Source organism: Amphiura filiformis, chromosome 19 (genome assembly GCF_039555335.1).
Source record: "Amphiura filiformis chromosome 19, Afil_fr2py, whole genome shotgun sequence".
In the NCBI taxonomy this organism is placed as follows: domain Eukaryota; kingdom Metazoa; phylum Echinodermata; class Ophiuroidea; order Amphilepidida; family Amphiuridae; genus Amphiura; species Amphiura filiformis.
Window position 1 is genome coordinate 15776754 of NC_092646.1, and position 238124 is coordinate 16014877.

The 238124-nt window shown below is 36.8% G+C and overlaps 5 protein-coding genes across 6 annotated transcripts; 2 read left to right on the plus strand and 3 right to left on the minus strand.

The window, feature by feature from the left end:
• Nucleotides 1-1649: 1649 nt before the first annotated feature.
• Nucleotides 1650-27878, minus strand: LOC140140976 (uncharacterized). The gene is made up of 2 exons (XM_072162747.1): nt 27789-27878; nt 1650-5743 (listed from the first exon to the last, which is right to left on the minus strand). The coding sequence occupies exon 2, from the start codon at nt 5556-5558 to the stop codon at nt 3261-3263; it is 2298 nt and encodes a 765-aa protein (XP_072018848.1). The 5' UTR covers nt 5559-5743; nt 27789-27878; the 3' UTR covers nt 1650-3260.
• An 11-nt stretch (nt 27879-27889) lies between these two features.
• Nucleotides 27890-35341, plus strand: LOC140140977 (mitochondrial import inner membrane translocase subunit Tim13-like). The gene is made up of 3 exons (XM_072162748.1): nt 27890-28098; nt 33721-33789; nt 34524-35341. The coding sequence occupies exons 1-3, from the start codon at nt 27976-27978 to the stop codon at nt 34617-34619; spliced, it is 288 nt and encodes a 95-aa protein (XP_072018849.1). The 5' UTR covers nt 27890-27975; the 3' UTR covers nt 34620-35341.
• Nucleotides 35342-42585: 7244 nt separating this feature from the next.
• LOC140140979 (dynein axonemal heavy chain 5-like) lies at nt 42586-184334 on the minus strand. The gene is given in 79 exon segments (XM_072162752.1): nt 42586-44790; nt 44792-45051; nt 50002-50128; nt 51615-51743; nt 52335-52547; nt 53336-53467; nt 54312-54448; nt 54797-54947; nt 55896-56090; nt 57353-57657; nt 58197-58332; nt 58857-59164; nt 60179-60369; nt 61004-61118; nt 61814-62057; nt 62733-62915; nt 63969-64319; nt 65683-65812; nt 66782-67047; nt 69295-69462; nt 70486-70776; nt 71518-71723; nt 73360-73516; nt 74808-74996; nt 76098-76262; nt 76785-76938; nt 77694-77848; nt 79138-79286; nt 86539-86632; nt 87215-87355; nt 88563-88715; nt 89580-89822; nt 90395-90517; nt 119150-119268; nt 119829-120084; nt 120610-120774; nt 121502-121858; nt 123548-123735; nt 125374-125485; nt 125981-126088; nt 127021-127155; nt 128008-128202; nt 128643-128830; nt 129423-129601; nt 133542-133714; nt 134320-134466; nt 134946-135164; nt 137067-137195; nt 137380-137646; nt 139091-139244; nt 140557-140756; nt 141299-141539; nt 142470-142769; nt 143436-143554; nt 144581-144985; nt 145669-145749; nt 146501-146701; nt 149446-149463; nt 151042-151304; nt 151563-151777; nt 152906-153113; nt 153836-153987; nt 154800-155029; nt 156024-156089; nt 156969-157232; nt 157638-157733; nt 158526-158727; nt 159546-159665; nt 160547-160728; nt 161786-161884; nt 162982-163241; nt 163770-163950; nt 164801-165048; nt 165493-165592; nt 166639-166701; nt 167789-167821; nt 168831-168926; nt 182151-182254; nt 184078-184334. Coding segments are annotated over 79 exon segments (13944 nt in total). The 5' UTR covers nt 184199-184334; the 3' UTR covers nt 42586-44766.
• Nucleotides 94585-118436, plus strand: LOC140140978 (receptor-type tyrosine-protein phosphatase F-like). Of its 2 annotated transcripts, none has more exons than XM_072162751.1 (7): nt 94585-94813; nt 97666-97998; nt 99089-99406; nt 102305-102619; nt 116239-116526; nt 117237-117474; nt 118220-118436. In XM_072162751.1, the coding sequence occupies exons 1-5, from the start codon at nt 94732-94734 to the stop codon at nt 116304-116306; spliced, it is 1116 nt and encodes a 371-aa protein (XP_072018852.1). In that variant the 5' UTR covers nt 94585-94731; the 3' UTR covers nt 116307-116526; nt 117237-117474; nt 118220-118436. The 2 variants fall into 2 exon arrangements, with proteins under 2 accessions (XP_072018852.1, XP_072018851.1); XM_072162750.1 differs by lacking the exons at nt 116239-116526; nt 117237-117474; nt 118220-118436 and adding exons at nt 103404-103687; nt 104190-104421; nt 105915-106254 and having other exon boundaries at nt 94594-94813.
• Nucleotides 184335-203342: 19008 nt separating the features above from the next.
• On the minus strand, nt 203343-236646 carry LOC140140980 (uncharacterized). The gene is made up of 8 exons (XM_072162753.1): nt 236602-236646; nt 223967-224525; nt 219950-220129; nt 217760-218045; nt 215382-215435; nt 210591-210644; nt 209798-209863; nt 203343-208743 (listed from the first exon to the last, which is right to left on the minus strand). The coding sequence occupies exons 2-8, from the start codon at nt 224483-224485 to the stop codon at nt 205745-205747; spliced, it is 4158 nt and encodes a 1385-aa protein (XP_072018854.1). The 5' UTR covers nt 224486-224525; nt 236602-236646; the 3' UTR covers nt 203343-205744.
• Nucleotides 236647-238124: the final 1478 nt, after the last annotated feature.

Here is a 238124-nt window from a genome sequence, read left to right on the forward strand (position 1 = left end):
TAAGGGCTGGGGTATGAAACGTTTGGACAGTATTTATTTTGGGACATTAGAGCACATCAGACATATCGAATTGCATTCTGAATCTGAAGCATGTCTTTCTGATATCAAATAATTTTCATTTTTTAAAATCACAATATAATACAAATTTTATGACAAATTATAAAATTTGATATTTTTCAAATTTTTGATATATAACAGTCCTCGGTAAATTATATAAATCTAATGATATATTCTTAAAGTGTATGTAGCAGGGAGGAAAAAGCGACGGTCAATTGAAAATTTTGACCTTTCATATTGAAGATATGGATTTTTTTCCCAAAAGACCTAATTTTTTTGGTGTGTTTGGGAAAAAAATCGATATCTTCAAGACGAAAGGTCAATTTTTCAATTGATCGTCGGCTTTCATTCCACCTACATACACTTTAAGTATAAATCATCAGATTTATAAAGTTTACTTCAAGTAATAAAAAAAAAAAAAAATATCAATTTTTAATGATTTACCATAAAATGTGTATTAAATTGCGAATTTCAACAAATCAAAATTATTTGATATCAGAATGACATTCTTCGTATTCAGAATGCAATTTGATATGTCTGATGTGCTCTAATGTCCCAAAATAAATACTGTCCAAACGTTCATACCCCAGCCCTTAACAGGATCTGCAAAAATATAGAATATTAAGGTATGTAAATACTAAAAAGTTCCTTCTCCATAGTTCTACATCTCATAGTCAGGGGCGGATCCAAGAATTTTCAATAGAGGGGGCGCCGAGCCACCGCCGCTGCCGTGGCGGCTCGTCGCCCATACAAAGTAAGGCACCGCTCTGCAAATGATACACAAAGTCAGGCGCGGCTCGAAAAATTAGAGGGGGCATGCCCCCCTCTAAATCCGCCCCTGATAGTTACACCAGGTCTAAAGTTAGACCCGGTCAAACTGGTTTTGTGCATACGGACCATAAAGTCACAACACTCAAAAAGTAACACAGCCGTTATAAATACGCCTATAGCTTCAAAACTATTAATCGTATTCACAATATTTTAACATACCGGTACATGTAGAAAGAAAGATGGTTGAAATGCACATTTTGATGCCCTTTATAACAATACAGCAGTGTTTGAAAACAAAAAGTTGCAGTTTACATGCTGAATTCAAATTTACAAATAGCTGCAACTTTTAAATTTGGGTATTTTTCTTTAAAAACATTTTTGTTTTGTTATTTAAAATATGTGACACGATCTGGGTGGGGGCCAAAGGAGGCATTTATGAAAATTGAGTCACTATAATTATTACATTATACAATAGGCTATCATTTACTGAAAACACCCAAAGGCCTAGCATACTTGGTTCTAAAATTATGAAGTGTTTTGATGTCTATTTTCTATTTATTGTTTTTTTACTCCATATTTTTACCTTTATCTCATTTTCAAATTTGCTGCCTTTGGTCCCCATGGACCAGATCGTGTTACATATTGGACAAATTGAGTATCAAAATGCATGAAGGTAAGGCCAAAAAAAAAAGGTTTGTCTCAAAGCTCACGAGAAATTTAAAAACAAATGCAAAATGCGATTTTTTTTTTATTCCCGACTTTTTTTTTTGGTATTTTGAGAAAAAAGTCTGATTTTCGCAGATTTTTTCTGGAAAAAAATAAAAAAAAATTTCCGCATTTGTTTTTTGTCAAATTGTGGGATTTTACAAACGCGCGCGCAAGCTTTGAGACGAACCTTTTTTTTTTGCCTAACCATTATTCTTTCTAGATGTCAAAATATTAAAAAAACAATTATTAGTTCTGAAGGCACATAACCGCTGTGTTACTTTTTGTGAAGATTTTATATGAAGATTTACACACAGTCACACACTAGTCGTATTTTCATGATTCTTATACGGTACTACAGCATTAATGGTCAGTTCTTAATTAGGACAATATTATTAGAAAACACCACCTACATTATTTCACCACAGCAAAAATATCCTCTACACCATTTTTTTAATAACATTTTGCTTCCTTATAGAAGCAAGTTTATAGCCAAAAAGTACCCTTTTATTTACAAATAGTTAGAAAACCTGTCCCAAAACGTGTCGACCGAAGTCCAAAAAAAGTACAATTATCTTGAAAATCACTGTTGTTTGATCCATTTTGATACTTAAAGCCATAATGTGTGATTTGCTTCACAGCGACGCCCTCAATTTTACTCGGATTTCTACTTTTTGCAATATTAAAGCCTGAAGTGCTTAAAAATTAATAACAGTAAAGTTTAACTTTTTTTATTAAAACCGGGTCGACACGGTTTTATTCAGAGTTCAACGATCGAATGCTTGCTAACATGTACCGTGGATGTCACCTTGTATGTACATTAGAGCGTGATGCTCCGTGCAGTTACATGTAATGCGATCGGCGAGCGTATTACACATAGTAGGCGTTGGAATGAAATCGCGGTTTTGTTTGGCTCGAAATTAAAAGGGGGTAATGTGATCAGTGAAACAAACATTTAAATAAGAATCTATTCTTTATGCAAATCACACATTTTATTGCTTTAAGGGAGTACTACACCCCTGCCCAATTTTGTGCCTATTTTTGCATTTTTCTCAAAAGTTATAGAGCATTGATGACAAGTAAGATATGTATATTATAGGGGCAAGGACTACAACTACTGCACTTGAAATTTTATTTCAGCACAGACAACAGTTGTGGAGTTACAGTCAAAAATGAGGAAAACCAGTATTTGATCAGTAAATCAATAACTACTTGCCTTGAGTTCCTGAATTTTCAGTGCAGTAATTGTAGTCCTTGCCCCAATAATATACATATCTTACTTGTCACCAATGCGCTATAATTTATGAGAAAAATGCAAAAATAGGCACTAACTTGGCCAGGGGTGTAGTACCCTTAATCAATCAACAAGCAAGTTTGTATGGCACCAACATTTGTGAAAACAAGAGAATTAGAGCTGTGCTTTCCATTGATTAGCATATTAAAACTACTCACTATTCCAGAAAAATACAGAAGTAATTTTTTTGAATAAAAAAAATATTATCCTGTTTTGCCAAATGACCAAAATGATGCCCCTGCAAGAATTCTTTTGTCTGTGCCCCCTTAAGACGATACGTAAAATGATATCCCTGGTCCTACCAAACAGGTTTTTACAAATTATACATGTGACCAAATCTGATGCATTCTTTATCGTACATAATCTCCAAATTTGACATCTGGCAGCAGATACATTGTAGGGCCTTCCTGCCTTAAACCCCCAATTTGTACCTTTAGCCCGATTTTGTACCTTTCTGTTTACTGTGTGTCTTCCTGTGTGCCGTCATATTACTCCGTGCTGCAAACGCTCGTTCACAAATATCACACTTGTATGGTTTCTCTCCTGTATGTGTTCTGACATGAATTCCCAGTATAGATCTGTTTCCAAACCATTTCCCACAGTAATCGCATTCATGTGGCTTATGTCCTGAATGCCTTGCCTCGTGTTTTCGTAACAAGTTTTGGTAGGCAAATGCTTTGGAACAGAACTTACACTTGAGGTTTTTGTCATTGTGTACTTGGTAATGCACCGTAAGACTGGATTTGAGGCCAAATCTCTTTGCACAAAACTCACACTTGTAGGGAAGCTCGGTACTATGCAAAGCCTTCATATGATCACTCAAAGTAGCTTTAGTTTTCAGAACCTTCTCACACATTGTGCATTGGTACATGTAGGTTTCTTTGTTCTCCACATGTTGTGCCTTTCTGTGCATATTCAGATTCCTAATGTCCTGAAACAGTTTGGGACAAAATTCACAAAGGTACTCTTTCTTTTCTGTGTGTAATTTTATATGTTGTTTCAGATATACAGATTTCTTAAAATGTTTCTGGCAGTATCTGCACTGGTATGGTCTGTCTTTATTCTGGTCCAAGTTATGAGCCTGTCCAATATGTTCTTTCATCTCACTTTCCGATGTAAACTCTTCAAGACAGTACTCACACTGCGGTCGATACTGGTACTGATTGTCTCTAGCATGTTTCTTCCAGTGGCGTTTAAGAGTTTTGGTGCAGGTTAAGCGTTTGGGACAAAGTCCGCATTCAAGATTTTTTTCTTGCTTGTGCAATGTCATAAAGTGGCTGCGCATTTCCGAGTCACATGAGAACGATTTATCACAGCGTTGACAATATAACGGCACCTTTTCTGTCAGATGCATCTTTTTTATGTGCAGCTTAAGATAATCTATTCGATACTCTTTTTGGCAGTACTCACACTTGCTGAGCCTATGGGAAGCCGCACGGGTCACACTACTTTTCTTCTTTTTAGCATGAGTTAGCTTATGTGAAACAAAGTCATCAAATGTAGCAAATTGCATACGACAAGTTTGGCACTGGAGAACAGTATTATCGGGCAAATTATTGCAGGTTCCTTCGTGTGATGGAAATGAAGACTCTTTGGTGCTGGTTTCCATGTGTATTTTAATGTGAGGTAAAAGATCACCAAGTTTGGGGAATGACACAGAGCAATACATGCATGGATATGAGGATTCTTTGGTAATATGGGTTTGAATGTGTGCTGAAAGATCTTCTTGGTTGGGAAATTGCACTGAGCAATACATACATGAAACTGGTGTTCCTACAGTATCATTGGGTACCATGTGTGTTTTAATGTGTGCTGAAAGACCATCTTGGTTGGCAAATTGCATTGAACAATGCATGCAAGATAATGAGGACTCTTCACCAGTATGAGTTCCCTCGAGTGTTCTGACATCATCTTGTTGAGTAAATATCACTGGACTGACCCCATCAGCCAATCCTGCTTGAGCATATAAGTGAGCACTACAAGTGGTTAGAAAACGATTCTGATATTTTTTCATCTGTTTTCTAGCATGAGTCCCAATGTGACTTTTAAGATCCCTTTTGTCCGAAAACCATTTTTGACAATGCTGACATTGATAAGGTTTCTCTTTATTGTGTACTTTTCTTATGTGCGTTGACAATTCACTCGAATCAACAAATCGTCTCTCACACAAACCACATGAGTGGGGTTTCTCTTTGGTATGGATCCTACGGACGTGATTTGTGAGCGTGCTACGATTGGGAAACCTTTTCTCACAATACTCACAACTGTGAGGTCTTTCTTTGTTGTGTTGCCATCGGATATGTCGTAATACATGACATCTTTGCACGAAGCGCTTCGGGCAGTGCTCACACGGATATGGTCTTGTGTTAGCATGAACCTTAACATGAATATTACGGTCTTTTGCAGTGGTAAACCGTGCCTGACAATGTTTGCATTGATACGGTTTGTCAAATGGTTCATGTAATCTCCGGATATGCCTTTTAAGAATATCATTTCTTGCAAGAAATCGATCACAGTATTTGCATGTAAATGGTTTGTGAACTAATTTAATGTGTTCGTTCATATCACCAAGTTTTGTAAAGTATGCATGACAGTATTTGCATTTGTGGTTGTACTTTTTCCTCACAACTTTCACAGCATACTTTTTCTTATGTCTTCTGACATGTCGTCGTAATCTATCGATAGAGTCTGCGTAGTAACCACAAGTGATGCAAAGAAAGGGTTTTAGCATGATTTCTCAATTCAATGTCTGCCTGGTCTTACCACACAATGCCCTCAAGCTTTTAACTTGATTTTGAACATCACACACATGCTCGTATTCTGTTACCAATGCATTTGTCTATCATGTCCTTCAAAGGATCCAAAGTCTGCAGGTATGACATCAAAATCCCTGGGAGAGCTGCTCAAGTTGATAATCTAAAACAAAAATGTTTAAAAAATAAGTCATGTGGTATGGTGTGGCATACATTTTGTAGCCATGATATTTCCAGATGGACTGGGGGGGGCGTAAGGTGACAAGGTTTTTTAACACAAAATTGGTCAAAGGCATGCATGCAGGTTCTCACAGGGGGATCAATGGGACAGGAGTAACAGGACACTAAGAGCCATTTTTTCTGTGAAAAATCTGTAAAAACAGATTTTTCTCACTGTTTTATCAATCGATCACAGATTTTTGTCTCCTAGTGAGATATGGGATGTTCATTGCCATCTCTTGGCTAAATCACTATATTGGCTTACATGTAGAAAGATTTCAACATGGGAGGGGGGCTGAAATGTTTGGTGGACCACCCGAGGGGGGGTCCCCTCTGAGAAAATTTTGCAACATTTAGGTCACAAACACCTATTTTCCTTCTATTTTATTACAATTTTTAAACTTCACCTACGATTATTGGGGGGCTGAAAGGTATTCCAGCCCCCACACCAAAATTATTGAGGGGCCTGAACCCCCAAGCCCCCTGGTTCCTAAGCTTATGCTCTATACAATAACAAGGTATGTTAGATGTAGATACACATGTTTACTAGATGTAACATACACCATTGTAATTTTGAATTAGATTGTTTATGTAAGAGGGTGCATTCACTGCAGAGGGAATGCATCCTCCCAGTAGCACTGCTGATAGTTCCACTTCTTGTAATGAATAATATTGCATTGCATAGGCAGATGAATAATCTAACAAAGGCAAACAGGTTGTGGGTTGTTACATAAAAGAATTTCTTACCACCAAATTGACCCCTGACTGCAAATGTGACAAAATTTGACAAATGGGGATGAAAATTTGGCGTTGCCCCCCCCTCCCCACAATATGGGACAAAAGTTTGCTTTGCCCCTCCACAGTAAAATGACATGATTTCAGGATCAGATGCCCAGTTTTTATATGTTTCTAGCATTCATGGCTTTCTTGATGCTTGATGTCTTCACTCCTAGAAAGTTTCCCACTTGTCCAAGGAGGCGGACTCATACTATACCCAGTGTGGGCAAGTCATACGTCAGTTATGAGTCTCTGTTCTGTGGGGTATTGGCGGGGGTATTGGACTTTGGTATAGAGTAACACATGTCTCTATGAAAGGTCAGAAGTTATAGGGATTGTTTTGTCAGACATTTTGAAGCATGGTGTAGCTTACAAACAGGACATATAATTCCAGGATATTGACTACAAATTTGGACCAATAAATTTCCAGAGACATAATACAACCATGCAAGGAAGCTTACTTCAAAGGGTGTCAGGACGTTTCGCCCCACACCAGTACATACCACTACCAGTTCGCCCCAATACACGCATACATACCACTACCACTTCGCCCCAATACACGTACATACCGCGACCAGTTCGCCCCAATACACGTACATACTAACCAGTTCGCCTAATTGACTCACTGTGTAAACTGTAAAGTGCCGTGAATGCAGTGCATGCGGTCATATGGCCAATCAATACAACTTCCAATTGTTTGCATTTATATTCATGTATTTATGGAATAATCAATACGACCTATTCATATACCGGGAAATTATAATTAATCCGTTATTATAGTAAAAATTATAGTATTATTATTATTTTCTTCTTATGATAACAATAAAAAATAACTATCATTATTATTAATAGTACTATAAGTATATATTAATCATATCTTAATTATTATTATATTATTGAATCACTTTACATTGTGTTGTTTAATTTGTTTATTTACTGTATAGGCCTATATCTTTAAGCTTTGTAAACAAATTTGACGGTGTTCTATGAATTTTATGCCATTAAAATGTATTTATGTATTTTATGAATTTGTCATGTTTTTACAATCCATTGTTCGTAACTAATACAATTTGTATTTTCGGTAGACAGTATGCAGTGCTGTTTTTAAATAAATGTTGAGTATTTGTAACAATTTGGCTGGTGCTATATATAAACGTGTAATGCTATGAATTTGTTTAGAAACCCATGTGATTCAGCCCCGAGATTCAGTTGAGCTGACTATGTTTATGTTATGAAAACATTTTATTTTTGATCATGTACTTTTCCATCCATATGGGGTTTTTTTACTTACCTATTTTATCGAGTATGTTTTTACGACCCCAAGAAATTATTACGGGCCGTGTTTTGAAATTGTGACGTAGGCCTATATCGGGAGGCACGCGAAGAAGAAAAAGTTGGGATTTTGTAGGCCTATTAATACGATTTCGGTCAAATTTTAATTTGGTTATCCTTTGGCAAAATACCGGGCAAAATATTATTAGTAACGCTCCTTTACCCACATCCAAAGACCCGTCCTTCTTTTTTTCACGCAAAAGGCAAATATTTGCTCCCAAGACAATTTTGTGGGAAAAGTCCTATATGTTCAGATCTGCAGGCAGCCAAAAGATTTTTGGTGTCTTGCAGTGCATGCAGCATGCGTTTGAACGTACATACATTATTATATCATCATGCATGGTACTGTATACTTTTAATGTAGGAGTGTGATTTTTGACGCCCTAGGCCTATAAACGTTTAACAATAACACCCTCCACACCCCGCCCGCCCACACGCACCCCACATACTGAAGCTCACCTTCATTCAGCAGTATAAACACACATACTAGAAGAATTGAGCGGAAATGGAAAATGACACTTTTGCACATGAATCTGAATTTGAGTTTTCTTTCTCCAATAATTGAAATGGAAAATCTTTCCCAAATAATTTTGTTTCTTTGCTTGGTTAGTTATTCTTTATACAACCACACCCGTATACCCCCCACACACACACACACACACCCCACCACCACCTCCACCCCACACACACACACACCTCGGCACAACACACATCGTCATGATCGGTCACCCATATACTCAAACTTGAAATTTGGCGCAGAAATGGAAAATCACTTTGACACTATGCATATATAAATGTTATTGAAATCTAAAACCAAAGAAAACAACAAGATATTTATTTTAATTTAAGGAAAAAGCTGAACTTCTGGTATGGAAGAATGGAGTTTCCAACATTAGGCCTACTCATGATAATGGTGTCTTCCATGCATGCAGCATGTATTATATACATTATCTTCATGCATGGTAATGTATCCGGTAATGTATACTTTTCATGCAAGAATGGGATTTCTGACGTTGTAGGCATACTAAACCTTTTAAAACAACTATTTTTACACCCTCCACCCCAAGTTACACAACGCACACCTTCATGAACAGTATTGAACAGAATAAAAGAATTGAGCGAATTGGAAAATGTTACTTTTATGCGCGCATAAATCCAATTTGTGTTTTCTTTCCGCTATAATTCGAAATGGAAAATATTTCCCATTTAATTATTTTACAACATAATATAGGCTAAAGCCACGATTTTTCCGTGTTACGAAATTAAAATTAAGTGTTACAAATTGGAAGATTTCCGTGATTTTCCGTTTTCCAATCATTATGAAGCACTGAAAATTGAAAACAAACATGTTTTATAAGTGTATTTTGTATTACCCTTTACTGTAGTAGGCCTAGAATTAATGCTAAAATGGGTTGTTTAATGGTTGATTACTGCCAAATAATCACGTTTCTTTGTTTTATTTTGCAAATCAACACAACAGTTAGACAGTTTACACAGTTTTTTACTATTTTGTGGCATTTTCAAATTTCCGTGGGCAAACCCCGAATTCCGTGATTTTTTCCGTTTTTCCGTATCACGGAGAAATCGTGGCTTTAATATAGGCCTAATACAATATTTCACACGAGAGATATTCAATTTATTTATTCTCGACTGAGAACAAACTTTTTCTTCTTCAATTTTGTTTTTACTTTAAAAATGTTTAAAAAAAGAGCGATAGCCTATTTAATGTTTAAAAATGTCAAAGCTTACATTGAACTCGGCCAAATTCATTATGTTTTTACGATATTGGAGCTACCATGGGTAAAAAATCCAATTAATGGAACAATTTTGTGTAACGTGTTTATTGATAGGGGCTTTGATTTGATATAATTTGAAACGTTATTTTCCCTGTTCACGCGCACGTGTAAGTATAGGTCTTCCCTATATCAAACACCCAGATTTGTCTACAGTAGAATTCATCTCGACCTTTGCAGGACTTAAACCCCATTGAAAGCTATTAAACCAAGATAACACTCATTGAAACAGCTCAACTGATTAAATCGGATCTTCTCTGGTTGTGCACAAGTGTCTGTTTTACATGTGCGACATCGCAATAAAGCTGGTATTATAGCTTCAGTTGGGTAACCGATTATAAAGGAAACGGAAGGAAACAATGGTATGTGGAGCTTTGTTCACGAAATGAGACAATGCCTGCCTTTTGTTAACCAGCATTCTTGAAAATGAGCAACATAATGATTGTTGACTTAACACGGTTTGGAAATAATTTCTTCATATTTTTGGTGTTATCTGTCGCTTACATATCCTTCCTAAAACACAAAAGTGCGACTATTTCCAAACACCTAAATTAGCTAAAAATTTAGGACATGTTACAAAACTATATTTTCTAGAATTTCATAGAATAATTTAAATGTAGCTTGTACCGCTTTTTTGTGGCATCCTTCAGAACTGAGCGGTCCGTTACCAATATAGCTCAATATTTTCGGTCAAATCTCCATTCAATTAACACGGGGAGTTGGCTAGCTATGAGCTAGCTATGCCTTGCCCTCACTCATATTTTACGAAAGTGCGACTATTTCTGAACATCTAACCTAGCTGTAATTTTAGGTCATGTTAGAGAAATATATTTGCTAGAAGTTTGGAGAATAGTTAAAATATTGGCTGGTTATTTTTCACACAGTGATGTTAACTAGTCAAGTGCCCATTCTTCCAACATACATACATCATTTGTAGAGGTCACGCGTCAATGGTGAGAGCACTGTGTATTGTGTATAGGAAAACGGACAGTAACTGCAGTATGAAAGTGTCAGGAAAGAGTATCATGGAGAGTCTTTGTGACCCTTTATAATCCTCATGATCGGAAAAAGTAACAATCAGGGTCAGGATTTCTCCTTTTTGGTGTCCAAATAACTAATAGCATTAGCTTAGCGTTACTTATAATTTTTTTTTTTAAAGTTATTTCATCATGCCGATAGATTATGCTACTGTGCAGCAGTGCGCTGCAATGCGCCGGTGCTCCTTTGTTAAAAGGGAAATACCTGATTGGACACAGTCAAAGAGCTTTTAAAATCCATTGATAATGACTATTATCAGTAACAACCGGAGGGGACCTTAAATCAAATTTAAATAATCAAATTTAAATACCGTAATAAGTAATGTGCACACCCGTCTCCAAATCTAGGTATATCAAACACCCAGATTTGGAAGTTAGGCCTATACTGAAGTGGTCCTTTGTTACCAAAAAATAAATAGATGTTTGAATTGGTGCCTTCGTTGCATATTTTAGTATGAATTCAATAAAATAAATACCGTAGTCACTCTCATATTTTAGTATGAATTCAATACAATAAGTAACCACTTTCGATGAACAATTATTACGGGTATACTCGACTGACAAATTACATTATTTGATTAACAGTTTGAGCAAGTTTGAATGGGATGAAACTGAGTTTGTCTTACTTTCAGAAAATTAATCTAGAAAATTAGATTAGAGGAATCAATTATTTGCGGTCATGGATATTTCGGGGACAAAATTGTGATATACAGTGAAATAAGTATTAAAATATTGGTATAGCGAGAGCAATAAATATTTTATGTAAAGCATCCAATTTTATCATTATTATGTTTTGGATCCAATATTTTCACACATCAAGCACCCAGATTTGGAAGTTATACGAAGTGGTCCTTTGGAGTAAATGTATTTTTATCATTGACATTGTAGTTATAGTTGTAATCACATTTTTATAATCATTTATAATTGTAGTTGGATTATAGTTGCATTTATAGTTGTAGTTAGAATTGTAGCTGGATTGAGAGTTATAATTAGAGAGTTATAGTTGAGTCTAGAGTTATAGTTGAGTTTATAGTTACTTTATAGTAGTTGTAGGTTTAGAGTTAGGGTTGAATATTTCACTTATGCTACATAAGATCACAGAAGTAAGAAATCTTTCATGATGATCAGGTATTAAACCTGAATTCAAAACCTAGGCCTATAGATTCAAATCTTCTTAGACTATACTCCAACATCAGATACTCTTTTTTCTGGAAGACCTGGGTAAATTACTTGAGGGCACAACAAAGGGAATTAGTTTTATGGCCATATTAAATGTTTTCACTGTGGGAGACTATTAGCATGATTAGTAGTTAGAAAACAGACCCTGGAAATAAATTCCAGGATCTGTGATGTGACTTGGTATAGATCTGATCACCTACCATGCCTATACTGTAAAAATAGTCATGATAGTGGGGTGGGTGTAACCACAGATATTGGTGGTGTAACAATGCGGTACTTAAAAACAATAATTGTGCCATTTAGTACCATTTAGCATAACATAATTAGTGCAAATTGCACTCTATTAGTTTAATTAGTGTTCAGTGGTGTAGTTCAGGGGTTAACCCAGGGGCCAATGATACATGTACATAATGGTGCCCATTTTTTTTTGCATCAGCCCCCCCCTTACAAGTGTTTGTGAACGGTCCATAAATAGTTTTACTGAGCATAGCAAGCATGACATTTTGCACACATTTCTGTACTGCCCTCTTTAAAGTGCCAAATCCCTACAGCTCATGATTAGGGGTATATGAGGGCTGATGGAGCCACCTTCAAAAGACAGGGTATAAACTCTTCTACAGGAGTGTGAGAATTAAGAAGGGGCCAAGAGGTGAAAAATTTCCAAATTTTCCTGCTGTCCCTCTACTAAAATATTGTTGATATTCACTGAGAATACTTTTGGTCAATTTTGTCCCAGTATTTTGAGCCGAGGCAATATCGACCAGCCCCCCGGGGGGGGGGCATCAAAAAATTTTGGTGGGTATGCTCCCCCGAAATTTTTAGGCGGTGGGTCTTTGGGAGCTGACTTCAGAACGATAAAAGGGGTCTTTTGGAGCTGCGTAACAAGTAAAACAGGGACCTTTGGAGCTGCGAACAGTCCAAATCAAGGGTCTACCTTGGCTTTCTGGTTGAAAATCGCCTGAAAAAAACCTTTCAGAGCTGAAATGATCAAAATCAAGGGTCTTTCGGAGTTCTATTTTGGTCAAAAATTCTATTTTGGACCAGCCTCTCCCACTCCCCATTACTGCTGATGCTGGTATGCCTCTGTTCTTCTGGGTCTTTGAATTGATGAAGGATCATGCTATAAAAATGAATTAAGTCATGAAGTGACATGAGCTTGGCCATGATTTGACCATCCAGAGGCTTTAATTTCCTGCTTAACCATCAACACATTGACCCCTCACTGTGTGTCTCAACTCCAAGCATGAAGAACTCCCAGGACCCCAGTTTAGTATCTTTGTTTACCTTGACAAAAGGCATTATGGGAAGGCATTCCAGTACAGAGTACGGAATGCATTTATGGAAGGCATTTGACTACCGGTATAGCATAGTATCAACAATGCATTATGGGAAGCTATGGCATAATTTCATCAATCCTTTGTATGGGAATATATAGGTACAGGTGATGCATTCTGGGAAGAATACATAGTGTACATGTAGGCCTATTTATTTGACAATAACATGGTTTAAAAAATGCATTATGGGCAAGAGTTCCAACAATGCATTATGGGAAAGCATTCTAATACAATCTACAGCAATGCATTTATTGGGAAGACATTCCGCTACAGAGTATGAGTATAGCATATAGTTTCAACAATGCATTTTGGGAAACTATATCATAGTTTCAACGATGCATTATGGGAAAGCATTCCAGTACAGGTTACGGAATGCAATATGGAAGGCATTTGACTACAGGTATAGCATAGTATCAACAATGCATTATGGGAAGCTATGGCATAATTTCATGGGAATGAAATAATTTCATAATTTTATGGGAAGCTATGGCATTATGGGAAGCTATGGCATTTGACTACAGGTATAGCATAGTATCAACAATGCATTATGGGAAGCTATGGCATAATTTCATCAATATTTTGTATGGGAACATAAGGTACAGCTGATGCATTCTGGGAAGAATACATAGTGTACATGTATTTAACATGACAATAACATGGTTTTAAAAATGCATTATGGGCAAGAGTTCCAACAATGCATTATGGGCAAGAGTTCCAACAATGCATTATGGGAAAGCATTCCAATACAATCTACAGCAATGCATTATGGGAAGACATTCCGCTGCAGAGTATAGGTATAGCATATAGTTTCAACAATGCATTATGGGAAGCTATGGCATAATTTTAACAATGGTACAGAGAATGTCTTTAGTTATCTAGCCAACTATAAACACAACTATAATTCCAACTACAACTATAAACTCACCTATAATTCCAACTACAACTATAAACTCAACTATAATTACAACTACAACTATAAACTCAACTATAATTCCAACTACAACTATAAACTCAACTATAATTCCAACTATAACTACAACTATAACTACAACTATAAACTACAACTACAACTATAAACTATAAAATGTTAACACTCGGTCCTTTGTTACCAAAAATAAATAGATGTTTGAATTGGTGCCTTCGTTGCATATTTTAGTATGAATTCAATAAAATAAATACCGTAATCACTCGATGAACAATTAAGACAGGTATACTCGACTGACAAATTACATTGATTTTAATTTTAAGCAAGTTTGAATGGGGTGAAACTGAGTTCGTCTTACTTTCAGAAAATCTAGAAAATTAAATTAGAGGAATTAATTATTTGCGGTTATGGGTATTTCGGGGGTAAAATTGTGATATAAAATTGGATCGATTGAGCCCATTGGTCGAGCATGGTACCAAGATTTTCAAATTTTATGTATTCGCCACTCTGCCGTATTCATAACGATATAATCTTGATATTCGGGAATAATTATGCCAGCTTATGTATTAGCGTATGATATAAATCAATAAATATAGGCCGACATTTGTATTAACATCATCGCCTTAAAATTGTTGGCATATTGAGAGGATTAGGACACATCGTACAATGTAAGATGTGCCGTGGTGTTTAAATCAATCATAATTAGTCCGTGATTGACAGGCAAGTTGCAGAAATTAAGAACACAATGAATCATGATAACTGTCAATTACAATGTACAATATATCTGAAACATTATAAAATTATAATTATATAATTAAAATAATAGCATTTCAATTAAAGATATATATCTAATAAGTTATTGTAGAGAGTTGTAACGCATATCAAGCTATATGAGGATGAATATATAATTATCTGAGACTAATATTTAAAATTGTTATATCTTTGATTATTTTAGAACATCACAGTTTAGAATGACCAGAAAACTTTCCTGACAGTTGTTACTATAATAATATTTGGCAAAGAATAACCAAATTAAAATTTGACAGAAATCAGATTAATACTGGACTTTAACTAGTTTTGCAAACAAATTATTGCATTTTTCTTCTTCGCTGCACTACCTCCGGTCTTAATCAAATTGAGAGCATACTAGGCCTACTTGTCAAGCAATCGATCGTACATCAGTGTGTAAGGCACACGGCCAGGGACTTGTCAAGCAAGGTACGCCGGTCGGTGTGTTCTGGCACTTTTGCGTGCTTTGGTCATGGTATCATTGATTGAACCAGGATTGAACACATATCACACCCGGCGTTTTCGCGGAAGTGGCAGCAAATATCCGCCGCTTACACGCGGTGCAAAAAGCGGGCAAAAGTCAGTGCACAGCACGGAACCCACAAAACATCTCAAGCTGCTGCTGCCGCTTTGTTTTGCTAGTTGTGCACAAAATTGCCAAATATATTTTTTCCAGTCCTTTTAATAGTTTCATTATGTCAAAGAAGATCTTCTCTGATTTAATATGTTTATAGGACTGCAAGTTTTGAAAGTTTTGAACATCAAACTTATTTTAACTGAGTCTGAGTCGGTAAAATAAAAATACACAAAACTCGCAAGAGTAAGAGTTTTTTGTTGTTTTTATTTTCTTTTATATAATGTTTTGTTTTGCCATATATTATATAAATTATTACATAGCTATACTGGCGATTTATAAGTAATTTACATCATGTTTAACACTACTAGTACTATGCACGCCACGGCAACGTTATACACGGTGAGTCAATTGGGGCGAACTGGTCGTGGTATGTACGTGTATTGGGGCGAACTGGTCGTGGTATGTAATGTGTATTGGGTGAACTTTTTTGGGGCGAATAGGTTTCGGGGTGAGACGTCTCCTTCAAAGGTGTTTAGGGCAACAGTGACATGGTAAGTGAAATAGTCAGGGAAGAATACCTTGGTGTACATTTGAAATGTAATTTCTGGTCTTTGTACATGGACTTCATGTCTCCCTATTCAGCAGCAGCAGCAACAGTGCTCTCCTGTGCTCTCTCAAATAATCGCAACTTTTAGCAGTTTCCAGACTGATTTTGTATATAAATTTTATATCAGTGTGTAGCTTGTGACACCAGGATACTTCTTGTGATATTTATTTCATCTAACTGTTCCTGATTTTGATGTATTTTGCATGAATTTGATATATTTTTGTATCATTGTGGACACTTAATTTGCTATATATTGGACCTTTGTATTGATTGTGTTATTGATCTTCAACTTCCTGTACATTCATAATGGCTGTGAGTTTCCTGTTGAACTCTCTCCACCAAACTTTCAATGGCTTCTCTAATGCCTCTATTTATGAGAATGCCTTATGGACAATTATGCCTAAGCAGAAATCTACAACAGTGGCTATCAACCCTGATATATATGATTCACTTATGGACTAACTTTCTACATTATATGGACCACCTGACAACCGAGGAACCAAAGGAAATATCTTCAGATGCTACATCAATGATCAAACTGTAACAATTACTTGCTATGACAGTACGCGCAATATTTCTGTACAAGGACATCTACATGAACATTGGATAGACACTGTGCTAACAAAAATCAAGATCAAACATGAAACTCTCAACAACTCAATGGACAGTTCGAGCATACATCGATTTGTGTACAGCCATTAGCATCAACACCCCAGACTGGCAGTACTTCATTACCATGCTTTGATTTGAATGCTTCAACAAGTATGATTTCTGATATTGACAATGTATTTGTTAAAGATGTTGGAGTACAGACAGCAGATCGCCCTGTTTTTGTGAATGTTGGAACCCAAACCCATCCTACAGCGCCAAAGCCAGCACCAAGACTTTCTTTGTCACAAACTGTGAAACCATCGCCCATCCCTGCCCCAAGGACATTTCCGTGTGTTAAACCAAAACCCATCCCTGCACCTAGGACACTTGTGCATGTACCTGTAGCTACTATCCCCACAAGCAACCGATTTGATACTCTGGAAGTTGAGGATTGTGTTCCTCTGCCTATCCCTACCATTGTCACTACAAGGAAGTCGAATTCGCCTAGGAAACATATCAAGAAATCGCGGACACTTATTAATTGTACAACTGACAGCATACCATCTAATGTAGAACCTACTGCAGCTAAGGCACCATCACCTAGACAGTCTAAGAGAAAGATTCTGATTATTGGAGACTCGATTCCAAAGCACCTTGTGGGCAATGCACGAGAATGACTTCACGTTGTATTATTAGGAACCGATGCATCCCTGGAAGCAAACTAGGACTATGGAATAAACTTGCCCCTGCTATTATTGAAGAAGAGAACCCAGACTTTATTATTATTCATTGTGCAACAAACGACCTGTCCAGATGTTATGTGAATGAGTGCCTTTCTATGTATGATACCCTTTTGTCAACTATTTTGCATTCAGACCTACTATTCGTGCATTGCTATCTCTTCATTGACTATCCAAAGGAACAAACGACAATGTGCGTGGATAAAGGAATTTAACGCGAGACTTTATGACATGTGTTATACCAAGAACTTGAATTTCATAGACAATAGGAATATCACTTTGGATCATCATATTGCAAAGTCTGACGGATTACATTTATCACGATTAGGAACACAACTTCTTCAAGAGAACTATTTGTCTTGTCTCAGTAGTGTATTTCACCAGGATTTTTGTGTTGTAACATCTCATTGGAGGAGCAGGTAAAGGAAAGAACTAATAAAGAAACTGTGAGTGATAAAAGTAAAAAAAGAACTGTAACTTTAAAAACTGTAGAGAATGCCAAAATTTGTAAGAAAACTGAAAATGATTTTTGTGGTGAGTGTGTAAGAAAAATCTTACAAAATGATCTTTATGTAACTTGTAATAATTGTACACTTGATTTTCACTTTAGATGTGTTGATGACAATGATGTTAAGCAAAATAATTATTGGTATTGTAAGAATTGTTTTCACAAACTTGCTAATGATGAACTTCCTCTTAATGAGGGTTTTATTGATTTAAAGTGTAAGATTAGGAAGGGTCTTAAAATAGCTCATTTAAATATCCAGGGTTTAATCCACAAAGTTGATGAGGTTAACTTCCTTTTGAATGACAATGCTATTGATGTGTTATGTATTAATGAGACTTGGTTAGATAAGGATGTTGATGACTCAGAAGTAGAAATAGATGGTTACAATACTTATAGACTTGATAGACAAAATGGTAAAATACGGTGTGGAGTTTTATGTTATATTAAAAACAGTATTTTGTCAAAACAAAATGAGGATTTATATGATAATGATATTGAAGGTATTTTTATTGAACTTAATTTAACCAATACAAAGCCTATTTTAGTTGGCAGTATTTATCGCCCACCAGACTGTACTGTTGATTTTCTTGATAATCTTGATGATATATTTAAGAAATGTAACGATTTATATGATGATGTATATATTTTAGGAGACTTTAATTTAGATCAGGTTAAAATTGGTAATTTAAGAAAAGTGACAAGGTTGGCAAACAATTCTAATATGAAACAAATTATAACAGATTATACAAGAATAACCAAACTAGTAAAACAAAAATTGACTTAATATTTGTATCAAAACCAGAACTTGTTATCTCATCTGGTGTTCATAGTTTAGGTCTTAGTGATCATTCATTAATATATGCTGTAAGAAAATGTAATAAGTTGAAACTTCCACCAAAAATTGTAAGATCCAGGTGTTTCAAAAACTTCAATGAAGTAGATTATATTGATACAATCAAAAATATTGATTGGGGTAGAATATGTAATATAAATGATGTCAATGAAGCACTTAATGAATGGCAGTCTTCATTCAATGCTGCCTGTGACAAGCATGCACCATTTAAGGAAAAGAAAGTTAAAGGTTGTTTACCTGAATGGGTGAACAGTGAATTTTTGAGACTAAGTAAAGATAGGGACTACTATTTTTCAAAAGCACATAAGACAAATAATGCTGAAGATTGGAGTAAAGCAAAGTCTCTTAGAAATAAAGTAAACAATATGAAATATTCACTGAAAAAGAGTTATTGTAACGAGGCTATAAATAACAACATAAATAATAGTAAAAATCTTTGGAAAGCAATTAAGAAAATTATACCAAACAAAACATCAAGTATACCTACAGCAGTTGTTAAAAAGAATGGTAATTACTCAGGTAATAAAAAGGATATGGCAAATGAGTTCAATGAGTTTTTCACTTCTATAGGTAATGAACTTGGGAGCAAATTTAATAATAACAATGATAATTATGTATGCACTTGTAATACTGTATGTTCTCATCAAAATGATAGTGTAAACAAATTTAGTTTTAGAGCAATATCTAATGAATTTGTTCTTAAACAAATAAGTAAAATGCAAAATTGCAAATCATCAGGATTAGATCCATTCAATGTAAGGTTATTAAAGTTGGCTGCGCCTTTCATCTCAAAATGCCTTGTTCATATTTGCAACCTGTCTTTGAATGGGTCTACTTTTCCTGATGCATGGAAGAAGGCTAAAGTAACTCCAATATTTAAATCGGGTGATAAAACTAATGTTAGTAACTATAGACCTATCTCTGTATTACCACTTGTATCAAAGATCATTGAAAGAGCTGTTCATGATCAATTATATGAATATATGAGTAATGTAGGACTATTATCAAATGCTCAATCAGGATTTCGTCCAAATCATTCCACAACAACAACCCTTCTAGATGTTCAAGATTACATTTTAAAGAATATGGATACAGGTTATGCTACAGGCGTTTTATTTATAGACTTAAAGAAAGCATTTGATACTGTAAATCATGATATTCTGATTAGGAAACTTAAACAATATGGGGTTTGTGGGGATGAATTATTATGGTTTAAATCATACTTAAACAACAGAGAACAAACTGTTAATGTTAACTCAACTTTTTCTGACTTTAGGCCAATTGATATTGGTATTCCTCAGGGCTCAATTTTAGGTCCTTTACTGTTTATAATTTTGTTAACTGTTTACCTAATGCTGTGTCTGAATGTAAAACTGTAATGTATGCAGATGATACCTCTTTAATGTGTAAAGCTAAAAATGAATCTGATCTTAAAATTCAAATGGAGTCATGTCTAAGTAGGGTAGCTGAATGGTTCAAAGTAAACAAACTCACTTTAAATGTTGAAAAGACTAAGTTTATGATCTTTGGTACAAACAAAATGCTTGAAAAGTTCAACAATGTACATTTAATATATAACAACAATGATATTGAAAGAGTAGATGAGTTTAAATATCTAGGTGTGAAATTTGATAGCAAGCTGTCTTGGTCAGCTCATGTCGATAATGTTAGTAAAACTATTTCCAAAAGAACTGGCATAATAAAACGTATAAAATATTTCCTTCCATACAAAACCACTGTAATGTTATCCAATGCTCTTGTTATTCCCCACTTTGATTATGGAAGCATGGTCTGGTCAAATTTTAGTGTAGAGTACCATAATAGGCTTCAGGTACTTCATAATAATCTAGCTAGAATAATTCTCTCAGCAGATATAAGGACACCAACTAATGATTTAATGAATACATTGCAGTGGGTTTAACTTGATCAAAGATGGCATAATACTCTATTAATGACTGTTTTCAAATGTTTAAAGAATGAACATCCATCGTACTTATCTTCTCAATTTGATTTTGTTCATGATAACCATAATCATATAACTAGAAATCATACTTCTAATACATTGATTGTACCAAAATTTAAATCAAATTCAGGTCAACGTATTTTCATGTCAGGGCAGCCTATGCATGGAATTCTTTGCCACCGACAGTAAGAGCTCAGATGCAAAATATGACTTTAGGCCAATTTCAATCAAAAATTAAAGAAATTTAGGCCTGTCTTTTTCTATATTTTATTCATTTACTTGCTTGATTTTGTATATAAATATAATTATTGTATTTCTGTATTTTGAATCATGGTATTTATAATTATCTTGTAGTTGATGGTACCATTATACTTATTTGTAATATATTGTAAATACGTTGTAAATACTGTATGATACTTTGTAAATATTGTGTATCGTAATATATTTTGTTGCTATATAACATGTATCAATGAGGGCCTGCTTGAAAAGCAGTGCTTGTCACTGAAGCAGTATAACCCTCAATAAAGAAAGAATAAATAATAATAATAATAATTCCACACACATAGACTCATACTACCCTGAGGAAATTGTTAGTCCACCCCAAGGACAAAAGCGACCCTCTTTGTACGACCGACAAAGTAGCAAAAAGTAAAGGTATCTTTACTAGACAAACCAGGAAACAATCTCAAAGCGAACAATCCAAATCAGCAATCGCACCACGCAGTTCAGCATAATCATGTGATCAACTGGGCGGCGCCAAAATCCTCGACAAAGAATGTGATTCGGGGGCACGCCGCATCCAAGAATCCATGTGGATAAGAAAGAGAGCTCCAAACACCATGAACAGAGATGAGGGGGCCCATTTTCTCAGTCACGTACATACAATCCACTTCTGGGCGCTAGTGCGCCCTCTGTTGGTGACCAATCAACCAGAAGGAAGGATCAAGTACCATCACTCCGATGATGGCCTTCACCACGATGGCGAAACTGTCAGGTCAGTAAAATTAATTGGTTTTGACAAGAAGAGCATTCTGTTAATCGAGGTACTTATGGTTAGACGTTCTTTCTATATCTTGTTGCGCAACATTGTAATTGAAAAGGCTGGGTTTGGTCTTATGAGTTATGGTGAGAAGTTGGCATTTGGAGGCGTTGAAGCTCATCTGCCAGGTATCTGCCCATTTGAACACTGTATTGAGATCTTGTTGTAATATCATGATCAGCATCTCCTTTAATTTCTCTATACAAAACGCTGTCATCAGCGTGAAGAAGGAACTAGGGCCATATGGTGAGGGAGGAACTACGGCCATGATGTTTCGGGCTAATCATAAATTATCAGGGTTCGGTTTTTGCCGGCAAGGGTGGCAAAAACTGGCAAAAACCTGTTTTTACCAGTTTTTGCCTGGCTTAAACCGGCAAAACTGGCAAAAACTCACTTATAGTCACTCAAATATTAAAAAGTAACACAGAAAGCTCATAAACAGTAACACACAACTTTTAATGAACTAATTTTGTGTCTCATCAAATCCTTAAAATGAAAAAGTTTTGAATTTGATATACGGTATGCCACATTTCGGTTAAATGCACTTGGGCAATGAAAACGCATGTCTTTCATTTTACTTAATGTTACTTATCTGGCCTTGATACACTCAGGAAATTATTTTTGTAACTTAATTTGTTTTGAGATGAAAAAATTGAACTACAAATCACTTTTTTTTAGTTTTTGCCGGCAAAAACTGTTTTTGCCAAGCGGTTAAAACCGCGGTTAAAACCACGTTTTTTTCCACCTGCGGCAAAAACCTGCGAACCCTGTAAATTATGAATGATCATGATGATCAGTCTACAAGTTATTTTCGACTGCATACCAAGATGTTAACTGGCTTGGCATGGGCAGGGGTCCTAGAGCCCCAGTACCATACTATTATGCTGACTTTCGTATTCGGCGAGGAGGACGATTTCGACCTCCTGGTTTGTTTACAAACACTGAAACAGAGAGGTAGACAAATGACCGTTCCGCTCAGCCCTCGAATTAACCCACGGCACCGACGGCATATTGCCGTGGGTGCCCACCCCCATTGCCGCAATGCCCTCAAAATATGTCCTTTACCGACGGCAGTCACTTGCCGTGCCCCTAAATGAAGTTGCCGTGGGTGCCCTAGCCGGCCTAAGCCTTGCCCCTTCATTATAAAATAATTAACAAGTACTGGTTAAAACCCCGAAAAATTGGGGAAAATTAAATCGAAAATCTTGAACACGATCGCTATTTTGAGCATGATCCTAACCCAGCTATCAATCATAGTTTGTTCTCAATTAATATTCATTACCTCTACGTAAGCTTGCATATTCAGCCAATCACATCGGCTTTTATACATTATTATTTATAATCTGGTTGCTAGAAATCTGACTTCATTTGCCCGATTGGTCAGAGAAATACCTTCAACGCATTATCGACCAATCAGAAACGCTGTTAGTAACTATTAAAGCTTCCTCGTGTTGTGAACAAAATCCGAGCGCTGGGCAAATCAATATTGATCTCTCGATTAGCAAACATTGACTTCCCATTGCAAACCGATGGCGATACCCTTCCGGTATCGTCTTATCTTGTTATGTGAGCCCATCTCTAGATATGTTTTGCACGAAATAGTATTTATCCCGGTGTATTTGATCAATATTATTACCAAAGTTACAGCTGTTTCAAGTCAGTTTTGCAGCTCAGAACTATAGGGATCGCAAAATTTAATTAAGTGAATTAAACTGTTGATTTTTGATTGCTTTGTATTATTTAAGCAGGTTTTTGAGCAAGCAGGTTAGTTTTAGTGTAAAGTTGAGAGTCGAATTTTACTTTGGTGTCGAATTCAGCTGACAGCAATGCATCTATTCGCTTTTGAAAAATTGCCTTGGTGCCCCTCTCAAATTTTCAACAGTTGCCTTGATGCCCTTTTGAAATATTACAAATTGCCGTGCTGCCTTGCCTTTTCAGTGAAAATCCAAGGCAATTATCAACTTGTCCTACAAAAGTTGCCGTGCCCCTTCAGATCCTTAATTCAAGGCTGGTTCCGCTTGTCCAAACACTCAAGTATCAGAAGGATGGTCCACAATAGCGTGATTCACGTAACATGAATAGGGATTAAAAAGCTGTCACGTAGAACCATGTGCTTCTATTGTCCAATTTGCCATCAAGATTTCATATGGAAACAGTTCAGACCCAGAACAGGATCATGTCAGAAATTAATATTTTGTTCTGGGTCTGATTATTCGGACTACTACATGTAGAGTCCCAGACATAGACTTTAAGCATCATATTTCGAGGTGCGGAAAGACACCAAATTGGTGTCGTATGACCTTTGACATATTCTTTTTGTGGCGAGTGACATGGTCTTTCAATTCACGCCGAGTGTCCTTGACAGACTTGATTATGCTTCAGTGGTCATGAAAGAATTCAAAAGATAACCTCTGCCCCAATAATCCCAAGGTATTGTCTGAAACTGCACCTCGGACGATGTATGGTAGAACTGAGTCCTCAAATGATAGTCATGTAACGACCAAAAGATAAATTACTGACTATCATTGAGGACTGAGTTCCGCAGTCTAGTAGAGCCCTAGACACAGACTTTAAGGTACATATTTCGAGGTGCATAACAAACACCAAATTGGTGTCAAACACCAAATTGGTGTCGATGACCTGACATGCATGCATTCTTTTGTCGAGAGTTCAAATGGTCTTTCAATTTGTGCCGAGTGTCCTTGGCAGACTTGACTATGCTTCAGTGGTCATGAAAGGATTCAATAGATAACCTCTGCCCCACTAATCCCCAGCTATTGTCTGAAATTGCACCTCGGAAGATATATTATAACAACTCAGTCCCTCAAATGATAGTCATATATAAACGACCAAAATAAAAGATAAATGACTGACTATCATTGAGGACTGAGTTCCGCAGTCTAGTAGAGCCCCTGGGAGTTGAATGAAGATTCTATTTTTAAAATAGAATATACAACTCCTTGGACCCAAGGCCAAGCCACTTTGTCTGCAGTGTTGACAGTGCCTCATTTCAAATATATAGTTTTAGTTTTGGTTTTGGTTTTGGTCACGTGGTTTCCTATTGTCCTGCCTAACCACTTGAATCACAAGATATCGAACTCATTGTTTCTACCTTTTGTTTAAAACTAAACATTTGTGGCAGGTAGTTTCGGTTTTGGTTTCAGTTTCTTATAAGTGGTGTGACAAATAAAATTACAGGATTTTCGAGTTACGTGATCTAAGTATACAAAAGATAAATTTCGCAGTGCAATATTAACGAGCAGAGAAGTCGAACAAAGCAGTCTACATTTGAAAGCATTGATTTAGTTTGAAAGCATTGACAAGAGACTACGAAATCAGCCTAAGCTGATTTCACTGTGAAAATATATAGACCATCGAAATATTTGCATTCGACATTACAAAAGGGCAACTATTGTAATTGTATAGGTGCTATAAACAAAATCGATTCATGTCCTTAATCCCATGTACCAGAATCGATGGAAGGCCATTATATGACCTCTAATAACCTAATAACCTAATGACTTTTACTGAAGCAATTTTTACTGCAAAAAGTAGAAGATAGAGGGGAGAAGAGATGTGTGATGTGTGTGTGTGTGTGTGTGGGGGGGGGGGGTGGAGGGCAAGGGGGATATGGGCCGGGAGAGAGAGAAACATATGAGAGAGAGCATTGGAAGTGAAAGAGAAGGGGGGAGGAGAGCTCGAGATGAAGATATCGAATGTAGGGGAGGAGGAGGGGGAAAGGGGTAATTTAGGGAAGATGTGGTTATATAGGGAGGGGAGCCCCCTCTAAAGAGGTATGGGTTGTGCTTCCCGGGATAATAAACTAATTCATAATCAAATCATCTCCATGCATCGTTTATGTTTCATACAAACAAACAAATCCCCCACCCCACCCCATCCTTCAATATACGCGCATGTATATGATTTCTAGGCCTACATGTAGAACTCGTGAGTGTAATATGCCACCTACCGTCGACAGAGAGCATCAACTGTCGTCCATGGGATAGATTTCGATATCAATCATGATAATAATTATGTTAGCACAATAGGTCTTGAAAGAGCTTTCAAGTATCATTGCGGATCCTCTAACCAGAATTTTCCGTAAATCTCTCAGCGAGGGTAGAGTGCCATCTGACTGGAAACATGCGAACGTGTCGCCTATTTTCAAAAAGGGTCAGAAGTATGATCCAGCTAACTATCGCCCAATTAGTTTAACTTGCATTGCCTCCAAAGTAATGGAACATGTGATTTGTAGTAACCTGATGAACCATGCGAGTCGTAACAACATCTTTTACGCACTGCAACACGGTTTTAGGGACCGCAGGTCATGTGAGACTCAGCTTTTGGAATTCGTCCACGATATAGTTACCAACATGCATGAAGGTAATCAATCGGACGTCTGTGTACTAGATTTCGCAAAAGCCTTCGACAGAGTTGGTCACCGCCGCCTTGTGGAGAAGCTTAAATGGTATGGCGTTGATGGTTGTGTCAACAGTTGGATTGCCAGCTTTCTCAGAGATCGTACACAATCAGTCGTGGTCGAAGGTGTATCATCTAGCAGAGTGCCTGTTATCTCCGGAGTCCCCAGGGTCGGTCTTGGGACCGTGTCTGTTTTTATACTACATCAATGACATTGCGGAGCAGCTAACATCAACAACTCGCCTCTTAAGCTGACGACACAATGATTTATATGGCTGTCAAAAGTGACAAGGATGCCCAACTTCTGCAGGCAGATCTTGACAAGTTAACGGTTTGGGAAGACAAGTGGAAAATGCAGTTCCATCCAGACAAGTGTCAAGTTATCACCATCTCGCGTAAAGAAGAATCTTATTATGAACAACTTCACCATGCATGGTCATCAATTAGAACATGTCAACTACATCAAATACCTCGGTCTTACTGTATCTCATGATCTCCGCTGGGATAAGCATGTTGATCGTGTGGTGGCTAAGGCAAATAACACCCTGAACTTCCTTCGTCGCAATCTGAATGTCAACAACCCCAAAGTCAAAGCCCAAGCCTTCAAGTCGCTAGTCCGTCCTCTGCTAGAGTATAGTTGCTCTGTCTGGGACCTCATACTGATCATCTCACCAAAAACTTGAGATGGTCCAGCGACGTGCAGCAAGATTTACATTAAACAAATATCGTCGCACCGACAGCGTAACTGCAATGCTCAAAACTCTATCATGGCCTACTCTGGCAGAAAGAAGACGGAATGCAAGACTCTCAATGTTCTACAAAATTCATCACGACCATGTTGCTGTTGATCCCAGTCAGTTTGTCACATTCAAAAACCTCACCACACCAACGCGCTCTGAAAACACACTCGCTTACCACGTACCACACGCCCGTATTGATTATCACCGAACCAGCTTCTTTCCTCGCACTATCCGGGAGTGGAATCTTCTACCAGAAACAGTCATCAAAGCACCTTCACCAGCAGCATTTAAAGAAGCCCTAAACAAGTTAGACTAGTTAGCCCGCCGCACACACTCAGTGTCTGAGCCTTCATCAATGAAGTTGACACTATTTCGGAAGAAGAAGAAGGGGTAGGCTATTGTATACTTCTGGTTATATACCCTATACTGTGTCCTCCCAGCATACATGTAATAGTGTTATGATTACAGACCAGATCAGCTCTACTTTTTAATCCCTTGATTTTTGGTTTCTGAACAAAAGAGAAACCAAAACTATATATTTGAAATGAGGGAGTGGCATGATTAGAGGATCTCCAAATTATCATAACAATACACGACCTTGAGGGAACTGCACAGTGCAGAGAAGATGGTCATCAACAAACTCAAATAAAGTCAAAAAAGAAAAGAAAGCTTAAAATTAAAATGTAACAACCATGCATTGACACTACATTAGATCAATCTCATATTAACACATTTACACCTGGACACGAACGTCGTACATATTAAAATCAATCGTAAGATTCTTACCTTGAACAAACAAAGTTGAGATAAATTCAATTTAAAACTCGAAAGTAAAATTAAATTCGCAACCTCTCCTTTGGTCGGTATTGCCAGCCTGTCGCCTATTGATTAGGTGCAATGAGCCCTGATTACGTTATTCGCCGGTATTCACGTGTGCTGTAAGCTTACAACATCACAAAATTAAACCAGCAAAATGGCTGATTTCGGCTTACCACCCGCAGGAGCAGGAGGCCAGATGAGTAGTGCACAAAGAGGAGAACTTATGACTCAAGTAAAAACACAAATCGCATTAGTAAATGCTCAGGAATTATTACAGGTGCGTATGACTTGTATGTTTAATGTAAATGTGTAGTGTAGTGGCCTCAGGTTGTCGAATTCAGCTACCACACACACAAGTTGGTATTATTAAAGTTAATTTTTTATTACTTCTGTGGTCCGGGTACGCGCCGGTGAATTGCAATCGCGTAGAAGAGACAAGGTCGCATACTACGCGCCGCGCCGACGACCAATGGCAATGGGTCAACCGGCTTGTTGTCAAGTGCGCCGTTGATCAGCCAATCAGTGTGATTGTTTATTTCTTCTGTGTGTACACTCGTCTACGCTTGGCGCACAGCTCGGACCATGGAAGTAATAAAGAATTAACTTTATAAAGTACTTCCTTGAATCCTGCTCTGTCTAACCAGTGTTAGACCAAGTAAAATAATTAACATGTATATCGTCCGAACTTTCTCAAAATATGGTGAGGAAGCCCTTATATAGGTATGTGAGAATTCTTTACCTGAGCATGCGCAATATTCAGCCTCTCTCAGCATAGGGAAATCGCGCACCCGGCGCCATTTTGGAAATTCATTACCGGTAGTAAATTTTACGGCGATGTTTGTGAAAATATTTTTTGGAGGAATTAGATCGAGTTATAAACAGTTCCAAAGCTTACAAGGTCAAGTCAAAAGGTTACACTTGATCATAACCCGGAAGAGGTCAGATGATTCGCACGTGGTCGCGGCAAATTTTGGCGACTTTCTAGTGGGTTTGAAAGTGACGATTTCGATCTAATTTTTTTTCGAAATTACTCTCCAAATACCTAAATAACGGAATTGAGCGGTAAGTTAAATGGAGCACGCGGTGAATAAAGGTATTTTTTGTACATAAAATGTTTGGTTTGATGAGATTTGATGGATGCCTTGCGCAAAAAGTGAGTGAACTGGGGACTTTGTGTAGTACGAATACGGCGACTGTTGCCAGTGAGTGAACATGTTTAACCCGGCATGGTTTATGTATACATACTAATTGAATGGGCTCATGCTGTGAATGCTGGGATAGATTCTCATTCTGTGCCGACTATGAGTCGGGGGAAGAAGCAAATTTGGACCTTTCCTATTCCTATCCCATCATGCATAGCGCTAGCAGATTTTTGCTATGATAGATGCTGAATGACTGAGGTGGGCACATCGGGTATGATGGCCGGGGGACACAGGCCGTTTTTTGGCCATTTTCCTATTTGATTTTCTAAATGTTCGAATTGATTGGGGGGGGGGGAACGTAATCCTATGAAGCTACGTCATGGGGGGGGGGTTAACTTGAGCAGGAGTGACCCCATTCTGATGATCAAGTGAACTGGCCCTCGAGTTTCCGCAATGATCTTCGGAATAGGGAGCATGCGCCAGCCAGTGCTCCAAAGGGTGCCTGCTCAAAGACAAAACTTAAGCTGGGGGCTGGGGGGTTCATACTTGAGCAGGAGTGACCCCATTCTGATGATCAAGTGAACTGGCCCTCGAGTTTCCCCAATGATCTTCGGAATAGGGAGCATGCGCCAGCCAGTGCTCCAAAGGGTGCCTGCTCAAAGACAAAACTTAAGCTGGGGGAAGGGGGCGGGGGTTTATACTTGAGCAGGAGTGACCCCATTCTGATGATCAAGTGAACTGGCCCTCGAGTTTCCGCAATGGTCTTCAAAAACACTTTCCTGGGGGAGGCGGGGGGTGAATGCATCAGCTAGTGCTTATAATAATTAAAAATTTTGAAGGGTGCCCCCTCAAACAAATTACCCCCCCTTGTATCAGTGAAAAGGTGTACTCGGGTGGGTAGTATCAAAACTGTGAGTTTTTCAATGACAAAACAAAATAAGACACTTGAACACAAATTTCATCTTTTTGAATAAGTTTTTCTTTATTTTTGCATCATGTTGGCCCTCACTGTGGTTTCCCAGGGACTGCCTTTTGAGGAGAGCGAGAGCAATCGCTCTCTACTGCTCTTTAATTTAATGCTCTCCTGCAAATTCCAAAAGACTGTCCCTGGTTTCCATCCTCTGTCAAAGCTGGAATCTGCATCAGAAAACACAAATAAAACAAAATGTTACTCATACATGTTCATTTGTATATTAGGGGGATATCATTTTCTGCGGAAGGGAGCTCCCAAATTTACAAAAAGTCAGTAAAATAAAATTGCGACCCCCCCTATTTCGGCAACAAAATTTTATGACCCCCTCCCCCACCACCCACTGATACACCTTATGTACCCCCTGAAGAGGCTAAAATTGTATTCAGTCTTTTTGAATAAGATAAACACACTATCTGTGGTCATCTTGAGACCCTACATTTTGGTCATCAAAAATTGTATGACCCCCCTATTTTTCTTTCCAAAAAAAAGGACCCCATGTATATTTGGGACCCCCCCCCCTTCTAAAGAAAATGATACAGGCCCTTATGTTCACATCAATACAAATTCAATCAATCTAGGATTACATAACCAGTTCAGTACCGGTAAATGGCAAGTGCTTGTTTCTTAAAATTGTGTACTCACAATGCACAGTATAGGCCTATAAAGCATTTTAATATGTGCATGCACAAAAAGTTTGTACGGGAAATTGGCTGAAAAATTGAGACATTCAAATTAGCATATCTCCGCAACCACATGTCGTATGACATTCATTTATGCCTCATCAGTTTTCTTTCATTTAGCTCTTTAATATGAGATTACTTTGATGAGAATCAAAAAAAGTTCAATTTTTTTTGTATTATACCTACCTTATATTTGTCATGTTTGTGTTACAAATTGATGATTCAATTTTAAAATTGTAAAATTGTGCACAATTTGCAAAGGTAAGCATGATCACAAAATTTTCAAGTAGGATATTTCACATGGAAATTATTTTGTTTTAAAAAGTGATCATTTAACTTAAAAAAAGAGGGGTCAACCATGTCTATAGGTCAAAAATCAGCAAAGTTCTTGGCAAATGTCTGTTTTTAAAATTCTGCATTTTTCTGCGGCCATCATTGTTGACATTGACTTACTGTACAAAAAAGCAAGTTAATGCATCATGTTTCTAGTTTGCCCATGGGGATTACATCTAGTTAAACCATTTACTGTGGTCGCAACTTTTTGAGTTGAACGTCACCCTCTATAAAAAGCAATGTGTACATACCTAGCAAAGGCTTTCCAACTAGTCCTACATGTAGAACTCTGGCCATAGTATAAACCACTTTTACTTCTACTAGGGCCAGAAGCACTTTCATTTAAAACTTGTCAATCGTTGGTCATTTCTAAAGACGCATTTACTCAATCATTTTTGTAGAAAACGGAATTGCACGCATGACCAGTACAAATCGCCATCGTATTTGCATGCTGAGCATGCGCACGATTCGCTGTTTTTTAAAAGCTACATTGGACTGACAGTCTGACACCATTCAGTCGGTCAACGTTCAGTAACAAGCATTACACACATAACTTACGCAGTTGTAAGCGACAAAGATTCAGTCGAGCATGAGTAACCCTAGCCCAAGCCTGTGAGGTACTCACACCTCTGTCACTACATACGATTTCCACTGAATTCTCCGCACACAGGTCTGAGGTATCTGGTCGCATGTCATGAATTGGTCATCTTTTGTGTCAAACATAATGTAAAATGAGAAAAATATCACCAATTTTGATTCCATTCAACACAACTTTTAAGGGTACTACACCCTCAATAAATTTAATGACTATTTTTGCATTTTTCTCAAAAACTAATAACACCCTGGTAACAAAAGTTATGTATATTATAGGGGCAAGGAATCCAATTACTACAATGGAATTTCAGTGACCCAAGACAAGCGGTTCGATACGTGTGATAGAAAATGAGGTACCGCTAGGATGTGCCTCATTTCCTATCATATTTACTGAACTGCTTGTCTTGGTTCACTGAAATTTCAGTGTAGTAATTGGATTCCTTGCCCCAATAATATACATAACTTTTGTTACCAGTGTGTTATTAATTTTTGAGAAAAATGCAAAAATAGTCACAAATTTACCACAGGGGTGTAGTACCCCCTTAATGAATACATTTTAGACCATTATAAGTATATATTTCTGGAAAGCTTATACATGTATTACAAGGATGCCAAATCAACAAAGTATAACATCATAATACAGGGTGGGTAAGAAATACACAGGGTGGTACATCAACAAAATTAGCATCTTTTTTGTCATGGTAAACCCCATATTTTCCTTTTCTGAAAGCTATGTAGCTCAAAATAAATATGGATTTAGAAAGACATTACATGGGTCCTTCAAACAAATCAGGAAGAATGAGTTTGGTATCCCTTGCGTTAAACATACAGTGTGGTCAAAAATTGTAAAATAATTTTACAATTTTTTATGACATTATCAATCAAAATTTTTATCCTCCATGTCTGGCACTAAAACTAATAGTTGAATTCCTCATCAAATTTCCTTAAAGAAATGTGAACTTTCAAATAAGCAGGGTGACTCAGGCAAGAAATAGGCCATTTAGAAATGTTGGAGCATTATGTGCACACTTGTAACATATAGGGAAAAGTGTCTTATTTAGCATTTAATTAGGCAATTAATTAGTAACACTTTGTATTACAGTTCATATACTATTAGGTAGATCTACAATCCAGGATGATATATGTGCAATTTGAGGCCCATGCTAGTTGTACTTTTTAAGATACAGAGGTTTGAAGTTTGCCATATTTTCACAATTTTGTGTACAATCCTATGGGGCTCACCCGCCTGCTCACCTGCTCGCTCCTCCATTGACACATATTGAAGTATAACTCTCAAAATAGTTGTCCAATTGACTTGGGGGCTTTGTATTTGACAAAGAACATGTAATTATCTACAAAATGACACCAAACTTTCTACAATAGGTATTATACTTTTAGAATAAACCAAACTTGAAGTGTGAAGAAAGCATTTTCATGTTACGGCTCCTCCATTTTTGGGTGACCAATTTGTGACATACGACCATCTACCTTATAGTTGCGTATCCAGGGTACACACACAAAAACACTTTTTCACATTTAAAATACTGTACCACTTAATACGTTTCTCATGTGAAGATTCAATTATTTTTGTATCAAACTTGTGGCAAAGCTGCACTATGGGAACTTTCATGTGGTGTTCAAAGTCACACACTGTGGGCAAAGGTCATTTGAGGTCAACTTGTAAAATAGGCTGCACAGTGTACATGATTATTTATGCATGATGATCACCACTGCCAACTCTATTTTTGTTGTTGGCTAATAGAATCTCAATCTTGGGCCAAAAAAAAATGTTGTGTTGCCCTCAGCAACCGACCCTAAATCCTGAAAAATCAGGATTGACGATTTTTACAGATATGTTCAAAAAATCAATGTTATTCGCTTAAAATCAATATTTTATTTAAAGACTGGTCTTAAATAAGTTAAATTGATTATCTAAAAAGTACCCAGTACTCAAAATTGACAAATGTCCCTAATGGAAGAAGCATTATGTAATATTTGTGGGGATTTATAAAAACTGAAGGTTTGAAAAAAATAATAAAAAAAGATAATCGACTGACTGACCCAACTTTTCCATTTTCCCCACTTGAGGGCAACACAACAATATATTTTTTTTGCCTCTTATGTGTAATGCAGGGAAATGATGATCAATTTTGTTTTGTTTGTTTGTATTTGTACAGAAAATGACCGATAAATGTTTCAAGAAATGTGTGTATAAGCCAGGGTCAGCACTGGATAATTCTGAGCAGGTAAGTCAACCAGGAATGTAATGGGGGCCCATAGTAATGACTAACTCCTACATTCCCCAATTAATGCTTAAGAAAGAAATTTCGTTTCACAGTGCGAGAATTCTTGCAGAATAAATTTGATTCTTGCAAATCATCTACAAATGTTTGCAAGAATCAATTTTGATTCATGCATTACGAGAATTGCCGAAATTCTGACCGGGGGTAGGGGATAGGAGAAGGAATCAAAATTAAAGATATGCTAAATCTTTGGATGCTCTTTCGTTTCACAGAACTTTGCAGAATAAATTTGCAGAAATCATTTGATTCGTGTAAATCAACTTCTGTGTGAAATACAAACATTTGCGAGAATCAACTTTGATTCGTGCAAATCTGTTTACGAGAATCCCTGTGAGAATCGATTCTCAGATTCTTGCCGAAATTCTGACCCGGGCCTGTGGGGGAGGACCTGAAAAGAAAAAGAAAAATTAAAGATATGCTAAATCTTTGGATGCTCTTTCATTTCACAGTGCGAGAATCAACTTCTGTGTGAACTACAAACGTTTGCGAGAATCAACTTTGATTCATGCAAATCTGTTTACGAGAATCCTTGTGAGAATCGATTCTCATATTCTCGCCATGATGGATGTAGATAGCAACTGTAATAACCCATTTTAATTTCTCTCAACTGGAATATTGATAATATAAAATCTTGGTGTTTAATATCTGATAATATTGTTCTATAATTTTCTTGACAGAAATGTATAGCCCTATGCATGGATAGGTATATGGATTCCTGGAACACGGTGTCAAGGTCATATCAACAGCGACTACAAAGAGAACACCATAGGTAAAGAAGGACTAATGAACACTAGACTCACAGCAGGGACTTGACACTAGATAGATTCCAATATTATCACGTTTGACTCATGATATCAACAGTTTCATCAATGCAGATTTGAATGTATACCAATTATCCACCTGTTGTGACTTTTACCCAGCCCACAATGCACTATGGTTTGACCCTGGGCTATATGTGTGTAAGGAGTAACATTTAGAGTTTAGCAGTGAGAAGTTCCATTGCATGATGGGATTGCTGCAAATCATCGTCAGCTGAAAGTATGAAGTAACTTTGGTGAACGCTGCTATGATGGTCGTGTACAGATGTGTATCCACAATTCATTATTGTGGTCTCTTCAATACAGAAGAAAGGAACTGATTATCATGGATTTAAAAACTATTTCTTACTCAGCAATTACAGCACCAGATTATTTTCGGAGGGAATGGGGGGGGGGACTTAATTTCAGGGGATGCAAAATGTTGCAATCATAGCTAAAATAGTGACATTTTATGCAATTTATTTTTGACTGGGACAATTGGGTGACAGTGGCGTGGCATCATAGGGGTATGGGAGGGGGTTTGCCCCCCCCATCGATTGCAAAATTTAGAAAATCCCATAGGAATATTGCCAAAAAATGGCTTGTGGCCCTCCAATCAGACCTGGTGCCCCCCCAATCATGGTCGGTGCCCCTGCAATGTGATGACCCATGCTCGGGAGGCGAGTTAAGCGCAACGGTAATTCCTCGCTTTGCACCACTGAGGTCCCGGTTGAAGCCCGGTGCGCCCAAGGACTCATGTGCACTTGGTTTATCCCGATTCCATGCTCGCTCTCGCAGGTTTTCTCCGGGATCGCCAGTTTCCTCCTGTATCGCAAAAATCGGTGATTAGTTGTTTGGTTATCAAAAACTTCCTTCACCCAATGGAATTTGGGGAGCTGCACAGATAATTGGTGGATGTTACAATCTAAATGCGGATAGGTGTGCGCCGTTCTGCAGCAACCTAGCTGATGCGATCTGATTGTGATGATTCACCATTGCAGCGAAATTACAGCGCTTTGAGTCCTCTAAGATCTGGAGAAAGGCGCTTTATAAATCCAAAATTTATTATTATTTATTTTATGCCACTGCTGGGCGATTCCCCCATGCTCCTTCCCTGGCCCCATGTCCAAATTACAATTGTAGTTGATGTCAAGTTGAATGTGTGTATTCATTTGCAGTGACTTTAATTAAATTTGATACCAATTATTTAACCGTTATATTATGATCTGCTCGTAATAGGCGAGAATTATTCTTTTTTTGTTAATGTGCGATTCTATAAAGTCCAAACTTATGCCTGTGTAAATTAGAAAGACGTAAGGTCTGTGGCACTGTGCTGTGGTCAGTCATGTAAAGTGCAGTTCATGCAGGTGCTGCACCCAGCTGTGTGTACATGTATGCCATATCATCAATCCACAATGTTATGTCACATGTGTCCCACCTATTGCGAGCTAATCATGGTAAACATCCCACAAAAAGTAATTGCCCCCCTTTTTTATGAGACAAAAACTCAAAAATCTATCATCTTATGCATTAAATTTTAAAACTAAAATAGCAAAAAGAAAGCTATTTTAGTGGGAGGGGGACTCGAACCCATGCATGTCGAGCAAGCTCTAAGTCCAAGGCCGTAACCACTAAGCCACTGTATCCTTAGTTGCAAATTTGGTACCTCATTTGTCTGTATAGTTCAAAATTTGTAGTCATCATGAGTTTTGATGACTCATTGAATGAAAAAAGATGCAGAATCAAAAGTTACACTAAAAATCTACTCAAGTCAGCGTACCTTTACATTCCCCACATGGCTGGTCACGGATGACCTGCAGTGAAAACTTTAGAATCTGCATTATTTTTTTCATTCAAAGAGTCACCATGGCAACACATTTTGGTCTATTAAGACAATAGAGTCATCAAAATTTGCAGAACAAAATTGCGTTTCCTTTTGCTATTTGATGCACATTGATTTTGAGTTAACCTCATAATGAAATTTACTATCAATGTGATGTGCTTATATTTCATACACTCTTAGATAGCGAGAACCAATCAAAGCAAGCCTTAGAAAAATCCAAACCATGCATTGATTGTGTCTAATTGCACACCGCGTACTACACGCAGTGCTTTCGTGCGCGTTCACGTCTCGTAGGCTTGATTCATTTTTTGGGCGGGTTGATGCATTTATATTTGGTTGCACTGTACAGAAATGAGTGCTTGGCCTTGTGTGGGTGGGTATGGAGTCCAAAGTTCACAGGACCAATAGCGGGACAAATTACCTTCAGGCATCCTGTGAATCTCAAGATTGTACCTCCCTAGGTACCAAATTTATAAATGAATGTTGTTGTATTGTAATTTTAAAAGCAAATAATTATCTGAATGACTAGTTATAGGATGCATCAAGCCGAGATTACGATTCAAAATACACAGGGCTAACAGCGCTTTGGCCCCAAATAGCCCTTAAATATTAATGGCAAAAAGCAGAGCTGCCAACCCTTCTTGATCCTGCAGAAGACTTCCTCATTTGCTGACAATCTTCTGTCTTCTGCAAAACATATTAAATCTTCTGCATTTGCAGCCATCTGACTAAATCTTCTGCATTTACAGCCATCTGGCTAAAAAATCAAAACAAAATTAATTATACGCCCACTATCCTGTCCTTTTTGCAAAAAAAGGTTGAGTATAGCCTTGGAAAGGCATTTTTAAAGGTCTCAAAAAGCTAGCATTCAGGAGCTTTTGGGGGCGCTGATCCCACGCAAGGGCTGCTGCCCTTGGCGTGAGAGCGCCACATCCTTAGCTTTTTTACACTTTGCAGAAATCTTCTGCATTGCATATTCCAATGTTGGCAGCTCTGCAAAAAGCAATGGCTTACTTCTCATGGAATCTGTTTAAAATTATGTTCATCAAAAATGTACTTTTTGACTCTTGGTTGATGAGCAGTATGGAAATATTGTGCACTATAGTGGAAATTCCATTTGAATGAACTCAGTCTGAGTTCTGCCTGACATAGTGTGGCGATATTTTTGCATACACTACGCGATGTACGCCAGTGTGTGTGACTGTGCGTGAGTAACGCTTCCACGTGAGTAACACGGAAGTGAATCCAATCACGCCATCGCACTTGTGATTGGTTAGTATTGTATCCAAGTTCATGTGTTTGTGTTGTAGTTGGAAATACGCGATATACGATTGCGGTTGGTTCGAGTACAGCTGTTGAAAGCTGTGTTCATTTAAATGAAATTCATACAAAAAGTGTCATAATATGAGGTAGGTCAAGTATATGCATACAATTCCAAACCTAAATTAGAGAAATTCAAGACTATAGCAAAAATTTCATTTGAATGAACACAATTGCCAACAGCAGTACGTGATCCGACCGCGACCATATTTCAAAATACAACCCGAACGCACGACCTTGAATACATATTGAAAATATTAACTGATCACAAGTGAGGCATTGGATTCACTTTTGCATTACACACGATTAAGGGATTATAAAACTTTAAATATCCCTGTCAATAGATAGATGGATACTGAATTTTGATGGCTCTTTATTCAGGAATGGTGAAAAATATGCTCAGGGTACATTTTCAGAGCAATGCTTGTAAGTTAAATGTGTTTTAAGGCTGGGATATTCGAGCGGGCTCTTGGGTACCCGTCCGTCCGTCCTCAACCCGGGTTGGAATTTCTGGAGCGGGTTGCCCAAAGATCATTACAGTATTTAATATATTTACAAGATTTGCGATAGTCACAAATCCAAGTACAGGAGGCCAGAGTTCAATGTCAAATAAAGTTGTTCTTTAACTTGTGTACATTCAATATTTTGCAGGTATTTATTTTCAATAAATATCATTGCTACACACACATCCATTAAAAAAATTAAGTGTAAATTATGCACTCCACTTTAACTTGATCCCTGGTGATACTTGTAGTACCCCGGGTACCTGCCTGTAAATTACACAAGGTACCCTGGAACAAAATTACATGAAAATCCCAGCCTTGATGTTTTTGGAGAGCCTTTTTAAAGTCCATGTTAACATATGCTACTGCCTTGTCAATGTGAAGTGCTCCCCCCTCCCATGTGGACTTACACAACTACAAAACTTGAGGAGAGATTCAGCGTAGTTGCCTATCTTTTTTTAGGGTAAAAAATACCTACAAATTGTGACTTCATATTTCGCCATTTTTGTAAAACAAAATAGAATAGTAATAAATGTATAAAACATCCATGAATATATTTGAGATTTGTGATTTTCTTTTTCAGACACATTTCACCAAACACAGCCACGTACATCTACGTTTCAATAATAAGTATGTTTTATTGTGTAAGTGTAGTGCTAATGTAAAGCCAAGAATTTTCCGCGTTGCGGAAATTCTGCGAAAATCGCGGAATTCGGAGGTAAAGCGGAAAACGCATTTCTGAGAAAAAAAAATTAAAAAATAAGCAAAAATTACATAGAAAAAGAAAAAATACAATTGAAAAGAAATAAATAAAATACTAAATGAAATGGGTCTTCAAAATTCATCAAAATGAAGTAAAATCCGTCATAGATTTACCGTACAACGCCATTTAAAGACCCAACCCGCAATTTAAAGGTGATTATTTTATTATGTCAGAAATGTGCTAAAATTACAAAGCGGAGAAAAGTGGAATTTAGCATTTGTAAAGCAGAAAATTCTTGGCTTTATGCTAATGGTCCAGCACATATTATTTTACACAAGGTACCCTGAACATTTCATAGTGCTATCATGTTTTTTTAAAGGCAGAATAAGGGGAGACGCATTCTTCTACGCCTGAATTTGGGATTTTTTTAGTGGCTTCATCGTTGGACAAGTTTAGAACTGTCAAGTGTAGCTCTGTCTTCCTCAGGACAAAGTATGAGACATGTAGGCTGCCTCTTGCTTACTGTTGGCCCTGAAACAGGGGTGTGAAATTTCAGCTTTTAAGTTGATTTCAGCTTTTTTTATTGCTAACATTTACGCGTTTTCTTTATTTTCAGCCCATATTTGACGTTTTTACCCTGCTTTTACGCTGTTTTTCAGCTTTTTTTAGTAAATCTCAGCTTTTTTGGTCTGAGGCCTCTCACACCCCTGCTGAAAAGAGCCGCTCACTGAAGACTGCTCCTTGTCAACAGCAAAAAATACATAAAGTGATGGCTCTGAAAAGAGCTGTTCACTGAATATTGCCCTGTGTCAGCAGAGAACAAGCAGACCTCACCTATATGCTAATGTATAAAGGTTTGGTGGCTCTGAAAAGAGCCGTTCACCGAAGACTGCCCCTTGTCAACAGAGAACAAGCAGACCTTGCCTATCTGCTAACGCAATTGCAGAGAGTTTGCAAAACGTTGCCCCGTACCACTTTGTGTGATTATTTATAGGCTGCCCCTTGCCTATGAGGTCATTGATCATACAAACTGACATCAGATGATCATTTGATGAGTGGATGCACAATGAGTTTATATCACTTCATTGCCGACGTGGTAGAGATTGGCAGGGTTGTGATTGGTTGTTTGGAACGGGGTTTGGAAATAGAGAACGCCACACATGGCCAATGTCTTTGCCTTCATCATTTCTATTGTAGAAGTTTCATTGACTCTAATTATCATTAAGTATTTCTTATCTTGCATTTCCAATTGTATAACTTTTTGTGAATTGAGATGAAAACAAATAAAACTTGAACTATTGAACTCTCATTGCTTCATCCTCAAGTGGGAAACTTGTGCTAGTTTGGTGGTTTCATCCCACATAGGTTCATGGCCCTCTGTGCAAGCAGGTTCTTCCAATGCTGAGCCCTCTTTCTTTTGTTTTGTAGCTTGTCGGTGTTCAGATATTCTGACCTTAAATGGTTGCTTGGTCTGGCTTGTGTATTGATAACCACAACTGCAAGGTATAGAGTACCCACATGGTGCACGATCCTTGGGCAGAGGATCTTTCGGGTGGCGTAGGATGGCTTTGGCTGACCTAGAGTAGCATGTTGTGGCCCTTGCACGGTTTAATTGTGTCAAATTTCAAAAGTTGGTCAATTTTGGTTTAAAACCACACCAAAGTATTCATCTCATCCAAAGGATTAAAAAAGTATAGTTTGACCTACCTGCAACGTACCATTTTCATTTTCAAGTTATGAGCAAAAAGGTCAAAGCTCACATTTTAGGGCCGTGATGTTTGGTAATGATACATTTAAGGCGATGCAAATTATTCCTTTTCCGACTTCAAGACCAGTTTCTTTAAAATCAGAGCACTTTTTAAGTTGTTGACCCATGTAGGCCCTAAATTTAATCCTTATGAGATGAACACTTTAAAGTCATGTTTTTTATACTGGGCACCTAAAAAGGGTGGCTCTGTTGCATTCTTACTCATCAAGACGTGTTAACATGCATGTAGCTTGTTTATTTGATATTTATTATGAGCTTGTTTAGTACTATTTTTTCCCTTAGACATTGGTCTTTCAATTTCTGAAACAAAAATTAATGATTTTCATTTGTACTAATTTTTGTAACTCGGTAAGTCTAATTAGTCAGGGGTGGCTCATGTGGTGGAGGATCATGTGGTGGAGGATCACAATGCTGTACAATGGTGATCCTCCGCCACATGATCTTCAATAAACATTATTGATGGATTTCTACTTGTTTCTGTACTTAATCTCAGGCAAGTGATATCATGTTTAGCATTCATTGCCTCAGTATTTGTTAATTAGACAATTAAAAATTACTAATTACTTGTTGCTACATTAATAAAGTTCGTTGACCTCTATGTATTTCATAGGGATTTAATGTAGGCAACATTCAAAAGGATGCTACAGACAAACGAAACATGATAAAAGGCTCAAATTTCTTAAGCAGACCTTGGTTGTGATCCTCTTTACTTCAGTAAACTAACAACTAGTAAAACATAGAAAGTTTGCGACAAATCTGAAAGAGCGCCCTCATGCTCAATGTTGATCCAAAAAGGCAATTTTTACGAAAACGCTTTGTTTGTCGAATTCTCTTTTAACTTTCAAAACTGGATTGTTGAGCTTATTGTACATCTAGTTACATGCCTCAATCATGAAAATTTGCATCTCCAGTGCCAGATAAGGGGTGTTTTTAAGAAATTTATATAAATATTGACAGATTTTTGACCACCCTGTATCTGCATAATTGAAGTACTTGACCGCTAAAAGTTCCATATGGCTAGGTGGGCAATTAAGTTAACTATATTAAATATGTGTCAAAACTTTACATTATCAATGTATGCGTCGAGGGTGACACCCCTAACTGAATTAATATTTTCATTCTTATTTTGCTTGTTACACCCTGTATATTATATGGGTCACCCTGTATAATTACTCCCATTGTATGGTTTCTGAATTCATCTGAGTATATGCTCTCAGAATATATACTTTTATTGGGTTCTAAGGTAAACTTTTGAAGTTATAGTACCAAACCTGTAAAAGCATGTGATTTGTTTGAAAAATACACATGCAACGTAACTGGTGCCCAACATAAAAAACATGACCTTAACCAAAATTGGCCAACTTTGAAATTTGACTTGTGTTAACCATATCCAAAATCCACCCAAAAATACCAAGGGCACCACTTGTAAAATATTTTCTTCAAGGAAAACCTCAATACCAAGATTGTACCTGAATGTTTTGATAAATTACGGTACCAAGTGTATATAGGCTTACTACTGATGATTATAGCCTCGACATGGCAAGTCAGTGGCGTAGCGCGAGTTATCCTAATGGGGACACCGGGCCTGATATTCCTATTGCATTTTCTAAATTTTCAAATTGATTGAAAAAGGCACTACATCACTGTCGTGAGTCTTGATCAAATGTTAGAGTGTCACTTCAAGTTTTGAACATGCTGCCAATGACCATTTTTGAAAGAGTTTAGGGCCCATGTTAGGGGTTAGAGTCATGCAGACATACATAATCTAACACAGACACTTGACAAAAGTCACAAAACCAATGAAATCTTGTTCAAAAGGAATATTATTTATTCCATACTTTATTTATCATCAGCATTTACACCGTAAAACTTCACATCAATACTATATAACCAGATGGCTTTACAGAATGCAATACAATTTATAGCAACTTCAAATTACTATGTTTGAAAACTTCATATACGAGGGGGTATCAAAAAGTTTTAGAAATCGCCCAGAAGTGAAAGAGCTATATCAATGAAATTTTGTCAGTGCAATCACTGGTCCTTATGCACACTATGGTGCAAAAATGGTCTCATAAGTATGTTTACTTTTTTTACAGGCGACGCTAGATGCTAATAACCTGCTGCCCCAGTTACTGCGCATAAACTGCAAGATTGAGAAAATTGAGGCAAGCAGCGTTATTAAGATCCTGCATTTGAAGGGTTGCAGTGCCTAGAAAATCGATGATGAAATGAAAGTTATCTTCGGTGGTGATTGTGATATTGTCACTGTTGCTTTTTGGAAAATGAATTTTTACTTCATCACAGATTTTTTGGGCACTGTAACCCTTAAAATGGAACTTAATCATGCTACATGCCTCAATTTTCTCCATTTTGCTGGTTATGCGGTTACATAGGCAGGTACTGACATCTAGCGCCTGTAAAAAGTAAACATTCTTATGAGACCATTTTTGCATCATAGTGTACATAAGGACCAGTGATTGCACTGACAAAATTTCATTGATATAGCTCTTTCACTTCTGGGCAATTTCTAAAACTTTTTGATACCCCCTCGTACAGTCCATCCTCCCGTATCTGGACTTCTTATATGGATATCTCTGTTATCCATATTTGTGATCTTCATAGGAAAGCATGTTTTTAAAGCTTTGGCAACTTAATGTCATGTTCTTTAGCATTTAGAAGGACTCAAATACTATATTTTAGTGTTCTTGCACCAGCTTGAGACATCTTTGGTTGCCTTAAATTGAGCACTCAATGCAGAATTACTCATATTTCGCTTATCCGGATTTTTCATTTGTCCGGCCATTACATAGTAATATCATGGCCCGATAACAGAGATCAGACTGTAATGGGGTTTACAGCTAGAGATTCAAATTTATATAAAATTGTATTCCATTACAACATGCATTATTGAATTCTATAAAGCCATAAAATTTTTAATATATTATTATTAGATATTATACTTTTAAATATAAAATATAGCTGTCAAAGTCTTTGGACGGAAATGTATAGAAACTATTTGTTTGGACGGATATACTAACATGTATAATTTCCGCAAAAAAATCTGTACTCGAAAAAAAACCCCATGTGATTTCTGGATTTTTTTGGTCTATCGGTAAAGGGCAAACAAACTTTTTGGGGGCCCAATAATTTGAAAATATATTAAACTTTCAATGGCATAGTCTGTAGCTTTCAGTTACAGAAATTGATATTTTTAGATATTTACATAATAAGGCAATTTTATAGCAAGGCAGGACGGAATTTCAAGTATACTTGCATAACTTCAAAATAAAATAACACATTTCACACAAAAATAACCATTTTTTTTGTTATAGATAGATTTCAAGGTCAATATACAACACTAGCATAATTCTGTTCAAAGATGTCAAAAAACTTGTGAAAATTTGTACAAAACTGGGAAAATATACAACTGTTAAAGAATAAAAGTGATTATATTTCTTTTCAATAATTTTGATGTCCATCAGAGATCAGAGATATGGTGTTTTCTGTGATTTTTTGGATAAATTTCACTCTCTTTATTGCAATTCAAAAAAATGAATAGTAAAAGCCTATTTTTAGAGAAGCGTGGCTCCATGAAAACAAATTAATAAGGATTTAATTTCAAACAAATTATTACTAATGTTCCAATTCTGAAATACCCAACTCTTTTATGAAGCAAAGAAAATAATTGTGTTGCCCTCAAATTTCATTTTCAAAGTGAGTTGGTTTGTTGGCACTCTTTTTTTCATCCAATTATTTGCCTCTTTTCACCTAAAAACATCCAAAACGCTCAATTTGAGTGCTATTTTCAACTTTTTATTTTTCACAACCACTTAATTTGAAAAACAATTTGGATGCTTTTTCACCTTGAAAATGTGTTTGATGAACATGTGGTCAATCATGTAAGGTAACACACCATTTTCCCTTTTTGGCTTCGTAACACCCCTGTAGATATACTTTATAATAACTAAAAAAGCGCCCCCTATCTACTTGGTGTCGCACAGAAGCGCCCACACCCCTCAGGGTCCAGTGGTCAGGATGCTGAACAGTCTTCAAAAACAGTGGGAAGATGTATGTGAGATCCGTTAACAAGTGCTTCTTGTATACTGGACATTCAGTACAGACGTGGTCTTTACCACCTATGGTGTTGACGGCATAAACGTGGCAGACCGGGAGAGGGGTGAAAAGCACTTTGGGTTGGGGTTCGATGAGCTTACAGTTACGACGATCCCAGCCAGCACCGTCCAAGAACAGACCATGAACGTACACACCTGAGGAATCAAGGGAAAATAATATAGAGTTAAAATGACAATCCCAGGTCTTCAAAAAGCTGAATTTATACTCGTTGCTTTTGCAAGTTGATGAAGAAATCTCAACTTTCCAGCGATATCGCTTGACATGTGACACTGACGTGAATGCATCAACCAATTATTTCCAACCAATGATCTATTATTTTGCTAATTAATTTCTCTTTCTCGATTATTAACTTTCGGTGATGAATTAATTCAAAGCAATAATTATTGGTAGCAATGGATGTTCTAAAAATTCACTTTCAAAAAGCGGTGCATTGCAATTACTCGGCGATCGAGTATAAATTCAGCTTAATCTAACAAGACATGAAGCCATGTGGATACAAAATGTTTTGTACATTCTGCTACACCACCATCTGTTTAAGTGGAATATTTTCTAAGCACCATGCGGCCTGTACACAAAGCTGAAAGATGAAGGTCAGCCAAATCCAATGATATTTGGTATGTAGTCTAGCTAGGTCAGATGGTTCACAACTATGATAGTAAAAAAATCAGGTGACCCCCTGGGGAAATTCCATGACCCCCTAAAATTGGCCCTCTTTTGACCTGCCTCAGAATTGATACAGCTTAAAATGAACAACATTTGACATCATGAAAATGTCCTTTGAAATAACCTGGGTCTGACAGAAAGTTGAACATATTGGAATTGAACTATGCTTTATAAGATGACCTATTCAGAAAAATGTATTTCTTTTGATATAATTACGTAATATCATCGTGGAATTTGGGCAAAAACAGGATTTTTCATAATTTTGAAAGTAGCGAAAAAAGAGCATTTTCAAATCACATTTTCTGCTATATTCAGGCTAACATTGGATCAAACCTTTTGGATAATATAACCAACATGTTGTACTTCTGAAATATGTTTAAATTAGTGTGGGACTTTTTTCCTATACTGCAGGGGAGTTTGTTGATTTTGGCGGATTTTCCGTTTTTGCTTCTTTTTTTTAAGACTCAATTAACGCTTTCCAATGTATAAACATACTAATTATTTTACATTCACAATACGGCTTCAATTCTCAACCAAGGTTAATATTGATTTAAGTTTGATAACTATTTTCATGTGGATTTTGCTCTTTTATTATAGTGGAATTTGTTAATTTTCATGGAATTTGCATATGAATCTCCCTGCTAACTAATGATATGAAACTCGGGTTTCCTAGATTGATATGATATTTATTTTGATTGCTGATTTTAGAAATATGTTTCTAATAACACAATGTGTTTTTTTTAATGGAATTTGTGTTTTCCAAGGAATTTGTGTCTTTAAACATATTTTCGAAAGTGGAATTTGCAACCAACATTACACTGTTTAGGTAATAAATCATATTTAAAATAAAATTGACTAATATTTAGTTAACTGTTAGATCAGGCAAAAAACAACAACACATTTATAACAAAACAAAACAAACACCACGCCATACTTCATATAATATCTACTACCAATGCAATGGAATTTTCATTTCTTTTTTCAAAGGCTTAATTTGATAATATGAGTTATCTATCAAATAACATGTACAGGTACTTCAAGCATTGTCTAAAATTGATGTGAATATGTACATGTAATGATGTAAGTTTACAATATCTCATTGAGCGTGAGACTCACGCATTCAGGGACTTTATCAGGTGTCAGATCTATTGCCATTTGGTCTAATACCATTTGGTCTAATACCCATTTTATCTACAGACTTGACATTTAGTATGGAATATTTTCTCATAAAATTCGAGGACTGGGCTGGAATTTCGGACTTTATGCAAAATTGTTCTGTTATTATCAAAATCAAATGTATAGGGGTTTGAGGTGATATTTCCTAAACTTCGTCAGCAATTGGCATTTATCACATTTGAAAAACACTTGCAATGTACACATTTTTGAACATGGGAGGAGATTAAAATATGGCTCTTAAAAGGGGTACGTACTCAGAAAGTTTAAATGACCCCGGGGTCAAATGTTATAAACTTATGGTACAAAAACAACTGCGCCGGATTTCTGGTTGTCCAATGAACTCACGCTGCTTCTTTGTGTACAGTAAGATTGTAAGGGCCATTCAAACTTTCTGAGTGCGCACACTTTTAAGAGCCATATTTTTAAAGCTCCTCCCACTTTCAAAACTGGTCAATTACAAGTGCATTTCAGTTCTGATGAACACTTATTGGTATTAAGGTTCACCTTAAACCTCAATAAATTTGATAACAACAGAATGATGTTGCTCAAATTCAGAAATTTTACCCCCACAAAAATCCAATTCAGTCTCCTTAAAACCACAATTTTAGGATAATTCACTACATTATGAGCGTCATAATGTAAACTAATGGAATTTGGAAAGCACATTTTCTGTCAAAAAATTATGTTACACCACCTCCCGACACACCCCGATTAATATTTAGCCCGTGCGGTTTATGCAGACCCCTTCCAGACCAGTCTTGGAATTTTGCAAAAAAATATTCCATACTAAATATCAAGTCTGTATAATACAAAAGGTCTAGTACCAGAAAGGCTATAAATTATAATTACCACGTCTAATACTCATATAGTCTAATGTCCATTTAGTATAATATTGTTTGGTCCATTAATCAGTATGCCTACTGACCATATAGACTAATAACCATTTGGTCTAATATTTTGGCCCCCACATATATGTGGGACTTATGTTATCATCCAAATGGTTGACTGGTTGTTTGTTTTCTGTTTCTTTGTTTGGCTGTCCGGGCGGAAGCAAATTCATTAATCCACTGTGCAGCTTAAACGTAATAACCTATCAACTTCAAACTTTGTTTGGTGATTGGTCATGGTAGCTTGATGTGCTGTATAGTTTTCTGTCATGTTATTGGCATATTAATGAGCTTATTTGCATATTTTGCCTACATATTGCAGCTACATTTTCATTAATTCACTCTGCAGCTTAAACGCAATAACCGATCAACTTAAAACTTGATTTGGTGATCGGATATGGTGGCCTGGTGTGCTGTATAGTTTGTGTCATGTTATTTGTATATCAATGAATATTGATGAGCTGATTTGCATATTTTGCTTACATTTTCATCAATCCACTCTACAGCTTATAAACGCAACAACCGATCATCTTCTAACTTGGTCTTGTGATACATGTAGTATATGGTGGCCTGATGTGCTGGATAGTTTTGTGTCATGTTATTTGCATATATTTTATTGATATTAATGAGCTTATTAACATATTGCATATTATTTGTTGTTTCCACAACTTTGGGTGGGGGCCACCTTAATTATAAATTCTAGTATTATTAACAATCTGGCCTAATTACCTTTGATTTAATAACCGTTTGGTCTATTAACCGTATGGTCTAATAACCAGTTATAATCTAATACTATGTCATGTATTTGCCAATTCATCAAAAAAAATCATCTACAACTGGTTACGGGCTGTAAATATATGTAAATGAGACGGGCACGTGTATAAACATACTACATTCATCAAATATAGTGTACCCAAAAAATTAAGAAGAAGACATATATGCGGCCTGCATGTATTGAAAGTGACATTTTGCCGGGCTATTTGTTTTTCTTCTCCGGTCTTTACAAGGTATATAAATAATATAACCGGTATAGGCTCATCATGCATCACCGGGGGTGCCACAGGTATGGGACATGGGCCAGTATGAGTTATCTGTCACTCCAAACTTTAAAACGAAATAGGTTTCTATGGGGTTGACGCATAATTTTCATGTCAAAAAGGGGAGGGGCCATGAGGTCTGTAAAGGGTGGCCCGAAAAATGTTCGCGATTTGCATCAGCCCCCCCACAAGTGTTTGTGAACGGTCCCTAGACTATTGGGTTTTGGTCTAAATGGTAAATAGGACCAAATGGTTATTGTACCAAATGGTAATGGGACCAAGTGGATGTAGCTGTAAAATCTAACAAATTCTCACGCATCATCAAATTTAATTTAGGGATTCATTCATGAAAACCACGCTTATACCAGAACATTTTGTGATACTATACTATTTCTCCATCATATACCATTATTTCTCCAACTGAAATCCCTACGCAGATCAGCCGGTCCTAAACGCTGGGCCATATCGCCGTTGTTTAGTAGAACTCAGTTGTTATTAATAATCTACATACTGATGTTATATAATATTTTCTTTCTGATTAATACAAATTGTACATAGTATTAGAAAATATTAATATGCTCATTTTGATTTTGTTTACGAACTAATGCAAAATGCAATATTTTAAAGACCCCTCATAACAAATTGGAAAAAGATCCCACAATAGAAAAAGCATTTTCCTATAGTCAAAGGATGGGAAATGTTTATCTAAAAAGGTCATATCAAACTCAGCCTGAATAAAGGCAATAATTAAGTTAGAAATTAGGTAAAATTTGAATTTTTTCTCATTTTCGACATTTTGAAAATATGGCTATATTGAGTTTATGAAAAATCCACCTTAATGAAATTGCTGGCTTCTGCAAATTTGTGAAGAGATTCACCAATATATGTATTTTCAATGCCAATTTGTTTGGGACCTGTTGAATTATGGAGTTTCTTACAATATTTCCTTGAAATGCGATGAAAAACTGCTTTTTAAAACATATTTTAGGTGATTTTGGAGCGATTTTTAGGGGGTGGTCATATTTTTTAACGGGGGGCTCCAGAGAATTTTTTAGTGTCGTGATTGAAAAGTGTTATCAAAACCTATCAATGTCCCAAAATATTATTGATGGCGGCCAACCTTCATCTTTCACGTCTGCAGGAAATTAGAAAATATGCCACTTAAACACCTGAAAGCCATAATGTATGATCTTTTAAAATGAGTTTGGTCAATTTTTTTTCAATTATTAAGGGAATATTCTAAAAAAATTAATCGTTTTTGGGAATCTAATGACTACAAAACACCTGACAATAAGCATGACCGGCAAGTTAGAATTCTTACCTTCTGGTGGTGCCGTTTGGATGTCTTCCTTCAAGAATTTGGTCATATCATTATGTAATACAACACTGTCCAAAGCCCATCCTTTGTGTGCACGGGTGATCTCCTGTCTCATGGCTGTCAAGAAGCCCTGCAAAAGATAACAATGGTAAGGTACACCTTGTAAGGTAGTGAAAACAACATAATTTTTAAATAAGCGAAAGCGTAAAAAAAATGTAAAAAAGATAGTAATAGCTTAAGGCCAAAAAAAAAAAAAAAAAGGTTTGTCTCAAAAACATTTGCCAAAAAAGCTAAGTGCTATGCTTTTTTTTTTTTTTTTTTTTTTGGTTTAGAAGCTATGCTAATGCGTTTTTTGTTTGGTTTTTTGGGTTTTTAGCCTGAGACAAATGAAAATCACAAGACAGGTATTGGAAAACTACAAGTGGTCTTACAATGAAAGAGAAGCAACAAATTTACAATGTTAATATTCTGTAACTGTATTTTATTTGCCTTCCTAGAGCTGATCACTATTAAAAATCAGTGCAAAATACAAAGTTACGATACAAATGTTGGTATGAGCGAGATTTGATGTTTCCATAGAGGTGAATATTTAGAGGGCTGAGTGAGCTTCAGAGTAACCGAATCGGCGCACCGATGCAGTGCCCAATTCCTCAGCACAGTCCCCCCTGTTTTAACTATACGAATACGAACAATCATGTTGAAATAAACGGTAAAAAATTCGTTAAAAAACAGCTACAAAAAATACAAAAATTTATGAAAACAACATGGCTTCACTCGATCGCAGAGTTCTCCGTAGGCTAAGTCCTTTTATATTGCATCCACTTTGCTTCGTCGGCTTTACGCTCCGTGCCGTTGCAAGGATGGCGTGAAACTAGCGAGACTGAGGCTACGGTGTGGGTTACGGGCTATCTGCAACACTAATGGCATACGCGCTGCCTGACATTTTCGATGGTTTTCTGACATTGAGGAATTCATTTTTACTACGTTGGTCGAACTATCGGGAACCGGAAAAATCGGGGAAAAAAAAAAAAAACCTTTTAAAAGGGCGGTCAGCGCGTGACAAACGCAGCTGTATCGCTTTCACATACTTATCTTGCCGGGTTCGTGAGACAAACCTTTTTTTTTTTTTTTTGGCCTAAAAGTGAAGGAAAATTCAATAATATTTGATTTGACTTGAATGAAAAATTGGCATGACAGAAGAAAATGGCAGTGTTGAACCAACGAATTCCCCATTGCAGAGTGGTCAATGGTTTAAATGTGAAGTGCGAGTGTGTGTCCTTGTTTGCTAGACATGCAATGCGGGCATTTGCAGACCTCCTAGAACCGAGGACAGTCCCCCATTGCAGAGTGTTCCACAGTTTAATTGTGAAGTGCGAGTGTGTTCTTGTTTGCTAGACATGCAATGCGGGCATTTGCAGACCTCCTTGAACCAAGGATGCCCCCCATTGCAGAGTGGTCCATGGTTTAAATGTGAAGTGTGAGTGTGTGTCCTTGCATGTTGGCAAGGACACACACTCGCTCGCCACTTCACATGTAAACCGTGGAACACTCTACAATGGGGACCATCCTCTGTTGCTGGCAAACACCTGCTACCAATTCTCTCTTAATAGACTCACCTGTGGGTTAAAGAAGCCAGTCATCCAGAATACATTAGGTCTGCCTTCAAAACACCAAGCATGGAACTGTGTGTTTCTCTCTATCAGCTCTACAAACCAGAAACCAAGAGTGGTAGACTCCCAGGATATCTGAAAGGAAAACATAATTAACATACATTATGAATCAAAACAGAAAGCACTACTTATAGTTATACATCAAGCAGTTGTTTGGTTAATTTACAGACAAGTATTTGTAGCTTGTACATGCATTGTGCTAATGACATTTGGGTCTTGTTAATCTTTCTCCTTAAATTAACTTTTGAACTTAGTTTGAAATTGAAATCTAATTTGCTGGTAAGATAAATTTGTGACTGGGTTCAGTATCAGACTTGTATTTATTATGTACTCCATGACATTCTTTGGTCCAGCTTTGGCTTTGCTGGTATGAATCTTTGTGCATGAGAATATTCCATAAAATACCTCTGCTTCCCCAAATATCTAGTAGTCCCATTATTTTTTTTGCCTCTCAAAACAAGGGAGTGTCCCCCTCAGCCAGGTGAATTTTGAATAAATAAATATTGTTTCATAACATATAATATACATTCAGAATTATTTGTCAATCACATTGTAATTGTGTGTAAAAAACTAATCGCACATCAAAAATCAGGATATCTTGCCCCCCAGCTTAGCCAACCCTCTGGTTATGACCCTGTCCCACCATATTCCCCAATCCCTCCATACCTTTCTCCATGCACTAGGCACCCTGGCATCATAGATATTATCCAATGCATCTCTTAGATTCTCACTCATAATGATGGTACCATCAATGGCAAGCTTCAGATCCTGTAATGTAGTTCTCACGCTAGCGATCACACGCTGCATGCGATCTATCTCCTGACGCAGGAAGATGTTCAATGGCTGCAATGCTCCCATCTTCTGAAGTCGAGCTTTCACCTAAGGTAATGGGAAAGATAGTGGGATTGTTGGTTTGTTTTGTGAAGAATAATACCAAACACAAAAGCCTGGCAGATTGATTTACAATGAATTACACTGGGTTTCAGAGAAGAACGGCAGTCCCTTGCTCAGACTGATGCGAGCGCACTGTTAATGAGCGACATACGCAGAGCTTTGTGTGTCCTTCAATGGTGCCGATCTGTGCCAACCAACGTTTGACGCATAATCGGCCGATCAGAATATTGGTCTGTTGCTATGATTGTCAGATGATTGATTCAGCCAATCAGAACCCCACTTCTGTGTTTACGCTCTACATGCTCTCAAAATGTAAAGTGCCGCTCTTCTTTGGCAGAAACTGTAGTATTGCAACTTTAAGCTAGCTAGGCCAAATAAAAAAAAGAGGTCTCAGGAGATCGGGCACGTAGCTTTTTAAATGTGCATTTTTAATATTTTCCATGTTTTAAGAAATTGGTTGTATATTCAGAAAAATATGTCTGAGAAAATAGTGGGCCAAAATACAATTACACAAAATTAAGGGGGGGGGGGGGTGGTAACACATACTGCATATCTTTTACTAAAAAGTGTAAAATCTTTTTATTTATTTGATCTACGATAAGAAATACCATCTTAATCCTCAGGCTGACTCAAATACTAAACTCAATAATAACCCCATAACTATGAAGGGTGAACAACCTGAAATTGGAATAATCATGCACTAGGATACAATTATCCAGGAAAAATAAGCTCCTCCTTATAAACTAATTGAGATATCCACTGTGTATGCGTACCTCAAATGGGATATAATCCCCTGGTAATTTATCCAACATTTCATCTGCTTGTTTATAGACCACAGCTTCACGTGTCTCGCCACCGCCTCCACCACTGTCTTTAGGTTGGATGTTGAGAACAGTGTTTAAGACCTGCAACAAAGACAACTCATTTGTATTGATTCATTTCAAATTTACAGCTTATGCACATGGTTGACCAACTATCAATGTTAATGGTAAGGGATCCATGTATTAACAACCAGGATGGGACAGCTAGGGTTAACGGCCCACTCTTTTTAACGTTAATTTAAGCCGTTGGACTCGTGTACAGAGAGCCATACCTGTACATATATGTAGTACAGGTATTGCTCAATGCACTAAGACTGACAGCTTAACCCTGGGGCTTAACATCCCCTGCAAAGGACAAGTAGTCAAGTATTCTCGTGATTCGTTTACCCAATTCAGAATACAATTGGACATTTTTTTTCCAAGCCAATGACCCAGCAAATCACTACTGGGAACTCATGAACCACAGATAGTTGAGCTACTGCATCAGGTTTTCCCCTAAATTCAGACAATTCCCTTCTGGTATTGCTTCAAAAACAATCTGCATTCATATCTTTAGTAGTTGAAAAGACACTTGCTTAAGGGATTGGATAGCAACATCTGCACAGTATTTTTGTGGGACATGAGAGCACACCAAATTGCAATCTGAATATGAGGAATGTCCTTCTGATATAAAATACGTTTTTAGAAATTTGCAATATATAAATACAAATTTTATGGCAAATTATCAAAATTGATAATTTTGACATATAACCGTCCTCAAAGACCAGGAAGTTATTTGAAAACACTCCCGGTATATAAACAAGTAGTGTTTAAGTATAATTTTGAATTATTCTCATTTTATCACTAATACGTATGAATCTGCACATTTTCTATATTCTGTTTTGGGGTGGGTTTTTTTGCCTCATCATTAGTCTCTATCACAACCTACCTCAGTAGCCATATTAGTCTGGTATGTGATGTCAGCATTAGGATGCAGACCAAAGGCTTCAGGAGAGTCTACTAATGGGAGATTTTCTATGGCATTACGATACTCATCTACTGTACGACACTTGGGAATGGTATAACCTGAAAAGAAATCAAGAAATAATTATACAACATGCATTGAATCATCAATTCAGGTATCACCATGGATGTATTTTCTTTCCCCTTCATTCTATTCCCCAAAATTCTGGGGGATTTTAAACAAGAATGGGCCACACAGATTTTCAAATTATTGCAACCCATCAGTATACCAAATTTTCACAAAAGCACCCAATTGGGTGCATTAGTCTTCACTGAATATCCACCCATCGAAAATACCAAAATCGCTGAAATGGTACCCCAAAACCATGGTATATCCCGGTAAACCTTTAACCAGGGAGAACTCCTTCCAGGCTAAATTCACACTAACCAAAGTCCCTATCTACATCTTACCTGTGTAAAATTTGAATTTGTCACTGAACATATCCTCCGAGAACCAGACTCTTGTGTATGTATTTAGCAAGCGTTTATCAAAGTCATCTGTGACACGACCACCATATTGCACCTCGCCTAACATGTAACGCACTGTCCACCAAGAAACACCCTGCAATCACAAACATAGAAATAGAGATTAGTTAAAGATAGTAATTCTACATATTGTACTGCAACATTTCATATTTTCATCCTAACCAAGAAAGAGTGTTGGGCTATTCCAGTTGAAATCCATACACCCCTATGGAAGACATGACCTTAATCCAGGAGTTTTGAAAATGACAGGCGTGCAACAAATGGCACTTCTGGAAATGTTAAGGTGGGCTGTCAGGCATGCTATTACATTGCACTCGGTAAGAAGTTTAGGAGCTCTCCTGGATTACACAAACAAGTGTGATCAGGCATCTAATAGGTGGTAATGTAATCAGTTGCCTCATGAAGTCTGCTGGTTCTACAGACCTCCCAAATGATTTGGTTTGCTAACTCAACCCCCCAAGAAAATTTCAACCATGTTTTTTCAGGCACAGTAAAAACACAACATTTCACCTTTATTTTGAGATAAAATAGTGTAAAATTGACAATTGGCCTGGTAAACATCAAATTCCACCTTTATTTTGAGCTAAACTAGTGTAAAATTGGAAATCGGACCAAAATGATGGCCACAGACAACTGACTCTGATAAATAATAATGTCGGTGATTTAATGTGCGCTACACATAAGTACCAGCACATTTCAACAATTATTCTGCTGCCATTAGGATATATCAGAATCATTTCCTCTTCCACAAGTCTGCAACTGATGCGCAGGTACTCTCAGCTGACATAGATTGTGATTACCCCCAGCAGCTTCCCATTTTACACCTGGGTGGAGTAAAGCAATTGGGAATTAAGCCGTCTTGCCCAAGGACACAACACACTGGCCGCGGTGGGGTGCGAACCCACAACCTTTTGATTATTAAGTGATACACCACTGAACATATAAAATACTTTGGCCCCCACAAGCATTTTTACAAAGACCACACTGGCTTTGAAACATAAACATTTAACCCAATCTGTCTCACCTTCTTGGGGTCCAAATCATCCAGATGATTGTTAACAAACTGCACGCAAGATGTGAAATCTGCCTGGTTGAATTCATAGGGGATATTCCATCCCAGAGGACCAAATTTACGTCTCTCCTGTACCGTGGTATGAAGGAAGGCTACTGCATACAGGATAGGCTTCCATTGAGGCATGCTGGAGATCTCAAGTTGCTCCTGAAAAATAATGACACATTGTAAGTGACAGGGATGAAACATTAACTGATATTTATTTATTTGTTTATTTATTTATTTATTTCAACTTTCTTTATACAGGGTAGCCCCTTCAGTGTAAAAGCACTGCTATTCTTGGAGGCCCTGTGACATACATGTACAGGTATAATTCACTTAAATACAATTATCACACAAATATTACAAGAAAAATATGCAATACCGGTACCATATTATAAAGAAATTACAAGAATCATGAAAAATATGAAAATCAATGAACAGTGTGGATTGTGAGAGCTCTTGATTTAAATTCACTTAGGCTCAAGGAAATATAATTAGTGCGAGTGTCAACATCAACAGAATATTATAATGTAGGGATGGCCAAGTGGCCTTGGCCAAATGGCCAAGGGAAGGCCAAGTTCATTATAATTGCAGCAAACCTTTGACGGGCACGTACTACCATGATATTGCAAGGTCGGATATAAAAATGTGTACGGAGCAAAGTTCATTCATAAATTTCGACTCAGCAACAGCAGATCACCTCAGCAGCCAAAAAGAGACAAGTGCATTTCAACGCAGTAAATATGCGATGTACACTTGAAATATGCTCTCGTCAAAGGCTTACTGCAAATACTGTAAGTGCCCAGAACTTTTTATTTTTACACCTTCATGCTGCTCAACAAAGTTCAACAAAATAACTGATATTATAATGTAGGGACGGACAGGTTCATCAAGTGCCAATGACAACTTTACATCTTGATACTGCTTTTGGCTGAATAGCATGATTAGTCACTTATGACCATATAATACTAGCCCTCATAGCGTGCGATTAAAAAACTGCTTGTGATCCAACGCTGGTAGCAATTGCACAATCACTATACCAGGCAATTGTTTTTCTGATAAGTAGCAAAATCTATGTCACCCCCACTCCCCCCGAAAAAATTGCTTAGTATGATACGGGCATCAGTGTCCCCAGAGATTGATGTGGGAATATGGAATCCTCACATGCTACTTCACACACCTAACCCACCCCACTCATCATACCTGTGTTACACCAGCATATGTTCTCTTCAGTCCAGCTTTAATCACACAACCACCTCACACACCCACCCACTCATCATACCCGTGTTCCACCAGCATACGTTCTCTTCAGACCAGCTTTGATCACACACCCCACCCACTCATCATACCTGTGTTACACCAGCATATGTTCTCTTGATCACAGCTTGGTCACACACCCACCCCACACACCCACCCACTCATCATACCTGTGTTACACCAGCATACGTTCTCTTCAGACCAGCTTTGATCCCTTGTGGGGGTTCATTCGTGAATTTGATAGATGTCTGTAGTAGATTAATAGGGAACTTTGGATGGACTTCTGTGGTTATCCAGACGCGGAAAGAATCATGTGGGTTCTCTGCTGTGGTAACAGTCTCCAGCAGTTCATCCAAGAAATCTAGACCAAGATGGCAGTTCTGCAGCAAGACCCAGCCGCCTTCAGCCATAGAGTTACTCAGTAGTTTCCTTGCATGTACCTCCTGTCCCTGTCCCATACTGATTGCACGGCATTCTGAAAACACATAAAGACACAAGTTTTACATGCTGCTCACAGCTAAAAGTGTTCATTGCTCTGTGGGATAGCCAAAGGCTTCAACATAAAATGTCCCAAGTTTTGAGATATTTTAAGAAAATAATAAAGAGCTATATCAAGAACTACTGAACTAATGCTAGGCTTGTTTGTACTTATTGTAATGCACTTTTTATGCTGCCTTTGAATTTGTAAAACAAAAAAATTGAAACTTGTCGTCTGTAATCGACACCCATGTGGAGAGGATTTTTGAAAAGTGTGGGGGATACAGATTTATTTGAAAGTGGAATTTGGTGTGCTTGTAATACACGTTGCTCTTGCACAATGGAGGGGGAGTTTACCTGAAGGGGATGTGCCCCTCTGAGAAGTAAACTAATAAAGCCCCAATTAAAGCCATTTGATGCATATTTATACACTACTATTATTGGTTTTTGTAGAGCAAACCTCATGTGACATAATCCACTTGCATGATGGAAGGGATGTCTGACACATTTTCAAATTAGATCTTACATACTACTTACCTACTCCACTCTTCTTAGCAAGACCTTCAATAGATGAGGTTGGATCTGATCCCATTGATAGGAAACAAATTAATGGTGTATAGGTATTACTCTCTTCCCACATTGATTCCATGTTTAGAATCACTCCTTCAGCAAACTGAAAAGAAAACAGCCAAATTATGCATTACAATTTAGTAATTCGATCTTCTTCTAGTATGATTCCAAATCATTATAAAGATTTCAAAACAATAAAGAGCATCACCAGTTCTAAATTGTTTAGACAACAAAATATGACATAATCTGATGGCAAATTGTGAAATCAAGTTGCAGCCCAAAACCTTTGGCACACGTAGTTGTGACTTTAAAAGCATTCCCTCATTAATCCTTTTTCCATATCCCATTCTTTACAAGGGGTGTATGGATTTTAACAGGAATAGCACAATATAAATTGAGATGTAGCCAAGTTTGGTGTGGTGAACATGGATTTGCACAACATGCAGAAAAAAGAACATCCCTACTACTGAGGACAGATGTGAGGATGATCTTGGAAAATCTAAAATTGGCAAAAATAATACAAAACTGAGAATAAATAAAATTGCACAAAATTTGGTCAACAAAAAACACCTAAACTTGGGGGGTTTAAACCTGAAAATTCCAATTATCTGGGATATTGCCACTTACTCTGACCCCAATAGCTTCAGCGATATACTTCCTGGCTTGCGGTATGGTACGATCTGGACACCACGAACGTAGCAAGAGCAGTTTACGGAAGACGTCCAGCGATGTGGAATAACCATCCGGTATGATGGCTTCCTCGGGCGCGTCCTCATCAAACCAATTCTTCCACATTTTGTCGTTGCGGGTTACCTGTGTGGTCAGTTGGCTGAATTGCGGGAGTGCGCTGAGCTGGACTAAGTTAAGCCAGGTCATATCGAGCATCCATTTTTTGGGTTTAGGTTCTACGGCATTGAGATCTAAAGCAGCGCCACCTGTGTGCATAATACATAGTACATTATGTGAATTCAAATCAACACTCATCTTAATTGTTGTACATATTTCATTATACAGGGAAACCTCCCCTTCAATGGGCTATTCCAGGTGAAATTTGCTATACCCATGTAGTCTTCCACAGAGGGAATATTTTTTTCAAATGCAATTGGCTAGGGTTAATCTTTTGAAACCCATACTACCCCTGTATTATTAGTTATTAGGTGAAACAGAGGTATGGTATGGGGAAATTATTGTGTGCAAAGTGTCATACTGGGTGAAGCCGAAGACTTAACCCAGTATGACAGTGAGCGCACAATAATTTCTCATACCATACGCTGAACCTAATAACGAATTTACCATACCACTGAATCATTCTAAATATTGGAATAATAAAGTTTTTATACATTCTAATTGTTGCAAAAAAGGCAAAACATCATAGAAATTGGATGAATGTTTCGCATCTTATGTATTGTGCGCATTAAACGCGCCTGGTATATGCGAATCACCTCTATATGTGTATCTCACCATATATGTGTATCATGCGCATGAAATATGTTCTCATTGACTCATAAGTATGCACTAACTGACTAGATACAAAAACATATCTGGTTATCTGTGTTCTTTGAGGTTCTATGATAAATGGCTATACCTATATCTTCCACAATGAGAATGAAAGATGGGAATTGTTATTTGTCATAGATGATAGGCATGTCCAATAATTTATTGCAGTGTGCGCCGGCAACCACTACTCAAAATATTGAAAATATCTATCATCTATGACACGATAGAGGATATTCTCCAATTGGGCAATTCCATTTGAAATCCATACACCCCTATGGAAGAAATGTTCTTAATCTCTCACACAGGGAGTGTGAATTTCAAATGGAGTCACCCATTCAGGTAAACCCATTTGAAATTCCTGTGTGGCACATTAAGTTCATGTCTTCCACAGGGTACATATGGGTTACAACTAGAATAGCCCATTGTTTGGCATTTTTACCCTTATAGCTTACCCTTGATGAATGTCTGGAATTCATTATGCTTAATCCTGCCACCTTGCATATCAATCTTGAGAGCCAGTAGTAAGGTGTACAGGAATTTATGGTCTTCATACAGACCACGTGCTGTGTATTTGAACACCTCGTATGTCATGAACTCAATGATGTTGTTGATACGTTTACTTGTGATAGGGCTCTTCTGGGATCTAAAATGGAAATATTAAATAATTAAAAAATAGTTTTAGGTTGTCTTACTTCCTCCTTTTGTTCTTCTCTTTCTGACCAACTTATTGACCAACATACTGACTCACTGACTGGCATACTGATTCATTCAGTCACTGACTGCTGACTGATTCACTGACTGACTAACTGACTGACTAATTCATTCAGTCACTGACTGACTGACTAGCTGACTGACTTGACTTACTCACTCACCACTACAAATGGGGCCATACAACTGACAATCGGGGACACAAACCAACACACAACACAGTTTGTCTTTTACTGACAAAATGGCAGACTTTTGAGATGTGTTTCGGAAAACCGGGGTCATCAATACTGCCCACATGGCTTACCATGGTGTCCTCAGTTGGAATAATTGACGTTTTCAGATAGGGGCTATGCAAGCATAAGAAGCTCTAACTGGATAGAAGCTCAAAAGCAGGGATATCCCACTTGTTCTGATGTCCCCTTTTTGGTTCCCAATTGCCGGCCATTACTACACTCACTTACTCACTAGCATCAATTATCATTCAATCATCAACCTCTTTGGTTTCCTCCAATTCAAAATATTTTCCCGCTATAATATAATATTCACATATCATAGAACTGTAATATTACCTTGCCATAGAAATATCAAATATTCCCAGGAACTGTTTGAGTGCCGTCTGATACATCACATTCACCATACTCATCTCTACAATCAAGAAATACAGGGTACTGCCTCTAGTAGCAACTGAAATGAAAAAACACACCATCACATCTCATAAATATTCATGAACTAATCGCGTATATTCATTGGTCAATTCCTATAGTGCTATTTCCCTAGAGAAATAGCTTGAGACTATTACCCTACAGCCTCATCCCCAGAGTCATAGTGAGGTGTAATAAAACTAATACTACATTGGTTTATATTGGAGAAATTGGACACACTATTTCCCCTCAGTACTGGTTATGGTGCCCTAATTACCATCTATCCAGGTAGTATTTGTATAATATAATGTATAGCATATTTCAGGGTTTACACTGGATTGTGTTATTGCATTTTGGGTGCTTTTATGATGCTTTGTTTTTGAAAAGGTGTTCGCATTCGCATCCGAGTAGCTGCACAAATGAGCCAGCACTAAAGGTCTGTTCATGCGGAGACATGCCGAGGCTTTCGTCCAGCAGTGGACCGACAATGGCTGATGATGATGATGATGATACAATGCCTACAGAATACTGCATTGCGGTATCGCAATAAAGTTAAATACATTTTAACTTGGAAATGCGACGAGATACGGCAAAAAGTAATCGAAATATCGGCAACGCACCGTAATTGCAGCGTAGTATGAACGGACCTTAATACTGGCCTAATTTCACCAGGTTTGCAGCACTCAACAAGTTTTGGTTTTGAATTTCATACTGATTGACAATACAACAACAACTCACCTGGACGGAACTCTTCTCTAGCTGTGTTAATACGTTGCTCCGTCTCTGCAGCAATAACAAGTTTCTCGCTAACCTCTTCCGCAGTCACCTTGGTGACTTTGAGTACTTCAATAAGACTCTCATCCTCAACAAGGGATCCCTCTGTACTGGTGAGTCTGTACAGAAGGTTATCCTCCAACTCCTGCATCTTACGTTTGTTGGCGGTGACTTCTTCCATCAGTTTGGTACGCTCGGATTCGAGTTCCTGTTAAGATGGAAATTGCATATTGAATCAATTTCATGTTGTAGATTATGCACTTGTTAACTTGTCACTACATGAAGGCATTAGAGATTCAACCATGTTACACTGTGTAACATGATTGAATCCCTTTCAACAACAGCTAATTCACATGAGGAATGTCAGTTAGTCATTGCTACTCAACATTAGAAGAAGATCAACCAGGTTAAGTTGTATCTGTTGATGTCAGCAATAAAACTACAGAATAAAACAGCAATGTTTAACTGCTTCTTTCAAAATACTGAACTCAACATGTAAGCGTTCAAACAAGTTCCAAGCATGACAAACTGTTTTACGCTCACGTGCAACTCTTCCGTTAACTTGTGTTTGTGTATACGCTACTGTGAAAGTATGGATTTGTCACAGTCTAACAGCGGTTGGCTCCTGTACAAAGGTATAGGAAGAGTTGTTGAATTGATGATGAACATCTTAGTATTCCTTGGAATACTTGACACGTTTGTAGATCCGCGATAAACACACACACATATACCATGGTCCATAACTTTGCATACCTGTGTCACTTGCACTGCGTACACACTTAGTATGGACGCAACAGGTGCGTCTGAGCTTGACCACAAATTACCTAATTTACCTATAGCTATTGCATAATGACATTTTATAGCAAGTTCAAATTCCCCTTACCTCCTTCTCTGTTAGAATGACCAAACCCAGCAGCTGATCTTCTAAACCCTTCATGGTCACAGTGAAATCAATGATGGATGTCCTGGCGCTGACTTCTGGGGTGTATGCTGGATTGGCTAGTTTAGTGGTGATGTACAGTCTGAAGGGGCCCATCACATCGCATTCTTTGTCCCCTACTTTGACCTATAGTATAACAGTTTTTAACAAAAGTTATTAAATCATATATTGGAAATTCATAAGCATACATCAAGACCTGGAAAAAAGTGCATTCTTTTCTTAAAGAATTTTTTTGTGATTCTAGCATCCTCTTTTTATGGTATGTTTGAATAGATATCAAGGATAAAGGTTTATTCCCCAAATTTCAGTTGATTCTGATATTGCGTTTCTGAGTTATGCATGATTATGTATATTACATAACTCCACAGGCCACTGTATTGTAATTTTGTTTTAACAGAACATAAATGAAGTTGAACATGCAAGAATTTTTTTTCACAAAAAATATTATGCAACCGGAGGCTTCTGATGGTATAAAATCTCAACTTTTTTTGAGAAAAGTGAGGGACGAGGCTATGGATCACCCTTTCAAAGTTAAATTGAAATCAAATATAATACCCTCAATGTAATCAAGAGTCTGCCATGACCTAAATATTTTTTCTTTGCAAATATGGGGATGAATAACTTGATTTGCGCTGAGTTTATTTTATTTCATTCTCATTTAAAATTTCAACGTTTCAATGCACTGGCATTGTCCTCCCAAGGTGCCCATGTGATTATAAATCTTTGTGACACCTCACATCGCTCATTCATAAATCTTTGTGAAACAGGTCTCCAGGTAGAGCTTGAAGTTCTCCGTTTTACAGAAAACAGAGAAATTTCACGAAATTTCAAGTAGAAAACAGAAAATAGAATGTTGCAACAACATGCAAAATTTAAGCTTATTTGGGTCTAATTTCCAATGTACATTCAACAGAATGCACAAACCGATTAAATCTTTCACTGAAATTTATTTTAAATTGATCATTACTTGCCTTAAGGGTCATATACTTGCATTTTCATGACTTTTTTTCGGCTATAAATCGCCAAGAAACATATTTTTTAATAGGAAAAAGTGGATTTCCCTAGAGTGGGTAAATTGTTATGGTTATTTTTAGAAAACGGAAAACAACACAGAATTTAACATTTACAAAACAAAGGAATTCGGACTCTATAATCTCCAGGTGTCATATTTTTCCTCACCTTCAATGTACTTCCAGATTTTATGAAATTCTTCTCCAAGACATTATCTAATGCTGGATCCAATTCCTCTCCAACATCCTCTATCAACAGAGGGCGTCCTAGCGACAGCGAATCCTCCAGATGTGTCCTGAAGTACTTATGGTTGAGGGCAGTAACCTGTAACTCATTGGCTTTTTCTTTCTCCTTTATCCACGCTTTACCTTGACCCTGGGGGTCAATGAGAAGCGGGAATCGGGTTGCCTTGGTTACGATTATGCCATTTTGGACGGAGAGCTCGTCGTTTGGTAGGCCTTGTAGATTCCATTCGCCAATGGTTGCTGGGTCTGTTAGCATACTTGTGACGTTAATATCCTGTGGAGAAGAAAGATTTGAGCATATTGGTTCCATTAGGACAAAAACAAATAGTAAAGTCTCTGAAACATTTGGCAAAAAAGCTATGTAGAAAATAAGTCTTATGCAAAATGCAGGATTTCTTTTTGAATTGTGCTTTTTATCCCACTTTTCTTATTCTTTTTGCCACAAACAATCTTTGACTAACAAACTAACATGCTTTTTCTGTAGGTGAACACAAGAAAACCCAGGATGCAGGGTTGGGTGTGTGTGTGTGGGGTGTGCGTGAGGAGAGAGGGGTGGATGATGGGGTTAATGCATGACCTTCACTGGTTGCCAGTAAGAGATCGAATCAAATTCAAACTCTGTCTGTACATCTTCAAATGTTTGCATGAATCTGCTCCTTCATACCTCACAGAATTACTCTCATACGCGCTCATCTGGACCCGTCACAAGATCCTCTATGGATACCAGTCTTCTGAACACTCACATCGGTAAAAATCGCAGTGGTGACATGTCTTTTCGTTCTGCTGGTCCAGCTGCTGTGGAACTGCCTCCCAGCGCAACATCAGGGAGGCAACCTCAGTGGCAACATTTAAAAAATCTCTTAAGGCTCATTATTATCCTTTTAACTCTTTGCTTTTGTTCATTCTCTTGTTTTTGCAGTGTATCACTTAGCGCTTTGATCTTTTTGTAATAGCGCTTTATAAGCTCTAATATGTATGTATGTATGTGTGTGCCTGCTTTCATCATCAATCGTACTTTAGGTACACCTTTTATGAGCTTAAATTGATAACACTGACACCGTGGATGTCCACAGTTACAAGACTTATTCCCGAGGGTGCTACACAGTTTACCAGAGTTAGAGCTAGCCCAAGTTGAGTGCCCGCTAAGTTTACTATCCAATTAGAGTGCTGGCTCGGGGCACAATCTTTTTAGCGTACATGAGTGATCAGGGAATAGGCTAAGGGATACATACTTATAAACCTATTCTGAAGTGCTAGGATTATTCACAGCTAATTTGAAGAAAAAAAATGTGGAAAAAAATTACAAAAAAATGAAAGTTAGTTATCCTTGGAAAACAAATGCATCTATAATATGTGATAGGTGAAGAGGTAAACATTAGTTAATGGTTTGCATATTAAGGATAGCAAACAGTAATTTCCGTAATTTTTTTCAAATCAATTATCCTAGCACTTCACAATAGGTTCAGTGATTCTCCAGAGTCACTGAAAATTAAAAATTAAAAAAAAACTAGAATATAGGTCCCATGGGTCTAATCTCAGGTCCTGAGCGTGGCAATTAATTGGTAGATTTAAGCACTGTTTCAATAGTGAAATATCTTGATTTTCATTTTCGTAACTAACATTCACACCATACTTACATCACTGAATGGGATCTTGTTGATTGTCATTTCTCTCTTCCAATTCTTCATCATCAAATTCCTAAATTCTTGATTGAATGGACCAGAATACGACAAGAAACCAGTGGCAAGAAGCACATCTCCTACAAGCCTACAGACAAACCGAAAGTAAGCCAATACGCATGAATAATTAGGCAAAATTGGGGGAAAAGTTTTACGACGCAAAGTGCACAGCAGCTGACGGTACTATCCCATCATGCATTGCAGTGGATCTGCTTCCTCTATTATCTATAGCAAATATATATATACATTTTTCTGTTACCAGAACTTACATATTTGACTTTCTGATGAATCTCATCAACAATGCATTTTACTTATTTCTATATAAACAACAAGATACATTCTTGATTTTCCCCTGATTGTGATCTTTTATTTATTAAAAAACAAGTTGACAACATGGTTCATTATCAAAATTAATTTGACTATTTTTCCCTTCAATCAAACCAATCGGGTCTCCTCGATTACACTGTCAAAAACTATTGTGTCAAAGGCTAACTGCACCACCAAACAATCAACAATTATACAAAGGCCGATTTGATCACAATATATCATGACTATTGCATAAAATGTGTAAATAATTCATCTTTAATTTATTTCCATTTTCCCGATATGTTTCACATTTGTCAACCTTCAGTAACACATTTATGCTTGTTCCAAAAATGTACTACAAGTTTTAGTGTTCTGGTTCAGCAAATTGCTGAATGGACCTTTAATTGGACTCTTATGCTGGTTTCATACATTACTGCCTCTTGCCCCTTTGACAACAATTTTGCTTCACTGCACAGTCACACCAGAAACGCTAGCGGCAATCTGATATATCGATCACTCCACCGCTTTGCCCAATGCGGCAGCATCGCTAGGAGTTGAATTCAAGTCAACTCGGGAGCTGTGCTGCTCCGACATATGAGAACAGGAAACAATTTTTGGCAGTGCTGAGTGGCAACAGTGGCTTTCATAGTCATGCCGCTGCCACTCAGCGGTGTGCTGCTTCGCTTGCAGGAAAGTACAAGCAGCATGATGAAGCGTCAGGCTGCTCAACCAACATTATCTCTGCTCTTACCTGTTAATCTGACTCTCAAATCTCTTACTAGCCTCAGTCCATCTGATCTTCTCACCTCCCAGACCTTCAATAAGTGCTGTAGCATTTCCCATCTTACGTCTGCAGCTCTCCGCATCATCCAACAGAGCTTGTTTCTCACTCATTGCAGCATCAAATTTAGCCTGTACCGCGTCCAGCTCTCGTTGTTTCTCGTCCAGTTGACCCTGGGCTTCTTGTAATGAGGCCATGGCTTTACCTAGACGAGCTTCTTGTACGACCAAATTAGCCTGAAGGAAAAAAAGGAAAATTATTAATTTAATAAATGGGGTTTCCTTGCTCTTGGATCAAGGGTTGATGGATTTAGTAAACAAAGACGGAATATAGGCGTGCAATTGCATTTTCCTAAAAAAAACCATGAAAATACATGTGAAATTGGGCAAAAAGTACCAAAAACAGGCTGAAATTAAATAAAGTTGCGGAAATTTTGACTAGAAAAAACACTGAATTCGGTTTTAAAACTGAATATTCTCATGCCTGATAATAATGATCACATTAAATCTCACAAAAGGGCTATTCCAGTTGCAATCCATACACCCTCTATGGAAGACATTATCTTAATCTTTCACATAAGGAGTGTAGATTTCAAATGGAGTAACCCATTCAGGCAACTCCATTTGAAATTCACACTCCCTGTGTGGAAGATTAAGGACATGTCTTCCAGGTGTATGGATTGAATAGCACAATCTTTTATTTATGGCTTTTGCCCAATATTTTCTAAGCAAAGGCTACATGAAAACATTGATAAAAATGAAACTTCTAAGGGGACAACCCAAAAGTTCGATGAAGCCCTATAAACGAAAGTCCTTTCGTTAGAAGGCTAACCCCCTCCCCTCTAACGTAAGTGTCAAATATCAAAAATTCCAGCCTGTATTCATTGGGCACAGGGGCGTCGCTATGGTCGATGGGGTTGTTGAGGGGTGCGACAATGCTAGGATATTCATCATGTTTAAGAAACAATAATTCTATTTTATTTTGAAATATTTTTCTTCATAAAAAATTAGAACTTGCTGGGTTTTCAAATCAAAAAGAATCAAAGTGCGGTACAGCTGCTTTAAGAAATGAACTTACAAGTTGCAGGTTGCGAGTACTGCACTATATTTATTTTAAATCATTTTGAAGCAACCACTGTAAAATACTTCAGAATATACTAAAATTTTACAAATATATATGTGACACGATCTGGTCCATGGGGGCCAAAGGAGGCATTTTTGAAAATTGAGTTATTGTAATTATTACATTACACATACAATAGGCTATCATTTTCTGAAAACACCAAAGGTCTAGCATACTTGGTTCTAAAGTTATTAAGTTTTTTGATGCCTATTTTCTTAAGTATTTCATTGTTTTTTTACTCCATATTTTTACCTTTATCTCAGTTTCAAATTTGCCGCCTTTGGCCCCCATGGACCAGATCGTGTCACATATTAAATCCTATAAAAAGATCAACTTTGACCGATGTTTTAACTACTTCTTTACAAACGTAATCGGACTTTTTGACCCCCCCTCCCTCCCAAACGAAAGGACTTTCGTTTATAGGGCTTCATCGAACTTTTGAGTTGTTCCCTAATTCATGTACTACTATGGCAATTAAAGGAGTATTTCGTGATCCTAGCATCCTCTTTTTATGACATTTTCCAGTACATATCCACGAAAAAAGCATATTCCCAAAATTTCAGTTGATTCCGATTTTGCGTTTGCGAGTTATGCATGATTGTGTGTATTACACTGCTCCATAGACAATACGTTGTAATTTCGTTCTGGTGCACCAGAACGAAATTCAAATTCAGCGATATCTTTGCTAAGCGAATTAATCTGCAAGAAATATTTTGTACATAAACATTATGTAGCCAGAGTATTCAAGCGATATAAAAATCTCAACTTTTTTTGAGAAAAGTGGGGGGATGAGGCTGTGGATCACGAAATGCCCCTTTAAGCACCCACAACAATATGCAATATAATGATCATTTAATAAGACACTAATTACCACTGTCATTTAAAAGAAAAATATCTTAATTTACAAGAACTCATTTGTGATCAAGGACTAGAAATGCCGTCAATCACAGCATCGCAAATTCAAGGCTGATAGAATTACCCATCTTTGTGAAAGTCAGTTTATAGTCTTTTGAGACATCTTAATTCATGCTATAAACATGTAATTTCAATATGTATCTACCTTCAAAGGCAACACTTCCTTGTTGATACCAAAGAAGGTTGCCATGGCAATAGTCCAAGAGCACAGACCAGCAACATCACCACCAATGATCATTTAATAAGACATTAATTACCACTGTCATTTAAAAGAAAAATATCTTAATTTACAAGAACTCATTTGTGATCAAGGACTAGAAATGCCGTCAATCACAGCATCGCAAATTCAAGGCTGATAGAATTACCCATCTTTGTGAAAGTCGGTTTATACTCTTTTGAGACATCTTAATTCATGCTATAAACATGTAATTTCAATATGTATCTACCTTCAAAGGCAGCACTTCCTTGTTGATACCAAAGAAGGTTGCCATGGCAATAGTCCAAGAGCACAGACCAGCAACATCACCACAAGACCTCTGGGCTGATTCCAGGTTGTAGTCCTCCATGGACAGAAATGGTTGCAGCAGCTCCACAGTCTCTTCATTAATTGTATCCTGAAAAAGAAAAATTAATTTAAAAAACTTACTTTTACCAATACCTGTATGCAAATAAGCAACATCTTACTAAGTTTTCGTCAGAATATAGACATCCTTTACATTCGATTTCTATTTGCAGTTTTAAAAGTTGGGGGTTTGATTATATTATTATTATCTTTAATATGACGCCTTACTTGATGAGATTGGAGCCTTAAATGGGTTGATAGCGTCCAAAATAGGCTTAGAGGTCAAAACGGCAACCATTTTGATTGCCATCTTGGATTTCTAGCACTAAGTTGCCATATTGGAATGGCAATCATATCAATTCATGACCCCAGGTATACACCTTTTGAAAAACAACAAGATTTTGCCAACCTGACTGGTAGTGATGTCCCAGGGACTATATCACATGTTTCCTACTTTGCATGGTGGAACATCACACAAACATTTTTATTTTAAGTTAACTCAGCAGTTTGGATATTATAATTGAAGACCGAATTAAATAGACTAGTTTGCGTCTGACGTCAGAGCAAAGGCACGACGTGATTGGTTGCTGACCTGCGCAGTACAGCATTTTCGGTCTGGGTGACAGGACATGATACGCAAACTAGTCTTTTTAATTTGGTCATCAATTATAGAAGTATTGAAGTGGCTTATAGAACAGTACATGCCATTGGCCTAAGAAAATAGAGCCTTTCTTTTGACACCAAAATCTCAATTTGGACGGATTGAACCTACGCTATTTTTATACCAGGCAAAATTGGGGAGTACACAGTTGTAACTGAATCATGTAATCAATCAAACTTTCACTCACATAGATACTCTTAATCCAACCCTGCATTGGGCCATTCCAGATTAAATCCATACAACCCCTATAGAAGACATGACCTTAATCTCCCACACAGGGGTGTAGATTTCAAATGGAGTCACCCATTCAGGTAATCCAATTTGAAATTCACACATGCTGTGTGGAAGATTAAGGTAATGTCTGCCATAAGGGGGTGTGGTTTTCAACTGAATAGCCCATTGGAGGCCACTTACCTTAGGGAATGTTAGAAGGCCCTGCAAGAAGTTGCTACCTCCCATCAGTTTCAGTGCCTCACTCCATGATGGCTTGGGACATGGCTTCTCTGCATCTAACTGAACATTTTCCACCCTACGCTGGAAGAGTAGGCACACACAGTCCATGATACGCATGATGAGATGCGGTGGTTTGGCAAGCTTACGCACAGTGGAAATGTGAGCTGGTTTGATGGTGTTGAGGGCGGCTTCTGCTGCTGCCAAAGCTGGTTTGGCAGCCGTTAGTTTGGTCTCGGCCGCACCTTTGTCCACCTGGTAACAAATAAAAACAGAATGGAATTTCAAGTATTGGGCTGTTCCGTTTAAAATCCATACTGCCTCCTGTGTTTGTTCCATTTGATATTCATACACCTCCATGTGGAAGATATTTCCAAAAGCTTCCACAAGGATAGTGTGGATTTTAAATGGAATAGCCGATTTTTTGATAGTGCTTGTTTCTGATCGTCAAGTTAGTAGTGACATCAGTGCCTTTTTTCAGTTGTTCTGCAAGCGTGTTAACAAACTGCCCTTGTAGGCATGCATGTATGCTCTGCACGATTAAAGATGTGATTTGATACTGTGCCCAGTGAGATACACATCTACGTCACTACCAAACTTTAGTCAAATAATAATAATAATAATATAACAATACAATACACAATTAAGTCTCAAAGCGCTACATAAAAAACACTGTATAAAAATAGCAGAACAACAAGTTTAAAAAGTTACCATGATTATAGGCATGATATAGAATGAAATTTAACAACTTATTTTAAACATTAAACAAGTTTTCACAGAACATTTGAATTAATCAACAGTCTTAGAGGTTTTAATACTTTGAGAAAGAATATTCCAGAGTTCATCTGCAGCAGAATAAATGCATACCGACCATAAGATTGCCTCCATAGTTACTCTGTTACTTCTCATATTTACTGTCACTGTCATATACATTGCCTAACAGTTCTAGATTGTAATGTTTACATCTATTTGCTGTAGTCAGCTCAATTCACTCACATTAATGTCATCTACAATAGCCTGCGCTTTATCCTTGACCTTCTGTACTTGTGCCTTGACCTTCTCTGCAGCCTGGGCACTGACTGTGACTTCAGCTAACACGACATCAGCCTTCTTGGAGGCTACGGCTAATTCCTTCTCTTTGACCACCAGCTCCTTGCTCAATTCATTCACCGACACTGTGGCTTCCACCAGCTTGGCAAGACCTGCAAATGGATATTGATATGACAAATAACAGATGGTTATATGTGACATGGTATATCAAAAAGAGACATTTTTGGGCAGGTATATCAATTTTGAGGTTTTTACATATCTTAAATATAGGAGATATTTTACTCCACAACACAGTTTTCTCCAATGAAATCGGACATTCCATAGTGGAGATATTGAGTTCGTAAGTTAAGAATTCAGCTAAGAAAATTAAGATATCAGCCTTTTAAAATATATTGACAATTGACATCCTGATTAACATCTTGAAAAAATATCTGAAAAAATACAAGATGCCAGTTATATTCCAGTCTGAAACTATCATCAGATAATATTTTAAACATTAATAACATCACAAATTTGCAACAAACCCAAATTGTGAAAAAATCATCCCCCGGCAGATTTTTTTGCTATTTCTCCATTCACGATCCTGCCCAAAAGTGTCTGCTTTCGGTATACCACATCACATATTTTCAAAGCATAGGACAAATCTTATCAGCTGCTTTGTTACAACAGCCAGGATTCACTATGCTTATTTTCGTAACAACTAGGGTTTACTATAATTATAACTAGGGTTTACCTGTTTGCATTCTAGTAGCAAGTAAACCAATCACCGTCAACTACAGACTATTCGAAAAAAGTCCCAGCATCACACGTTAATGAGGGCAGATCATTCTATGAAGTGCGACAGACGAAACTGCTATGCACATACCTCATATTTTAAGACATGCAATGCTAGCGTGATTGTAAAGACATTCACCACCGAACAACTGGCCCTCGTGACTATAATTTGCAAGAAGTTGCAGCATACAAAGCATGGGGACTTTGGTTGTTTGGGAATAGTCTGTAGTAGTCTGTGAAACCAATATGCTCATGATTTTCTTTATAACCAGGATTTATTATACCTTAACTATGGTTTACTAAATGTTATTTTATCATAACTAGGGTTTACCTGTTTGTGTTTGCATTCTAGTAGTAAGTAAACCAATATCGTTGGTCGCAACACATAGTGGTGTACGTGAAGGACAAAATAAGTTTCCAAGCAAAACGTTTTTGAAGGATATGCTACTAGTAATGGAGTCTATACGCAGGCATGAGACTGCACTTTCCTAAAAAAAACTGAAAAAACTGAAAATGCGCGTGAAATTGGGCAAAAAGTACCAAAAACAGGCTGAAATTAAATAAAGTTGCGGAAATTTTGACTAAAAAAAAAAACTGAATTCAGTTTTTAAACTGAAAATTCTCATGCCTGTATACGCCTCCACTGTTATCTCTCAGTGGCCCCATTCCATTTGAAATTGAAGTTTAAGGTTCAAACTATTAAACTGTATCTTTGATAGTTAACAAGAATAACTATTATAAGATATAGCTAGCTCTAATACCTTTACGCCACTATGTGCAACGGAAAATTTGGAAAATCACTCTACACCACTATGTGTTGCGACCGACGATATTCTTATTTTTGCAACAACTTTAATAAATGTTGTTTTATCATAACTAGGATTTACCTGTTTGCATTCTAGTAACAAGTAAACCAATATCCATATTTTTGCAACAACTAGGGTGTACTATAATTATAACTAGGGTTTACTATAAATATAACTAGGGTTTACTATTATTGTAACTAGGGTTTACCTGTTTGCATTCTGTTAGCAAGTAAACCAATATCCTCATGTTTTTCTTTATAGATAGATTTGTATCCATCTAAGAAAGAGAGATATGATTTTGGAGTCACATGAGTCTGACGACGGAATCGTTGGAAGTAATCCACGCAAGTCTCTGCAACCATGTCCTGCGAACAGAAATGAATGAATGTATTATAATTAAGTAAATACTGGTTTTTTTTGTTTGTTTTTTTAATTTTGACCAACTTCACCAAAAATATTTTAAATTTGGATCGGGCTTTTTTATGATTTTTTTGAAAATTTGGCATTTTTTGACCATTTTTGGTGCAAATTTGGTCCAAAAAATGGGTCCTAGATATTTTCATCTAGTTTTTAAAAATTAATAAATAAAAAAAAATTGGCCCAAGAATTTTTTGTTACGATGAACGAAAATTTTTGGACCAAAAAATGTTTTTTTGGATTTTCTCCACAAATTAGCAATTTGACCCAAATTTGACCTCACAGATGAATTAATAAATCAAAAGTCTGCACCCTTCTAAATATGTATACTTTTACATACTTTAGACCAGTAATTTAGCAGTTATGAGGCCCAAAAGTTTCCATAATTCCAAGGTTAAGACCACCCTTAAAGGTTGGTGGTTCAATTGTAGCACATGTTTTCCACATCACTGATCACCCAAACATTCTTATTCTAAGTTTAGAGTAAAATCCAGCAATTTGGATTCTAGAAGCAATGATGTGTATTGCAGAGGCCCCTAGAACAGTACATAACTTCAGGGGCTGGTAACCAATTACCAACCTCATACTCTCTGAACAAAACATATTCCAGGCCTAAATTTTCACTTGGGTTAAGAAAAAAAAATGATCTTCCACCTGATACCAAAATTTGCATTATGATGGGGGTAAAGTGGGGGCAAGAATGTCAATTAGGTCATGCACCTTTAAACAATATCAAATAATTTGATTGATAATTAGGTTTTACAAATTGTCAAAAATAGTTTACTTTCCCTTAGATCATGTTATTTTGCCATTTAGCTATTTCAATTGAAATTCATACACTGGGACCCCTATAGAAGTCATGACCCTAATCTTTCACAAAAGGAGTGTAAATTTCAAATGGGGTTACCCGAATGGGTGACTCCATTTGAAATCTTCACTCTCTGTGTAGAAGATTAAAGTCATGCTGTCCATAGGGGGTGTATGGATTTTAACTGGAATAGCCCATTTCTGTGCAAGCTTTGAAAGGAAATTTACAAGGTGCACAAAATAGGACTATGTAAAATCTCACGACAATCTAAAACTGGGTTCAATTCCCAGGCGGTTCGATTCCCAGAAGGGATCACTTTTTCTACTTGTCTCTTTAAAATTTGTGACAGCGAAACTGGTGAAAAGTTATTTTCCAAATCTAAAACTATTTTTAATTAAAAATTGAAATGTTTAAGTCAGTCTTTTCCTCACCTGGAACGATCCCATGGTGTTGACGACACTCTGCTTGACAGTGTCTGTACAAACGATGGGAAACGCTGACAGGAAATGATTAGCTACAGCAACCAATGCATCCTTAGGCCATCGGCTGAACCAATCCATAGTACAACCTGAGAACAGGCCAGGGAACTTGAGTGATCTGGTACGGAATTTCTCACCAACCTGTTCAGAGAAAGGAAATATAATAAGAAATGATTAGCCACGCATGTATACACCAACCTTGTGTAACCACCTGTAAAGAAGGATAACATACATTTGAGGTAATATTAGTGTAAATTTTGACTGATTCACACAAGTAAGTTGAAATAACACTCACATAAAATTTTCGTGGCTCATCCGGTACTTGACGTTTTTCCGCGAATCGGATCATGTGACCTGGTCACTAGACCAGATAATCTTCTTGTAGGCAGGGGAGAGGGGATGCCGACCTAAGTCTTTGTTGAGGTCCGGATTGGCGGCTGCGATATAAATGGCTTCCTTCACTCCCCTCTGATAGACATTTGAGGTGTTTTTGTCTCACCATCCAAGTGTGGACTCACGCTATATCAAGTCTGGGATATTGGGGTGTGCTCTCGGGTACCCACTAATCCCTACGGTACCCAGGGATAAATTTCTGGTGCGGGTTACCCTAAGTCCTAATTTAATATATTTACAAGTCTTACCCTGGCCTACTTTTCTAGTTTGTGTTGAAAAGTTCAATGACATCAATGCGTTGATAAACTTGGATTATAAAATCCAATTACAAGAGGCTTGAGTTCAATTTCCGAGACATCTAAACCATAAATTTAAAGATCAAACCATGTCTAACAAATATGCTGTTTACATGAAAAATATTCATTTTATATTTTCACTAAATTTCATTGCACTCACACACTATCTGTTAATTTTGTGGTGACCATTTATCGAATTTTTCAAGTGCAAATTTCGCACTCCACTTTGAGTTGATCCCTGGTGATACTGGTACTCAGCATAATGTACTACAAAGTTAGAAAATTAAAATTTACCATCATGGACCATGTCCCTATTGGGCTGGTTACATTCAAATTTAGTTTATTTTCAGACTATGCAATATGGGTAAATACTGAAAATAGCTCAAAATGTCCTATACCCCCTCTATAGCCCCATTTTGATTCTTAAAAAGCATTTAATCTAACAGTAAATATCGTCGTTTGCAGGTATATTCTTGGTTTCATATTTTCACATATTTGTACAAAAGCACACCCCAAAACAATGTAGCAAACATGTCATTCATGACTAACTTACAGGTGAAAAGCAGAGAACCACATGCAGGTTGCTAAGTACTCTTGATAAGAAGTACTCATACAGATTTTCATTGGTTGGTGGTCGTCGTGGAAACTCCTTCTTCATGACAGATACCAATTCCCCTGTGATCTCATCAATCTCATCACGGGCAAACAGATTGGAAACCTACATGGAAAAATATTGGGAAATAAACAATAAAATTACAAATATGATCTTTGTACATGCAGGATTACTCAAAATGGGAAATTTTAGACATTGTTTTGTATTGTATCTGTAGATGATAAGTACATAAAAGAAAAGAAAATGATGCAAGAAATCCAACTAGCACAGCAGATTTCTGGTAAAATGAGCAGTTTTTGAGAAAAGCACCAAAATTGATTTTCCATATGTCAATTCTTTTACTTACCCTAAATATACAAATGACAAAAATTGTATATTTGTGTTCTAAAGACCCAAAACTAAAACCAATTTTAGCAAATTTTTGAATTTTATACCTTAAAATATCAAAATTTTGGTTAAAATTGATAAAGTCACAATTTTGATCCTTTTTGACTAATATTTTTGAAAGTACTGGTGCAGCCTGTCCCTGTCTGATTGGTCTAGCTTTTGTCAGGCATCTCTTTGACTTCATCAAGACTCCCCTCATCAAAAAAAAAAATTAGCATTTCTCAATTTGATGCCACATACCTCTCCAGATGCCAAGACGTTATTCATGTATTCCAAGAAGCCTTCATCTTTGATCTCATTATCGGTAAAGACAAATGTGATGCCTTGGCCTTGTTGTCCCGCTGTTCTATACAGATACTTGAGGTCCTCCATCAAGTTGCTTGTATTGTATGACCTATACATAAGACAGAAAATGTAGAGTTTAGATAATAACTTAGGTAAACGGAGTGCTCACAGTTAAGCCTAAAAAGAAGTTTGTATTGCCCTTAAAGTCTGGGTCAGTTGGTTGTTTACTTATTTTTTTCTTTTTTAAAAAATATTTTGCCACATACAATATTAAAAAAGTAAGTTCCCCACAAAATATTCATAAGGTTTGTGAGGCTCATCTTCTGATTATAGCAGAGTTGTGCAGGTAAAACATTTTGCAAATTTTATACAAAATATATGAAAATTCAAATATGAAAACAAAAAAAAACACCGAAACATTCCCGATTTTTTAAAAAGATTTTTGGGTCAGTCGGAAGAGGGATTACAAACTTTTTATGGGCTTTACTAGGGATATTATTTGTCTGGCTACCACATGAAACTGCAATGGTACAGAAATGTGGCATCTTGTTTCATAAAAATTAACCACTTTCAAAATTAAACAGGACACATTAAGTCATCTTAACCTCTGAATAGAGATGTCATTTTCCATAGACGGAATCTGTTATCCTAGATTCTTAGTCAGCGAGTGTGGTTTGCATGTAAGCGCTAAATTTCATTGACAGTGGAAGAGTCGTTATGGAATACACAAGATGAGTTACACATATATAGCATGTTGTAGGCATATAATGTAATCAGGAATAACTGGTGCTATTTGCCAAGGCTTCCCAAATCTGCACCACCCTGACACTAGATTTCTGGAACATTTTCATCTCTGGTACCTACCTTGAGAGTGTAATCTGGAATATTTTGTAGCCAGCAATAAATGATGCTAGTCTGGTCAAGCTCTGTTTACCAGAACCTCCTACACCTACTAGCAGAGCGTTACCACGAGGAGTACGGATGATGCGGGATATCTTCACCAAATGAACCATGGCATCCTGAAGATGAAATCACACAATGTGGTACTTTCTGTTAATATGCTGTTGCTTTGTTTCAAATTTTTGATAGTTATCTATCTAGTGCATAACATGCATGCATGCCTTTGTATAATTTCACCCGACTGTCCGTCTGCAAAGTTTATGGCCATCTTGTGCGTGTTCATGGTGCTTGGGGTACACCAAGATCATTATGATATTGACTTTTGGCTTTGACTCAAGAAGTTAATTGGCCTATTATTTTTGAAAACTATGGAAGATATTACCTTATCTCCCACACAGGGGTGTAGATTTCATATGGAATCATCCATTAGGAATGAAATTCACACTCCTGTGTGGGATATTAAGTCATGTCTTCCATAGAGGTGTATGGATTTCACTGGAATAGCCAATTGCTGTTATTTAGTTTTTTTGTTTCCCTTCAAAAATACAGTGAAACTAAGCCCCAAAATGTCTTGCCAAATGTAATGTTATGCATTCTTTTCAGGCACCCTATTATTTTGAGTTAAGTCTTGAAAGTAGTGAAACTTCATATCTCTGACTGTTTTCTACATACTGCAGCTGTTCCTTAACCTCTTATTTTGATGAATGACAGAGAATCATGATTAGGCTATGGTCAGTTAATATATTTAAAAAAAACACATCAAAACATATGATGGTAAGTTGATTTATAAGCTTTCTCAGGCTCATTTAAAATATATAGGGCCTATATACAGTAAGCAAAAGAATTAAGGTAGCAGTTGTGTTCACCCCTGTATATTCTAAATAAAGACAAATGTGTCAAAATTAAAACAAGCAGCCGATGCCTGTACTTTTTTAGCTCTGATTTAAGACCTTATTTGTTGAAATTGGTTGAGATCGAATTAAAGAAACGGTAGTCCAAAACCTGATGAAGATACGAAATAAAAAGTTGCACTTTTGTGTTCTAATCAATGAAAGCACGATGCTAGTTTTTCGTGCTAATCATGATATGAAAGCACAGTGCTAGTTATCTTGCTCGCGTACGAATGAGGTCTTAAATTCGAGCTGAAAGATGCAGCTATTGGCTGTTGATTCCAATTATGACATGTTTGCCTTTGTTTAGGATATACAGGGGGTGAACGCAACTGGTACCTTAATTTTTTGGCTTACTGTATATTAAAGTTGTGCGTTATTAGTTACAACAAGGGCAACACATTTTGCAAATATATGAAAATTCGAATATGAACAAAACCCCAAAAAAATATGACCCTATTTTTTTAAATTTTGGGCCGTTCGAAAAGGGTAGTACAAATAATTTTTCAGGCCTTTACCTTAAAGAAGACAAGATCCATGCTGGCACCTCGTATGGTTTCATTGTACAAAGCTACATAACCCTTGAGTCTGTCTGACAGTTGATCATAGCTTTCAATTGGTTCATACACCTTAGGTGCATCAAGGTCAGCATCATCTGGTTCATCACCTACAAATGAAAAGTGCATAATTTTAAATGTGTTATTATATGTTCCACATTTGTTTAGAGTAACTGTACCGCCAAACTTTTTGCACAGGTATTATCATCAATTGGTGTGCTAACAGACTCCACATTGAGACCAAGCCCCTGGAAGACCATTGGAGAATGGAGCATCATTGCAAATGAGAACGTTTTCATGAGTGATGTTGTATTGTATACTTCTTTACATAAAAATGCATAATTCATACTCTTTATTCAACTTTAATTTTTTTTTAATGTCAAGACATATCTAGGCATTAAACAGCTGTTACCATTATGATAAAGCTGACGAGTTGGCGCTTAGATAGCTGTTAACCTTTGAAGCTGGTCCGTTTCACAATTCCTGGAATGTGACACGAATGTGCATTTTATGTGTGGGTTGTAGATGGAATGAAGGACCATTCATGACAAACAAGGTTAAATCTTGTAATTAGAACTGCAAGGTCATGAGATCTAACAGAGCGGCGAAGTCAAGGGTCAGTCTGGAGCTGGTCAGGATGTAGTTGGCATAATAGCTCTGGGGCATTTCCGTAGAACATTCGATGGACCATAGTAGTATATACCTTTTAAATAGATTCAGGTCCTCTTATTGGTAAAAAATAGAGCCATACATGTACAATGCAAAATAGTATTGATATTGTTACAATCTATCAGTTCAGCTGGCAAACACTAGGGTCCGTATGCACAAAATGAGATAGACCAGGTCTAACTTTAGACAGTGTCTAACAATGGAGGTTAGACTTAGGGAGGGATCCCTTTGATCTTTTCTTTTCCTCCTTTTACTCCAAGCAAAGCCCAAAAATTACACTGCAGCCATATAATATTAAGCTGCATTTATTTGCACTAACATGATATACACTATTATAGAATTAGGCATGTAACTACCAAAAAGGTCCTTCTCCGTAGAACTAATCTATAGTTAGACCAGGTCCAAAGTTAGACCTGGTCTAACTTGCTTTGTGCATACAGACCGATGGAACTAATGCACAAATTAACATGTCATATAACTGGGTTTTTTTACTATCCCATATCTTACCATAAATATATCACCCATATTGATGGCAAAGTCAAGATAAAAATGGATTTTAGTATACACTTTAATACATGCATGATATGCTATCAAGCTAAACATGTCATTTGTCTCAATTTTTATTTTTGTTTAATATTCAACAGGACATTTAACAAGCTCCAATATGCTAAAATCCCCATCAGAGTTAGAGTTGAAATATCAGTTTCAGAAATATGAATATATCTCTGTTGAGACATTAATGAAAAGTCACTTTTTTTGACTGTGTATCAAACTTGATTTTAGCCCAAAGAGATTAAACTGAAAGAATCCAGACTTTGAGTGGCAGGTATAGTGTGTAAAGCTATGGTAAATCCACCATATTGTTTTGGTTTGTCATGCATGGAGACAAAAATAGTGTACATATAGACCACTTGACATCATTGTTTATCAACAAAGGCGAGGGACTGGTCTATCGATATGCTTGAACGAACCTTTCTTTTACTATATGAAATGTGGTGGGCAATTTAAAATGCAACGTGCCCTGAGCAAACTACGATGCGTACGCACAGTGCAGAGCAGAGAACAATGGAAATTACCATAACTCGTGTGCATACTGCTGGGCAATGACGTCACATGTCAAGTGGTCTATAGCTTGAGGTTTTCATTCACATGTAGCACTTAGCGCAAACTATCAGCACAATGCATGGCACACTAACGCAAACAAGCACACATCCAAAATCAAAGTTTGTAGATGCATGGTGAAATAATCCAAGGTATCCTATTTTGCCCTCCATAAATGACACACTAACATATGCTGGAGTTGGTACTCTTTTAGTCTAATCTCTTTGTTTTAACCAGAAATGACTCATATGTGATGTGATCAAGTAAAATCAGTCGGAACTTGGAAATATCAAATTTTCAGTTTCTTATAGGATAGTAAAAAGCATTTACAAACCTGCATTTTGCAGAAAACCCCATTGAAACTGAACAACCAGTTCTAAAGATATGGGCAATTAAAGAGTTTCCAAAACAAGAGAAAAAGGAAAAGGAAAGGCTATATCTCAAAATCAATATTTCCGAGTTCCGAATGATTTTGCTTGATCGCATCACATATGTCATTTGAATAACACTCAACATGATATTGTATAACTGCACATCATGCTTTATGAGGCAAATATCACTTTTAGGAAGTCAAAATACATTGCAGATCCAGATCCAGGGAAGGCCTAGCTGCATACCTGTCAACTAATGACCCAGGGGAGAGGATGGAAGGCTTATATAATTTATAGATAGATAGATGTGTGAAAAATGGATAGAATGGGCTATGAAGTAGGTGTAGAAGTATATTTATGGGTATTCATTACCCATAATGGTAATACTAAACAATTGTACAAAATAATGCACTACAGGTAAATTAAGTATTTCTTGGCCAAACTGGAACATGTGTGTTGATTCCATGTAGCGTACTAAGCGTGTACTCAATGTAAGGCGTGTGTATGCTTTCTTCTGTACCGCGCTTTGTGCGTGTGTGTTTATCGCGGAGCCACTAGCATTCATTTTCATAGTGTTCGATCTTGGCCAAGAATTACTTGTAGTACTGAGATATTGATACATCTACACTCGGTTTCAGAGAAGAATGGCAGTCCCTTGCTCAGATTGACGCAAGCGCCCTGTTAATGAGCGACATATGCTGTGATACGCGGAGCTTTGCTTGCGCCGACCAACGTTTTGACATGTAGTTGGCCAATCCAGATTACAGCGTCTGTTGTTATGATTGCCAGACAATTGAATTGGCCAATCTGAACCCCACTTCCGTGTTTACGCTGTGCACGCTCTCAAAATGTAAAAAAGTGCCGTTCTTCTTTGGCAAAAACTGTTACGCACTCCTCTGAGGAGCTCCTGTATTATGTGCATCAATATCAGTACATACCGGTGCATTATTTTGTAAATTTCACTCCAACAAGTCATACGCATTTATTGACCTATAAATAGTGCATAATAAGGTCCCATTATTATATGATTGGTGATGTGCTCACCTGACATTTCATTGATAACATACAGAGGGTAATGATAATAACTAGGGCTCTTATTTTATGTTGTATGATAACAGTATGATAACATTATTAACAAAAAAGAAATTGCATGTGCAATTATTCTGTTACACAGATGTTGGCACAACAAATTAAGAATTTGTTCAGTATGGAATTGACAAAATAGTATTTACTTTTTAAAATGCATTTTTGACTTCCCACTTATCTACTATAAATTAATAATATCAGCTTATGCCAGTCTATAAACAAAAGCATGTACTTTTAACATGTACTTGGCAAAGGTACATTGTTGCACTCTACAATTTTCCTTGTCTAACTAAATATAATTATATAATAATGCATATAAATATCACTCCAACATTCAAAATGGCTTAGCTTGGTTTAGAAATTGATCTCAACACCAATGGGATATTCGTAATTAGGCAACAAAAAAAAGAGCCCTGACCAAGATTTTGGAATGGGGGAATTTTTTAGCTATATGAAATTAAAAACAGATGTTTTTTTGCCGAAAGGGATTGATTTTGACTGAACTGTTTTGTAAAAAATCTTTCAGATATTTTTCAGAGTTTATTAAGCTTTCAGTGATTTTTTAGGGTCATTTAACCTCTTCCAGAAAAAATATCTCACCCACCAGGGTTTCTTTCTTCTTCTTTGTTGTCATATATCACTTTATATCAAGGCCTAGCCCATAAATACCAAACCATGATTGTAAATTCTTAGCCAGTGGCTGTGATTTAGCTTGTAAATGCTGAATTTCACTTGTTTCTGCATGCCGTCTATCACACGGTAGACAGCAGCAACCGCGTCATCATGGAAAACGCTTATCAAAGCACTTGCAGAGACTGCAGTACGCGCAATTAAAAGTGCAATAAAAAAATTCACACATACACCGCAGCCTCCTTTAATCAAAATGAAATGTATTTTTCAGCGACAATCTTTCTTTTTGCCTTAGTTTGGGACTTTAAACAGAGAGGATCAAAAACTTTGGTTTGGTATGATTATGGGCAGTCCTTCTCAAAAACAATCTAATTAGCATATCTACACTACATATATACAGATTAAGACTTCTCTGATACAGTCATTTGTTTAATATAAATCAAAGTACTTCTACAAGCATTTATTTAGAAACAATAGTACTTTGTATCACCTTGTGTTTGGTTGTGATGTTAGACACACATGCTGGTCGCATCAAACTGTGCATGTTTATCGAATCCCACAAGCGTATATACACACCCTGTGTGGTTTGTCAGCACACTTGTGCATAAAAGTGCTGTTGTCACTACCAAACTCGAAGACAAATAAAGTACAGTCAGAAACTTCTTACCTATCTAGTTGGGTTTTTTGTTTGTTTACAGACATGTCTGTAAGAATTTATCACAGGGGCGATATGCTGAGAAATGTCAAAATTTGATGGGTTGCAAAAGCCTACAGTTTTTATGAATGAGAGGGTTCAAATGATAACTAGAATACCTAGTGGTTTAGTCAGGACCTTTTCAGAAGGGGGAAAGGCAATTTGCAATGCTGGGGGAGGCAATTTGTAATGGGGAGAGGGGCAAAACTGGAAAATTTAAAAAGAGTAGGAAGGCCAGCATCCCATAGGGGGCAAGTAGAGGGGAAGCATAATTTCTCATGGGGAAACTGCCCCCTGGTTAGCCCATCTTTATGATGATACCCAAAGGGGAGTGCAAGATTTTTTAGCATAATTTGAAGATGGAATGTGTTATCTGGAGTAGTTTGAGAAGTGCTCCATCCAGTTTGGGATTACTGTGTCGCCAATTGAAATCTACTACAGCGATGTCCTAAATTCACTCAATATATATCACCCTTGTGATAATCTTAGCTGTCTCTCATACATATCTTTATTTATAAAAAACAGGTAAGAAGTTTCTTACTAGAAGCAACTTTATAGTGTGTCTCATCTCAAATTGAGAGTAATGACATGTTGGATTTTGCAGTGGCAGATTCGACTCAGTGTGTTTATGTGGTTGTGTAGCCAGCGTAAGGACAAATCGTCATTCTATGCATGTGTATATACCCCGCAGGATTAGGTTAGCATGTGTGATTCAAAGCTGCCATTGTCAAAACATGATGTTACTCTCAACTTGAGCTGAGACAGACTTGTATTGTATAATCTTGTTAAACTGGCTTCAGTGCTTGCTGTTGGCCTCCTTCATATGGACATAGTTTCAAAGATACCATTTGATGATGAGACCAGTCTTTGGTGGTGGTCTTTATAGTGTGTTGCCAGACCCAAAAGGCTCCACACTTTACATAGAGTCGCTTACCACAATGGCCCAAATTATTTCATAAACCATTCCAGGGTGTAATTGTTGTGGTGACAGCACTATCTTTAGTAGAATATTTCATATAAGCTAAGCAGCTATAACAGCCAAATATACAAGATTACACAATTATAATAATTATAAATATGATGGTATATCTTAAATATTATTTATATAGAAATGAAATAACTTACAAATACTGTACAAGTGGTAATTTTCATGTACAGTTATTTTCGCGATTACAGTGTGAGACACATTTTCGCGAATGTTATTTTTGCGATTGCCCAGTCCTGGAATACATTATTGCATATATTCGCGAGGTGTTATTTTCGCGGTTGAAGCTCCAATCACGAAATTTGCGAAGATATAACCCTCGCAAAAATTACCACTTATACAGTAGATACATTGGGCTATTCCAGTTGAAATCCATACACCTCTTATGGAAGACATTACCTTAATCTCCCAAACAGGGGGTGTAGATTTCAAATGGAGTCACCCATTCAGGTAACCCCATTTGAAATTCACACCATCTGTGTGGGTCATGTCTTCCATATGAGGCGTGTGGATTTCAACTGGAACAGCCATTGAGTATAAGAAACTTACGCTGTTTGGCCATATCTTCCACTACCATAAAAATGTTATGACAGTTAGTATTTTGTTTGATACAATCAACACTTTTATAAAATGAAAGCCTTAAAATCCATAATTTTGATTTTACAACTACAATATTAGAAAAAATTGTTTGAACACTTTAAAGGCCTTATTGGAAATGGTCCCCCTTCTACCCTAGTACAATGTTGGCATACCCAATATGCTCATCTTCACCATATCTTCTCCCAACATTGATTGTGGGGAAAGGGGAGGGGATATGCTTAAAAGATGAACATTGAGAGAACTCTATTATAATTATTAGTTTCCAGTGACTCATATAGCGTGCACACTATACTAAAATGAACATGGGAATTACAGTGGGTGTCCGAACACATTTTTTCCGGGATTGTAGTCTATAAGCTATACATTTGATTAACTTACACTTTTTTATTACCAGGCTACGTTCTTTGTTGTATGACCTAAAGTTTTCTGTTTCAAATGTGCCTATTTTATATTCTATCAAATTTACTTATTTCAATTAATTACAGTCATTTTCAACTTTGAATTTCAATTGTAAAATAATATACTAATTTAGTGCCACCTTGGGCTATATTGAAAACTGTTGAAAATTACTTGAGCAATCCTCAACAATGATATACATTGTATCTACGCTTCTTCAGTTCGTTTTTGCTTCTCATCAAAAGCATTATTTTCTCCAAATCCAATTATTGGACTATACCAGTCAAAATCCATACCCCCACCCCCCCAAGTCATTGCCTTAATCTCCCACAAACGGGGTGTAGATTTCAAAATGGAATCACCAATTCAGGTAACCCCATTTGAAATTCCCTCCCCTGTGTAGGAGATTAAGGTCATATCTTCCATACAGTGTGTATGGATTTCAACTGGAATAGTCCCTTTCCCGAGGTAATATTAGAACAAACTGTTCCATATCCTTCACCATTTGCAAAGCGTGTACGTCCATCCATTTTGTACGCATGCAAAAAGACTACAAATTGTCACTGCATTTCCTTTAGAAAGCTTGCAAAATGTAAAGGAATGGAATGGGCTATTTCCGTTGAAGTCCATATACCCCCCTATGGAATACATGATCTTAAACTCCCACAAAGAGGGTGTAGATTTCAAATGGAGTCACCAATTCAGGTACCCCATTTGAAATTCACACTCCCTGTGTTGAAGATTAAGATCATATCATCCATAGATGGTGTATGGATTTCAACATAAATAGCCCAATAGAATAGAAATTATTTGCACCACCCAAACCTTACCTGTAACCTCGGGAGCCTCTCTTAGGAAGTCCACAAAGTAGGGTTCTTTGGGCATCTCCTCTGCAAACTCAGAACCTAACTCCTCTTCTACGGTCTGTAAGGATAGAAACGTTATGGGAAATTGAAATAATTTGAGCAAGAAAAAAACAGTGCCATGGCAAAAGTCAGGGCGTCGCTAGACCAATCAGATTGAGGGGTGCACAGCATATTTTGCAGACGGAAATATTTTTGCCCAATAAAATTGTGAATTGCAGATCCAATTTTTTTTTTTAGCCAGGGCGCTCTCAAAAATCTAAAAAAAAGGGTGGGGATCAAACTACATTTACATTAACAAATTAACAATATTGTATACCAAAAACTGCCCAAGGTGATAACAACCAGCACATTTAATTTTTATATGACTCTTGTATTTTGCCAACAATCCTATGCTTTTCCAGACAACAAAATTTTCCGACAAAATTAAAATGGGGGGGGGGGTGTCTCCCATACCCCCTCTAGTGGCGGCACTGACAAAAGTTGAAATTAACAGGTTAGACAGCTCGTCTAACAGTATTCACGAAACGGGCCAAAATAGCATGCAACATCATTGCCTGAAATTGCTTTTCTTTGAAGAAATTCAAACTGTTTGCACTTTCATTTTAATAATTTTGTTTTCCATTAGAAAGAGCCTGCTTACCTTCTTGCTTATGTTATCAAACCAATCTCCGTCTTCATGGTTGGTGAATCTATCGGCAATGACTCGAGTCACTTCATGCTTCCACAAGCCTAGCAGTGTGGTGGTATTATTGATTACTTCTGATATGGTGTTCAACATACCCTGATAAAAAAAAAAAAAAAAAATGTTCACATTCACATTTATTCTGTTGTCATTAGAATATGTCAGCTGCCATACAATGCCCAAGGCATGCTCATACTTTTGAGGGGCGCTCAATGGACAACATTCATAACAGCTCCCCATTTCACCCCTGGGTAGAGAGAGGCAAGTTAGGTAAAGCGCCTTGCCAAAGAGCACAACACGATGGCACCGCCGGGGCTTGAACTCGCAATCAACCGATTACAAGACAGAGTCTGTACCGCTGCGCCACCGTGCCCCTAAAGTAAAACAAAATACATTCAAGAACTAAACGCACAGGTGAGAAACAAGTGCCCGGTACCCAAGCATTTTCCAGCAGTTCCGAGTACGACCCCATTATATACAAGACCAGAAACGGTTAAAATAATACCGTACACGATCATGAGGCAACATTTATTTAAAAAGATACCACATGTGAAATCTATCAGGAAGTGTTGCATGAGTACAATGTGAGTCCATAAACATTTGCAAGAATACCCTTATGAAGACCAAGAATAAAATTTCTTTTTATATTTCCCCTAATTTCGTTTCACTTTTGAGAAAAATACCTAATGGCAATTGTAGAAATTACAAGACCTCTGAAGACTTCTTTACCATGATTAAATATATTCAATCTTGATCTAGGGATTCTATCATCAGGATTGTATACCCATATACATGCCATATCACTGAAAGTTGAAGTGTAGGAAACCTCATTAACCTTGGTTTAAAATTTTAAACTTGGATAAGAGACTATTTCTCCAGGGTTAAATACACACTAACCCACCAGATCCTGCTAAGATCTCTCAAATTAAACTTGTTAACCTTGGTTTAAAATTTTGAACTTGGATAAGAGACTATTTCTCCAAGGTTAAATTACACACTAACCTGCCAGATCCTGCTAAGATCTCTCAAATTAACCTTGTTAAATTTGGTTTAAAATTTTAAACTTGGATAAGAGACTATTTCTGCAGGGTTAGATACACACTAACCTGCCTGATTCTGCTAAGATCACTCAAATTAACCTTGGTTTAAAATTTTAAACTTGGATTATGGATTATTTCTCCAGGGTTACATACACACTAACCTGCCAGATCCTGCTAAGATCTCTCAAATTAACCTTGTTAACCTTGGTTTAAAATTTTAAACTTGGATAAGAGACTATTTCTCCAAGGTTAAATTACACACTAACCTGCCAGATTCTGCTAAGATCTCTCAAATTGAAGATGTAATGGAATTTAGCTGGTGTCGGCAACATCTTAATCTTGGTTCTCTGCCAGAGTTTCCTGGTACATGATACCAGTTTAGGGATCATCTCTCTCACATCTTCTGGGAAACCACGCTCCTGTTATCACAAATAAGTTAACAAATAAGTGGGTAATGTTATCAAAGGACCCTGGTCTCTGCCAGAGTTTCCTGGTACATGATACCAGCTTTTTAAGGTCATGTCTTCCAAAGGGGGTGTATGGTTTTCAACAGAATATCCAATTCAATGACTGTCACTTAATTCTGACATTGGAAGGTATACAAGGTATGGAACTTCCAAATGCAGATATTATTTATATATATTAGCAAAGAGCAACAAATAAAACAATGCTAAATTCATCTATTTTACATGTTTTGAATGAAGCTTTATAAGGCCTAAAAAATGTTTCATTGACATAACACAGCCGATCCTAATTTTTGTTTGTTTTTCTTTTGCAAATAAATAAATAAATAAATAAATAAATACAAAAATAAATACAAAATTGAATTTAAAAAAAAAACAGAAGAAAAAAAGTTCCAAGGCTTTTATCAAATAAATAAATAAATAAATAAATAAATAAATAAATAAATAAATTTAAAAAATTGAATTAAAAAAAACAGAAGAAAAAAGTTCCAAGGCTTTTATCAAATAAAAAAAAAAAAAAATAAATAAATAAATAAATAAATAAATTTAAAAAAATTGAATTAAAAAAAAACAGAAGAAAAAAAGTTCCAAGGCTTTTATCAAATGTAATTTAGCTTTAAAAGTAAAAAAAAAAAAAAAAATCCTGACCTACCTACCCTAATTTTTTTTTAATGTTACTAATCAAACAATTTTTTATGTAGCAAACATGTGCAATACCATTTGAACTTAAGAGTGTGCTTCCTATTTGCAGTTGTCAATTTGCCCCCACCCCTACTTGAGAATAATGGCCTATGGTGTGAAGTTAAAAGTTGCTATTACCTCACAGAAATGTCCACAAGCAACGGTGATGAAGATCTTGTCCATGGAGTTATTGGACGGCAGGGTGCAGTTGAAGATGTTGAACTGCCTCTTGAGACGTTGAGGGATGTCATTTCTACCTCCGCCAGGCTGGATCATAGCTCCCATGTACTGGATGTCAACAATGTTGGTGAAGTCACCTGGTTTCTCCAGATTGTAGAAACCTTTGTTCTCCATCGCTTGACGGACGATCTCATTGGTGATCTGGAAATATTAATGGTGCATATCATATAGATGTTAACATGAAACATTTTTAAAAGTCCCCTTAAAAATATGCCTACATACTTAAAATTTGGGTTTGTAACTCATTGCAACATGCTGTGGTCAAAACAATGCCTCTAAAATAGCACATCATGAAACATATGTATCAGGATCCTTCATAGTTCATTCGAGTGTAAAAGGTTCTTTTTTTTCAGATCAAATCTGATATTCAAATATTTAAATTCCTGTCAGGAATCTTTTCACTCTGGTCTGGTGTTTCTAGATGTTTTTAGAACTGACAACACTCTTGTCTGGTTGTTTGATATACCATGAACGAGGGTGCTTAAAAAAACTTGAAATATTTCAAGAGTGAGTATCACTTTATTTAATTTGAAAGAGGCCCTTTTACACTTGAAAGGATAACACATGTCAGTGACTGCATGACAATATTTGACAACAAATTAACTCAGGCAAAAGATTTCTGGCAATTTAGACAAAACAAGGCCATCTTATTATAACTCATTGCCCATATGAGTAACTACTGCCCCTGACTATCAGTGACAGATAAAACTTACCTGGTCACCCCATTCATTGATAATAGGCATGTTGATGTCATCAACAAACACAGTCATCTTCCTACCAGCCGGCGGTCCATAGGTGGTACCTACTCGTTTGTCTACATAACTCTCGATGGTGCTCTGAAAGAAATAAACCAAACACAGAATATTAACTTAAAGCAATATCGTAACTTTTGCTCTCAATATTTTACAAAATTATGAATTTTAAATGATTGTTATATACTTCAATAAACTTAACTATAACATACCTTGCAAAACTCTGAGATTTTAAAATCATACAATCGTACCATTAGTGAAAACTAACATTGTGTGGATAAGAAATATGCATCTATTTCTCATAGAAAAGTTACACGATTGGTGTCACAAAGGGGCTACCTTTGTAAAAAGTAAAAGTAAAAAAAAAAAATCATTCATTCATTTAACTACTTTGCTCCTTATAAAATGCATGGCAAGATATGGAAACCTTCCATGGTAATGCAACCTCAACTTTTTTTGGCAGCAATAAGCCCACCCTGAGACTTAAGGTGGCTGTATCGGCTACGGTGTCATGCTCAGAACTCCTTGAAAATGATATAGGATGTGTGTATTGATGAGAAAACCTTACTTGCCAAGTTTTAATTTTTTTTTTTTTTTTTTTTTTTTTTTTTTTTCCAACAAAGCGTTTTTGAGTTACGCAATTTTTGTCATCTCAAAATCCCATTGAATTACTACAGGAAGGGCTTTTGGCACTTTGCCAATTTCTCAAAATAGCAACATTTTTGAAAACAAAGATTTTATTAAAACTGATTTTTCCCTCCTTTATAGCAGCTGTATATAAAAGTTCTAAGTTTCATTTTGCTGCCAATATATCACAGAATAATACAAACCAAGTTTATTTTCTAACTTAGTGTTACTTAAGTATATATTTAACAGGAATGTTGGTACTTTTTTATGATTTTTTGATATTTTCTAGAAACACTAAATTACCTAAATTCTAGGATTTTTTTAGCCAACAGGGAAGGGTGCTATGGTTACCAAACTTTCAGGGATGGTAAATAAGATTAATATCTAAATTCTCTCGTCAGTTTTTTCCAATTAAGTGTTTCTAATTTTAAGCTACAGTGTTTCTAACATTCCCTAAAATTAAAAATGGAAAAAAAATATCATTTTTTCAAAAAGTAAACACTTTATCCAAAAAAACTGACGAGAGAATTTAGATATTAAGCTTATTTACCATCCCTGAAAGTTTGGTAACTATAGCTCCTTCCTAAGTGGGCAAAAAAAAATCAAAAACTGTCAAAATTAAGGGAATTTTCAAAAAATAAAGAAAAACATAAGAATTGTTACAATTCTTATAAGACTCTTAAAATAGGTGGGGAAAATACTTTTCTTTGTTATGTTAAAGATTTAAAAGAATAGACCTGATTGATCAGACACAGGAGCTATTTTTCTACAAGGGTGTTGTATCCGAGGCAGCTACCTTAACTACGCACAGGAAGTCAAACTACACATAATCCTCAGTATCCAACCACACAAGTATCAAACATGTAACCATCAACACATAAAATCCATACTTTAGACCATTTTACATACATGTATGCAATTATGTAAATCTAAAAAATAAGTGTCACCTACAATGTAATATGATTTAGTTAAGCTCCATGGGCAGTTAATGGGATAAATATGGGTGTTTCCATAACCTGACCACCTTTTCTGACTACCTTTTCTGACTACCTTTTCTGACCAGCTTTTACAGTGAGCCCTGTGATATTTGATTCTTACACTATAGACCACAATGGCCTTATCCCAATGCCATAGTCCAATAACATTAACTAAACAATCATAGTGCAAAATTTGACCTCAAGTTGCAGAGCATGAGGTTTTTGTACCCCAATTTTCAAAGGTCATTCAATGAATAACAAATGTATTGGAGTTAAAGAACTGTGCACTAACAGATGATAAATGTTTTGGATCCTAGTTTTTTACACCATAATCATAGACAGTCATGCTGGGTGATAATTAGCAAGCTTTTCTCTGGGACTTGTTAATAGATAAACAACATTTTTAAGGGTACATGGTTGTTATTTCTTTCTCACTTTAGATTATTTATTTGTACCTTTTGCTTGTCGAGTATCCTTTGATTTTGTTTTGTTTAATACAGTTTTGTTTGTATATTTAATGTCTTGGATGCACCATCGGATCGAAAGTGCCACTGATGTAAAAGCAATTTCCAAATAAAAACTTGAAACTTAAAAACTACAACACTTTCATGGAAAATGAAATTATTTAAAACAAATAAAATAAAATTTTGCACACACATCCAATTTTCCTGACTTCATTCGAACGAGTGCTCCCTAGTGTTACCCTCAGCACTTCCTCACCCTTTTCAGACTTTGTCTGTCTGATGGACAATTAATGGTATACGATGTATTGTTGGTCGAAGCAGCAGAAAACAAAGTAGTTCACAGCACCTTGCAAATGGTAGTGAGCTTTAGCAAAAATTGCATTGCTCAATAAGCCCAATCGGCATTGGAAGTTTGCAATGCATTGTGGGACACATTTTGCAGTTTTCGGACACTTTGTCCTTTGACCTATCGGGAAAATTCAGAAAAATTGGGGTTTTGAGCGCATAAAATATAATTTAAAACGTGTTACTAGAATAAAAACAAACCCAAAAATTTGATTATTGTATAAATTAATTATTTTATTATTTATAATGATAACATTATTACAATAATAAATTAATGATTACAGCAATTTTCCAGATATGTCAGAGGTCAAAGTGTCCCAAAAAACCTGAAAGTTATGGCGATTGGGCTTATTCATAGCGAGCGCGTAGAATAATTCAAATATCACAGATATACTTTTGTAGGTCCTGTGGTTCCTGAGTTATGTTGTAGAGAGGGCTGAAACAACAACACTTTTGTAAAACGTACATAACTCATAAACAATAAATTAAGCAAGTTTTCCAAAGTATATGATTTGTATAATGAACTTCTGCAAAACACCAAAGTGTTATTTTTCAATAATATATTGATTCAGATAAATGAAAATCTGCTTCGACCAACAATACCTCCTTTACCCTTAAACCCATATTCACATTCATGCTGCACCCTTAATATATCATTATCAGGGCATGTTTGACCATAGGCCTGAATGTGACCTTGTGAAGTGGTAATTGTGTTTACTCTATTGATTATTGACCCAGCACCTGAAATGATAACTGTCTCCTCTCTAAACTTAGAAGATAACTGCCCTGTGAAAAACCATGGAAGTATGGAAAAACAAAACAAATTGCGCTTGATGATTTCAATTTTATGTCACTTAACATCCAGAATGGTACAACATTATTGTGCAAAGTGTAAAGATAATAACAATGAAGCAAACATCAAAATAATGTCAAATAAGATTGTCAAAAAGATGGTCAGAAAAGGTGGTCAGAAAAGGTGGTCAGAAAAGGTGGTCAGGTTATGGAAATTCCCGATAAATATGGTGCTCCTTGAACGGTTAATGGAACAAATATGGTAACTTATTTTTAGATACTGCTTTCCCATTACTTCATTAGGGTCTAATCAACTGTAACATTCAGCATTGTTGTGGAGACAATAATATTGATAAGTTTTGACACATTCAATTTTGCAACTCCACTGAGCAACTATAGGTTTAAGAGGAAATAAAAAGACAAAATCATGAACAGAAAAGTCAAAAACAGATCAATTTTGCAACTCCACTGAGCATCTATGTTAAAGGTTAGCATTAAAAGGAAATAAAATGACAAAATTATGAAAACTATGTACATGTTGTGTAATTAATGTCCTATTTTACATAGACACAAGAATATACACTGAACTAACAGGTATTTCAATGTCCTTGTAATATTTTCAATAACAACGGCTTGTCTTCCAAGTCTTCCATTTAAAACCCACACTACCTCTGTGGAAGATTTTGAAAATATCTTCCACAGAGGGAGCATGCATTTCAAATGGAATTAACACATTAACAGTTCCATTTGAAACTCTCTCCCTCAGTGGAATATTCAGGTTGAATCTTTCTCAGAGGGTGTACAAAATTCAAATGGAGCTGCCTAATGTGCTCATTCCATTTGAAATTCATACTCCCCCTGTGGCAGACATTTCTAAAATCTTCCACAGGGGTAGTGTGGATTTTAAATGGAAGTGCCAAATGTTTTGACAGGTTCAATTTTGCAACCTCATTGGGCAATTAAGTTTAAGGTTAGATAAGAGGAACTAAAATGACAAAATTATGAATAGTATGTGATGTCATATGAGCAGACATAAGAATATACGCTTGAATCCGAGAGTAATGTAAATTTCCTTGTTAAATGTTCAACAACGATGGCTTCATTTAGTTGTATTCCAAGTTTATTTCTTCAAATTCTCCTGGTTCTGGGTATAGCTATCATTCTCAAGACACAAGGTAAGTTACTTGTTGTTGATACTTAACAAGAAAAAATGGGCTGCGATTGTTTTAATTCTTTTCAACGGTTTCTTGAGCTACATCATACTGTGATGTTCAATATTTTTGGAAGATATTAATTGAAATGGGCTCTTCCATTTAAAACCCACACTACCCCTGTGGAAGATTTTGGAAATATCTTCCACAGAGGGAGCATGAATTTCAAATGGAATTAACACATTAACAGTTCCATTTGAAACTCTCTCTCCCTCAGTGGAATATTCAGGTTGAATCTTTCTCAGAGGGTGTATGAAATTCAAATGGAGCTGCCTAATGAGCTCATTCCATTTGAAAGTCATACTCCTCCTGTAGCACACATTTCCAAAATCTTCCACATGGGTAGTGTGAATTTTAAATGGAAGAGCCCAAATGGTTTGGCAGGTTCAATTTTGCAACTTCATTGGGCAACCAGGTTTAAGGTTGGTCTTAATCCTGGAATTATGGAAATGTTTGGGCTTCATAAGATAACTGCTAAATTGTTGGTCTAATATAAAAGTATACATATTTAGAATGGCAAAGACTTGATAAATTCATCTGTGAGGTCAAATTTGGACCAAAATGCTCATTTTGGTCCAAAATCTCCCCACAGGCCCACTTCTTTTTGTTCAACATAACAAAAAAATGATTGGGCCAAATTTTATTTCTTTTATAATTTTTAAAATGTTGACCAATTTCACCAAAAATATTTGAAATTTGGGTGAAAATTAGGCCTTTTTATGATTTTTTTTTGGAAATTGAGCATTTTTATCTAGTTTTTAAAAATCAAAAAGACAAAAATTTTGACCCAATAATTTTTTGTTACGTTGAACGAAAAAGAAGTGAACCCAAATTTGGCCTCACAGATGATATTTGATATTAATATTCAGCAAGAAAACATGTTTAAGTTGGTATCATTTTCATTTGAACCAAATAAAAAAACACAAGTGTACAATATAATAGGAGCAGCCTCAACTAGAAACGTCAAGCGGTTTTCGACGCAAGGCGTCGAATGGGATGCCTCCACCATGGGGCGATTTAAATGTGTACAAATCCATTTTTAGTAATTTTACCTCAGATGACCCTTGGGTGACCCTGGATGACTCCAAAATGACATGCCAAAAATTTGGCCCTGAATGTTGACTGTACCCACCAAGTTTCATGCCCATACGACCAATTTTATTAATTTGACCTTAGATGACCCCGAAATGACCATCCAAAAATTTGGCTCTAAATGTTGACAGTAGCTACCAAGTTTCATGCCCATATGACAATTTTTAGTAATTTGAACTCAGATGACCCCTGGGTGACCTTGGATGACCCTGAAATGCCCTTCCAAAAATTTGGCTCCAAATGTTGACTGTACCCATCAAGTTTCATGCCCATACGATCAATTTTATTCATTTGACCGTAGATGACCCCTGGGTGACCTCAGATGACCCCGAAATGACCTTCCAAAAATTTGGCTCTAAATGTTGACTGTACCTACCAAGTTTCATGCCCATACGACCAATTTTATCAATTTGACCTGAGATGACCCCTGGGTGACCCCGAAATGACCTTCCAAAAATCTGGCTCTAAATGTTGACTGTATCTACCAAGTTTCATGCCCATACGACAGTTTTTAGTAATTTGACCTCAAATGACCTTTGACCTCAGTATATGACCTTGAAACTCACCCCAAAAAAAGTATCCAGAGTTTTTGACCATGACCCACCTATCCTGAAAATCTGAAGTCAATCCGCCCATCCATGCCCGAGATACAGCATCCGGACGGACGGAAGCACGGAAGCTCGGAAACTCGGAAGCGTGGACATTGCAAAAACAGTATGCCTCGCGGTGGAGGCATAAAAATATATGCAAATTAGCTTATTCTAATTAATATGCAGATAACTTTTAACTTGTTAACTGTTTAGCTCATTCTAACTAATATGCAGATATACAAATGTAGTCTAGTCACCAGGTGGCTTTGTCATGCACCTGAATGATTTATTTTTCTATCCTATTTCTTTGTAATCCTGAAAGTCCCTAGTAGACAAATGTTGTTGTTCCTAAAACAAAATAATGTCCCATGGGTGGGGGAAAGGTCATTGAACTTTACATGGGGTCAAATTTCAAACTTCATCAAATTGTGTCAAAAACATTACTAATGTATTCCTCTCACAAGGATTCAGAAAATGTATATTTTTACCTATCTAGCATGTACCGTTCTTGAGTTATTACCAAAAAGGTCAAAGGTCAACCGTTGACCTCTAAAGGGTCAAAATTTTAAACCAATGTATGTAATTTACATCTTTAGCCTTGCTTTCAGTTTTCCACTTCGCTAACTCCGGTCTAATTGGAGTTAGCAGAGCCAAATACCGCCAACAGCAACAAAGTGGTCAAAAAAGGTGTATAGGCTGAAACATGCTTTAATCAAAAGAAAGCATGGAAATGTGAACAACACAGACGAGAGAGAAACAGACCGCGTGCAATCAGTCAAAGTCTCAGCATTACCCAATAATGAGGGCTGATTGTTCCATGAAATGCGACAGGCAAGACTGCTACGCAATTACAGCATATTTTCACGGTCTACCGTGTAATCGCGAAAGCACGTAAACAACGCTCGCGAAGGCACACAGCGCGGGCGTGGTTGTAAGACACGGCAGGATGGAACAATCGGGCCCGGCCCTCATGAATATGCAAGAAATCACATAATACAATACACAGGGACTTTGACTGGTTGTACGCGGTCTGTATCTCTCTCGTCTGTGGTGAACAATGTAAAAACCTGAACATTCTTATGCATGTTAATATTATCATTGTTATTGCTGTTATATTGCTATTACCATTTACAGCCCAATGTGTAATACAAACTTTAGAAGCGACACCAGTTCCATCTTTACCATCCACACAAGTAAATGTCTCTTGGACATGCGCCACAAATAACAGTAGGTTCGCCATAAACTATCAACTGACCAATGGAGACCAATGTGGTACACAAGGATCTAAGACAACGGCACCAGGGTATTTCTATAATGATAGGGAAACATACATTGGACCTGGATTATACAGCTATTGGACACTCCTGCGTTTAAACCCTTACTCCACCTACACTGTGTTTGCTTGGTCACGAGATGGAGAAGGCCACATTATAGAACGAAGCACATCTGTCACAACTGCCGAAGCAGGTCAGTGCTGTTCTCTATATGTGACATGATCAAGGGGAATGAGTCACATGTCGACCCTGGTCGAAAATGAGTTTGCATATGTTCTAAAGAGGACATTCAGAGCTTTCAGGAACTGAAAACCCCATGTTGATACGACCTTTCGCTGCGAAGTTGCATCAATTTATCAATTGCTGAAAACAATATAAAACAAAAGAATTTTAACACTTTCTTTGCCAATATCTCAAATCGATATTAGCGACATCCGACCAGGGGTGTTGCTAGACCAATATGATTCGGGGGGTGTAGAACATGTTTTGCTGACGAAAATCAATTTTGCCTCCCCTCCCTCAACAGCCCGAAAAGGTTGACCCAATTTTTTTTTTGGTCGTTTGAAAAAGTGAAGAGCAAAAAAAATTGTGCCCTAAAATCCCTAAAACGTTGGAGCCAAAAAAAATTTTCGACGATTTTTTTACTCATGAGTAACTACTATCACATTAACAATAGCTATATTAAGTATGTAACAACAGCACAATTTTGTAACACATTAATATTTTAGATGACTCTTGCAATTTGCCGACAATCACACATAGCTTTGACTACATTTGCTGACAATCACATGGTTTTGCCGACAACAGTCAATTTTTGCCAACAAAATTGTGTATTGGGGGGTGTCACACCCCCATACCCCCTCTAGCGACAGCCCTGCATCCAACTTATTTCCCTTCATCATGTCACATATTGTGATATTATGGCAGACATTTGGAAACAATTATTGTATTTTTTGGATAAAGCAGATAAACAATGAGTGAAATAAACATCAAAGCACCTTCTCAACAGGGTTAAAAATGCCTTTTTTGATTAGGAGGAATATTTTGTAAAGTAGCTATAAAAACAGCTCTCATTTGTACCTGTTGCAATAAATATTTTTCACTCATCCATTTTGTAAAAATTAGCAGTGAATCACCATTAGCGTCCATGTATTTTGAACCCTGCTTCTCTGTGTATTTTCGTAAGTTCTTTCTTGATTGGTTTCTCAATTCTAATATTGTATTAATTGGTTAAAGTGGTGTCATTTCTGCACCATGCAACTCCTTTCCTTCATTATTTGCAGCACCAAGTGGAAGACCAGTTATTGAGTATTATAATGCATCTAAGACACAAGCAGATTTTTTATGGGATGAGATACAATGCGGTGGCAGAAATGGTGAAATCACAGGTTATGAGCACTGGCTGATTGACACAACTACTGGAAGAACCATCAGTGAAGCAGTGGTCACAACGATGATGTTTACAGATAACATTGGGATTACAAGATCAGGTTTACGTATTACTGGTCTGAGATGTGCAACCCAATATACTATTCATAGTGCAGGGAAGAATGCTGAAGGGAGAGGACCATCTGCATCATTGGATTTTCAAACACAATCTAGTAAGGCAATATACAAAACCAAATTTGGTCAATTCACAAGACGTTGCGCTTCCAGCGGTCAATGGATAGAGGTCACAATATGCAGTGCATCATGGGAAAAAGTCGACCAAAGCCTGCTCAATACAAATGCAACACAGGAATATTGTGCGCGTCATTGTGTGTTTCAATGTCAATATAATGATGTTACAAGGCGCAATAAATCAGCCATTTACAATTATAGTAGATCCCAGGGGTTCAAATTCGCAATCAATTGCGGGAACCAGTTTAGGTTCTCGCAAATGGCTTTTGCGAGAACCTTTGGTTCTCATCAGAACCAGGCTTTCGATTCCCGCAAAATATTGAGAAAAAAAAAACCCTGTAAAATCATAATACCCTATAAATAGGTGGGAATTTGTATGCAACTTACTATAACATTATTAATAACAAAACCAAGTTGATTATCTTTTTTTGTTGTTAAAAGCAGTTGTTTCAACTTTGAATCCTGAAAGTAATTTTAGTTTACCGAACGTAAAATACTGACTACACTGTACACGCCACGGCAAGCTCAGCAACTTTCTTTAAGCTTATTAAACTTCGACTATCGCTGTGACTTACCTATCATGCATTAATGAGACCTCAACATAACATTCATGTATTAAATATAGTGCAGTTTAAAAGGTTTTACACCAGTATGAGTTCTATTTTTGGAGAATTTGAGGCCATGGATGACCCAATCTCCTACTGCTAGCTACGCGATGAAGAGATGTCAAAACATGAAAATATACCATATACCGCAATACCCCTAATTTCACTTGATTTATTCATACCTAAATTTATTACAAATTTCCTTAAATGTTCGCTGAATATTGCTTAAAATAGCTTTTGTATGTACTGTTATATGATTCGCAATTTTAAACCATATCTTTTCAAATGAAATGCAAATTAAATTAAATTAAATTTATTACACATACTATTTTGTACATCGGGTAAAGGGTGAGCATCGCAGTGTAATAAAATGACGACGCGTCATTTGACGATTAATTATTCATGTTACGATTAATTATTCATGTGTACCAGACACTTTCGTAAGAAAGAGATGCCGTGATTGGTGGAAATAGGCAAGGTGAAAGTGATACAAATCAATGAAGGAGACTTTCATTACTAGCGAGGTCACGGCTATTATTATGGGGTGATCGTTAAACACTAAAATTACATGGGCCAGGAATTTCATGCTCACTGTGCTTTCTGTTCGTGATCGTACAATAAATTGACAGCTAAAATGATGAAATCTTTGCCTTTTCCCCAAACATTTCAGAATATATATTTTTTATGCACTAATGATGTTATTAAGGTGAGCACATGCGTGTAATAATTATATAATAAGCTTTAAATTGACGATGTCATTTAACGATTAATTATTCATGTCATGATTAATTATTCATATGACCCGACTCTTTGGTAAGAAAGAGTTGCCGTGATTGGTGGAAATACGTGAGATGAAGACCAATGACATAGACGCTTTTATTACTAGCGAGGTCATATCTATTATTATGGGATGGTGGGTTGTAAACACAGGCCAGGGCGAAACTTTCACGCTCTGTACGTGATCGTACAATATAAAAGTAATCGACAGCTAAAATGATGAAAACTTTGCCTTTTTTCCCCAACATTTCAGAATTATATTCATGGATTAATGAGATTATTAAATCACATTTCCGTTTCAGTAAAAAAAGGTGAAAATAACACAAAATGTGATCTTAGACTTCCAAGCTTGTGCGCGAACCAATTTTGGTTCGCCCAGTTGCAACCCGGCGAGAACCTTCACGCGAACCGGTTCGCGGGTTCGCGTCGGATTTGAAACCCTGGATCCATTTTCTCTATTGATTACACGGAATCCTTCATGGCAAATGTTAATTTTCAAAATTTATTATCACACTCGCTTGAAAATCAAATGGTGGCCAGAACGGCGATGTCGACACTGGAGGTCAAAATTGGACAGCCAAGAGCAACCGCGGTGGCGCATCGTATTGTGAATTGCGAGAATTCAAATGTTCAAATTAAAGGACTATTAAAGAAAATGTCTGAATATAATTAGCAACATCTGTATAGATTAAACTATAACGAACTAATGATGAGTAATTTTTTGATGACAGAGACAACATGTAGATACCCTCCATAAAACATTACAACAGATTGCTATACAATCATACATGTTTGTACAGCCGTCTGTATATAGTTGCACAAACTCCAAATAATGTTTCTGGAGGATCATCTCTTCCATAAAAAACATATAATATGCTCACATGTATATGTAATTCTACGGTAAAATGATAATATATGGTGCCAAGTAAATTACGTTTTCCAACCCAATACCCCAGCATGTCACCACCACCAGGAATGGAACCCAGGACCTGAAGATCCAGAGGCCCTAAACACTGTACCACACTCTCCCCTAGACACAAATATTTTATATCATTAGTTTGTGATACATGCAAATCATGCATACACTCTTTATGCCTTATAAGCAGAATTTTTCTTACAAAACATTATATACCCATAGCTTAACTAGAACTTTTGGTCATCAGGTGTTATGATTTCTGTTATTAGCAAAACTGCTTATTCAATATACACTGCATCTCACAACACTGTATATGACCATGGAAGTCAAGTTGTACTTCCATGTTGACAAACCTCAATGAAAAAGTTTTCTGTGCATTTAAGTAATCTAATGCTACCATCAGTGAAACCAAAAGATTATAACCTGTTTCTAGCAATATGGATTAATTCTCTGCAGAAATCATGCAGGCTTCACACAAAAATACTAGCGATGGTATCAGACTATCAGTGACCATGTTTATCAACTTTTGGTCATGGACATTAAATTCCATTTATTTTTTCAATTTTGTTTGAATTTTCCAGTTGCACCTAGCAGTGTTCAAAATGTGCAGGCTGAAATTTCTACTACTGGTGACAAAATGACTGTAACTTGGATGGAACCGGCCGCAGGATGTACTGTTGCAGACACATATGAGAAGACATACAAGGTGACATATGAAGGCAACACAAAGCATCAAGATGGTTGTCAACATTTCCTCACAACACATGCTAATGAAATAGATAGCATCAGCAGCCTGTCATATGAGTTCTCTGTGAGACCATACTATTCTTACAAGATAACAGTGAAACATACAGGTGGTCCACTTGCAGAAATAACGCAGGATTCACCAGAATTAGGTAATGCAAAGATATGCCAAAGAGACAAGAATCAAGACTTCCCTGACGGGAGTGCTGGATAAGTACCTGAAATTTTCCAGAAAAAGTAATGTTACTATTGTGGGGACATCCATGTTGTTTTAATTAACGAATTTGTCACAAACATCTATAATAAGCCGCTGAACTGTGTTCTTAGTTGCTAATCAAATTGTGTAGATTCATGAATAAGAATAGATAGATCTATGTCCATATAATAAGTGACACAATCTGGTCCATGGAGGCAAAAGGTGGCAAATTTGAAATTAACATAAAGGCAACAATATGGAGTAAAAAACAATAAAATTCACATCACAAAACTTCATAACTTTAGAACCAAGTATACTAGACCTGTGGTGTTTTCAGTAAATCATTGCCTAATGTTTGTATAAGGTACTAATTATAGAGGGTATTCAATACTACGTCACTCATGACAGAGTCATCCTCATTTAAATAAAATTCTGTCCTCCGTAAGGTGACACAGGGCAATTCCCATGGTAATGCAATAAAACAGGAGATATGTATGAATGGTTGTGGAATCGATCTAGAGACCTGTCCCTCTGTCATCTTAAGCTATCTTAGAACTGTCCTCCAACATGGCTGCCATTTCAATTGTTATACCGTTCTGGTTGGTTTATTGCATACACTCTATAGTAACTCAATTTTCAAAAATGCCTCCTTTGGCCTCCATGGACCAAATCGTGTCACATAAAAGCTGAACTATACATTAATAAATAATGACATCTGTGTCATCACTCCTCTGTTTCAGAACCAAGTTTACCACCTCTTAATATCAGAATAACTGGTAGCACAGATACAACACGCACCATTACATGGGATGAGATTCCTTGTTCTGACAGGAATGGAGACATTGATGGATATATGGGTATAGACTACTCTTTGGTATCAACATCATTGCTGAGGAATATGTGGCTTCAAGATCAGCTAAAATTAACTTATGTGGATTGGTACCGGGTGCCTACACTTTTGCTGTTGCAGGCATATCCGGCCGTGGTATAGGTGCCTTTGGAAATATCCCCGTAGAAATACCAAGTAAGTGAAAGGGGTTATCATGAGTATGTGAAAGGGCATGTCGAGGTTGGGCAGCACATAGGTACCCTGCACACCCAAACAAGTAAGAGGTAATCAGCCTCATCTCAATCAAATAACTAATCTCAGATTGACAAAAAATACTATAGCACATATGTATAAGTTTTGTGGGCTCTTTAGCATTTGCAAGATAGAGGTAAAATCACAGGGAGGACCAGAGTGGAGGCAACAGTCCTCTCAAATACATTTTCATACTGTGATGGACAGGATACACATCCTGTCTTAATATCACAAAACACCACATCCTGGGTAACTCCACTATGGGTTGTTACAAGTTGTGTTGTCAAGTCTGTTACGGTGAAAAATAAAGGAAAAGATCATCATTTGTCCATCAGGAATAACAATATATTGTCAAGGCAGATGTTATGCAAATATTGAATGTTGAATGGTGATGGCATAAGTACAGAAAGTCAAGAAATTCATGTGTATATTTCTTACTTCACAGATGTCCTTGCTGCAAACTCTACCACTCAAACAAGCCCTGATTGTTCAGAAATTTCCCCAGAAGAAGATTCTGTTGAACTGACCACTGTTTCTGTCAGACAGACCACAGATTCTCTGGGACAGGGTACTGGATCTCTTGGACAGAGTATAGGTATCCCTATGATTGCTGTAGTTGTGGGCCTTGCCGTGTTGCTCTTAGTATCCATCATTGCCAATGTCATGGTCATTTTCAGGTATGTCATACATGCATATGCTACAGGGGAAATTTCTTTGGTCAGCCCCGGGGGTGGGGGCACTCCCACTTTGGAGGTGACATGTATGTAGCAGGGACAGACTTAGGTTTCAGTTTTCTACTGGCCCTCCAGCCCAGTGAACTGGCAAATCTAGTGGCCCTGCAATATATTTACTGGCCCAGCTTTTCCAATTATGTTCTTCTGCACACAAAAAAACACATTTTTTCATGTTTTGGGGAAACAAATCTATATCAATTTTTCACTATTTGTCATAAAATGTGTATTATATCGCGAATATAAAAAAAATGTCAAATTATTCAGAAGGCCGGCCATATTCCTCATTTTCAAAATGCAATTCGATGTGCTCTCAGGTCCCACAAAAATATGTGGAAACATCGCTATCTGAGCCCTTAAAGTCAAGCAAACTTAACGTTTTAATTTGTTTTGTACTGAATGTACTCAATGTAGTCACTAACACAAGTTCAGTCAGTAGTCCTGCCTTTTTAACTTCACAAAGTTCAAATATGCGGTAGGCCTATTTACGGTATCGCTATAATCATCAGATAGAGCACGAAAGAGCTTGAAAGTCATACATAGGCCTACTATCGCCATAAAAAGCGGCCGTATATTTCCAACTTGCTAGCAATGCAAGAATAAGAACATAAATAGACGAAAAATCATTAAATAACGAAATAAATTACAGGTGACAGACAGAGCAGAAACTGTGTAATATGTCCATCACTGATTATATCTTGTCTTATATGTGGCAAGCTCAAAAAATCTAGTGGCCCACCGGGCCAGGTGTTCTTGGAAATTTACTGGCCCGACGCAAAATCCACTGGCGCAGGGCCACTGCTTAAATCTGTCCCTGGTATGTAGGGCTGTTAAGACCCCCCTTTTTAGCGTCGCTGTCACCCAAAGACCACATATTTGTTTACGAACACATGCTCTGTCACCCAAAAACCCCTTATTTTTTCATTTGATCTGTCATCCAAAGACCCTTATTTTTCAATTTGAGCAGCAAATTTCATTTATCACCATTTTTGTTACATATTTTGAAAAAACAGAAAAAATTTGAAGCCATTGAAACTAGAAATTCAATGTTCAAAGTTTCTGTGGCGCTGTTTCGGGCTCTCACACAAAGGTTCCATATATAAAAAAGGTCATGTTCTCACCCAATGACCCCGTATTTTGTACATTTTGCTCTCACTGAATGCCAAAAATCATGCTCTTACCCAATGACCCCATATTTTTTACATTTTGCTCTCACCGAATGCCCCTTACTGTGCCAGGCCTACACCTATATTCATTTCATATTGAGTGCGCCCCCCCCCCCTCCGGCGGTCCAGCAGATATTTTTTTGAATTGGGGATCTCTTACACCATAGGCAAAGACCTTAACCAGTGCGCTATGCTAATAGGGTAATTGTGTGCATGTAAATTGTGTAGAAAAAGTTAGTGCTCTCATAATATCACTGTTCTATTCTGTTTTAGGCTGAGGAAATCAACTGGTAATTCTGACCATGAGAGAGGAGTTCATCAGAATGGTGTAGGAAGAGACATGACATCCAGCAATGCTGCCTATCAACCTGATGGTACAGATCATGGATATGAAACATCTATCAACCAGTATCACCAGTGAGAGACCATCCTCAGAGGGATGACTACTTACTTAGTCCATGAAAACAAATGATCCTGGCAGATGTTATGAAAGAAATCCCCAACACCAATCAATTTGGAAAAGACCTTAAGGGCTGGGGTATGAACGTTTGGACAGTATTTATTTTGGGACATTAGAGCACATCAGACATATCGAATTGCATTCTGAATATGAAGAATGTCATTCTGATATCAAATAATTTTGATTTTTGAAATTGTAATTTAATACACATTTTATGGCAAATCATTAAAATTGATATTTTTGATATTTAACAGTACTCGAAGTAAACTTTATAAATCTGATGATTTATACATAAAGTGTATGTAGGTGGGATGAGAAAGCCGACGATCAATTTAAAATTTTGACCTTTTCAGTATTGAAGATATGGATTTTTTTCCCAAAACACCAAAAAAAAATTAGGTCTTTTTGGGAAAAAAATCCATATCTTCAATATGAAAGGTCAAAATTTTCAATTGACCGTCGGCTTTTCCTCCCTGCTACATGCACTTTAAGAATATATCATTAGATTTATATAATTTACTTCGAGGACTGTTATATATCAAAATTTGAAAAATATCAAATTTTTATAATTTGTCATAAAATTTGTATTATATTGTGATTTAAAAAAATGAAAATTATTTGATATCAGAAAGACATGCTTCAGATTCAGAATGCAATTCGATAGGTCTGAGGTGCTCTCATGTCCCACAAAAAATACTGTCGAAACGCAATAATAAACGCCATTTTGGATCCCTTAAAATCATTAAAAAAAAGCTATCAAAACTGCAATGTTCAGCCTCAGATAATCACAACATTACAACATTAAATGTGTAAAAATAGGCACACAAATGTATCTGGTTGTACTAGAAATAGTGTGAATTTAGATTACATTATTTGACCTAATTTGTGCCCCTCCCATAATAAGTACCCAGGCTACAGAATGTTTTCAGGTGAACTGTCTAAACAGTACATATAAGGCCAAACAAAAAAAAGGTTTGTCTCAAAGCTTGCGCGCGCGTTTGTAAAATCGCACAATTTGACAAAAAAGAAATGTGGAAATGTTTTTTATTTAAATTTTTTTTTTTTTAATAGTTTTTCCAGAAAAATCGACGAAAAATTAGACTTTTTTATCAAAATACCATGAAAAAGTCGGAAAAAAAAAAAAAAAAAAAAATTGCATTTCGTATTTGTTTTTAAATTTCTCGTGAGCTTTGAGACAAACCTTTTTTTTTTGGCCTAAGTACCGTATTCATTCCCATGCCCCAATAAGTGCCCACCCAGGGTATTTTCAATTTGCTAAAGAGTATCATTAATGCTAAAGTGACAGATAGACGTTGATACAGTGAAATAGCTGGAGGACTGCACATCCTGTGTAAACTTGCAATGCATTTTCAACATCAGAAAAGCTGCTACAACGTGTCAGGACCCTTTTATAACGTACCTAAATTCTTCTCTAATAAATGCCCCTCATGAAAGATTAGGTAAACCAGGTAACAAATAAGCGCCCACCCAAAATGACTTTCTTAAATGCCCATGGCGCTTATTGGAATGAATACGGTATCCACTTGTCAATGCATGTGGACAACTAAATTCGACCAAATGTCTAAATAAAATTGCCATAAACCTTATTATTATGATTTTGATTTCAGTGCTGTCATATTTACTGTTCATGCGTAAATTCCAATTGTGACTTCATTTCATTTGAATTAAACCCCCTCCCAATGCCCTATAAATGTAAATATAAGTATGTAGAATAAGATAAATCAAACTGTACATACTTCCTTTGGTGGTGGTGGTTTACAACTTACATGTAGAATTTTCTTTATAACATCACTAAAAAACATATCTTATACTGGAATTATGAGAAAACTATGAGTTTTCTTCAGATGCCTAAATCTTAATTTTGATGCGGTAAAGTGGGGGTGGGGTATGTGGGGGTGTTGGGGTAAGGCTGTCAATCGGGTCGCCAACCTTTATGTTTAATTTCAATCTATATGGAATCATCTTAAATATGCAAGAATATAAAATGAAAAGATTAAGCGTTTATCCCACAAATGACTTGTCACATATAGGGAACACTAGCATTTTACCCATCATTTCATAAAGTTAAAGATTATATAGATTATCTAATAAACAGAACATTAGACTTTGCAGGTATCACATTGTACATAATATTATACAGTGAATGCTTTTTAATTTTAAACTGATTTTATTAATACTTTTTTTTGTAAATTCTCCAATTACGTTAATCCTATATATTAAATTTGTTTCTATTTTTATATTATGAATTTCTGTCATTACAAATACGCATTTCAACAAGTTAAAGATGGTATATACAATGAGCAGAACATGAGATTTGCTTTTATTTGTGCACATAGCACTTGCTTGATATCAAAATATAAAAAAAATATAGATAAGGTGGTATATCTATCTAATTCATACCCCCTCTAATAAACTACCCCCTCTCCTCTAATAATGATCCATCTTTATTCAAAGAAAAAGTAACCAAAATGCAGAAATTTCCAAGCCATAGCTTGTAAGCATCATTTTCTTAAAACTGGCCTATATCATGATCACAAAATTGCATGGACAAATCCTATTCTAATTTTCATCCAATTCATCGGCATGCACATTTACTTTAAAAACTCACATTTTTTCATACAAATGCACTTATCTAATTTTTTAGTAAGTTTTCCAATAATATGTGCTCTATGTATAGGTGCTGCCAAGTTGTTTTTCAAACTGGAAGTCATATTTCCGTAAGTTGTATTTCATTTCGCAAGTTTTTCATTGAAAATTCACTTCTACTAAATGTCCCACTTTTGAAAATGTTACACCCGGGGCTTTTTGTAAATTCTCCAATAATGTTAACACTATTTGTTTTTTGTTTTTATCTTATGCACTTCTGTCATTACAGATGTCCTCTGTCTTTTGATTATGGAAATAAAGGTGAATGAATGTGAAACCCATGAGAATGTCTGGTGTTTTGTTATCATTATGCACTTACAACCTGCTAGTATTCAATTGATAACTTGAGATGTTGCATGAATACACCCACGTGCCTCAAGAATACACCTAAATGACTGAAGAATACACCCAAATGACCGAAGAATACACCCAAATGTTTGAAGAATACACCCTTATGCCTGAAGAATAGACCCAAAATGTTTGAAGAATACACCCAAATGTTTGAAGAATACACCCTAATGCCTGAAGAATAGACCCAAAATGTTTGAAGAATACACCCAAATGTCTGGAAAATATACCTATATATCCGAAGAATATACAAGACATACATTTTCCATAAAGTTTGCACATAGTGAATAGTACACTACACAGTAACCTGTTTCTTTTATTGGGACAATCAAAATGTATATTTTTTCTGAGGCTCCGAATCATCAGATTGTGATGTTCAACATTGTTTGGGAGACAATGAACCTTTCAAAGCATTTCATTTATTATTTCGATAAGTAGGATTTGAGTTACTTTGTATACACATTTTCACAACACCAAAATTAGGCATGTACATTGTATCAGTACACTTTTACCACAATTGTTCAGAATGCAGTGACCCAAGACAGGTAATGTTGTGTTTACACATCAGGATTTTTTATATGACGTCCTTTTAAGGGATCGGATAGCAACGTTTGCACAGTATTTTTTGTGTGACATGAGAGCACATCAGACATATCGATTTACATTCCGAATACAAGGAATGTCCTGATGATATAAAATAATTTTGATTTTTTTTGAAATGCGGAATTAAAAAGTTATTAAAAATATATATTAATATTTTTTTTTAAATTTTTTATAATAACAGTCCTTGAAGTAAATTTTATAAATCTAATGATTTATAAATGACATACTTAAAGTGTATGTAGCAGGGAGGAAAAGTTGCCCATCATTGAAAATTTGGACATTTCATATTAAAGATATACATTTGTGACATGATCTGGTCCATGGTAAATTAGAAACTGAGATAAAGGTAAAAAATATGGAGTGAAAAAACAATAAATACATAAGAAAATAGACATAAGAACCAAGTATGCTAGACCTTTGGTGTTTTCAGTAAATGATAGCCAATTGCATGTGTAATGTAATAATTAGAGTAACACTATTGCCTCCTTTGGCCCCCAGCCCCACATGGCCCAGATCGTGTCACATTTTCCCCCCAAAAGACCTAAATTTAGATGAAATATTTTGCATTATATCAATTTTTAATAATTTGCCATAAAATTTGTTATAATATTTGAACTATATAAATCTAGTCAACTGGACTTACTATTTTTGAGTGGGAAATTTATTATTGTTTACTACCTGGATGAATGATAATTTTAACAAACCATAAAATTTGTATTTTTATCACAAATTTCCAAAAATCAAAATTATTTGATATCAGGAGAGCATTCTTCATCATATTCAGAATGTAATATATAACTCTCTATTTCCAGTACCAAGTAGAAAGCCAGTTATTGATATGTATATATGATGTGCTCTCATGTTCCACAAAAAATACTGTGCAAACGTTGCTATCCGATCCCTTCAGGTTATGAGGAACCAAACTGACGAAATTATGCATAGTACGCACAGTTGCACAGAAATGTCATATTCTGAACAGACATAGGAATATATGCTTGTATCAGATCGTAATTTTGATTTTCTTGTTAACAATGGTGGCTTCATTTAATTGGATTCGAAGTTCATTTCTTCGAATCCTCCTAGTTTTGGGTATAGCTATCATTCTCAAGACACAAGGTAAGCTATATAAGTTTAATACTTGGTGTTGATATTTAATAAGAAAAAATGGGCTATATTTGTTTTAATTCCTTTCAATAGTTTTGTGAGCTACTTTTGGTACTTTTTAATTCAAAAAGAACACAAGTGTACAATATAATAAAACCAGCCTATTTAATAAAAAATATGCTAATTAGCTTATTCTAATTTATATGCAGATAACTTGAAGCAAATGTATACAGATAAATGAAAAAGTTGGTATTGCTCAAAGTCGGGTTGGCCGGTCGGTCGGTTTATTATTTTTTTATTGCTATGCTTTTTAAAAATATTTTGCCATAAATAAAATTACAAAATGCAAGTTCACTACAAAATACAATGGTAAACAATGATTTATCATTGCGTCAATAGTGTATAATAATATTTGGTTTTGTTCAAAAGAAATGATTTATGATGTTTGTCAGGTACCTTCTTTTATCAAAGATCTGAGTTAGCAGTACAAATTCCAAACAGGCAAAACATTTTGTGAATTTATACCAAATAGGCTATTATGAAAAGTCAAAAATTAAAAATTAAATTAAAAAAATTGGGACCCTATTTGACAGATTTTTGGGTAGGCCAAAAAAGAGCAATACAAACATTTTTATGCCTTATAATTATTACTACTACAAAAATAAAAAGTGTTTAGAAAACCTGAAAAAGCAGGTTCAATTGGCTATTATTGATTTGATCCACAAATTTATAGTTTTGTGTCTTTACTTTCAATTTTATTGCTTAACAGCATGTACAATGTTATTTCTGTATAACGTTATTATTACTTGTATAACTTTTGCTTTCATGCATATGATTGAATTTAAATATATGTAAACTCTTGTTATATATTACATTGTATGTTGTTAATTGTTACTCATGCCCCATAACTTGCAGATCAGTACCAGATACTGAAGTTAAAAATATATAAATTGAATAAATGAATAGATAATATGGGCTGTAATTAAAAGGAAGTGTGGAAATGTGAATATAAAAACTTAACTTGAACATTTTTATGCATGTTAATATTATCATTGTTATTGCTGTTATTGTAATTATCATTTACAGCCCAATGTGTGATACAAACTTTAGAAGTGACTCTGGTTCCATCTTCACCATCCACACATCTAAATGTCTCTTGGACATGTGACTCAAATAGCAGTATGTTCACCATAAACTATCAACTGACCAACAGAGACCAATGTGGCACAGGTGGATCGAAGACATTAGGAGCGTATTACTATGATGATACGGAGAGAAACATTGGATCTGGATTATACAGCTATTGGACAATCCTGGGTAGTTTACAACCTCACTCTACCTACACTGTGTTTGCTGCATCACATGATGGAGGAGGCCACATTATAGAACAGAACACATCTGTCACAACTGGCAAAGCAGGTTAGTGATGTTCTCAATATTATGATATTATGGCAGACATTTGGAAATAATCATTGGCGCCGGAACCGGGGAGGGGGCCTGGGGGGGGAGGGTTTTTAGTGATGTTCTCTATATTGTGATATTATGGCAGACATTTGGAAATAATTATTGTATTTTTGGATAAGAAAGATAAAGAATTAGTGAAATAATATTTATCAAAGCACCTTCTCGGCAGGGTTAACAATAGCTTTTTGATTAGGTGGAATATTTTGAACAGTAGCTATATAGTCTATATCTATCTCTAGTCACTGGCACTAGCTTTGAAGTTCAGCGTATGCTAGTGCAGAACACGCTGAACTTCAAAGCTAGTGCTGGTGACTCGAGGTATATACACTATATATTAGGGCCGTAGCAAGGTTGAAAAATGTGGGGCGGGCGGCGGCCATCATAAATGTGGAGCGGCCAAAATACAAATATGCCCAAATTGAAATAAAGATATAAAGAAAAACATAACAAATTTCTCAAAAAGTGGGGCGGCCATGGCATCCCCAGCCGCCCCGCTTGCTACGGCCCTGCTATATATAACCCTCATTTGTACCTTTTGCCATTGACAAATATTCCTCACTTGGCCATTTTGTAAAAATTAGCAGTAAATCGCCATTAACGTCCATGTATCTTGAGCCCTGCTTCTCTGTGTAATTTAAAAAAATTCTTTCTTGATTCGTTTCTCAATCATTTCTCTACCATGTAACCCCTATCTCTCTATTTCCAGTACCAAGTGGAAGGCCAGTTATTGAGTATGTGAATGCAACTCATACACAAGCAGGTCTTTTATGGGATGAGATACCATGCGGTGACAGAAATGGTGAAATCACAGGTTACGAGCACTGGCTGATGGATACAACCACTGGATGAACTATCAGTGAAGCAGTGATCACAATAATGATGTTAACAGATGACGTTGGAAGTACAAGATCAGGTTTACGAAAATTACTTGTTACTGGTCTGAGATGTGGAACCCAATACACCATTCATAGTGCAGGGAAGAATGCTGAAGGAACAGGGCCATCTGCATCATTGGATTTTCAAACACGATCTAGTAAGGCTTTGTGAAATATACCATATTAAATTCAAATGTTCAAATAAAAGATCTCAAGAAAATCCTTGAATTTCATTGGCAACATCTGTAGATTAAACTAATGATTCTTTCTACATGAGTGATTTTTTGATGACAGACGACAGTTAGACACCCTCCACAAAACATTACAACATATTGCTATACAATAATTACATGTTTGTACAGCCACCTGTATCAGTAATATAGTTGCTCCAAATAGTGTTTCTGTGGAGGTCACAGAATTAGAGATCGAGAACCAGGACTTCCTATACCGCCACATACAATCGTGTCGTCAGCTATGTGGAGAAAATTGCGGGTATTCAGGTCCTTGCTGACTGTGCACAGAGACGAACAAACACAATTCTGCGTCTCATTTGAAACATCTTGGTACTCGCGTGCAGGTCGCAGTAAGTGCGTCTCTCAAATGCCCGATTGCATGATGCCTCGAGCACATTCCAAGGGAAACAGAATACCCCCCAATTTTTGCTCCATGTCTGTATCAAGATGGCGGTCAAGTCCGCATTCTCTTTCTCTAATTCTGTGGTGGAGGGTCATCTCTTCCGTACAAAACCCTCATTTAGAGGCATACATGATATGCTTATAGATGGAATTCTACAGTATATATGTTGCCAATTAAATTCCAACTGTTTCCAAGCCAATACTCAAGCAAGTTGCCACCACCAGGAATGGAACCCAGGACCTGAAGATCCAGGGGCAAGTTCAAAGGCAACATGTTCATCAGGTGTTACAATTTCTGTTACAACTGCTAGTTCACTATACACTGCATCTCACAACACTCTCGCATATGGTGGACCTCTATGAGAAAGTTTTTCTGTGCATGTGTACACCAAAGTAATCTGATGCTTGCATCAGTACAACCAGAAGATTACAAACTGTTTCTAGTAAACAAACAGTTTCTATGTATGGTTGGTCAGCACCAGAGCTGGAGCGTAACATTTTTGAGGTACTAGCCAGTCTGGTTTGTAACTCTAAAAAGTTACAAGCCCAGCAGGAATTTTACAAGCCCAACTTTTTTCAGGAAATCATTTCCACATTCCGAACAGCGCTCTCCAGACCAAAACTCAAAATCCAATCGTCATTCAAAAATATTCATTATCAACTAGCATTATGTTATTGAACAGTCTAGAAACCAAACAGGCTTCACACAAAATATATTAGCAATGATATCAGTAACCATGTTGGACATGGTCATGGATGTTGAATTAGAGAATAACGATAGGAATTTTATTTTGCCTATCCTCTACCGTGTGATAGGCGACAGGCAGGTCCAATATTTTGAGTAGTGGATGCCGGGCGCAGCCGGTATCCACTACGATAAAAATATTGGACCTGCCTGTCGCCTATCATAGGTAGAGGATAGGCAAAATAAAAATTCTATCGCTTATTCTCATTCTTAGTCAGTTAAATATTATTTTAATAACTGTAAACAAATTTTTTAAAGCAAAAACTAAGTTACCGTCATGAAAACTCCCCTCAATATAAAATGAACGAAACTAGTTTACAACTTCACGTATTCTGTTGCGCGTACTGCTAGCGCGTCGCGTATTCCGCACTAGTCTACGCATTACAGCGCAATACATACGCGCACCTCTACAAGCGTGTAAGGCATTATCAAGACGCATGATGACGTGGGGTCGCTTCACGGGCTGATAAACGGCACCCGAAATCTTGCGATTGTCCAATCAAAAATGTGTCTACGAACTAGACCACTCCCACTGACTAAGAATTCAGTTTATCCGATTTATTTTTTCAATTTTGTTTTGACTTTTCCAGTTGCACCTAGCAGTGTTCAAAATTTGCAGGCTCAAATTTCTACTTCTGGTGAGAAAATGACTGTAACTTGGATGAAGCCGGCCAGGGGATGTACTATTGCAGACACATATGAAGTGACATATGAAGGCACACCTAAGTTTCAATACGGTTGTCAAGATTTCCTCACGACACACACTTATAAAACGGATAGCATCAGCAGCCTGTCATATGAGTTTTCTGTCAGACCATACTATTCTTATAAGATAACAGTAAAACACACAGATGGTCCACTTGTGGAAATAACACAGGATTCACCTGAATTAGGTAATACAATCATATGCCATTATATGAGACAAGAATCATGAGAGAATATGAGACAAAGACACTTCCCTGATCAAGAGGAATGAGTCTAAAGGCCTATTCCATTTAAAATCCACACTATCCCTGTAGAAGATTTAGCTGAAGTGTTCCACTGAGGGAGTGTGAGTTTCGAATAGAATAGAATAGACAATTGGGTAACTTCCATTTGAAATACTCACTCCAGTTATGAAAGATATAAGTAAAACCATAATACAGGGGGAGTATGGGTTTCAAATTGAATAACTCTGACCAATTACATTTGAGAAACATACTCCACCTGCAGAAGGTATTTCCAAAATCTTCCACAGGGGTAGTGTGGATTTCAACTGGAATAGCCCAATGTCACTATACTATTCAGCAAATTACTTCAACTGTGTCCATCTGCTCTGTTTGATTACCGCATAAAAAGAACTAGGTCACACGATGCTACGCAGCTTGGCCAGCGAATGAGGTTAATTGGGCCAATGTGATGATGACGTGATTCAATTAGCCAATCAGAACCCCAATTCCGTATACGCCATAAACTGCACCAAATTGGCAGACCGCTGAAGTACTGTGCTGAAAACTATAATATTGATTTTTAAGTTATCAATTCGAGTTAAAAATTAAAGAACCATTCATAACTTTGTAACCAAAAGTAAAAATTGTAATGGGATGTGGTCATACTTTCACATTTTAAGGTGTGAATAAGGAACAATCAAAATTAGACAAATGCTGAACTATTAATAAATAAATATAACCTCTATGTCATCACTCCTCTGTTTCAGAACCAAGTTCACCACCTCTTAATATCAGAATAACCGGCAGCACAGATACAACACGCACCATTACATGAGATGAGATTCCTTGCTCAGGCAGGAATGGATACATAGATGGATATAAGTATAGACTTCTGTTTGGTACCAACATCACTGCTGAGAAATATGTGGATACAAGATCAGCTACAATTAACATATGTGGATTGGTACCGGGCGCCTACACTTTTGCTGTTGCAGGTATATCCGGACCTGCATCTGGTATAGGTACCTTTGGAAGTATACCCTTAGAAATACCAAGTGAGTAAAAGGGATTATCATGAGTATGTGAGAGGGCATATAGTCTAATCCTAACCCACCTTATGCAATCTCTGTGCCTCCCCTGAGATGTGCATGGTTAGTCCGCACCGGTGACAACTCTCTAGTCCGAAGGCTCCCTAGTCCAAAGGCTCTTTAGTCCGAAGGTTCACTAGTCCTAGGTTGAATACCCTATAATTTAATACTGTGATGGACAGGTGTCACTCACACCATGTACTTAATGCCACAAAACACCACATCCTGGGTAACCATGGACTGCCTTTTGAGGAGAGCGGGAGCAATCACTCTCTACTGCTCTCCTTAAATCTGACATAGGAGAGTGATATTTAACTCTCCTTAGTTAACCACATTCTCTTCTTACATTCTGTTGTAAATGCTATAAACAACTCTCCTTGAAGGCTCCAGAAGAGTTATTTAATGCTCTCCTGCAAATTCCAAAAGACAGTCCCTGGGGTAACTCCACTATAGGTGGTTACAGGATGTATTTGGTGATTCCAGTTGAAAGCCATACACTCCCTATTGAAGACATCACCTTAATCTTCTACACAGGGGGTGTAGATTTCAAAGGAGTCACCCATTCAGGTAAACCCATTTGAAATTCACACTCCCTGTGTAGAAGATTAAGCTGTTTGCTTATTTACAAGAAATTATAGAAAGTCAACAAATTCATGTGCATATTTCTTACTTCACAGATTTACCTGCTACAGACTCTACCACTCAAACAAGTCCTGGTTGTTCAGGACAGAACACTGATTCTGTTGGGCAGACGACTGTTTCTTTTGGGCAAACCACTGTTTCTGTCAGACAGACCACAGATTCTCTGGGACAGGGTACGGGATCTCTTGGACATAGTATAGGTATCCCTATGATTGCTGTAGTTGTGAGCCTTACAGTGTTGTTCTTAGTAGCCATTATTGTGTTTATCTATAGGTATGTAGATGATTTTTGTATATTTTTTAGCTGATATCCCTGACAAAACTTTACCCAGTCCAAGTGACCTGGTGAAGGAGGCTGCCATAGATATCGGGTTGGGCATTTTTACAATTAGGTGTATGACTGAAACTGACTATAACAAAAGTCATTATCATAATCATACTTGTATGCTACAGGGGAGTGGTTTTGATTTGAACTATTTTTTTTTGCCCAGCAGAGACTTTTTGCACTAACAACCTCTGAGACCACAGGCAAAGACCTTAACCAGTGTGCCACACTGTTCCTTTGAAATAATCATGCACTATGAAAAAATTGGCCTCCAATAACTTTGATCATGACACATTTGAGCAAGAATCAAACAGCTGACCAGCTAGAGACCAATTACAAACTGATTAATTATGCAATGGGCAAATATGGTATAGTTTGATCAGCTCGTAATCAGCAGGAATTGCTAGGCTTTTACCACTACGCGTAATGCCGAAAAGTAGACCCATGTTAAGAGTGATATAGTTGACCTGCCTGATCTGCATTGTGCATGTTAAAGAGAGTAGATAAAGTATAGGACTTGAAGTAATAATTTGTGATGCTTCTGGCGAGATCTCACGAGACAATTCTTGAAATAAAATGTATTGATGTTAATCCGCGATGTTATAAGGCCCGCCGATTATGAGCTGATCAAACATTTGTGTAAATTGTGAAGGAAACAGTGCTCTCATAATATCACTTTTCTATTCTGTTATAGGCTGAGGAAATCAAAAGCAACTGTTAATTCGGACCATGAGGTGCTCATCAAAATGGCTAATAGTGTATGAGGCTGACCCCCTCAGATGGGGTGTTTGGTAGGGGGGGAGCAAAGCTGCACTGCTACCAGAGATAGTTTACATCATGGGCTACACAAAAATGCATGATAGCAATTAAACCGGAGTAGCTTTTGGCAGGAAAAGGTCATCAAACTTTACACAGGGTCAAATTTCACAGTTGCTCAAATTGTGTTAATTTCAATGTATTCCTCTAGTCACAAGGATTCAGAAAATGTATAGGACGTATTGTTCTTGAGGTATAACCAAGAAGGTCACGTTTTTGGATCTGTGGGGGTCAAAAACATCAGTGTTCCGATTTTGCCAAAAGAGGTGTCAAATTGTTTGTTTTGATAAAACAATTCAAATAATGGATAGGATTGCACTATCTAGGATGTTTTGTTACCTAGGTAACAAAGCAAAATAGGTCAAGGTCAATAGGCCTCAATGGTATCAACGACCTATTTTGACCTTGACCTATTTTGCTGTGTTATCTAGGTAATAAAACATCCAAGATGGTGCAATCCTATCCTTATTTGAATTGATTTATCAAAACGAACATTTTGACACCTCTTTTGGCAAAATTGGAGCACTTTGATGTTTTTGACCCCATAGAGCCAAAAATGCAACCTTTGACCTTTTTGTTATAATTCAAGAATGTTACGTCCTAGATATGTCAAATTACTACCAAACTTGAGGTGATACAAGTATAGTACTTACTTGGAACATTCCTGGTGTTGTAGCTGATGAGAAATTGAGTGATTTGAAGTGTACACACATGCATACAAGGGCAGTTTGTTGGTATACTTGCAGTGTAACCACATAAAACACTTACATTACTACCAAACTTGAGGTGATACAAGTATAGTACTTACTTGGAACATTCCTGGTGTTGTAGCTGATGAGAAATTGAGTGATTTGAAGAGCTGCATTTCAGGGTCGTACTTGGCACAATAACCTTTGATCACCACGGTCTTGGCAGTACCCTGCTCACCTGTTGTGTATTGAAAACAATAAAAACATTCATCAACTTCTTGATAAGTTCATCGGGACTGTTAGGTATCAAACTATTGGAAACATTTTTCTACGAGTCCAATAACACTCATCTTTTACACGTTTCATTTTCCAATCGGAAGACTTCATCAGTAATACGCCAGAGTCCTCTGTTCCTTGCAGTAGCTGATCATATACATGATTTAGTGAACATGTTCCTTCATTGCGGTTGATAATAAGTAATTGATGCTCCCATCTAGAGCTAAGTTTAACCTAACCCAGGTCTTGAATATTGAATTAAGGCCTAAAAAATTGTTTGATTGGTGTACCATAAAAAAATTAGGGTAGGTCGGTAGGCAATTAAAAAAAAAAAATGTACACACATTTTAAGCTGTAAATTGAAACTTTAAAAAAAAAAATTTAATTTAAAAAAAATTTTTTTAGACCGACCTAGGGTCTGGCCTATTTTTAGGGTCGATCGAGTTACGCCAATCAAACAATTTTTTTTAGGCCTGATAAAAAGCCAATTCTCCTGACCAAAATCACACATGCACTTCTTACCTATCAGCAGAACAGCCTTCTCCTGCTTAGCAATAGCGTTGATCAAGAAATCTGTTCTAACATTGTCACTGTTTGGCACTAGAATGGATGCATACTCTGGAGTAGAGTCGGTAGGATACACATACTGAGGAACTCTTTCATCCCAATGTTCCCATTCGCCTTGCTCATTGACGACATATTCAAAGATGGTATCGCCGGCACTGGCATCAACCTTGGGTAAATTGAGGGTGCCTTTAGAAATCATCTGTTCTTCAAGCTGCATGGGAGTAAAATATATTCAGGTGAACTGATTATGTAAAATGTACATAATTATGATTCTTAATTATGTGTGGATAAGGCAAGGTCCAAAATTACTGTTAGCACCAACAATTTGCTGTTGATATCCTTTGAAGTTGCTGTACGGCATTCAAAATAATCCCCTACCAACCTTATTGCCACACCTTTTATCTTATTACTCCGATGCCCCTATTAACCCCAACACCCAGGGGTTTTTGCTATCTGAAGGGAGATAACAAACAAAACAGGAGCAAAGATGAACAATGAAGTCACTTGGTACCCCGGGATTTGACCCTTGGACCTCTTTGAAATCTCTCTCTCTATATATATTATGTAAACCCAAATCATATAATATGGTACAACAGGACTTTGTCAGCTCTGGTATGATGCCATTCAAAGAGAATTAGATAGGCTTGGCACTAGGTGGCCTGTTGAGGGGGCTGAAATTGCTGCCAAGGATGGGGCTGTATTGAACTTTCTCCTACACCAGGTAGTGTTCCCTTACCTTCTTTCTGTCATCTAGCTCAAGAAGAGCTCCAAGAGACCACATGATGGAGAACACAAAGAGTCTCTCTAAATGTACTCTGGTTGGTGGGTTAGCGCCATCCTCTGGTGGTATCAGACCAGTCAGGACATCAAGGGCTTGTCGGATGTACATACACTCCAATATCTAGAAGAACAATACACAACAAAATATATTATCAAGGGGGAATTTATCTGGAAGTATAATGAATAGAAAATGGTATATTTCTTATGATTGAGTGTCTGAATGCTTATATGTTAGGTGTGAGACTGCATATATTGAACATAACGATGTGTAAGTAGAGGTGTTATCAACAATGATTTCTAATTCAACACTTCATCAGGTAAAAAATGCGACAATCGATACGTGCAATGAGATCTAAAAATGCTTCTGGTGTACTTCCTGGTTCATTATACTTTCGGGTTTGAGTCAATTTCGGGAGGTAATTTTCAACTTTCGGATGAAACCATGATCGTGGTACACTTATTTGGACAAAATAACATGGAAATTTCATTCTTTTCTTTTTGATATGTGTCGTAAAATGTTGAAAAGGGACAGTTTATTTTGACATGTTGAATTTATGGTCATGTTGACGATAATACGACACTCTATAACACCTTTATGTGTAAATTTCTTCTGTGAATACACCAATAAAGTGATTTTTTTGGCTAAAATACCACTTATATATTAATTTTATAAATATCCTCTTTATATTGGAATGTCTTTTTTCCACCAGATGGTATATTTTTAAGAACAGAGACAATATACATTTCAAGAAAAAAAAAAAAAAAGATTTGTTCTCAAAATACATATTTTGTCAGATAAGCCGTCATGTGAAACAGACAACGATATTAAGACAATTAAATTTACTCACATCCATTTTGGCTACCAAAAACTGTATAGTATACGTATACAACTCTTTGAAGCATTCTGTAAACAGTGCCCTCAAGACCTCCTGCTGTTGGGGCGGTCTTGAATTGAGCCATCCCTGCATTATTGGTTCCCAGTCCATGACAGATGAACTCATGTAGACCATACCATTCCTAGACACTGTCGCTGGTGACGCGTTGTCAATGTTATGGGGCTCAAAGACGACCTTACAGTTTGGTGCCATGGGGATACGATCACCGTTAGCCAGGGTCAGGGTTTTGTTGTCGTCTAGCACACTGTTGAGATTCTCAATCCAGATGGCGTCAACAGGTCCATCAAGGACAATCCACACATGCTCACTCTGAAGAAAATAAAAAGAGAAGGAGATGATGAAGAATCCTCTTACTGATTACAACAATTTACTCTAATAGCTACAATGGGTTATTCCAGTTGAAATCCACACTACCCCTGTGAAAGATTTTGGAAATATCTTCCACATGGGGAGTATGTTTTTCAAATGTAATTGGTCTGAGGTTATCATTTTGAAACCCATACTCCCCCTGTATTATGGCTTTATCTACATCTTCCACAACTGGAGTGAGTATTACAAATGGAAGTTTCCCAATTGTCTATTCTATTCAAAACTCATACTCCCTCTTCGGAAGACTTTATAGCTTAATCTTCCACAGGGGTGGTGTGGATTTTAAATGGAATAGCCCATTACAGTGTATTTTTCATGGTCTACATAATGTGCTATTCCAGTTGAAATCAGTACATCCCCTATGGAAGACATGACCTTAATCTTCCACACAGGGGGTGTGAATTTAAATGGGTGATTCCACTAGAAAGCTACATCCACTGTTAGAGATTAAGATCATATCTTCCATAAGGGTGCATGGATTTTACTGGGATTGGCCCGTTTTACTGGGACAATTGTTAATTTTACAATATTTCAGCCTAAAATCAAGGTTAAAGTTTGTGTTAATATCGGGGAAATTCACACTATTTTTGCAGAAAATCCAGCTGTTTCACAGTCTAAAAAAGAAAATGCACAGGGGAATTCTGGTCAAGTTCTATCCAGTAGATGGAGGTGGCTAGCCCAGTAAAGCCGTCTGGGAGCCACTATGTTCCCCACGCCTGTTACACAACTGCTTGTCCCGACTAGAGGCTTTCCCTCATGACTAACCACACAATTGGGGAGAAGGGAGCATCCGTCTGCGTAGCTGTAAATCTTGACATATATATATATATATATATAGAGGCCAATGGCGGCAAATTTGATATTTAAGATAAAGGCAAAAATATGGAGTAAAAACAAATAAGATACATGAGAAAATAGACATCACAAAACTTCCCCAGAACTTTAGGACCAAGTATGCTAGACCATTAGGTCCGTATGCACAAAACAAGCTACACCAGGTCTAATTAGGATGTTAGGCTTATGGAAGGTGCCCTTTAATCTTTTCCTCCTTTACTACTAGCAAAGACCAAAATTTAGACGACATGTATCTAATATTAAGCTACATGTATTTGCCTCTACAATAATATAGAATAAGGTATGAAAAATTCCAAAAAGTTCCTTCTCCGTAGGACTAATCTTCATAGTTAACCCACAATATTAGAAATAATTGTTCGAACACTTTAAAGGCCTTATTGGAAATGCTTCCCCTTCTACCCCCGTACAATGTTGGCATACCCAATATGCCCATCTTCACCATATCTTATCCCAACATTGATTGGTGGGGAAAGGGAAGGGGATTTCCTTAAGATGAACATTGAGAGAACACTATTATAGTTTCCAGTGATTCATATAGCGTGCGCACTGTGCACTATACTAAGAAGAACATGGGAATTACAGTGGGTGTTCGAACACATTTTTTCCGGGATTGCAGGCCTAACTTGATTTGTGCATTTGGATCTTCGTTTCCATTATATGATAGCTTAAATTTTGTATAAGATAATAATTATATTAACTCAATTTTCAAAAATGCTGCCTTTGGCCTCCATGGACCAGATCATGCCACAAACAAAATACTTAATCTCTGCCTACCTTCTTGGATTTGAGTGTCTTTCTCCAGAGTGTAGAGAAGATTCCATCTGTCCAGTCATTGGTAGCTACATCCAGTCTACCAAACATCTGAGGTGCTGTGATAGCTTTAGGGTTCATTCTCAGCTCACGATGTGTTGCACCACAATCACCCATAGCTTTCATTAGGATGTGGATGCATTTGGTCTTGCCTGGGAAGAACAACAAAATGGTGGTGATAACAATAATAAAATAAAAAAAGCGCAGTGATTTATAGTGCGCTACGCACAGGCACAACGCCTAGACGTTGATCCACAAGTCTCAGCACACTTTACAGGTTGTCGCTGACCACTACGGCCCCGCATCATTCCATAAACCATTAAACAACAAATCGGGGACTTTGCTGCTTCAAGAGCGCACACCCTAGACATTCCACAAATAACCATCGCAACCAGGATCAGCTCCCCGAGTTTTGTACGGGTTACAACGAGAGAAATTAGCAGTAAGTTCCTTGTCCAGGGAATTTCAAGCTAACTCAATTTTTCCACGAGAGCGTATTAGGCACCGCCAGGTTCGAACCCGCAACCACTCGCACCATAGTCGAACGCCTTATCGATTGAGCTAACTTGACTGCTATATGACTGACAATGGGTAGACTGACTCCACCAACTGTCTACAGTGCGTATGTACTGTGTTTTGCATCATAGTGACAACTGTCCATATCGTGACAGACTTTTGAAAATATTCAATGCGACTTTGGTTGTGCGTCATAGGCCGACTGTCTAGCGCGGCGCCTGTGTACCGCCTGCTGTACCGCCTGCTGTACCACGCCGTTGTGACAAGATCACGCTCTGACGTTCTAAAAACAACAAACTCGGTCAAAAGGTCAATTTTCGACACAACTACGCATGCTCTATGCCACAGGAATCCTGTCACTTTTTTTCCACATAAGAGTTTTCTCAGTCGTCAATCCAGAAGGTTGACGATTGAGGGCAGCAGTCTAAGTAATGGGCTATTTCAATTGAAATCCAATACACCTGCTATGGAAGACATAACCTTAATCTTCCACACAGGGGGTGTGAATTTCAAATGGAGTTACCTGAATGGGTGACTCCATCTGAAATCTACACCCCTGTATGGAAGATTAATGTTACGTCTATTATAGGGGGTGTATGGATTTCAACTGGAATAGCCTGCTGCATACACTTGAGTTGCCAGACTGCCAGGTATATACATTTGAAATTTTAACAGCAAAGTTAAAAATTTTTTTGACAAGCTGTGTTATATATGGTTTGAAGAAACTTTTTGATGACTGAACTTGGATCATCTTTATACAAAGCATCTATTATCATTTTCTTATTTTGTTTGTGTAATGGAGCTTACGCAAAACTTGGGGATAGAACCAGGCCCAAGACACTCTTTCTCTAGTTTGAGGACAGTCATGTGATGTGACGTCATGATGCCATCACAGATATTGTGATTCTTACATAATTTGTAGCTCAATATCATGAAACTCTGTTTTGTGATTTGTACAAACAAAAATGTGACTCTAACATAAATCAAATACAAAATTTGTATACAGGGCTCTATGATCTCTTCTCATTAAATACGATTGTAGTAAGACGTGATCGCCAACGGCACTTGCGAATTATCTGTTAGTCTCTTCCGCAGGACACTAATTGTCTGTCCTCAACATCGGTATAGGCTGTTAGTACGGAGTGTCTCATCTCATAGTCTATTATCTCTGATAGAACCTTTGAAAACCTTTCACTTATGACATGCTATCTTAACAACACAACATTAAACCAGTGGCCCTAGTCCAATCCTAATAATCTTGGTTCCCATCTTACCTGCACCACTAGGTCCTAATGCCATCATTCCATGCCTTACACGCTGTGTCTCATACAACTGAATCAACTTGAGTACCCATGGTGGATGGAAGACAAGGCCTATGTCACCAACCTATGTGAGAATAAGGAACAAAACAAAGGTTTCAAAATAACAGTACACTCTTTCGCTGGTTGCAACTGATCATTTTACCCTTAGTACTTTTGGGTAGTGGTTTGCTTTTACTGATGATCTACCCATTTCACAGACAATGATATTGTCTACTGATCCATGTGGATCAAATAGATTAAGGATGGCATCAACCCAGGACTTTTGGGCCTCATTATTGCTAAACTATTGATCTAAAGTGTATAAAAGTATACATATTAAGAATGGCAAACATAATAATTTATGTTAAAAACTGTTTAATATGTACAACAACATCCAAAATTTTGGTTAAAAAACACAAAACAACCGCATTAGTTTTTTTCTAGCATAATAATTTTGCAGTAACGAGTCCCAAAGGTTTCCTAATTTCAGGGTTAATGCAGCCTTATGCAAACATAACTAAATGACCCATGGGAACAAACAAACACGGAAGAAAATAAACATACAAACAAACAATTGTACCTGTTTTTCAATGGCACCCTCTATGTCAGGGTATCCTGCTTTGTCCAGTGTCATACCAGGGAATAAATCATCAATAAGTGACAAAAACAGAGGCTCATCTTCATCAACCTAGGTAAGGAAATAAAACATGAGACAAATGAGGTAAATGCACTACTTGCACAAAATTGAACAAAATCACCTGGACTGGAAAAAGCTTTTAAGATTATATCATTGTGATCTTAGTATTTTGCCAAATAGAATACAAGTATAAACATCTATATTATTTTATTCTATCAACAGAGGGTGATATTACAAATTTTTTAACAGTGAAAAATAGTGAAGTGCCTTGGTTGCTTCTCACGCTCGGCAAATTGCCTAAAGCACTCTACATGCAAGATAGGGGCAGTTTATGGTCAAATCTTATTTGGCATTCTGTAGAAATCATAGTGATATGATTGACTACAGAATCTACCAGAGATCCCAGAGAAAGTAGAAAAAATTTAAAATAAAGATTTGCAGAAATAGCTTAAAAGGGTGATGAATAAGTCAATAAAATTGTCATTAGCAATTTGTTTCATATAAAAATTTGGCAAAAGCAAACAAAACTACAGTTCTGATAAATATAATATGCCCATTCAAATACATACAGTTAGAAGTTTCTATACGTAAGCTCTCCTAAATTTTCTCAAAATGTGATCTTGTAAGGTTGCTTTCAGTCTTTTTCACTTACACGCCTATTCTCTTTACAAAATGCAAAATATCTCTGAGAGTACCTTTTAAAAAGCCAAGTTCTCATATTCTCATACATGTGGGCATATGGAGAGGTATAAATCTATGATAAACCAATGGGCTATTCCTGTTGAAATTCATACACCACTATGGAAAACATAACCCTAATCTCCCACACAGGGGGTGTGAATCTCAAATGAAGTCATCCATTCAGGTAACCCTATTTGATATTCACACTCACTGTGAAGAAGATTAAGGTCATGCCTTCCATAGAGGTGTGTATGCATTTCAAGTAGAATAGCCCAATGATCTCCATTGTTATTGTGACTTACCAATTTGGATAGGTTCATGTCCCTCAAGACTCTCATGACTATCATCTGTTCACTATCACCTGGATTAGCCCTCTTGTTGGCACCCAGAGTACGCAGCACAGATAGGATGTTACGCAGACCAAAATCATAATGCACCTGTGTGGCGATAAAAATACCTTCATTAGTTTATCAACACCTTCAAGAATTATAGAAACTTAATGATTCTTAGTTTTCATAGATTTAAACATGTAACAGCTAAAATGGATTACTGTATGTGAGATATCGACACAACAATTATTTGTCTTTGTCACCTGTTGTTACTTATCTTTATGGTCACATGACATTGTGATTAAATTTGCCCTACCCTGTCGAAGATATAAGGAAAGTCTTCTACAGAGTATGTTTTTCAAATGTAATTGGCTAAGCTTAATTCATTTGAAACCCACACTCCCCCAGTATATGGCTTTTATGGAGTGAGTATTTTAAATGGAAGTTTATTCAAGAAAGCTGCTGGTTTGGAGCAAATTGTGTGAACAATTACATCTATGAACATAATAAATGGCCATTGGTTCTATTTCATTTAGTCAGTACCTGGTTTGATCACGAAAGCTACTGGTTCTATGCAAAATTGCATGAACCAAAGATATTTCTATACACCATTTCAGCAGCTGATAAGATATTCTTTGGAAATCAGTTCAGAAAGATGATGCGTGCGGTAAACAAAAACATCACAACTAATCACTCACTGGCAACAGTGCAATCAATGAGTATCTCGGGAGATATCATGTGCTGTGTTTCTCTACGCTCTACTAAGTATAAATATGTGTTCAAGTCGCCAAAAATTGATTGGTTGTTTTGATAAGTCACGCATGATCAGTGTTTTTCGCAAAAATCCTAGTGAAAAGGGCAATTAAAACTATCTCCTAGTATCATTGCCCCTATTTGCTAGCCTGAGTCAGAGGTTGGAGTCTTGATTCTGTAAGTTTTCTTGGTGCTCTACAAACCCACCTGTTTAGTGAGCTGTTCCTCACACAGTTTGTACAAAGTGAAGAATTTCCTGGCCAATAGTACATTGCCCTGGAAACCACAGCTAGCCAACTTGACCCTGATGATAATCTGTCTGTCTGGCACCATCATGGCTACGGTACGGAATTGAATCTTCAGATTCTCTGGCAGTTCTTGACGACCAGCATAGCCAGGATTCTGAAATGGAAAGTGAGGTTGATATTAGTGATGAAGTGAATGTTAGTGATTAAGAAAACAAATTTCATCTCAACAGTGTCAGTACATTGTTATCAAATTCATTCCACTACTACCATATAGGTTAAAATTATTAGCAAGTTTGTTCAACAAGGTACCCATCTTCACTACATCAGAAAGTAATATACTTATTTTAGCAAAACTTATTCTAAAATAAATGGAACTTGTTTACAACTTCAGCTATGTGTACTGTGATCATGTGAGAGTATTACGTACTAGGCGTATGTCTACAACGCGCAACACACACGTGCCTTGACAAGCGCGTTCCACAACGACACAGCCACTGTCATCTATGGTCTCATAGTTGACATTAAGGAACCAATGAATTAAGTGCTTACAAGCTAGCCCCAACCACCGGACTCTAAATACTGCCCCACACTTACCATGGTCAAGAAGATACCAAACTCTGGGTCCATGGATACCACATCTCCATCAGTGAAGATGAATGATGATTTGCGTTCCTTCTTGCATGTCAACACTATAGCAATCTGCTGTGCGGCTACAGACAACACAGGCAACTCAATACGATTGAACTCATCAAAACAACCCCAGCTACCAGACTGGGCAAGACCTGTGTATGGAATAAGACATAAGAGGAGTCAAAACTTGATAACTATAGTTTCAGTTTCATTTTACTCTGCAGCTACATAAAAGCACATAATATAATTAAATGATTTTAATACATATAAGCATAGTGGGCAAACCATACAGAGCAGTGCTCAACTTAAATGAGGCTACATTTTTCAATACGCTATGCTACCCACAAGCTGCACTTTAATCCATGAATATGTACCATTCTCATAATGGAGAGGTGTACCAGGTTCTGAAGTTGCACCTTAAATGGACAACCAGTGATTCACTCAATCTGAACAGTCAAAAATTTAACAAAATTTGTGCATTTTTTTCAACAACCTGCAAGTGGCAAATGTGAAAGCAATGTAATAAAAACAAAATCCGACATTGACATTGAACATGATAAGCAGGATAAAGAACATACATACAGTAGTGGCAGAAGCAAAACTTTCTTTAAATTTCAGATTAGTTTTGCCCAAAATTATGCAATTTTACCCTATTTTTGCCCAAAACATATTGCTTTATTGAAAATGTCCCCCCATGTAAAACTTGGGGGAGGGAGGGGGTACATGTTTGCAAGTCCACCATACCTTTGTAGATTCTTCCAAGCCCTCTGAAGTCCATCTGATCAGAGCAGTTGAACACCACCACATATTTGCCAAGAGCTTTACCCATATCCTTTGTCGTCTCTGTCTTCCCTGTTCCTGCAGGACCAGCAGGAGCTCCTCCCATACTCATACCGAGAGCCTGGGATAGGGTGATGTAACATCTGCATGAAATAACGAGTTGAAACACAGGTTAAGGAGGCACACAGGGTCACTAATTATCCATTATTATTCACCTCATAACTCGAAAACTATTTATGTAACGTACATAAAAGTATACATTTTTTGAATGGAAATGAGCTCATAAATCCATTTAAAATGTCAGTTTTGGGTCAAAAACTACAATTTTCGAAAAATCCCAAAAACGGATTTTTGACCAAAAATTTTGGTCCGCCATAAAAAATTATTTGAAAATCAAAACTGTAAAACATGAATTTTATTAATTTAGACAAATAAATCTAGAAAGTGTTTTTTTATTTTTTCGAAATTTTGCTTAGTTTTAAAAATATAGGCAAAAAATGTGTAAAAACGTGTGACCCGTGTTCAAATTTTTGAATCATGGGTGATAAAAAAAGTTCTAGGCCCTAATTAAAAAAAATTAAAAAACACTATCTAGATTTTGGCCATATCTAAACGTTTGACTTAAAAACTTACCTCAGTGATGCTTCATTTAGACGCTATGGCGGACCAAAAATGGCTAAAAGTGGTCAAAAGTGAACTTGCCGAAAATCGCGATTTAGAAAAATACAGCGGATTTTAGGTCCATTTTTGAAGATTATTCCATAAAGATATAATCCGGTGACTTGAGACGTTTGGTCAAGTTAGAAAATGAGAAGGGGCGTCCAACTGCAGCAGATTGGCATTTTTTGGTGATTTAGAAGGTAAAAATACAATATGACAAAATTATCCGTGCACATTCGGCAGATGTTTATCCACATGGTGCAGCCATTTTATTTACTGCAGTCTTGTTTCCATGGTGCAGCAGAGCTTCCGCAAGGTCGCGATACAGCGTCGGCGCTTGAGGAGCGACAGAGGCGCGCATGAAAGACAGACAGGTTACGTGAATAAGTTGCACAGTGCATGGTCGTGTTGCCGCTTAACGAAACCATGATTATTTAAGCACAATTTTGTCCTGTTCCGTATAAAAAAAAGATTATGCTCTGTATCAAAATTTGCGGACACCAGAACATTAAAATTAGCATAGAATAACTGACAAGCAATTATTTTAGCAGATGATCAGGAAGTTTTATGAATAAATTGAGACATAATCATGATAATTGCGATTTCTGTTTTGTACTAATTTTCATAGGGCCTAATATTGCTTTAAAAATGCAATGTTTTTAATTTATCGTTTTTGGTGATATTCTTTCTTTCTTTTTTTTTTTGGTGTTGACATATTGCATTTTTATGTTCATTGTCCTTTTCTGAACCGCAAACATGATGTTGTTACTACTGTTGCTTTTTCTTTTTAGTTGGTGCTTGAGAGGCACCACAGCGCCCGTCCAGCGCCAAAGATAGGCATTTTAACACCCGCTTGAATATAGCTAGGCCTACACCACAGGAATCCCAAGTAACATTTTAAAGGATTCTGATGTGTCGCATTTATACTCAATATTCGGTTTTTGTTATTGTAATTGTTTGTTGTTATCATATTTTATTTTTAACTTTTTACGGAATATCAAACACGTACAAAAGTCATAGGCCTATTATAGGTTGTAAAATATTTTGTACCGCATAAAAAGTGAATAAAACTACAACAACAAAAAAAACAAAAAAAACTGTTGTTGTTTTCAATCAAATAAACGTGTAAAAAGTGGGGTAAAAGTTGTAATATGTCTTGAATAAACTTCTTGTAAAACGGACAAAAAGTAGGCCTTTATATATGTTAAACGGGCAAAACACGGAGAGGTCTCAAGAAAACTGAAAAAAAAAACACGGACATTTACATAGCCTAACAAAACCGAATTTCAAAAGTAGAAAACGGAACACTTATGGCTTTAAATTATAGATTGTGGTTTATGCAGTAGGCCTATATACCGTATATAGGCATCATGCTATAAAGAGTGTTTTAAACACTGCATGAAAACATTCAAAAAAAAATGCTTTAAAGCAGTTTACCTTTTAAAGTATGCAGAAAACATTATAAACGTGAAAGTTGAAAGCCAGACAAACATTGCAAATAAAAAGGCATTCGCCAAAACATTCGCATAAAAGTGTTGTAAAACCAAAGGCTTTTATCGCAATCATGGTATATGGTAGACCTAATAGGCCTACTATAATGGAAATGTAGTTAAAATGGGTTATAAAAAAAGCACGAATTTGCGTTTTCGATTATATTTCTCGTTTGAAATTATTATTTAGCATTAAAACATTCATGAAAATGCTTTCATAAACGCGTGCTTTCGCTGTGCCGATTTCAAATATCGACATTTTTGACTTAGGGTTGTAGGCCTATGCCTAGATGGTCGATATGATGTATTGAATTGTCAACGGTCAATCAGGAGTAGAGAACGTTTGAAAACGAATCTTAAATCCGTGTTTTAATAACACTTTGAAACATTATTCAGGGCCTTAGGTATCTACAGGCATGAGACTGCACCTTCCTAAAAATAACTGAAAAAACTGAAAATGTGCGTGAAATTGGGCAAAAAGTACCAAAAACGGGCTGAAATTAAATAAAGTTGCGGAAATGTTAACTATAAAAAAAACTGAATTTAGTTTTTAAACTGAAAATTCTCATGCCTGTATCTAATATTTTTTTTTTTTTAAATTATAGGCCTACCGGTATAGTAACTGCTTGCCTATTTTTTATGGACTTCAAAATGAAGACGAGATTGAACGACCGCAGAGGCTCCCGAACCAAGGCTGGGACTGCATTAAATATAAGCTAATATAATAGGCCTATATTCTTGTCCAACTACACCAACTAATTGGTAAATCAAATAATAACAATGAAATGAATGAATGAATGAATGATTGAAATAACAAAACAAATTTTTAAACATAAAATAATAAGCCTAATGATGTACTATACGGGCTAAGTCTAGCCTACTAGCAAAATATTTAGGGCCTACGTTTTCTATCGTATCTACCAGATTGCGTCATCATTACAGGGCTTCTTACGGGTAACTACTTCTTACAGATAAATTTCATCTTTTCACTTTTCAAAACAAAAACAAACAAAAAATTCTCTATTATGTTCATATAAAAAAAAACCCTAAAATTTATACCACTATATCAGCACTTTTTTGGCGAAATTTATCGAGTAGGCCTACTGATTCTGGGACGGGGACGGTGGTGGTCTGTCGGCCCTCAGTTTCGCAATGCAATGGTGCAATTAGCTTTACCTACCTTGGAAGAGATCAATACGATAAAATACGGTAGTGATCGCGATTGGCGACTCCAGCGCCTCAATCAGTAATCACCTCGCCCATCCAGTTTACCATGTGTGCGTGTCTTTGCTAGCTGTATGCGCCGCAGTATGCTGCGTTCTGAGAACGCGATCTATTGCGGAAAACAATGATTTATTTGCTTTTGCATTTTGACGAATTTTTAATGAAAAAGGGTCTTTAAAATAGCTTTTCTTATGGTTTAAATTTTAAGATTTCTTTAAAATCTATTAATGACAAGATAAAATACGGTTTGAAGATGACATTAGTGATGAAAACTCAATTTTGGCCATGTAACACTTCAGTGATCCTGTGTGCATCCTTAACAATAAATTCATTCATTATGTTGTCAATCTGAAGGCTTAAGAAGCACCTTACATAGTAGTAAGACAATAAAGGTCTTAAAACTTTCATACATTAAACTTAAATGAAGAAGGCGGTTTGCTTCACCCTTCAAATCCTTGCTTCAAATCCTTTAAAGTCTTGAAACGTTTTCTCTCTGCACTATATGCCCTGGCTTTGTTTTAAACAAATAAAATATCTTGACATCAAAATTGCTTCACCTAAAGTTTGGTATTTGTATTTCCATCATATAAGAAAAAAATCAAGAGTTTAATGCAACCATTAGATGTCATATTCTGCTTCATTATGCTGAAAGAATCAATTTTAAAATATCGCACTCTTTCTTGAGATGTACCAAACAGTTATAATATACCTGTCAGTCAATGGTGTGATGACCAGCCTATCAGTACAGCCTACTGGCTCATTCATGTAGGAAAAGTCTACATCAGTGATAGAAATGATGCATTGGTCACTGTCTTCATTGAAGTAGAACCGTGATTGTTTCAACCACTCAAAATCTTGCGGTGATTTGACATGCATACGGACCTGTATGTTAGAAACAGAAAGAAGTAACACATTACAAAACTATCTTTCAGAAAAGTGATTTCAAATAATGAAGGTGGAATTTTAGTAGAGAATAGCAATGGTTTTATTCAGTTCCTGGGAGAATACAGCAATTCCGGGCAAGAGGATCATGCAAGCAACTTCACTGAAATCTACTTAAAGCAGCAATCCTGGAAAAAATGTGTTAACACCTACTCTAATTTCCATGTTCTTCTTACTATAGTTTACACACTATATGAATCACTGGAAACTATAAGAATTATAATAGTGTTGTCTCAATGTTCATCTTACGTGTACCCCTTCCCTTTTCTCCACCAAACAATGTTGGGAGAAGATACGGTGAAGATGAACATATTGGGCATGCCAACAATTGTACGGGGGAGGGGGACCATTTCCAATAAGGCCTGTTGAAGTGTTTGCACAATTATTTCTAAGATTGTGGTTGGCTAATCAACAATCATTACAACAAGACCATTGACCCATGTTCATCCAGCAAGTAGAAGTAGCAAAGACTTCGCCTCACATGCTCGATGATCACCAATGTGTACCCAGAACTCTGAACAATTAGGACTTTGACTTTAACTTACCAAATCATCAAAGATATCTCTCTGATGGACATGTATGGTGACAAGAGTTTCAAATTTTGTTCTCTCATATTTTGTCAAGTCAGCTGTTGTCATGTCAATCAATTCATTCAGGATATCCATGAAGTATTGATTGGTTGAAGCCATGATCTGAAGAAAAATAAAACACAACAAAGGAGATACATCAGATACAAATGCAACATATTATACAAAATGTTCTATATCATAATTAGGAGGACAGGGTGAGGAGTGATGAACAGAGACAAGGGGGTCTACAATCTTAGTCATGTTTACGATCCACTTTTGGAGACTGCGAGTAAGACTAACATCACTACCGAAAGTGACATAACTTTATACCGCCAGTCATCAGCTGTTGGATCACAATATCAACATGCTTTGTCAGTGGTTCACTGCCGAAACTGTCAGCAAGAAAATTGTATGTTTCTTTGATTGGTTTTGATTTCAATATTCTATATTATGTCAATTCATGCAGGAAAATGTCTTTCTATAAATAGTTTTAATAAGGTATCGCTATCAAATGAAATAAATGAATCACAAGGAATATCAACAGGAGATATGAGACAAACCTTTTTTTATTTTGCCATAGCAACATGATTAAACACACATACCTTTCGGTCTGATCTTGCATTCTTGAGTGCCTCCTCACTTTTCTTGGTCCACAGCATCTGGATACCAAGGATTCCGACTTGTCCTGGGTATGTGTTCTCAAATTCAATCAGCTTGAAGGACTCTGAATCCGACACAGCAACGCTTGCGGTACGGATGACACTGTGGATGGAATTTCGTATGCACTTGAGTAGTTGCCCAAGCCACAACTCCACATTGCCCTGTAAATGAGGAAATAAATTTTTATATCGATTATACTGTTTACAATGGTGGTCTGCTGTGGGGTGTGCGGATGACGCTGTAGACGGAATCTTGTATAGGGCCTCAGGCCTTGCCTTTTAGATTTTAAAGGCGAGTGGTTAATCACTCGCTAGCATGATGCTAGGCGAGTGACCGAATTTTCACAAATATCACTTATTTGGGTATAATCGAGTAAAGCTTCGGTCTTTTAAGACATAAGTGCAAAAATACCGTTTTTACATAAGTACCGTTTTTACATAAGTGCAAAAATACCGTTTTAAAAAACGGTATTTTTGCACTTATGCATAATGCGGGCGAAGCGCGCTAATTTTTTTTACTTTCTCCACTCGGAGGGGGCACAGAATCGATTAAATGCTGAATTGGCTGCTTCGATAGCAGGATTTTCTGGGATTCGCAGCGAGTGATATTAAGTGTCTATGGCGAGTGGAAAATCGCTCGCTAGAAATCGAGTTTGGGCGAGCGGTGGCGAGCGAGAACGATCGCTCGCCTCAAACGGCAAGGAATGGGGCCTGCACTTGAGTAGTTGTCTAAGCCCAGCACAACATTACCCTGTAAAGGAAGAAATAAACTATAATCCTTATATCTTCCTGTTGTCAGTCAAGTAAAATCAAATTTTGAGATTTTCTCAAAAAAAAAAAAATATTTGCAGGAATCTGTTATGCTAGTTGGATTCCTTGAATCATTTCCTTTCTGAAAATGTATACTTTTATATACTTCTCAGTTAGAGATACAATAAAAAAATAATATCTAAATTACTTATTTAAGGAAGGTACAGACTATATATAGATAATACTGCTTACAGGATGATGTGTCTGAAGGGGGAGGGGGGGGGTTGCAGGGATGACGCTGTAGATGGGATCTTATACAGAGAGTATATATCTTATACTTGAGTAGCTGCTAAAGCCACAACTCTACATTACCCTGTCAATGATGAAATTAATTATTATTTCAACAACTCTTCCTATACAGGAGCCAACCATTGTTGATACGCGAAAGCAAGTGCGCATTCGCGTTACGCATGCGCGTCTGGCGCATCTGCGTGGTTTACTTCGCTCGGGCAGCTAAAGCTGCCCTCGCGAAGTAAACCACGCAGACGACGCGGACGCATCGTTGTTAATCGGTGATGAACAACGGTGAAATATGATTGAATCCCTAAATCTTTGTCACTCCCTATATTTGTCTGTTGTGTCTTACTTGTTAATAACTGTGCATCAGTTGTTTTGAGGGTATTGTGAAATATCCAAGATCCAAAGCACAATGTTTAGATATTTCACAATACCCGAAAAATAACTGAATGCAAAGTCAATAACCTCATTCATAACCGTCACTTTTCACTTTTTTATTCAATTTTCATCACATTTCCTTCTTTTAAATTTGAGAACAGAACATAATTTTAACTGCATCTTTCATTTTCCCTGTCAAAAATCGAATAGCCAATGAAGGAAATACCACTAGCGACCAATCACACTAGCGCACAATCATGAGATGTCCAAATACAGTGGCCAGCATCCGGGTAAATTGTTCGAATGCATTACACATCACACTGCACGGTCATTGTATAGCATACTTTTAGCTACGTCACAAGACGCAGTCATTATACTTTTTCAATAACCTGCATTGGCGTCCGTGTAGTTAAAAGTCATTATCTGTGATTGGATTAAACACATCGCGTATATTAATGAGGTTATGAATGTTTGTCAGTTCTCAATAGAAGACATGACCTTAATCTTCAACACAAGGGTGTACATTTCAAATGTCGTCCATTCTGGTAACCTCATTTGAAATGCACACTCCATGTGTGGAAGATTAAGGTCACAACTTCCATATGGATTTTGAATGGAATAGACCGATTTAAAAATTACCTGTGCGTTGACCGGCGTTACGAGATCGATCTTCTCCTTCTCACGTGAGCACACTGCAAGAATCTGATCATAGTTCTTCTCATGGAAGTCCACTGTCTTCACATTATCAAAGAGACCTTCCAGATGAGCCTGAAACAGAATAAAACATAACATTACTACACTGATAGACCTCTTGTAACTAGCTAATTATAGCTCTAAGGGTTCAAAAACTTTGTTCACTTAAAATTTACGCCAAAATGTAGTCTCACTTGAAGATTTACAGTCAATCCATCACTGACCTACACTACCCCCCCCCCCCACCCCCACACATTACCTGAATAGTATGTGAATCCGAAGCCTGTCCAAGAATCTCCAACAACGCTGGATCAGACACAAAGAAGAACCTTGGAAAGACAAGTCTCTTTTTCTCCAGATATCCTGTCAGTGACTTCTGACATATCTCCAGTTGCTCCAATAGATGAGGCAGTAGTTGACCCAGGGTGTCGTCTCCCACGCAGCACTGGATAACGTTAGGATTCTCATGAGCTCGCTGCATGATCTTCACCCAGGACTTGTCAATGTTGGAGAAACGTTTGGCTTCCTGTCATGGTTTAACACAATGTTACTTTAGTTGGGTTGCTTCTGCTTTTGCATTTTTCTATTTATTAAGTATAAAAGCTTGGGAGCTTCCACAAGATACTGCCAGGGTCATCATTATTGTTGCTCAGATTTTTTGTTTTGTTTTAAGTCCAATGTTTCACATACAAAAACAAGTTCAATTCTCGTATCTGCCAAGATATTAGATGTCAGAAATAGGGACATTGAGCCAAATTCTGTGTTCTTTTCCATATTCTAAAACTTGCAGATTCTAGGAAAATCTGACCATACAAATTGATGCACATGTAGGTTTTAGAAACACTTCATAAATAGCCAATATGGCAACTATCATTACTATTGTCAGATCAAGGTACTGAAAATGGAATAAAACAGCAAAAATTATGACCATTAATTGGCCCTAAAGGCACGTAAATAAAGGAATTTAAGAGCATATCAGTACAAGATGAGGTTTGCTTGGGCCTTTTGCTGAATACACATTCAAAATAACTATATAATATTTTAGATGGAAATAGGCTTAATTTTGTAATTATGCTTTATGACACCATATTCTGCGTTTTACATTTTTCTATTCCAATTCTGTGATTTTTCCCCCTTTTTCTGTAAAACAGAAAACTTGCCACTTAAATTTAGGGTTTGGGCATGCTGAAGGGAGTGATGGGAGAACTTTTGTTATGGAATTAACACTTTTTTAAAATATAATTTAACATCAGTAAGAGTTTTAATAATAGGGGCTGTTCATATTATGGGCAGGTATGCTTTTCACACAAAACAAAAGAATGTTTTGCATAACTCATTAAAGATAACAACAACCTGCTTTATATTGATAATTACTTTGATCAATACATGAAGAGACGCCAACATTGGGCTATTCCAGATGTATTCCGCACCCCCCCTATGGAAGACACTTCCGGAATTTGGGGCTAAATTGACAGCCGGAATTCACATGTCAGGAAAACCCCATGGAAGACACTGCCGTAATTGTGGTAATATGGCCAGCCGGAATTCACGTAAATGTAAATGTCTTCCATAGGGTTCCAGCTGGAATTAGAACATTTTTTGTTTCCAGCCAGAATTCAAGTAAATGTCTTTCATAGGTTAATCGAGATGGTGATCATAAGTGAAGATTCTGCTGGAATTGGAGCATTTTTGACCATTTTCCAGCCGAATATTAAGAAATGTGAATGTCTTCCATAGGCACATCATGGCCTTTCACAATCCCCACTCTTGTTTTTTCATTTATTTTAGCAGCCGGAGTTTCACCTAATCTCAATGTCTTCCATACCCTCCAGCCGGAATCTTTGCTAAAAATGACTGCTGGAATTCTAGACACATCTCAATTCCAGCTGGAATTTTTTTTAAATGTCTTCCATAGGAGGGGTGCGGAATACATCTGGAATAGCCCATTAAGTGTAGCTATGTTATCTCACCTGAGGTAACTGTTTAGCGATGTCACCACCAACGAACACAGCCTCCAGATAAACCCACAGGTTCTGTGTTAGCATCCAGTTCTCTATGATCTCTGTTGTATTAGACAACTTCTGTACCCATTTCTGGATCTCTGGTTTGAATGGTGCATTGTATCTAATAAAGAAGAATTGGGTAATTAACATGTTAAGTCAAAGGTCTAAATTGACTAAGTATTATGTGACATTCAATTATCTGTGTGACAATGAGACTCCAACTGAGTTATACTTTGAATCAATGCCTCTTACCTTTTATTAACCTTCCCCCATGCTTATCTATGCATTGTATACTTTTGTTGTTGAATTTTGCATTTATAAATCTTGTAATTTCTCTACTTCTATGGCTTGTTGTTTTTTTCTAAATGTATTAGAATTGTTTCTTGCTTTATTTAGTTTTGTATAATTGAAACAATATGTATAGGGTGCCACAACATCACATTTAGTGGCATCCTCATCCACTGCACCTCATACTCTTGTCATTTTTTAAATGTTTCTCACTATTTTGTAAAAAAATGTATATATTTTTGTAAAGTTTGTAATTGAATGAATGAAAATAAATTGAAACTGAACTGAACAACATCGTTCATTTGCAGGTTTCACACACATTTTAAAGAAACAAAATGTCAAGAGTCACCTTAGACTTCTCCATGACTAAATAATGAGATTCCATTTGTTTTATTTACTTCTTGTAATTTTGAGCTCACTTAGTCTTGACTCATGAGTCACAGTTATGAGTGAGTACTTACCTGTTACTCATGAGTGATGTCAACCACATCAAGCTATCTTCCATCAAGGAGATGGTATTTCCTGTCAGGTCTCCCTTTCAACATGAGCTCACAACGAGTCTTGACTCATGATGAGTCAGTTATAAGTGAGTACTTACCTTATTACTCATGAGTGATGCCAACACCATCAAGCTATCTTCCATCAAGGAGATGGTCTCCCGTTGTGTCTCCTTTCAACATGAACTCACTGAGTTGTGACTCATAATGAGTCATAGCTATAAGTGAGTACTTACCTGTTACTCATATGAGTGATGCCAACACTATCAAGCTATCTTCCATCAAGGAGATGGTCTCTCCTATTATGTCTCCTTTCAACATGAGCTCACTGGGAGTCTTGACTCATGAGTCATAGTTTATAAGTGAGTACTTACCTATTACTCATGAGTGATGCCAACACCATCAAGCTATCTTCCATCAAGGAGATGGTTTCTCCTATCGAGTCTCCTTTCAACATGAACTCACTGAGTCGTGACTCATAATGAGTCATAGTTATAAGTGAGTACTTACCTATTACTCATGAATGATGCCAACACCATCAAGCTATCTTCCATCAAGGAGATGAATTCTCCTTATGTTTCTCCTTTCAACATGAGTTCACCACAAGACTTGACTCATAATGAGTCATATTTATAAGTGAGTACTTACCTGTTACTCATGAGTGATGCCAACACCATCAAGCTATCTTCCATTAAGGAGATGGTTTCTCCCGTTGTATCTCCTTTCAACATGAGCTCACCGCGAGTCTTGAACTGTGTGAATTGGAAGTCTTGTGCACTCCATTCCGCTACAACCTGCTTCAGCTTGGCTTCAATGTCCTTCTCTTTCACTGCTGATATGCAGATGTCCTACAAATTGAGGAAAATTAGAAAGATTTTTTTAACCCTTTTCCTGGATTATCTCCAATTTCGATTCAGAGCCGATAAGACCAAAATCGGACAGATAAGAAGCTAGCGATGTGATCAGTACATCACTAATTATCAATATTGGTGACATTAATAACCACAGTATCATCAACAAAATAGTTATTTGGGAGTTTGCTTTGATTTTTAAGCATAATTTGTTTATTTGTAAAATTCTGAATTTATCATGCAGTTAAAATATCGCAAAAGTTAATCACCGTCTTATACAACATACTTGTTTATAATTCAAATTGTTTGATTCCTTTGAGTCTGGTAACTCCATGGGCACTACCAGCCAAATTATCAGCCTCTAAGCACTACTTTGATTGGTCACAAAGAGGCCTACCATCATGTATTGAGCCAATCAGAGAAATGGTAAGAATTAGTCAGTAGAGCTCTATTTTGATTGGTTACTCAGATGATTATATCATGTAATGAACCAATCATAGGTTCTGTAAGAAAGGCAATGCTCAGTGGATTCATTTTACCTCAATGTCTTCTTTGTTCTGTAGCAGTGGTGCCATCATAATGTTCCTCAGAAGGAACCCATCAGACTCTACATCAAACGTATGCCCAGTCAGGGTCGCGATACGATCCCAATGACGCATCATCATCGCCTTTTGTGCCATCATTTCCAACAGAGGGCAGCATTCGTTGAAGTCGTCGATCTTCTTTTTCAAGTCCAAGAATGCTTGCCATTCTTTGAGAGCTTTGGGGAGCTTGCGGCATCTGGGATGAACATAATAATTTAAAAAAGATGTATTCACTGAAACAAGCGCTGGTGCTATTGCTAGGAAATTCTAGGCACTTGCCCAGGATTGCAATATTTAACTCTCTCCACATGGGTTTTGACTGCAGACAACAAGTTTTGACGTTTGTTTTAAAAATGGTCAGAAATTGTCAAAAATGTCAGAAATTTTCATGACCACATTTGGAATCGGCATGAAAAATACATTAAAATGAGTACAAACAAGCCTAGTATTGGCCTAGTAAAAGGTCACAAGTGATACACAGCTTTTTTAATGAATGAGAAACTGCTATATTAGGACATAGATCAATCAGCCAATCAGGACGCAACTTCTGAGTTTTAAGTACTACACATGCTACATCAGCAAAAAAGTGCCAAACGTATCTGCTTGTTAAACAATGTAAACAGCATTCCTACACATGCAAAATCAAAGAAACAGAGCAACTTTACAAGCTATCATTGGGGACGTGCTTGTTAATCAACCCTCAAACATACCCTAAATGGTAAATAGTATAAATGACGACAGCAAATTTGCCATTTTTTTACCTTTTACCCCTAAATGGCGTAATATTTTTTCCTATTCTGCTGGTAGAAAAGACTATTTTAAAACTAGATATGTCTCAGACTTAGAATTATTTTCAATAATTTATACTGTTACTTCACACAATTTTCAGAAAAATGCTCTGTAACCACAAAATGCGGCCATAATTGGCGATTTATGAGGAAACCATAAGTGTTGATATAGCCAACAATGGACTCCTAAATGTCTATGTAGCCAAAATGGGACCAATACCACTAAATGTCGACACCTATGTATGCTCAAAATCCGACCATTTTACAACATTTTTTTTATTAATTAGCATGTGTAGCACATTTATATTCAAGTGAACCCCTGGGCTATCTGTACTTACTTGTTTTGGAAATCCAGCAACTCATTGTTGATCTTATCGATATCAACATCCATCCACAGGATATCATAATAACCATTCACATTATCAATCACAGAGTTATACAAGGAATACAGCTTCTGTAGCAACGTAAACTCTCTCTTGATGCGTTGTAGATCAGGGTACTCCGTCACGTCCAAGCCAAACAGTTCCTCACCGCCAGAGTAGGTGATGAATTTGCGCCAGAGTTCGTCAAAGCGAGCTTGGAAGAGCTGCAGACGGTCGCTGGCTTCTCTGGGCTGGATGCCTTGAACCATGGGTCCCCTGGTGGTGAGAAATATTAAGACAATTGAATTAAAAGCAGGGTTCTTGTGGATTTTCAATTTTAAAATTCAAGTTTTCAATGATCTTTTCATAAGACTGAAAGATGGGATAACATACATGAAATTGGCCTTCAACCACTCATCATCGAACCAACCTTACCGCCAACTTGAATTGTATCAACACTTTTGTCTAATTTTCTCTCTTTTATACTCATTTTTACAAAACTTGCATTTTTACTTTAAGGGGAATGAGGTACATGTCGACCCTTTTCGAAAATGAGTTTTACATACGTTTCTAAAGAAGACATTAAGCGCTTTTAGAAAATGAAAACCCCATATTGATACGACTTTTCTTTATGAAGTTATGTCAATTTATCAATCGCTGAAAACAATATAAAACAAAAGAATTTCAACACTTTATTTGCCAATATCTCAAAATCAATCCGACTCATTTCCCTTGATCGTGTCACATATATCAAACCGTAAATAAAATTTTGAACACTTTGTGCGCACTGATTTCTCATTAATTCACCTTAATTTGGGGCTAGAATAGTCTGAAATTGAAAACATGCTTTTCCCGCCTAAATTGTAATGCTTCTGCTGCCACTGAGCATCAGTAATTAAAGGTCTATGAAATCATCGACTACAATTCCTGTTTGCAACTTACTTCTCTGTATAGTCAGTGACAAAAGTGACCACAGCATGTTGATAGTTTTCCACTCCATTAAGAAGATCCGCTTTAAATTCAGGTTGGATAGTCAGAAGATGATCTTGTACTGTCAGAGCCTGTATATATCAATGTCAAACAAAAATATAATTCCAATTTATTTTAAGGGGGTACTACACCCCTGCCCAAATTGGTGCCTATTTTTGCATTTTTATGTATATTATAGGGGCAAGGACTACAACTACTGCACAGGAAATTTTATTTCAGCGCAGAAAACAGTAGTGGAGTTACAGTCAAAAATGAGGGGAAAACCAATATTTGATCAATAAATCAATAACTACTTGCTTTGAGTTGCTGACTTTTCAGTAAAGTAGTTGTAGTCCTTGCCCCTATAATATACATATCGTACTTGTCACCAATGTGCTAAAATTTTTGAGAAAAATGCAAAAATAGGCACAAAAAGTGCTTTGCAACATGCTTTCAAGTATTCATAAAATTTATTGTGCATATGAACACTATAGCCTGGTATTTTCATTTCTTTCGTCTTATCTTCATGTACATTAAAATGTTTCTCATTGACCCATAACCTTTAATACCTTTCTGCAACACATAATCACTTGCCCCTGGGGTGCTTATGGGGTGCAAATAGTATGTCTGTTAGCACCACATACATGCAATCAGCAAGGTACGCATTCACATGCGAAGTACGCAACAGGTTGTTTGAGGATACGCAATGACAGTGTTATTCTAAAATGGACCAAACTTGTTTACAACTTTACGTCTTCAGTTGGGCGTACTACATGCACATGTGAGCATTACACGCAAAGTCTATGCATACAACGCACTACATACGCAAACCTCTACAAGCGAGTTATTCATATCAATACAGCCTACAGCCTAATACACCCAAAATCATGCGATTGTCCAATCAGATTATGTGTCTACGAACTAGACCACTCCCACTGAATAAGAATGGGCTTACTTTCCCCGAGTATATTATTCAGAGTAGCCTCCCATACTGATTATGATAAAGAATGGTATGGTAGAAATAGTGCAAATGATCTGAGTAACTAATAAGCATACTGCTGAACCCCACCCTCATTTCCCAATTTTACTTATTCCCTGATGATATCGGTAACACTCACCTGGTCATTGAGATTCTTCCAGCTGTATGACAAAGAATCTACCTTCTCAGCATTGCCATCATGGAAGAACAACTCATACTTATTCAGCATAGCATACGACTCCTCAATTGGTCCTATAGTCATATCTATACGAATCTCGTTTTCACGGATTTCATTCAACGACGCCATCGCTGCTCTCACATCATCCAGATCCTTGATTTTTCTTGACAGACGCTTATTGACGCTATCCAGGAATTCTTCTATCTCCGTCATGTCTTGTCCAGCCTTGGCATTCAAAGCCTGACCAAAGGCAAGTTTCCACGCTTTAGCTTCTTCGATAAGCGCCCTCTTGAGTTTGGATGTCATGCAGATGACGGAACCGATGCGGTAGCTTTCTGGCAGGTCTGTGATTCTGATTTCAAGGTTCTGTTGAAGGAAGAAAAGAATACCATGAATTATTTTACATACAAAACTGTTTGTACAGAATTTCAAATATGCATGATTCATGACAAAAAAAAGTGTGAGCAGCAGATCAGACCATTAATGAAACAGACCTTGCAAAAATTCAATATATTTCAAAATCTTTCATAGGAACTTACTTTATTTCATTTATAAATATTTTTATTTAAATACCTACATTGTATACCATCACATTTACTTCAGTTTCTATAATTTGAACAAATACATCATATCTACATGATGCTGCAAAACTGGAATGAGAAGACAATTGTTATAAATTATTGAAAACTCTGCATTTTTCCTGGTTCAAAAAGTTCAAAAAGCATGAAATTTACAAACCTAAGTCTGTTATAGGCAAAATATCTATTTCTCGATCATGAGAGCCAACTTGGGTATGCACAGGTATTTGCGTTGAGCATACTATACAAAGATCGGCACTTACGATGCAAACACAGCTTTTGAGAATTAACCAATTACACGTTAGCGCGACAGAAGGTACATCCTCTCATGATCGAGAATTAGTCATTTTGCCTATAGCAATCCTTTTGACAAGGCTGACATAAATAACCAATCAATTTACAAAGTGATCATGAGAGCTAACAATCAAACAAACACACACACATTTTGGCATACTCATAGTTTAGTCTTACCTGATAAGATTTGACCTGCGCATCAATCTCAGTTAGCAGAGGGCTGGCAGCCATAAACTCCTTCACTTTCTCTTGGGGTTCCTATGTGGTAAAAACAACACATTTATAATGGTACCGTATTTATTCTATTAAAAGCCCCTGGGGGCATGACATTTTTGAAAGAGGGGGTGTTTATTAGAGGTCTTTTTTACAATAATTCCCATAAAATCTTTTCGTAAGTTTAAAAATCATGATGAAATGACGAACTATGGATTAGGATCAATGACTTCCAGTTCACTTCCGGGTTTGTGATGTCATTTTACTTCCTCACAAAATATTTCAGCATTTTTTAAATATTTTGGTTTTAAAATGTTACTAATTTACACCTGGGTGGAATGAAGCAATTGGAAAGTAAGCCGTCTTGCTCAAGGACACAACAGACTGGCTGTGGCAAGGTTCAAACTTGCAACCTTTCTATAATAAAGCTTGCGCCCTAACCACTTGGCTACAGTGCGTCCTGTCTTTGTGTTCACTGATGACTTTATGGAATGGTTTGTAAGGGGTTGTCAAGATGGGCACCTTATCATCCTTGTTATCCTCCAACATAAATGTACAGGTTGCAAAACAATATCAGAAGCTTATAAAGTATCATAAAAAGCAGAGGGAAACTGCTAGTTGTGGATTTCCTTTATAATACCCTGCCACAGGTTTTCAAAATGGTGCATACACATGCACAGTAAACAGAATAAATGGTAGTGGTGAAAGGATAACCCTAGTTTTTAAGATTCTTCCATAAACTGCAAAGCACAGTTGCTTTCTTCACATATTAAAGATTTCCATATCACTCACTCACCTCACTCCATAAGCCAGAGAAGTCATTGAACTGATTCAAGACATCTTTGAGGTCTACTTTGAAGTTACTGACGATAGAATTGAGTTGGATCACGACTTTGATCACATCTTTGTGTTCACTGATGACTTTATGGAATGGTTTGTAGCTGGTTGATAAGATGGGCACCTTGTCATCCTTGTCATCTTTGTTATCCTCCAATTCCTATGTGGGGAATATTTAATAAATTGACGAACATTATTTAATTTTGCAATGTGAACCCAACGTCAATGCAATGATAATAAACACAGCCAAAATAAAAAGTCTCCACTAGTTCCAACCCCATTTAATCAGAGTCTGAGGAGTTTAATGCAAAATAATTCATATAATAATTTTCTATACACTTTTCTTCGAAGGTTGATACCAAATTTGATATCAAAAGTTTAATCATTGTGAGTACAGGAACCGTTGTTAGGAAATTCGTGCAATTTTAAAAATGACATAGGGAACTGTATCACGTAGCGGAGCTAGCGTGATTGCCAAGAATTACGTCGCCTGAATAGGCCGGCAGGTTAAAGGTTTACCCATGCATGTTTTAACATGTGCAAATCAAATACCCCGCTCTTTCAATTGTGCACAGGCAAGTGTACAATGATTCCTGTACAGGTTGCTTCAGGCCACATAATAAGCTGATACCATGCATTGACTTTTGCGTGGTCAATTCGTAATTTGTCATTTTTAAAATTGCACAAATTTCCAAACAACGACTCCTATGCTCACGATGATTAAAATTTTGATATCAAATTAGGTATCAACCTTCGAAGGAAAGTGTATAGAAAATTATTATATAAATTATTTTACCATAAACTCATCAGACTCTGATTAAATGGGGATGGAACTTGTGGAGACTTTTTAATTTGGCTGTGTTGATATGATAATATATGATCTTCTAAAATTCATTTCGTTATTAATTTTTTCAAACCTTTTTTTGGGTGCAATATTTGTAATGTTTACACATGTCCCAACTTGCACTCGTCCAAATTTGTTGCGCTTGTATGATCGCAAGATATAAATACCTCACTTTGAATTCCAATATTTTATATAGCTATCTACATTATCATTTTGATGCTCACTATTTACACATTGCAATTTATAACCCCATGAGCACAATCCGCCAAATAATCAGCCCCTAAAAACTGTTTTGATTGGTTACGAAGATAAATATCTTATGTATTGAGCCAATCAGGGATATGTTAAGAACAGTGAGTAAGGCACAAGGGGATGAAGCTTTAAATTGCTCAGAGATCTAATAGTGCCATTTTGATTGGTTACTCAGATAATTCAGGGTCGGATCCAGGAATTTTTGATAGAGGGGGCGCCTTTTGGTCGACGACGAAAAAATGGTGTTAAGGGGGTTACCCCCTCGAACACTCAATGGTTTTGGCCCATTGTTTGCTGTTCATGGCGAATTTGTTAATTTTTTAACATTTCTTTCATTTTTGTATTTTAAGTTAGGCGGCGCCTGTTGCTAGTAAAAAAATAGAGGGGGCACTCGCCAGCTGCGCCCCCCCCCTAAATCCGCCCCTGTAATTATATCATGTAATTAACAAATCAGAGTATTGTAAGAAAGACAGCAGTGCCTATATGGGGTTAAAATTAGAAATTTGGAATAATATTGAACAAATAAGTTTAAATTCAGGAATGATATTAATTTTGAGTAATGATATACATCAATGAAGACTTATTTGGAAGATGTGACATATGATTGACAGGAGTAAAAAGAGAGTGGGTATGGGTGTATGTGAGAATGTACTGTGGTCTGAAATTCAATGAAATGGCAAGAGTTATTATCAATAATTTATCGCAAATTAATACTGTGAAGTTATGGTGAAAGACCTTAAAACTTAATTCTTATTACTTCCGTGGTCTGTGCTGTGCGCCGAGCATACACAAGCGTAAACACATTAGTGATATTTGGCTGATCAACGGTCTTGACAACAAAATGGTTGACCCATTGGTCATCGTTGCGTAGAAGGGGACGAGACCTCACTACTTCTGCGCAATCGCTAATCACCACGGAAGTACTAAAACAATTACTTTAGGTGAAAGAAAAAGAAAAATAAGGGTAAAAACAACAAAAATCTTGCAACGACAGTGAAGTTCTTTGATGAGAAAGAATACACAATATGATGCATTAATCAGGACTGAGTTGCCTTGCACAAAAATGTGGAAAGTCTACACTAGCGATCGCAATTTATCCACTGTGACTGCTTTGGTGATAAAGTGCAAAAGATATCTGAAAATGGGTGTTGCCATGTGGTGAGCAAATGTTATTGATTAGAGGTTAATAACTGTGCATCGGTTATTTTGACGGCGTTGTGAAAAATCTAAACATTTTACCTTTGGAATCGAGGAATATCCTGAGGGGCGTAGCTCCAAGGGATATTCCAAGGTCTAAAGCAAAATGTTCAGATTTTTCACAATGACCGATATATTACTGATGCCAAGTTATTAACCTCATTCATAACCATCATTCATAACAAAATAACACAAAATTTTTCGCAAAAGTTTGTAAAAATAAACAATGTTTACATTTTCCCTTTTCAAAAATTGAACAAGCTAAAACAGGACGACCAATAACAAAAGTGTGCAATCTGTGCAAATGTGGTAGCGTGCAATCCAAATATGGCAGCCAACGCGCGCACAGTTTGTTTGACGTATAACACGGCGCGCACGGAGGTTACTAATATTAATGATGGAACAATTACGCATTTTGCGGTCAATATTAATTTATTAAATACTAAATTATGATTGGATCGCACGCATCGTGTATATTCATGAGGTTATGAATGAAATTCAGTGTTCAAAAAATGCTGTAAGCTTTAGAAATAGTTCAAGATTAATGAACATCAAAAACAACATAGTGATCTGGGTCATGTTAGTAGCTTGTTAATGTACACAATAATCACCTTTTCCCCAAGCACAGCCTACAGGGAAGAAAGAAGAAAAGTTAAGCATCATATCTACTGCTAACTACATTATACTAACACCATACTATTACTACTAGCAATAATGAAATTTGAACTACAATCTAGGCAACTGTACATACATACATTTGCCTAAGACAGTAAACAAGTAGTGGCTGCGTAGGTTTGAAAAATGATAAGTAAAAGAGTCCAAGAGGAGAAATAGTTGGTGTCAAACCACATTTATATAAATTTATTTGCGTAGCAAAATTAAACACAAATTTTCTGTCATAGACCTTTGTAAAGTGTCCCTTTGATGATCACTTGACAAAGGTCTATGACCATAAATTTGTGTTTAATTTTGCTACGCAAATAAATTTATATAAATGTGGTTTGACACCAACTATTTCTCCTCTTGGACTCATTTACATACATTTGCCTAGATTGCCTAGATTGTAGTTCAAATTTCATTATTGTTTACTACGTGGATGAATGATAATCTTCACAAACGTATTACTACTAGCAAGTTGGTATCTATGTTAATATCTATTATATATCAGAAAGCTGCTACATCTGGCCTTAGATAACAAAGATTTACACTTCTGCTCTATATAACGATCATCAATTGCAAGTGACACAAATCAAGCAAACAAAAACTAAACCATCTTTTGAATTACAGGTTTAGTGCACGTACCTTTAGAAGCTCAAAACAATATAATAAACATTAAAATATAAAACTGCAGTTTTTCTCAAAACAGGTACGTATTTCATATACAGTTGAGTTATATTTTTGAAATTTTCATCACTTCAAAATTCATACTGAAGAATTGACGAGCAATAAATATGCATTGCTTCAAGTGCTTAAATAAGGCCTTAAAAAATTGTTTGATTGGTGTAACCCGACCCTAGACTTTTTTCTTATTTTTTTGCAAAAAAAAAAAATTAAAATCAAAAAAAGAAAAGAAAAAAGTTCCAAAGCCTTTATCATACACAATTTACAGCTTAAAATGTGTGTGCAAAAAAAAAATAATAAAAAAAAATTGCCGACTGACCTACCCTAATTTTTTTATGTTACGCCAATCTAACAATTTTTTTCGGCCTACAGCTGAATTTATACTCGATCGCCGAGCGATTGCGATTAAACGCTTTTGAAAAGCGGACGGGCAATCGCCGAATTTTGCGATGCATCGCTCGTTGCTTTTGCATTTATACTTATCAGGGCGATAGCGATTGCAGACGACAATTAAAATATTCTAAATGCCTCAAAATACATTTTTAAAACACTAGTTGCTGTCAATAATTATTGCTTTGAATTAATTCATCACCAAAAGTTAATAATCGAGAAAGGTAAATTAATTAGCAAAATAATAGATCCAGTTGGTTGTATATGATTGGATGACGCATTCACGTGTCAAGCGATATCGCTGGGAAGTTGAGATTTCTTCAACTTGCAAAAGCGATGTCGTTTTTGCCTCAGCGATTTGAATCGATTGATAGGCTTGACGCTATGGAAATGTAAGTAAACACTGAGCATGCGTGGGAATCGCTTTTTTGCAAAAGCGATCGAATATAAATTCAGCTTAAGTCCACATTACTTACCTTCAATGCTGCTTTCTGTGCTAGGATAGTATGCTCCCAAGGTGGTATATCCTGAGCCATATGAAGTATGGCCTGCACAGCCTTATTCACAGCATGCTGTATATCATCCAACCCAGGCTTGAGGACTATGGATGGTATGGCTAAGACGATGTCAGCCATAAAGAGAGGAACACGGGCTGCTTCATTGTCCTGAGCTCCCTTGGTGTACTTGTTTGAGGCTGTCTGTAGGCGACGCTTGATGGTGTCCAATGAGAGACGAGTACCTGAGAAATGAATAGAGATGAGGGAGGTTATAAGTTGAGCACCCTGAAATGATTAGCAATGAGCAGCTTTGTGTTTGTGTTGGACATGGTGATATATCAGGTTAAACTGCTACCTGAAACGCTATGGACTCTTTTGTTCATTGTCATATCACATAAAACATAAGTGCATCAGTATTCCTGACTAAAGCTTCTCAGTATTGTATAGAAAATTCATGGTATGGAATCTTTATTCATTGCAATATCACATAAAACACTTACACTTGATGAGGGCATCAGTATTCCGTTGACTGAAGCTTCCCAGCATCGTATAGAAACTACATGGCAAGCATTCCAGGCATCGTTGTTTCTTATGTTTGGTATCCGGGGTGAGGCAAGGATAATTGTCTTGTAGATTCTCTTTACTTGATTCCCTTAGGTTGCCTTTGAGAAGGTTGACGAGTTCTGTCACTGCACGCTCCACAGCTTGACTTTGTCTGAATAAGAGAGAAGTTGTTATTTATTAATTGATTTCTTGATGAAATGTCCAAAGCTATAATCATGTACCTACTGCATACGCCGCATTCTTCATTAACTTGTGGAATACATCTCTTTTGATTTGATTAATTATGGGTTTATTACTCAGAAAATCAAAATTGAAAATGAGAAACATGTAATAATGACTTATGCAATTTGGTTATGAGGGTGACGATATTTTGATTACAGTACAAAGATTCATAAAAAATGCCTGAAATAAAGTATTTTGGCTCCAAATTTTTTTTTGGGGGGGGTCAGGTCTGGGCATTTTCCTTCTCACCTTGTTTGGTGATCCATAATAAAAACAAAAAAAAAGCGCAGTGATTTATAGTGTACTACACACAGGCACAACGCCTAGACATTGATCCACAAGCCTCAGCACACTTTACAGGTTGTCGCTGACCACTATGGCCCACATCATTCCACAAACTATTAAACAACAATTCAGGGACTTTGCTGCTTCAAGAGTGCACACAATAGACATTCCACAAATAACCTTCGCAACCAGGATCAGCTCCCCGAGTTTTGTACGGGTTACAACGAGACAAATTAGCAGTAAGGTCCTTGTCCAAGGGAACTTCAAGCTAACTCAATTTTTCCACAAGAGCGTACCAGGCACCGCCAGGGTTTGAACCCGCAACCTCTCGCACCATAGTCTTATCGATTGAGCTAACTTGACTAACTATAATCCATTATAAAAACTTACATTAAGAAGTATTGTATGGATATGGATATGGATATATACTATAATGTTTTGAACTGTTCACAAGTGTCCATTAATATAAAAAAAATCTCTGAAAATCAGTTCAATATTCATTTTGTACAGTTAACACTTTTTTGTAAATTTTCATAATTTGCGTTGGTCGGAAATTAACAATTTTGTTAGGAGGCCTAAGGAAAGACAATTCATGGAGTAATGCCCCTTAAAAAGTTGATTAAATAAATGAAACATCAATGCAAGGCTGCATACCTTTGACTTTGACCAGAGTATGATTAAAATCTCTTATAAATAATAATGCATACATAAAAGAAAAAGCGAGTAGCAATGGGTTATTCCACGCTACCCCTGTAGAAGATTTTTGACTTACCTAGTCAACACTTCGCATGCATCTCTACACACACCTTCAGTTGACTTAATGAAGGCATCCGTTGTGGTCGGGTCATGCTCTGGTAAATCACAGAGGGCGGTATGAGCCATGTCGTCAAGGACTGCATCAATACGGCAGTCTAGTAGGTCTGTGATCTGCTTGGTTAGATGACGAAGGAATTGGATCTCTTTCTTCACACTAGTGATGTCTATAATATAAATAATAAAATAGGTGTACAGTTATGGTTTGATTGACATCAACTGGAAACACTATGTACCTGAAGTTACTTTAGCACATTGAGAGAGGGTGCAAATCATGATTAGCCACACACCACTTGGGTCAGCCCCAAAGGAAGGAAGGAAGGAAGGAAGGAAGGAAGGAAGGAAGGAAGGAAGGAAGGAAGAAAGAAAGGAAGAAATGAAGGCACACCACTTTGGGTCTGCCCCAAAGGAAGGAAGGAAGGAAGGAAGGCACACCAATTTGGGTCTGCCCCAAAGGAAGGAAGGAAGGCACACCACTTTGGGTCTGCCCCAAAGGAAGGAAGGAAGGAAGGAAGGAAGGAAGGAAGGAAGGAAGGAAGGAAGGAAGGAAGGAAGGAAGGAAGGAAGGAAGGAAGGAAGGAAGGAAGGAAGGAAGGAAGGAAGGAAGGAAGGAAGGAAGGAAGGAAGAGAGATGCATATAGAAATGTATGCACTTCATCTTTTCCACAAAGTGAACTGTAATAAAATTATATTACCTGAATGGGTGACTCCATTTGAAATCTACACACCTGGTGTTGGAGACTTATGTCATGTCTTCCATAGGAGGTGTATCATAGATTTCAACTGGAATAACCCAATACAGTGACAAGGCATGCATTACATTACAAGTCAATACAATACTGACAATACCACAGATATTGAAAACTTATTTCCAAAAAGGATTACTTACATCCATTCAAGCTGAGTGATGTCCAATTCAAGCTAGTCAATCCAGGTTTGAGTGATTCCTCAACACGCTCACTAAATGGTACCATCAACGGCTGCATAATGGTTAGTGTACTACTCATGATCTCTTTGTAGTCTTTCAATATCTCAGATAAACTGTAAAAAAGTGAAAATCAGATTAGATTTACTATGTACAAGGTACCACAATAAGCAAACTGATGGCTGTCTTATATGTGGCACAGTGAAGAGAAATGTCACCAATATTGATTTTGAGATATTGATAACAACAAGAGATACATTCTTACGTTGATACATTTACTTTGTTTTTGAAGTTGGAGAATCACTTTGTGACCAGAAGTCCAATTTTATATGGGGTTGGAACATACTGTAGCAATTTTATAATGCACAGAGTAAAAAAAATACCATTTTCAACATATCTCTTGATCTTGACACATATTTATCAAACTTCCTAATACATGTATGTCACTTAGCATTCCATTGAAAGGTCATGTTATCGTTATTATTGTTTGACTGTGACACATTCACTCAAACTTAATTGTCTTTAGCTTACAATAGGGTACTCTTTTAGGTATATACAGCATCATTCCTCACTGGTTCTGTACATAGAATTATTTACCCTCAAAATGAGATTCTACCACCAAATTGTGTGACGTGTCTGCATATACACACTCAATTACTGCAAATTGTGTTAATATCAATATATTTTACTTCCAGAAATGTCTTGTGACATTTTGCCAGAAGCATCACAAATTATTAATTAAAGTCCTATACTTTGTCTATGTTTTCTTTAACACGCACACTATTGTAGACCAGATAGGTCAACTATATCACTCTTCAGCATATTAGTAAAAGCCTAACAAGTCCCCCGATTACAAGCTGATCAAATTATAACAGGACTGCTAACAACCAATGCATGACACTCTACACACACAAGATTGTTTACTTACGCAACATAGTTAGCCTTGACTGTGTCTTCCTTTAACACCAGCACCCCAGCTGCCTCAGGGATCTCCAAGTTCATCTTACTCAGGTACTTAGCTTCTGAGATCAACTCAAACACTTGTGGGTCAAAGTTCACAAAGAGTTCCTTAGTCTCTGGGTGACGTACCAGGAGAGAGGAGTTCAGACCTGAACGTATGGTGTCTACAGCACGGAACCAGCCACGATGATAGAGTAACTATTGGAATGATGTGAAAAAGATGGTGAATACTGATGACATTTGATTGTGGCTAAAAACAATAACTTGAACCCCATGGGTACTACCAGCCAAATTATCAGCCTCTAAGAACTATTTTGATTGGTTACAAGGAGGGATATATCATGTATTCATACTAATTAGTGCCCCTCCAGTCAAGTTGGTAGATTAGGCCAAAAAAAAAATTGTTTGTTTGTCCACGTCCGACCGACCCTGTACTCTGGTTCCGACCGTGTCTTTTTTTAAATTTATTTATTTTTATTTGCGTTGAATGTGCTGGTAAAACAGTGGTTAGTATAAATTTAAAGAAAGAAAATGTAAAGAAAATCATAGATACTAAAAATAAATGAACAGTATAACATGCAGAACCATCTCAAGAGTTAAACCAGTAAAGTGCTGTGTGTTTTGACTTATTTACCAGTCTTCAAATTGTCAGTTTCAAGTGCAATATCTGTAAAAAATTAAAAAATCAAAAAAAATCCGACCTACCGACCCAACTGTTTCATAAGCCTCTATGGACAAACAAACAATTTTTTTTTTTGGCCTTAAGGTTGTGTCTTCCATAGTATGTACAGATTACAATGGCCCACTGATTAAAAATGTGAAAGCACAGCATTGATTTGATTGTGGAACTGACTTGTTACTACCTTGTTTCTAGAGTACTTGAAAAAATAGGGGGTTGGCTTTTAGCTAAAGGTGGGCTTAAAGCTGCATGGTTACAGTATTCACAATTGCAATCATAGGAGAGAACAATGCACAACAGTTATGTATGCATTGTATTTCATGCACTATTTGCAAGAGGGGAAAATAATGATAACAGTAATAAAATGTTATACCAAATCCTTTTTAAGCGTAGTCCTCGCATAGTGATGCACGAGACATCAAGCATGTGAATAGGACATTGCGCAAAATGATACGCACTGGACGGTTAGTAGTACGCTTAATACGTGAAAAGGATTTGACATTATTAAATTACCTCGTATTCCAAAAGAACTGCAGCCATCTTGTTGAAATTCCGAATGGTCCTCTTGGCCTCTGGGCTCTAAAAATGGATTCAAACAAACAAATATTGTAACCAGTTCATTGAAATAATTATTATCAACTAGCTTAATCCACTTTCTTTTCATTGCCTGTGCATGGAATTTCCATCACAAATAATTACTGGAAACAAACAACACTGAATCTATTTATCTATATATTCAAGTGAATGTTAATCCAGGGATGTTTATATGTGTTGGTAGATGAACAGCCATTCAACACAAATTCATAGATTGAGACAATGTCAAGTGCTGAAGACGTACAAATCAGGAGTGACAAGTGCTTGGCAATTCTGTCACTTTACACTTCACTGATTCAACCTAAGGTAATCTCAGGTCAATTGTGATGTCACCACCATCACAGTTCTCCTGATGTCGGAAGTGTGTTTTCACATCAAAATAGACTCGGACAATGTCAAAATGTTGAAGCTCTACAAATCAGGAGTGACCAGGGCTTGGAAATTCTGTCACTTTACACTTCACTGATTCAACCTAAGGTCAATCATCAGGTCAACACCATCACAGTTCTCCTGATGAGGAAGTGTGTCTTCACATCAAAATATTGAGGTAACTCTCAATTTGTTTTTTGAATTGAATGATTGTTTGAACTAACATCCATGGCCTGATGATGCATCTGAGATAGGATGTGAAATATTGCCACTCATAAAAACGTAAGTCCAGCAGATCTGATCATAATCTCAAGTTCATAGTTGTTATTACCTGGATGAATGATAATCTTCATAATTGGATTGTTTGAACTGTTATTGCTATTCATGCAATGATTTCCATTCAATGAATCTGTGACACTTAGAAACTTTACACCCACATGTCACTGGAAAATATATTGTTAGAAATTTTAAAAAAAATAAATAAAAATAACTTACCCTAAGAATTTCTGGTTTCTTCTTGAATGCCCTCATTGGTACATCAATCTTCCTATACAGCTGTCTTGCCCAGGTGATCTTACCAGCTACCGGTGGGAAATTACGAGGCACAGGTGGGTCGTCTTTACCCTTCTGATACAGTTTACGCACTGTCTCTAAGTCACGGCTGTAGTTGGATAATACTTTCATGTATTTGTCATTCAGATTCAGGTGGTTACCGCCAATTTTCTCAAACTTGGTGAGAAATTCCAGGGCTTTGTCAGTCTAGAAAATAAATTTAATTTGAGAGTTGATTTATTCATGATACATGCATATACAATAGAGCAGGAAAAAAGGAGAACATACAAGTACTAGTCAACAAGGTCCCTTGATGAAATAACAAATTTATGCAATGAAATCAACATTGGGTTATTCCAGTTGAAATCTATATACCCCTTATGGAAGACATGATCTTAATCTCCCACACAAATGGAGTCACCCATATAGGTAACCAATCTGAAATTCTCACTCCCTGTGAGGGAGATTAAGATCATGTCTTCCATAGGGGTGTATGGATTTCAACTGGAATAGTCCATTAACAACTTGCATTTTCGTCAAAAGCACAGATTGCATTATTTTGTGATTTATAGTGTACACAGCACCTCCTTTACAAGAGTAATATGTACTTACTGTGAGTGGTTTTTCAAACCAGTTGTCCACAAATGTCTGCAGCTGATAGTGAATGCTGTCAATTTGAGCTCGAAACTCCAGGTAGTCTTGATCAAACTGCAAATATAAACATGAATACAATAATTCACTCAATTGCCCAAAGGAAATAGACTAAGAGAACTCAAAACTTGCATACCAATGCATAACACTATTGGAAAACATCTATATTGAATTATTATTCATGGGGGCAAAATATTGTTACATTGGAAAACTTTGTGAAGTTTCATAATCAGGCAATTTAGAGTGTGAACCGTACAATGGGCTTGCACATATGCCACATGCATATCACAAACATACGCATATCACAAACATACGCATATCACAAATATACGCATATCACAAACATACGCATATCACAAACACACCCCACACATGCTTGAACTTGACTGAATTTCGCCGAATGCATAGCAAAACATTACACAGGTACACAATTTTCTTATCACTTCTCATCAATCTGGGAGGTCAGATTTTTTCATATTGTATTTTGTACATCACATTGAGGATGGTACCAAAATAACCAGATTCCCAAGATTCCAAGAAGCAAAAATGTATTTCACAGCAACCTAGTATGGGCAGTAACCTCCATGGGGGATGATGCTATCACTTGTTCGTTCATAACATCTAAACGGAACATACTGCAGGCCTAAAATTTCACTGCGATTATGAAAAATAATCAGCTTTATTCCAATGCCAAAATCTCCATGTTGATTTGGATGAGGGTGTCAATCAGGTCTCTCCCCTTTAAAATTCATAACATATCCTCAGCCAGAAAATGTTAAAATTCTACACATATTCATTCACAAAGCATACATAATTTGCGAGCTAATAAAGTCTTCTTCAAATACTAACCTCTCCTTTCCTATGGTCCAGTACATCATACGTCTTCTTCTTGTAAGTGGACACAATTCCTTGGAATCTTACAAAGATTCCATCGATACCTTCTATCTTGACATCATTCATGGCATTGAGACTCTCCATTGTATTCACCATGTCAGCGATACGTTCCAGACGCTTACAGAATGTGTCAAATTTACCAAAGATGTAGTTCTCACTGGAGGGAGGGAGAAGAATAGGCAGAATTGAGATAAATATATGTATACACAAGCATTGGTCCATTCCAGTTGAAATCCATACACTTTTTATAGAAGACATGACCTGAATCTCCCACACAGGGAGTGTAGATTTCAAAATGGGGTTATCTGAACAGGTGGCTCCATTTGAAATCTACACCCCCTGTGTGGGAGATTCAGGTCATGTTTTCCATTGGACATGTATGTATTTCAACTGGAATAGACCATTATTGATTTAATAGAGAATGGATTGATGACAGACCTGCGACATAGATATTGAAATTGACTTCTCATGTTTACTGACTAATCAAGATATCAAATGTTAATATGAACACAATTATTTCACAAAATATATGATTCATCATGTGTAAAATAATATTGAATCAACCTTAATTAATTGCAAATTTCATAAAACAGGCCCCTTGTATGTTAACAAGATATATAAAAGTGTGATTCAATTTAAAGTGACAAAACTTCCAAAACTAAAAGTTGGACTTTGCTGATAATAAATGAAACATTTACATCTTCAAAGATTCAACCTGCAAAAGTTTTTCCCCCACTTTTTAACTGCAATCAATTAGATCAATCACATGCTTAAATCAGAGCTTTTACAAAGTGCAAAATTCTGCCACTGAAATGCTGATTTATCTCCCATACATGTTACCCACAATGCACTCTTATCTGAGATCAATTGGCAATGTGAAAGGGCTTATGACCAAAATTATGCAGGCCTGATGATCAGACATTTGGATTTTATATTTGGCAAAATACTGAGAAGGAATTATGATGGTGATGGTACCTGAATTCAAACTGCCTCTCCTCTGGTGTTTCCCTGAGTTTTTCCTTGGTCTTATGGAATGACTTCTGATACTCCTCATTCAAGAAGATACAATCATTCAATCGTCTCAGCAACTCTGCCCTATAAACATTTAAAAAAACACATTCGAAAGATTACAAGTTAACACATCAGAGTATTTGCAATATACTGTGAATACAAAAAAAGGCAATGCTGTTTGACTAGGTTGTGCCCAGCTTAAGCAAATTTTCATTACAACCCCAACTTTTCTCTAGACTTAAAAGCTCTTGGAACAAATTCATCAGGACCGTTCATAGTTCAATCAGTTTTTGTATCTGAAAAAGAAACTTTTCTACTTAATTAAGACTTCTGCGCTGTCAGGCAATTGTTGCAAGATGCCTCTATTGATGTAGCCTTTACATGTAGTGATCATCTGGTTATCATAAAGACTGATGTCATTCTCTCAGACGTGTTGTAATAACATGACATTTGTTTGTTTTTCTGTTTGTTTGTCTGCATCTTACCTGTCATGTTCCCATATCTTCATGACATCTCTATTGATGTAGCCTTTACAAGTAGTAATCATCTGATTAGTGACTTTAACAATGAATGATACCATTCTCTCAGATGTGTTGTAATATTGTGACATTTGTTTGTTTTTCTGTTTGTCTGTCTACATCTTACCTGTCATGTTCCCATATCTTCATGACGTCTCTATTGATGTAGCCTTTACATGTAGTAATCATCTGGTTAGTGACTTTAACAATGAATGATACCATTCTCTCAGATGTGTTGTAATATTGTGACATTTGTTTGTTTTTCTGTTTGTCTGTCTACATCTTACCTGTCATGTTCCCATATCTTCATGACGTCTCTACTGATGTAGCCTTTACATGTAGTAATCATCTGGTTGGTGACTTTAACAATGAATGATACCATTCTCTCAGATGTGTTATAATAACTTGACATTTGTTTGTTTTTCTGTTTGTCTGTCTGCATCTTACCTGTCATGTTCCCATATCTTCATGACATCTCTATTAATGTAGCCTTTACATGTAGTAATCATCTGGTTGGTGACTTTGACAAAGAGCGATGTCATTCTCTCAGACGTGTTGTAATATCGTGAGATACTATGGATCATACGGATGGCATTCATAAGGCTGGGAATGTGTTCCACCATTTTAGCCTAAACAGAAAAGGGGGAAAAGACAAAACACAAAAAAGTTTAAGTTTGTATCCTTGGATCAAAAGTAAACAAAGGAAAATTTAACATCAGGGCCTACCATAAAGATTCGCCTAATGGCCAATTAGTCATGACTTACACCTGTCTGAATTCACAATACCTGCATCAGTCAAACAATAGGCAAAGCACATTTATATGGCATTCTGGAAATATCACTAATTGATTTGTCCCATATATGTTATATTATTATTATATGTGATGCGATCAAACAAAATCAGTCGGAACTCAGAAATATTAAATTTTCAGTTTCTTATAAGATAGTAAGAGGCATTTACAAAGCTGCATTTTGCAGAAAACCCTATTAAAATTGAACAACCTGTTCTATAGATATGAGCAATGAAAGAGTTTCCAAAACAATAGGAAACAAAAGGAAATATATCCTTTGTTTGGCTATATCTCAAAATCGATATTTACGAGTTCCGACTGATTTTGCTTGATCACATCACATGTTAGGGAACAGAATGTACCTTCATGCATGCATATACTTTGATCAGCTCGTAATCGAAGGGCCTTATAACATCGCGGATTACTATCAAAATATTTTATTATGAGAATTTTCTTGTGACATCTCGCCAGAAGCATCACAAATTATTAATTCAAGTCCTATACTTTGTCTACTTTCTTCAACACACACAATAAAGACCAGTCAGGTTAGCTATTAGCACTCATAATGTGGGTCTACTTTTCGGGGTTGTGGTAAAAGCCTAACATTTCCCGCCTATTAGGAGCTGATCAAAACTATAGGCGCTATCTAATGGCCGAGAGCTGGGCATAAACAACATTACTGCCCGGCTACTTTAGCATGATTATCGTGGTATAGAAAAAATATAGTCAAATTGCATTTGTAAGAATATTAAATCTTACTTTTTGCGAGTATCTGATGAAATACAATCACCAAATGTTGGGAAATATATGAACGGGTTCATTGAATGAATTGAGGGCATGGTCGTTATCATATGCCTTCAATTCTATTAATGCCTAATTAAGTAAGTGTACTTACTGGTTCACACTTGACAAGAGGTCCAAAGAACTTATCCAGGGTGTAGAGATACTTGACGTTGTCTTTGGCTTCATTGGCAGCATCTGTAATACGGCTATCCTGTACAAACACAATGTAATTAACGAAAGATAAACAAAACAAGCACCATTATGTAACACTAAGGACAGGGAGAATGTGTGATGCACAAAAAAACACCAAAATTTGTGCATTTTGGGTATAATCACGCGTTATAGATCCAACCGCTAATTTTAAGATGTTCCCAAAATGACCATTTTCAAGTGCTTATTATCCAAAAACTTGGAAGTTTTCACTAAAATCAAAGAATCCATAATGATCTGCAACACTATATTATAAAAATATAGAAAATAGTCTGTTGCAAAAAATTGCAAGAAAGATAGTAGAATTTTTAAATATTGCGAATTCAAATGTTTTTGGGAAGAAAATTCACACATTTTGAAAAAAAAGTACAAATTGTGCATTTTCAAAAACTGGCGCATCCATTTTGCTCTCAAAATCATGCATTTCCCTGTGCTTATACAACACCTTTCGAGTAATCCCCCCACAAACATACTATTACCTGGAATAGATCCACCAGGATTGTAATGCCAAATTAAGATCAATAACGGTGTAGATAAATCCAAAAATCGACTCGCTTTTCGCCAGTTTTGTCACCCAGATCGGGCAACTTCCTCAGTAATGCAATGATCCACCTGTTTTCCTGTGAGAATTCTCATCACTAGGGTTAACCGATCTTATCAGTGGGTCATATATGTGACTTGAATAATTATATGCCTTCATGATTTACCGTCTCCTGTCCCCCCTCTCTCTATCCATAATGCCTTGTGTTATTTGTGTATCCATCTTGTGTGTTTATTTGAGTCCTTTTCCAGAATCTTTGCCACCTCCCAGTCTATGACATGATTCTCCTGTGCCCCATGGTCAGTGATGGCCTACTTGTGCTGTTATGAAACAAATTCTTTTCTTTTTGCTCTGGTGTATATATGTCCTGTCTAACAGTGAGTACAATTTTGGATTTGTCTGTATAATAATGATTGAACTTAAACTTATAACTGTTTACATAATCTTTGAGAGGAATAGTAATGCAACAATCATTATACCCCATTGTAGTGATAAAGCTAGACCCAATCTGTAAAAAAACCCCAATAACAATAATAACAACAAGAAACCATACTAACCAGTTCTTTCCAATACTTGAGTGCTTTAGACTTTGCTGTATGCAGTACACCAACCACTGCCTTGCATCGTGGACTCTTGATCTGTTCCAACAGACTGTTGAATTTAGCCATGCGTTTCTTCCAATGGTCCAGCTCTGCCGATGGGCCGATGTTATCAGCTTCTTTCCTCATCTGTTCGCTCTCTGTAAGGACTTGCTCTATCTGCTTTGCCCATTGATCAATGAGGTCTTCTAGCTTCTCAACAGTGTCAGGAACAGAGGCTGTTTAAGCAGAACAAGAAAGAATAATATAATGATGTATATTCATACATGTAGCGGTAAGCGAAAACAGAAAGTCCGAGATCAAGGAACATATTGGCAGAAGCAAATGGCACCAGATTGACTAAAAAGAGATTTGAAGGACTTCCCTCATAGGGTCTCGGAAGCAATCCATATCAGACATAAAGACCCAGACTGAACCGTGACAAAGGATTAGACATCGCCCCTGTTTGGGACAATCATTTAGGCTAGCCTCCCCTGACTTAACTTGTTGTGGGGGTTCAACACTCTTCACGCACAACAAGTTTGTTTTACCTTCCCAGCACTACTTATGCCGGTGACCAGCACCCATTTATACACCTGGGTCAAGGGACTATATAGTTAAGGGCCTCTTCTAAGTGCACAACATGATAGGGCCTCCACTAGGGTTTCAGGAGTCAGAGCTTGTACAGTCCAAATTCCTTCCATAAAAGAGGCACTTGCAAGACAATGCCAATCATTGTGATATTTTTCCCACAGTAGAATACATACCCGCTGCCTGGAAGTCACTAGGGGTCTTGAGTGAGTCTAGCAATGATTCCAGCTGTTCATGTTCACACAGCTGTACTTTGCTAACCATCTGAGACTGGGCTGTGGTTAGACTGCTCACAAATCTTTCCAACTGTTCTAAGAAATCATCAACTTGACTGTTGTCTTTGATTTCTCCCCAAGTCTGAAACAAATAGAAAAACAATTATTTTAAATTGGATATTCTTAAATAGTTATAAATAATAATCGCGGCAATCTGATTGGCCTATCTTTATAATCTGAACTATGTTATATCTCATTATATAAGTGCATATGACGACTTCACATAAGAATATGCATCACAAAGCAGTGATCATGTGCACGACTCTATGGATTCCCCAACTTCCTGCACAGGAGTGAACTTGATAAAAATGGTCACAAAAGTGGATGTAAATTACATCCCTACCTAATTATTTTAAATTGGATCTATATATAATAATCTTGCCAATCTGATTGGCTTACCCTTGTATCCGAACCACTACATATTGCAATAGATAAGTGTGTATGATGTATGACAACAACACATAAGAATATGCATCACAAAGCATTGATTGTGTGCGCGACTCCATGGGTTCACCAACTTCCTGCAGAAGACTGAACTGAAATATGGTCATAAAAGTGGATGTAAATTACATCTGTACAGAATAGCTACTAATGACTAGCTAGATACCTTCCCAATCCTAGAGTCTTGTGCAATTTGGCCAAATGTTTATTATGTATCTACAATAACCTAAAAAAAATTAGAAGCTGCTTTCCATTTGAAATGGGCTATTCCAGTTGAAATCCATACACCACCTAAGAAGACATGACCTTAATCTCCCACACAAGGAGTGTAGATTTCAAATGGAACCACCCATTTAGGTAGCCCTAATTGAAACTCATACTCCCTATATGGAAGATTAAGTTCATGTGTGTATGGATTTCAACTGGAATAGCCCAAGCATAAAAATTCTGCACCAATGTCATCCCCTTCAATTTCTCCCATATAGCATTACCTCCTGTGACTTCAATGCAGGCACCATAACAAGTGATAGCAACTTCTGGAAACCATCTAGAATCTTGCCTCCTGTGGCATCGACACTCCCGAAATTGACCTCATTGGCAATGTTACTGGCTGTGATAGCTTTGGAGCTACTACGTATGAAGAAATAACACATGCCGTTGAGCCCTTCAGCTGCTCCGGTGGTGAGGAAGAGCCTCTTCTGAGTCGGCTGATTGGCAACACTACCGGTAGCTCCTACTCCTAGAGAGTAATAGTAACAGTAAAGAAATTAGAATGCTAAGTAAACCACAAAGACGCATCAGACCTGAGTTGTTAAACGGTGATGAACAATGGTGAAACATGATTGAATCCCTTTCAACAATGAAAACAAGCTAAAATCGTCTAATTTACATGATTATTTCACGAGGAATGTCAGAAGTTGAGTACAGATCATTTGGACTCACCCTGTATTATTTAAATACATGTATCGGAACACAGGTGCTCTAAAACTGAAACTATTATCTAAGATCGAATTAAAAAGACTAGTTAGCGCCTGACGTCAGGGTAAAGGCGTGGTGTGATTGGTTGCTGACCTGCTCAGTACGGCATTTGGGTCTGGTTGACAGGACGTCATACGCAAACTAGTCTTTTTAATTCGGTCTTTAATTATAACAAGCAAACAAACATAAAATATGAGTAACCTACCATTACGAGAATACAGCGTTTCCCTTGATGGAGCCTCCTGATAAAAAAACATCAGCTTACGTGGGCCATTGGCAGCGAAGAAATTCTCCAACAAGTCAAACTAAAAAACACAAAACAAACAAACACCTTAGTGATTTGCAAATGTTCTTGTGTACAAATCCAAAAGTATTTTGGTATAAAGATCTTAAACATACCTCAATGAGTATAAGAAAGTTTTAACTTGTAACGTCTCACGACTTTTATATTCAGAGCTGTGGTAGCCTGCGGCTTGCATCCACAAGCCTTCGGAGCCACTGGTTTATTCCGTGGTCGTCAAGTGACCGCTGGTGTTTCTCGGGTCACATGACTTGATGATGTTGTCATAGCTGAGAGGGAGGATGTGCCTGCCCTGGTCCCTGTTCAGGTTGCAGTCTCGTCTCTTGATGTGAATGGCTTCGCGCCCTCCCCTACTGTACCAGTCACTTTCACAGTCCAACACGCGGACATTGTCCCAATCAATGCGGTGCTTAGCCCTCATAGCGTGCTCTCCAACCGGAGAGCTAGGTCTTTTATGTTCCTTGAGTCTATTTCGTAGAGGGCGGGCACTCTCACCAACATAGACTTTGTTGACTTTTCGTACTACACCGAAGGACTTTCTCAAATTGACTGATCAACGCTCTCTCTTTGGAAAGTTGATCAATCGATGCAGAGCTGGCATATTTCATCTTGGATCGGATCTTGTCTTGTATATCAATGCTCTCTGGAATATCCCAATTCTCTTCCTTTAGTTTAGTATGTCAGATATGAAAAGTTGCAGTACAATATGTAGAATATTGGACTTTTCACATTTTGCTTGAGTTTATTAAAATCTCCAGCAACAGACTATGGAGGAACTGTTAGCATTCAGAGGATATGGCATGGCATCATTTTTATGTTAACCCCATGAGAACTATCTGCCTATTGGTCAAAAAGAAGTTTTCATTATCAATTGGACCAATCAGCAACATTGTTAAAATAATTTCACCACGCAAAAAAATTGGGATGAATTATTTGCTCCATTCTGATTGGTGATTAAAATGAAGATATCATGTAATTGACCAATCAGAGGTAATGTTAGATTGGCAGGTAGTTCTCAGGGGGGTTAAAAAAGAAATTGGGGTCACTGACCTTGTCATCTCCAAGTAAGAAGTCCTCTACTTGAGTGATCTCAATCCTAATGCTTTCTGCCAGCTGTATAGCAAATAAAACATACATGTAAATAAAATCAGCCTTGATTAGAAATTGATAAATAATTGGTATACAATAGGTGCAAATCCCATCCCATATACACACAGATTAATAAGATATAGATAGTGCACAAATTTGCAGAGTCTGGCTTCGTTAGATAAGATAAGATAACTGTACTTCCATCAAAGAAATCTAGAAAATAAACCTATGACTGAGGAGATGCATCAAAACCTGAAGCCTATAAATGATGAAATACCACAAGGCCAAAAAAAAAGTAAAATGTTGTGTTGCCCTCATGGAAAGTTGGGTCGCTTTTTTTTAAACCTTCAGTTTTTAGAAAATCCCCCCAAATATTAAATAATGCTTCTTCCATTAGGGACATTTTGTCAATTTTGACTACATGATACTTGTTAGATAATCAAATTACGACTAGTCTTTCAATAAAATATATTAATTTAAAGTGAAAAATATTGATTTTTTGAACATATCTGTAAAAATTGCCATTCAAAAAATAATGCGACCCTGATTTTTCAGGATTTAGTGTTGGTCGCTGAAGGCAACAGAACTGGCCTAATAAATCAAATATGCTAAACAAATATACTCAGGAATCTAGAAAAAAGATAATGGATTATAGTGACAGGTGCCATCAATATATCTCATCCATTAATTGTGCTATGAAGTACATAAGACAAAATTGTGATATCGATGTTCACACTGTACAGGCTGGCTGTCACCAAGTCATTTCTAAAGCACAATACTATTTTTTGCATAAATGCAAGGTATACAATCCTGTGCTTCAGAACAGATAAAAAATATGTAAAAATAAGCCCTCATAAATACCGTAAAGCAATGAATGTTCGTGTGCATATAGATTTTACGACTGCTGGGGTTTTTTTATTCATAAAATTTTCATGCACAGGAATCATGCACCTCTTTGAAGGATGTTGGCGGACCTCAAATTTAAGATTTGTAGACCTCTTCTGTATCAAATTTTTCCTCCTTGAAACTCTCCCCTCAATGATGTGAGGGTATTTGAAAGCTTCAAAAATACATTGAGATTTTGTCTTTTCTTGTAGAGAAAAAATCTTACCTTCCCAAATATGAATTGATGTCTTGCATCCATCTGGTAAAAATTGAAAATAAAAAGAAAGAATTATAAAAATGCATCAATACACACAAGACACTTCATGAAAAATAAGATTCTCTGAGTAAATTCTGTGTTTGACCATCTCCGGGGTTTTATGATCTGCAGGGAGGGGAACTATAAAATGTTATTTCCCCCTAATTATCACGCATTACTGTTTCTGGACCAAACCTTACACTCCCACCACAGATATTTGTCCCCTTAAAATTGATTAAATATCAAAACAGAATGATGCAAGTTTCTCCATAAACTTTTTCATAAAACCACTTGTTTTATAAAAATATAAAATATCATTACATTTCTGGTCAACAGGTGAACAGAGTAGTCCTGGTTTCAACAGAATTGCATGTCGTCAGCCTACTACGCTAAATGCCTAAGTCATTTTTTGTAATTTTGAGAACAAAGTACAAAATATGGTTCAAGCATGCATTTTAACATATTATTCACTAATCTTTGCACAAGAACAAATCATAATGATACAGATGAAAGGGAATAATCCAAAATAATTAAGGTGATTACATAACTGATGCATGCCTGAACCACATTTTGTACTTTGTTCTCAAAATTACAAAAAAAAATGACTTTGGCAATTAGCGTAGTAGGCTGATGATGTGGTATTGAGTTCACAATTGATCTGAATCAGCATCCGATTGGCCAGATCTGTTCTCCACATGATCGGTGATAGGTTTTATCAGATAAAAGGTAGATTAGAGTAAACCCTAGTATTGTCTGCATCTCCTATTGCCTCCTCAAACCCTACCTGTTCCCAGATGGGAACTCCCAACATATCGACATTTTTGAAGGAACTTGTCTCACAAGCAAGCAAGTTAACAAGTCAAAACAAAGAAACACATATAGATACAAACAAGATGCACAAAATCATTAATTTTATATGCTCTATTCATGTACCCGAATCAATACAAAGAAACACACAAAGATAGAAAAATACAATACATACTAAAAAAGAACCGTTTTATTAGCTCCATACCTGAGTTCGTCTTTCATCTCGAGTGGCTTTAGCTTGTTTGGCCATCTCCCGCATAGCTTCAGTTGACATCACAACATTCTTAGTCTTCGCCACAGACTGCAAACAAAGTGTAACACCAATACACAATATGAATACCAGAATGAAAATTAGTCTCTCACACAGGCAAAATGCCAATAAAATAGGGTAACACTAGATGGTCTAAAGTGACAAAACACTTTTAATTAAAAGGAATATTGAGACTCTAGTCTGAGCTAATGAAGATAATGTGACATTGAGCTATTCCAGTTGATCCACACACCCCTTATGGAAGACATGACCTTAAACTCTCACACAGGGGGTGTAGATTTCAAATGGAGTCACCCATTTGGGTAACCCTATTTGAAATTCACACTCCCTGTGTAGAATATTAAGGTTGTGTCTTCCATAGAAGGTGTGTGCATATCAATTGGAATAGACCATGTCTAATGTTGCTGTCTGGGGTGTATAATATACCAAAGCACTTATTGTACTCAATGAACTCTTGGCCTATAGGCCATATCAAATCAAGTTTGGATGAGCGTAATATATTTAGCATCTAAACTAAATTTACTAGTCTATGAATGGTATTAGATTTATTTACAACAAGTAAAGCATGTGACTGCTTCTGATTTAGTCTACTTTTATAGTTTTCAGCAAGGTTCTACAGCGGTTTGCTGATTTGGCACTGTTTATAGCGTATTTATACACAGAAGTGGTGTTCTGATTGGCTAATTGTAATACGTCATCATCACATGGGCACTTCATTCGCCGATCAATCTGCGTAGCAATACATCACCTAGTTCTTTTTCCGTGATAACACTGCTGAAGAACATTGCTGAATACTATAGCAAAAACATATAATAATTTCATATTTACCAAAGAAAATGCTCCATATAAACTTGGGTTTGTAACCAATGCAATTCAATACACCTTCAATTGAATTTTCAGGCTACTTAAACAGTATCAAGTGAATTCAATCTACTGTATTATTGAGCAAACTCAAGTTCAAGTAAGCAAGCAATATGAACATATGCATGCAAATTACATACACTATTTTACTGAGTATACTGGTGCAAAATGATCAAATTTTGCATTTTGCTAACAAATTCACTTCACTTTTGCTAAAGCAAGGCATATATTATAAGATGAAAAATAGATATAGATCCCTCCACCCTTCTTTGCACTGCAATTTACTGGTACTGTCATTTTATGTTATACACATAATGCAATTTCATTCATGCAAATCTAGTAGGCTATAAAGAAGTTTGAAATAGCTGTGCATTTCTAGCAGCTGAAAATCTCTGCCAAATCTAACCACTTAAATTATTCAAACAATAGATTTACAAAAATTATTACTACTTAAATTGCAAGACTATCATATTTACCAAAGATACGTTATGATTCCCAGAGGCAAGGAAATGTGTACAAAAATGTTTAATACTTAGGAAACATGGTGCGATCTTGTTTTCATTTCTTATTTTATCAAATCAAAGAGCCAAATAGGCCTAATATATTTATAGTATGCTGGTGCAGCAAGTGTTTAAATCCGAGTAGCAAATCCTACACTACAGTATAATGTTACTATAACAAAGGTTTCCAATATTATGTGCAGAGCCAAGAACTTATATCGTCAGCCTGCTACGCTAATTGCCTAAGTCATTTTTAATCAATTAATCAAATTTCCAGCCACATTCTTCATTAACTTGTGGAATACTTCAAAAGAGATGTATTCCACAAGTTAACGAAAAATGCGGCTGGAAATTTGATTAATTATGGGTTTATTACTCAAAAAATCAAAATTGCAAATGAGAAACATTTAAAAATGACTTAGGCAATAGAGGTCAACACTTCACTCATGTGTGACTTCTAACAAAAGGCACTGGTTCCCGTAGTATTCCTCATTCAAACTAATTCAATGCACGACCTCGGAGTTACCTGCATGACTTTGGCGGGCTATTTTGAAACAGTCATGGTTGCACATGCAGGTACTTCTTTAGAATGTCCTAAACAAGGTATAGCAGTCGTTGATAGGACATGCAGCTTATAGAACATGGATAATCTCTATTAGCGTAGCAGGCTGACGATATGCATAGTACAGTACAGCCAGTGATGTGCATGAGCGTGGCACATAACAGCAGATAAGGTTTGTGCTACTGTTTAAACAATACCACTGCCCATTGTTTATTTGGAATTAGTTTGTCATATGGAGGGGATATATGTTAAAGAGAGGTAGATTGTTACCCCTTGACTGTCCCAAATCCTGTCTTGGCACTGTTTGGATTCATATTGGCAAAATATAACCAACAGTTGCATAGAAATAGGTCTTTGGATTTAAGTTTATAGCCCTAATACACACAAAATCCCAATAATAATTAAAGTTATGATACATATATTCTACTATTATCAGTGCAGTACAAAATTCTGAAAAATAAAACAATATTATTCTTATGACAATCTGCATCCAAACTAAAGTGAACCACCAGAGCAAAGGGAATATAACAGGCAGAGGCACTTGTATGTCATCTAGGTCATTTGGTTCATTAAGATTATGTGTATCAGAGCTCACAAGTGTCCATCTCAGTTGGCGTTTAGGACAGACTCCCTTGAATCAACTTGTTGTGGGGGTTTGCCACTCTTTCTGCGCAACCACTCTGTTTTACTCCTGGTTTTACCTTCAAAACACTATATACCGGTACCCATTTATACCCCTGAGAGGATAGAGACAATAGAGGTTTTGTGCCCAGGGTTTAGTGCCTTATCTATAAGTGCACAACATGATGGCACCGCCTGGGTTTGAACCCACAACCTTCTGATCATCAGTCAGAGCTAATACCGCCAAGCCAGGTACTGTGCATTTTTATAAAAACAGCAAAACACATTTGAACTGGAATACTGAAGAGAAGTTACACATGTCTGGAAGTACCACAACTTTAAATATCCAAAAACTGTTGACAACCTAGACTCAATATAATAAACAACAAAGTGGAGCAAGCAGCCACTACACATTACCGCATCCACAAATATCCTGCCTTGAGATGGCCGTGAATTATTACTAGTATGTTCAGTCTGCTGCAGCTGCTGCTGCTGATGATGATGACCATCTCCTGCATCAAAAGATGGATCATCATCAGCATCTGTTATGCCATCTAACGCTCCACGAGACGATCCTGAATCTGGCCGTCTGCTCTGCATAGATGTAGATCGGCTGATCTCTTCGCACATCTTGTCGAATGTTGGCGAATCCATCATGGATAATTTTTACATTAATCTCCACAAGAACCACTAAACGAAAGTCTACTGGTTAGTATTTTCAAAATAAAATCAACAACTTTATATCCTAAAGTGCACCAACCAGCCCCAATTTATCATCATTGCTCGCCAACTCTTGTAAGATCATTTGCGCATATTTAATCCAAAAGTCATCAATCAAGCAACTTTGCAAGTAAATCTTGGCTGCACTTTTCCTAAAAACACAACAATGATCATTCTCTGGTCTGTACAATCAGATAATGTAGAAACCATCCTTGCCCAATGTATACGCCACAAATGATTCAAAATATCAACACCCAAAAGCCTCAATCTCCAGGAAAACAAACAAAATTATTTCCTCTCGCTTATATAATTTTTTCCTCTCAACTTTTTAATTTCCTGAGGAGCAAAGTGATATCAGCAAGTGATGTACACTAAACCATCATGCCCTCAAGATATATCCTTGCGGGCTCATGCATTGCATCTAAACGAGGGACAATACCTCAAGAGTTGAACAAATTTAAGGTTTTACTTGGTAACAAACAAGCTTGGTGCAATATGGGGGAATGCAGTGCGGTGCCAAGATTTTTTTTTGGGGGGGGGCATTGAGGGTGGGGGCAAAATTACCGCAAAAAGTGAAAATTGTCCTAATTTGGGGTTTTACGGGGGGGGAAGAGTTCTGAGGAATTTACCCCCCCACATGGTGTTGCCACTGGGGGCATGTCATAGGCTAAAGCAGAAACTTTTTTTTAAATATCATTGTGTGAGAGGCTAGCATCTTTTTAGAGTTTTGAAACCTACAATTATGTCAAATAATAAAAACAAAGAAATACTGCCATTTACAACTGAATAAAACCCACAGTTAATTGCATTGAGTATCCTAAGAGTTGAAATTTGAACCAAATAAAAAGTCCCTTAAAAAGGGAGGGAAGGCCCACATACCAATAACACCTGGTTGAAATCCGGGCCTGTAATGAGTTTCCTACATACTATGGTTGACGATGTAGCCACATCTGTTGCTCACTTCTACTGGAGTCTCTCAGCCAGGTTTTATCAATTACCACAGTGGCGTAGCGTGGGTCATCCGATTGGGGGGAGGGGGCACCGACCATGATTGGGGCCACCGGGTCTGATTGGGGGGCACAAGCTGTTTTTGGCAATTTTCCTATGGATTTTCTCAATTTTGCAATCGATTACCACAGTGGCGTAGCGTAGGTCATCCGATTGAGGGGACACCGACCATGATTGGGGCACCGGGTCTGATTGGGGGAGGGGGGTGGGCACAAGCCGTTTTTTGGCAATTTTCCTATGGGATTTTCTAAATTTTGCCCCTATGATGCTACACCACTGAATTACCATGTGAACATCATCACTTGCAAGTCTGCACATCTTACAGATACTGTGTGTCATATGAATGGAGCACACAGATATCCCAGACTCATTGGTGTGTCATAATTGATGGCACCTGTCTCATCAATAAATAGGATAGGATATTATGCCACCTGCTTCTTTATTTCAATTAATTAATGCACACAAAACAGTTATCAGTTTGCTTAGCTACAGTAATTTGATTCCTATGAAATAGAATTACAAATTTTATAAGAGCATTTCATCAAGCAAACAAACAATTTATATCATTCCTTTATTTATTATTTATTCTTAATTAACCTGGGTTGACCTTGTGCACTAATTGTTCTCCTATGGTACCCAGGTATTATTACAACAGCGGGCTATTCCAGTTGCAACCCATACACCCCATATGGAAGATATGACCAGAATCTATATCTTCCACAGTATATTTCAAATGGGGTTACCTGAATGGATGACTCCATTTGAAATCTACACCCCCCTATGTGATTAAGGTCTTGTCTTCCAAAGGGGGTGTAGGGATTTCAACTGGAATAGCTCATTTGAAATGTACAATATAATCCTGATTTCAAGGGAAAACTGGACTATTCTTAAAAAGATGTAAGGCATATACTGATTTGCCACTGAATCCTAACCTAATTTACACCTAGACCTAAGAATTAAAGTCAACATTAAAAACGCAATCATTAAAAAATGAAAATAAATGTCAGCTAAACAACAAACAAAACATTTTTTAATAGATTTGTCATTTAAATGAGCCATGGGCTTATCATTTTCACCAAAAGACCCCTAGTCTTATTATACTAGAGTAGACAGTGGCTTCTATTTTCAACATGGGGGTGCTGACCAAATTATACTTTGTTGATGACCCATTCTGGGGTGGTGCCTGAGGGGGAAGGTTCCCCCAGTGAATCAAAACATTTTACAAACATATTTTCAAAATGACCTCAAGTGACCCCTAAATGACCTTTGACCTCACACATGTCATTGTACCCAAGGGTCAATCACTGTGTCCCAGACCCATTGAAATCCATCATTTGATGTATGTTGGAGAAATCAACAAAAGAAGCCAATTTTTTTTGTTGCAAAAGGTTAACATTTTCTGCACATACATGCATACAACCAGATACACAGCTGCACATATCGGAGCTCATTTTATAGTCCCTTTCCAAACTTTGTTTGGCAGGGACAAAAAGCATTTAATATGTATGCCTACTCTATGTACATCATAACTTTGTAACATCTAATTTAGCACAATCACAATCACAAACTGCTTTATTTACACAGAAGGAAGCTACTATTACATATGAATGAGAGGAAAATATTGACATAAAGTGAAAATAATGTGTGGCTGACAGTCTGCATTTTTATCCTGACTATACATTTTAATATACAAGTTAGCATTTCAATACAGCACCTCCATGAGATATTTGGGAAGTTATACACTCATGTTGGATGAAAATAACATTTTTTTTGGCAGCTACAGCATTCTAAATAAGTACAATAGTACATATAAAGCAATACAGAGCAAACCTGCAGAAAAGTGCAATTGCATTACATTTATAACCTAAAAGCATGGGAGTGAACTCAACTTGTCAAATTACACACTAAGCAATGTTTTTAAACGTTCAGGGAATGTACAGAAGATTCAAGTTGCAGATAAGAAGAAAAGACAATTTTAGCAAAACTATGATCTAACGCCAGAGAAGTACAGTCTATATGTGACACGATCAAGGGAAATGAGTCGGATGTCGCTAATATTGATTTTGAGATATTGGCAAAGAAAGTGTTAAAATTCTTTTGTTTTAAATATTGTTTTCAGCGATTGATCAAGTGACGTAACTTCGCAAAGAAGTCGTATCAACAGTTTCTGAAAGCTCTAAATGTCCTCTTTAGAAACATAAAACTCATTTTGACCAGGGTCGACATGTGATTCCTCTTGATCATGTCACATATACTAATTGTATGATACAACAGGTCCCTGCAGCTATGCACAATAACCTGGTATAAGGACAACATGTGTATTACATACGGTCGGGGGTATTTGGTTGGGTAGGGATGTGCAACTGGGATTCCAAAATATACACCAAATAATTTGATGAAAAAGAGACCACAAAATATGATTTTTTATTATTTCTGTTAAAAATCAGGCATTGAGTTTTAAGGAGTGCGAGTGTGATCGCACACCTTGGCTCATCCAGAGTTTTAAGGTGTGTGAGTGCAATCACACATCTCAGAGCACTCATTTATCTAAGGTATGTGCTGTTTGCAGCACACCAGGTGTTTTCCAAAACTCAGTCCCTGAAAAATTATGGTAAATTTGCCCAATTCTGGCAAAAAGTTTGCTAATTTGGCCAAAAAACAATGCAGAATCGCACCTTTTCCAGATTTTTGCCAAAAATTTACCCCCATCTCTAAAACATTTTTATGAAAATTGGACCCCAAAGATAAACCAAAAAAGCCTAAATGCACCCAAAGCAGCCACACATCCCCTTCCCCACCTTTCCACTAAGTACACCTCTCCCCATATTCCCACCAAGATGCAAGGCACCAATAATTGAAGGAAACTCACCAGCATTTGTATAGCAAGCTTGAAATCCAATCACAAGCAAAAGTCATAAATATTCAGCTCCAAATAACTAAACTTAAGTTTTCCCAAATTTCATCAAATAAGGTAGAAAATAGCAGTAACGTATTGAAAGTACAGGTCTTTGAAGTGATGTGTATTACTCTACCAATACCATGCTACCTCACAGAGGCTGAAAAAATGTTTTTTTCCCTGCAAGCAATCCAGAATTTCCCTCCAGTTTTACCAAATTTCCCTCCAGTATGACATATTTCCCTTATGTATTTCTTTATTTTTTTGGTCAAAAACCAAAAATTTCCCGGCAATGAGCTTCCCGTATTGCCCACTTTTTCCTGCCATGCTACCTCAGCAATTTCACTGAGTAAAATTCTCAAGAGTCAAAAGCCAAAATGAAGTCTCAAAATCAAGATACTGAAGTGTAAGAACCAAGGGTCAAATTTTAATTTTTTTTTTTTTTTGGGGGGCACCCATTTGCAAGGCCACTGGGCAAAGACAAAGAAGGGCACCAAGACCATCAAGTGGAAGAATGCCTTGATCAGTTGACAAAGATCTGGGGCACCAAACTGAAAAAGGGAAGGCAATGGCCTTGATGGCCTCACTGAAATTTGAGTCCTGGTAAGAACTAGTAATTTCCAACATTTTTGATTCTTGGATGACAAATAAAAGTCACAGTGAAATCCTGTAGTATGCACACAAAATATGATTACACCTATTTTTTAGGCCACACAAAAAAGAGCAATAAGTCATTCTTGCTTTTCATTTTAATTTTACTGGGTTTTTTTGTTTTGTTTTTTACAAACCTTTGTAAAGCTAAATTTAGTAGCTAACTATGAGTTTATGTTTCCGTATTTTGTAAAGCCTGGGATTAAGCTTTGATGCTCAAGCAAAACAAAAATTGGGTTATTCCATTTAAACACACTACCCCTGTAGAAGATTTTGGAAATAGGGACCACTTGGGTGCATGAATTTCAAATGGAATTAGCACATTAGGCAGCTCCGTTTGATTTCCATACACCCTCTGAGAAAGATTCAACCTGAATTTTCCACAGAAGGAGGATGGATTTCAAATAGAGTCAATTAATGTGCTAATTCCATTTGAAATTCATACTCCCATGTGGAAGATATTTCCAAAATCTTCCACATAGTGTGGATTTTAAATGGACTATCCCAATGACAAAGCCATCTGAATAGCTTTGAATCTACTTTTCCTAAAAATAGCCAGAAAGATTCAATTGCTCTAAAGATTTCTGTTGCTTTCATAACACAGCAAAATACCCATATGACCATGAATGATAAACCTACAAGTCTTCTTGCAGCCCGCTTATCTGCAACGTCTATTTGAGGTTTAGTTGCCACAGGTACCTATGTAATATAATGCATGTTAGGTGATATGTGGTTTTATGATGGAGATTGCTATTTTTAAGACAAATGAATGTGAACTTTTATAAAAGGTGGGATAAAAGGGACACAATATAATGCACATAAGAGAAAATAATTAGAAATAACATTCCAATTCCACAGGTACCTATGTAATATAATGCATATTAGGTGACATCTGATTTTATGGTGGAGATTACTATTTTAAGACAAATGAATGCGAACTTTTATAAAAGGTGGGATAAAAGGGAAACAATATGATGCACATAAGAGAAAATAATTAGAAATAACATTCCAATTCCACATTTCTACTTACATATATATTACAAATTAATGAAAGTAATCTATTAATCTAAAATAACATGGTTACACAAATTTACAAGTAATATTTGAGCTATGATTGGATATGGAAGCATACATGTGTGATTTTTAAAATGAGATAGAAAATGCACTAGTACATAAACTGATGTAAAGTCCACCCCATGCAAGCATTCCTTGTGCATCAGTAATGATGAATACACCATGTTGCATATTAGGTCATATTGGGGCCCAACCAGTGTCCGAAATAAGGAAAATATGGAGGTTGTCCCGAGGACAACTAAAGCATAAATTCTGCTTGTCCTCAAAACATTTTGGTTGTCCCCAAAATGTGTCATGATTTTAGAGGTAATATTTAGTGATTATCCAGGTGATAAGTACATAGCTCAATATGGTTGTCCCCGGTGATTTTTGGACAAGAGGACAAGAGGATAAGTGCTTATTTCGAACACTGGGCCCAACCACACAAAACTACCAGTTTTTCCAAAGGTTGTCTGAATATAAACTGTTGTATTGTTGTAAAACCCAGAGGATGTGATTTCAATTAAAGCCATTTGTTCAGGTATGAATAAAATAGGTAGACCTATATTTAGCACACATTTTTCAATTCCGCTTTCAGCATGAAAATTGTGAGTACCTGTACTTCCTATTATGTCATTGGTGGTATTTACCAATAAATTTTTTGCACCCGGTTAGTTGTACCAAACATTCAAATTTACTAGCATTCAAAGTACTTGCAATGTAAAATCATGAAACATGATCTGCATCCATGGCGTTGTCTTTTTAAAGACATTTCTTGTTACAAATGCATTGGTTGTCAATTGACCATGTTGACAGGCATTTTGTTTGTATTTCCAATGACATCTATCTACTGACTTCTACCTGTGCAACTGTAACGTAACTAATGTTTGTTCAATTAAATAGGACAAGTCAATAATTAATTCTATAATTAGAGTGCTAATGGAAGATGACAAAACAAACCAAATACAATACTAGAAGTTATTTTGGGACCGCAAACAAGATGCATTCAACATTGAATGAATACTGTAAAGATTCGCCATTCTGAGCTCCCTTGACAAACAAATGTAACATGATTTTTGGCAATAAACTAAGGGGCTGTGCAATAATTATTAGCCCTGGTGGGAGGGTAAAATTGGGGGGGGGGTAAGACATTTTTGGCGAGCCGAAAGGGGGGGGGCAAGCAATCTTTGGCACACATTCATGGGGCGCCTTTTAAATAAAACGCTCTAAAAAGGTTTAGGAAAACAGTTTGGAAACGCTTAAATATGCACATTTTCCTGCTTGCTGCGCTCGCAACATGTATCTAAACCATTTAAGGTTTGCAAATTTGGCACATGCAAAGGGGGGGAGGGCAAGCGATTTTTGGCAGGCCGAGAGGCAGGTGTCGCACAGAGACTCCTTATTTTTTTATTTTTGTCATTTTTGGACTCCTTAAATCACAAGTTGAAAGTGACCAAAGGGTCAGGTAAAAAATGTATGGACTCTTTAATTTTACAATGCACAGAGGATAAATCAGTAATCGTCAATTAAAAATAAAAAAAATAAAAAGATCAGTAAATCTTCCGAATCGCCATGGGCGAACGACACTAATAATTTCACTGGAATATTTGACAAGTTCCAAAGTTTAGAATTTCGGACAGATGCACTCCTTATTCTCATTGGACCCCTTAAATGTTGGTTTTGCAGGTACCAGAGGGTCCAGAAAAATTAAATTGGTCCCCTTGATTTTTTGTGCTCGCGCTACCCCTGCCGAGAGGGGGGGTGGGGGAAGCAATTTTTGGCGAGCCATTTGGAAATTTTACCTCCCCTCAGGGCTCATAATTATTGCACAGTCCCTAAAGTGCATGCCCCTCCCGTAAAAATCCCACCAGCAAGGGGCACGAACCCTTAATTCTTGTTTGGATTTTCAGGAAGGACCTCTCTATTTCATTTGTATGTGAAAATGTTACCCCCAGGCAGGTTTATAAAAGTACCCTTTAGCAGGACTGTATCTGAAAGGTGCATCTTTTATAAATTACATTCTTTATTTTTATCACCATCTTAAATGTTTGGGCCATGGTGCTGATGCAAATCAACCAATACATACTAAAATGCACTAAGGCTGTGACCTATCGGGTAATGACGTATTCTGGTACCCGAGGTTAATTTCGGGCGGGTACCCGTATCAAACGCTCTAGGTCCAAGGACACTACAAAGCAAAAAAAAAAAAAACTTAAAAAAAATAAATAAATAATTTTTTTTTTTTTAATTCGGTAATCCGTAAATGGAATTTGTATATGGGTAGGGAAAAAACGGGCGGGTACCCGAATATCCGGGCTTGAGTCACTGCCTTAAAATGCACCCTAAATGCACCAACTAGAAGTTTAAAAACAACACCTTTTCGATAAAGCAGGTGTTTTGACCCCCTAAACATGATTTGCATTAATTCACTGAAAAGGACTATTTTTACAAGTTTTTATGGCCAAGCATGTGTGCGCACTTTAGGGCAAGGAGTCGGAGTGCTCTGGTCTATTTTTCTTTCGTTATGTAATAAATTAAAATAAGCTACCGAAACAACTATAGATAATGTGTAAAATGGGTTTTAGTGAAATTCACCATTTTTGAAAATAAATTATATCAATGCAGTATTAATTAATGGTCGGTTAAGAATTAGGTTACAACCAAGATGCTGCTAAAACTAGATGTTATATGGGTAAATATTATAATATTGGGGGTTGAGAGCCAGAAAGCCTCAACTCACAATCACCTGCTCCCACAAAATGAGCATAACAGTTACATAACAGCATACAGTTCATTAATTCAATAGAAAACAAAAGACATTGTGAAGGAAATATTGATTTGTGAAGACCAAAGCAAGGAGCCAACTTTATGCTCATTTTCTGATAGCTGGTCAGTGAGTTACGGCTTTCTGAACCCTCGATAAGAGGAATATTCTTACCGCAATGCTTTTCTGTTCATGGGAAAATAATTGAGATGCAAAATACAGACTCGGAGTTAAAATACTGCTACAAGTTGCTGGCAATAATAGGTACAGTGTATATACTAACGTGAGGAATAAAAGAGTCAAAGAAATTCACTCACTTTTTGACTCTTGGGAGCAAATACCCAAATGACCTTTTTGGTAAATCTGGAAAGACTTTGCAATTGGATCCCTACAATGTACATCATGCCGATCTGATGCACACATTGTTACACTCTTCACTAATAATATAAACATTAGCCCATTTTATCATAGTATCTGTTTGTTCTTTTCTCCAATCAGATGATTGTACATGGTAAACTTAAGGGGGTACTACACCCCTGTGATAAATTTGTGACTACTTTTGCATTTTTCTCAAAAATTAATAACAAACTGGTATTACAAAATGTATGTATATTATTGGGGCAAGGAATCCAATTACTACACTGAAATTTCAGTGACTCAAGACAAGCGGTTCCAGATAGGAAACAAGGTACACCCTAAGCGCCTAGCGGTACCTTATTTCTTATCATAAATAACAAACCGCTTGTCTTAGGTAACTGAAATTCCAGTGTAGTAATTAGATTCCTTGCCCCTATAATATACATAACTTTCGTTACCACTGTGTCATTAGTTTTGAGAAAATGCAAAAATAGACACAAATTTATCGAGGGGTGTAGTACCCCTTAATAGAAAAAAATATTAAATTTGTGTACATCGTGGAACATTCAACTACGCTTGTTACTCCACGACTAATCATGCTAACTACACGCGTGTACAACGCTACTCTACGGCGTCCATATTAGCGAGGCTATCTGCTTACAACTGCTTACTACGCACAGCCACGCAAAGAGTATGTTCCACGATGTACACGAATTTGATAATTTTGCTATAGCAGCAACTAAAGTGGATGTACGACCGGTGCATTGGAATATTCCAATTGCAATCCACCCCCTATGGAAGATATTATCACCATCATCTTCAAATTCTGGATGCCCAGATTACTTTACCCTGATATTATGTACACTGCATGTTAATATTTGGGAGGCAAATTGGGCTGTTCCAGTTGAAATCCATACATTTCTATGGAAGACATGACCTTAATCATCTACAACACCCCCTGTGTGAAAGATTAAGGTCAAAATCTATAGGGGTGTAAGAATTTCAACTGGAATAGCCCATCAGAGACTGCCTTTTGAGGAGAGCGAGAGCAATTGCTCTCTACTGCTCTCCTTAAATCTGATAGAAATTAGAAGATTGATTTTTAGCTCTCCTTTGTTGACCATTCTCTCCTTACATTCTCTTGAAAATTAATACTCTAAACAGCTCTCCTTGAAGGCTCCAGAAGAGCTATTTAATGCTCTCCTGCAAACTCCAAAAGACAGTCTCTGGCCCAATCTGTAAAACTTGCTTTTATACTAACCACGGATGGTAGTCCACGTCTGGCCCCAGCACCGCCTGCTGCTGGCGGCGCTGCTTTGATCTTCTTAGCTGCTTTATCCTTGTTCTCTGCTGCATCTTTTTCAGCTGAAAAAAAAATTAGGAAAATTTGTTTGTGAACATTTTTAGCCTTCGTCCTCAAGATCCTGGTGTCCAAATTTCAAAATTTTGTATTTCTATATATATGGGATAATACATAAAGCCATTTGCTGTGGTCGCAACTTTTTAGTTGAAGGGAGCCCTCTATAATAAGCAATGTGGACATGATGTAAAACAGGTTGCGAGTTGCGCTTGTCAACATTACGGACGCTCTTGTCATAAGTTTATAGCAAATATTTGCTTGTCTTTATATAATTTTGCCTAGTATATCATGATGTATTTTGATGTAGTGTTTAAGATGGTATAGTGTTTCTACCTTATATATTTTTGTCTCACTGAATTTTGGTGTAGTTTTTAAGATTGTTTACATATTGGTGTTTAAATGTTTGTTTTTATTGTACAGCGCTTAGAGATGTTTGTATTAGGCGCTTTAAAATCCCCTTTTATTATTATTTATTATTATTAAATGGCAATAAAATTATAGAGCATACATTTTGTGATGAGCACAACATGGCTATGGCATGCATAATGCCGAACTTTTCTTCTTGTTTTAAAATTCTGGTATATAATATAGCAACCCCCCCAGCCTTGGCTTGCCAAATATTTATCTCCCAAGTTTCAGCTGGCAAAAAAAAATGTCCCCCCCCCCCCATTTACCCTCCTCCAGGGCTCCTCATCATGGGTGAAATGGGAGACGGGAGCCGTTTGGCTCCCAGAAACTCTGAAATGGCCCCTGGTTTTAGTCAATTTTTTAGTCAACTTATCTCACAAAACTGGCCCCCTGGAAAGTGAACCAAAAATATAAAATTACAAACAAATAGTGCTTATTTAAAAGGGCATTTCGTGATCCACAGCCTCATCCCCCCACTTTTCTCAAAAAAAGTTGAGATTTTTATATCACTGGAATCATCTGGCTACATAATGTTTATGTACAAAATATTTCTTGCAGATTAATTCGCTTAGTAAAGATATCATGAAATTTGAATTTCGTTCTGGTGCACCAGAACGAAATTACAACGTATTGTCTATGGAGCAGTGTAAAATACACATAATCATGCATAACTCACAAACGCAAAATTGGAATCAACTGAAATTTTGGGAATATGCTTTTTTCGTGGATATGTACTGAAAAATGTCATAAAAAGAGGATGCTAGGATCACGAAATACTCCTTTAACTCATCCAGCACATCTTTACTTTATTGGCCCGGCCTTGCCTTGCCTTGCCATGGACATGGTAATTGGAAATGGCCCTGCCCCTGGTTCTTCCAAATCTTGGTGAACCAGTAGTGCCGTACTATTACGCTGTCGCTGACTTTCGTATTCGGCAAGGAGGACGATTTCGACCTCCTTGTTTGTTTACAAACAGAGAGGTAGACAAAAGACTGTTCCGCTTGTCCAAAGTAAACACTCAAGTATCAGACATTGTCAGAAGGATGGTCCACAATAGCGTGATTCACGTAACGTGAATAGGGATTAAAAAGCTGTCACGTAGAACCATGTGCTTCTATTGTCCAATTTGCCATCAAGATTTCATATGGAAACAGTTCAGACCCTGACCCACATGACCTAGAACAGGATCGTGTCAGAAGTTAATATTTTGTTCTGGGTCTGATTATTCGGACTAGTCATGCTAGTGAACCAGTCCAGGGGCCACTTTTTTGCCAAAGTGGCCCCTGGTTCAAGTTCTCTTATTTTCACCCTTGCTCCTCATGATCTCATGCTCAGGTCCATCCATATTATTCATGCATACCTTCAATGTCACGATTGCTACATGCATGACATCTATCTACTAAAAACCATGTCTACTCACGTTTCGCTGTAGAAATCAACGGGGGAGCAATTTCTTGATCTGGTTTCGGCGAATCGGGTTTATTGGCTTCTTTATCACTCGGTCCCCCATTAGCTGCCGGTGATTCTTCTGTATCCGCCATAGCGGACGTTGATTAAGTGCTCTACGAGTCTCAAATCTTATCAAAAACCTAACAACTTTCTATCATCTATGCGACTAATACTATCGGTAAACAACTTCGTAGTCGGACATTTTGTTTCACAGATTAATGTGTATCGTTTTCGTATCAATAATTCAATCAATTATGTAATCGATACTTTCTTACGCCAAGTTAAAAAGATCGTAAACAGACTTAAAAACTTCAAGAAATCCACAATTATCAGGACTAAAATTACTAGAATAGTTACAATTTTGAGCATAGAAATATATCAAGTATTATAATACTACAATAAGGATATTTTGTGAAATTTATGCCACTAATCATACGCGGATTAATATTAATCGAAACATCGGGTTGGGTGTTGTGCGTCATCGATTTCTGGTTCACCTGTCGGTTGCTATGGGTACGATAATCGATACAGACACAAAAACTTTTCCGCTTGACATGTAACAAGCATGAGCAGGCCAGGCATGGCAGGTGGCATCAGTGTGTTTGTTTGGTCTGATTGATGAAGGGAAAAGGAGAAAAATATTATCAAAACAAAAAGAAAAACGAGTAAAAAAAAAGTAATAATAATAAAATTAATATTTTGATTCTCGCCTAGAGGATTTCCATGAAGATGGATTGATGAGGGAGGAGGTGTTCCTTGTGTTTCCTTGTGTAAAATTAGCATTGTTAGGCCTAGTACTAGTTTTTGGTCTTTTCCAACAGTGTTTTCGAGGAAAGCAGGAGGCCTTTTAATTATTATTAATCCAAAGTCTAAACATTTTTGAAAAATCTAAAAAAAAAAAAATTACAAATCCAAGAAATTGAGGAGGGAGGGAACGAGAACCAAAACATAAACTAAATTTTATACGGCCTAATAACAATAATAATTATTAATAGGCCCCTATATTTAAATAAATAAATAAATAAATAAATAAATAAATAAATAAATAAATAAATAAATAAATAAATAAATAAATAAATAAATAAATAAATAAATAAATAAATAAATAAATAAACAACTAACTAACTAACTAACTAATTAACTAACTAACTAAATAAATAAATAGGCCTAGGCCTATAAATCGGGGATCTGTGTATTTTCCTTATACTTGATGCTTCCCAATCAGTGACCAAAATATCATTTGAAATTTTTTTCCTTCTTCAAATTTTTACCCCAGATTGCACTTCCCTTCATTTCCAATTAGGCTACCATGGTGGCGACACTACTGTGAACTTTCCCCCAAACTTGAGCTCTCTCAAGTTCAGTCCCGACCCATGACCAAAATAATCGGAAAATCATATTTGGGGGAACACCAAATTTTAAGATTTGTGCCCCACTTCACAAAGCCATAAAGGTGGGGGTCTAATTTTTACACTATAGGCCTATTAGCCTATTGCTAATAAGTCAATAAGGGAGTTCTCAGATACTGTGGGAGGAAAATTTTATTTTTCCCATTGAAAACATTTTGTTACATAATGATACGATCTGCTCCATGGGGGCCAAAGGAGGCATTTTTGAATGTTGAGTTACAAATTACCTTACCCAAACATTAGGCTATCATAATCATATACTGAAAACGTGCACCAAAGGTCTAGCATATAGGCCTAGGCCCTACTTGGTTCTAAACTTCTGACGCAAGTTTGTGAGGTCTATTTTCGTATGTATTTTATTGTTTTTAACTCCATATTTTTGCCTTTATCTCGACTTCAAATTTGCCGCTTTTGGCCCCCATGGACCAGTGTCACAATTGATGAAGTAAGTAAATATTAATGATGTAGGGCCTAGGCCTATTTTAGATGAAACCTGTTCATCATGGTGAGAAGAATTTTTGTTTCAGTACAACTTTGATCATGTATCATTACCTCAGTTGTATAGGCCTACACCAGAACAAATGTGTGCGAAGTAGTTTTCATGACAAAACTTTTTTTGATCCCACTGCCTGGTGTACAAAACTTTTTGACCCCTAGCTCTTCAGAGGATCAAAACTTTTTGACCCGCTCTTTTTTTAGGGAGATATCCAACACTTATTTTATAATTGTCCACCACCTTCCTTCCTAGCTATTTATAAACACTCCCTAGTGGATGGGTGTCCAAGCAGAAGCCAAAACGGTAACTTTTCTATGAGTGACATCCATAACACCCCATAGCAAACGCAAAAGGAACTTGATTATTATTGGAGTGGCAATCAGGATTTTGGAATTTTTTCAAAATGAAGCCCTAATAAGGGGTGGTGCAATAATTATGTGTACCCGCGGGGTGGTGAATTATAGGGGAGGGCGCAAAGATTTTTGGCCTGAAAAAAAAAAAGGGGGAACAAGCGCTTTTAGGCAGGTTGAAAGGGGGGGTGGGTCAAGCGATTTTTGGCAGGTCGAACGGGGTAAAGCATTTTTAATTATATATAACAGATATTTTGGGCACCTTTTCTATATTACGCTCTAAAATTAAAAGTGTAGGAAAACATAAGGAACATACTCAAATATTATGAAAAATGTCCTGCTTGCTGTGCTCGCATTATAATTATGATGAGACAATTTAAGGTTTTAAATTCGGGTTACCCAAAATCTTAGTGTATAAAGGGGGGCAAAGATTTTTGGCACGTCAAAAGGGGGAGGGGGCAAAGATTTTTTGGCATGGCCAAAGGGGGGGGGCAAGCGATTTTTGGCAGACCACTTTGAGAATTCAACACCTCGGGGGTAGAGCAGCACAGTAAACTCACTTCAGAAGAACCAAAGAAAAACCAATCGCCCTTTTCAAGGCTATCTTTTGTCCCAAAAAGAGAAATGACTTATGGTCGTGTGTCTTGACCTCACCACCCAAAAAAGGTGGTGACGTTACATTTTGCCAAAGTTGACTCAAAACAAATGATGATATCTCTGTCAAGCAAGAAGGTATTGTCATGCTTGTGGTCTTATTTTATTGCTAAATAAAATGTACTTTCAACCCTGTAAAAAGAAATACTTGAACTTTTTTAATACTGACACTGTGCTTCATAGAATTCAGAATGGGCAGGGTGGCGGTGGTGGGGGATGTGGTGGTGGGGGATGTGGTACACACAAACTCTATGGGATTGGTATTTTTAGTGCGTAATCTGCTTCTGTAAAGGCTCTAAATTGGATTTGGACTCTATTTAGCATCTAAAACACTTGTGGCCTTACAGCTAAACAATTCTACTAATTGTTTTTAATAATTTATGATTGGTTTAGTCTAGAAAATACAAACTTTTCCATACAAAACTACCCGTTGTCATATATTAAACACTGTAGTTAGTAATGCAGATGTCTTCAAAATCTAAAGGTTACTGTAAAATTTTAATTACTTATCCTATCATAGTCAAAGTATAGATTTTCTGAAGGGAAATTTGACGCGGAATCTAAATATGGACATATTTTTTCTGTATGGGTTAGGGAAATGTCTAGGTTCAAAATATGTTGAATTGTAAAAAAATCTAACATACTTTGCATATTCCTAGATTACCAAACAGCTGTGATTTTGGTTTCTTCCAAAGTCAGTTGGCTCTCCATATCCTCTCACCAAATGAATGTTGTTTACTTCCAGTTTATTACTGTAAGTTGGTAATAAGCAATGCATTTAGTGACCCATTTTTTATCAAAATTTTTTTTATTCCATCCTGTATAACTTGCAGGTCACCCTGTATAATGAGTTGAAATGTATATATTTGAATTGCTTATGCCTTCAGCTTTCCAAAAATGTATACTTTTGCTAGTTTAGGGTTGATGATTGTCGAGATAATCTAATTAGAAACCCGGTTGGTATAAAAATTCATAATATTTGCCATGTAACGCTAAGGGTGGCGAGTTCAGGACACACGGCCTTATGTACAGTTGTAAATAATAAAAAAAGTACCGTATGAAACAACAAAGTAAGAAAGTAAGAAATATATGCATAAATAATTAACCAAGAGTAAATTCTCGATTGAAGTTTATTTATGTTTATTAAATTTAAACACACTTCAATCGAGAGAGATTGTGCTGAGGGAACACTCTGTGAAAAGATTGAAAATTTCACTCTAAAAAGATTGAAATATCACTCTTTGCAGAGTGAAAATTTTACTCGTATGGGGGAAAATATGTGATTTTCACTCTTGGTAGATTGAAATGTCAATCTTTTCGATTGATCCGAAGAGTCACTCCGAGGAGGATTGACTTTTTCACTCTTTGGAATTTAGAGAACCGGCCGATAAAGCCCATTAGCTAAATTAAGTTATTACTTTATAAATAATAAAGTTATAATGTTTGATATTCATCCATGGTACTCTACTCCTTTTCAATCTTTGAAGTAGCCAAACCTCCTCTGTGGACAGAGTGAAAACGACAAACAAGAGCATATCTTCAAATGTTGTGAGCCGATTGAAATATTTCTTTTGGTTTATTAAAGCTAACGAATAAAGGTTTCTTTACATACCAAAATATATTTGATTAACTTTTCAGAAATAGGAGAAAAAGAGGGCGTAATGAGGGTTCTGTTTTTTTATGGGACACCCTGTATGTGATTGTACACTACGAATGAGCCGTAAAGTCGGCCCCCAGTACAGTCTATTTATTTCGTGTTTACAAAATATATATCGTAAGCTTTAAAATTGACTTCAATATCCAGAAGCGGGGTTATGGTTTGTTAACTTTGCTCCTTCGACAAATGGTATACCTTTTTTTGGTTCTACATATGTGTCTCTTTTCCCACATTGATGGTAATAAATATCAAAATTGGCGGTCATTCCAAATCATCCCCAAGTCAACGAGGTTCAGGAATGTCCTCTCATTGTTAATTGTTGGTTATCTACATACCTACAATCAAAGAAATTAATGTTGGCACACTCGGGCATACTAAATGTAAATCGCCACCCCTCTCCCCCCGTTCAATGTTGATGAAAGCACTTTTTCCACTGGGCTCTCCATCTCCAGTCTCCCCAACATTGATTGAGGGGGAATGGGGGAGGGAAGGGGAGAGGAGAAGGTATGTACTTCTCATCAAACATAGTTATACTAATTTCACTTAACTATCAGAGCGGCAATGAAGAGTTCCAACATATTGTCAAGGTGTGCCAACTATTAAATTCGTTGATTGTAGACAAAATACAATGCTTTGTAACCCACCACTTGAAAAGGGTTTAGCCAAAGCAAACAAAGACTAGAGCTATTTAAGAATTCTATAGACATCTAAGGTAGAAGCTTATTATCCTCTTCAACAATAGGATTATTGATTGGTTTAAAAGGTGATTGACTGGTGCTATCAGAATGAGATACATGTAGCACCAATTTGAGGTACCTATGAATACAACTTTCATGCACATTTTACACTGTAACTCAGAATACAATTCGCCGACTTTACAGCTCATTTGTGGTGTACGCTCACATATTATAGAAGGCTTAAAAAATTGGAGACATATAGAAAGAATTTGGCTGTACTCTTTCAAGTATTATGTTCTACAAACTTATTTACTGCCCCTATGTGTGAGGATTCAACAAAACAACACAATATCAAGATTCACAACATCAGCCTTACATTTTATTTGGAAACATTTATTTTCAAACAAGTACATAAAACAACTTGGTAAGTATGAAATAACTTTTGACAGAACTCTGTCAAGTCAACATTGGTACAAACATTATAAAGTTTTCAATTGAATTTAATTAAATTTATTCATCAATCATCATAAGGCAAAAAAAAGAAAATCTGTCTGATTTGGACACACTTGGTAAAAGTGCTATGCTTTTTTATTTTTTTATTTCTTTAAGAAAATGAGCTACGCGATATGCGATTTTTTTTAGTCAAGGCACAATATTTATGTACTTTTTGATATTAAAATACAGAAGCATAGTAATAAACATACACAATGAATAGTTTTGTTTGTTTCTTTTACAATCATGGTGAAATGTGTGCAAAAAAACAACAACCAAACTGCAAAAAAAGACAAAATTGGATCGTGATACGATACTGAAAATATCAAAAAAGAAGGTTCACATAGCAATGCGTGCGGGTGTCTGAGTCAGAATTTTTTTTTTCCTAAACAAATTAATAAGACAATAACATGGTACACATATCTTGTCAATCACACATGAAACTGTCATTAAAAGTTTGCTTTTTGGAGAGAACACACGTTCATGCAACATGACAGTTTCACAAATTTGTATATTTCTATTAAAAGGGCATTTCGTGATCCACAGCATCATCCCCCCACTTTTCTCAAAAAAATCAGAATCAAGTGAAATATTGGGAATAAGTTTTTTTCATGGATATCTAATGAAAAATGTCATAAAAAGAGGATATTAGGATCACAAAATACTCTTTTAAGGCATATAGGGAAGGAAAAAAATTGCTGTGCATGACAATTTTGCAACTCAACTGCACTCATGAAGTTTGCAAAAGTTTCATGCACAGGAACATTTCATGCTTAGATCTCAATTAGATTTCTTTACAAGAAAATACTGTATAAGTGGAAATTTTCGCGAGGGTTTTATTTTCGCGAATTTCGCGATTATAGCTCCAACCGCGAAAATAACACCTCGCGAATATATGCCATAATGTATTATAAGTATAGGGAGGACTGGGCAATCATGCGAAAATAACATTCAGCGAAAATGTGTCTCTCACTACAAATCGCGAAAATAACTGTACGCGAAAATTACCACTTATACAGTACATCCACATATTGGTGCAGAAATCTTATTATAAAACAACAGTAAATTGTGATGTGATCAAGCAAAATCAGTCAAAAGTCGGAAATATTGATTTTGAGAGATAGCTAAATAAAGGAAATATTTCCTTTTGTTTCCTCTTGTTTCAGAAACTTTTTAATGGTGCATATCTTTTTAAGGCTGTTTAATTTCAACGGGGTTTCTGCCAAATGTAGCTTTGCAAATGCTTGTTACATACAGTGAGACCAATAAGAAACAGAAAATTGAATAAGACTGACTTCAGACTGATTTTGCTTGATCATGCCACAATTATGCTCATTCTTTAGAAGATAACACCGGGAGATAACATTCCCAAGAATCATAATGCTGCATTGTATTTATAACAGCCACTATATTAGTATACTGAGCAAGCGCCCACAAAAACGTGGACTATATGCATGTACTGAAACCTATAAAATGCTATTAAACAGTTAAGTACAAATTATCATTCTTTTAATATACTATACATTCCAAAAAATGATTGTTTTTACAACTTTGGAAGAACACTGTAGATAAAGCACTATTTTGGTCTTTGTATAGTGACTGGCCTTAGTGGCAATTCACTCAATCTATACCAAGAATATATAAAAAACAACTGCAGTAATCACTTGTCTCAAGTAACTTACTAGTCCTAGTTTGAAAATGTATATACAGAAACATAATGTAAAATGCTATATAAAATAGAGAAGTACAAGATGCAAAAGTAATATTCGGTCATCTTACTATACAGTTCAAAAATATACAGTAATTTTTTTTTTCAAATTTGGAAGAACACTGTACTGTCAAAAAATGTTTGGTCTTTGTATGTAGTGACTGGTTTCAGTGGCACTTTCACTGAACTTATATCAGAAATATATACATTAAAAAATCCCAGCATCCACTTACTAGTCCTAGCTTAAAATGTACAGGGTGGTTCAATAAAGGTACACCTACATTTCACAGTAATTTTTACCTACTTTCCAAATTGATTTCAATTTTTATTTACAAACTATGAAAGTGTTTACATCTTTAAGCCCGGAAAGGCTAAAAGAATAAGTTCAGCACGCTCATTGGAATAGAAATGATGAAAATCCATTTGTCCCATGTAATATTTTAAATCTTTTGGGGAAAAAGTAATGTAAATGTATGTAAATTAAAGTTTGAAATAACTGTGGGAATAAGTAACAAGAGCACCAATGGCGCTGTGGCTCTACGCTTTTTTTGTGGGAAAGCAATTGTTCTTGGAGTCGAATGCGCAACAGGTTGGTAGGTCGGTCAATTTTTTAAACCTTCAGTTTGAAAAAATTCCCCACAAATATTCAATACGGTCCTTGAAACTCGATGCGGTGGTCAATCTTCCTCCTCCGCATTATTATTTTTTGCCGCATTACTATTAGTTGCAAAATCTGAAAATAATTCATTATTGTGCAAATTACTACTGAACCAGCAAGAATAATTTGTTCTGCAAAATTTTAAAATCCCTTTTTTTTTAGTATTTGAAGCTTTCAACAACTATAGAAAGCCTTGGCAACTATTAGAATTCATCTAAATTGACCTCAGACGACCCGAAATGACCTCCCAAAAATTTTGCTCTAAATGGTGACCTCAGATGACCCCGAAATGACCTTCTAAAAATTTGACTTCAAATGTTGACTGTACCCACCAAGTTTCATGCCCATACGACAGTTTTTAGTAATTTGACCTCAGGTGACCCCTGGCTGACTCCGAATGAGCTTCCAAAAATTTGGTTCTAAATGTTGACTGTACCCACCAAGTTTCATGCCCATACGACAGTTTTTGCTAATTTGACTTCAGATGACCCCTGGTGACCGTGACCCACTATCCAATACAAACTTGTTCTGTGCGACCCTACAAAATTAGGCTCCAAATGTTGGCCGTGCCCACCAATACCCATACAACATTTTTAGCAATTTTACCTCAGATGACCCTGGGTGACACCGGTTGACCCTGAAATGACCTTCCAAAATTTGACTCCAAATGTTGACTGTACCCACCAAGTTTCATGCCCATATGACAGTTTTTGCTAATTTGACCTCAGATGACCCTGGATGACCTCAGGTGACCTTGACCCACTAACCAATACAAACTTGTTCTGCCTGGGGTCAAGATGCACCCACCAAGTTCGAGGAACATGCGACCCCACAAAATTTGGCTCCAAATGTTGACTGTATCCAGTTTCATGTTCATACAACAGTTTTTTAGTAATATGACCTCAGATGACCCTGGGTGACCCCAAAATGACCTTCCCAAAATGTTGATTCCAAATGTTGACTGTACCCACCAAGTTTCATGTCCATACGACAGTTTTAGTAATTTGACCTCAGGTGACCCCGGATGACCTCAAAATGACCTTCCCAAAATTTGACTCCAAATGTTGACTGTACCCACCTAGTTTCATGCCCATACGACAATTTTTAGTATCTTCCCAAAATTTGACTTTAAATGTTGACTGTACCCACCAAGTTTCATGCCCATACGAGTTTTTAGTAATTTGACCTCAGATGACCCCTGGGTGACCCCGGATGACCTTCCCGAAATTTGACTCCAAATGTTGACTGTACCCACGGTTTCATGCCCCTACAACAGTTTTTGCAAATTTGACCTCAGATGACCCCTGGATGACCTCAGGTGACCTTGACCCACTAACCAATACAAACTTATGCTGGGGTCAAGATGCACCTAGTACCAGGGATCTATACGATGATTTTGTTTTTGGGTGGATCACCACACAAGATAGGCATTTTACACATAAAATACACATAACCCACACACAACGCAATTGAATAACAGACCGGTACTGCACAGTGCCGCTGGTTACCAGTTGTTCTCATTTATGTAATCAGCAATTGGAGCCTACAAAATGTGGTGCATTTATAGTGTACGGTACTAGCATGTGATATCGGAATTGACACAAATTTTACGGTAACAAAATCAGTCATACCCAGAAAGGATAAAATTCGAATTGAGAAAATATTGTATGTGTGACTTGTTGTACTAAAGATGCATCCACCCACCAAGTTTGAGGAAACATGTGTAACAAAATTTGGGCCGAGTAATTAAGACAAAAATAGGGTATTTTTTCGCACGGAATTTTGACGGTTAATTTAGATAACTAATTAAAGGAACTGTATGAGTGTGACTGCAGTATGATTTTTAAAGAGGACTAGCCTGTGTTTAGGGAGAAGTATGCTCCGCCAATCATTAAACTTGGTCATTTTCTGTGTGGTTTGCCTGAAAAACCTTATGATCTCTTCCCGCAAAATTAATAGGGCTGCTAAAGGACATGGACATGTCTTGTACTTTCCAAATTTTCTTGTTTATTTATCTTTTCGCATGGTGTCAAATCCATCATTTCTGTAATCATGTAAAACCCGGCATTGTTAACGATCAGCTGTTTCTTGATTTGTATTATTTTATGTTATTATAGTGTTATGTGCCCTGAAAAGTTTTTGGTAGTATGCCTTAGTGCAAATTGCACATTGTAAGGTCATCAACTTTGGTCACTAATTAATATTATTTTGTTTGGCTGAAAGGTTTATGATTGTTTTTGGTTGAGGATCATTAAAATATTGATCTAATTGTGTACACAACCAATTTATTTAATTAATAACAATCAGCAGAATATGAATATGCATTGTTTTGTTTTTGATATTTTGAAAGTTAAGTTTTGTTGTTTGGATATGTCATTTTGAAAGACATGATTATAGTAGATCTTAAAATGTTCTGCAAAGTGACAACATTTCTAAATTTAGAAACGTTTTATTAAGGTCATCACCTGAGCTTAATTTATCTATTATTTTGTGTCATCTTTAATTAAGGTATACTTCCTCATAAAAATGTGTTGGAAGTGACAAATGTTGTTTTCATGTTGAAAGTTTACTTGTATTGCAAATTATTTGTGTTTCTTTCTTCAAAAATGCATGAGTTATTCCAAGTTCAGTCAAGGTTTGTTTACATCAATTTGACCCCAGTCATGCTTTAAGACATGTGCCTATCTCATGTTCTCTGCCTGGAAACTGATTATGTAATGTAAGTTGACCTTTCCACTTTCCAGTTTCATGTTGCTCTTATTTGCATAGGTCACCCATCTCTTTAACAAGGTCAAAACCACTCAGGGCCTATGGTCATTATATGTTTTGGTGATAATTAAATTCGTAGTAGAGAGTATATAAATTAGCATAATGCTCCCTTTGTTTTTGACCTGGGATGTTTTGTCAGTCTAGCTCTGGTCTCCAACATGCCAGTTCCTTGCTAGACCACCTCCACCATTTTGCTTTAGGACTTTTCATATGAAATAAATATATTGTTGTCAACAAATAGCTCTGTGTCATCTGTATTATTCTTCATTTTATCACCAAGTGTATCGTTTTATATCACCATCAGTTTTTACAATGGAGACTTTATTCAAGAGATTACAGCAACTGGAAAGCAAAGTTAAAGAACTGGAAAATAAACTTGTGCATCATCAGCCTTGTAAATGCAGGAATGTAAAGACAGTGCATGTGACTCCTATTATTTCTATGCCATCTGAGAATACACCAGTAACTGCAAGAAATGTTAAAGGAACGGTGAAATGGTTTAACGTAACTAAAGGATACGGATTCGTTACTAGAAAAGACAATGGACAAGACGTGTTTGTACACAAATCTGGTATTTCAAAGCCAAATCCAAGACACAAGCGTGCCAGCGTTGGGCAAGGAGAAAGTATTGTTTTTGACATTATCAGTGTTTCAGGACGAACACCGGAAGCAGTGAATGTAACTGGTCTTGATGGCAAATATGTAAATGGTTGTAAACGACCCGCTAAAACTGTTTCAACAAGTGAATCATCAATGTGCAATACCAAACTTTCAATGTCTAATTCAACAGTTGAACTTGAAGCTCCAATCACTTCATCCACCACAGCTGTTGACAAGTGTACAGGTAGGACCATGGAATCATCACTACCACTGAGTTTGGACATTTCAACTCCACCATCTGGGATGCCCATCTCCTCTCGTTCTCCGTGCAAGATTTCTTCTGCAAATGACTATCATCGTGAACGTGAACCACAACGTGTATCATCAGAATCTAACAACTCTATTCCGGTCTGGAGGACATTTGTTTCACGATTTTCATCTTCGCCACTATAAATATACATGTATGCCAGAGATAACATGCTGAACTATAAAATATACAGAATTCATTTTTATACTGACTTTTGACTGAAAAACCGGACTATAAATTGCTTTTATTTTTGGTATGAACTTGTGATATATACTTTTGTCTTGTTTGTGGAAAGAAAAGGTTTGTTTTGTTTGTTTATCATAATGTCGGTTCAAAATGCAATGTATGTTTGTTTATTGGTTTGGCAAGTATGTGCACGAAAATGTTTTGGTGTAAAACCACGCTAAAACTAGCCAATTTCTAGAGTGTAAATATTTGTAATGTTTATTTTTTTTGCCTCCATCTATTAAAATCTGGTTTTAAATAACCAGCCCACGCACGACTGCTCGAACCCCATTCTTTACAAAATGGTGTCAGAAGTGGATTCTTGTTGTGCTCGCCCATTCCTTTACAAAATGGTGTCAGAAGTGGGATGAGGTTTTTTGGATAGTATTGTTTGGTTGTGTGGGATGGGTTGGCAAAATGTGTAAAGTAAAGTGAGATGTTTGGTATACATTGTGTCATTCAGCGTTTTTATACCTTTGGTTATATGTAGAAATTTAAATGCTCATTTATTATTGTGTACTGGCTGGTACTGTTATCATTATTATTATGCCATAACACTGATCGTTAACGCTTGTTTTGTTTAACCCATTTTTTAAAGTTACAGGATGTGTAGCAGCCCAAATTTTGTTCCTTTTTGTTGGTGTCAGCCTTTATGCCGGGCGGCATCGTCTTGGTGGGGGCTCTGTAACAAAATTTGGGCGAGTAATTAAGACAAAAATAGGGTATTTTTTCACACGAATTTTGACGTTAATTTAGATAACTAATTAAAGGAACTGTATGAGTGTGACTGCAGTATGAGTTTTAAAGAGGACTAGCCTGTGTTTAGGGAGAAGTATGCTCCGCCAATCATTAACCTTGGTCATTTTCTGTGTGGTTTGCCTGAAAATCCTTATGATCTCTTCCCGCAAAATTAATAGGGCTGCTAAAGGACATGTCTTGTACTTTCCAAATTTTCTTGTTTATTTATCTTTTCGCATGGTGTCAAATCCATCATTTCTGTAATCATGTAAAACCCGGCATTGTTAACGATCAGCTGTTTCTTGATTTGTATTATTTTTATGTTATTATAGTGTTATGTGCCCTGAAAAGTTTTTGGTAGTATGCGCCCTTAGTGCAAATTCGTACATTGTAAGGTCATCAACTTTGGTCACTAATTAATATTATTTTGTTTGGCTGAAAGGTTTATGATTGTTTTTGGTTGAGGATCATTAAAAATATTGATCTAATTGTGTACACAACCAATTTATTTAATTAATAGCAATCAGCAGAATTTGATTATGCATTGTTTTGTTTTTGATATTTTGAAAGTTAAGTTTTGTTGTTTGGATATGTCATTTTGAAAGACATGATTATAGTAGAACTTAAAAATGTTCTGCAAAGTGACAACATTTCTAAATTTAGAAACGTTTTATTAAGGTCATCACCTGAGCTTAATTTATCTATTATTTTGTGTCATCTTTAATTAAGGTATACTTCCTCATAAAAATGTGTTGGAAGTGACAAATGTTGTTTTCATGTTGAAAGTTTACTTGTATTGCAAATTATTTGTGTTTCTTTCTTCAAAAATGCATGAGTTATTCCAAGTTCAGTCAAGGTTTGTTTACATCAATTTGACCCCAGTCATGCTTTTAAGACATGTGCCTATCTCATGTTCTCTGCCTGAAACTGATTATGTAATGTAAGTTGACCTTTCCACTTTCCAGTTTCATGTTGCTCTTATTTGCATAGGTCACCCATCTCTTTAACAAGGTCAATGCCACTCAGGGCCTATGGTCATTATATGTTTTGGTGATAATTAAATTCGTAGTAGAGAGTATATAAATTAGCATAATGCTCCCTTTGTTTTTGACCTGGGCTGTTTTGTCAGTCTAGCTCTGGTCTCCAACATGCCAGTTCCTTGCTAGACCACCTCCACCATTTTGCTTTAGGACTTTTCATATGAAATAAATATATTGTTGTCAACAAATAGCTCTGTGTCATCTGTATTATTCTTCATTTTATCACCAAGTGTATCGTGTTATATCACCATCAGTTTTTACAATGGAGACTTTATTCAAGAGATTACAGCAACTGGAAAGCAAAGTTAAAGAACTGGAAAATAAACTTGTGCATCATCAGCCTTGTAAATGCAGGAATGTAAAGACAGTGCATGTGACTCCTATTATTTCTATGCCATCTGAGAATACACCAGTAACTGCAAGAAATGTTAAAGGAACGGTGAAATGGTTTAACGTAACTAAAGGATACGGATTCGTTACTAGAAAAGACAATGGACAAGACGTGTTTGTACACAAATCTGGTATTTCAAAGCCAAATCCAAGACACAAGCGTGCCAGCGTTGGGCAAGGAGAAAGTATTGTTTTTGACATTATCAGTGTTTCAGGACGAACACCGGAAGCAGTGAATGTAACTGGTCTTGATGGCAAATATGTAAATGGTTGTAAACGACCCGCTAAAACTGTTTCAACAAGTGAATCATCAATGTGCAATACCAAACTTTCAATGTCTAATTCAACAGTTGAACTTGAAGCTCCAATCACTTCATCCACCACAGCTGTTGACAAGTGTACAGGTAGGACCATGGAATCATCACTACCACTGAGTTTGGACATTTCAACTCCACCATCTGGGATGCCCATCTCCTCTCGCTTCTCCGTGCAAGATTTCTTCTGCAAATGACTATCATCGTGAACGTGAACCACAACGTGTATCATCAGAATCTAACAACTCTATTCCGGTCTGGAGGACATTTGTTTCACGATTTTCATCTTCGCCACTATAAATATACATGTATGCCAGAGATAACATGCTGAACTATAAAATATACAGAATTCATTTTTATACTGACTTTTGACTGAAAAACCGGACTATAAATTGCTTTTATTTTTGGTATGAACTTGTGATATATACTTTTGTCTTGTTTGTGGAAAGAAAAGGTTTGTTTTGTTTGTTTATCATAATGTCGGTTCAAAATGCAATGTATGTTTGTTTATTGGTTTGGCAAGTATGTGCACGAAAATGTTTTGGTGTAAAACCACGCTAAAACTAGCCAATTTCTAGAGTGTAAATATTTGTAATGTTTATTTTTTTGCCTCCATCTATTAAAATCTGGTTTTAAATAACCAGCCCACGCGCCGACTGCTCGGAACCCCCATTCTTTTACACATGCTTCCCCTACTATGCTAGTGCTCTGACGATAACACTCCGATCGCCATGCAATCTAAGTTTTGTAGGCCAGTGGGACAACGGAATCACTACGTGAACGAGCTACTACTACACTAGTCTCTGAGACTGAGAGAAGAGGCAGACACAGACAAACAAACAGATTCTAGTGAATTAAATAGTGATGATCAGTTGTAGCAGCTACAAATTTCGAACGCTTTGTCAGGGGTCAAACCCCTCCATTTATATTTCCCCACACTTTTTAGACAGACACCCTTTTTAGCAAAAAATTGAACCCCCACCCTTATGCAGTGTTTGTGACCAAAGCTTACAGCATTACTGTATCAAATTCGGAAGACTGAACATCGTCGCTATCACCGTATTATACAGTCACTTCCGGGTCCATTTTATCACTATCTGCGCCATCAATCCATTTCAGAATCCAAATTGATGCAGAATTTATCCTCATCTATCAAACACTCATGATTTTCTTATTCATCTGAAACATTTGCGACATAATATTGGCAAAACTGCAATCATCTTTCGAAAAGATACGACTTTACTTTAGATTGTTTACAGCATTACTTTATCAAATTCGGAAGACTGAACATCGGCGTTTCATACAGTCACTTCCGGGTCCATTTTATCATTATCTGCGCCATCAATCCATTTCAGAATCCGAATTGATGCAGAATTTATCCTCATCTATCAAACACTCATGATTTTCTTATTCATCTGAAACATTTGCGACATATTAAATGTTGGCAAAACTGCATCACTGCAACTGCATCGAAAAGATACGACTTTAGATTGTTTATCATAAAGTAACACATGGGCAAATGGGCAAAAGGCTGAGATACCTGTGAGATCCTGAATACATGAATACGTCAGTCTATACTCTCTACACGGCCGCTGTGGTTCGGATCGCTCCACTTCTAGTGTGAGCGAGCGGGCCAAAGCGGCTGATGTAGAGACTGAAAATTATATTCATTCATAAAACTCACGGCGCGTCGATTCTACTACAGGCGACGCCGTATGAATTGAAAACATCAGCAAATTTCTTCTTGACATTTTCTTTCCAGATTTATGAAGAAAATATGAATGTTTTCAACAGATCATCAAATTACTTTATTATATTTTTTTCAATTGGTAGCGTTACCCCTACGCTTTATAATTATATATTGCTCACACGCTTTTTAGAAACCCACCCTATATTCCGCAAAATTGTAATTGTTACAGATTTTCAGAATTCCCAACCCACGCTGTAGAAAGCGTGCCAGACAAACAATGATAATGAATAGCCAGATGTGACCTTCGCTGTCGAGACGTTGTTTTCAGGGTTGTCAAACCCGCGATTTGGTAACCCAATTAGGCGACTTTTGAAGATTTAACCCGGGACAATTTCCTGCCCCATAGAATACAAAGGGTAAAGAAAAAAATTGGGCGACTTTTTCGATTATTTGACCTGCGATTCGGGCTGAATTTTTTGGCAACCCTGGTTATTTAGCGCTCATTTAATTAAATTACTACGCGCTGGTCTCTAAATATTTTGAAGTGTTGTCCCATGGTAACAAAACTCCCGAGAACTCAATAAACAATCTGGACAAAGGAATCATCCAATCACGTTTCTATCCATGTGAGATCACCGCAAAAATTCATGATAAAAGGTCACTTTCCCAAAGAAAAATAGTGCAATCCGTCAATTCCCGCCATGATCTCACAACTTAAATTACTCAGACCAAAATAATCTCTAGCGCATACAGGGAACCAAGCAAAACGATAGAAATGACTTGTTTCTCATGACGACTTTTGACTTTTCTCACTTCAAAATAAGTACTTTCCCCACCCCAAATTCACTTCTAAAGGAGTGCAATCGATTGCTAAATAACTAAGCAAACCTTGGAATGTAATTTCAAAGCCAAATATCATTAACAAAAGAAACCTTAGCATAAAAAGCAAGAACGCAAGTGGCCAAAATTTGTAGCAAAAATACAGTCCTCACTGACTACAATGACTAAGGCTCACTAGCTCCGCTAAGAGCCAAAAATTGCTGTCAAATATGAGTGTACTTTTTTTACCATCCTGTATTTACGGAAACATTATAAAAATGCTATTAAACAGTAAAGTTGCTAAGTATCATTCTTTCATTACAATTCTATTTTACTACAACTTTGGAAGGACACTATAATACAAAAGGCATTATCTTGGTCTCTGTATTATTAGGGATCAGATAGCAACTGATATCATATAATTTAGGTTTTGGTTTAAATTTGCCATAAATACAAATTTTATGGCAAGGGAATGAACACATTAGCAGCTCCATTTGAAACTCACCCTCGCTTAGTGGAAGATTCAGGTTGAATCTTTCTCATAGGGTGTATGAAATTCAAATGGAGCTGCTTAATATGTTCATTCCATTTGAAATTGTGATTTTAAATGGAATAGTGCAATTTTGGTATAGCCCATATACAAAATAAATACACACCTGGCATCAGTTTTCTAACCTTTGCTCTGATTGGTTCTCACTATCTATAAGAGTATACAAAAGAGTATTATTTGTCAGCATCAATTCATACAAATATTTACACTAATCTTAACTTTCTTGTGTTACTCACATCGATTATCTTGGGAAACCCACACAGATAAGCAGAATTTCTCACAAAAATTTTGAACACTCATATCATGATATAAGCACAAGCATTTTTGTTTGTAAGTCATATGTGACCATCCACAATGAATCCAGTGTAAAGTCACACTTTTGAATGTCTTAGGTTATTAAAAAGTTGAAATCTCTATTAAACAAGCTTTGAAATGATATACATGTATCACTTTTTGCTCTTGTAATTCTGTTGTTTTCTATTGATTTCTGTAATTGCTTATTGGTCCATATCTCTGAATAAGCACTGGTGATTTTACAATGGGTTCATAGTGGATGATCACATATATAGGCCCATTACTTTTCTTCCATGGAACACTTCCATCATGATTTAAAACAAGATTTTTTTTGTTCATATGGCACACATTTTAACACCAATAGACCCAACTCCGAAAAATCTTTGTTCTTTTAATAAGTTGTAACTTTGTCAGGTATAGTTAGATGACTAAACAGGCACAAGATATCATTCTTACCCTTGAAACTGATACAACCAACTCTCTTTAGGCGTGTTTCTATTGGGACCATTTACCGGTAAAAAGACGGTAAAGGGATTATTTCTGCTCAATAGAAACTGACCTTCCCCGCTATTTACCGGTAAACAGGGGTGAGTTTTTACCGTAACGCTTTCCTTCTTGAGGAAGGAAAATAGCGGGGGCGCTTACCGATAAACGTCAATAGAAACTCACTCCGTTCGATTGAATGCGCATACAGGGAAGAAAACGGAAGTTGAGTCGCGAAATTTACCTCTGCATCATGAGCTAGCTTATACCATTCCGTTCGCAAAAATTCTTAGGCCTAATCACATACAAATATTTGACTCACTTGCTATAAATAAAGTAAATGGAAGAAATATTCATAATGCATTATCCCTGCATTATACATATTATGCTAAATATTTAACATGAGTTATGATTTATGACCCTAGTAAAAGCCATGAAATAAAACAACAACAACAACAACATCAGCGGATGAATCCAGCTGTGCATGCGAAAAAAAAAAAAATCAACTCGGATCCGCGGCGGTGTGTGCTTCAGAAAATTAGAAAGATTTCATGAATTTAATATTATGTTGTCGATGTTAAATTACTATTCGCTAAAAAGAATTAACTGAAATTAAACTGTGAAAGATGAAATTCCAAGACCTATTTTTTTTTTGTGCAACAATACTGAGTACTCACGTCGATATCACTCAGGGGGATTTCCCAATGGCGTAATTTGATGTACGAGAACTAATGAAAACGCTAATAAAAAACATTATTCTTCAGTCTTCTTTTCTCATGTATCATGATGTTTGCTACCTCATTTTTAGCCAAACAATTAAGAAAATACTACAATATTAAAATCCACAATGCTTTGCGATTGACCCGGGGATTGACCCCAGTGCACGACCTTTCGCCGCAAACTTTAAAGGTGTGTCAATTGACGCTGTTCATCGAAAGTGTTTACCGGTAAACAACGTGCAATGGAAACTGACCGTTATCCGCCTTTCACCGCTATTTGACGGCGAACAGTTTTACCGGTAAAATGCAGGGGACTCAATAGAAACACGCTAATTGTTATTTGTGAGAATGGTGGTCATTTATGGGCCAAGGCAACAATCGAACAGGCCAAGACAATAGAGACACTATGAAATTTTTACACTGAAAATCACACTGAAAATGACAGGGTATCACTGAAAATCATCAGAACAAAAGAAAATTGTTTTCAGTGGTATTTCAGTGTATTTTTCAGTGGTATATCAAGTGGTTATTGTCTGCTATAATGAGCAATGATCTAGGGCACTAATTTCCATAACAATAGAACAGCTAGGCCAGCTCATTTCAGTGTGATTAAATCCATTTTAGTGGGATTAAATAAATTTCAGTGGGATTAATGACTTGCCAATGATTTTCAGAGGTGTTTCAGTCCATTTTTCAGTGTGGTTGGACAATGGTTATTTGCATACAGAATAACAAAAGAACTATTTCAGTGTTATTTTCAGTGGTGCTGTTCATTGTGTTAAATTTTCAGTGTCCATTACAGATATCAGTGTGATTTTCAGTGTAAAAATTTCATAGTGAGAAGTGACTTTCACAATTTTATGAACCCGAGTTTTCCTCATGTGTAGCACAACTTTCATATATGACTAAACAGGCACAAGGTATCATTCTTGCACTTGAAACTGATGATACCAACTCTCATTGTTACTTGTGAGAATGGTGATCATGGTAGACTTGCACAGGTCCAACTCTTATCAGCGAATTATGACCAGATTTCCATAGGAAATGACACACAGTGTATAGGCTACTATCAAACAAACCAAGACATTCTAGGCAGACCAATAACTACCCCGTATAACTAAGAGAATTGACTTTCATAATTTTATGAACCCAAGTTTTCCTCATGAGTAGCACTAGACTATGCCATAGTCGATTTTTGATAAATAAAACATGTTATTAATCATGATGAAAGCATTCAGTTGAACTCGAAATTATACTGATATTTATTACATCAAAATACTAATATAAAATTGTTATGAAAAAGTTTATATAATTTTATTAGTGACAGTAAAAGTAAAGTATACATAGGCTTATATTTTTGAATGCAACATCATAATGTCATTATAAGCACTTCAATACTGAACAATTCTGAGTTTAGAATCTACCAGTTTATTAATCGCATAAGTCCCAGTTAAAAATAGACTATGGACTTTCAATTTTAAACGGGACTTTGATCCCTAACACAAACACTGTCAATCATACTTGTTTATCATCCAATTTAACCGCATGCACAAAGCCTGGATGGTACAATACGCGCTCATGTTCCCGCTACACAAAGGAAGCATAGTTGTGTACCCTGCATGTAGTTATTAATGGTAATGCCAGTATTTAAACCATAATGAGATCTGTGCGACCAATCACAAGCCATATCATTTAAAGATGCATTACATCATGGCCAATTTTAGTAGGCCAGGAATCCGACAATCTCATCCATAGAAGCTCATAGACAGCCGTGTTAAGCATGTAAACCGCAATCCAAAGTCAGTAGTCCACTTGGGAAGCTAACAAACAGAGGGAGTACGGTGACTAAAAAGATGATCAGTTGTGAAAATCAATCAATTGTGCACAAATTATTTAAATCGGAGTTTTAAGATTAAATGCAATATCCAGGGTATGCACAATGGGCAAGTGTACTACGGAGTAGTCTAGAGTAGCACTTCTTTCAGATCTAAACAGGCACAATATATTATTCATGTACTTGAAACTATATCAACTCTCGATCATTATTATTTGTGAAAATGGTGGTCAACTAGGGGCCAAATGGTAGACATGTAACAGGTCCGACTCTTATCAGCTGATTATGTCTGGATTTCCATAAGAAATGACACAGAAGCGTATAGACTTCAATCTAGGCAAACCAAGACAATCATGGAGAATTATATTGACTTTCATAATTTTACTCAAGTTTTCCTCACAACTAGCACTTCTTTCACATATGACTAAACAGGCACAAGGTATCATTCTTGCACTTGAAACTGATGATACTATCAACTCTCTTTGTTATTTGTGAGAATGGTGTTCAACTGTATTGGGTCAAATGGTATGTACAATGTAAATTGAATAAAACATTAATAAAGTCATATTCCTTTATATGGTAAAATGCAATGCCATGACATTGACTGTAAAATGTTGCAGTACTCTAGTAGGCTAAAACATTTTGACTATATAAGCTGCTTTTGCCAAACGTTTGACAAACAGTTAGCGATCACAAACGTTTGCCAAATGTTTACGAAAATGTTTAGCAAACGTTTGGCCCCATATCTGTTTATAAACCCTTTGACTATAAAGGTTTGAAAAACATTGTGATCGGCAATTGTTTGAACGAGTCCTGCACATCCGAGTCTGAGCCCTGCACATCCGAGTCTGAGCCCTGCACATCCGAGTCCGAGCCCTGCACATCCGAGTCCGAGCCCTGCACATCCGAGTCCGAGCTCTGCACATGCCAGATCACACAAGATCTAGAGTCTGAGTCCTCACAATCAACAAATGACACTTTTGTCTGTGCAGGGGTGTAGGCTCGTAGGTATTCAAGTGTATCCTGACTTACAGTGCAAGATCTAATGTTAAACCTTTTCAGTTTACGACTCGAAATCTCAAGGTTACAATTCCATAAATCAGTAATTACAGCATTTTCAAGTGACACTGTTGTCAATCCAGGCATGCATCTTACAAGGCCTACAAGTGACATCACATCAATCCTGTATATTCCACATAGACCATGACATGACATATAAAAAGTGGTCAGTGTCTTACTCAAATTCACAGGGTTGTCATCTAATGCACCAGTCAGTACAATGCCACTAATGCATACAGCTAACAGTTTAGGCATGCAACTTAGCAGGCTTACAAGTGGCATCACAGCGCAATCACACGATGATGACGACGATGACATATCAAATTCTTTCAGTGACTTGCTCAGAATCACACGTTTGCCATTCAATCCACCAGTGAGTTCAATGTCTTTAAGTGTTACTGTTGTCACTGCATTCATGCAGCTCAGTAGGCTTACAAGTGGCATCACGTCCACACTGTGCTTGGATGATGATGATGATGATGACATTTCAAACTTTTTCTGACTCAAAATCACTGGGTTGCAATCCAATTCCCCAGTCAATTTAATGCCTTTAAGTGATACTTCTGGCAGTGCAGGCATGCAGCTTAGTAAGCGTACAAGTGGCATCACATGCACAGTACATGCCCTCATATCAAACTCAGTGACTGACTCAAATTCCAGTGACTGACTCAAAATCACAGGGTTGCCATCCAATCTACTAGTCAATTGAATGCTATCAAGTGACACTTTTGTCAGTGCAGGCATACAGCTTAGTAGGCTTACAAGTGGCATCACATACACAATGCACATCTCCTTCCTCCATAATAATGATGATGACATATGAAACTCTTTCAGTGACTGACTCAAAATCAAAGGTTTGATAACTAACCCACCAGTCAGCTGAATACAATTAAGTGACACTTTTGTCAGTTTAGGCATAAAGCTTAGTAGGCTTGCAAGTGAAATCACATTGCATTCCACTAAATCAGAGTCGAGGGTATGCAGTCTTAACTCACTCAGTGATTGACAAGGGGGCACATCAATATCAGGTGTCATCCATTCAAATTTCCGTATTCTTACTTTTGCATGCTCCAGCAATGACATACTTCCCACTCCCTGCAGCATGGTTTGTATACTGGAAAATTCACACTGGATGTCAATTATTTTGATTTGGTTTAGCCATGTGTCTCTAGCAAATTGGTCACTATTCTTACCAAAATAATGAAGTAATTCTGCAGTATTTAGCTTGACTTTTTCACAGCACAGTTTGGATGATTGCATCTGTCTATGGAGGTGGTGTCTGTCTTCAACATTCGTACTATGGGACAAGTCAACTTCAAAGAGCAACAGGGCAGGGAGTTCCCACCTCATGTCAGACATCCAAGATCCTGATAGTGATTTTTTAAGTTGTATCACAAGGGGGAATATAACTCTAGCAGCTTGCAAATTCAAACCACAAATAAACCTCAACAGATGTTCCATTTCATCAACATTTTTCTTGTTCAATTGTCTGAGCAAAACCTCTTCTTGATTTGCACTATCTAAGTCAGACAGGTAAAGAGCAGCACAAAATTCTTGAAATGTTTTGTGAATAAAGCTTACTGAGCTGTCATCTACTAGCTTGCCTTCTGCACGTACCAGCAAGCCGATTTCAATAGCCGTTTGCACTACATCACTATTTCCAAACAGTTCTTCCTCTATCTGCATATGATTTGCAAATAATTCTGTCAGAGCTATCTCACCTACTTTCAGAAGCACATTCTGAATTTCCAACTTAGAAAGGCCGCCATCTTTATCATCAAATGGTTTGTTGAGATATTTACTAACTGCTTCTTTGTACAAACTTGTCATACTGTGAAAAGAAATATCTTGTTCGTGTGAATCTTCCCACAGAAGACAAATCATGACAAGAAGTACTGGGAAGGATGACATAGTCTGAAGTAAAGGTATTTCTTGCACTTTTTGGGCCAGATTTGGATTTGATTTCTGAAAGAATTTCTCAATATAAATCAGTACATTTTCCTTTGAAAATCCGGATACTTGAACTAGATTATATCCTTTATGTCTTCTACAAAAATGATCTCTCAAATGTGGCCTGGTTGTGACCATCACAAACAAATAATCAAGGTGCGGACTAGAGAGTGCATGATTTTTAAGCCCTTTTGGCATTTCATCAAAACCATCTAAAAGAACCAGACATTTATTTCGCAAACAATCCAACACCTGATCAATGTCGTCTGTAGTTGCACCAGGTAAGAGCTGTCTTTTAATTGCCTCAGCAAGTGTTTGATTGCTTTGAAACTTTCGGATATCTAACACAAGCACTAACTCAAACTTGAGTAACTCCCTAACAGATAATGCATATCCTTCATTCTTGGCCCAATCATATGCAATTCGACTCATATGAGTGGTTTTCCCTGTACCAGCTTCTCCATATAACAATATATGATGCTTATCTGGTAATGTAAACAATTCTTTATATGATTCCAGCTTTCTTCTCTTTGTATCTTCTAGATCTTTACATGAGAAAAATGTATCTAAATCTGAATCTGAATCTACATTTGATGTAATCTCACTTGTGGTATTACCCTGCTCTTCAAAATAAGTAAGGTCTACAAATAGTTCATCCATACTTGCGATATCAATGCTCCTCCGTCCAAATCTTATTTCTCTTTTGTTACGAAGGTAGTGCCCCTTCAGTTGTTGTCTCCATTTCTGTATCCTTCCTAAAATAGTAATCAAGTTAAAATGATATAAGCATTTATTATGTTGCATTTGTTTTTGGATACTGAAATGTTTAACATTCTTGATCTTGGCCAATTCATTTAAAGGGGCATTTCGTGATCCACAGCCTCATCCCCCCCACTTTTCTCAAAAAAAGTTGAGATTTTTATATCACTGGAAACCTCTGGCTACATAATGTTTATGTACAAAATATTTCTTGCAGATTAATTCGTTTTGCAAAGAAATCGTGAAATTTGAATTTCCTTCTGGTGCACCACAACAAAATTACAACGCATTGTCTATGGAGCAGTGTAATACACATAATCATGCATAACTCGCAAACGCAAAATCGGAACCAACTGAAATTTTGGGAATAGGCTTTTTTCGTGGATATGTACTGAAAAATGTCATAAAAAGAGGATTCTAGGATCACAAAATCATCCTTTAATAGATCTCATACTTTAAATTGAGTAATTACAAATGTTTTTGACCAATATCTTTTATGTCTGATTAGTTGAATGACTTTTGTAAGGTAACAAGTAAAGAAATAATCTGGATTTCTAGAAATACACACACTTTTCATACCTTTAATTAAAGAATGCCGCTTTCGTTCTTGAATACATTAAGGGACATTTTCTGCTTTTGTGGGGATGGCCTATTCTACAATCCATGGTTTAACATTTGGATTTTATCATGTACTGTGGGTTCTGCAGTCTATATATGATTTAACATGAAATAACAAGTGAATGAAAGTGGCAACAACAGAGCCAGTTTTTGACAAAACATCAATTATGAAAATTATTGGATCTGATAATTCTTCATCACCACTCACAACTGGAAAATATTGTTGTGACGGGTGTGTTATTTTGTGTGAATACTGTTGGTCCAGGCTCATTCTGATCCTTAACCATCTAAATTATATAGCTACAATTCAAATAAAAGATATAAATACAATCGCAATGCCAGCAGGGGTCTTGGAAGTAAATGAAAATTTGATGTATGTGATATGCCAAAATGATTTTATCTCAAATATATATCACTCAACCTGTCTGTTACCTTGTAAATGTACATCTGTAATCTTCTCTTGCTTATCTATCAATCTTTCAGGCAACTGCTCCAATTCTGTATTATATAATATGATATGATTTTATTAGCACAAAATATAGGCTGAATTACATTGTACAAAAGAGAAATAAGCAAAGAAAAAAATAAGGTGATGCATGACAGTGGATCAAACATGTTACTTAGATTGTAGACCCCTTGTCTCTGTTCATAACTCCTCGCCCCTCCTCCTGATCTAATCTTGCTTTCCTATCACTATTTTGCTCTCTAAGATTTTTGACTCCCCTATTGAAAATATGATTAGCCCTGGCTACATGGCCACTAACAGCAGAGTTCTTGAAATGGCTCTCAGATTCTGTTCTTTTTGCCCACTTGCATTTTTGTTTATTCGCTTTTTCCGCCTCCCTTTTGTGCTCATCTAATCGTGTGCTGAAAGTTCTTTTTGTTTCTTCAACATATGTTAACTCGCAACTACCACAAGGGACTTCTTAAACACAGTTCCAGGTTTTTACTGGATCTTGTTTATCAACAAAAAAAATAATTCCATTTTACACCATTTTGGCTGGTAATAAATTAATTTTTTGTGTTAAATGAGCCAAAAAGAAAATGCCCATTGCAATCTTGGTTAATTTTCTTATGCGCTGGCTAGGCAAGTTATCCTACCGGGCCCAATTTTAATTTTTAATCCCAGCCTGTTGCAGTCTGTACCATTTGCATTCCTGGCTATGTCATTGCTGATAGTTTCAGTTTCTGTTAAGTTCAAATTATGCATTATCATATTACCTACCACTTGTAAGCTCCTGGTGTCTTTTTTTTGCACTTTCTTCTGTATGGCTGATATCTATATGATAAGGAAATAAGTAAACATTCTTGCATTATTTATACATACATTTATACATACATGCATACACATAAATACAAGGCATTTATAGGGCGCTATTTCATAAAGACCACAGTGCCAAGATGGAAAACAAAGCATTTGAAAGGCAAAATAAAACAGCAAACTGAAACAAAGACACCAGATTATTGTGGGAACAGGAAGGATTTGAGACCTTTTTTGAAACTTGGCAGAGAGACAGCAGTACAGAGTTCAGATGGAAGTGAGTTCCAGAGTGCAGGTGCGGTGAGAGAAAAACTCTTGTCAAAAGCTGATTGCAGGCCTTTAGGGTTGCATTTTGGTACAGAGAGACGTGTAGTGTCTGTTGCAGAACGCAAACCGGGACAAGTTTGGTTGTGCAATGAAATTGATTCAATGAGATAATTTGGTCCATGTCCATGCAGACATTTGAATGCATAAAGCATGATCTTATATAAAATTCTCTGCTTCAAAGGGAACCAGTGAAGTTCTTGCAAATACTGGCTGGCATGGTCATACTTAGAAGCAGAGAAAATTAATTTTGCACTCCAGTTCTGTAAGCATTGTAATTTCATGATGTATGTTGCATTAGTTCCTGCTATTAAATATATAGTACATTCCCATAGTCTACATGTGACAGCACAAGAGATTGAACAACATGGTTGCATGTTTCATTATCAAGAAAGCGACAGACCCGAGTAATATTGCATAAGTGATACGTGATGTTCTTTGACAATGAAGTTATCTGCGGCAACATACTCATAACATCATCAAAGATAACGCCCGGGTTTCTGACACTAGTGGAGGGGTGGACAATGTCATCTCCAATGTGAAGGCATATATCAGGTGAAGTGATGATATAACCAAGAATTCTGTTTTGTCATTGTTTAATTTCAAGAAATTAAATCCCGGAATTAAATGTCATTCATGTTCTGATTTCTTTTATACAAGATGTTATTGATGACAAAGCGGTTTCAATTGAACAGAACAGTGGTTAAACTCAGAAGTAGGTAATGTTCAGTTTACAGAATAGTGGTTGAACTCAGAAGTAGGTAATGTTCAGTTTACAGAATAGTGGTTGAACTCAGAAGTAGGTAATGTTCAGTTTACAGAATAGTGGTTAAACTCAGAAGTAGGTAATGTTCAGTTTACAGAATAGTGGTTAAACTCAGAAGTAGGTAATGTTCAGTTTACAGAATAGTGGTTGAACTCAGAAGTAGGTAATGTTCAGTTTACAGAATAGTGGTTAAACTCAGAAGTAGGTAATGTTCAGTTTACAGAATAGTGGTTAAACTCAGAAGTAGGTAATGTTCAGTTTACAGAATAGTGGTTGAACTCAGAAGTAGGTAATGTTCAGTTTACAGAATAGTGGTTAAACTCAGAAGTAGGTAATGTTCAGTTTACAGAATAGTGGTTGAACTCAGAAGTAGGTAATGTTCAGTTTACAGAATAGTGGTTGAACTCAGAAGTAGGTAAAGTTCAGTTTACAGAATAGTGGTTGAACTCAGAAGTAGGTAATGTTCAGTTTACAGAATAGTGGTTGAACTCAGAAGTAGGTAATGTTCAGTTTACAGAATAGTGGTTGAACTCAGAAGTAGGTAAAGTTCAGTTTACAGAATAGTGGTTGAACTCAGAAGTAGGTAATGTTCAGTTTACAGAATAGTGGTTGAACTCAGAAGTAGGTAATGTTCAGTTTACAGAATAGTGGTTAAACTCAGAAGTAGGTAATGTTCAGTTTACAGAATAGTGGTTGAACTCAGAAGTAGGTAATGTTCAGTTTACAGAATAGTGGTTGAACTCAGAAGTAGGTAATGTTCAGTTTACAGAATAGTGGTTGAACTCAGAAGTAGATAAAGTTCAGTTTACAGAATAGTGGTTGAACTCAGAAGTAGGTAATGTTCAGTTTACAGAATAGTGGTTGAACTCAGAAGTAGGTAAAGTTCAGTTTACAGAATAGTGGTTGAACTCAGAAGTAGGTAATGTTCAGTTTACAGAATAGTGGTTGAACTCAGAAGTAGGTAATGTTCAGTTTACAGAATAGTGGTTGAACTCAGAAGTAGGTAATGTTCAGTTTACAGAATAGTGGTTGAACTCAGAAGTAGGTAAAGTTCAGTTTACAGAATAGTGGTTGAACTCAGAAGTAGGTAAAGTTCAGTTTACAGAATAGTGGTTGAACTCAGAAGTAGGTAATGTTCAGTTTACAGAATAGTGGTTGAACTCAGAAGTAGGTAATGTTCAGTTTACAGAATAGTGGTTAAACTCAGAAGTAGGTAATGTTCAGTTTACAGAATAGTGGTTGAACTCAGAAGTAGGTAATGTTCAGTTTACAGAATAGTGGTTGAACTCAGAAGTAGGTAATGTTCAGTTTACAGAATAGTGGTTGAACTCAGAAGTAGGTAAAGTTCAGTTTACAGAATAGTGGTTAAACTCAGAAGTAGGTAATGTTCAGTTTACAGAATAGTGGTTGAACTCAGAAGTAGGTAAAGTTCAGTTTACAGAATAGTGGTTAAACTCAGAAGTAGGTAATGTTCAGTTTACAGAATAGTGGTTGAACTCAGAAGTAGGTAATGTTCAGTTTACAGAATAGTGGTTGAACTCAGAAGTAGGTAATGTTCAGTTTACAGAATAGTGGTTGAACTCAGAAGTAGGTAAAGTTCAGTTTACAGAATAGTGGTTGAACTCAGAAGTAGGTAAAGTTCAGTTTACAGAATAGTGGTTGAACTCAGAAGTAGGTAAAGTTCAGTTTACAGAACAGTGGTTGAACTCAGAAGTAGATAAAGTTCAGTTTCTTTTCAGATAATACATACCTAAATACAGCTAAATAAATAATTTGATAAATTTGCAGGCAATCATGTCAATTGTATGCCCTATCGTTAACTGATACATTATTTTCTAAAATAATTCACCTGAATACATTTGAAGTTTCCTTTCATTCTATTTTCAAGCAATATACTGTCGGCACCTAAGTCCTCGTTATTGTTACCAAATTATGGTTGACAAATCACCTCCTGATAAAGCTCAACTGTATTGGGATGAATTGCTTAATGATAATAGTAATGAGGAGGCTATGGATTGGGAGTGGGAAAATATTCACTCTCGTAATTTTTCTTGTACCATTGAGACACAATTAAGAGCATTTTATTTCAAAGTTTTTCATCGGACTATTGCCCTTAATAAGTTCCTTCATAAAATTGGGAGAAAGGATTCACCTCTATGTTCCTTATGTGATAAATATCCTGAGACCATTTTACATATATTTTGTGATTGTGAAAAAGTAAATCCCATTTGGCAGGCTCTTCAAAATTTTATTAATATGAAACTGCATTCTGACTACAATTTCAACCAGATTGATGTAATGTTTGGTGTACCTGATGAACCCTTTTTGACATTCTTATTTTTATGCTACAAATTTTTCATTTACAAATGTAAATTCCAAAATGTCTCTCCCTCATTTAGTGGTCTTAAATCCTTTATCATTATCAAACGTAAGATTGAGTATCAAATTGCTCTGAAAAAAGGGAAACTATCTCAACACTTCCGTAAATGGAGTGTTGATTTTGATTTCACTTTTTGGTTGTAAATGTACTGTTTATAAATCACCTTTTACATGCTCTTCCTGTACATGTAAATTTAAGTATGCCCACTTTTGTGGTGGCAGGTAAATCTTGTATGTTTGCATGGTTCAATCTGATATGTTTGGTCACAGAAAAAAAAAAGTTTCCTTTCATTCATTTATTATCACAGAATTCACTCATGATGAGAAACAATTTAAAAAGTATGCATGTATTTTACTAGTAGGCGTGTTTAGGTAAGTGTACACCTCTGACTTTGCACTATTTAAAACCTTGAACAACAAGTCTTTGTATTCTGGTAAATTTGAAAGAATTGTTGGTTCAGATGATTAGAGACTGACCGATCAGATCGGGAGCTTCCTAATCGGGCCGATTATTAGCTTATCGGTAGTGATCTGCATCGGCCGATTTTTCCTTCATCCGCCGATGTAATGCACCGATCACCCAATATCATGAAAGTAATTGTTGAAGCTTAACAAGTATTCATTTATTGGTATATTTCTTTCTTTAAATCAAGCGAAATTTAGCAAAAGAACAAGCTTTGTAGGCGATAAACATATATAAAATCATACCGTGATTCAGGCACGCAGCTGAGATAATCAGGTAATTTCCGCATGCATACTTCGGTTTACACACATGCGCCAGTGTCAGATTGGAGAGAGCTACGGGCCGCGTGCAAAACTCAACACTTCCGGGTTACACATGTGCGTGTCAGCTACGGGCCGCGTGCAAAACTCAACACTTCCGGGATACACACGAGCGTGTCAGCTACGGGCCGTGTGCAAAACTCAATACTGACTTGAGCGTAAACACAATATTAAAATGCGGCGATCGAATGATTCGACGGACTCGGATATCAGGGGAAAAGGTAAATTGAACTTAGAATAATCATGGTCAAATTAAGTATTGTAAATGAGCATGCGAGTGTAGTTTTGTGCTCAGAGCATACATAATTATGGTAATACTTTGCGTACAAGTACCCTTTCAACATACAGGTGAAATTTACTCATGGCGATGGCAGCCATTGTTTACAATTGGGGAATTGGTAATCGGTGATCGAATCGGCAGATCAAAGAGGGAATTGATCGGCCAATCGGCCGATTCAGATAGGGACCTGATCGGTCAGACACTAAACTACAGATGATCCTACCTTCTTGAAGCTCTTCATGTCTTTGTTTTGCAGTTTGTTCTGTACTAGTTGAGGCTAAATGTAACAAAAAAAAATCCATTTGGAATGTTAAAGAATATATATTTTTACTCAATGGTCTCAAAACTATGGTTAAAATCACTAAGAGGAATACAAATATGAAGTTTTTTAACCTTTGGTTTGTATCTATATGTTGATACTGTATCAACTCTCTTTACTCTATTTTGACTCAAGTTGTTTGACTCATCCAGAATTAAATAAACCATATTGCATTATTATGCATAACCACTCAAGCACTGTCTGGGAGACTTTAGAGACACTTGAAAATATGTCCGGGGAAAGTAGTGCAATATCGTAGAATTTCATCTGCAAATATATATGGCTTTAAATGAGGGTTTCTTGATGAAAGAGATATGAAAGGCAGACACCATCCACAAAAATATTATTTGGAGTTTGAGCAACTATGTACTGATACAGTACAAACTGTATATGCAAGGCCAATTAATCTATTGTAATGTTTTTGTGCAGGTTGTCTGCCTGTTGTCTCTTTCGTCAAAAAACCCCTCTCATTTGCTTGTAGATGGAATTCTATGGTATTAATGTAGCTACATGGATCAGATTTCAACAGGGATACACACATACGGTCTCTATGCACAAAACAAGTTGGACTTGGTCTAAATATTGGCCCTGTGGAGAAGGAACGTTTTGGTATTTACATACCTTATTCTGAATATTATTCTAGATCCTGTAAAGGGCACTATACACATGTACATATCGTTATGAACACGGCAGAGTGCCGAATACACAAAATTGCTGTTCTGAGTAAACGGCGTTTGAAAATCTTGGTACCATTCCATTGGTTTATTTAGAACACTTGTGAGCACTCATTTGAAATTATATTATAGAAGTGAATGTACACGAAATACTTGCATTACTTGCATGTTCTGAAGCAATCGATATGTCCCTCAAAACACGTTTTTAACAGCTATTCAGCTTTATGCTGTATCCAAAATGTCTCGACCACTGCAATGCGCATCGAGGTCGAATATGCATTCAACTAGGTGTAAACCATAGCACGCATTCTTGATTTTGGGCTTTTGTAGAAATTACTGGTTGTCCTAAGGCTATGTAGACTTAACTTAAGTTATAAATAGTCATCCCTGTAATATATTTAACAAAAACTCGAGGATTTTAAAGCAGAAATAACAATATTGGCCTATATTTTGCGTATGATTTTCCAATTTCATGGGGGTGCTCACATTATTAAACCACAGCAATATTATGTGGGGAATGTTTGTACTTATTTTGGTATCACTGGATAGAAGTTACCTACAGCTATACGTTGGTATCAAATATATCAGTATATAGGACATATAATATAGAAAATTCGGGCTCAACATGATTTGTACAGCTAAGTATACGATTCGTCTCTCTGGCAAATTCATTTATCGCACTTAAGCGCGATTCGTCCAAATCAAAATTTCAATAACTACGTCGGTGAGTAAGATTTACCGTTAATTTTTGGTGGAAATAAAAGATAACCTGAAACATAATCATAAGCATATAAAAACTCAATTTGCTCAAAATGCTTGATTACGTTACTCTGCCGAATGCATAATGATATGTATATAGGTGACTGCATTAAGTTTTGGACTCTGCTAGGGGTAAACGAGGAAATGAAAAGAATAAAGGAATCCTCCATGGTCATACTTATCTTCTCAATTTGATTTTGTTCATGATAACCATAATCATATAACTAGAAATCATACTTCTAATACATTGATTGTTCCAAAATTTAAATCAAATTCAGGTCAGCGTACTTTTCACGTCAGGGCAGCCTATGCATGGAATTCTTTGCCACCGACAGTAAGAGCGCAGATGGAAAATATGACTTTAGGCCAATTTCAGTCAAAAATTAAAGAAATTTAGGCCTGTCTTTATCTACATTTTGTTCATTTGCTTGCTTATTTTTTGTATAAATATAATTATTGTATTTCTGTATTTTGAATCATGGTATTTATAATTTTCTTGTATTTGATGATACCATTATACTTATTTGTAATACTAATATATTATGTATGCTATTTTTGTAAATATTGTGTATCGTAATATATTTTGTTGCAATAACATGTATACAATGAGGGCCTGCTTGAAAAGCAGTGCTTGTCACTGAAGCAGTATTACCCTCAATAAAGAAAGAATAAATAATAATAATAATAATAGACCAGGTCTAACTTGTTTTGTGCATATGAGGTTTTCAAGTCTGAAATTATATGATATAAGACATTCATTACAAAACTTAAAAAGTTCACTTTAAAGCTTTATCATAATAAAAAAAAGTCAGTGAAAGTTAGCAACTCATTCTAACATGTTTAATTTACCTTTGTCAATATGACTGGTAAGTTTGTCTGTCTGCTGCCTTGCTTGGTCTTGCAGTGTGATAGTCTGTTGGTTTGTCTGTCCCGTGATGATATCTTGAAGTGTTATGGTTTGTGCTTCTGTGCAATCTGTCATAGTGTCCTGTAGTACCTTTCGCTCTTTTTGCATGAACTCTTTGAGTTCATCCTCAGAATCTTTGACAATTTGCTGCATCCATTGTTTCATTTCTGCTGTCAAGGGTCTTGTTGCTCTTTGTTCCATTTCTGGTGTAACAGGCAGGGTCTGTATCTGTAATTACATATAAGGGTTAAAGAATGTTATCACAATCCAACAAAAATTTACAGTTTATTAGTAGCAGGTAAACATGGAGCCCGGGGGGGTCACTCCCATTGTGGCCTGTACACCATCCGCGATAATCAACTTTTGAAAAGCACCCTAAACGAGGATTTAACCCTTGGCTAAAACGACACCCTAAACAGGGATTTCATTCCTAACATCAAATTTCATACCCTAAATTTAATTTTCACGTATTTAGAAATTGCAATTTTGCTACCCTTTTTTCAAATTTTTCATGTTTTTGACACCCTAAACGCGATACTTGCGTATCGTGCCTACCCACCAAAAACGACCCTTTTACGCGTTTTTATTATCGCGGATGGTGTACAGGCCACAATGGGAGTGACCCCGGGACATGGAGAGTGGTGGTGGTGGACTAGTCTACGGTTTGGGAAAAGTGCATCATCTGTATAAGCATACATGTACTATGTTTAAAATTAACATAACAATATCACAGAAAACTATTTATGCTACCATTATACAGTGTGCATTTGGGCACCAAGCGGGGGCATTGCTGGGATTTTTGTCGGGGAAAGTTCATATTAGAGGGCTCAGGAGGGGGTCTAATATAGTTCTAAAAACCAACAAAAAGAAGGCGTCACAAAATGTAAAAGTAACAAGGTGATTCTCAAACCATGAGTACTAGTCTTGCCTGCTTCTGTGCAAGGTTCGCAGGTGGAAAAAAACACGGTTTTAACCGCTTGGCAAAAACAGTTTTTGCCATTTTTTGCCGGCAAAAACTAAAAAAGTGATTTAAAGTTCAGATTTTTGATCTCAAAATGAATTATTAAATTAAAAAATTATTTTCCACAGTGTAACAAGGCCAGATTTTGTAATTACAAATAACATTAAAGGCATGCATTTTCATTGCTCACTTAGTGCATTTAACTGAAATCTGGCATATCAAATTCAAAACTTTTTCATTTTAAGGACTTGATGAGACAAAAAATATGTTGAATGATTCATTAAAAGTTGTATGTTTACTGTTTATGAGCTTTCTGTGTACTTGTTAACATTTGAGTGACTATACATAAGTTTTTGCCATTTTGCGGTTTAAACCAGGCAAAAACTGGCAAAAACAGGTTTTTACCAGTTATTGCCACTTTGTCGGCAAAAACCGAACCCTGCTTTTGTGACTGCATGCTTTCATGATTACTTCTGGTAACAGAAGTAAGACTAGGAATCCCTAGTAGGGATGGCGGTCACAACAACCTTTACACATGTGCAGGAGTGTGAATTTCAAATGGAGTTACCTGGATGGGTGACTCCATTCGGAATAGCCTAACATAAAGATGGTTATCAAATATATTATAATCCTTTCATCTGTCCTTAGCAGAACAGGCAAAAGTTTGGAACATTTCAATGAGACCCCAGGGGGGGGTACTCAAGTTTGGTTTTGGTAGGGGTGTGCTGCTGAGGATTTGAAAGTGGACCCATCAATATACAAATTTTTCAAGAAATTTGAACCCAAAAATTTTTTGGGATATTTCAAAATATTTAGTTAGATTGAGGCAAAATTGGGCTATTTTCCGAAAAAAATTCAGAAAATTTTGGAAAAAGGACCCACCAATATACCAAAGTTGGCTTAAAAAGGGGTCAATGATATACAAAAGGCCCTGTTTGCGCCACATCCCGGACCCCATATGGTCATTTGTACTGAGTACCCAGCCCCGGAATGAGACCAGCATGGCTTAACTTATGCTAAACTAAAAATATCGTAATTATGGCATTTCTGTCGGGCTAGTAACTTTTATGAGTCACCTGCCGTACAGCGACTGGCTAGTGGCCAAAAAAGTTTGAGTACATGTACACACCCCTGAATTCATGTCAACTAAATGATAAAATATAACACTTACGTTTTGTAGGTGATCTCGGACATCATCAGCCTGTGTTGTTGAGAAGTAAGTCGGATGTATATTCTCAAGAAGATCTACCAGATTGAAGATGTCATCAAAGAATTCATTTCTTGTTGATAAGCTCACCTGCAGATTATCTTGAATTCTCTTATGGCAGAGATTGTTTCGTACTTGATACACCTATTTCAAAGGAAGATCAATACAATAAGTCACACAAGAAGATCAATTACCACAATACACTTAGATTAATAAACACACAGATTGGAATTTTCCATGCCTGCCCTCTAAGCGAACTCGAATTCAGCTGATGCCGGTACAGCGTTCAGACCTGGCGACATCGTTCATCTCACGCGCGAAGTTTTGTTTGTGTGCTCGCGCTATTTGGGCTATTTTTTAATTTGCTCACGCGATACCGGACTTGGCGTCTTGTCCTGAGTGTCTTTACCTTTTTAGCATATCCAGGTGGCTTCTTTTAGCCATTTAGTGGTCTTGTCAGCTTCTCTGTCAATAACTTTTGAGTCCTTTGTATGACTGGTAGAGACAACATCATGACTGGTGATAGCAGACTTGTGAACCCTTATGAAAAAACAACGATCAAATCATGATCGTAACGATCAAATTCTTGATCGTTACGATCAAAAAATGGTCGCGGCGACCAACATTTTGATCGTCAACGATCGTACGACCATAATAGGACTGATAGAGAATGGTCGTAGAAATGATCGTAACAAAGGTGTTGATCGTATTTTTGGTTGTAATCCAAATATTGATTGTAAATTTGATCGTTTTTGAATCCAAATATGTTTGATCGTAATTATTGCTTTGATTGTGAATACAGTTGATCGTATTTTTGGTTGTAATCAAAATGTTGGTCGTTTTTTTTTATCGCTTTTTCATTCCAACTATATTTGATCATATATTATGATCACAATTTTGATGGTTGTAATTTTACGATCATTCAAGATGGTCGCAATCATGATACTTATATGATCTGAGAATTACTATCAAAAATTCAAATTCATCATTTGAAAATTACAATCACAAAATTTTCATAAGATGTTAGGAACACCTATAAATCTCAATCAAAATCATGAAAATGACCAGATATTATATTTAGATGAAATTTTCCTTTTTTTAGCCATTTTATTTCATAATCAATTTATTTCCACAGTAAAAATTGCTTTTACAATAAAATTGACTGCAAAAGTTTAAATGCAGAGATATGAAATACCACGCAGAACATAATTCCTGAAATGTTTGCTGATGCCACTTTGGCCACATGTTCTGCATGAATTCGTCATGCACCCTTAGCGTTACATCGTTATATGTTATTACGACATGTGCACATGTTTTATAGTCTCTACATTTACATTACAATTGTGTAAAATAAACATTGAAAACATGCAGATATCATGCAACTACTTCAAGTTAATTGAGCTTTTAAGCTGAGATATTCATGTATAGCAGTAAAACATAGTACTAGTAGAATATAAGGTACTGCATATTGTAATATCAATATGTTATGACTAAGTATGATGATGAGACTGAGTATATACCATACATACCAGCCCGGGATAACAGCAGATTGTCTTTTAAAACAACTATAGTTTGATATTCAAACTTATTATAGCCTTCAGCTTCATGCAGCTACAATTAAGAAATAAATGTCCTCAAATAATCATTGCATATTATCTTATACAGCACAGCATTTCAGCACTCACTTGTTGATGTTGCATTGTTTTATCAGCATTAGCTTAGTGACAGCTAGTAGCCCATGACCTTTTGTGGTTCATTTCCATTTAATTATTTATGACTCATTTTTCAAAAAGAAATTACAAAATAAAAGTGATTAATAATTTTATTATCATATTTGCATAAATATTTGTTATTTTTTTCTCCAAAAATACAACCAAATAATATTTTGAAATAAAAAAATTCTCAAGGGTCAAAGCCCGTAGCCCCCATACAGCCAATCACAATTCACATGGCCAAAGGTCATATTATATTCAAAAAATTGGATGCATGCAATCATGGCAGTTGCAGAGATCACAAATAATATGATATATCTTTTGATTTTAAAAATAGTTCATGAGAAAGAAAGTGAGAAACATGATCTCTGCCTGTAAATAAGGACCATCCAGCCAGCGCAGGTAGTATAGTGAAATGAGATGGACATGAATGATGAAATGAGTGTAGCATGTTACATGTACATGTAGTTGTAGGTAAGCTTATTAAAGGGCATATACATGTATTTTTATGGAATTGAATGGTCATGATCAGATGATGGTTGGCAATCCTTTCTTTGCATGCACCTGGCCTGGATCAGGAAATTATTCTCTTCCATTGTCTTCTGCAACTACTCACACATCATGATTCGAGAATCGAGAACTTTTTACTTGAATAATAACAGTTGAGTTATAATCAGTTATATTACATGTAACTCATGCAGTTTAGTTATATTAATTTTTATAGGCTTATACTGGCTTTGTTTTTAAAGATTAATTTAGGCCTAAGTGAATATCTTGTCCAGCATTATACCATTCATAACTGTTGATGCTTTTCTTGGACTTATGAAAATAATTCAGGGTTAAATGGTGCATGCATGGTTTGTACGTACTAGTGAGTCATTTTTGGTCGCAGCAGCGGGAAATTTTACGATCATTAAAATATTGATCGCGATAGAAGCAATCAAATGCAGCGTTCAGAAATAGCAATCGTAATAATGCGGTCGTTTTAATGATCGCATTACACAAAATTACGATCATTATTTGCGATCAAAAAAACGATCAAAAGTTGGTTGCATTTATGGTCGCGTATTCGCGATCAAAATTACGATCATTAATAACGGTCAAAATAATGATCGCTGGGGTACCAAATGTGATCAAAATTACGATGATAAATACAATCAAATTTTGGTCGTAATTATGGTCGCAATTTTGGTCGTAATTATGGTCGTAATTATGGTTGTAATTATGATCGCATCAACATGGTCGTTCTTTTCATAGGGGAATGTCTGTGATAGGTGATTTGCGACTGACACAATGTGTATGGCTCAGTTTCAAATTTCTCCACCTCTTTTTGGTGTTATTTGAAACGAAAGCATTTGTACTTTTATTTATTTAAAGGAGTATTTCGTGATCCTAGCATCCTTTTTTATGACATTTTTCAGTACATATCCACGAAAAAAGCATATTCCCAAAATTTCAGTTGATTCCGATATTATGCGTTTGCGAGTTATGCATGATTATGTGTATTACACTGCTCCATAGACAATACGTTGTAATTTCAATTCAAATTTCACGATATCTTTGCTAAACGAATTAATCTGCAAGAAATATTTTGTACATAAACATTATGTAGCCAGAGGTTTCCAGTGATATAAAAATCTCAACTTTTTTGAGAAAAGTGGGGGATGAGGCTGTGGATCACGAAATGCCCTTTTAATATATTATGCTATTGCTGATCCCAACCCAGACCACAAGAAAGAACTGGTCTGTTTCAATTCGATGAGAACTCACCCCGACCTGGCCCATTGATTTATTCTCAGGCCCGCAAATTTTGAACATTTCTTAATCCAATCCCGATGGTCTGGGTATTGCAGATTTTTGTGTTGTCCCAGTGCCGTACTATTACGCTGACTTTCGTATTCGGCGAGGAGGACGATTTCGACCTCCTGGTTTGTTTACAAACAGAGAGGTAGACAAAGGACCGTTCCGCTTGTCCAAACACTCGAGTATCAGAAGGATGGTCCACAATAGCGTGATTCACGTAACATGAATAGGGATTAAAAAGCTGTCACGTAGAACCATGTGCTTCTATTGTCCAAGATTTCATACGGAAACAGTTCAGACCCAGAACAGGATCATGTCAGAAATTAATATTTTGTTCTGGGTCTGATTATTCGGACTAGTGTTGTCCCACAGGGCAATATCTGGCATACATATGCAATGTATAATTACCATCAAATTACAAAAAAAATTATTCCCTCATTTCACTTCAAAAGAAATTTAGTCCTACCTTCTGTATAACGTCATGATTTGCTGGATTGTTGAGATGACATTCTCCAAATTTCGTCATAATCTTCAAGATGGAAGCTGGATCAAAGTCTCTCAAACAAGTTGGACTCTGTCCTGGTGGAAGACTAACAGCAAAGGCTTTGGCTAACTCAACATAATCAGTGAAGAGTTTTGATGGGTTGATGTTTCTCCAGCTTGGATAACCGTTGGACCAAAATAAAGACTCTATTGCATGGCACCATTGGATACAATTCTGACAAGGTGGAGGATGTACAGGGCAGTGATGAGGTTGCCTTCGACGTTTGTTGTCAGTTATTCTGGCAGGACAGTGGGTTGGATGTAAGCAAGGTTGGAGAGTAACTTGGCGATTGAAACTGTGGAGGAAGATCTGTTTTGTGGCATGCCAATCTCTGATGACATTCTCTGCACATGGTAGAACTGCTTGATCACATACTATCTGGATGGCTTCATGACATTGGATATAGAAATGAAATTCATCAAGATCCCTTGATGTTGCCATGGTGATGATGAAACTCCAAGAAATTTATACTATAAGATTTCTGAATGATAAATAAATAGATAAATAAAAGAATAAAAAGATGAAATAAATAATCTACAGCAAATTGCAATGTATAAACAAGGGAAGTGTTTTCTGAAAAATCCTGCAAAATCAGCCTATTCTGGGCACAATTCAGTCACTAAATCCTCATCCCCTGTGCACTCTCTGAGCATGTTGGCTTCTTGATTATGCCTCTGTATACTTACATCACATGGATATATAGGAATTTATGCCTTCTATGTCTGGCTTAATAGAGCATGGTGAATCTTTGTGTCAGCTAAATGCCCAAACTGGAGATGCAGACATCTGGAATTTTTTTTTTTCATTCACTAGAAGATGAAATGCAGGATTGAACCCAAATCACAAGTGTAAATGTGCAGAAACTTTGTTGGAATGTTGCCTGGACATCCTGCTTTATTTCCATTCAATTGTTGTAATTGCTTTATGTTGACGTGGAAAATATGTGATATGATTTAAATCAATCATGAATTCTTAAACACTTGAGAACGTTCCTGCAATCTTATTGGTTCTTACCCAGCTTTACCCGTGTGATATGACACAATATCACACACTCAGCGCGATGTATCGTCCAGCGCGATCACGCGTGCTAAGCTATTTGGACCAATCGGAGGCACACAGCAACGACAGGACTGACCGATTTTAACCCTAGGTAAATTCCTTGCCAAATGTAGGATTTAATTTGATTAAAATTTGTATGATATTTTTATTTGAATTGAAGTGTTTAAGAATGAGAATAAAGGTATTGTTTTTAGCCGCTGTCGTGCATCTATCGTCTCATATCCACAGGCGACATCATTATTTTTGGCGTAAAATAATGATGTCACCCGTGTTATATGAGATGATAGATGCACGACAGCGGCTAAAAACAATACCTTTATTCTCTAAATATTAATCTAGACAATTTATGGAATCGATGCATTCAACCACATTTATCATCAGCAAATTTATAACCTTTATAGTACTGTAACGGATTTCCCTCTATAAATAGCGTGTTTTTCCATTATTTTGCAAGCCAAATAATCACGTGTTTTATGGCTACATCAAGGTATTTCTGTTGTGTACAACCACTGCTCGTGTCACGGTACTTAGTTGTTTTGTAAAGTTCTCCATTGTGTTCAGCGCGTATGGCAACATTAATCAGGAAGCGGCATCGCCTTTGTGAAGATTCAGCAATCGAGCGCGCTGATTGGTTGAAAGTCAGCTGATCCAAACTTTGGCGTGGGTTTGACGTGGGCGATTTGAGAAACTTGTCAGACCCAGAGACCGACCGACTGAGTGCAGACCGTATGACGTGATGGATAGGGGAGTAAAAGACGACCAAAATGAAGACATTTCGACAAATGGACAGATATATTTACCTTTGTGTGCTTTTCTGAAAGAAAGACAAGAGTTTAGAAGAGATGGATATTACTGGCAATATTTTCGTGTGGAATTGGAAAAGACCATGTAAAATTGACAGCAGCGAATGGACGATACAAAATTACCAAGTTGACGAGTTTTAATTGTGACGACATTCACTTCGTAGTATGAGAAAGATTCACATTTGCCCTTTATATTTGAGTGGATATTATCGCCTGGATTGGAGTTATACCTTCAATGGAGTTTTGGGCAGCTCATCACGTACGCAATGGACATGGTATTTACTATTTTAACGACGATTCAAGTGATTTAGCGTAGACGTAATTTTCTTGCATCGCAATGGACATTTCGCAATTAAAAAGCTGGCCAGCAAAATGTCGGATTTTAATTACTTTAAAAGTGCACTTTTCGCGACAACGACAGACAAGCAAGATCGACAGGCTGACGGCATAATGGACATTGTGTGTATATTTTAATGTGAGTTGATGATTTTGATGATATGCATATTTAAATGTAAACAAACAAAAACAAGTGCTTCTTATGGGGGGATGAGTAAAACAAATGTTTGCCAAATTGGGATGTGTTTTGTGCAATGTTTTGGGTTGTATTTGTTTTGGACATTGTTTTGATGAGTAAAAATATCTGAAATTGGGTCAGAGTTCAAGTTTAGGTCATTGTTTGACAGGGATTGGGACAAAACCTTGTGGAAAGTAAATTGGGTTAAAATATTATGTTTTGCAGAAGAAGCAGCACAGATGATTGCAAATTGAAATGACATTTTGTGTACAGAAAGTCAAACTTTGTGTAAATAAATATTTGAAGCTATTTTATCATGTTGATTGACATTTTGTAGCAAAAGTATGAATGCGCCAAAAGTGTCATAATTACGATTTGTGCACTTTATGTAAAAAGTAGGCCAGGTTAAAATAATGTGTGACTTTAAATAACATGTAGTTGCATAATTTACCAGATTTGTGTATGCTGATTGCGTAATCATATTTTTGGTTTCAAGGCTAAATGCTCTGTGTATATTAAAGTATGTTGTGCACCATTTGATTCAAGATTTGCATAATCTATCAGTGATATGTGATGGTGTCATATTTTAGGCCTTCCCTTACCTTAAATGGTTGTGGTGGAGACTCTTGTGCTTCTGGGTCTCTCTTGCTTTAATTAGTTGGAAAGTACAGTAAAATTGTCAACTTCAGGTCTTCTTGCTTTCACTAGCCGGTAGTTACCTTTAAGCCCAGTAAAGCACCCCTTAATATCCAATTGTATTTCTGTGTGCATTTTGTGAATGAAAGTCCTCGGTTTATGTAAAATGCTCAATTTGTGAAATGTATAGTAAGCTGTTTTTATCAAGATGTGTATTTCTAAACAAAGTATGGCAAGCCATTGTTGACAAAATTAGCATTGAAATGATGATTGTTGTGTGACAAAAATATAACCTTTGTAATGTGATTAGTGACACAGCCATTGTTGAAACCTTGTATTTGTGTGTGTTGAAATCTGTCAAGTTGAGTATTGGATAAAATTACACGGGATTTGTGTACCAACTCAAAAACGTGTGTTGATGAGTAAACAGGTTGTATTTCATTAAAGGCACGCAGAAAACAGAAGAAACCCGAAGTAGAGATACTAGTAACACTGACGGGGGGCTACGGCGTATTACTGCTATACCGGAAGTTTCACTGACTTCTATTTGGGGCTATGCAGACTCCTCGTGCACTTTGAAGTCTGTGGTGGCCATAATGTGTCATTGTGTGAAAAGCTTGTTTTTATATAAAAGATTGTCTTTCAAGTGGAAATCTGCGCAGTGGTGCAGAATGTGTTGATGTGGCTCCCAGCATCAGCTCCCGAAGGTTGTGCGCAACATAGATTTCCATGAGGACATTCGTACTGTGTATTCAGTGTGTAGGCGTGAAATGGTTTCAAAAATAATGCTCGCAGTGTGCATTCATATGTCATTTTTGTGAAATAATTGTAAAATGTAATATTAATGTTGGCAATTGCACTTTTGTGGTTTATGCATTTAGGAGTTGCAGATTAGGCGAGCTGTGAGAGAGGCTTTGTGAGAGTTTAGGGACGCGAAGCTTTGAGGCGCTTAAATTGCAAGTTAACATTTGTGTACAATGTTAGAGTCGTGTAGTGTTCAGGATTGTGTGAGATAAAAATAGTTGGAGAATTGGCGAGAAACCAGCCTTCGCTACTTTTATTTTTCCCTAAAAGGAGGGGTGGCGCCGCTCCAAAAATTGTGGCAAATCCGCTCGGCCATCAAACAAAAATAGGGTCAGCCAGCACCCCCGTTCCTTTTACAGTACCAAAATGGTAGACAGAAAGATGTTTGGAAGTTCCAAGTGGTATACCGTATTGTTTGTAATAAACGCCCCGGGGGCGTTGCATTTTTCCAAAAGGGGGGCGTTTATTGGAAGTGAATTGTCAGTGAAAAAAGCTTAAAAATCGGGTTCAATTTTCCCGATGGTGCTCCTGTTAAAAGGAGGGATTTACGACCATACAAGATGGTGACGCCCACTGAAAATTACAATTTTGTGGGAAATACAACAAAATTACACCTGTAAGGCTGTAAAGTGCATGGAATTAGTGAAATTTTACCATAATTAGGCAATGAAATGGATGGGAGTTGAGTCAAAATAGGTTTTTTCCATGCAATTTAGCGATCGTGACTGACATGACTGATGCAAGTTTTAAGCTTACCTACACGATATGGCATGGAAATGTTTGCATTTTTGTCAATTTTTACAGAAAAATTGGAGGGGGGCGTTTATTAGAGGGGGAGCGTTTATTACAAACAATACGGTATGTGAGATTGTTAAAAGATAGAGTGCAACCATGAATAAGAAACAAATTAATGCCTGACACTATGCATAGAAAACTACAGATGTAGCTCATCTGGCAAGGCATTCCCCTCCCCCAATATTTTTCTTGCCCTTCAGCTTTTAGGCAAAACTCCCAAAATCACATTAATTTCCACTTTTTTGCTGCAATTTTGGGCAAAAATGGTCAATTTTGCAGCCCCTGAAATTCACTTTGCCCCCCGCCAAAAAAAAATCCTGGCATACCACCGATAGATAGATAGGTTGGACATCCCGCCTATTATTTCAGGCGCACCCCTGATGACAGGGTAACAAAGACAATTAAAGTTAATACATATGAGTTCACAAAGCAGTCAATATCATAAAAGATAACATGCAAAATCTACAATCTGGTGTTTGCTGCAGCTGATTTGAAACCATCATTGCCTCATCTGGCTTTGCATATTTTATAACCTTTACATAGGTGAGGCCACTGAACTCCGCGGAGCTTATAGTTTAACCAAAACTTTGCTTCAAGTTGCAGTCAGGAATTTGTTTAAGTATTTTATTTTTGTTTCTTTCTTTCCTGGGTTTCTAGTTTTAAATTAGTTATCACCATGTAAACTATGGCGAGGGCGAGATGGCCGAGTGGTTAAGGCGCTATGCTGCCGGGCGGAAGATACGATCGACGAGGGTTCGAGCCTTGGGCTTACCTTAGGTGAAAATTCTCTTCCCTCCCAAAAAGTTCCTATATGGTCAGGAATCCTTCAATTCAGTTCAGAAATTTAATTGAAGAACTTCTTCTCGCCCCATACACTGCTTATCACGTGCAGATATAGGTAGTGTATGTGCTTCGTCCGTGGTTCGGAAGTCACGTAAAGCCGTTGGTCCCGTGTACAGGAGGGCTCTCGATCATCCCTGTGCACGTAAAAAGTGTCAAAGCTATTCGGAAAGAGTAGGGATCACCCCGGTTCTGGTATCTGTACCCCTTCCCCTAGGTTCCAGGGCAGTAGTAGTTGTGTGTACAGTGATGGTAATAGATTAGTTGTGTTTGTGAAATGGTGATATAGATTATACGTGTTAAAATCGAAATTCGAAAATTACACTACCGTTGCAGTGACGCGTGAATTGTCAAATTTACACTGCCGTTGCAGTGGTGCGCCTGAAAAAAATAGGTGGGATTTCCTTGAATTATTATTATTATTATGGCTCAAAATTCGGACCGCTCAAGCTCGCCATTAAGTTTACAGACTTCTATATTTTAAACTTTGTTGATGTTTTAGTGATCCCCGATTTCCGATCGATTATTTTAGCTGTGTCACATGTGCTTGTCCTGAGACAACATAAGTGCCTTCAAAGAAAGTTGTAAATTGTTTTCCAGCGCTTAGAAGGAGGTCAGGTTTGTAATACAACCCTAAACCTAACCCTAAAACTAACCCTAAAGGCCCATTCAGTGATTTGCTCATCCAGATGATGGTAAAAATCATCAAAATTCAGATTTTGGTACCTTTGTCATTGTCATAGATGTGCTAACATAGCCTGTGAGGCTGGTTCAGCTGAAAGCCGTGTATTTAAGACAAAATAAGGCATTTTACACGAATCTGTAATTTAGATACTGACAGTACCGGTTAGTTACATGTATTTGAATGGGGCTTCAACTTCGTCCAGTACTGCTGTTTTTTTTTTTGCCAAATTTTTCATTTCAAAAATACCAAATGACAATTTGAATAACTTATACTTCACTTTTTGTAATTTATAAACAATTTTTTTATACCTGCGCTGGGATCACTGAATGGGTCTTTTAAACCCTAATCTGAAATCTCCTTCTAAGCGCAGTAATACACTTATACAGTATTTACTGTACTACAGGGTGTCCCAGAATGATCTATACCGGAAAAGATGGAATGTTTTAGGTATGAAGGGCATGTTGAATGGTCATATTGTTTTGCATTTTAAGTTCTACATATATTTAGCTTTCTCAGATTTTTTAGATTTTAAAAATTGGACGTTTCTAGTAGAAGTTGTGAAAGATTGCGTAAAAATGGCGAATTCTAAGTTTTGACAACGCAACCTATTTTGAAAATCTGTAACATTACTAACCGTTCAGCACAAAGTTATTTGGAAAAAGTTATGCAGGTATTTTAGTTGTGCCCTATTCATATTTCCACTAAATAGCCGATATCTATCTATTATTTATGACGTTACGAAGCATTCATTATATGGAATTAAGGATTTGTGGCCTAATCCCATTCTTTGGCGGTAGTTTTAAATATAGTTATTGTGGTGTGAGGTCCATGTCATTTGAAATGCTTGCAGAGATCGAACTGGTTGTGGTACAGAAAAGAGAAAAGACAGGTACAGAAAAGAGAAAAGACAGCTCCTCAATTTACTGTACAGCAGCGTGGATTTCTTTCAAAAACTTACTGGCAAACCGGCAGCTATGTTGAGACGCAAAGAAGATTCATTAGACGATAGTGTATAACGTAAAGAAGTTTGACGAGCACGGAACTGTCAGGAATCAGCAGAGTGAAGCTTCAGGTGCTCGTAAGACTGTAAGAACTAGAGCGAACATTGCAGCTGTCCTGCAAGCTTTAAGGTTAGCCGAGAGTTTTTCATGCGCTTGATTTCAGAGGTGCGTAAGTTCATACCAGCAACAGCCATGCAGAAAATGAACAAGCATACCGGGACGTAGGCCTACTTACAATAGAATATCGATCCACGGTCAAGACATGAAAAGGCTATGAAACTTGGCTTAGCTCGTGCCCGGAGCTCGGATGCGGGGGTGGCACAAGCCGTTTTCGTAATTTTCACAAGGATTTTATAAATTTTAAAATTGATTGGGGCACTTCGTCAAGCTACGCCCTGGAAAATGTGTTGATTTTGAATTTATAGCCTTGATATCTTTGATGAAATCAACTTCTTCTATTCCCCTGATTACAATGTAAGGGTAGGCAACAACAACAATATCAAAAAGCAATTATTTGTAAATCGAATTTGGGATGAAAATCAACAAGACAGACTTAGCAGGCCTACAAATTTCTGAATTATATAAAGTGAAAAACAATCAATCATGATTCACTGCACTCAGCGAATCAATCAAATAAAACTAAAAAGAAAGGAGCAAGAAAGAATAAAGAAATAGTGAAAAAGAAAAGAAAAAGAGAGAAAGAAAAGAAAGAAAAAGAAAGAAAGAAAGAAAGAAATGAAAAAAAAAAAAATGAAAAAAAAGGGAGAAAGAAAAGAGGAAAGAAAGGAAGTAAAAATGAGAAAAGAGAAAAAAAAAAGAAAATTCAGCCACACGGAGACTCGAACCCACAAAAATAGTTCATATTAGATTCCCAGTCCAACGCTCTATCCACTTGGCCACAGATCAGCTTACAGAATTGACTGCTCTCAAAGCGGATGATATAACTATTATTGGATGCATTAATTACATGATTACAATCGCGTCCGCATTATGGCTCTTAGAATAAACACGCATGTCGGCGCTGAAATTTTGAACGAACTGATGGAGGAAAACCTCGTTTTTGCAAAACTAGCTTCAATTTGGAGTGAAAATCAAATGGAATAGCAATTGGCAGAATGTTGAGAAATAATGTAGGTATTCAGATGTCTAAATTAACGTCTCGTAATCAAGATATCGATAATTTCACAAACCAGCTTTTTCTCAAGCAAATTCTCCAAAATTTTCCCCAAAACGGGCTTTTAAAATTTAATCGGTACTGTATTTGGTTCTTCCCCATGGCAACATTATTTCTTTGATCGATTTGTAATACAATAGGAAAAAGAAGAAAACAATCGCTCGGTGTGGATTTATACGGAGCGCACATTTGAAAAAAACCTCATGGAACGTGTTTTTGATCTTGTGAACATGGTGGGTAAAAATGCTTTAAACAAAGGATTTTCAAATTTATTCTAATAATTTGTATATAACACACACAAAAATGTTAAGCTACATCCAATGCACCAACATTTCACTCGCTGCGATATTTGATTACTGAGAAAACTCTGTTTTAGAGAACAACTTTATACGTCTTTTATACGTTTTTTATAATGTCTCTTTGTGTAACCTTAAAGGCAAACCCCAACAGTAGTTGTTGTCGAAATGCTGTGCCAAACATCCCACGTTCTTCATTTAATCGTATCGTGCCATTTTTCAAAGGTATGCGAGTCGTGTTTCATCGATTTTACATTATTGCATGCCACGCCAAAACAAATAAAGGTAGCGTGCTGAAATTAACAGAATAAGTAGGAGACATGTCCAACATTATAATGCTGGTATCAAAAATAGATACACTGCCCGTCTTCTATTTTTAGTTATTTTTGCAAACACGGTACAAATCATTCTGGGACACCCTGTAGTTTCAACTACTACTTCATAGTTTATGCTTTGTGTGGTTTTGTCAATTATTTGGTCATTGCTCACAACTCATCAAATTTTCGACATACTGTACGGTCCATTTAGTTGTAGTAACTACAAATTTCGAACGTTTGAGGACTTGTTCTCAAGTTGTAGGTACTCCCGTAGGGTGCCTCCAGTGTTTTGTTTTGCTAAGTTTGCATTAGTATATCTAGTAAAGTACTCACTTTAGAAACCTGTGTCACTGATGTATGTCATCTGTGATTGCTCAACACGCCTCAACTTATTCTACGCATCAGCTTTTGTCTAAAGAAATATTTAAAAAGATGATTTTTGAGTGACTTGTTTGTGCAGAGAAAAGTCCACTTCACGACTATGTACGGTACATGTGAATATGGCAATGAATGCACACTAAATCGCGGCGACACATACACGTAGCTCCTTGGAACTCACGGTCGGGTTAATAACACTTATAAAGCCCTTAAGTAAAGAAAGCCGAAACAAAAAACCTTTTATTCATAGCACTTTCCGTAGCAAAGTTACATCTTGTCAAAGATTGATTTTCATCAAAAAGATTCAGCTAGCAAAATTCCCCAAAAAAGAATTTTGGTGGTGTTTCTAGGTCTTAGTCTCATGTTGATAGCAGCTTTTAAAAATAAATGTTGGTATTTATACAGCGCCTTTCACATGTGAACATGTACCAAAGCGCTTTACATTTATTCCGCCGTCGGTAGAATATGTCAGCTGCCATACAATACCCAAGGCATGCTCATACCTTTGGGCGGCGCTCAATGGACAGTATTCATAACAGCTCCCCATTTCACACCTGGGTGGAGAGGAGTAGACCTAATCGAGATAAAGTGCCTTACTCAAGGGCACAACACGATGGCGTCGCCGGGCTCGAACCCACAACCTTCCGATTATGAGTCGTAGCCCGTTCCGCTCGGCCACCGTGCTCCCGTTTAATGGACCTGCTATCAAAATCCCTCTAAAATTCCATGTGCGAGTGACTTATCACCATAAAAAAATCATATATTTGGGTTAAGTGAAGTATAGACAACATATTCATGTAGGTTTCCTTGACCGGCCAGTTCTTTTATATTTCTATGTAAATATATGTATTGTGTTCTAGGCGAATTCGGCTGACTAGCCAATGTTTGTTAATATTTTGTCAAGTTGAGAAATTTGTTCCTGGGTGTACGGGTCCCACACGGTAGAGCTATATTCAAGGTGGGGTCTGACGAGCGAGTTGAAGGCATTGGCTTTTGTTCTTCGTGAGCATGATGAAATGTTCCTTCTCAAGAAGCCTAGACTTCTGCTGGCTGCAGATTTGACTTTGTTTACATGGAGGTTCCACTTGAGATCATTTTTGATCTCAACACCCAAGTAAGTGTGACTGTTGGTTTCTTGAAGGATGGAATCACCAAGGTGGTATGTGTAAGGCAGTATATTCTTAGCATGTGTCACTTTCATTACAAAACATTTTGCAGAATTAAATTCCATCTGCCATGCTGACTCCCACTGGCCGAGCTTGTCTAAGTCCTGCTGAAGTTGATCAGCATCTTAAGGTCCTTTGATGGAATTATACAAAACGCAGTCATCTGCGAAAAGGCGAACAGACGATTTGATGTTTTTTGGCAAGTCATTGATAAAGAGTAGGAATAGCAGGGGCCCAAGACTGTCCCCTGCGGTGCGCCTGAAACTACATCAACCCATTGTGAGCTATCACCACCAACTAAAACACGTTGCTTACGCTGGGTGAGGAATGATGAAATCCACCTATGAACATTCCCACGTATGCCATAATGATGAATTTTTGCAAAAGTCTATTAGCGCGACTTTGTCGAAGGCCTTGGAGAAGTCCATGATGATGACATCTGTCTCTTGTTTGTTGTCCAAGGCCTCCGACAGGTCGTGGATTGTTTGGATGAGCTGGGATTTGATCGAAAAATCTATCTTTATGCACGATGACACGATAGTTATGTGTGCATAAGATAGAACTTACTGCTATTTGAAAACGCGTCTGCATAGCGTTGATACTTTTTATAACGCAAGTAAAAAACATTCTTCCGAATGTCACTTTTGGCTACAATTTTCCTGGACTAACATAATGTATCTTGGATTCAAGGTTGCTTACTTTTAGAGAAAAAATACATCTTTGAAGTACATTCTGGAGATGTTTTAGGTCACAGCAGTGCGATGCTCCGAGGAATGATCATGCCCGATTTACTGTCACCGATGTACACGCTAGAGATGACCTTGTCAATGACGTTTTCAATTGGGTACATCCGGGTCATCATCAGTCACAGTCACTGATCAGTGGTCACAGTACATGCGCAGTGTAGACGGCTGGTGGAATAAGCATGTGCGGAGTTCAGGATTGGCAAAGCAGCGACTTAGTAGCCCAAAAGGATGACTTTTGAAGATTTTCCACACTACAGTTTCCTGTCCAATAGACACCAATTGATGGTTAAGAAAGTAATTGAGCAACTTTTCAAATCTGGCGTGAGGCAATTTATGGTATTTTGCTATCCCATAGATACCAATGTATGAATTTTAACAACAATCGATCGACTTTTAATTTATTTGACTCGCGATATGGGCTAACATTTTTGGCAACACTGCTGGAGGTCAGTGGGTGCATATACAGCAGAAACACGGCGTTGATCGAAGCCGTTCGGAGAACGAATATTGACGTTTTTCGTAAGTACATGTATGAAGATTTAATAAAATATTATAGTACAGTGTGTCGGTAATATGTCACGAACTATTTCATGATATTTTGGAGACAATAACTAACTTGAGGAAGAAGTTTTTATTCATATGCATGAAATTGTACTCTGTATGGCAACTGCGTACATGTATCACACGTACATGTAAACAAGTACGTTACATACGATAACATCCTTACAAGTTCTAACTTTCGTATCACAAGCTATCGGTTGTTCATACGAAAGTTAGAACATTTCGAACAAGCTGGGATTCACAACTGTGCTTCCTACAATTTCACACACAAAAAATTTTGGACAATTTGGTGACACTATTTTTGTCTCTAACTTCAAAAGTATATGCACTAGAAACATGATTGACCCCTATTGTTTAGGTAATTTGATTCTCTTTCAAATGAAAGAACTTTCAGCTAAAAATATTGAACTTCAAAATTTTATCAATGGCTTTAATTTGATATATAATATAAAATGATGCAGTTTGATGGCAAATTTAAATTCACCTGGCATACCTAAATTAAGGTTTACCTACTTCACTTTCATGTCATATTTTACTGCTGTGCAATCACTGTAATTCAGTCTGTAAGCTTACGCTATAAATTTCCTGTGCACGTCTGCGGCATGTTTCTGAACCGGAAGTAAGATTAGAAGTATTTGATTTTGATATTTCACCGATTCAGCTTGCTGAAATTCAACCAGCAATGCATTCAAATCGTACATTGTAATTTTTTTAATAAATTGATACTTTTATGAAGGGTTAAGTTGTCTAACAATCCTAGAAATTGAACAAAAACTACTCACTTTAATATCGCAAACGTCATGTTCATCTCAGAGCTTGGAATTCCCCTCGCCAGTAACATAGGGCTGACGTAAGGCTGACATTCCTATTCTTCAACGTATTGGGACCTGGTATTGGGAATGTCAAAACGGGGGGAAGATGGGCCGGGGGGGGAGGGAGATTCATGGGGATAATAATATATTATGAAAAAACGTGCTCATTAATATACAATTTCAATAAAGGGGTCATCGAGTAGAATTTTCAGGAAAAAAAATGGAGCAAAATTTTATTTCTTGTTAAGTTTCCCAAATTTACAATACAAATTTGTGAGATAATTTGAAAGTTTATTTATTTCAGGCCTACATTTCTAGAAAAAAACGGGGCCATTAATTGGGTAGGACTAGCCGCACCTAAAGTGGGTATACCCCCGGGGTGGGCACTCAACTTTGGAAGTGACGGTATGTGCCTGTCAATAGGCCCCCTCTTTTGAAGTCGACTATACCCGATGACCCCCCTTTTTTTAAAAGTCATACCCGATGACCCCCCTTTTTTTTAGTTGCGGCTACCCAATGACCCCCTTTTTTTGGTTGCGGCTACCCAATGACCCCCTTTTATTCTAAATTTTCTAGAAAAGCATCATCAAAATGCAACAAAATAATGCCGAAACTTTCAAATTTTGCTCCATTTTTTCAAAATTATGCCGAAACTTTCAAAATTTTGGTACATTTTTTCAAAATTTTCTACCCGATGACCCATTTTTTGAAATCGTATACTCAATGACCCCCTTTTTAAAAAATATTATACCCAATGACCCCCTTTTTTATTTTGTTTGTACCCAATGACCCCCTTTTTTAAAATAACGCTTTGTTACCGATAGGCCCCTACTTCGCGACACCGGTAGGCACATAGCCTACCGGCCCGTCACTCTAAAGTTGAGTGCCCCCCCGGGGTATACCCATAGGCATATATCCCAAGTTGCGGCGCGGTTCTACATATCAATTTGTAAGCGCTCTTTAGCAAAGTCATAGTTCATTGAATTTACAACCATATGACAAAAAGGCGAAAATAGTAACTTTTTGCACAAGATTTGCATGCAATTTAAAGAAAATTGGCCTTTGCTCATTCTAGTGACGCTAGTAGGCCCTATATGGACAATATAAGTGTGCTCTTTCATTTAATGACATAAAATTTGACAAATATACTAGTACATGTTAAAAAAAACATGTTGAAAATACCATATGAATTAAATTTGATCACCTACCTTTAAATCACTAACCATGCACCTTTAATACACAAAACTATTGACATCTTTAGTATTCAATTTATCATTTTTACAACACGTGGCTAAAACATGTAAAAGGTTAGATTGCAAAATTATTTGCTATTTATTGACATACGTGTATCACATAAATGATTGATGAATTAAAGGCATATTCAGTGATTTACTCATCCGAAAATTCGTATTTTGGCATCTTTGTTATGTGTTACACATGTTCTTCTATATCAACATAACCTGTAGCTACCTGTTATTGGTTGAGGCGAAAGC

What these genes read in the sequence shown, in the direction of transcription:
- LOC140140980 (XM_072162753.1), bottom strand. Translation starts at nt 224,485, where the DNA reads ATGGCAACATCAAGGGATCTTGATGAATTTCATTTCTATATCCAATGT. An exon ending in TACCAGTCATATTGACAAAG is followed by an intron (nt 215,436 to 217,759) that starts GTAAATTAAACA and finishes TGTTACATTTAG; the next exon opens with CCTCAACTAGTACAGAACAA. An exon ending in TACAGATGTACATTTACAAG is followed by an intron (nt 208,744 to 209,797) that starts GTAACAGACAGG and finishes TTACTATTTTAG; the next exon opens with GAAGGATACAGAAATGGAGA.
- LOC140140978 (XM_072162750.1), top strand. Translation starts at nt 94,732, where the DNA reads ATGGCTTCATTTAGTTGTATTCCAAGTTTATTTCTTCAAATTCTCCTG. An exon ending in TATCATTCTCAAGACACAAG is followed by an intron (nt 94,814 to 97,665) that starts GTAAGTTACTTG and finishes TACCATTTACAG; the next exon opens with CCCAATGTGTAATACAAACT. An exon ending in GCAGGATTCACCAGAATTAG is followed by an intron (nt 102,620 to 103,403) that starts GTAATGCAAAGA and finishes CCTCTGTTTCAG; the next exon opens with AACCAAGTTTACCACCTCTT.
- LOC140140976 (XM_072162747.1), bottom strand. Translation starts at nt 5,558, where the DNA reads ATGCTAAAACCCTTTCTTTGCATCACTTGTGGTTACTACGCAGACTCT.
- LOC140140977 (XM_072162748.1), top strand. Translation starts at nt 27,976, where the DNA reads ATGGCTGATTTCGGCTTACCACCCGCAGGAGCAGGAGGCCAGATGAGT. An exon ending in ATGCTCAGGAATTATTACAG is followed by an intron (nt 28,099 to 33,720) that starts GTGCGTATGACT and finishes GTATTTGTACAG; the next exon opens with AAAATGACCGATAAATGTTT. An exon ending in CACTGGATAATTCTGAGCAG is followed by an intron (nt 33,790 to 34,523) that starts GTAAGTCAACCA and finishes TTTTCTTGACAG; the next exon opens with AAATGTATAGCCCTATGCAT.